At 39.7% G+C, this 288,358-nt stretch overlaps 1 protein-coding gene across 1 annotated transcript; it reads left to right on the top strand.

Annotated features, from left to right (window-relative positions):
• Window positions 1–182,960: 182,960 nt before the first annotated feature.
• Window positions 182,961–187,020, top strand: LOC309802637 (M-phase phosphoprotein 9-like). Its single transcript, XM_082618349.1, has one exon. It carries the CDS (start codon window positions 183,058–183,060, stop codon window positions 186,616–186,618), a length of 3,561 nt encoding a protein of 1,186 aa, XP_082474475.1. The 5' UTR covers window positions 182,961–183,057; the 3' UTR covers window positions 186,619–187,020.
• The last annotated feature ends 101,338 nt before the right edge of the window (window positions 187,021–288,358 follow it).

Raw genomic sequence — 288,358 nt, forward strand, 5'->3', positions numbered from 1 at the left:
ACTTAAGATTCTACAGATGGTTTCCTATCACACTTTGAGTGAAACCCAGAGTCTATCATAGCTTACATGGCTCTAACAACATGGCCCTTTTCTACTTCTTTAAATTCTCTTACTCCTCATGCTTGGAGCCATGCTCCAAGGACACCAGTCTTCTCTTAGTCCCCTAAGCACACTAAGTTCATTCTTGCCTCAGGACCTTTGTACTGGTTGCTTCCTTTCCCTGACATATTATCTAAAGTAACATGCCAACCCCACCACCTTTTTACTCCTTTTTTTCTTCATCACACTCACCTCTTCTTGAAATTTTAGCGTATATTGATATGCTTAATTGTTTATTGTCTTCCTCTCCCATTACAGTGTAAACTTTATAAGGGTTGGGAGTTTTGTCAATTTCCCCAGGGCCTAGAATAGTGTGGCATGCCATATATGTTCAATAAATATTTATCAAATAAATAAGTGGATGGATGTTCAATCCACAGATAATTTTCTCTCTCTGCATGGTAATTTGCTTATTTGGACAATGAGAGGTTGAATTAGATGACTTCTAAGGACCTGTTTGGTTCTAAAAACACGAGGAGCATATGAGAAATGGCAATTTGATAGTAAGTAAAAGAAGACTAACTTCATTATGAGAATATTTTAATAATAATCCCCCATTTCCCCATTTGTAGTTGCTTTTTCTCTATTATTTTGATCAAAATGTCTTTAAGATCCAATTGTGTACCTAGCATGCAGGGGCGAAAAACTCTGACATCTAAAACAGATTTTAAGTACTGTGCTGAAGTCATTCAGAGTTGAGGAAAGACAGCTGTGAATTTTATAAAGGAAAGAGGTCATGCTTTGGGCTAGAAGGTGGGTAGATTTTTCTGTTTGAAATCTGAGAATAGGTAGGCAGCCTTTAATGATTCTTAAGAAGGGAGTGGCATGCTAAAAGTGTGCTATCTGGGAAACTATCTGTAGACTCTCTAATAGAATTGAACTTCATGACCAGATTTGGAACTAATTAGGGGTAGAGATGTGCATTTTTGAATTTGTGTTGAAGCATAGTTTCAAGCATATGCTAGATGCTAGAAGATTATTCATTGGATGAAACTGGGGAGGAAGTTAAACCTTAAGGGTTAAGAGGTGGAAACCCAGCAAGGATTGCCTGTTGCATTGGCTTCTACACATTGTCTCGCTTTGAGGTGAGCAGCTCCAGTGTCTTCATTGGCTGGGGAGGAAACTGAAGGTGAGGTGAGTTCACATTTCAAATCTTGTAATCAAAACTTGGACTTGAATCCAGAGCATCCTGCATTCGATGAGAGCTTGATGCAATAGTACTGGTCTTGTAGCCAACACACACGCTCAACACATAGACACGCTTATATGCCAGCCCCTTTCCTGAGTTCATAATTACAACGTAATTCAGTCTGAAGTTTTCTCCCATAAGGAATTAGTATTCAATTCGGTAACCACCAGATTCCAAACAGTGAAAGCACACCATCAAGAACTTGATTGAATGACCCACCTGGAATTGTTTATACTTCATTAACACTTTTCATAAATCATGAGTTTGACAGGATACTGGCATGGACTTTCCAAATCTTATAATTATGTTTTGTTTTTCCCTTGCTTTGTCAGTTTCCTTTCACAGGGTGACAGCTTAGCAAATGTTACTAGAACTACCAGCTACTGCAGTGACCACTCCTGGTGTGAACACCAACTGTATGCCTATCATTGCTATAGGGGTCTGGAGATTTGGGCTGTATGCAGTCCTGGCTCTGCCATGTATTAGCTGAATGACCTTGGCAGGTCTCTTTAGTCATTTACGTTAAAAAAAAAGATAGTATACGTGATGGTAACTATTTCATAAGGCTGCTTTGAGGATGACATGAGATAATGTGAGTAAAGAATTTGGTGCAGCGTCTGACATGCAATAGGTGCTGAATAAATGCTAGTGATTATAGTTCTACTATTAGTAAGCCCCAAGAAGCCTTGAGTATCCAGAGGCTAGAGGGATCTCAAGTGACCAACCCCTGAGTTGTAGAGTGACAGCTATCATCCTTATGTCTATAGGTGAGTTAGGGAAGGACAAAGAGCTTGAATTGATCAAGGTCATTATTTGAATTCTTTGTCTTGCTTGATTGGGAAGCCAACCCAAGATTCTGGGCTCTAATGGAGGTGTACAGAGGAGTGACGTTTCCCCTCTATCTCTTTAACATCTATGAAAGCCTGCCACAGTGGTACTCAACAGGTCAACAGGCTTTTAATAACTGCTGAATGGATAGAGAAATGAGGGAAAATAGAAGATAGATTCCATTTTTTACATTATGCTTTACTACATATATATTTGTATTTATATAAGTATATATTTTCTGATTAGAAAAGTAATATATGCTTCTTGTACAAAATTAAACAATATCAAAATAAAGGAAAAATTCCCTTGAAATTCCACCCCCAGGGATAGCAGTTATCATGGATTTTGCATCTATTGTCCCTGATTTAAAAAATGCATATACTAACATATGTGCATTTTACAAAAATGGGTTCATACTATTCTATCTGTTCTACAAGTCATTTTTAAGTTTAGCTGTATCTTAAGATAGTTTTTCTGAATCAGTTCATATAGAAGTACATTTCTTTTTAAGGGTTGCACAGTATCTATCACAAGATTGCATTTATTGCCCACTTGGAGGAAATTTAAGTTGGTTATAATTTTTTTTTTTGCTGTACTATACAGCATTTCAAGCAATGTTCACATACCTGTCTTTGCCCTTTTGAGAAAAGAGTCCTATTGGAAAAAACCTGATAGTAAAACTGCTAGATGGAAAGATGTACACATTTAAAATTTTGATGCCATGCAACGTGCCTTTATAACTTCCTTGGAATTTGGAAATGTGGTCTGTACCAGCCCTGCAGTGAGTGTCCCTACCCAGAACAACAGGAAGAGCTGCTTATCCTAGCCCTCTTCCATTTATAAAACAATAGAAGATGTGGAAGGTGAGTTCCTAGAATACTTGTAGGTTGTAGCTAAAGAAGATTCTTTTATGGGGTAGTTCATCCTCTTTGACCAAGTAGTTTTATGGGGCAGATGCATATAGTGGGGTGTGGAAGAAAGAAGCTACTCAGTCAGGAGTCAAAATAAATAAACAAGAAGATGACCCAAAGAGCAAATATTTCTGATAAGTTAAGTCAGCCTGGTGTGGTGACACATTTTCTTAATGTGTCAATATCAGAGTTGGGAAACAGAAAAAGTATTCCCCATTTGTGGGGCAAAACAATTATGAACTGAACTACACCCCTCTCAGCATCTTTTTCCTCTCTGCTCTTGACCCCAGCCCAAGACTGTGAAGTTTTATGTCTGGAAGGATGAGTGCTTCTGCAAAATCATTACTAAACTGAACAATGGAGACTTCCTTATCGTGGTGAAGATGGAGGGGGAGAGGAGGAAGGGCTGGAATGGGGATAGCTTTGCAGCACTGGCAGGGATTTTCAGGGTGATTTAGTGTGGATTGATTTACAGTTTATTCTGCCACCATTGTTTGTAATGTGCTTTGCCAGCTCATGTACCCTGAACCTTAACTGTTCTAAATTAAACTATAGGGACCAGACAGCACACATTTCAATCAGAACGACACAATATTGCCCTAAATCCCATAGGGATACATCAACCCCTGCTAGGATGAGCTTGTACACAAGCAAAGAGGGAGAGGGAGCTCTCAGGAGGACATTTGATTAGAGTCAAATAGGCTGTGTTCTATTTGTACACAAGGTGAAACCCAAGTCTGCCACCCCAACTTGAATGGATGTGAATTCGAATAGTCAAAGACAACAACTGTTATTTGTACTAGGCTGGTTACCTAAATATTAAAGAAATGTAGTCCTGAACTTAATTGCCTTGTATTTTGTCCATTAGTGTTGATTTTAAAAAATGAGTTGAAGTGATACCTGAGTTGAGGAGAGTTCTGATTAGCCTGGAAAAGCTGGAAAGATTTCTCAGGGCTCATTCACATGCAAAGAAGCTCAGTGTCTTCTAGCAAGGGACTATTCGCTTTGTTCTTATTATTCCTTTTTAGGATGTGCTGTATTAAGTCAATGTGGAGCCTAGGAAATGAGCCAGATTCCGGACAAGCAGTTTAGGCTGCAGCATTCCTTGTGGACTACAAGAGGGTATATGATTTTTCACCTCATTCTCTTCTTGGAATGTAAAAGCAATCATAACTGTTAAGATAGATAAACATTATAACCTACCTCAAGCAATTCATTTTTGACATTTACAAATAGAAAAAATAAAGGTAATGCAGCATACACATAAATTCAAATAACACCAAAGGCATAAATAAATAGTAAAATCTAATTCTACTCCCCCTACACTTTTCAAAACCCAAAGGTAGCCACCATTGATGTTCTAGTGTCTTTTTCTCATGTAAATACATTTTATAAAAATGGAATTATTGCCTTGTTCTATGTTTTTATAATTTAACAGCACATTCCCCCAACTTAACACATTGTGTAACTCCTTTCCAGGAGTAACCCTAACTTATTCTTTTTAATGGCCATATAATATTCCATATATATTATATGGCCATTAATATATAATATTAATATATTATATATTAATATATATTAATTGTTGAGCATTTAGGCTGTTTACAGCTTTACCACTGTAATTGTTTAATGATTTTATAAATATATTTATTCACAGGACAAATTCTAGCAGTGGTATTAATGGGTCAAAAGATGCTCACAATTATCATTGTGCTAGGTGTTGTCAAATAAGGATACACTAATCCACATGCCTGCTAAGAGCTCTGAGAGTGTGTGTTTACCCACAAAGCCACACAACTGAAAAATATATGCATTTAGGGCAAAATTGAGACTTAAAGGCCTGTAATTACTGCAATAGTTTTATTAGCCTTAACTATTGGTCCTTCCTCTATCATCTATGACCTCTTACCTTGGTTTTTTACTTCAGACTAATATCTTTATTACTTTTAGTACTGTTTTCTTATTTTACCTAAAATGAGGTCCTCTAAGGTGTTGGGTTTGCAATGTGACCTAGAGGTGGCCTGGATTCATTTCCATATTCTCCCCAGATTTTGTACAATCTCTTTTCTCATAAATTCTTGATTTGGGCCCCTTCCTGGGCTTATGTATAGCTCCCTAGGTGGAATCTGTGCCATCTCCCAGAGTTTACACTGCCATTCCTATAACTTCTGACACAGCCAAGGGACTTCTTTTTTTAAAAAAATTTTTATTGGAGTATAGTTGATTTACAGTGTTGTGTTAGTTCCTGCTGTACAGCAAAGTGAATCAGTTATACATATACATATATCCACTCTTTTTTAGATTCTTTTCCCATATAGGTCATTACAGAGTATTGAGTAGAGCTATACAGTAGGTCCTTATTAGTTATCTATTTTTTTACTCTGCCTTTTGTTTTATTTATTTTATTATTATTATTATTATTATTTTGGCTGCATTGGGTCTTTGTTGCGTGCAGGCTTTCACTAGTTGTGGCGAGCGGGGGCTACTCTTTGTTGCAGTGCGTGGGCTTCTCCACGCGGTGGCTTCTCTTGTCATGGAGCATGGGCTCTAGGTGCGTGGGCTTAAGTAGCTGAAGCCCATGGGCTTCAGTAGTTGCGGCATGTGAGCTCAGTAGTTGTGGCACACAGGCTCTAGGGCACGCGGGCTTTAGTAGTTGTGGTGCGTGGGCTCAGTAGTTGTGGCACCTGGGCTCTAGGACACAGGCTCAGTAGTTGTTGCGCACAGGCTTAGTTGCTCCGTGGCATGTGGGATCTTCCTGGACCAGGGCTCAAACCCATGTCCCCTGCATTGGCAGGCAGATTCTTAACAACTATACCATCAGGGAAGTCCCTTAGTTATCTGTCTTATATATAGTAGTGTGTATATGTCAATCCCAATCTCCCAATTTATCTCTCCCTGTTCCCCTGTCCCTGCTGGTAACCATAATTTTGTTTTCTACATCTGTGACTCTATTTCTGTTTTGTAAATAAGTTCCTTGTACCATTTTTTAAAGAAGTGATATCATATGATATTTGTCTTTCTCTGTCTGACTGACTTCATCGGTATGGCAATCTCTAGGTCCACCCATGTTGCTGCAAATGGCATTTTTGGTCCTTTTTTATGGCTGAGTAATACTCTATTGTATATATTTACCACATCTTCTTTTGTCAGTTACCTTCAATTGTTATTCAGCAAGCACTGACTAAGAACCTACTGTGTGCTAGGCACAGGATTCCTGCCCTCGGGGGGATCATGGCTCACTTGGGGAGACAGTCACACAAACAGATACTTACACCTCTGTGGTGAGTGCAGGACAAGATAGAGGTATTTGCAACATCTTTTGGGACCAGAGAAGGGAAAGCTCTTCACTCTGCTCAACCAGGCCAGGAGAGGCCTCTTGAATCAGGTGACAACTGAGCTGAGGCTTAAAAGATCAAGATCATTTGTTTATGTTCAGTAATTCCACTTCAGTTATATCCTAAAAAAATATCTTGAACATGTACGCAATACGACAAGTACAGGCTGGTCATTATAGCATTGTTTGTAATAGTGAAAAATTGGTAGCAAACTAAATGTCCACAATAGGGAAATGAATAAATGTGGGATAGTTAATAAAATAATATTTAGCCCTTAAAATAAGCAAACCATATATATATATATATATATATATATATATATATATATATATATATACACACACACACATGTGTAAGTCCCCTACATACGAACAAGTTCCATTCCGAGAGCGTGTTTGTAAGTCCAACAAAGTTAGCCTAGGCGCACAACTAACACAATCAGCTATATAGTACTGTATTGTGATAGGTTTATAATACTTTTCACACAAACAATACATAAAAAACAAACACACACAAAAAGAAAACATTTAAAATCCTGCAGTACAGTACCTTGAAAAGTGCAGTAGTACAGTATAACAGCTGGCATACGGGGGCTGGCATCAAGTGAACAGGCAAGAAGAGTTACTGACTGGAGGAGAGAGAGGAGGTGGGAGATGGTAGAGCTGAAGGATCGTCAGCAATAGGAGATGGAGGGCAAGCTGCAATTTCACTCATGCCTGACATTGATGGAATGCACGTTCAAGTCTTTGAAAGTTCTCAACTTGAAGGTTTGTATGTAGGGACTTACTGTATATATGTATGTGTGTGTGTGTGTGTGTGTGTGTGTGTGTAATCACTAGGAATAAATCTTGAAAACATTATCTTGAGTGAAAAAAGCAGGGCTGCAGAAGGTTGAATATAGTATAATACATGTCATTATAAAAATATAGAAAATAACACCATGGGTTTAGGGATGTATGCATGTAGATTAAAGGAAGGAAGTTGCTGATAGCAAGAGTAAACACCAGCCTCAGAACAGTGGTTATCTGGGATAGGAGAGGCAGAAGAAGAAAAGGATTGGAAAGGAGGGGAAAGGGGTTTTCAACTGTTTCTGTAATATTTTATTTCTTTAAAATGATGTAATCAAATATGGTTAAATGTTCACATCCATTAGATATGGTGGTGGTACATTGATGTTCACTTTATTACTGCACATTTTAAGAATTTAAGTAAAGAAGAATGAATAGGATTCCTGTTGATAGATAAGCCCAGACCCTGTGTGTTTGAGGAGGCAGTGTTTTAAGGATATTTACTGTGTGGGTTAATTTGAGCAGCGCTCTCAGAAAATTTTCACAAAAGCATGAAAGGAAACATCTCTTTGGGGTGACTTCTAGTGGTTTTAAACTTTGCTTTAGGGACCTCTTGAGATCCTACAGACTCCCTCCAGGAGCTACTGCTAGGATGGGAAGAGGGCATTCACCAGGTGGGGCTCTACACTCCTTCCTTAGCCAGAGCAGACTCACATTCACAGTATTTCTTTGCATATTCATGTAGGATATCCTTTGAACAAAGGTTCTGAGCCTAAAAAAAGAGTTTGGAAACACCTGGCTTAGTCAATGCCTTGCCTGGGGAGATTGTTTTCATCTTTTTATTTTGCAAAAATATACTCCACCAAGTTTGCCATGGGTATGTTTGCATTAAAAGGAACGCTTGTCATCTCTCTAACCTCCCTTCTGATCTTTTTCAAGTTTTGGCAATCTCTGCTCTTTCTGCATGTTCTTTGGTCTCTGAAGTCTCATCTCACAGGCATCTTCAGTGTCACTGATTTTTACGATCATGAGGTTCCTTTAGTTTGTGCCCTGGATTCATCTTGTTTTCCTTTTTAGCAAAGCATGCAGATTTCCTGGAATGACACACTACTTTTTTAAGAGTAGTATTTTATTGTATATAAGTAGTCCTTTTTTTAGCTTTATTGATACATAATTGGTAGACAAAAATTGCACACATTTAATATATACATCTTGATGAGTTTGGACATATACATATATCTGTGATACCACTGCCACAACCAAGGTTCTGAACATATCCATCACCTCCAAAAATTTCCTTATGTTTTGTGTTCTTGTGTGTGTGTTTTCTTGTGTGTTTTGCTAAGAACACTTAACATGAAATATGCCCTCTTAACATATTTTAAAGTGCACATACCCTATTGTTAACTACACGTACTCTGTTGTACAGCAGATCACAACACCTTTCACTTCTTGCCATCTTCTGCTCCATCTGCTCTTTCTCTAGAGCTCAGAATAGCCTCCATCTATTCTGTCTGATTTGCTGACTAATGTCCTTGCCTCTGGCCCTTGCCCTTTATTATCTGTCAAACACACTCATGCAAAGTAGTTTTCCTCTGGCACCATTTTAATCACATAGTGGTGATCAGGACTATTAACTTGATCCAAAAACTATTAACAATTTCCCATCTTCAAAATAAAATTTCTTAAAAATAATTACCTCGACTAGACAGCCTTGTCTTTATAATTTCTTCTTCTTCCCTTGACCCCTCATTTCATTGTCTCTCAGCTACCTTGCTGCCTCCTTTATCTAATACCCAATAATCTGGTCCACTCAAAAGGCAGGTTCTTTCAGTGTTGACAAAGCCTTCTGAATCTGTCGAGGTTCCTAAACTGTACTCCAATATTTGTCACATAATACCCCTACATACAGAAGATATTGAATTAGTAATTTAATTAAATTATTATTTGCAGTTTTCCATTTTTCTATTGTGTGCTGTTTGTCCATATAAATGCAGGCTATTGAGATTGTAATCTCTAGTGCAGTAATCTCTAGTAGCTGACAAGTTTCACAGTGCCATTTGCTTGTAGGGCCTTAATTAATAGTTTCAAGTCATAAGAATAAGTGTTGTATGTGAAATTTGTAAACTAGCAAAGTTTTATTGTTCTCAGTGAATCCTGGGAAACATCAAACTCTTGGGCAAATTTCTAAAGTGGAAATGATGAATATAACCTCTCCTTAGCATAAAAACTCTTTGTCCTCATTTCTCCAACTGATGAAGCAAGTAAATGTGACTTGTGATACTTTTGAAATTTGCTAAGTTTTCAAGATTCCCCATTTAGACTCAGGTTACAAAGAATGCATTATGTATGTTTTCATGTTTATTGACTCTAATGCATGGTGCCTCGGCTGCCTAGAATAAATCCCTCATTGACATGACTGTTTGTTTGGATTAGTAAATTAGGGATTACCAAAACTAACATGGATTTTACCAGGTGCCACGTTGAACAAACTTTAAGGTTAGCATGAATTCTTAGATGCCTTAATGGCGGAAAACTTTTGTCTACAGGCATGCTGTGTCAGTAATGCACATATAAATCCCTGCTTTTCACCCTCCCTCCCTTCCTCCCTCTGTTCCTCCCTCTATTCCTACTAGGCAAAGAGGCAGAGTTAGATACCTCTACTCCTTTTTCATACTAGTTGTAAGGGGCTTCCCCCTTACAACTAGTATGCGGCTGCTTCCCACTAGCTATCTATTTTACAGTTGGTAGTATATATAAGTCCATGCCACTATTTCACTTTGTCCCAGCTTACCCTTCCCCCTCCGCGGTGTCCTCAAGTCCATTCTCTACGACCGCGTCTTTATTCCTGCCCTGCCCCTAAGTTCTTCATAACCAAATTTTTTTTTTTAGATTCCATATATATGTGTTAGCATACGGTATTTGTTTTTCTCTTTCTGACTTACTTCACTCTGTATGACGGACTCTAGGTCCATCCATCTCACTACAAATAACTCAATTTCATTTTTTATGGCTGAGTAATATTCCATTGTATATATGTGCCACATCTTCTTTATCCATTCATCTGTCAGTGGACACTTAGGTTGCTTCCATGTCCTGGCTATTGTAAATAGTGCTGCAATGAACATTTTGGTACATGACTCTTTTTGAATTATGATTACAATTAATTTTTTTGTACATTGATCGTGCTTAACTCACTTACTGGTTATAGATGCTTTTTAAAAAATAGACTTTATTTTTTAGAGCAGTTTTAATTCACAGCAAAATTGAGAGGAAAGTATAGAGGTTTCTCATTATACTCCCTGCCTCCACACTTGCATAGCCTCCCCCACTATCAACATCCCCCACCAGAGTGGTACGTTTGTTACAACAGATGAACCTACACTGACACATCATCACCCAAAGTCTATTGTTCACATTAGGGATCATTCTTGGTGTTGTACATTCTATGGGTTTGGACAAATGTACAATAACATGTATCCACCATTATAATATCATGCAGAGTAGCTTCACTGTCCTAAAAATCCTCTGTTCTCCACCTATTTATCCTTCCCTCTCCCCAGCCCCTGGCAACCACTGATCTTTTTACTGTCTTCATAGCTTTGCCTTTTCCAGAATGTCGTATAGTGGGACTCATATAGTATGCAGCATTTTCAGACTGGCTTCTTTCATTTGGTTACACACAGTTAAGTTTCCTTCATGTCATTTCTTGGTTTGATAGTTTCTCATTTCCTTTTAGTGCTGAATAACATCCCATTGTTTGGCTCTACCACATTTTATTTATCTGTTTTCCTGTGAAAAGACATTTGGTTGCTTCCAAGTTTTGGCTGTTGTGAATAAAGCTGCTATAAACATTTGTGTGCAGGTTTTTGTGGAGACATAAGTTTGCAACTCCTTTGGGTAAATACCAAGGAGCACATTTGCTGGACTGTATGATAAGAGTATGTTTAATATTGTAAGAAACAGCCAAACTGTCTTTCAAAGTGGCTGTACCATTCTGCATTCCCATTAGCAATGAATGAGAGTTCCTCTTGCTCCACATGATCATTGGATGACAACATTTGGTGTTGTCAGTGTTCCAGATTTTGGTCATTCTACTGGTTGCAGAGTGGAGTTATGGTAGGCTTTTGTCAGATTCTTTGGGATTTTTCTACATAGACAATCACATAGACAGGAGAGAGTTTTATTTCTTTTGATAATATATACGGTTTTTGTTTTATTGCAGTGGCTAGAACTTCCAGGATAATGTTGAATATCAGTGGAGGGAGTTGACAACCTTGTGTTGTTCTCAATCTTTTTTTTTTTTTTTTTTTTTTTTTTTGCTGTACGCGGGCCTCTCACTGTTGTGGCCTCTCCCGTTGCGGAGCACAGGCTCCAGATGCACAGGCTCAGCGGCCATGGCTCACGGGCCCAGCCGCTCCGCGGCATATGGGATCCTCCCAGACCAGGGCACGAACCCGTATCCCCTGCATCGGCAGGCGGACTCTCAACCACTGCACCACCAGGGAGGCCCTGTTCTCAATCTTAAGGGAAAAGCATTTAGTCATTCGCCATTAATTATGGTGTTAGCTGTAGATTTTTTTGTAGATGCTCTTTGTCAGATTGTAGATATTCTCTTCTATTCCTGATTTTCTGAGTGTTTTTTTTTTAAATCAAGAATGGATGTTGAATTTTGTTAAAGGGTTTTTCTGCAACTATTTAGATGATCATATGGTTTTTCTTCTTTAATCTGTTGGTATGGTAAACTACATCAACTAATTTTCAAATATTGAATTAACCTTGCATTCTGTAAAATAAATCCCACTTGGTCATGATATATTCCTTTTTTAAAAAATATATTGCTGATTTCAACTTTATAGAATGTTGTTGAGGGTTTTATATCTATATGCAATTAGGAATATTGGTTAGTAGTTCTCTCTCTGTTGAATTTTCCATCTGTTTATGCATGCTTTCCACCTTTTACACTTGAGTCTTTGACATATTAATCATAATTATTTTAAATTCCATGTTTGAAAGTTCCAACATCCAGGTCATGTCTGACTATGGTTCTGTTGATTGCTTTTTCTCTGGGCAGTGTATTTTTTTTCTTTTTTATGTGTGTCATAATTCTTGGTTGAAAGCTGGATATCTTGTGTAGGACATTAGCAGTTGAAGTAAATATATGTATGGCCAAAATGGGCATACCTCTTTTATTTTCTAGGCCCTTAGCGTGTGTTTGTGTGTGTGTACATTTTTGTGTGGTGTGTGTATGTGTGAATCTAGTCAGGAATTGATTAGGATTTTGTCGTTGCTATGGTTACCCTTAGACCACAACAGGCTTCAAATTCTTCTAATGAATTTAAACTTAGATTGGGGTTAGGCTTATGGAATTTTTTCCCAAATGCTTTTGTTCCATTTTCAGTTTTAGGCTGTCCATTTAGTCTGCACTTCAGAGACTTTCTGTCTCTCATGCTCTTGTTTCCCTGCTGTTGCTTGCTACTTGATTCTTGCCAGCCTGGTGTTGTAAAGGTGGGATGAGGAATGTTCTGTTTTCAGGATTTGGCTTCAGTCTTTGGCAGGCTGTGTGCTCCTGGCTCTTGAAGGTAGGGCCTTCTCAGCAGTCTATACCTTCCCAAGTTTAAGGATCTTTAATGGTTTGGGTCCGTCATGTTTCCTGTCTCTCCTCTAGAGACAGAGGTTTTTTCCTCTTTATACCAGCTGCAATGGGTCTTCACCTATGCTCTGAGGGTGAATGGGTTTGTTGCCCTTTCCACAAAAATGTAAAGTTTTTGTTCCTTTTGGGGAGACTTTGTGCAGGACTTTGTGCCTTTCCTGCAGTGGCAACTGCTCTCCTTTACCAAGCCTGTGCCACTCAGGGTGGTTTTCTCCAGTCTCTCACTCTATTTTCAGTCTTTTCTATGAGTGCCCAGTGAGGTTTGTAAAGAACCTGTGAATGGTTGAGTTTTCCCTGTGTCTGTGGCTTCCAGAGATTCTATAATCTCATGCTGGCCCACTCTCAGCCTTTAGCAATTGGTTAAAAATTTTAGCTGAATTTTCCATACCAGTTTGTATGGTGGCCTTTGTCCCAGATGAATCAGGGATTGTGTCCTGTTCTTCTTGGAGGCAATTGTTTTTCCTTAGATTTCAGGCTACTTATTTGCCCTGCAACCTCAGATCTCATGTAGGTTCAAGAAAAATTATGACTTTCAATATTATCTCGCTTTCCCCTCATTGTAAGGATGGAGAAAATGTTCTTTCCAGCTTTCTACATCTTAAGTGGAAGCAGGAACTCAGCACATATTATCAATGAAACGTCACACCCTCTCTTATAAACCCCACACCTAGTGCTGGTTACCTACATTTACTATTAAATTGTTTTTAAGAATTTTGTGGCCACCTTGTTAAGAAGGCCAAAATTCAACCGATCAACAAATATGGATTAAAGAGCAAGTCTGTGTCTATTAAGGTATTATGTAGTAGATTTTAACCTGAGAGACATTTCCATTGGCTTGGGAATGGTTGCCTGAAATGTCATGTTGAAAAGAATTGTGAGACAAATTTTAATTTTGTGTCTAATTGGTGATGTCTGCCATGAGCACGGGGTGCCAAGGGGGAGCTCTGAAGGCATGTGTCTGCTTTCTCTGATTAGGCCCTAAGGAAATGGGGTGATTATGTGTGAGAGGAGTGAGAAGTTTCTTTAGAGAAGCAATAGATATAGTTCTTAACCAAAGGAACCTGCAGTTTAGTTGGAGAGGAATGATGTGAGCTGGTGAAACAGTTGCAGATAGTATGCAGTAAAAGTTTAAACGGTGCAGGTATAGGAAAATGATAGATTTTGGGAAAGGGAGAGGTCCTTGTGGGCTTCAGTGATCTTGGAAGGCATTTTCATCCAGGAAGAGTGCCCAGGAGACCTGCCACAGCCAAGAGAGTGAGGTCAGTTCTGAGACTATTGAGTTCTGAGTGATGGAGCATCTTACAGGTAGAAATGTCCTGTGCAGAGGGAAAGACCATGGGAAAGAGTTTGGGATGGCATCATCAGCATCGTCATCAGAATATTGATAATTAAAAGCAAAGAGAGGAGATGAGCTGACAGAGGGAGCAAGTCTATTTGGAGAAGAATGAAGAACTGAGGACATACTTGGGGTTGGTACAGAGTGGGGAGACCTGACCTTAGAAGGGGGGAAGAGGATTTGGTGAAGAAGACAGTGCTGTGAGGGCTGCACAAAAGCTGATATCTCAGACTCCTATTCATACTTCAAGGTCTAGGAGAATCCCTCCTGTGTGGCTTTCCGGATCTTCTTTGGGCAGACTTAGTTGTTCTCCTCTTGGTTCTCCAAGCCCCTTGTTCATATTCTTTGTGTAGCACTTATTACATTATATTATAGTTAGTGGTGTGTGTGTGTGTGTGTGTGTATGTGTGTGTGTGTGTGTGTGTGTGTTGGCCTTTTAGTTTGTAAATGACTTGAAGGCTTGGGCTATGTCTTATTCACTGCCTCTCACCATGGCCTCACATAGATTTTTGCACACCAATTTATGCTTGAGTAATGCTTGTGGAGTTGAATTTAAAAGTGACATGTCTGGCAAGGGATCAAGAGAAAAGACTTGGGTTTCACAAGAAATAACTGAATAGTGACTTTCAAGGGAACAGTTTCAGGGCAGTGATAGAGAATGTTCTGAAATTCTAGTTTTGTTCTGGTTCAAGGGTTTTAAAAACCACATATATGTCATTACTGCTTTGAATCATCTCCCTGCAATCTTTCTACTTAAAAAAATTCACATCTGTTTGGAAAGAGCAGCAATTAAAAGTACTAATGGATTTCAAATTTCTTTTAAGAAATCTTAGAAACAGAGGACATAAAATTTTTTTGGCATGCTATGAGCAGTTAAGTAAAAGTAATGCACATGAACACTAATGCATAGTTGTGGAGGAAGGGAACATACTCTGCTGGTTAAAGTAAGGTACAGTACAAAGATCAAGATGTGGTATCCAGAGTTAAGTTAAATCCAAGAATTTTCTCCACTTTATGGTGGTTTGATCTGAGATAATACTGTGGTCAGAGTAAAGGGAGATGAACTTCTTCTCCCCTTCAACAAAATAAACTGTAGCCAGAGAAAGCATTTCTCCTTCTGTGAAAGACTAATCCCTCCACTGTGCAGGGTTCTATCCCCCGAAACCTCCTCAGGGATGCACCCTGGTGATTATCTTTCCTCTGTTGTGCTTACAATGTCTCCGTCTCTGTGGGCTCTTATCTCTCAAAATCAGAATGATTAAATTTCTCCCACCTTTAAAACAAGAGTCCAGTCATCTTGTATTCTGTTTGCCCTCCATGTCCTATCTCTCTTTGGCCCCCTTTCTAGTCAGACTCCTGGAAGCAGCTCCCTACACTCAGTGTCATTACTTCTAGAGTAATCACTCCTCACCAAGAAGCAGGAGATCTCATCTACTCAGGATAATTACTTGAGCGAAGACAAGTCACTGAACTAAATAATCTCTCAGGGGTGTTTAAATCTCATGGTTAAGTGATGCTAATATACTTATAAAGTTCAGTGACACATCTGGATGTAAAATGACTTTTAAGAACCCTAACTTAGGTAGCAACAAATGGTCATCATATATATTAAAATATGAGATTTCTAAAAATCAAAAACTTCTTGTTGGTTTAATTTTATAGTTAGAACATTGTGTCTAAATTAGATATTCCGAAGAGATTGACACCTACTTCAACTGGAAATCGTTATGCTCTAGACATAATGTGCTTTAACAAAAGTGTTGCTAGTTTAAGACATTTGCAATTGCAGAATTAAATTAAAGGACTTGAAAAACTGAAACTCTTATAAGTTAATTAGTGTTGATGGTCTAAGAATATATGAGGAAGTAAATAAAATTTGCGTTTGGCTAAATGATAGAGTGAAGCTGAAGGGAAGAGGGAAGGCTGTTTGCTTGGAGTGCTCTCCAACAAAAAGATACATACTTTGGGCTTCGAAGAAGCATCATTTTGTGTTTTTCAGGATCAGAAGTGCTGCTGCCTGGACCAAGGTCTCAGGACAGGGCTTTCCAGCCAGATTATTAGAACCATGAGTAGATCTTGAAGCTTAAACACTAGGGTTCCAAGGTCATGGTTTCTACTATATCACCTCTTTGAGATTTGCTGAAATTCTCTGCAGGGAGCAAGACTTAGCTATCACTTTTTCATATCTATCAGGAATTTTGCCAAAAACTGCTTCTCTCCTTCCTGCCCAAGTAAGTAGTTCAGGGAAATGCAACCAGGCCCTTCTCACAAAAGGGTTGACTCCTTTTGCTAAAATGTTTCTTGAATTGTAAGAAGCTACTGTGTACAGCTGTACAGGCTGTACATTGAATATCACCAAGAGGGCTGAATAACTCCATGGTCTAACTACATATATCATGATGTTTATGGTGCCCCTGGAGTTGTATAACATGGTAGCCTTGCAAAAGGTATGGAATGAATCTCTGGCATTCCTATACACTAATGATGAAAAATCTGAAAGTGAAATCAAGAAAACACTCCCATTTACCATTGCAACAAAAAGAATAAAATATCTAGGAATAAACCTACCTAAGGAGACAAAAGACCTGTATGCAGAAAATTATAAGACACTGCTGAAAGAAATTAAAGATGATACAAAGAGATGGAGAGATATACCATGTTCTTGGATTGGAAGAATCAACATTGTGAAAATGACTATACTACCCAAAGAAATCTACAGATTCAATGCAATCCCCATCAAACTACCCCTGGCATTTTCCACAGAACTAGAACAAAAAATTTCACAATTTGTATGTAAACACAAAAGACCCAGCATAGCCAAAGCAATCTTGAGAACGAAACACAGAGCTGGAGGAATCAGGCTCCCTGACTTCAGACTGTGCTACAAAGCTACAGTAATCAAGACAGTATGGTACTGGCACAAAAACAGAAAGATAGATCAATGGAACAGGATAGAAAGCCCAGAGATAAACCCACGCACATATGGTCACCTTATCTTTGATAAAGGAGGCAGGAATGTACAGTGGAGAAAGGACAGCCTCTTCAATAAGTGGTGCTGGGAAAACTGGACAGGTACATGTAGAAGTATGAGATTAGATCACTCCCTAACACCATACACAAAAATAAGCTCAAAATGGATTAAAGACCTAAATGTAAGGCCAGACACTATCAAACTCTTAGAGGAAAACATAGGCAGAACACTCTATGACATAAATCACAGCAAGATCCTTTTTGACCCACCTCCTAGAGAAATGGAAATAAAAACAAAAATAAACAAATGGGACCTCATGAAACTTAAAAGCTTTTGCACAGCAAAGGAAACCATAAACAAGACGAAAAGACAACCCTCAGAATGGGAGAAAATTTTTGCAAATGAAGCAACTGACAAAGGATTAATCTCCAAAACATACAAGCAACTCATGCAGCTCAATATCAAAAACACAAACAATCCAATCCAAAAATGGGCAGAAGACCTAAATAGACATTTCTCCAAAGAAGATATACAGATTGCCAACAAACACATGAAAGAATGCTCAACATTATTAATCATTAGAGAAACACACTGGTCAGAATGGCCGTCATCAAAAAATCTAGAAACAATAAATGCTGGAGAGGGTGTGGAGAAAAGGGAACACTCTTGCACTGCTGGTGGGAATGTGAATTGGTACAGCCACTATGGAGAACAGTATGGAGGTTCCTTTAAAAACTACAAATAGAACTACCATATGACCCAGCAATCCCACTTCTGGGCATATACCCTGAGAAAACCATAATTCAAAAAGAGTCATGTACCAAAATGTTCATTGCAGCTCTACTTACAATAGCCAGGAGATGGAAACATCCTAAGTGTCCATCAACAGATGAATGGATAAAGAAGATGTGGCACATATATACAATGGAATATTACTCAGCCATAAAAAAAACGAAATTGAGCTATTTGTAATGAGGTGGATAGACCGAGAGTCTGTAATACAGAGTGAAGTAAGTCAGAAAGAGAAAGACAAATACCGTATGCTAACAGATATATATGGAATTTAAGAAAAAAAAATGTCATGAAGAACCTAGGGGTAATACGGGAATAAAGACACAGACCTACTAGAGAATGGACTTGAGGATATGGGGAGGGGGAAGGGTAAGCTGGGACAAAGCGAGAGAGTGGCATGGACATATATACACTACCAAAGGTAAAATAGATAGCTAGTGGGAAGCAGCCGCATAGCACAGGGAGATCAGCTCCGTGCTTTGTGACCACCTAGAGGGGTGGGATAGGGAGGGTGGGAGGGAGGGAGACGCGAGAGGGAAGAGATATGGGAACATATGTATATGTATAACTGATTCACTTTGTTATAAAGCAGAAACTAACACACCATTGTAAAGCAATTATACTCCAATGAAGATGTAAAAAAAAAGTATGGAATGGAGATTCAAATGGAAGATAAACTTCTTAGGAATGGGAGGCCAAATGTAACTGTAAAACAAAGTTCAGATCATGGTAACTGCTTATAAATATTTAATTGCCATGTAGAAGGGTTTCAATGACCCATAATCAGCTTGATGTGGATGTTCCTTATGAACTCAAATGAGAAGAAGAGGAAATTACCCTCAAAGGTGGACCTTGAATGGGCTGCTAGGTGTCATGGCCTTTATCAGCTACTGAGTGATCATGTGCTATGTGCCAAATACTGTGTCAAGCACTCTTAGATTTCTCACTGAGGTGATAGTAGTGATAGTATACTAAGCCTATAACAAGTTTGATTGCTTCATGGATTTGGAAAATCATAATAGAAGAATGACTAGAAAAATATAAGAACTGTATTGAAATGTAAGGAATGAATTTGAAAAAGCTTAATTTATATATGATAGTTTTTTAAGAAGCACAGTTTCTATTTATCTTTTCAACATGTGCTGAAGAAGATACTAAGCTGCAGTGTAATGATTTCTTTTTTCAGAAAATGCCAAGTTGCTAAGTGAAGTAAAGTGGGCTTCTGTCCCTCTGGATATAGAGGGATGGCTGTGTGACCTCTTGAAATCCCTTTGGTTAAGCTCCATGGTTTAATGATTCTTTGGCTCAGGACCAAACTCATGTAATGTTCAGACCATAAGCCTCCAACATTAGTTTTAAATTTAGCCCAGACTTATGGAATCATTATCATCCCGTCTTCAGATTCTCAAAGTACGGATGATCTTTCTGCCTGAGCCACAAGCTGTAAGCCCATGAAGTCAAAAAGAACAGTTTAGGATAAAAAAAATAAGACCACCAAATTACTGTGATGTATTAAATAATTTGTACATTGGGCAGTTATCTTTAATTGGGAAGGAGCTCATTTATAAATAGTTAAACTAATTTTTGAAGTATTTCTTTTTTTCCTTTTATAGTTCTCTAGTCTAGACTTTGAAGCTGAAGAAAGCTGAGATTGCTTCCTGACTCTATCACTCACTAAGCTAGCTAGCTTTGTGATAATAATAATAATAATAATAATAATAATAATAATAATAATAATAGCTAATTATGTGCCATTTTTAGAGAGCCTACTATGTGTCAGGCACTGGGATAAGTATTTCACATATTACTTAATTTATTCCTCACAGTGACTTTATGAGTTGGGCACTTTTTATTATCGCCACTTGATAGATGAGGAGAAGAAGGCTTTGAGCTTACACATACCTTCTACACTCCCCTGATCCCTGGATAGAGTTCCCTTGCCTTAGTTCTCCTGGGTAAGGAGCAGTTTAAAGCCAAATTTTATCTCTTAAGGTAATAGAGAGATTTGACTGAGAGAAGAGTTGTGAAGTGCCAAGAACCTGGTATATGGAACATGTCTGATAAATGTTAGCTACCATTAAAGTATCATACCACAGGCTGAAGAAGACAGAATCTGGGGTTGGCCACCAACAGTTCCAGGACCTGGAAATTTATCTATACTAAACTGTAGATGATTAATATTGGATCAGTCCTTGATTGATGGGGACTGAGAGTGCACTGTACACCTGGAATGGGCGTGAAAGAAGGGCACATATCTTGCCTGTTTTTTTTGTGTTGCTGTCCCTCTTATCCAGGGCACCAGTTGCCTATTGATTTATCTTCTCCCTAGACTGGTTCCATAGACCCTTTGCTCCTAGGGAGTGGGGCTCATGGAGGGGGGGTCAGTGGGGCTCATGTGGGGGCACAGGCACATCCATGCCTGAATGACTGCTTTCCAGAACGGAGTGCTAGGGTCATGAGGGAAGAGGGATGAAGTGAAAGTCACTCTCTGTGTCTTCACTAATGGATCCATGTTTCTGCATGGATAAATGTGTGCCTAGATGACAGCGTCTCTTACTCTTTATGACTTGATTTTGTCCTGCAGAAGTTTAAAAAGGAGCCAGAATGCATCATCTCCAGGGCCAGAGAAGGTGTGTGAGTATGACAGAGCACTTTTCCCTCTGTAGAGAGACTCGGGGCTGCCACTCTTCATTCTCAGTGTCCTTTTCTGAGACTCTTCCTTTCTCTTTTCCCCACTGGGCATTGAAGACTCTCTGATTAGTTCTCTGGCTTCTTTTTTGGAAATTAAAGGGACATATGTGTGCCACCTTTCATGTCTCTGGAGATAGGAGAGAGGATAGGAGAGCATAAACTGAAGGTAAGAAAGACTCTTCAAAAATGTCAGGATATTTCCTATGGATGGCCTGGAGCCTTCTTTTGTGCATTGGTGGGAAATCTTAAAGTCCATCCGAGTTGGCTGTTCAAATGTAGGGTATAGAACTGGACTTCTTAACCTCTGCACTATTGCCATTTTGGGCAGGATGATTCTTTGTCATGGGAGCTGTCCTGTGCATTGTAGGATACTTAGCAGCATCTCTGGCCTCTACGTACTAGATGCAAGTAGCACCTCCCATGGTGTAACAACCAAAAATGTCCCCAGATATTGCCAAATGGTGTAGAGGGAACAGCCATCCTTGATTATTTTTCCTGAGGTTACAGTTGTTTAGCATGAAGTGGGCTGGATGCTTCAGTCTGAATCTGAGAACTCACTCAACAGAATTCATTCAACAGTATTCATCCAGATATTCTGCTTTCTGCACAAAGAAGTTGGTTTCAGTCTAAGCATATGTGTATGCAAGCATTTGTGTGTGTGTGTTCAAATGTGTGTGTGTGTGTGTGTGTGTGTGTGTGTATAATGCATAGTACTTTCTGGGAAGTACCTTACATTCTAAGGCGTAACATGGGACCACAACTAGAGCTGTCCTACCTACCCCACAGGGCTTTGGATCAAATGGGGAAATATTTATGATGTGATTTTGTAAACAAAGGAACAACCCATGCATAGGTTTTATGCATTGAAATCAGGGATTGCACCATGAATGTATTCCCTTCAGTACTGGGTGCCACGTGGTCAGGGCTGGTGCCAAGTATGACCACTTCCAGCGAATGCTGATTATGGTGTCTTTGTAAAAGGAAAACAGGACCATGGTCTTTCTGTAAGTTACAAGGCTCCCCACCTTTGCTCCCAAAGCACCCAGGGGCAGCTCCTCTCCCTTGAACAGCCAGAGAACCTGCCTTTCCACCCTTGGAGTGAGAAGTGGTGTATAGCAGTTTTCTCTGACTGGTTGTGACACTTATAGTGGTCCAGGGTGGGTGGTGTGGCCAGGGAGGGGGGGTGCCAACTACAATTGAGCCTGTGGGTATGAGCTGGAGGTCTGGTTGTAGCAGGCACTCCCCACTGTGGAGAACTAGGCCTGACCTGGGAATCATCAGTCAAGAAGGCTGCTGCCTGAATTGGATCTAGGGGGAATGTAATTCTGGGGAGAGGGATAGCACCTATATGTGGAGGGAGTTGGAAGGTAGGTGTAAAACCATGCTCAGGGTAGGCCTGGAGCTAAAAATCAGGCATTCTATTTTGTCCTGGGGCACAGGGATGGAAGAGCCCTGGTAATATTATTCCAAAATCAGAGCCAGGAAAACAGGGCTTGAAGAGGAACCAGGAAAGGGGGAAGATAAAGAAGCTCCTGGATGGTTTTAGTGAATAGGGACAAGAGCCCAAAGCATCTTCTTGCTGGGTGCTAGGTGTCTGAGTATAGGTTTGATGGTTGGTCTAGAGGCTCAGAGATGGAACGGGCAGAGTGGAATAGGGACAGGAGCTGGAGGAGATTTTGTGCTGTGATTTTTTTTTCCACATCTTTATTGGAGTATAATTGTTTTACAATATTGTGTTAGTTTCTGCTGTACAACAAAGTGAATCAGCTATATGTATACATATATCCCCATATCCCCTCCCTCTTAAGCCTCCCTCCTACCCTCCCTATCCCACCTGTCTAGGTGGACACAAAGCACTGAGCTAATCTCCCTGTGCTATGCAGCAGCTTCCCACTAGCTATCTATTTTACATTTGGTAGTGTATATATGTCAATGCTACTCTCTCACTTCATCCCAGCTGCCCCTTCCCACCCCAGGTGTCCTTAAGTCTGTTCTCTATGTCTGTGTCTTTATTCCTGTCCTGCCCCTAGGTTCATCAGTACTGTTTTTTTTAATTTTTTTAATTTTAATTTTTTTTAATTTTATTTTTTTTCCTCTGCGGTATGTGGGCCTCTCACTGTTGTGGCCTCTCCCGTTGCGGAGCACAGGCTCAGGACGCGCAGGCTCAGCGGCCATGGCTCACGGGCCTAGCCGCTCCGCGGCATGTGGGATCTTCCCGGACCGGGGCACGAACCCGTGTCCTCTTCATTGGCAGGCGGACTCTCAACCACTGTGCCACCAGGGAAACCCAGTACTGCTTTTTTTTAGATTCCATATATATTGAGTTAGCATACAGTATTTGTTTTTCTCTTTCTGACTTGCTTCACTCTGTATGCCAGACTCTAGGTCCATCCACCCCACTACAAATAACTCAATTTCGTTCCTTTTTATGGCTAATATTCCATTGTATATATGTGCCATATCTTCTCTATCCATTCATCTTTGATGGACATTTAGGTTGCTTCCCCATCCTGGCTACTGTAAATAGTGCTGCAATGAACATTGCAGTACATGACTCTTTGAATTATGGTTTTCTCAGGGTATATGCCCAGTAGTGGGATTGCTGGGTCATATGGTAGTTCTATTTTTAGTCTTTTAAGGAACCTCCATACTGTTCTCCATAGTGGCTGTATCAATTTACATTCCCACCAACAGTGCAGGAGGGTTCCCTTTTCTCTGCACCCTCTCCAGCATTTATTGTTTGTAGAATTTTTGATGATGAGTCAGCCATTCTGACTGGTGTGAGGTGATACCTCACTGCGGTTTTGATTTGCGTTTCTCTAATGATTGTGCTGTGATTTTTTGACAGTAATACTTAGGGATGAGGTCCTCATATATTCATTCAGTCAATCAGTCATTCAACAAATATGTGAGTGTCCATTATTTGTGAAGCACAGAGATAGAACCACAGAGGGTACCGGAAGGAAAGACCTGGATTGAGCAGCTTGAAGTCTAGAGTAGATGGTGTGGCATGCACACAAATTATGACCCTAGGAAATAGAAAGTGTTAGGAGTATCTGGAGGAAGAAGAGATTAAAAGTAACATGTAATTGAGTCACCATAGGATTGGTAATTATTTAAAATACTTACTGCCTAGGAAGAGCCCGGGAAGACAGACAATGAGCGAAGGTAGTAGGTTAAACTTACTAAAGCTCAGATCTGGTTCTTGTTTCATTTCTTAAACTACATGGAGGTTCATGGCTTGTCCCAATTTCTCATGGTTTTTGTTTATTGGTTGGGACCCTCCAGGAGGCATTGGCTTCCAACAGCTACTGATGGCTTGCTGTACTTCTTTCTCAAAGTTTATTTTCTTCCCAGGATGCTTATACCACAGGTCTCCCATTCAGGGAAGTCCCTAAAGTGTAGAACCTGTGAATGTGTTTGAAGATTCAGTCCTGCCTACTCCAGTGACACATGCTTTCTACATGAACTGCCGAAGAATTGGATTAAACCCTTTCTCTTGGCCCTCATTCTTAATGGCATTTGTCTAGATTTCTCCTGCAATCTTGCCACAAAATAACAAAAATATTGACAGAAATAATGGAAAAGATGGCAATTACCCTGCCTCTCACCCCTCCCTGCCTTAGGTTGTCACCACAGCAGATAAAACCTATTTTATGGGAGACCAACACACTGCCACAATTCCTAAAGTAAAGTTTATTTGCCCAGAAAAATAAAGGCAACTTTTTATTTGTCACCCCACTAAGAAGAAATATGATTCCTGTCCTCTTGCTTCATATTAGCCTTCCCTTTTCCTGTGCGTTTTCATCCCATGGTGTCCGATCATTTTCCAGAAAGGAGGATTTCTGCTTTTGACCTTACCTCTTGCTGTTGTAACATTCCAATTTTCAAATGGTCAGTCACCATTTGCTGTTTTTCTTTGGGGTGGGGGGCGTGTTCTGAAGCTTAAGTGTACAAGACCCTGGCCCATTTTTAAAAAAGCTTGCTAAGTTTCCCACGTGATAGTGGCTCCTTGGGAAAGCTATTCTTTCATGCAGCAGCAGTACCAGCATTGATCAGTGGGAAAGTTCAAGGCGGCGACTCATCAAGCACAGCTTCAATACCAGATTCCACACAAGGTCTGCAATAAATAAGAGCAGTAACAAAGAATCATATTTCCTTCTTGCACAGAAAATCAGCAATGACATAATTCTAAATTTCAATGTTTGGGCATAGTGTCTTCTCCCGGAACTTCAAGTTGAAAGCAGGATGGCTTTCTTAAGTTACATCAACATGCATTTTAAGCATCCTTTTCTTAGAAACAGAGTCAAAATGTAATTTTGAATTTTGCAGGTTGATTGGGGATTTTTCAGCTTGTGCACTGATTATTGTTTACAGAGTTCAAATAGGACCTGTGTTGTTAGAAACATGTATTTAGATTTTCTCTTTTATTTGTTTTAATTGACTCATCTCCCTTTCCCTTTTTCAAGCCCTAATAATAATGTTATTTCCATGTGAACATAGAAAAAGAAAAATCTTTTGCTCTAAGTAGATAGGGAAAATTTTTTTCTTCAAATGGCAGTGTGATAAAAAAATATACACCTTATGAGTCCCTCACGGATTATTGCTATTGATTTCTTCCTTGAAACGTGGAAATGTTACCCAATGTGGTGTTAGGAATAGGTGTGTGGGTGCAAATGCAGTTTATTGCTTGTTGACTAAAAATCAGTGAAAACCTTCACCACTTTTGTGCTTGTGTTGCATGTAAAGGTGAGTTTTAATCCCAAACCAGTCCTTAGATAAAGCTTTGTGTGGTGCAATAAGCAATATTCTTAGTATATATATATATTTGAAGGAAATAAGCTCTATGGTAGACTCAAAACACATAAAGATTTCAAGCATTTGTTTTCTCTGGCTTATTGAAACACTGTCATTTTAAGCTAATGCAATCAGTGCAATTTACTTATCACAATCAGATTTCTGTTGCGACTGTTTTCATCTCCGCACCCTCTGCAGTCAGCTCCTTTGGGCTTCCTCTGGGTTCCCTGTGCGGGGAAGTGTGAATTGAATTGCTGCAGGTTTCCGGAAGCTAGGTGCCTGGGTGCAGCAGACAGCCACTGAGCCCGCCCCTCAGGGACGCACCCATTAGGAAAAAAAAGGCTGACCTTCTGTCACTTACCCTCTCCTCCTTTTTAATGATTCCTTCTCTATCCTTTTGAGAAGCTCTTTCCAGCCCTTTGACCCCTGTTAGAAGAGGAAGGGTTAAACAGCTAAAAGTACCCTCAGTCTTGAGGCTTGCCAAGGAAAGCTCAAGAGGCCTTTTAGGAAATGCCAAAAGACAGGAGCCTCAGTTTTCAGTGCTTTTGGAAGGCAGATCCCACCCCAACACCATTTCCCTGCTCATTTATTTTATAGAACCGGCCAGTTTGTGCAGGGGGAGGCCCTCTGCCTCTCACCTTACTTGTCAGTGCCACCAGAATCGACACATTCGGAGAGCAGCGGACTTTTAATGAGAGCCCTTGGATGGTGTGAGCACTGTTGTGCCGTTTGAAAAAGGGCAAGGAAAATGTGTGTCTGAGTTGGGTCACTAGGTTGCTGCTTTGTGGGATCCAGGTCTGGCTTTAGTTTTCATCGAAAAACAACCACTGCTGGATAGGATGCAGCCCCACCCTAAAATGGTGAGGTACGGAGTGCAGGATTTCTAAAAGGGGGGAAGTTGTGGATTTCCAGTTCCTGCGTGTGCCTTCTGATGCGATTTTGATTCATACAATTGAAATGGCAGCTAATGTAGGGTAATAGGGCATTCTCAAGTGGTAGGCATCGTTCCATGTAATAGTATAGGATGTGTACATTCAAAAATGTAATTCGCACTACAACTCTGAAAGTGGGAACTAGGAAACTGAGGCAAAGGGAAGGTGAGTGCTGTCTTGCCATGATAAGAAGCTTTTATTAAAAGTCAGCTCTGCCACTTATTAGCTCTTGACTTGGGTATATCACTTAATCTTTCTGATACTAAATGTCTCATCTGTAAAACAGGGATTGTTAATTCCACCCCCAGGGGTATCATTAGAATTAAGTGGAATGTGATAGAGTCCTGAGACCAAGGATCTCCACCTCCTTTTTCCACTCTCTGATTTTGCCCCTGACTCTTCTGCAGGTGCTCATCTTTCGGATGTACTGTTGGAGAACAGCAAAACTGGGTGGATTTTAGGCACTATGCCCAGGGGAAGAGTTGATTTTCAAAGGGATGGCTTACTTTTCTTCTTCCAGGAGAAGCTGTAGATAATCTTTTATCTGTGTCACAGAAAAGAATCCAAACCCAGTTGCATCAGTCAACTACAGTTGAGTTGGGAGTGGCTAAAAGGATTAGGTATTTGACTCCATATTATAAGGTACTTGCTGCCATCTCTACTGTAGGAAAGGGAGGAATAAAAGTAGGATTTAAAGGTTCATGTTCTCACTCAGATTAACTGAGTGACCCCTTCCCCTGTTCTCTTTATTTTATCTTCAGTATGCACATACATGCCTGTGTGCATGTGCTCCCACACAGGATATACTCATGTGTTTTTTGCAATCACGGTATATTTAGAAGTAATGGTGTCTAAAGAGCTTAAAAATGTTTTTCCTCGATTACAAAAGTAATGTGTGTTTATTATATAGACTTTGGAAATATAGAAAAATATAAAGAATTTCCTCACCTAGCACACAGCAATAACCATTATATGCAGCATATTTTGGTGACTCCAAATTTTTTCTGTGTTCCCTCTCTCTCTCTCTCTCTTTCTCTCTCTCTCTCTCTCTCTCACACACACACACACACGTAAGCTATAGAGTATTTTTTCACTTAACATTATATTCTGAGCACTTCCCTTTATCATTACTGTATTAGTTACTTATTGATGCATAATAAATCACATAAAACCTAATGGCATAAAACAATAGAGGGATTTTATTCCTTTCCTCATGGTTCTGGAAGTTGACTAGGCTTGGCGAAGCAGTTCTTGCTCAGAATCTTTTATGCAGTTGTAGTCAGGTGATGGCTTGGGCTCATTGTGTGAGCTTTGCTTACTCACGTCTAAGTGCCTGGATTGGAAAGGCTCAAATGGCTGGATGCTGGAACAGCTGGGTTTCCTGGACATTTCTCCCAGTCTCTAATGTATCTCTCTTGCATAATGGCTTCAGGGTAGCCATGCTCCTTACATGGTGACTCAGGGCCCCATGAGTGCGTGTCCATAGTGAGAGACCAGGCTGAGGCCAACTTACCTTTTATGACTTCTGCCACATGCTATTCACCAAGGCAGTCACAGAAGCCAACCCCAAAGCCCACAAAAGCTCTCCCCTAGACACATAGACCTTTTGAATAATTTGTTAGTTTCCTATCACTGCTGTCACAAGCTCAAAACAATATAGATTTATTATCTTACAGTTTTGGAAGTCAGAAGGTTGAAATGGGTTTCACTGGGACAAAATCAAGGTGTTGGCAGGGCCACACTCCTAGGAGGCTCTAGGGGAGAATCCATTTTCTTGCCTTTTCTAGCTTCAAGAGGCTGCCTGCATTCTTTGGCTCTCATGGCTCCTTTAAGGCCAGGAATCTAGCATCTTCAAATCTCTCTCTGACTCTGACCCTCTGCTCTTGTCATTACATTTTTTTCTTCAGACTCCGATACTTCTGCCTCCCTCTTATAAGGACCCTTGTGATTACACTGGGCTCACCTGTATAATCTAGGATTATCTCCCTATCTCAAGATCCTTAGCTTAATCGCATCCTCAAAGTTACTTTTACCATTTAAGGTAACATGTTCACAATTATCAGGGATTATACATGGACATCTTTGGGGGACCGTTATTCAGCCTACCACAGTGGGAAATGGCAAGGCTCTGGAAGAGCTCATGTGACCAGAAATACTGTTGCAGTCATTTTGGGGAAGTACAGTCTGCCACTAAATAATTTCAGTGGTTGCACAGTATTTTACTGTATGACTATAATCATTTACTTAGCCTTTCTTTGTTATTAAGCATTTAGAGTGTTTCGAAAAAACTGTTTAGAGAACAAACATCACTATAAGTAAATATTTGTGTAAATCTCTGATTATTTCCTTAGGATAAATTACTAAGGATGAAATTATTATATAAAAAAAGAATATGTATAAATTACCAGTTACCCTCCCAAAAGATGACACCTGTCTTCCAGCAGCATTATATAAACATGTTTACTTTTCTGCATCCTTCAGCATTGAGTATAAGGATAAAAATACCTTGCAAATTTAATAGGCAGAAAATGTTGTCTTGCTCTTATATACATATATATATCGGTGAGCTTAAACATTTTTCATATGCTTATTCATGATTTTGTATTTTCTTTTTTTGTTCATTAGCTGTTATGATTTTACTTTTTTTACAGGGTGCTCATATTTTTCTTATTGATTTGTGGGAACTCTTTATATGTAAGAAATATTAGACTTTTTTCCTCATTGATATAGTAATAGTTATAGTTTTATATATATTTTTAATTTTTAAATTTTTATTTTATATTAGAGTATAGTTGATTAACAATGTTGTGTTAGTTTCAGGTGTACAGCAAAGTGATTCAGTTATACATATTCATGTCTTTCAAATTCTTTTCCCATTAGGTTATTACAGAGTATTGAGCAGAGTTCCCTGTTCTATACAGTAGGTCCTTGTTGATTATCAATTTTAAATATAGCAGTGTGTACATGTCAATCCCAAACTTCCAATCTATCCCTCCCACCTACCCTTCCCCCTTGGTAACCATAAATTTGTTCTCTAAGTCTGTGAGCCTGTTCTGTTTTGTAATAACTAAGTTCATTTTTTTTTAGATTCTGCATATAAACGACATCATATGATATTTGTCTTTCTCTTTCTGACTTACTTCACTTAGTATGATAATCTCCAGGTCCATCCATGTTCCTGAAAATGGCATTATTTCATTCTTTTTTAATGGCTGAGTAATGTTCCATTGTTTTTATGTGCCACATCTTCTTTATCCATTCATCTGTCAATGAACATTTAGATTGCTTCCATGTCTTGGCTATTGTACACAGCGCTACAATGAACACTGGGGTGCATGTATCCTTTTGAACCATGTTTTTCTGTGGATATATGCCCAGGAGTGGAATTGCTGGATCATATGGTAGTTCTAGTTTTAGTTTCTTAAGGAACCTCCATACTGTCTTCCATAGTGTCTGTACCAATTTACATTCCCACGAGCAGTACAGGAAGATTCCCTTTTCTCCACACCATCTCCAGCATTTATTGTTTGTAGACTTTTACAGATGGCCATTCTGACTGGTGTGAGATGATAATCTCACTGTAGTTTTGATTTGTATTCCTCTAATAGTCAGCTATGTTGTGCATCTTTTCATGGGCCTCTTGCCCATCTGTATGTCTTCTTTGAAGAAATGCCAATGTAGATCTTCTGCCCACTTTTTGATTGGGTTGTTTGTTTTTTTGTTATTGAGTCACAGGAGCTGTTTGTAAATTTTGGAGATTAATCCCTTGTCGGTTACATCTTTTGCAAATACTTTCTCCCATTCTGTGGGTTGTCTTTTCCTTTTGTTCATGGTTTTGCTTTGCTGTGCAGAAGCTTTTGAGCTTAATTGGGTCCCATGTGTTTATTTTTGTTTTTATTTCTATTACTCTAGGAGACAGATAGGAAAAGATGTTGCTGCGATTTATGTCAAAGAGTGTTCTACCGATGTTTTCCTCTAAGAGTTTTATAGTATCTGGTCTTACATTTAAGTCTTTAGTTCATTTTGAGCTTATTTTTGTGTATGGTGTTAAAGAATGTTCTAATTTTATTTTTTTACATGTAGCTGTCCAGTTTTCCCAGCACCGTTTATTGACAAGACTGTCTTTTCTTCATTGTATATTCGTGCCTCCTTAGTCATATATTAACTGACCATAGGTGCATGGGTTTATCTCTGGGCCTTCTAGCCTCTTCCATTGATCTATGTGTCTGTTCTTGTACCAGTATCATATTGTTTTGATTACTGTAGCTTTGTAGTATAGTGTGAAGTCAGGGAGCCTGATTCCTCCAGCTCTGTTTTTCTTTCTTGGGATTGCTTTTGCTATTCAGGGTTTTTTGTGTTTCCATAAAAAATTAAAAATTTTTTTGTTCTAGTTCTGTGAAAAATGCCACTGGTAATTTGATAGGGATTGCACTGAATCTGTAGATTGCCTTGGGTGGTATAGTCATTTTGACAATATTGATTCTTCCAATTCAAGAATATGGTATATCTTTACATCTGTTTGTGTCATCTTCGATTTCTTTCATCAGCATCTTATAGTTTTCAGAGTACAGGTCTTTTGCCTCCTTAGGTAGGTAGGTTTATTCCTAGGTATTTTATTCTTTTTGATATGATGGTAAATGGGATTGTTTCCTTAATTTTGCTTTCTGATCTTTCATTGTTAGTCTATAGAAATTCAAGAGATTTCTGTGTATTAATTGTGTATCCTGTAACCTTACTGAATTCATTGATGAGTTTTAGTAGTTTTCTGGCAGCATCTTTAGGATTTTCTATGTATAGTATCATGTCATCTGCAAATAGTGACAGTTTTACTTCTTCTTTTCCAGTTTGGATTCCTTTTATTTCCTTTTCTTCTCTGATTGCCATTGCTAGGACTTCCAAAACTATGTTGAATAAAAGTGGCATGAGTAGACATCCTTGTCTTGTTCCTGGTCTTAGAGGAAATGCTTTCAGCTTTTCACCATTGAGTATGATGTTTGCTGTGGGTTTGTCATATATGGCCTTTATTATGTTCAGGTAGGTTTCTCTGTGTCCACTTTCTGAAGAGTTTTTTTTTATCATAAATGGGTGTTGAATTTTGTCAAAAACTTTTCCTGCATCTATTGAGATGATCATATGGTTTTTATTCTTCAGTTTGTTAATGTGGTGTACCACACTGATTGATTTGCAGATATTGAAAAATCCTTGCATCCCTGGGATAAATCCCACTTGATCATGGTGTATGTGTTTTAATGTATAGTTGGATTTGGTTGGTAGTATTTTGTTGAGGATTTTTGCATCTATGTCCATCAGAGATATTGCCCTGTAACTTTCATTTTTCTTGGTATCTTTGTCTGGTTTTGGTGTCAGGGTGACGGTGGCCTCATATAATGAGTTTGGGCGTATTCCTTCCTCTGAAATTTTTTGGAATAGTTTCAGAAGTATAGATGTTAACTCTTCTCTAAATGTTTGATAGAACTTGCCTGTGAAGCCATCTGGTCCTGGCTTTTGTTTGTTGGAAGTTTTTAAATCACAGTTTCAATTTCATTACTTGTGATTTGTCTGTTGATATTTTCTATTTCTTCCTGGTTCAGTCTTGGAAGATTGTACCTTTCTAAGAATATGTCCATTTCTTCGAGGTTGTCCATTTTATTGGCATATAGTTGCTTGTAGTAGTCTCTTATGATCCTTTGTATTTCTGTAGTGTCTGTTGTAACTTCTCCTTTTTCCTTTCTCTCCCTTTCTTTCTTTCTTTATTTCTCTCCCTTTCTTTCTTTCTCTCTCTCTTTCTTTCTCTCCATTTCTTTCTCTCTTTCTTTCTTTCTCTCCCTTTCTTTCTCTCTCTCTTTCTTTCTCTCCATTTCTTTCTTTCTTTCTTTCTTTCTTTCTCTCTCTCTCTCTTTCTGTCTCTCTCTGTCTCTCTCTCTTTCTTTCTTCCTCCTTCCTTCCTTCCTTCCTTCCTTCCTTCTTCCTTCCTTCCTTCTTGGCTGCACTGGGCCTTCCTTGCTGCATGAGAGCTTTCTCTAGTTGTGGCCAGCAGGGGCTACTCTTCATTGTGGTGTGTGGGCTTCTCATCACGGTGGCTTTTCTTGTTGTGGAGCACGGGCTCTAGGTGCGCGGGCTTCAGTAGTTGCGGTATGTGGGGTCAGTAGTTTGGCTCACGGGCTCTAGAGAGCAGGCTCAGTAGTTGTGGCACATGGGCTTAGTTCTGCAGCATGTGGGACCTTCCTGGACCAGGACTCGAACCTGTGTCCTGTGCATTGGCAGGTGGATTCTTAACCACTGCACCACAGGGAAGTCCTCCTTTTTCATTTCTAATTTTATTGATTTGAGCTATTTTCCTTTTTTTCTTGATGAGTCTGGCTATAGGTTTATCATATCTTTTCAAAGAATCAGCTTTTAGTTTCATTGATATTTTCTATTGTTTTCTTCATCTGTATTTCATTTATTTTTGTTCTGATCTTTAAGATTTCCTTCTGCTAACTTTGGGTTTTGTTTGTTCTTCCTTCTCTAGTTGCTTTAGGTGTAAGATTAGGTTGTTTATTTGAAATTTTTCTTGTTTCCTGAGGTAAGATTTTATTCCTATAAACTTCCCTCTTAGCACTGCTTTTTCTGTGTCCCAAAGCTTTTGGATTGTCATGTTTTCATTGTCATTTATCTCTAGCTATTTTCTGATTTCCTCTTTGATTTCTTCAGTGATCCACTGGTTGTTTAATAGCATATTGTTTAGCCTCCATGTATTTGTGATTTTTATAGGTTTTTTTTTCTTGTAGTTTTCTAGCCTCAGAACATTCCAGCTGGAAAAGATGCTTGACATGATTTCATTTTTCTTAAATTTACCGAAGTTTGCTTTGTGGCCCAGCATGTGATCTCTCCTGGAGAATGTTCCATGTGCACTTGAGAAGAATGTGTATTCTGCTGCTTGTAGATGGAATGTTCTATAAAAATCAATTAAGTACATCTGGTCTAATGTGTCATTTAAGACCTGTGTTTCCTTATTGATTTTCTGTCTGAGTGATCTGTGCATTGATGTAAGTGGGGTGTTAAAGTCCCCCACTATTATTGTGTTACTGTCAATTTCTCCTTTTATGACTCTTAGCATTTGCTTTATATATTGAGGTGCTCCTGTGTTGGGTGCATATATATTTATGATTGTTATATCTTCTTCTTGGATTGATCCTTTGATCATTATGTAGTGTCCTTCTTTGTCTCTTGTAACAGTCTTTATTTTAAAGTCTATTTTGTCTGAGTATTGCTACTCCAGCTTTCTTTTGATTTCCATTTGCATGGAATACTTTCTTTCATTCCCTCACTTTCAGTCTGTATGTGTCCCTACATCTGAAGTGGGTCTCTTGTATATATATGGGTCTCATGTTTGTATCCATTCAGCCAGTCTATGTGTTTTTGTTGGAGCATTTAATCCATTTGCATTTAAGGTAATTATCAATATGTATGTTCTTATTGCCATTTTGTTAATTTTTTAAGATTAGTTTTTATAGGTCTTTTTTTCCCCTTCCTCTTTTGTTCTCTTGTGATTTGATGACTATCTTTAGAGTTGTGCTTGTATTGCTTTTTTTCTTTTTTGTGTGTGTATCTCTTGTAGATTTTTGGTTTGCACTTCCCATGAGAGTTTGATGTAGCAGTCTATATATATAAAAGATTGTTTTAAGTTGCTGTGTCTCTTAATTTCAAATGCATTTCCAATACCTGCATTTGTGCTTTCCTCTTCTCACAATTGCTGTTTTTGATATCATATTTGTGTGTGGATGATTTCCTACCTTTACTGTATGTTTGCCTTTACTGGTGAGCTTTCCCATTTGTAATTTTCTTGTTTCCAGTTTTGGCCTTTTCTTTTCCACCTAGTGAATTTCCTTTAGCATTTGTTATAAAGCTGGTTTGGTGGCGCTGAATTCTCTTAGCTTTTGCTTGTCTCTTAGCTTTTGCTTAAATCTTTTCAATTTCTCCATCGAATCTCTATGAGAGCCTTGCTTGATAGAGTATCCTTGGTTATAGGTTTTTCCCTATCATTGCTTTAAATATACTGTGTCACTCTCTTCTGGCCTGCAGAGTTTCTGCTGAAAAATCAGCTGATAACTGTATGGGTATTCCCTTATATATTATTTGTTGCTTTTCCCTCATTGCTTTTATTTTTTTCTCTTTGTATTTAATTTTTGTCAATTTGATTAAATTTCTCTTTGTCTTGGCGTGTTCCTCTTTGGGTTTATCCTGTATGGGACTCTCTGTACTTCCTGGACTTGAGTGAGTGTATCCTTTCCCATGTTAGGGAAGTTTTTGACATCTCTACAAATATTTTCTCAGGCCTTTCCTCTCTCTCTTCTCCTTCTGGGACCTCTATAATGTGAATGTTCGTGTGTTTAATGTTGTCCCAGAGGTCTCTTAGACTGTCCCCATTTCTTTTCATTCTTTTTTCGTTATTCGGTTCTGCAGCAGTGATTTCCAGCAGTCTTTCTCCCAGCTCACTTACTTGTTCTTCTGCCTCATTTATTCTGCTATTAATTTCTTCCAGTGTATTTTTCATTTCAATTATTGTATTGTTTATCTCTGTTTGTTTGTTCTTTAAATCTTCTAGCTCTTTGTTAAACATTTCTTGTATCTTCTCAATCTGTGCCTCCATTCTTTTTTGAGATCTTGGACCATCTTTACTGTCATTACTCCCAATTCTTTTTCAGGCAGATTGCCTATCTCCACTTCACTTAGTTGTTCTTCTGAAGTTTTATCTTGTTCCTTCATCTGGGACATATTTCTCTGCCATCTCATTTTGTCTTACTTTCTGTGTCTGTGGTCTCTGTTTCTCAGGCTGCAAGTTTGTAGCTCCTCTTGCTTCTGGTGTCTGCCCCCATGGTGGGTGAGGTTGGTCCAGGGGCTTGTGTGGGCTTCCTGGTGGGAGGGACTGGTGCTTGCCCACTGGTAGGTGGAGCTGGGTCTTGTCCCTCTGGTGGGCAGGGCCATGTCAAGGGGTGTGTTTAAAGGTGCTGTGTGCTCAGGACGACTTTAGGCAGCCTGTCTGTGGATGGGAAAGGCTGTGTTCCCACCCTGTTGGTTGTTTGACCTAAGGTGTTCCAGCACTGGAGCCTGCAGGCTGGTGGGTGGGGCCAGGTCTTGGTGCCAAAATGGCGACCTCTGGGAGAGCTCATGTCAATGAATATTCCCTAGGGCCATCAGTGTCCTTGCCTTCTCCCAGTGAGCCACATCTGACACTCACCTCCCCAGGAGAGCCTCCAAGGCCCAGAGGTAGGTCTGGCCCAGGCTCCTATGGAGTCACTGCTTTCCTCTGGGTCCAAGTGCATGCGAAATCTTGTTTGCACCCACCAAGAATGGAGTCTCTATTTCCCCCAGTCCTGTGCAGCTCCTGTACTCAAGCCCACTGGCCTTCAAAGCCAAATGCTCTGGGGGCTCCTACTCCCAGTGCCAGACCCCCAGGCTGGGGAGACTGATGTGGGGCTCAGAACTCTCACTCCTATGGGAGAACCTCTGCAATATAATTATTTTCCAGTTTGTAGGTTGTCTACCCAGCGGATATGGGATTTGATTATATTGCAGAAGCGCCTCTCCTACTGTCTCGTTGTGGCTTCTTCTTTGTCTTTGGATGTAGAATATCTTTTTTGGTAGGTTCTAGTCTTTTATGTTGACAGTTGTTCAACAATTAGTTGTGATTTTGGTGTTTTCATGAGAGGATGTGAGCTCAAGTCCTTCTACTTTGCCGTCTTGTCTCCTGTGGTAAGTTGCATTTCTAACATACAAAGGTGATGCTGTGCTGCTGGTGCATTTTGAGAACCGTGTAGCCATGGGGACTGAGCTCTCTGAGAAAAGGGTGCTGCCCCTCTAGTGCTGGCACATCTGAGAGGGTGCAGTGAGGCTGGTTCTTGAAGCGCCAAAGGATAGAGGCTTTTCTTGTTGATTTGTAATTTAACTTTATATTTCTGGCTGTTTAAGTGTTATATTTACATATATACATATATATGTATATATGTAAGTCATATTTTAGCTAACAGTGTAGGGAAGGATGGGGAAAGAGAGGAGTATAAGGGCTTGATTTAATTTTTTTAGAAAGAAATTGCCAGCCTATTTATTGTCCATCTGATTTTGTCAGTTCCCAATTGTCTATGGTAAATGGGAGTTAGAAAAAACAAGGATGGGATATACATCCACTGATAATCCCCCAACCACATTTCAGGACATGTCTATGCTCAGAAACATTCTAATAGCTTTACATTTTGCCTTTGCAAGCTCACAGCCTTCCTACCTGGACAATCCCCACAATGATTTTTTTCCCCCAAGTCACTGTCATTTCCTCTTTCTAGGTGCCAGAGCTAGGAGCATAAGTTGTGCAGTTATTACCTTTTCAATACTCATATACAGCCCCATTAACACTACTTATCCATGTGTTACACCCTGCAGATTTCTGTTTTCACATCTGTATTAGTCAGCTTTAGCTGCCTTCACACAATACTGAAGACTGGGTGACTTAAACAACAGAAATTAATTTTATCACAATTCTGGAGACTTGAAGTCCAAGATTAAGATGCTGGCAGGGTTGGTTTCTGGTGAGGCCTCTCTTTCTGGCTTGCAGATGGTTGATGGTTACCATCTTGGTGTGTCCTCCTATGGTCTTTCCTTTGTGGGTTCACGGAGGGAGAAAGAGAGAGCTTTCTAGAATCTCTTCTTCTTTTAAGGACGCCAATAATGTTGGATTAAGGTCTTACTCTTATGACCTCATTTAACCTTAATTACCTCCCCAAAGGCCTAATCTCCAAATCGAACCACATTGGGGGTTAAGCTTTCATCATATGAATGTTGGGGGAATACAAATCAGTCCATAGCAATATCCAAGTACATAAAAATGGTAAAAGGAAAGAGAGGGCCCAGAAATAAGGGAATGTGGAGTTTTGAGTGGTTTAGTGTGCAGAGGGGTGTGTCTGGCTCAGTGTGAGGAGCTGTACAGAGAGAAGAAGGGAGAAGAGGGATGGTCAGTGTAGCATCTGCCAGGCTAGCTATGATTTAAAATCAGACTTGGCAGAAAATCATCAGGCATATCAGTCAGACTGCCTCTGACCTGTCAAAATTATACATATACAGATCTCCAAATTCTCAATGAGTTAAACCAGGTAAGTCATTATGGTAGTCATGGAATGTGGTTAAGAAAGCAAGGGAAACCAAGCAGGAAGGAACCTAAAGGAGGGAGGCAAGAATGGAAAATTCCCTTGGTTCCCTAGTGTTTTGTCTTGTGATTCCTACTCAGTCACACTTCAAATCTCAATTTAAACATCTCATCCTTAGAGAGGTCTTCTTTACCTCCATAGGATTGGTCAAATCCTCCAAACACTCCATCCTCACAACTGGTCTTCACCTGTATCAGTGGTAGTGAGATGGGTTGTCATGACATCAGCTGTTTAATGACCATCTCATCTGCACAAATGTGAGCTCCACAGATCCACAGGTGAGGACAGGTCCATGTGTATTTCGTTCACTGTTGTAGCTTCAGTTCTTGGCATAATGTTGGCCTAGAAGAGGTGATCAGTAATGCATGTTGAATGAATGAACAAATGAATGAATAAAGAGGAAACCCCCAGGATCTGTTGAATGAATAAAGAGGAGTGAAAGGAAGACTTTCCCCTTCTCCAATATGTGCTTATAATTTATTGGACATAATAGCTTGTTAAACTCACTCTCTGGAAGTCCTTTCTCTACATTCCACCATAGCAGCGTTTCATTTCCAGAAGCATTCAATTTCTATGTGTTCCTGACACTTGCCTGGCCTTCTCCTTAGAGGGAGGGCTAATCTTTCCCTGAATACTGGTGCATTGCTTTTAGAAGTCACTTTCCCTAAATGCACTAAAGTCCTTGGTAGAGTGAAAAGCATGGACAGTTGATCCAGAAGACCTTTGTTTGGATCTTATTTTTGCCATTTGGTGTCTCTATGAACTTAGACAAATCAAGTAATCTGTTTCCTCACTGTTTCCTTGCTGAGAAAATAATTATGATAGTGTAATGGATAGTGTTTTTTGAGTGGTGAAGTCTTCTGAAATGTTTGTTATTTTAAGTGGAAGTGGTAATGAGTGCCTCCTCTGATCAACTAGAGCAGGCTTGGGAAGTTCTCATACCAACATCATTATATACTCTTTACATGGTTTTATTGTGTCAGCTAAAGGGCTGCTGATCTACAAATCTGATGAAACTACCTAATTTGGCCCCATTTCCAATGACAATAATGAAATCTACTGAATAATGTGGAAAGAACATCATTGAAGAATCACACAGATGCATTGAAACCATTAACTCAATTATATGTGCCTGCTCTGAGAATGTGGTACCAATAACAGTATAAATGGATGTAATAATGCCAAGATAAAGAGTTTCTGCATCTGAAATCTACTCATAATTCTTGGTTCTCTGAATATATGATGATTTTATTTGGGCTGGCTTGACAATTCGAGTCTTCCTTCTATAGTGGAATACCTGCTTTGGGAGTTTTGGGCAATGGAACATACATAGGTTTTGGCATCAGAACTGCTAAGTCTGAGTGACTCCTTAGCTGTTTAAACTCCCTGAACCTCAGTTTCCTCTTCTGTTAGAAGCAGAGAATGAATCTTATCTTTTGGGGGTGGTTGTGAAGATTAGATGAGATGATACATGTAGGCATATCCTAGCATAGAGCTCAGTGGATGACAATTCTCCTTCACCCCTCCTTTCCTTCCCTCTTCATGAAGTGTTAAATAAGTTGTAAAATATTTCTGGAGATCTACCAAGTGTATTTTAGACTTAATGATTTTAGGACTGAAGTGTGAATCTGTTCTAGCTCTACTCTTTTTATTTTTTTTTTACTCTCTGTTGTCAATGAATTAAAAAAAGGCTTTCTAAAGAATGCTGGGTTTAGAGAAATGCAAATCAAAACTACAATGAGGTGTCACTTCACATCAGTCAGAATGGCCATCATCAAAAAGTCTACAAGTAATAAATGCTGGAGAGGGCGTGGAGAAAAAGGAGCCCTCCTACACTGTTGGTGGGAATGTAAATTGGTACAGCCACTATGGAAAATAGTATGGAGGTTCCTTAAAAAAATACAAACAGAGCTACAGTATGATCCTGCAACCCCACTCCTGGGCATATATCTGGAGAAAACAATAATTCAAAAAGGTACATGCACCCCAGTATTCATAGAAGCACTATTTACAATAGCCAATAGCACTATTTACAATAGCCTAAATGTGCATCAACAGAGGAGTGCATAAAGATGTGGTACATATGTACAATGGAATATTACTCAGCCATAAAAAGAATGAAATAATGCCATTTACAGGATGGACCTACAGATTATCATACTAAGTGAAGTAAGTCAGACAAAGACAAATATCATATGATATCGCTTGTATGTGGTATCTAAAAAAATGATGCAAATGAACTTATTTACAAAACAGAAACAGACTCACAGACATAGAAAACAAACTTCTGGTTACCAAAGGGGAAAGGAGGTTGGGGGAGGGATAAATTAGGAGGTTGGTATTAAAATATACATATTATATATAAAATAAATAACCAACAAGGACCTACTGTATAGCACAGGGCACTATACTCAATATTTTGTAATAAACTGCAAGGGAAAAGAATCTGAAAAGGAATATTTATAAATATATATAACTGAATCACTGTGCTGTACACATGAAACTAACATGATATTGTAAATCCACTGTACTTCAATAAAAAAAGAATGCTGTGTTTAGTTCTGGGCTTAGACAATGAAACATTTCCACTTTCTCAGGGAAGAGAGGAGTCAGAAGGCTAATATATGGAAATAAGTGCCCCATGAATGATTCTTATCATTTAGACCAATTAGTGTTCTATGATTACTGTGAAACAGGCAGGACACAGCACTCAAAAATCACTAGATAGATTAGAGAAATACAGGCATGAACAGGACAGAAAGGGGTTAGTGAGAGTTCATGAATGAATAGCAAGTAGATGTATTTAATGCATTTACATGCCCAAATTCAACAGTGCAAATACATTCTGTGAAAATTCTTCTTTCTAAAAGTAAAACATTTAGTCAAGGAGTGGGGGGTGGGGAATGGCCCCTGTATCTTTAATGAGCTTTGATTCATGCAGACTTTGCTATTAGCCTTGAGCAGATCTAAGGAAGTAGACATCTGAAGTTACTATTGAGTTCTATCTGTTGATGGGGTCGAATTAGAATTCTGAAGGAGCCAATGAAAATTACATGCAAACATTATGGCCATTTGTTATCATTATAAAACGTGATAATGTCATTGCTGACTTACCAAGATGATGACCTGAAAGGCCATGACATTATGACATTACATTTTATCAATAATGAAAAATTGCTGCCTTTGCATAGTGGTTGGTGAGTCAGGCGACCACGAAAGGGGGCTGCAGGCCTTTTTGTTTATGCCAGACTGGAAATGGAAACAAATCAGCAGTTAGAGATTCATTAGGTAGCCAAGGAAAAAAATGGCATCTTTTCTAACTCTGTCTGCGAAGGGGCAGGAGGACCTCATTGACCCAAGAGATTTAATATTCATTAGTGAGAGGCTTGCTTCCAAGCCACTTAATGGTGCTGTAGGTGCCTTAATAACAAGTTTTAAAGCTTGAGGGAGAATGCATTACTCAAAGAAGCTGTGATATGTGGGCATCAGCAGAGAATGTGCCGTTTTGGGAGGGGATGCTGGGGCTTAGCCGATGAGTTTTCATGCCAGGAATCGGGAACAGCTGATGTGAGCTTGTTGGCTTGTTGTTCTTAGATGGGAACTAAGAAATAGGTTTCATGGCTGCTGAAACAGTTTGTGCAGTTTAATTCAAACTTTAGAGGACATAACTGGGGCAAAAGAGTGATCCCAGGTCATTCAAAACTTCACATAGCATAGCTGTGTTTTTCTGACTGTGAGAGGTGATAAATCTGGTACCTGATGATGAGTTAAGAAAAACTGGAGCCTATATGCCATGGCTGAACGGTCTACAAAAGCTTTGGCTTCTAAAACCTTCCTAGTAAATCATGCAGAGTTTGAGGCTTTTTTGAGTCTTAGAAAAGATAATTTTCACAAAATATGAGGAAGGGGCAATGTGGTAACTTGTCTAGCCTGTTTTTTTTCTCACATTTATTCTATCAGAGCTATAAAGAGTGGGATTCATGTATAAAATGCCAAGTCCAGGCCCTAATATAAAAACTGGAAGGGAATGTAAAATCTTCAGATTTAAGGTGTAAAATAGATTTTTCTCCCTTTTCTCTTTTACGCAGGTGTTTCATGACAGACATAAAATACCTATTTGTTTGTAGTGTTTTTTTCCCCTTTAACTCTATGCTTCTGCTTAGGTTTAGGGGAGTTCATATCAATAGCAATTTCTTTGGACAGAAGTAAACTGACCACCCTTGGTCTGGGCTTACCCAAAGTGATCGTTTTCATCTACCTCCTCTGCTTTGTGTAGTTTTGAGGGGTGTGTGTACGTGTGTGTGGGGGGGTGGGTGCACTCGTGTGCCTGTGTGCACTGCTCCCTCGACTCAGCCTTGAGTACCCTGATGGAGGTCATGTTTCTGAGCAGCAGATTTCTCTCCCTGTCATGATGCTGATCTGATTGTCCACATCCTTGGGGGCCTCCAGCTCAGCCTCCCTGGTGAGGCTCGCCCAGTCTGACTCTGCAGCGTCAGTCTGTCTGACACTTTGCTGGTGGAAAGCTCTTCCCAAGACCACTTGGTTGCACTGACTCCCATCTATCCTGCAGATCTCAGCTCCAGCCTCACTTGCTTACCTCCCTGAGCACAATGCACTGATGTCTGGCTCCCTCACTATGTCTCCCTCAATGCCTAATACAGTGTTTGGTACATTACAAGAGCTCAGTGCCTATTTGATGCCGAGAGCTACCTTGAGAATCACTGCTGGAAATACACCTATATTAGCTCCCTCATCCATCCCAAAACACCTAGGGAAACTCAGAACATTCTTTTCCTGCCCTGGCAAGGAGCATTGAATCTCAAAGTGTGGTCCCTGTATCAGCAGCATCAGCATTACTTGGGAACTTGTTAATCAGAAACTCTGATTTGGGGCCCAGAAATGAACAATCCCTCCAGATCATTCTGATGCAAGCTCAAGTTTAAAGGGAATGTTTCAGGTGTTTTCTTGTCAGCACAGCATTAATGGGGCAATTCACAAGTATTATCAATGCATGAAAAATAAATAATTATATTTCACTTCTTAACTGTTCAATTATAGTTTTTATGTCCTTTCCCTCTGAAAAACCTGGAAGCAGGGATACAGCAGTGTTGAGTGTGGCCTGCGTGTTTTATTTTACTTCAGCCAAGTAAGGCCTTGTATATAGATGGAGAAGTGGTTATTTGGTTTAGCATAATTTGAAAGGGTACAAAAATCTCTCTCTTTTTTTTTGCAGGAAGGTCATGTCTAATGTTCAGACTTTGACTATTAATCCCTGTGGTTTAAGATATTACTAGATGACAGATATCCCTGGGAGGGATAACACTTTAACCACTTACTGAAATATATTTTATTAAGAATTGGTTTGTGGCAGAATCTTGGTATTCCAGGGTTTACCATTCTAAGCTCCAACGATACACTAGTGATCCTGAGGATTCATAATATAGTAACTGATGTGTAACCCTGGAAGACTACCCAGAATCTTTATCTTAAGGTGGCTTTTGAAAAAGAATCTCTGCCATTTTGTTGTTTACTGTAAAAGGGGGGGGGAGGGGCAATAAAATGGCATAAGACTAATGGGATTGTTATGAAGATTAAATGAAGTAATACATGGGTTTAGAATAAGGCCAGATAAATACTTAAAACGTGTGAGATATTGTGACAATCGTCTCCTTGTTCCTTTAGAATGAACTCTTGTTATGGTTTATTACCGTTCTAATTGGAGAAATTACTGCTGTAGATTTTGCAACTTGGTTACTGGATTTACACATTTGAAGGACCTAGATTCTGAGGTGGATCCAAATCTTGATACTAACAGCGTTCTGATTAACTGCTTAGTTTGGGCAGCGGGGAGGACAGGGCAGTCGGGGTACCTGGGGAGTGGGCGTGGAGGGTAGGATGTTACCTAAAAGGGGAGGTAGGCACTGAAATAGGAAGTGAAATGAAAGGAAATGTTTGTGCTGAAGGTAATTTTTGCCTGAGTGAGGTGATATTCCTGCCTTTTCAGGAAGAATTCAAGCAGTCATTTTTCTATGTTATCAGCAAATACAATTTTGGCAGAAGGAGGTGTCAGATGAGAGGTATGTAGAAAACTAAGCACAAAGCCCAGAATTTTAGGCTAACATATTTAGAGTGGGGACCCAAACAATAGGAGTTTTTTCCACCCAATATAGTTAAATATCAAGGTTGCACAGATATCCTTTAATATTCCTAGAATTCTTTCAGTGAGCTTAGGATGGCTTGCTTCCTGATAGAAGTAGAATCCCAGGACGTCTGCCAAGATGTATTACTTAATGTTCTCTGTTTCTCAAAGGTTCAGTAAGCAAAAGGGGTTATTCTGAGCAAGCTTCTGGGACAATGACAGGAACAAACACCTCAATGTATAAATTTGAGACCTTTAACCTCTCAGCTGTCAAATTTCAATATTTCTGGTCACAATGTTAAATGTACTCTAGTATCCATTTCAGAGAGCTCTGATGGAAAAATCAAAGTTTGCTTTTATATTTACACCCTGTTAGTAAGTTGTTAAAAGAAGAATAAAGCAAGGTGACAGCTAGTCATATTTTGTATTCGTGGCTTTACAGCTTCAGCATAATAAACCAGAGCCTCTATTTTCTCTGTAACTTATAATGCATGCTTCAAATGACTTAGTGTTATTGCCAGTTCTATATCCCCTACCTTTTAAGAATGATAAACACAGCATGTTGAACGTAAAGTTCAAAACGACTGTGAAGGGTGCAGGGAAATATGGGCTAAAACATGACTTTAAGACCTTTTTGTTTAAAATCAAATGTGTGCATGTACGTGAAGGACACAGCGTGTGTCTGTACAGTTTATCTCTCATTCCATCTTACAAACGTGTGTATTATAACCTAAGGCATATTACTGGGATGGCAAACAGGGACTTCATATTCTGTTATGTGGATGCACGATTGCCTTTGGTAGTAGTGCTGTGTTTTGTTTGGTCCTGTGCAATTCTGTAGACAAGTCTTCCATCATAATGATCTTTCTGACAGCAGATGGGTGGGGTAAAATGGTTTGAGAAAAGCATTTTACTTTCCTGCAGTAATAATTACTTGAAGTGTGTGACAACGATGGAGTGGGTACACTTACCCAAGGACCTGTACTAGAAACTTCCTTTGACTCTCACTTCATTCTTTGTCAACACACTTGTGCAGAATACAAAGTCTAAATTTTATCTTTTTAGAAATCTGTGAAGCTTGAGAACTATTCAGTTCCACAGATGTTTTCAGGTATATTTCTGGGCCACGTCAGGCAGGCTCCATGTATATCAATTTTACATGTATCTCTGCCCTACTGGGCACTGAAGCCATAGCACCATGGAAGGGGCCACCACGGGCCACTGCAGAGATTGTGGACAGTGACAAAGGAAGCTGTGCTTCCTGTCAGGACATGCATCATAGAATCCAAGGAATATGAGTAATGACCATGTGCCTCTTGAGCCCCTGGAATTGCACCTTCTCTATTCATACATATTGGAACATTTACCTGTTCTTTATTTATATACCTTTCAAATATTGGTAAACTAAACTTTCAGCAAAAATCAATGTGGAAAATGTGTCCAAATTTGTGACGGTAGTAATTATCCATGCACATCATGCCTCTCATAGAGAGAGAACAATGGTGGGGACAGTGTCTGAGGAAGTATACTGCTTTTTTAGTGCTGTTGTTCACTTTAGTTGTAAGCAATAGTTTCTGATAAGGATATCATGAAACTGAAGCATATCCCCTCTTTTCTAACCTACTAAATACTTTTCAGTCAGTACTGCCAACCTGCTTATTGTACAACTTCCACTACACCAGCAACTTGCCATTTACATTAGTACCTGATATCCTCTTTTCTTATGTTACTATAATATTTCACATGGATGCATTACAGTTTCCTTGATAGGACAGTAAGCTTCTTGATGACACAGTCTACCTTTGCTGTCTCAAACAGCGCCTCATATTCCTAGGGCTATCCTAAGGGATTTCTGTCACTTCTTGCTTCGAATTCCTGCCTCTACTTGACTCTCCGTCCCCATCCAGTGTTTTGCATCCTGAAGCTTCTGTTTTTTGTCAAGCCCACATTACTCTAAGCAGGGAACAGAAGTGTTGCACCAAAGCACCATCAAGAAAAGGTATTACAAGTCATAGTCTTTAATGGGAGGTTTTGGGGAATCTGAGGAGTGGTTCATCACTGCACAGACAAGTAAATATGCTAAATAAACATGGCCAGCATAATTGACCTGAAATTTCCCAGTCTTCTCTATAGCTGGGAACATTTCCTTGGCCATCTTTCCTTTCATTCTCTGACTGCTGCTAGATAGCTTATAATTCTGGACCACATATTTCCTCTCTCCTATTTTCCCAGGTCCAGGGCTCTCAGCCTTCTGACTCGGATGCGCCAGGAAATCAGAAAAGAGAAAGTTGGTTATTTTATTATGTAGAGCAAATTAATGCTCTCTTTTTCTTACAGTAAGCCTCAGTCAATAAACATGGATATAAATGATTTCAGTACTTGTAGATGTGATACATGAGGCAAGAGGGCGTTGTGGGATATCCCATTGCACTGTGCTGAAAGCTGGCCCTGTCACTGCTCCTTCAATATCTAAGCTATTCTCATTGCATTTCTTACCTCATTATTTCACTTACCCAATTATTTTGGCGTTACAGCAAGGGGACACTAAAATATCCTATGACCTTTTCTTTTGTATTCATGAAGTTCAGTCAAGAAGGGAATGAGAAGGCATTTTTTCTGAGTTGAAGGGAGAAGAGGTGGAACACTCAAACAGAAGGGGTTATTTTGACTTTGAATATGTGTGTATATGCACAAGGTTGTACCATAGATTCTCTCTTATCCACCCTTCACTTAACCGGCTTCCCAAGCCCTCTGGGGAGCCTACTGACTGAGCCCAAGGCACATTGAACTGCTGCAGCCAGTAGGCTGGCACTCAGGACACTCACGCCAGGTTAGTTAATGGTTATCAAGAGACAATTTTGTTTGTTCCCAAACCTGTTTATGCCACTTGTACGTATATTGTAATTACATAGTTTAGCTAAATATTACATAAACTTTACATAATCTGTGAAGTGAATGTAAAAATGAAGGAGAATTGTTTCTCCTAAAACTAATCTGAGTACTTTGGAAAGGCTTGATAACGTCAAGTCTCTAAAATTTTTGCTGTTGTATAAGGTATGGATGAGATGACTGTATGTGATTGAAATAAATTAGAAAAACCTACAAATCAGATACTTTTTAAGTACCTTTAGGTTATCCTTCTATTTTAAAGAAATGGAAACTGGAAGTTGTAGTGAAGGTATTATGAGTGTAGTGCATATAAGCAAGACTTTACAGAACCCCAATCAGAGAACCCACACTCTGGTCTCTGCCCTACTTCGGGATGATTAACAAATGAATATATACATATGTTTTAAGATTAACTAACAAAGTTTAAGGTATGAATCCATCACTATTTTTATTTGTTTCCTAACCAATTCTTTCAAGTAACTGATCAACCATGGGATTATTGTAATGTCGAGAAGGCTTCTATTCCATGTGCACATACATGGAACACTAAATACCAAATACAGATGGAATTTCAGTGTGTTTTGGTGTTAATTCTCACACCATCTCACCAGGGTATTGGTGAGGTTTTTAGACAGGAGTATCCAGGGAACTTCTGTTTAGTCTAGCTTTTGTTCTTCTGTTTTTATATCTTAATGTCTCAGCCTCACCCTGGCATCTCCCTGATCCAGATGACTTTAGCCACACCACATCCTTGTTAGACTAGTCACTTCTTGTGTCAGAACTAGCACACCAATGATGGAGAACACTCAGTATCTACATTGGTAATTACTCCAAGTTCATTCTCTAAGGGACAGACTTTTGGCTTATGCTACACAGGCTTGTGAACTGCATTCTTAGACTCCAAGCTATTTATGTGCTTAATTGCTAACTGTAAAATCCATGTGATTGTGAGAGGTGTGGCTTTCCTTCAGTGTTAATGAACAGTTGTTGGTGACTCTCTTCAAGGACTAGGGATGAGGGGTTTTATAGATTTTCTTAACTTTAAGATGGAAAAGAAGTGTTACATGGCATAGTTTCTCACAGTTGCTTAGGAATTTCTTGCTGGTGGATTCCTGTTTAACTTTTGCTTGCCTACATTCGGGTGGGTTACACAAGCTCCTTAGCAAAGTTTCATTAAGATTTATTTTTTTAAACATACTACTTATCGGGGCTTCCCTGGTGGCGCAGTGGTTGAGAGTCCGCCTGCTGATGCAGGGGACACGGGTTCGTGCCCCGGTCCGGGAAGATCCCACATGCCGTGGAACAGCTAGGCCCGTGAGCCATGGCCGCTGAGCCTGCGCGTCCGGAGCCTGTGCTCCGCAATGGGAGAGGCTGCAACAGTGAGAGGCCCGCGTACCGCAAAAAACCCCCCAAAAACAAACATACTACTTATCACTCTCAGACATTATATTATTCTCCATCTATCAATCTTGTTTTGGTAAATATGGAGTTCAGTGAAGCAGGGACTGGTAGTTAAGCATTCTTTTTAAAAGTATCATAACTTTTAAATATAATGCCTGGTACATAGTTGACATTCAATACACATTTGTTAAAGGAATAAGGTTATGTTAAATGATGTCAAATACTTGAGAGTAGGTTGTATCTAGTTATTAGTTAACCTTTAGAATTTCCATATATTCCCTTCTGTTGTAGTTTTCCAATAACACTGGTCTGGGTGACAGCTGTCTGGTTTTCTGAAATTTCTCTATTTGCATAATTCTTTATGCAGCAAAAGAATATTTTATTAACCAGAATTCTTCTTAGGAAATGTGCCTTATTTGTTTGAAGAAAATGCTTTGATGAAAGCTTGGGGTAATAAAGAGACCCCCTAGAGGGGCACTGAAGGTGAGCATGTCTGTTCTGCATGAGAAGAGAGGAATATCCTGTCTATTGCTCTGGGGAGATAATGGAGATAGAGAAGGAAAGGAAAACAAGGTGGAGGCTATGAAAGAATGGCTGGAAGGTTGCAAATTATCTGATGTCAACTCTTCCTCTGACTCTAACTCCAAAATCTTTAGTAAAATTAATTTACCAAATGCTTGGGTTCAAGTGAATATTTTGTGTGTGTGTGTGTGTGTGTGTGTGTGTGAAGGTATATAAATTAGCTTTGTGAAAACTTGCCTGTGTGCTGCGAATTACATCAAAATCAACACAAAAGTGAGAACTGAGGCAGCATGTGCTGCTGCTGGTCCACAGGGACAGAGTGATGCTTGGGCAGAAAGTCCTGGTTGCTCCCTGAATCCACAAGGAGGGCTTAGGACATCAGGAGGTCAGGGACTAAGGTTGGATCAAGATTAGCTATCTGAGGGACAGAGGGATTTCTTATATACATACCTGGTGTGGAGATAAGCATATACTGACTACTGCAGCCATTCTTGGAGAATGAATATTTGGGTAAATGAAGACAGCTGTCTGGGTCAGAGTCCCTCTAGGTTTCACGTTGGGCCTATCATCAGTCAGGGGGCTAGTGAAGGAAGTTGTCAAGGTGTGGTTTCAGAGATTGGTGCCAGTCAGGTGGAGGAACCACTGGTGTCAGCCACCCCTTCCCCCCACTCCCAAGGGAGTGCCGTCTCTTCCAGCTGCTAAGCCAAGGTCCACATGCTCCTAGGAAAGCCACTTTGAGACACATTACCAAGCTTCAGGAGATAAGTTTTTAGGGATGTGTATTTTTTAAGATTGGGATGAGTGCCAATTTTTCTAAATTTAGCAGAAAGGCCTGATTTTCTTGATGACTGTTTCCTATTAGCTGCTAAGAGTGAAGTGAGCATTGTACTGAAGAACTGACTTCATGAGCCAAAGTTGGGATATTACTGTCTATGGGCAGGCTTTCCTAAGGCCGTTGAGTGGCAGACTCCCTGGAGTAGATTCAGAGGTCATAGAGTACTAGAGCTGCAAAGATACTTAGGCATGGCTTCCTTTTTTACATGCTCCAGAACTTTTGTTCTCATCTTTATTATTGTAATTATCATATCATATTATATGTAATTGTCAGAGCCATCTCTCCCAATTTATTGAAAGCTTCTTGAGAACAAGGACCAAATCTTATCTTTTTATCTTTAGCACTTTGGACAGGGGTCTGGACCATGAAATGTGTTCATTAAATGTGGGTGGAATGAAGATAGATGGGCCTGATCTTCTTACTTTCATGTGCAGACACTAAGACTTTCCCAAAGACACAGAATGAGTTGGTGGTAGAGTTGGGACCAGGAATAACTTTTCTGATTTAAGGGTCCTTCCTTTTGTTTTCCTTTCAAGAAATTTACTTGGAATGGGGTCCACATGCACAGAGTAGCACCTAGTATAATTTAGGCTGTATCCAAAGGGGTTGGATCACTTATTGCCTGGGTACCTGGAGAATGATAAGTGGGTGATGAGAATTGTCTGTTGGCAGCATTTGCCTTGCCTAAGGATATGGATTGTAGCTTTTCTTGCTCATCTCTGAACAGTAACGTTGAGGGAGAAGTGCATTAAGAGATCAAATGCTTCTCTAAAGCTGCATAGTGACTATGTTAAAACTGTTTTATGGAATGAAGAGAGCAATGCCACTGGGGTGAGAGCCGAGGGAGGCAAGAGGCCCCCTGGCTCAGGTCTGCTCCACTGGGAGACTTGGAAGTTGCTGCTGAGGCAGTAATCCCCCTTACACATTGCTTTCTATCCAGCGGCCAGAGTTATCCTTCCAAAACACAAGTTCAATGATGCTATATTTCTGTGCAAAACCCTGCAATGGCTTTATCAGAATAAAAGCTGGGATTTAACAGTGGTCCACAAGGCCCTACATGACTTAGGGGCAACCCTCCATCACATCTTACTACTCCAACTTCATCTGTTACCTCTTCCCTCTTGCATGCTGTGTTTCAGCACAATAGTCCCTGCTGTTTATTGTATACCCCAAGTACATTCCTTACTGACATTGCAATGATAGTCTCTTCTTTCTGTTGTGCTGTTTCCCCAGGTATCTGCATGGCTTGCTCCCTCACTTCATTTAGGGCTTGGCTCAAATACTTCCTTTTTAGAGTCTTCCTTGATCACCTTTTTAAAAATAGCAGTTTCTCATTTCCATTGCCCTGTTACTCTCTGTCTTATTTATTTTATTTTTCTTCATTTAATTTATCACTATCTTTCCTCCTCCCCTCCCTAGCCTCCCTTCCCCATCCCTCCCCCCACCCTCCCTTCCTTCCTTCCTCCCTCCCTCCCTTCCTTCCTTCCTTCCTCCCTCCCTCCCTTCCTTCTTCCCTCCCTCCCTTCCTCCCTCCCTCCCTCCCTCCCTCCTCCCTCCCTCCCTTCCTTCCTTCCTTCCTTCCTTCCTTCCTTCCTTCCTTCCTTCCTTCCTTCATTGTATAGCCTCTCCAACTAGGGTAAAGCTTTATAAGAACATGGTTTTGTGTCTCTTGTGAACTGCCATATCCCTAGCATCTAGAACTGTGCCTCACACACAGCAGTACTTAATAGGTATTTGTTGAATTAATTGAATAGCTTTGATTATATAGGTTCAGGGAAAGCAAAATAATTCAATAGAGCCCAAGTTTAACATCAATAGAAGGGTACATCTGTTGCATAGAATTTGGCATAAGAAAGCTTGAATTCCTTGATGCTGGCATGCATGCTGCCTGGCTTTTGGCCTGGGTTCCCTCTGAATATGGATACGTGGGCACTGAGCAGACTGTTGCCAGATTATTGTTGGGTTTAACCCCTCCATACAGTTAATTTTAGGGGTGGAGGTCACTGAAAGCAAAGTGGAATGTCAGATTAGCCTTAGTCTTCATATACCAGCAGCATCTGCAGAAGATGAATGATTTACCTTCTTTTTTATTGTAAAAAATTTTAATACTTTTAAAAATCATTCTGGTAGAAAATGTCAAGTAACGTTGCCACTTCTGACAACTTTCCTTATGCACTGCACACCAAGTTGGGTGGTTGATGGAGAAGAATTGAAGCCCCAGGGATAGCGTGGAGGGAGTTGAAAGAAATAAAAACAGGATGGAAAACAGGTTTGTAAAGAGAAATTTACTTCATCTCTCTGCCATTCATACCTGACAGAGCTACAGATGAAAAGGAATCACCCAAATTCTGTCCTCCTTTCTCATTCTCTGCTTGGTTCCAGTAGATAACCATTCAGTTCTTAGCTGGTGGCTTCCATAGCTGCCAGGTCACATGACTGACTAAGTGGCTTTGTAGCTATTGAGGAAGCCTTAGAGGTGTGGGCAGGAAGTACCTGACAGCTGCAGTGTACCCAACCTCATTATCCCACCCAGACAGATTGAGTTGGGATTTAAGGTCTCAGTCATGATGAGCCTTCCTCAGCATCATTACACAAGAGTTGGTGGAAAGTAAATGCTGGCATTCTTATTCTCCCTTTTGCCTCCATCCCTCCCTAAAACCTGACAAGAGTCTGTTCTTGAGATTTACACAACTCTCATTTCTAGTGCTTTGCTGGGCTCATTCTACTGTCACTCATCAGTTAAATTTGGTCTTCACATATGATAACAAGAGGATATTATTCAAGGATAATTTAACCAATATCTTTTCACTGTATGTATAAGTAGTCAAAGGTTCTATCATCCAAATTTATTTTAACAGATTATGAGTCTCTGGTACTTTAAGACCATAGCATTTGGATGATACATCCCAATGGCTGGGGTAATCAAATTAATCCATGAGTTTTTGTTTTCCTTACCCATTATATGTGTCTGACACTGTGGTAGGAACATTAGTATCCATGAATACACTCATTCAGTAAAGGAGCCCCAAAGCCTACTGAAACTTGATGTATCCACCTCTGTATTCCCCACTGGCATAAGGTTAACCTATGTCCCTTTTGAGAATACATGTACCCATCCTTGTGCCTTTGTTATTATCATCTCTCTCTTTTTTTTTTTTAAATCATGCCCTTTTTCTCTCCTTTCCTCTGAGCTCCAGCAGAGATATACAAACAGTCACTGAAATTGTATTTATTTTTTCAAGAGCAAGCTTGAAATCCACTTCCTTTGGGAAGTTTGTCCTGGTATTCCAACTTGGTAATCTGGCTGGAAATGCTAGGACCACCCCATTTGCTCACCTGTAGGCAATTTGACAATGTGACAAGGTTGCCCAGTTGGTCAAAATACCCAACACTCTCTTGGGCAGTGAACAAGGCATGTTTTGCTTGCTAGATCTAAGGATTATCTAAGGTCAGCCAAAAGCTTAGTCCCACAGATCAGGTTAATAGGGCTCAAGGTAGGCTAGGGGGAGGGGAACATCAAGAACCTCAGTTAGACTAGTGAGAATGCAGTTCCTCTTAAGGAACCTCCCCATCCTTCTACATGGGACCACAGTCTTTGTGGTATCATAGAATTTTGTGCCTCAGTCATAAGATATTTCAGCTTCAACTCAGTCTCTTCCCCAGTGGGTCATAAACTCCTTGAGAAAAGGAACAAGATTCTTAATGTTTTTCTTCTTCATAGTGTTTTATACATCATGGGCACTTAATGTTTGTCAGAATGAATGTAAATAAAGGTAGTCAGGATCCAAGGGTCTGCTGAGATCCTTTGGTGCCTCTGTTGGATGGTTGAGCACATCTTCTGTTTTTGACTGGGTGTTTATAAGACCTAGAAGCCCTAGAATTGTTGTGGAGTTGATCCTGGGGATAGTGGTAAGGCTAGTTTGTAAAGAGTGGTATTATCTTCATTTTTAGAAGCTCAGCTTCTGAGGTTATATCTTTGAGTTTGTGCCTGGGTTCTGAACAGGAAAGGGGGCCCTGTCAAGAGGGAAAAATCATTGATCTAATCATGCCTTAGAATAAACTCAGGACCATGCAATGAAGAGTAGTTCCAAAAATAAGTTCCAAGCACTTTTAATAAAGTAGTCATAATCTCTTGGACATATTTAAAGAGATCTTCCATAATTGATAGAAAATAATGCCCCATTTCTCTGATGACCCTGCATACAAAGTTACTGAAGCGCAGATCTTCTGAGGCCCTTGCTCTTCTTCAGTCAGAATTAGTCCCTACCTCTTCTGTTCTTCCTTACCACTTTGTACCTCTGTTTTGGGCCTGCTATTGACTCTATATGCCCTTTCCCCCACCTCAACAGTGGTTTTAGCTCCTATAATTGTCCTACTTTATAAAGTCCGGGAAGAGACCTCAGTCCAACTTATTGATTTTATGGGAAAAGATGATTTGACCAAGGTCAGGAAGCACCTGGGCCCAGAACTCAGACATCCTTAATCCTGATTCTAGTTTTCTTTTTATTTTATTCTGCTATAGACTGAATTTTTGTGTCTCCCAAATTCACATGTTCAAACCTAATTGCCAATGTGATGGTGTTTGGAGGTGGAACCTTTGGGAGGTCATTAGGTCATGAGGGTAGAATAAGATTAGTGCTCTTATAAAAGAGACTCCAGAGAGCTCCTTCTCCTCTTCCATCATGTAAGGGCACAGCAGAAAGACAGCTGTCTATAAACCAGGAAGCAGGCTCTCATGAGATACTAAATCCTCCAGCATCTTGTTCTTGGACTTCCCAGCCTGCAGAACTGTGAGAAATAAATTCCTTTTGTTAAAAGCTACCCAGCCTATGATATTTTGTTATATTTTGTTTCATCTGTTAGCCTAAATGGACTAAGACATCTTCTGTTATGGACTTCTTTGATGCTCTCATTGACTGTTCTCAAGGATCTTAGAACTTTAAGCCACCCCATGAATAATTCTTTGACTTGTGGCTTTGGATAAACTTCTGGAGTCCTATGTTGTAAGAGAAACAGCAGAGAAGGAACAATGCCTCTTCCTTGACAAATGCCTGAAAAACAGAGGAAAATGACTGAGAAGTCGAAAACCAACTTTTTGGATAAAAATATTGTTTATCTAATTAAAAGCCAGTTATTGAATACATTACAAATGAGAATTCACTTCATTAAAATAACTTGTTGACTTTTCAGTACAGTGAAAATGCTATACTATTACCTTGTTTTTATTTGCATCCTGAATAAAAATATTTCTCCATACATGGATAGGTTCTACCTACAGATTTTCAGAAAGGCCACACTCTTTGAAAAAGGGCTGTGTTTTGCATGTGGGCTTTGACATATAGATGAGCATCTTGTGCCATGTATTTAGCTTAAGAGCAGAATGTGTATATTTGTTTTCTGAAGATAACCCTTGAATAGAATTGCTTTCTGAATATATGCATTTAGCTGAAAAGATAAATGTGTGGTCATAAGCCCTTGCCCACCTCTGGTTCAGAGTTTTTGTTAATAGTATTCCAGGTAAGGGTCCTATCTGCTTCAATAGCTCTTATCATTACTTAAAAATGAACAGTGGTTGGGTATTGTCCATATGGAAAAAGTGGGCTTTTTGTGATGAGTACATTTGGGACTAAGATGCATCTTTATCACCCTCTTTCTTTCCCCTTCCTCCTTTAATGGCTCATTGAGGTATATTAGCCCAACTCTTCAAGACCACCAATAAAGTCATCCTGGAATCTTCTCCCACTGTGGGCTCCTTTGAACCTTTCTGTGCTTTTCTGTGGGCTCGTGTAATTGGATCAGACACACTGCTAAGACCTCTTGTCTTTTTTTCCCCTAAAATGCAAAGTATCCTAACACACAGACACATATCTACATGCATGTATTGATTAAACAGCAAACTGGGAGCACAGCTGACAGACCACAGAGAATGAAGCTTGTCCAACAGCCAATTTAGAACCACCAGGTCAGAGAATCCCAGGTAGAATATGTGGGCTCTTGAATGTTCTAAATATTCAGATCATCTTTTTACCCTTCCCCACTTTCTTTTCAGACTTGAAATTATACTCAGAGGTGAGATTATAATAAGAAAGCCTTTGGAGAAAGGGCTTCAAAAATAATTTAGAAGGTTAAACTATAAGTAAGTAGTTCTGGATTTTAATTACCATGATAATAAAACATTTATGAAGTGCCTACTTGTCCATGTCAATGTGCTAAATGTTGTGTGTCTTCTATATATACTGCCCCAATCCCTGGAATTTCAAACAACGCATTACCTTCCTTTCCCCTTCCAGAGAATATGTTTACCCCTGATTATTACATAGTTATAATATCAACTTTATTTATTTTCATAAGTATTGAACCTCTTTACTGAGCCTTGTTTGGTGGTCTTTGTATCTTAGACAGCTATCTGATCTGGATTATAAATTCCTCCAAAGTAAACTTGCTCCAAGACCTCAGCTCTCTGCTTCAGCAAGAGAATTGAATTAGTTCCCTTGGCTTGAGCTTTCTGATGTTGCAGGGTATGTACAAATTTGATGGCAGATCACTGAGCCATCAGAAAAGAGGGTTCTGCCCCTTGGTACTTGTTCTAATTCTCTATATACATATTGAATCGGAGGCCTGTATTTAGTAGCAAGTTTTAGATACATTTTGAAGCCCAGTGGGTCGTTAAGTATCACAAACAAAAGTGAAACTAAGCACATACTCATCTGTGCAAACAAGGTCTAAGGACTCATCTGTCTTCCTGAATGTTGCATAGTAATAATAATTATTATGATGATAAAAAATAAATTTAATATGCTGTTTATTAAATACTGTGAGTCAAGCACTGTGCTGTGTGCTCTCAATCTGCTAATGTCATTTACTCATCACTAGAGCTCTATGGTCTAGTACTATTATTAGCCCTCCTCTGGAGAAAGTAAATTGAGAACGATGAAGGTCAAGTGCCTTGCCCAAAGTCACCCAGGTCGTTAGTGAGGGGATGGGACTGGAACCCTGACTGCCTGGATCTAGAGCCCTTGCTCTTAACCACTAGTCAACATAATTCTATTTTTGCTAACAGTATTGAAATTGTATTATCTGTTTTGTAGAAATAAAACTATGTGTGGGCTGCTGGCAAGTTATAGGTTGGACAGTGTGGCATGATTAAGAGCTCAGGCTTTGGGATCAGGCCATGATGGAATCCAGTTCTGCCTTTTCGGAGCTGGATAAATTTGGCTAAGTTATGTAAACTTTCTGAGCCTTCAACCGGGAAATGAGGAAGAAAATAATGGTGCCTGTATCACAGGTGCTGCTGAGGTTTAAATGAGATAATGTACACAAAGCATTTAGTACAGTGTCTGGTACAAAGTCAGTGCTCTCTAAGAGTAATTATTATTATTACTAATAGATTCTTTGGATTTGGCAAGTGAAGTGTTAGCATCCAGGAACAGGATTCAGATCCAAGTTTCCTGTGTGGCCCAGGTGGTAGGAAAGGGACATTTGCTCTCTCTGCCCCAGCAAAGCCAGGGTTTTTCTCAGTAAAAGGCTCAGGTTCAGCCTCAGGGGGAGTTTGCAGCTGTGGTGCTCAACAGGCTGGCTCCACATTAGAATTACCTGGGAGTTTTGAAAACTCCTGATGCCTGGCTGATTAAATCAGAATCTCTAGCGGGAGGGACCATGACATCAGTGAATGTTAAATCTCCCCAGGGGAATCCAATGTGCAAAGTTAAGAACCATTTTTGATGACTGAAATATGATTTCCAGATGCTGTTCTTCAGAAGCAAAAAGCACTACACACCTGGGAGGTTCAGGAGTCAGAGGCTGATAAAATTATACCTGTTTCTCAGCTGTCCACATACTACCTCCTGACACGTGTAGTGAGATAGTCCAAATCTCCTGGACAGATCTCACAGAAGTGGCACCACTTAGTAATGTGCTCTGGATGGAGGATTTGAATAAAAACACCTAGATTGTAGCCCAATTCTATATTTCTAAGCTTGAACATACCACATGACATCTATTTTTTTGCTGATTTGAATTTTACTTTATTTTATATATATTATATTTTTGGCTTCATTGAGTCTTTGTTGCTGTGCGCAGGCTCTCTCTAGTTGTGGCGAGCAGGGGCTACTCTTCATTGCGCTGCATGGGCTTCTCATTGCAGTGGCTTCTCCTGCTGTGGAGCACAGGCTCTAGGCGCGCAGGCCTCAGCAGTTGTGGCTTTTGGGCTCTAGAGGGCAGGCTCAATAGTTGTGGCATATGGGCTTAGTTGCCCCACGGCATGTGGGATCTTCCCGGACCAGGGATTGAACCTGTGTCCCCTGCATTGGCAGGCGGACTCCCAACCACTGCGCCACCAGGGAAGCCCTATTTTATATTTTTTATATAGCAGGTTCTTATTAGTTATCTATTTTATACAAATTAGTGTCTATATGTCAATCCCAATCTCCCAATTCATCCCACCACCACCCCCTCCCCGCTTTTCCCCCTTGGTGTCCATACGTTTGTTCTCTACATCTGTGTCTCTATTTCTGCCTTGCAAACTGGTTCATCTGTACCATTTTTCTAGATTCCACATATATGCGTTAATATACAATATTTGTTTTTCTCTTTCTGACTTACTTCACTCTGTATGACAGTCTCTAGGTCCATCCACATCTCTACAAATGACCCAATTCATTCCTTTATATGGCTGAGTAATATTACATTGTATATATGTACCACATCTTCTTTATCCATTCATCTGTCAATGGACACTTAGGTAGCTTCCATGACCTGGCTATTGTAAATAGTGCTGCAATGAACATTGTGGTACATATGCCTTTTTGAATTACAGTTTTCTCTGGGTATATGCCCAGTAGTGGGATTGCTGGGTCATATGGTAATTCTATTTTTAGTTTTTTAAGGAACCTCCATACTGTTCTCCATAGCGGTTGTAACAATTTACATTCCCACCAACAAGTGCAAGAGGTTTCCCTTTTCTTCACACCCTCTCCAGCATTTGTTGTTTGTAGATTTTCTGATGATGCCCATTCTAACTGGGGTAAGGTGATACCTCATTGTAGTTTTTTTTTTTTTTGCGGTACGCGGGCCTCTCACTGCTGTGGCCTCTCCTGTTGTGGAGCACAGGCTCCGGATGCGCAGGCTCCGCGGCATGTGGGATCTTCCCGGACCGGGGCACGAACCCGTGTCCCCTGCATTGGCAGGCGGACTCTCAACCACTGCGCCACCAGGGAAGCCCTGTTGGAAGATTTTTAATCACATTCTCAACTTCAGTGCTTGTGATTGGTCTGTTTATATTTTCTATTTCTTTCTAGTTCAGTCTTGGAAGGTTGTGCTTTTCTAAGAATTTGTTCATTTCTTCCAGGTTGTCCATTTTATTGGCATAGAGTTGCTTGTAGTAGTCTCTTATGATGATTCGTATTTCTGCAGTGTCCGCTGTAACTTCTCCTTTTTCATTTCTAATTTTATTGATTTGAGTCCTCTCCCTCTTTTTCCTGATGAGTCTTGCTAAAGGTTTATCAATATTGAGCTAAAGCTCAAAGAACCAGCTTTTAGTTTTATTGAACTTTGCTATTGTTTTCTTTGTTTTTATTTCACTTATTTCTGCTCTGATCTTTATGATTTCTTTCATTTTACTAACTTTAGGTTTTCTTTGTTCTTCTTTCTCTAGTTCCTTTAGGTGTAAGGTTACATTGTTTACTTGAGATTTTTCTTGTTTCTTGAGGTAGGATTGTATTGCTATATACTTTCCTCTTAGAACTGCTTTTGCTGCATCCCATAGGTTTTGGATCATCGTGTTTTCATTGTCATTTGTCTCTAGGTATTTTTTGATTTCCTCTTTGATTTCTTCAGTGATCTCTTGGTTATTTAGTAACATATTGTTTAGGCTCTATGTGTTTGTGTTTTTAAATTTTTTTCCCCTGTACTTTATTTCTAATCTCATAACGTGTGGTCTGAAAAGATGCTTGATGTGATTTCAATTTTGTTAAATTTTCCAAGGCTTGATTTGTGACACAACATATGATCTATCCTGGAGAATGTTCTGTGTACACTTGAGAAGAAAGTGTAATCTGCTGTTTTCGGAAGGAATGTCCTATAAATATCAATTAAATCTATCTGGTCTGTTGTGTCATTTAAAACTTTTGTTCCCTTATTAATTTTCTGTCTGGATGATCTGTCCATTGGTGTACGTGAGATGTTAAAGTCCCCCACTATTATTGTGTTACTGCCGATTTCCTCTTTTAGAGCTCTTAACATTTGCCTTCTGTATTGAGGTGCTCCTATGTTGTTGCATATATATTTATAATTATTATATCTTCTTCTTGGATTGATCCCTTGATCATTATATGGTGTCGCTCCTTGTCTCTTGTAACATTCTTTATTTTGAAGTCTATTTTATCTGATATGAGTATTGCTACTCCAGCTTTCTTTTGATTTCCATTTGCATGGAATATCTTTTTCCATCCCCTCACTTTCAGTCTGTATGTGTCTGTAGGTCTGAAGTGGGTCTCTTGTAGACAGCATATTTATGGGTCTTGTTTTTGTATCCATTCAGCGAGCCTGTGTCTTTCGGTTGGAGCATTGAATCCATTCACGTTTAACGTAATTATTGATATGTATGTTCCTATGACCATTTTCTTAATTGTTTTGGGCTTGTTTTTGTAGGTCCTTTTCTTCTCTTGTGTTTCCCACTTAGAGAAGTTCCTTTAGCATTTGTTGTAGAGCTGCTTTGGTGGTGCTGAATTCTCTTAGCTTTTGCTTGTCTGTAAAGCTTTAGATTTCTCCATCAAATCTGAATGAGATCCTTGCTGGGTAGAGTAATCTTGGTTGTAGGTTCTTCCCTTTCATCACTTTAAATATATCATGCCACTCCCTTCTGGATTTTAGAGTTTCTGCTGAGAAATCAGCTGTTAACCTTATGGGAGTACCCTTGTATGTTATTTGTCATTTTTCCCTTGTTGCTTTTAATAATTTTTCTTTGTCTTTAATTTTTGTTAATTTGATTATTATGTGTCTCGGCATGTTTCTCCTTGGGTTTATCCTGCCTGGGACTCTCTGTGCTCCCTGGACTTGGGCAGCTATTTCTTTCCCATGTTAGGGAAGTTTTCGACTATAATCTCTTTAAATATTTTCTTGGGTCGTTTCTCTCTCTCTTCTCCTTCTGGGACCCCTATAATGCGAGTGTTAGTCTATTTAACGTTGTCCCAGAGGTCTCTTAGGCTGGCTTCATTTCTTTTTTTTTTTTTGTCTTCATTTCTTTTCATTCTTTTTTCTTTATTCTGTTCTGTGGCAGTGATTTCCACCATTCTTTTTTCCAGGTCACTTATCTGTTCTTCTGCCTGAGTTATTCTGCTATTGATTCCTTCTAGTGTATTTTTCATTTCAGTTACTGTATTGTTCATGTCTGTTTGTTTGTTCTTTAATTCTTCTACGTCTTTGTTAAGCATTTCTTACATCTTCTTGATCTTTGCCTCCATTCTTTTTCTGAGGTCCTGGATCATCTTTACTATCATTATTCTAAATTGTTTTTTCTGGAAGGTTGCCTATCTCCACTTCATGTAGTTCCTTTTCTGGGGTTTCATCTTGTTCCTTCATCTGGTACATAGTCCTCTGTGTTTTCATTTTGTCTGTGTTTCTGTTAATGTGGTTTTTGTTCCACAGGGTGCAGGATTTTAGTTGTTCTTGCTTCTGCTGTCTGCCCTCTGATGGATGAGGCTATCTAAGAGGCTTGTGCAAGCTTCCTGATGGGAGTGACTGGTGGCAGGTAGAGCTGGGTGTTGCTCTGGTGGGCAGAGCTCAGTAAAACTTTAATCTGCTTGTCTGCTGATGGGTGGGGCTGAGTTCCCTCCCTGTTGGTTGGTTGGTCTGTGGAGACCCAGCACTGGAGCCTACAGTCTCTTAGGTAGGGCTAATGGTGGACTCCAGGAAGGCTCAAGCCAAGGAAGTACTTCCCAGAACTTCTGCTGCCAGTGTCCTTGTTTCTGCGGTGAGCCACAGGCACCCCCTGCCTCTGCTGGAGACCCTCCAACACTAGCAGGTAGGTCTGGTTCAGTCTCCTGTGGGGTCATTCCTTCTTCCCCCCTGGGTCCTGATGTGCACACTACTTTGTGTGTGCCCTCTAAGCATGGAATCTCTGTTTCCCCCAGTCCTGTCAAAGTCCTGCAATCAAATCCCAGTAGCCTTCAAAGTCTGATTCTCTGGGCATTCCTCCTCCCATTGCCAGACCCCCAGGGTGGGAAACCTGACGTGGGGCTCAGAACATTTGGTCCAATGGGTGGACTTCTGTGGTATAATTGTTCTCCAGTTTGTGAGTCACCCACCCAGCGGTTATGGGATTTGATTTTATTGCGATTGCGTCCCTCCTACCATCTCATTGCGGCTTCTCTTTTGTCTTTGGATGTGGGTGTCTTTTTTGGTGAGTTCCAGTGTCTTCCTATCGATGATTGTTCAGCAGTTAGTTGTGGTTCCAGTGCTCTTGCAAGAGGGAGTGAGTGCACATCCTTCTACTCTGTCATCTTGAACCAATTTTGATCCCACATGGCATCTTGGAGACTCAGTTTCTCCAATATGATGGGAATGATGATGCCTGGGCTTCTTAAACAAATATTAGTTATGCTTCTTGAGTACCTATCATTGGGGAGGGGATACTTCCACCCTTCTGTTATCCAGTATCTAGATTCTGTCCCAGGGAGAAAGATAAGACAATTGATCAGTCTAAGGTTTTTATTGGGTCATGTTTTACCTGGGAGAGGCAAGAGCTATAGAGGCAGGAACCTAAACTTCCCCTTTTCTTTAGCACTTCCTTCTCCTAGATGGGTAGAGCTTATGTGCCAGCAGAGAGGGTGTATCTCTCTCCAGTCCTGACATTCCTAATTGAGGAGTTCTCACACAACTTTGGAATACTGTACTTTGTTTTCCATTTAGCTACTGTTCCTGTGTTATAAATTCTGGAAGCAACACCAAGGGAATAGGGGCTAATGATAGAATTACCCTAATTCTACCTTGAACCTATAGCACTGTACTAGAGTATTTCTGTGTGTGTGTGAGAGAGAGCAAGAGAGAGAGAGAGAGAGAGAGAGAGAAAGAGGGAGAGAGAGAGAGAGAGGAGAGAGAGAAAGAGGGAGAGAGAAAGAGGGAGAGAGAGAGAGAGAGAGAGAAAGGGGGGGAGAGAGAGAGAGAGAGAGAAGAAACCAAGAGTTTAATAGGGGAGAAAAGGCATGCATAAGAATATCTATAGTACAATGTATGGAGTGATGAGAGAAGCAGGGGGCATTCAGAGCATTCAGATTCCAAATCTTCTATGTTCACCTGGTCCAGGCAGTAACCTGTTATCACAGCTGCCCCTGAGCTGCCCAGTTTTCTCTCACTTAGGCATGGTGCCCTGCAAGGAATCTATTCTGGAGGAACTCAGTTACTGGAGCCCAAGTCTCCTCATGGAAAGCAGTTTACATGGGAAGGTAGCCTGCACATGTAGGAGTGTTGCAGTAAATGACCAAATGAAATAGGGTCTCCAGACTGAAGTTTTCTACAGGGCCCAGGCAAGGAAGGAATATAAATGAATGAAGTGGGCCAGGTGTTCTGTGTTGTACGGGACTGTGTGGCCCTCTGAATGGCCACTACTCCAGCTTATTGTTGCTGTGCAAGAATGTTGAGACCAGGGTGTTCAGATAGTCCACATTCTCAAGGGAAGCCAGAATTTTGTATTTCTATGTGATATTCTTTATTTTTAAATGTTTCCAACTAATTCTAATTTTAAAATACAGACATAAAACAATTGCTTGGTTAAAGGCTTTTGAAAAATTATACCACTTTTGGGCCTCCTTTCTTTGGTGTGTGTATCATGAGTTTTCCTCCTATATACACACTATACAAATGCATTATACGAAGTGATATTTTTCCATTATTGTTTTAGGCAAAAATTCTTACCAATGTATTTGACACAGTTATTTCTAGTCAGAGATTATTATATGGAGTGAGTTTGAATTGCTCACCATATTTGAATGAACCCCAAATGTTTTGTTTTGTGTACAAATGCCAAGTGCCAGGGAATGAAGAGGTAGCACCTTCTTATAACTCTCCAGCGATAGCATGTGTGTGCTATTTCCACATTTTGAAGTGCTCTCTTATTTAGCTTTATTTTGGCCGGAGGGTGTTCTTCTGTGTTATAACTTTATTTTCAAGTGCAGTTTGAGTGCAAGATAACCATGCGCCCCCAAAAGGTTGAAAAATTGATGAAGAAAATGATGCAGAAAGAAGGGAAAAAATGAGCACAATAAACCTTCATCACATTCACATTATATTTTATGTGCAAACTGTATTTATTCACTTTTAAATTGTTTATTTCCTATATAGTTGTTTTCATTGTTCAATTGCTATACCTTTTTTTTTTAACCTGAGAAAATAGTTTGGGTATATTGATTTGGGATGGAATACATTACAATTTTTCCATTCAAATGAGTGGAAAAAAGTTTTAAATTTAATGGCTTTTCAGTTTGCAGCCTGTTTTTTGGGAATGAACAGAAGTCCCTAATAGGGATTGGTGTATCAATTTTGGACCAACATAAAGCATGTCTGTGGAGTAGATTTGGCCAGCAGGATGCTAGTTAGTGGCATTCAATGAAGAATGGGTGCAAAAGTACTGTAAAAATGTTAGCGTGCTGAACAAGCTATGGGGTTATTATTCTAGGCCTTTCAGGGTGCAGGGTGGGGTGTGTTTATACAGTCATTTCTTGATATCCATGAGGGATTGGTTCCAGGACCGTCCCCCCTCCCCCGCCCTCCTGCCCCTGCAGGTATCAAAATCTGAGGATGCTCAAGTTCCTTTTATAAAATGTTGAAGTATTTGCATATAACTATGCACATCCTCCTGTATACTTTAAATCGTCTCTAGATTTGGTGTAATACCTAATACAATGAAGTGTGTTGTAAATACAATGTAAATGCTATGTAAATAGTTGCCAGTGCATGGCAAATTCAAGTTTTGCTTTTTGGAACTTTCTGGAATTTTTTTTCCTGAATATTTTCCAGTGGAAAATGAGTTGGTTGAATCCCCGGTTGCAGAAGCCATGCATATGGATGGCCGACTCTATGTCTCAGGGACAACTTTTTTCATCCTCATGCCTTTTCCCATGGATTTTTCTAGCCCTCCTCTCTATGACGTACAGGGTCCAGAATCAAAATTGGACTTCCTGCCCATTTCCTTCTGAGACCACTCAGCTTTGTGAGCATGTTGGTCAAGTTAGGGACCCGGACGTGGACGTGTTAATTGTCTGGGGACTGTGGGGGAAGTGGAGAAGACATGATTTGGGAATCAGGAGGCCGGGGTAGGGCTTTGTCTTTGTTCAGATTCACTGTGTGACTACCAGAAAGTCACTTAACTTGGCTGTGCTCACCAAGTATTTACTACTACTACTACTGTCACTACTGCTACTATTACTACTGTCATCATAGTTAGTATTTCCTAAATCTCAGGCTAGATTAGAAGACCTCTAAATTCTTTCCCAGCTCTAACATTCCGTGGTTCTAGAAACACTCCTATAAACATGCATGTGTGTTTTCATAGAAGCCGCACCCTCCAAAGTCAGGCATTGTGTTCTCATTGCCAGCATTTGTTCATTCATTCAACATGTATTTATTGAAGGCCTGTGGAGTACCAGACATTGTTCTAGGCACTGAGCAGTTAGCAAAACAGACAAAAGCTTTGCCCTCAACAAGCTCACATTCCTGTGGTTCCATCAGAGATAATCTTTCCTCCTTGTTTAATATCTATTATTACCTGGATAAATGAACTCTGATACTCATTAGGGAGCCATATAAGTATTAGGGAAAGAAGGCATTCTCAGTGGCATACAGGAATTAAAAAAAAGTTTTCACATTAACTTATTTGGGTTTGTGAGTGAGGTTGATTGGGAGATCTGAGACACCAGTTTTATGAATTGATTTGTTATTTGATGGTGTTTATAAGATGCCACCATTCACAGATGGACCACTAGCATCAGGCCCAGGCAGTATTTCACATTGAGCGTGGTAGACAGATGAGTCAGGATGAGGGATAAAATGGTCATGTGGGTAACCACATCTGTAAGCTGAAACTGTTCAAATCACAGAAATCAGTAGTATTACATTTCTGGCTGATTTCCTTTAAAGATGTTCATTCTCTCCTTTTCAGGGAAGCTTGGCAAAGCAACTCTCCTTGCTGAAAATAGCCTGTCCATACTCTTGCTTTGAAGGTGTCCTTATTTTCCTTGGTTTTTTGCCTTTGAAATACTTTGGAAACATTTATCTCATTCTAGTCTTTCTCCTCTTTCCTTCTCGTCTTCCTTATTTCTTGCCTCTTTTTCCTTTTCTTTTCTTTCACCTCTTTCTCCTCCTCCTCTTTCTTCAATTATGTAGAGAATGATTAAAAGTATCAGTGATAAATTAATATTCCTATCAGGAATTTAAAAGATAACTTTTCTGAAGACCCCCAAGAAAACAAAGCCAAGGCAGTCTTGACATAAAAGGGACCTGGGCATCACATCTGCTTTTCTAGAAACAAAAAATACATCTGCTTTTCTAAATTCAGATGCTTCGAAAAAGAGCTGATATACATTCTTGTGTTGCTTTAAACAAGGCCAATCCCTATTTAAAACTAAGATAAGTAACCACCCTCTGGAAATGGACCAATCATGAGAGCCACTGGGTCTGTCTTAATGGCCCATTGTCAAGTGATTAGAGAACAACCACAACAAAAATAAGAAAAAATTAATCAGATTAATTGTCAGGAATTTGGTTAAGATCTCTGAGGTGAGTCAATCAGATTCTCTTTTCCATCTTAATTGTTGGCGTGCAGTTGCCTTGACAAAGTCTCTATGCTTATATGTATTTATTTCACTGAGGCCTGCTACCTAAAATGTCCTGCTTAAAGTCACTCCTATACTCACACTAAAGATGCTGCTGAGAATGTTGTGACTACATTCTGCAGTGCCTTCTGTATGAAATCTCATGTGAAAAGAATTTCTCTTCTTACGGAGTGTGTTGTTTGAGAAATACTTTTTTTTTTTATTACCACAAGAAGTTTAGTGAACATCCATCAGCTCACATAGATACAAAAATAAAGAAATAGAGAAAAATGTTTTCTTATGATGAGAACTCTTAGGATATACTCTCTGAACAACTTTCCTATGTAATGTACAGCAGCACTAATTATATTTATCATGTTGTACATTACAACCCTAGTACTCATTTACCTTATAACTGGAAGTTTGTACCTTTTGACTGTCTTCATCCAGTTCCCCCTTCCCCCAACCCCTGCATCTGGTAACCACAAACCGGAATTCTTTTTCTATGAGTTTTTTGTTTTTGAAGTATAATTGACCTGCAACACTATGTTAGTTCCTGTTACACAGCATAGTGAGTTGATATTTCTATACATTTCAAAATGATCATCACTATGTCTAATTACCATCAGTCATCATACAAAGATATTACACTACAAAATTATTAACTGTATTCCTCACACTGTACATTTTATACCTGTGTCTCATTTATTTTGCAATTGGAAGTTTGTATCTCTTATTCTCCCTCACCTATTTCTCTCCTCTATCCCACCCCCTCCCTTCTGGCAACCACCTGTTGTTCTCTGTATATCTATGACTCTGTTTCTGTTTGGTTATGTTTGTTCATTTGTTTCATTTTTTAGATTCCACATGTAAGTGAAATCATACAGTATTTGTCTCTCTGTCTTACTTATTTCACTTAGCATAATACCCTCTAGTTTCATCCATGTTGTCACAAATGACAAGATTTCATTCTTTTTTTGTCTGAGTAATATTCCATTGTGTGTCTATAACATATACTGTATCTTTATCCATCCATCTGTTGATGGATACTTAGGTTGCTTGCATATCTTGGTTATTGTAAATAATGCTGCAGTGAACATAGGGGTGCATATATTTTTCTGAATTAGTGTTTTTGTTTTCTTCAGATAAATACCCAGCAGTGAGACTGCTGGATCATACAGTAGTTCTATTTTTAATTTTTTGAAGAATTTTCTTGCTGTTTTCCATAGTGGCTGCATTGATTTACATTCCCACCAGCAGTGCACATGGGTTCCCTTTTGTCCACATCCTTACCAACACTTTTTATTTGTTGTGTTTTTGATAATAGCCATTCTGACAGGTGTGAGGTGATATCTCATTGTGGTTTTGATTTGAATTTCCCTGATGATTAGTGATGCTGAGTATCTTTTCATTTGCCTGTTGGCCATCTGTATGTCTTCTTTGGAGAAATGTTTATTCAGATCCTCTGCCCATTTTTAAAATCAGGTTGTTTGTTTTTTGATGTTGAGTTTTGTATGGGTTCTTTGTATATTTTTGATATTAATTCCTTATTGGGTATATCATTTGTAAATATCTTCTCCCTTTCAGTAGGTGGCCTTTTCATTTTGTTGATAGTTTCCTTTGCTGTGCAAAGATTTTTAGCTTGATGTAGTCCCGCTTGTTTATTTTTGCTTTTGTTTCCCTTGTCTGAAGAGACATATCCAAAAAAATATTTCTAAGACTGATGTCAAAGAGCATACTGCCTATGTTTTTTCTAGAAATATTATGGTTCAGGTCTTATATTTAAGTCTTTAATCCATTTTAAATTTGTTTTGTGCATGGTGAGAGAAAGTAGTCCTGTTAGATTCTTTTGCATGTAGCTATCCAGTTATCCCAGTGCCATAAACTGAAGAGGCTGTCTTTTCCCCATTGTATATTTCTGCCTCCTTTGTTATAGATTAATTGTCCATATAAGTGTGGGTTCATTTCTGGGCTCTCTATTCTGTTCCATTGATCTATGTGTCTGTTTCTGTACCAATACCATACTGTTTTGATAAGTATAACTTTTTAGTATAGTTTAAAACCAGGGCGCATGATATCCCCAGCTTTGTTCTTCTTTCTCAAGATTGTTTTGACTATTTGGTGTCTTTTGTGTTTTCATACAAATTTTAGAATAATTAGTTATAGTTCTGTGAAAAATGCCATTGGTATTGTGATAGGGATTGCCTTGAATCTGTAGATTGCCTTGGGTAGTATGGTCATTGTAACAATATTAGTTTTTTAAATCCATGAGCATGGAATATCTTTCCATCTGTTTGTATCATCTTCACTTTTTTTCATCAGTGTCTTATAGTTTTCTGAGTGCAAGTCTTTTAACCTCCTTAGTTAGATTTATTCCCAGGTATTTTATTCTTTTTGGTGGGATTGTAAATGGGATTTTTTCATAATTTCTTGTCCTGATACTTTGTTGTTAGTGTATAGAAATGTATCAGATTTCTGTATATTAATTTTGTATCCTGCAACTTTACTAAATACACTGATGAGATCTAGTAGTTTTTTGGTGGTGTCTTTAGGATTTTCTTTGTGTAGTATCTTGTTATCTGCAAACAGTGACAGTTTTATTTCTTCCTTTCCAGTTTGGATTCCTTCTCTTTCTTTTTTTGCCCAACTGTAGCTAGGAATTCCAATATTATGTTGAATAAAAGTGGCAACAGTGCACATCCCTGTCTTGTTCCTGATCTTAGAGGAAATGCTTTCAGTTTTTACCATTGAGTATGATGTTAGCTGTGGGCTTATCATATACGACCTTTATTATGTTGAGGTATGTTCCCTCTATACTCATTTTGTTGAGTTTTTATCATAAATGGATGTTAAATTTTGTCAAAATACTTTTCTGCAACTACTGAGATAATTGTAGGATTTTTATTCTTTAATTTGTTAATATGTTGTATCACATTGATTGATTTACAGATATTGAACCAGCTGGCCTGCTGCTTGGCTTGAGGTGTCCCAGTACTGGTGCTGACAGGCTGGTGGATGGGCTAGATCCTGGTGCTAATAAGCTAGAGGGAGGATTCCAAAAATGATGCTTGCCAGCACCAGTGTCCTATGGTAGACTATTCCCCAAATGGCTGCAGCCAGTGTCTTGTCCCCAGGGTGAGCTCCAGTTGCTTCCTGCCTCTCTGGGAGGCTCTGCAAAATCAGCAGGCTGGTCTGATCCAGGCTCCTATCAAATTACTGCTTCTACCCTGGGTCTCAGAGTGGGTGAGATTTTGTGTGTGCCCTTTAAGGGTAAAATCTCTATTTCATACAGTACTCTGGTTCTCCCCAAAGTAAGCCCTGCTGGTTTCCAAAATCAAATGTTCTGGAGGCTCATCTTCCTGGTGTAGGACTCCCATGCTGGGGAGCCTGATGTGGGGCTCAGACCCCTTACTCCTTGGAGAGAGCCTCTGCAATTGTAATTGTCTTCCCATTTGTGGGTTGCCCCCCTGGGGTATGGTTCTTGATGTACCACATCTTCGCCCCTCCTACCTGTCTTGTTGTGGTTCCTTCTTTATATCTTTAGTTTAGAAGACACTTTCTACCAGTACTCAGGTCTTTGTCATTCAATAGTTGCTCTGTAAATAGCTGTAATTTTGCTGTGTCTGTTGGAGGAAGTAAGCTCAGGGTCTTCCTGCTCTGCCAACTTGGCCACTCCTGGCTGAGTCCCCAAGGCTTTGTTTCTTTTAAAGAGCCGTTTTCAGATGATTTACATTTTTGGTCTATTTGGACAATAAGAATTACCTATGCTGGACTTCCTTGCTGACACAGTGGTTAAGAATCCGCCTGCCAATTCAGGGGACACGGGTTCAAGCTCTGGTCCATGAAGATCCCACATGCCATGGAGCAACTAAGCCCATGTGCCACAATTACTGAGCCCGTGCTCTAGAGCCCGTGAGCCACAACGACTGATCCCGTGTGCCACGACTACTGAAACCCACGTGCCTAGAGCCTGTGCTCCACAAGAGAAGCCACCACAATGAGAAGCCCATGCACCACGAGGAGTAGCCCCCACTCGCCGCAAGTAGAGAAAGCCCGCACGCAGTAACAAAGACCCAATGCAGCCATAAATAAATAAGTAAATAAACAAACAAATAAATAAATAACCTATGCCTCTATTTCCCTTTAGTTTCTTGGATGCACAGGGAAAAACTTGAGGTTCAACCTCTAACATCTATATATATCCTTATGGATTGCATGTTGGTATCCACCCGCCATCCTTGGTCTTGCTTCCTACTCTTATTTATATTTTATTTCTGGTCTGGATTTTTTTTTACCCTTCCCACACATATACTGTATCAAGTTGCTATAATTTCATAGGGCGTAGCCTCAAATCCTTTGCGAAATTTCTGTTTTTCTATCCAAATTAGCATTAGCTGAACTCAGGTTCTCATATCTCTCAGCAGAGTTTCTGCAGCAGACTCCCATTTCAGCTCACATCCTCTTGCCTTGTTTCTCCTCTATCCGCTCTGCTAGATTTCTCTCCTGAGAGCTCAGAGCTAAGCATGATGCTCCAATTCTTAAAACACTGCCAGGACTCCCCTCTCTCTGTGGGCAGACCAAGCTATCTATGATCTGCCCTTACTTATGGCTCTTCTTAATATAAGCTCCCTTTCATATACTCCATACTTCTATAAATTTTGCTAAATGAGTAATAACATAATTATTATCATTTTCACTGTAGCTGTAATTTTTGCACAGGGTAGCATGGTAATTTAGAAAATCCTTTATCAAATAGTAGATGAGTACCACATCCATCAACCTGAGGTGAAAGGGATAAACAAAGGATTGAAGGATGGGAAGATTGTTGGTCTGCTGAGGTTACATGGTAACAGTCTGGCAGTTTAGTGATCTCCAGAAACTAATTTACTATTCTGCAAATTTGCCTCTAAATATTTTCTAGGCTCTTCCCTCAAGCTCTCTCTTTTTCTTTTTTTTACATATTTTTTGGAGTATAATTGCTTTACAATGGTGTGTCAGTTTCTGCTTTATAACAAAGTGAATCAGCTAGACACATACATATATTGCCATATCTCCTCCCTCTTGCATCTCCCTGCCACCATCCCTATCCCACCCCTCTAGGTGGTCACAAAGCACTGAAGCTCTATGAGACTAGATATCAATTACAGGAAAAAAATCTGTAAAAAAAAAACACATGGAGGCTAAACAATACACTACTGAATAACCAAGAGATCACTGAAGAAATCAAAGAGGAAATCAAAAAATACCTAGAAACAATTGACAATGAAAACACGACGACCCAAAACCTATGGGATGCAGCAAAAGCAGTTCTAAGAGGGAAGTTTATAGCAATACAATCCTACCTCAAGAAACAAGAAACATCTCAAGTAAAAAATGTAACCTTACACCTAAAGCAATTAGAGAAAGAAGAACAGAAAACCCCCAAAGTTAGCAGAAGGAAAGAAATCATCAACATCAGATCACAAATAAATGAAACAGAAATGAAGGAAGCAATAGCAAAGATCAATAAAAAACTAAAAGCTGTTTCTTTGAGAAGATATAAACAAAATTGATAAACCACTAGCCAGACTTATCAAGAAAAAAGGGGAGAAGACTCAAATCAATAGAATTAGAAATGAAAAAGGAGAAGTAACAACTGACACTGCAGAAAAACAAAGGATCATGAGAGATTACTACAAGCAACTGTATGGCAATAAGATGGACAACCTGGAAGAAATGAACAAATTCTTAGAAAAGCACAATCTTCTGAGACTGAACCAGGAAGAAATAGAAAATATAAACAGACCAATCACAAGCACTGAAATTGAGACTGTGATTAAAAATCTTCCAACAAACAAAAGCCCAGGACCAGATGGCTTCACAGACGAATTCTATCAAACATTTAGAGAAGAGCTAACACCTATCCTTCTCAAACTCTTCCAAAATATAGCAGAGGGAGGAACACTCCCAAACTCATTCTACGAGGCCACCATCAATCACCCTGACACCAAAACCAGACAAAGATGTCACAAAGAAAGAAAACTACGGGCCAATATCACTGATGAACATAGATGCAAAAATCCTCAACAAAATACTAGCAAACAGAATCCAACAGCACATTAAAGGATCATACACCATGATCAAGTGGGGTTTATTCCAGGAATGCAAGGATTTTTCAATATACAGAAATCAATCAATGTGATACACCACACTAACAAATTGCAGGAGAAAAACCATATGATCATCTCAATAGATGCAGAAAAAGCTTTCAACAAAATTCAACACCATTTATGATAAAAACCCTCCAGAAAGTAGGCATAGAGGGAAGTTACCTCAATATAATAAAGGCCATATATTGACAAACCTACAGCCAACATTGTTCTCAATGGTGAAAAACTGAAACCATTTCTACTAAGACCAGGAACAAGACAAGGTTGCCCACTTTTAACCACAGTTATTCAACATAATTTTGGAAGTTTTAGCCACAGCAATCAGAGAAGAATAAGAAATAAAAGGAATCCAAATCGGAAAAGAAGTAAAGCTGTCACTGTTTGCAGATAACATGATACTATACATAGAGAATCCTAAAGACAGTACCAGAAAACTACTACAGCTAATCAATGAATTTGGTAAAGTAGCAGGATACAGAATTAATGCACAGAAATCTCTTGCATTCCTATACACTAGTGATGAAAAATCTGAAAGAGAAATGAAGGAAACACTCCCATTTACCGTAGCAACAGAAAGAATAAAATACCTAGGAATAAACCTACTAAGGAGACAAAAGACCTGTATGCAGAAAACTGTCAGACACTGATGAAAGAAATTAAAGATGATACAAACAGATAGAGAGATATACCATGTTCTTGAATTGGGAGAATCAATGTTGTGAAAATGACTATAGTACCCAAAGCAATCTACAGGTTCAGTGCAATCCCTATCAAACTACTAATGACATTTTTCAAAGAACTAGAACAAAAAATTTCACAATTTGTATGGAAACACAAAAAACCCCACATAGCCAAAGCAATCTTGAGAACGAAAAACAGAGCTGGAGGAATCAGGCTCCTTGACTTCAGACTATACTACAAAGCTACAGTAATCAAGACAGTATGGTACTGGCACAAAAACCGAAATATAGATCAATGGAACAGGATAGAAAGCCCAGAGGTAAAACCACACACCTATAGTCACCTTATTTTTGCAAAAGGAGGCAAGAATATACAATGAAGAAAAGACAGCCTCTTCAATGAGTGGTGCTGGGAAAACTGGACAGCTACATGTAAAAGAATGAAATTAGAACACTCCCGAACACCATCCACAAAAATAAACTCAAAATGGATTGAAGAACTAAATGTAATGACAGACACTATAAAACTCTTAGAGGAAAACATAGGGAGAACACTCTATGACATAAATCACAGTAAGATCCTTTTTGACCCACCTCCTAGAGAAATGAAAATAAAAACAAAAATAAACACATGGGACCTAATGAAACTTAAAAGCTTTTGCACAGCAAAGGAAACCATAAACAAGACCAAAAAACAACCCTCAGAATGGGAGAAAATTTTTGCAAATGAAGCAACTGACAAAGGATTAATCTCCAAAATTTACAAGCAGCTTATGCAGCTCAATATCAAAAAACAAACAACCCAATCCAAAAACGGGCAGAAGACCTAAATTGACATTTCTCCAAAGAAGATATACAGATTTCCAACAAGCACATGAAAGAATGCTCAACATCACTGATCATTAGAGAAATGCAAATCAAAACTACAATGAGGTATCACCTCACACCAATCAGAATGACCATCATCAAAAATCTACAAACAACAAATGCTGGAGAGGGTGTGGAGAAGAGGGAACCCTCTTGCACTGTTGGAGGGAGTGTAAATTGATACAGCCACTATGGAGAACAGTATGGAGTTTCCTTAAAAAACTAAAAATAGAACTACTGTACGACCCAGCGATCCCACTACTGGGCATATACCCTGAGAAAACCATAATTCAAAAAGAGTCATGTACCACAATGTTCACTGCAGCTCTATTTACAATAGCCAGGACATGGAAGCAACCTCAGTGTCCATTGACAGATGAATGGATAAAGAAAATGTGGCACATATATACAATGGAATATTACTCAGCCATAAAAAGAAACGAAATTGAGTTATTTGTCGTGAGGTGGATGGACCTAGAGTCTGTCATGCAGAGTGAAGTAAGTCAGAAAGAGAAAAACAAATACCGTATGTTAACACATTTATATGGAATCTAAAAAAAAAGGTTATGAAGTACCTAGGGACAGTATAGAAATAAATACGAAGACATAGATAATGAACATGATGACACGGCGAGGGGTAAGGGTAAGCTGGGACGAAGTGAGAGAGTAGCATGGACTTATATATACTACCAAATGTAAAATAGATAGCTAGTGGGAAGTAGGTGCATAGCACAGGGAGATCAGCTCTGTGCTTTGTGACCACCTAGAGGGGTGGGATAGGGGGAGGGTGGGAGGGAGATGCAAGAGGGAGGAGATATGGGGATATATGTATGTGTATAGCTGATTCACTTTGTTATAAAGCAGAAACTAACACACCATTGTAAAGCAATTATACTCCAATAAAGATCTTAAAAAAAAAAAAACCCAGGAGGGAACTGAGAGCATAAATGGCTCTCTACCAACTTCATTTCCTCTGTAAAATATTCTGTCACCTTCTTCTGGGTAGAAGCAAGATAGGTTTACATATTATAGTTCAACTGGAATTTTTTTTCATATTCTGTGGAATAACTAGCCACATAATCCTGAGTAATTTGGGTCTTAGACTTCTGGATAAAATGTGTTAGACTGGTTTATCTCAAACCATCCTTCCAGCTCTCTGAATCTAAATGAAATGTTCTTAGAATAAGCGAAGATACCAGTTCTCCTTTTTCATTCATTCATTAGCAAATATTTACTGAGCACTTATTGTATGCCAAACACTGTGCAGCCTATGGGATGCAGAAAAGACGCAGAGTTCAAGAAACAATTATTCTGCCATCACAGAGCCTGAAGTTTAGGGATTTACATAAACAAGGTAGAGATGTCTTGATGCTACCAGAAACCCACAGATCATAGAGCCATGGTGTTAGAATAAGGTAACCTCAGGTATCATTTGGTCTCTGCTTCTCAAAGTATGTCCATGAGCCATCAGCTTCAGCTTTACCTGTGTACCATTTTGAGCCTTTAGACCCACTGAATCAGAATCTGCATTTTAACCAGATCCCCAGGTGAAACGTAAGTACTCCAAATCCATCATTTTACAGATGAAGGATGAAATAACTTGACTGGTTTAGTGGGAGAGTCAGGACTTGAACCTATAGCCCCTGATATTTGGTGTGATATGTCTACAGTGTGTTTTCCCTTGTCATGAGGTGATGCAGGACTCCAAAGAAAAGCAATGATTGGAAACTATGCTCAGCTCATTTACAGCATATACCAGTGAACCTAAACTTTGCAGCCCAAGTCAGGTCAGGGGTTCCAGCCTGATTTAGCCTGTCGTACATTCCATGGATCACATTAACTGCTGTTTGTCACTAATAAAATCAATGCTGTGTCTCATCTCTATACTCTCTTTGAAGTACAGAAATGTTGGCAATCACCAGGAGGAGAAGAAACTTCCTGCCCCTGCAGAAGAAATTCCCAGGCAAGGCTTAATGCTTTGTCATCAAATCCATCACTACCAATGGGGAAAAAAACCCAAATATCTTTGAACACAACCCTTCTGAGAGACAGTCATGAAAGTAATCTTCCCACATGTGCAGCCTGTGGAATGGACTCCCTTAAACTGACCCTGTAGGCTAAGTGGAAGACCTGAAAGTGAAATGAGATTCCAGTTTCTCAATGAGTCTTTCTATGTTCTAAGGGGTAGAAATAGTCCTACCTGGCTTTGGTAGAGAATTCACAGGGTTAATGACTAAAGAATGGAGTTCTTGTAATCAATATAGTCCTCTGGCTTTATTGATTAGAATCACCTGCTTATTTTGCAGCTAAGATTTTTTTTTTATCCCATTCAAAACAAAGACACCCTAGGGGACCATTAAGTAAATAGGCATTTAAGACTTTTTTCATTGCTAAGAAAGTAGTTAATTATTATTAGTGCCTAAAAGTCTCAATTTAGACAGGACACCTGAATGAACACACAGTTGAAATGGTAGCAATGTGTCAGCTATGATGGATGCCAATTTGCAGTTTATTAAAAAAAATGCTGCTTCCTCCTTAGAGTTATTGGGGAGGGGTGTGATTCCACCTTTAACTCCTGAAAAAAAAAATGAGACTTGGCAGAGTCTCTTCAAAAGAGCTGAGGTGGAGCAGGTTTCCCAAATACTACACATTCTTGGTGGACACCACTGTTGTAAGCACAAGCAGTTCATTCCAGAGCCTGTCTGGAGAAATAGATTGCCAGAATAGATGGAAACCCTTTAAAGACATCAGGGAAATTTTATTTTATTTCAAGAACACATTTACTCCTTCTGCTTTAGGAAAACAAATCAAATGAAGATTTATGGTATTCACTGAGTAACTTTCTTCTGCTTGATTGGGACAATACCCAGGATTAATGATTATTTTTTTCCTCGTTTGTTAATTACACAAATCAATCAGCACACACATCTTTATAAAGCATCTACTATGTATAAGGTGTTGTGCATAGTGCTTTTGAAATATGATAATACCTAGAGCTTTTTAGTATTTTAGTGTTTATAAAATACTTTTATGTTTGATCCTCATAACTTCCTGGAATTCACAGGTCACGGGACTATTCACCACATTTTACAGATAAATAAACTTAACAAAATTCTGTGAAACAGAGTTGCCATATGACTCAGCAATTCCACTTCTAAGCATATACCCAAAATAATTGAATATGTAACTACAAAAAATTGGTAAATGCATGTTCATAGCAGCATTATACATAATAGCCTAAAAGTGGAAACAACCCAAATGACCATCAGTGGGTGAATGGGTAAACAAAATATGGTATACCTATACAATGGAACAATATTGAGCAATAAAAAGGAAAGAATTACTGATACATGCTTTAACATGGATGAACTTTGACAACATTATTCTATGTGAATGAATATAGACATAAAAGGCCAGTCATTGTATGATTCCATTTATATGAAATATCCAGAATAGGCAAATCCATAGAGATAGAAAGTAGATAGATTGGTGATTGCCAGGGGCTGGGGTAGAGGTGGGGACTTGGGAATGACTACTAATAGGTATGGAGTTTCATTTTGGGGTGGTGAGAATGTTCTGGAATTAAATAGCGGTGTTGGTTGTAGTACTAAATATGTACAAATACAAATGCGAATATGTTAAAAAACATGAAAGTGTACACTTTAAAAATGAATCGTATGGTGAATTATACCTTAATTAAAAATAGAAGAGTTTTTACCAGTGTCTTACCCAGTGGCAGAAATGTGGCAAGTACCCATGTTTTTTGAATGCCAGACAAATACTCAGATTCTGTCACCGTAACAAATAAACATTTCCTGAATTAAATGAAAAGTCTTCAAGGACCTTGCTTATATAAGCATGAAAAGATAAAATACTGGGAAATAAATGGTAGGTCAGAATGGGTGGTATGAGTAAAAGATTCTTCAAATGGGGTCTAAAAGTGAGATTTTTGGGACCCACTCCCAGAGGTTTGGATTGGATAAATCTGTGATGTCTTCCTGGGACTCTATATTTTTAAAAAGGACTTTAGGTGTGAAAGAGACTCATCTGTATCCTATTTTCTTCTTCTTGCCACTTGAGAAGATTACACTTCCCCAGCTCCTTCCATTTGGTTGTACCATATGACTAATTCTGGCCAGGGAGTTGACAGTAGAAGTTGCAAATATCCCTTCTGGGTTAAAACATTTAATTGCCAGTATTAGAACCTCTAGCATTCTCTTCCACTGCTATGCCAGTCGAGGAGGCCATATGTTCCAGACAGTTCAGACACAGGATGATAAAGTCCTCATTAGCTTGGATCTTCGAGTTACTGCGTGGAACAAAACGACACTAGAAATTTACCCACACCTGCAGTGAGCTTTGCATCAGCAATAAATAAACATTTGTTGTGTTAAACCATTGAGATGTTGGAGCGTTTTTTACTGTAGCATAATTTAGCCTATCCTTAACCAGGGGATTGTGATGATCAACCTGGTTTTGAAATCAGTAGTAGAGATTATCAATGCTAAAGAATTGGGGAATGAAGAGATCATCTAGGGCTGGGGTGATCAGGAAAATCTTATTAGAAGATTTTGAGCTGGGCCTTGAAAGATGGATAAGATTGGGGTAGGGCATTGTAAATAGGACATTCTGCATGGGAGAGATGTCACAAATGATAGGGAAGGAATCACACCAAAACAATAGTTCATTGAATTTTCTTTTATCTTAAAAATGAATTAATGTTTCTCTTTATAATGTGCTTAAAGGACAGATGCTTCAGCTCTCTATTGCCAAATATTAATTTTCTTGTTGGACAGACTGGAATAATCATGTGCAGTGTCATGCAATGAATCTTTCAACAAACGTTGAATCATTTCAGTGCTTCATTTATTCTGATGGACAATTGTCCTGAATTCTCTTTGCAGAGAGAATTCTGTAAGTGCATGAGTTTCAATGGAATTAGGGAAGATTAGTTGATGGAAGACGTGAATGTCAGGCTAAAGTTATCCTCTTCTGCTACATTGAGAAAAAACCCCAATGTTTTCCTGGGATATTTATATCCAGTTTTTTTTCCATCTAAAACAGCAACCTCTTCTTTTTTTAAGTTTATTTATTTATTTTTGGCTGTGTTGGGTCTTCATTGCTGCATGTGGTGAGTGGGGGCTACTCTTCGTTGTGTTGCATGGGTCTCTCATTGCGGTGGCTTCTCTTGTTGCGGAGCACAGGCTCTAGGCATGTGGGCTTCAGTAGTTCTGACTCATGGGCTTGGGCTCTAGAGCGCAGGCTCAGTAGTTGTGATGCATGGGCTCAGCTGCTCCACGGCATGTGAGATCTTCCCGGACTAGGGCTCGAACCCGTGTCCCCTGGATTGGCAGGAGGGTTCTTAAACACTGCGCCACCAGGGAAGTCCTAAAACAGCAACCTCTTCTGCCAGCAGTCTCTCATTCCTCAGTTTTGCCCAGTTGTCGTTATTCCCCTTTCTGCTTGTTCTCAGCTTCCTTTCTCTCATCCTCTGAACTTTTAGTATGTGAGAGCATTGAGGAGTGTAAAGGAACTGATAATTACCCAGTGCCCTATGTGTGCCACACATGTGTTTGACATCTATCTTCTCATCTAGTCCCTGATGACTGCACTTTGAGAGGTACTGTTCCCCTGTTTTTGTGGGTGAGAATGCTGAGGTTCGTAATTAAAGAGATGGCCCAGATGTATACAATTAGAAGGTGGTGGAGCCAGGACTCAAACCAAGGTCTTTTTGACTCTTGTATCCTTTATATGATACTATGCTGCCATCAGTGAGTTGGAAGCTCTGCAGTTTGTTAACCCTTCTCTCTTTGGACCAAACTGCATAAAGTCCTTAATTGGAAATACAGATGTAAATCTTTCCATCTCTCACAATGTACATGCAATTTTGCTTAAGCCAGTTTCATTCCATGTAGCAAGAAATTGCTAAAGGAAGGGGTATACTAATAAAGCTTGATTCCAGTAAATTCTACAATTGCTTTTTCACTGAGGGTGAATGAATAGTGGATGTGAGATATTCAAACATTAACGAAAACACTCATGTCCTATTTTAGCTGTTGGAGAATTCTGAGTAATTACAGCATTACAAGTGTATAAAGGATGACTTAGGTGGATCATAAATGCTTTACAGCGGGATGAAAACTGTGGGGCAACAGAAGATCAGAACAAACAACTTATTCCATACACAGGGGAACATGCATTTATTCATTCATTTGATAAATATATACTAAGTACCCAACATGTATGGGGCAGTGTTCTAGGTGCTGCAGATACAGTAGCAAATGATACAAAGTCCGGGCAGCCATGATGCTTACAGCCTCTAGGAATCAGATAACAAACAAGAAAAAAATAAATGAATGTCACACGTGGTAGGCAGAATAATGGCCCTCTGAAGATGTCTGTATCCTAATTCCAGGAACCTGAGAATATGTTGCCTTATGTAGCAGAGACGTTACAAATGTGATTAAATTAAGGACCTTGAGAGATGGGGAGATTATCCTCTATTATTCGGGTGAGCCCAGTTTCATCACAGAAGTTCTTAAAAGTGGAAAATGTTTCCCGGTTGAGGTCAGGAGATGTGACTTTGGAAGAATGGTCAGAGACTTGCAATGTTGCTGGCTTTTAAGTTGGGGGGAAGGGGCTATGCTCCAAGGAACTGTGGCTGGGCTCTAGAAGCTGTAAAATGTGAGGAAACAGATTCTCCCTTAGAGTCCCCAGAAAGGAACACAGCTCTGACGACATCTTGATTTTAGCCAGTGAGACCTGTGTCAGACTTCTGAACTACAGAATTATATGATAATAAATTTGTGTTGTTTTAAGTCACTTAAGACTGTGGTTACAGCAGCCATAGAAAACTAATACCTTATGCTAATGTATTTTATGAGAGTAATAATTACTCCAGAGAAAATAATACAGGAGAATGAGATAGCTGGTGACAGCTAGTGGGATGGTATTTTATTTCCCCCTAATACCATGGTCAGGAAGGGCCACTCTGAGGAGGTGACAATTGGCAGAAACCTAAATGATGAGGAGCCAGCCAAGTGGAAATCTGGGAAAAGAGTGTTCTAGGCAGAGGAAACATCACATGGTTTGCAGGGCTCTGTCCAGTGTGCTACGTTGGCGATGTATGAGTTTACCAGAAACAAGGCTTTTGTTCTTTCATTCATTCACTCACTCATTCATTCATTCAACAGACATTTGTTGAGTAGCTGTGATGTGCCAGGCACTGTTCTAGGTGTTGGGAACACATCATTTCCACACTGGTCTGTCTCTCAAAGCTTGTTTTCACCTGTATGTGGAATTCTCCATTCCAGAGGAAGGCATCAGAGGCTCTTTTCTTAAAAGAGCCCCTTAGAGCTTAAGGAGATAATCGAGGATTGGAATTCATATAAAATCCACCCAAACCTGGGTATGTTTACCCTTCCAGATGCTGGGTAGCATCTGGGCAATTCTTACCTCTGATGTTCTCTAGAAGTAACCTGTACAAGAGTAATGCTGTACAATTAAAAAATTTAGATCTATCTTGCTCCAAAATATTTATGTTGTAGTAATATTAATACTATTCTTTTATTCACATTTAATGTATCACATTTTGGCACCTAATATGCCTGGCACAGTTCGTTCATTAAATGACATGAAGTTTCCTGTGAAGTCAGAAAATGCTGTATGTGTGTGGCCTTACACACACGAGGAATATTTCAATCAACCCAAATGATTCCACCCAAACATTTTTCCTCACCAAATCCCTGAAGTTTTTTTTTTTTGTTTGTTTGTTTGTTAAATTTACTAATTTAGTCAGTGAGAAAGATAAGCAAGAATGTATTGGCAAAGTCACCTATCTCTTCAAACAGCTGATGTTCCTGCAAATCAGAATTGATTTGAATTAAAGTGAATGATAAACGTGCACTGTCAGACCGCCTCCTGGGAGAGGGCTGGGTGAGTTCTCAGGGTGATTTTCTTTGTCCTCTTGGCTTCAGGCTGTCTCTGGGGCTGCCTTTCTCTCCTCACCAGAGCTGACTTGCTCTCCCTCTGCCTCATTTCCCACCCCATTCCCACCTCTAGTCAGTGAGGCAGAGGCTGAGCTTTGCCATGCCAACCTGAGTCCAGGTCAGCATGAGCAGTCACTGGTGGGCCTTGTCTTTCCAGATACCCCATTAGGCCATGGTCAAAATCCCAAGAGCCTGCTGAGCAAGGCTAAGTCTATGTGAAAAATTTATAGGGATTTAAAATCCTGAGATTCTGACCCATGGGTGTGTGACACCCCACGTGCAAGCTGTGTTGAGCTGGGGAGAAAGCACAAGGTGTGTGGCCTTTTTCCTCCCTCCCCTCCACTCTCTGCCCCTTTTGCCTGGGCCTGCAAGAGTCCCCCTCCCAGCACTGTAACATTTTTGGATGTTCCTCTGAATAGCTCAAGGATAACCTAGGGAGTGAATCCAAGAGAATGCCCCTCTGGAAGTTCAGGAACAAATTTCCTTGATTCCCGGAGTCTTTGCATATGCTGCTTTCTTGGCTTCAACTTCCTTTGCCCTTAGTCTTCTGCGTCTTTCAAAACTAAGCCCAGAAATGTCTGCGAAGCATTTTCTGGCCTGTGCCTCATACCCGAAATGCAAACCATCCTCTAGCCCCATTCTCTAGCATCAGGTACATCCTCTATCATGGCCCCTGTCTGCTGGATCTTGACTATTTGCTTGCATTTGTTTTCACAAGGGGCTCCAGGAAGGTAGAGACCCTAAACCTGGTATGTTGTGGATGCTTAGAAAATGCTTGTTGAATGCAATTCCTCAGGGCAAACGTAGAACTGAGCAATATATTTCATGCCAAGTAGTTATAATACCCATTTTACGTAAATCTAAGATTAGTAGACTCTGGAATTAAGAATAATCTAAACTGGCATATGTTCCTTATGTGAGTAATGGCTTTTACAAATTGACTAGACCCTTTTCTAAAAAACAGCAGGAGTGCATTTTATACATATTAGCATTTTATAAGTATTGCCATTTAAGCTTATACTTCTGGCTCAGCCATTGGAATTATGTCATATGCTGAAAGTCAAACAGAAGTTCAAAAAGGTGACTTGTTGCTGCTGCCCAAATGCAGAAGAATGGAAAGGGCCATTCAAAACCAACTTAAGTGTCAATAAACATTGAAAGAAGTATTCTCCTGAGATTTAAAAAAAGTCAAGCAAACAAGATGAAGAGGCCATCCTTCCTGGAGGACGATTTGGGACAGAGGATCAGTGAGAAGCAAGAAAAGTCTCCCTTCCTTCTCCACTCCCAGTTGGTACAGGGAGAATATACCACGCATTTCTGACTTATGGAGTTACTCCTCTCCCATAGGTTTCTGCAATCATGTCTTTCAAAGTTCCTTTGACTTTCAAATTATAGATACACTTGGGCACTGTAAACCAAAATGTGTCATGACTACCTGGCTTTTAGCTATGGTCATTCACAGAGGAAAACAGATGCCTTTGAAGATTGCTTATGGAAGGACCTGGAGCAGAGCTGGCTGTCTGACTGATTGGGGTGCTAATTGGTTAACTGACATTCGTTAAGCACCTATTATGTGTCAAGCTCTTGGGATGAATAAAAAATAAGAGAAGGTTTCTCTTTTCCAGAAACTTAAATATCATAGAGCTAGAGAGGTGTCTAGTCTTTAAGATCATCAGAAATCCAAGAGATGCCCTTGTACTACTTGGTATCTTCGTATACCTATAAAAAGTCACACTTATTGGATGTACTTGTAATATTTTCAGGTTTTGGGGACCTGAAATTGATGTTTCAGCCGAAGAACAATGTGAGTTATTTTTTGTGCATTCGATGGGGCTTAAATATACATTTAAAATGATACACTATTTCAAATTATTTTTTTGGAATTATACTAAATTGAAAACAAATAAACATACATATGAGTTTTGAATGGTCCCCAACTTTGATACAGATGAACTGTTTGGCAGACGGATCTGCTTAAGTGCAAACCTCTACTGCATACTAATTACACATTTAATCAGATACACATAAAACATACACACACAGATAGTTATTATTGATCATGGATTAAAGAGTCTGAGAGCTGGAAAGGACCTAAATTCATGCTGCCCAACCCTTCCATTGCTAAAGCCCAACCCTTCCATACTACTACAACTAATAATAATTATCATAATATATCAGTCATCTTGAGCATTTGGTACTTGTGCGACGTGCACCAGGCTGTATTCTCCACAAAGGCAGGGACCAGATATTTGATTCCTGCTGTGTCCTTAGTGCCTAACTGGGTGCCTCCACATAGTAGGTTAGTGCTCACCCATTTGTTATGCACAAAGAAATGACATGTGCTGGGCTCTGTGTCAGACACTTCACATACATTATCCCACTGAACAATCAAAGCCAGAGCGGTATGGTAACGTGTTTGGGGCTTATGGCTTATTGTTAATGGAAGAGTGAGGATGAAAATCCTGACTTCCCACTCCAAGAGTTTTTCCATCGAATATCCCACTGTATCTGTGAACATGTACTCTTGTGTGTGCCAAAGATCAAACTTGGATTAATGTCTATAAACAAGGTATGAATATCACCAAATTAATTAGTGAAGGTCATATTTACATTTCACTAGGTGTCAACTTGAGTTATTTGTTTGAGTGAAGATTTCCTCAATTTATTGCAGTCAGTCACTGCTGCCCCTTGGTAATAGGCAGTGTGCTTGAATTTCACTAGTCTGTGTGAGTTGCTATCTTGCATTTCTTAGCAAAGGCTGAGATTCAGTCAATATTTTTACGGTAGAACAGTTCTTTGGAAGACTCTGGGTGTTGCTTAAGCTAATAAATGACTATCCTTTAAGCAGAATTACAAGCAATGCCCCAATTAATAAACATGGTAACAGCTGCTCTTGGGTTACAATGGCCCCGTTGCCCAAGTTGGTTACTGGCTGGCTTGTCCAAGTCCCCCGTGATTTACAAATCCCAAGGAAAGTGGAGAAAACATAAAATTTATTTTTCCACAATTTGAGGTATGAGCCTCCCTAGCATTTCGGAGCCCTACATTTCTGTGATGGGCTTTGATTCAATCCAGCCTGAATGAAAGACATTTCATCACCCCAGAATGCATTTCTTTATTTGCCTTGGATCTATGATTCTGTCAGTATTGAGAGAAAAGAAAAATCAATGCTGCACTATAAACCTTGGGCCGCCTCTGGCCAACGTGGTCAGCATGGTGTGAGCAAAGGAAATGGCAGGGGAAAAAATTGACCGCTCAGCAAGAGTGTGGCCAGTAACGGACACAGCTCAGGGCTAATAACAGCTTGCAATTACACATGGAAAGCCAAAGTGTGTAGGGCATTCAGTGCAAAGGGGATGTAATACAATTTATTGAACCACCGGTTAGAGTTCTGCAGCTTCTCAATAAAAAAAGAGTGTTGGGCCGATAGTCCTTAAAACACAGATTCATATGGTGCCGGCAGGTGAAAGAGAGCTGGAGAACTGGAAAGCCTTGTCTTAGCTGGAGAGCAATCAGGAGAATCTGGCCTATTACATTTAAAATTAGGCAACTATCTGTCTATCTATCTATGATTTGACACACACAGAATTTTAGCACCTACCTATCTATATCTATATCTAATCTATATCTATATATCTATCCATAAAATTCTAGTTTAGGGTTCTGTCTCTAACCATATCTAAAACCAGTTTAATGATAATGAGCTGAGCAAACACATGGATGCTGAATGTATTTTGCAATAAAAATGCACAGGGTTCTTTCTCTGTACTAAGTACCTAACTAGCAGCATTAAAAATGCATTCTATCCTTATCCATTTTCTTGACTCTCCAGTGAAGGGTCCCTTTCTAGCTGGCCTGTAACAAACAGTGATTCAGAGCAACAGAATTAGGAGTGATCAGCATGTTTTGATTAGCCATTAGGGTCCTCAGAGGAAGTAAGAGGGAAGTGAGTTTGAACATTGAGGCTGACATTTCCTTTCTTTTTGAGCTTAGGTGGGGTTCATCTTTGTTGGGTGCTGAATTCTCCTGCTGAAACAGAAGTTCTTTTCTGAGTGTGAAAAGATTTCCAGGCCTGGCTGCTTCTTGCTAGCTTTTCTATCTTTGTGCTTCTGCAGACCATGCTGCCAATATCCCCAGGAACCTCTGAGTTCTTTCTGGGGCAGAAGTGGTGGACTCGCTCTTTCTCAGCATACCTCTGCAGCCACTAGATGCTTGCATGCATGGGGTTCTCCTGGTTCCCAGATTTCTCGCCACTTCCTTTTCTGTAAGTAGAAATTATTGTGAACGAGGTGGACCAAATATAATACTAGCTAATTGGAATTTTTATGTGAATGATTTTTGTCTGTGCTACAAGGAAAGACTTCAGGTGAAACCCAAGCAGATCCCAGGCCTTCTGTTACAGGGCTATGTAGATAGCATTTTCTAAAGGACGACCTTGTAGCAATAAGAGAGCTGTTTCCTTGGCAGTGAAGGGAACATCCTTTAAACATTCTTGTTCTTGAGATGGAGAATTTAAGTTGATGCCAGGTCCAAGAGGGAGAGAATAGTTCCACAGTAATTACATGAGCTGGGGCACATCCTTTAAGTTTGGCAAGTGTTTCACTTAGTTTGGCACATTGACCCCAAGGCACAGTACTAGCGTGGGCAAGTCAATGTCAGCTTTGGGTGGGAGTGGGGGAGGATGGGCACCAGTGAGGAGTCAGAGAGCCATCTGTGCACTCCACATTTGCTCTAGGCGGCTAAAGGCTGTATGAAATTAATTGAACCAAACTAGGTGACCTGTGAGGTCTCTGTCCCCCTCACAGCAAAGTCAAATGTGGGTGGAGAGAGGGGAAAGGAAAGGGAAGTGGAGCGCTCAGTCCTGGCCCCTGCAAGTGGTTGAGCAGTATCCCTATTGTCCACTACTCTACACAGCCAGTCCTCAATTGCTAAAGGAGCCAGACTCTTCCTTTCCTTGATTCTGTCCAGCATAATCAGTCACACCCCGACACACACACACACACGAGTCCTCTCTTCTGATTTCTCTCTTCTCCGCACACAAGGTGGTGTTCATACACGCACGCACACCCCACCCCTCCACACAGCTGCTGACCTAGAGGTGTTAGCCACTCTGCAGCTGCTGTTCTTCTCACATTAATCTATAGGAATCAATGGACATTTCATTAGAGTAATCAAGTGCGGATGCATCCTGCATTTATATTCTGCCCCCCCTCCCTGCTGCTTTCACAGACTAATTGGTCCTACAGCCAAGAGTACATGGGTATTTTTCCCTATAGATGAATGTCAAGAACGGTTTTTTACTGCTGGTTGAAATACCTATCAACACAGCGTCTGTATAAAAGCCTTCGCCCATCAAAGCCACAGAGCTGTTGATAATACATTATGCACTCTTGGTTCTAATGCATCTTACTTCCTCTTTTACACCTTATTGCACATCCATGCACCATTTATGTTTGTCTCATTCGAAGAATTAACTAGCTCTGGGCTGCTTTTGTTTTAATGTTTAGCCCCAGAAATAATTTTTCCCCTTTGTACATGTTGTCAATTGTTACAGGGAGGCTGTGGGAAGGAGCTGGAAGGGGAAGTGGCAAGGTGTTCATGTGGGGGCTACACTTTTCAGTTCTGTTTCTTCCTATCTCACCATTAAATACACTTTTTCTTGCCAGGGCCATGTGCTAGGCGAAGGATACAGAGAACATCTTTGTTCTGAGTGGACTTTTTGTGACTGCAGTTTGATAAAGCAAATAGACGAAAGAGGTTCCTGCTTTCCTCTTCCGTAAATGTGTGGCTAGGCGTGGTAATGGTCAGAGGCTGATGGGAAAGGAAAGGTCAACAGATAAAAACGAGCCTTGGCTTTAAGATGTGTGCATGACTAGAGGAAGTGACCATGCTGTGTAGTGTGGACTGGAATAATGACTGCAGACCCTGCTTATCCCTGACACCTGCCATAACCACGTCTGTCCTGTGGCATGACCAGGAAAGCACCGGTAAAAGTAAAAATGGGAGTCTGCTCTTGAAGAAATTTGGCAGACTTGGCTGACTCAGAAAGCCGGGAGGGGTTGGACTCACAAATGGCCCCTTTTCTGAAGATTTAGCTTGCTGGAAAATGGAAGGAAGGGGTGTAGGTGCTCAGATAGTGAGTGGATGGTCCCTGGAACAAACAGGAGGCCAGTGAGCGGAGTGTCTGAGCCAGTTGTTTTACCCCTATGTAGGGAACTGGGTTAGATGCAAAATAGAAGTCAGAGGGCCAGGTTCTAGCAGATGTCTTTCTTCCACTTTATCATTGTTCTTACTTAATCTGCTTTTTTCCAGAAGACAAATTGTGGAACTCGGGAGGATGGTGATTGCCCACCCTATCCTCACTTTGATGCTGAGATGTCACATGTCACTGTTCCTAGTCCCTAAGAGTAGTGAGCCAAGAAGTCTAGGACCCACTCCCCTCAGAGTAGAGTCAGAAGAACTTGGGCCCAAGGCTACATTCTACCACTTTCTCTGTGTGTGACTGTGGGCAAGTCCTTGAATCGTCTTGAGCCTCTGTTTCCTCATTTGCAAACTGAGAACCATATTAATGCTCACCCTAAGACTGTTGCAAGGTTTGGAGTTCAGATATTCTAAACTGCTTTATGAAATGAGAAATACTGTGCAAATCTAAAGTACTGTGATTATGATTATAACATAACATTTTCTTTTTATAATGCAAAAATGCTCTTAACAAACATGTTTGCCATCTACCAAGTGCCACATGCTATGCCACTTTGAGCTCCATTTTCACATTGAATCCTCACAGCAGCCTGTGTGTAAGGTATTAGTCGTTGCCTACAATTTGTGGATGAGAGCTGACGTCACCCAGCTCCCATCATTCATTTCCCAGTTCAGAACTCTTTCTATGGCTCCTCAAGGTGTCTCCTCACCACATGCCAAGGACAGTTCCTCCGCATGCACTGCTTCGCTTCCAGCATCTGCTCTTGCAGGAGGTGCTGCTGACAGACCCAACTGTGAACCCTCAGTCCAGGGCTGGTCTCCTCAGAGTGGTATCCCACACAGCTCCTAACCACAGTACCCAAGTCCCATGCCAGTCCTCTTCCTCTGCATCTGTTCAGTGCATCTCTGCTCTAAGGGAGAGATCAGCAGAAGGCATGTTCTCAACATCCCAGTGGAAGCACAATACATGATGGGTTAAGATGGCTTTCATGGACTGCCTTGGAAACTCTTACTCTTAGAAATTTTGTGTTCCAGGCAAATGTAAGTTCTGAACCACTTCTTAAGCTCCTTGAGGATTCAGCCAGATTATAACTTGGGGTCTGCATTAAATTACGAACCAGAGAATGGTTCAAATGGCTAGGGTTGTGTGCTGGTAATGACCACTCTGGTTGAGTCTAGTAAGGAACCAGAAAGCTTTGTGTTTGAATTTTTGACCCCCAAATGCCCTTTTGGATCATTCTTTCTTAAGTTGTTTGCTTACCTTTTTACCTTCTGTCATTTGTGGGTTCTAGAGATTATAGTCAGGACTTTCTTAGGGGTCAACACGAAACAGTCTTAGCCATCTGTCCCTCAGATGAGCATGTCTCTCCTGAGATGGATGTGCATTTGGACCTTCTTGTGTTGCTCTTATTTCCCAGACCCTGCTGACTTGGGCCCAGTGTTGGGAACTAGGCATAAAGTCACTTCTGATTCTGCAGAACTCAGCTTGGTTTGAGGAAGTGGAGGACATTATTTCTTCTCAATGATTCTTGGCCCTAGTGGGATTGCAAGAGTGACAGTGAAGACCAGAAGTGACCTTCCTGTGTGTACAGTCTCGAAGCCTGGGGTATTCATGGTTGCCAGATCCATGGATTAATATAGGAGCAAGTTCTTTGGGATATGTGTCCCAAACTTTTTGAAGTTGACATCCCTTAAGGTAATCATATGTCGCCTTAACTCATGACCGTGGAGCCACCATATGAGGAAGATTCCTGCACCATGAAAATATGGTGCAGTAGAAAGAGAATGCCTTATAGAGTCAGATAGCTGGTGTGTAGATCCAAGATCTAGTGGTTCCAGGTGAGCTTTGTGATTTGGGGCAGATTATAGAACATTTCAAAGCCTCAGTCTATGCATAAGTAAAATGAGGATAGTAATCGTACCTATCTCATAGGGTATTGTGAGGATTGAGCAAGATAATATATTAAAGTTGTTAGCATAGTGCTCAGAATACTGCCTTAATAAATACTGCCACTTATTATTATTATTCATAAAGTTTTATTAGAATTAAATGAGATACTGTCTAGAGCACCTGGTATAGCTTCTCACACACAATAGGCACGTCTTAACTAGTATGCAGACTCCACATCCCCACGAAGAAAAGATAATTAAAAAAAATTTGTAACCATTTCTGTATGACCTTTCCTTTCCAAAATCCTTATGGTTTGCCCAAGAGGGAAACAGAAGATGATTCCTCATTTCCCCTGACATCTTCTGAGACAGATTTCCCTCCCTCCACCTTATTTCACTGGCTACGCAGCTGTGCACTTGAGCAATCTTGCTATACTGTGTACATTACTGAGCTAGTTTCTTGGAGGGAAATTGCAGCTGGAGGAACGTTCTGGGAATTGCACAGTGCTTGGACACAAGAATTCCAAGGGGCTTTTTTTTTTTTCTGGTTTTAACAGCAAACATCATTGGAACTTTGCTGATTCCTGAGGGCTGTGGGGATCTGTGTAATTTTCTTCAGGAATTGGACTGAAAGTTGCTGTGAACTACTCAGTTCAGTGTCTGGTTTTCTGTCCTATGAGTGCTTCTGGCAGCTTGACTTAGTAATGTGGTGATTCATTTATTTATTGCATTTCTTGAGCAACTATGGTTTATTATTCAGAAACAAATTATAACTTATTTCCATGAATGTTGAGGAGGAAATGGAACTATAGAAAGATATCTGAAGGATGAGATGTGAGGGAGAAACTCCTCTTGCTAGGAGCCTCTGAGACTGAGACAGTAAGATGGAGGGAGCTGCTTTGGTGGGCGCTGGAAGGTGGGTGTTAAGGACCAGGCAGGGGCTTTAGAAGGGAGAAATTCTGTAGAGGAGACATTATGGCAGAGCAGAGAGGTGAAGAGGCGGGCGGGTGGAGCATGTTGAATTGCTGGTTGTGAATGAGAAGTGGAGGTAGAGACAGGCCTTGCACCACAGGGAGCAGCACCTTCTTCTGTACCTGCCTCTGTACTGAGCACACAGAGCAGCCACTTCCCATGTTGTATTTCTTCTCTGAACTCGCCATCTTTGTTCTGTAGCACTGACTCCCTTCTAAATGTTAGATATTGTCTTAACAATCATAAATCATAAATCCTTATAGCAGAAGCTGTCAATGCCTCACTCACACACCCTTCACACTTACAGTTTCTGGAAAGGCTGATGGCTTCCTGCTGTCAGGACCTGCGACCCTCTACATCTGCGAGCTATCTGTGGCTGCAGGAGTGTGCTTGGTTGCCATACAGGCAGGCCAGAGGTGCGAAGGAGTGAACACTCTGCATGTATGGTCCTCAACTAATGACAGAAGGGAGTTAGTGGATGGATAGCCCAACTTCCTCACCTCTTAGTGGGTCCACGCTGAGGTGTGTTCTCGTTACTTCTCATGAGTCCCTGGGGGGGTAAAGCCCCAGCTGCCCCCAGTAGCAACCTGCTCACTAACACACTCTGTATGCCATTCTTTCCCTGCCCTCTCTCACTTCCCCTCTCCTCTACCACTGCTTCCTGGCATTAACTCCAAAATAAACTACGTGCACTCAAATCTTTGTCTCAGGAAGTTTCTAGCAAAACCTAACCGAAAATGGCCCTTTAGTGTAAACTTCTGTTTGTACATACATTTTTGTTAATGACATCTCACTATGCCAGACTCTGTTCTAGATGCTGAGCTGAGAGAGTTTCTTTCTTCTTGTCCCTACCCCAGACTTCCGTCACCACTGCTACTACTGCCACCACCACAGGACCAGGCAGAGTGCCTGGCTCACAGGAAGTGCTCAATAAGCACCTGTTAAATGAAACAAAATGAAATGCCTCTGTAAAATAGCACTGGAGTACAAGTTCGGGGACTTCCTCATCGGTTTTAGTCATGTTAATTTTTACAGTGTGTGACCTTAAACAAGACACTTTGCCTATGTGGGCATCAGTTTTTCTCATTGAAAAAAAGGGGTTGGATGACATGACCTCTAAAGTTTTATCCAGGTAGGAATATATACAGAGCAGAGTATGGAGTATATTTAAATGGCCATTCTTTCTCAAGCATGGGTGTCTTGTCTTCGTAAATAGAAATCCTAGTATTGTGCCTGTGGCTCTGGTTAAATTCAGATCATTTATTCTGCAGCAAAATCTATTACATCAAAGGAAGTAGAAAACACAATCCAATAATATTTGATTTGAAAACTGAATATTCATAGGGTTTTGCTTTGGTGTTACAAATTCCTGTTCTTCTAATTAGGATGGTGAACTGAAAGTTGATATAAGCAACATTCATTGCTAGGAACCTTTTATGCCAGGAAAATGGAAACAAATCCTGGCTAAAACCCCAGCCATGTTTTTTATTCTTTGCCCCCCAGCAAAGGTGGTTGTAGAACAACTAGAAGGATTGATGTCCTGGAAAGTGTTGAGGGAGATCGGGGCCCAGCTTCACACATTGCTGTCAGCACCCTCCACTCCGACCTGGAGGGCACCACCTTGCAGAGCGAGGGGGGCTCAGGCTCCACATCCATTAACTCCTTGGCTTCTCGTTTGAAACTGACAACAAGGTGACATGGGCAACTGTCCACATGGAACAGGACAGAGACCATCAACTCATTCCACATGGGCCACCAGACAGCACCTAGAGGTAATAACATTCTGTCAACAGTGACCTGGGTTGGATTCAAATCAGTGATTTAGGGGTGAAAGGCGCTGGATTCTATTATGAAGTGCCCTTAGCTGTCTAGGGGCTGAAAAACCATCCCTGCATCATAGTTAATGACAGAATCAAAGAAGTCAGTCTTGTTCTCTTCTTCCTTTTTAAAAATTTAATATAGTTTTGGATAGAGTTGGGAATGGATCCACCAATAGAACTTAGCAGAGAAGATTGGTTAATATGCTTCAACTAAATATATTAAGCGTTGATGAGCATAACATGTCTTCATGTTGTTTATCATTTTTACCTCTCTTTTATCATGGAGTTTTCTGCACTGAATGTAACTGTGTTTTGTTATTTGAACAAAATTTTGTTTTTTCTTAATGCCAAATTCATGCATTACCAAAACAAACCTCATTTTCAGGGTTTACTATGGACTCACCAAGAATAGTGCATTCCACATAGTCAGTCTAACAGAGACAGTTCTTCCAAAAAAGGGGCCTTAAAGATGTTCAGCCCAACCCAGGATGGGAGAATTGGACAGAGCCTAAATCTTGGAGTGCTGCAGAGCTGAAAGTGAAGAGACCATTCCCCACATCTGTTTGTTTTCACCATTAGCTGGAATGAAATGTGTGCTCTGCAAACAAAGTACTTACTAAAGATCAAGCAGTCCGTATTTCTTACCACCAGTTTGCTTCTTTTTATTCTCCCCTGCCCATTTGAATCTTAACCTTGTAACTAACGGTATGATCTTGGAAATAACTGAACAATTCATCTAGGACTGCTTGCAAATTAAGATAAAATAACTAGAAAAGCTGTGGCTTTCTCTTAAAGACCAGAAACCAGGACAGTAATAATATTTTAAACTGTACATTAGGGCTTTGTATCCCTTTGTTCTTAAACTGTACAATCCCTTTAATCTGAGCGTTTCAAAGCCTTTATGAGACAGGCTTCCACTGCCTTCTACAGGGTACGGTGTGGTAAAGAGATGGTAATGAAGATCCTCATTTCTCAGATGCATTTGGTTGAGTTGGGGTTGAAAGTTGTCTCTCACTCCCAGCTGTTTTATCTGCCTTATTTCACCAAAGCCATATTTTCACAGCGCTCCTAGACCAAATATTATGCTCAGGATAATTTCCAAGTCAGCCGTCTTGCATGGCTGTGCATGCAGGCAGTCATGAGGGGGTGATTCTGGGGGCACAGCACAGAGCAGAGAAAGTGGTGATTTCCAACAAGGTGAGATGTTTAGGAATGTTAGAAAGACTCATATGACCCTAAATCCTTCCCTGATCAAGGCCTGAAATTCCATCCATTTCATCTCTTTGGTGTTGACCCCAATTAAAATGTAACCAAACCCAGGAGAACTGTTGTATATTTCAGTGTGAATGAATGGTCTAAGAGGACAAAATTGAGGGAGTAAGGACAGTGAGGAACGTGGTGGGGAAGGAATAGACAAAGAATGAGGGAACTCTTTCTGGACACTAGCTGAAAGAAAAGTTAGTGGAAAGGCTTTGGAAACCTCTTTGGTGAAAGAGAATGTTACCTACTTTGGAATTTTGCCCAAACAGACCTGAGGTCAATTGGCCCTGCGTTCATTGGCTGGCATAGCACTGTTGTGTGTTTCTCAAGCTGCTGCATGGGTCCTTTCAGAACATTCCTTTGGGCTGCTTTGTCCACTGATTTAACCCTTAGTTGGCAAAGTGATTTAGATGTGAAATGCCTGGCTTAAACTCAGTTTTCTCTGCAAATGATTAAAGACATTGTAAAGAGCCGAGAAAGATTGGATAGCAGCACTCAAAAGGCCCTTGAATGATAGAGAAGCACTGTTATTTTGGCAGAGACTAGAGAAAGGCATTTGTGGTTGCGAGCTATTTGTAAATGGGGATTCACTGTGGCCATTTCTATAAGGCAGTCCTACAGCAGGGTGCATACTCTCTAGGCACCTCTCCCTTCCCCATCCTTCTCTCACTCTCCCTTTCCTTTGTTTATGTAGTGTGTACAATTCACAAAGCATAAACATTCATTATTTAATTTTAGCTACACAGCTTCCTTACAAAAATTTTGGAGAGATTTAGCAAACAAATAAACATAAACATCCCTTTTCTTTTTGCTTTGTTCCCCCCACAAAGAGACCTGATCTATCTGTTCAGAGCCAAATGGATGTAATTAGGTGAAGAATTGCTTTCCCTCTGTATCTGAGCAAATATGTTTTGCAGTGCACCAATTTCTCAAGGGCAGTGGGCTGGGACAATGAGTGACTACTGGGGGATGGCTGCTGACCTTCAGGCCAGGCCGACTTTAATTTGCAGAACACTGCTGGTCCCAGGAGGCTCTTCAGGCTGGGCCACACAATCAAACTGAACCAGCAGCCTGCTGCTGTCCAGCTGCACCCACGACCCTGCAGGACATGAAGATGCAGCTAACTAGACATTGCTGCTGCACAGACTTTGGAATCATGAATTGGGAAATTAAACACCGTAAGAATTCAGCCCTTTATGCAGGAGCCAAAAAGCCTTGTCTCAGTGGCGCCTCTTTCCAAATGCATTATTTAACAGGAGAGCCTCTGCAGATGTAGCACGCACATTCCAAGTTTTGATTGCACATCCTGTATGCTCAATTCAAAAAGTGATGCTTTAAGTGAACTTGATAATTAGATCCCAATTATGTGAATGGCCTGAAAAATGAATACTGGTTTAAAAGAGTAAAGTCTATCTGGGGGATGCAAAGTTTTTGACATTGGAGATTCCTGTCATCTCTAAATGAGCAAAATAACTAAATGTCTTCCAGTTGATCTGATTATCACATCTGTCTTAATGACCAGGTTGGGCTGCCACATGAGCAGTCCAGTTGATTGCTGCACAGTTGATTGAAATGATGAAAAATAATAATAGCAGATTTACTGGGCAGGGGTGGATTCAGTTATGGCACTCAGATACCCGCTTTGTGTGTACACATGTCCTTGTGCATGTGGGTTTGTCTGCATGTGAAAGAATGTGGACCCTGGTGCTGAAATTTTGTTCTCAACTCAGGAAAATTGAAGATAGACAGCAATTGAAGACAGTTATAGCTTGTGGGCCAATTTAAGCTATGTAACATTCAGGTAACATAACTGTCAGGGGCAAAATACTATAATTGTTGCTATTACATATGGGCAATTAGATTAAATGTCAATGAAATGTTAACTACCACATGTTGTTAGATTGGAATTTGAGGGAGAGAATTCTCTTGGATGTACATTGCATATAGAAAATGACAAGAATGTAAATAAAAGGGATGTGCACAGTTTTTGAATGAGCTGGTTGTCAGACACAGTAACAATGGCACTGTCTTTTGCACCTTGACACTTTGTCCTTGTCTTTGTGAAGCAGTTACTGCTCTTTAAAAAACAAAAACCTGTTTATGTGTCTGTTTTTGTACTAGACACTGAGATTCTTGGGGCCAAGCTGTGTCTTATTTTCTTTGTTCTTGATAATAATAGGAGCTAACAGAGTACCTGCTACTGCTAGGCATTGTTCTGTAGCATCAACTCTCTTGACTCTCCCCACAACCCGATTAGATGAGTACTGTTTTTAAGCCTATCACACAGATGAAGAAAATGAAGCACAGAGAGATTGAATAACTTGCTCACACTCTCAGAGCTTGTTAGTGGTGGATACAGGATTTGTATCCAGGCAGACCAGCTCCAGAGTTTGTGTTCTGAAATATGCTACTGACTTCTTATTCTTTGCAGTACTTGCACCTGCTAATAGTATTTGCTCAGTAAATGTTGCTGAATGAAGGTGTCTGCCAGAAAACCTTGGCCTATGCCTTTACAACTATAAAGATTAAGGAATAGGAAGAGTTGAGTAGTCTGATGTTCAGAATCAGGGTGTCTCACTCTTAGGGTTATGTGAACAGGTTGTGGAGAACAAGAATGACAAGTCTTCTGTTGGTATAAGCTCATAACACTTGCCTTTACACTAAATGTGTTTGATAAAGCTTGGTTAATTTTCCATTTTTTCCTGACTTTCTTACCTTTTACTTTTCAGAGATTTTATTGGCTTATAAACTATATATACAACAAAATTTAATTAAAATTAGAATTAACCCATATATAAATATAATAAAAATAAAGAGTGAATAAAAGTTAGGGCACAAACATGCAGATCTTAGAGTTCTATGTAAATATTATACTTGTTCACCGAAGTTGGTGCTAAGCTTCCTGGCAGCCAAAGTAAAATGATTCCTCATCAGTTACATGCTCTCATTGCACATGGAGAGAAAGTATTGAGAGTGGGGAGGATGGAGCATACTTGTTCCTTAGGGGAGGCAAAACTTTTTCTTACTTTATGTCTCAAAGATAGTTCTCATCCTTGTCTACATATAGGAGTCACAGAGTGATTAAATAGATAATGTCCTTAATGACTTTCTGGAAAAAAAGTAATAGATTTCATAAACTTGCTTTTGATACTGTGTCTTTTTAAATTGAAGTATAATTGGCACATAACATTATATTAGTTTCAGGTGTACAACATAATGATTTGATATTTGTATATATTACAAAATGATCACCACAATGAGTCTAGTTAACAACCATTATGACACAGTTACAAAAATTGATGAGAACCTTTAAGATCTATTAGCAACTTTCAGATATACAATGTAGTATTATTAACCATAGTCACCATGCTACCCACAACTTATTTATTTTATAACTGGAAGTTTCTACCTTTTGACCTCCTTCACCCATTTCACCTCCCTACCCCCACCCTCTCACCTCTAGCAATCTCCAATCTGCTCTCTCTCTCTCTCTTGCTCTCTCTCTTAAGATTCCATATATAAGTGAGATCGTACAGTATGTCTTTCTCTGTCTGACTTATTTCACTATGCATAATGCCCTCAAGGTCCATCCATATTGTCACAGATGGCAAGATTTCAATCTTTTTTTAATGGCTGAATAATATTCCATTTTATATATACACAGCACATTTTCTTTATCCATCCATCCATTGATGGATTCTTAGGTTGTTTGCATATCTTGGCTATTGTAAATGATGCTGCAGTGAACATGGGGTGCATATGTCTTTTCACATTAGCATTTTCATTTTCTCTGGATAAACACACAGAAGTAGAATTGCTGGATCATATGGTAGTTGTATTTTTAATTTTTTGAGGAACTTTCATACTGCTTTCCATAGCACTGCACCAATTTATATTCCCACCAGCAGTGCACAAGTACTCCCTTTTCTCCACATCCTCACCTACAGAGTGTCTTTATTTAAGCAAAAGGCAAAGGCATAATTCAGTGAAAACTATTCTGTGAGAGGTTAAGAAGATAAGAAAGGTAACTTTTAAATTGTGTGATTTACCCAAGGATGCAATACTGAACAGCTAGATGGTGAGATGGATTATAATTCAGTGGAAGTGACACAATGCTTAAAGAGAAGTAAGTGTAATGTCTCATAATTGGGCTTGTTGTAAAAGTCTAGTGGTTAGAAGTTCACAGTTAGTTGCTTTGGCAGGAGCCAGGTGTGCATGTATTGTGAGTTGCTGATTAAGAACAATTCATATGCTTAAAGATCATCTGAGCAGATGGTAGATCTTTTTTCCATGAACAAAATGCTCACATGACTGGTAAGTCCTCTAATTCTACATAGTAGTGGTGTGATGATGATTTAGCCATGATTCTGATTGAAAGAAAAAATTAAATTATATATAGCCTCCCATGTTGAGCCTACATTGACACATACACTCTCTCCTTTTAAACAAAGGCTTTCTTTGGGCCTCATCTTACGGGGCTGCCTTTTCAGGGACAAATACAGTTTTTTAAATTGGGGAAGATACCTGCAAATATTTAACTTAGGTCTCATACTTTCCAAGGCCCTGAATTAAGCAATGATATCCCAAGAAGCTATCTGGGGTGGGGTGGGAGTGGGATGGAGAAAAAGAGTTCTGAGCTTGGAGCTAGATACAAATAAAATTTGAACTACTTTTGAGCAGTCATTGCTTCTCTCTACCAGGGGCTGCTGGGGCATGATTGGTCCTGTCTGTCAATCATATTACACATATCCAGTGGGTTAGGTCTAAATTAAAGCCATTTAAAACTTAGTTCCAAGGAAAAAATAAAAGGTCACATCAGTTTGGCTCTCTCAATAGGAAAAATACCTGTGTTCTCTTAGAAACCTTTTTGCTTATGTGTAGTGATCTCAATCCTCTTCAGAGCAGGCCTGAGTGTTCCTTGGGGGATTCATATACAAAGGTTTTATTCTATTTTCCTTTTTTTTTTTTGCATTTTGTCCTAAATCTTTCACTGCATTTAATTCTGGATCACCATATATGTTCCCCAGGTCTAGTAGCATATGTGCATTGTTTTTCTAAGTACTTTCTAAACTTTCATATGAAATGGGGTAAAGCTTTGGGCTACTGACTCAGAATTTCTAGGGAGACATGAATGTTCTCTACAAACTTCTTAGGGAGGCAGAAAGTAGAAAGATCTCTGCAGAAAGTTGCTTAAACTCTTACCAGATGAGATCATTTCTCCTGCATTGATGCATTTGTATGTGCTCATGTGTCTAATTAATGTAAGGAATAGGAAGGTAGGTTGACTAAAGAAATAATTAACTTTCAGTGTCTCTGTACCTTGTTTCAAGCACTAAATTGGAGGTCATCTTCACAAATGTGGAGGCAAGGTAACTGTGCCCTATTACATCTGCCTTATAGATGCTTGCAAAATTGGTTTGGATTCTGAAAAAGCGGCTTACTTGCAAATGATGTTCTCATGGGAAAGTGGACAACCAGAGAGGATCCTAAAATTTTGTGCTGAATATTTCTATTTGCCCTTCCAGATCAACTCTTGACCTTTCTTAACCCCGGATTTTGCTCCGAAATGTTGACCTCCATGGGCTGCATGCATCTGATTCTCTTGCACTGTGGCTTCTGGCTGGATTTGGCTAATAAAGACACTGGCTGGAGAGGAGAGAGTGGGAAGAGAAAGGGAAAGGTCGGGGTATTACTCTGCTACCTCTGTCGAGACCATGGGTTGACAGTCCTTGTTTTTATTGAAATCCATATCTTCTATCAGGGAGGCATTCCAAAGCTACAGATACAACTTCTATTCTGGAAATGGCCCCCTCTCCTTGTTCCATCAGGCCTCGGTCTATTAATGGTCAATCCCTTGGGTGCTTTACCAATCCCTGATGGTTTCCCTTAAGCTGTACACACCCATGTAAATAGTCTCTTTATTGAATTCTTCCAGTTATCCCGTTTTGACTGATAAAGAAGTGGAGAGTCTCTCAACAAGGTCAGAGTAACCAAGTGCTCCAGACACAGGGCAGAAGGGACTTCAGGATATTCCAGGACAACCAGAAGACAGAGTTGAGGTACAGCTTGCATGATGTCTATCAGATGAAACTTGGCAGGCATTAAAAGGCAGCTTTGGTGCTCAAAGCAAATCAACTGAAGCCCAGATAATTCTAAACAAACAAACACAAACAATTGGTTTGGTGGCGGGTACTGCATTAAACAAGGGTTGAGATCTAGTGATAAATCTGCCCAGTTGTTCAGTCTTAACTCTAGCCAGAGAGAGTAGGCCATAGTTAATTCTGTTAATATTTTTGAATTGAATTTTAAAAAGTATTTCATTCACTTACTAACAGGGTATCCTGAAAAACTAGATCCTTTAAAACTGGATTATGGGTATAATAATTAAAACTTTTAGCATTTCATCATACTAGTCTAAAAGAACATGAAGATTCTTCCTTGCACTGAACTGAAGCATAATAAGTAAGATAATAGTTAATATGAATATGAATAATACATCTGTCAGGCACAATGCTAAGCTCTTTATGCACACTAGCTTAAGCCCAGCAATCCTATGAAGCAGTTGTTATTCCCAGTTTACAGAAGAGAAATTGGAACTTAATTGTTAAGTAACTTGCAAAGACCTCACAGTCATAAATGACAGAGCTGGATGGAGCCCAGCTCTTCTGCCCTACACAAGAGTGTCTACGCTTCACCACTGTGTAGCTCTTTCTGTATGACCAGGACAAAAATCAACAGTCAAATTCCTGGGAGAGAATACTTTTCCCAGAATCTATTTTATGTTTCTCATAAAGCTGTTTTTCATGAGGAATTCTCTAATTCAGAGAGTATTTCCATTAGAATGACTGGAAGAATAGCTCAGAATTAGGACTCTCATCCTCATGTTTCATGTATTTTTCATTATTGCTTCATTCTAAAAATGAAAAAGTCCTTTGAGAAAAAGAAGGAAAAAAATCAAGGGAAATTAAACACTCATGTATTTTGCATTCAGGCGCTGGGGCTCACTAAAAAATGCATTTTGATGTGAGAAACAGATCAAGTCACATAAGGCTCACAGTCAAGCTTATAGTAGATCTGTATTTTTACATGCCTTCCTGCTTTGTCCATAGCATCATGTCAACTACATAACATCTTAAACTCTCAAGATATGGGGTAAATTGTGGTCTTTCTTGAATAACCATAATTGTAACTGATGCATAACTCAGTCCATCACATGTGGCCTTCCTCTGTCCTGTGTCACCAATGTGCAGGGGGAGAGCTAGATGCCATAGATGTGGTTGTCATGGAAACCAGCAGTTGTCCCTGAAAAGGCTTTGAAGTCAATACAAAGTTTCTGAGAAAGTATATGCAATTCTGCTGGTAGAGATGTGATCATAAAGCCCTTGTTTTTCTCTCTGTCCCTCAAAACAAGAGTATCAAGTTCTTTCCCTGTTCACACCTTTTAGTAGGTTGATTGCCACAGAAACCCATATTCCCCAGGGAAACAGGTATGTGTTTAAAATACATCAGGGAACAAATGTATACATTCTCATGGCTGGCAGATAAAAACATTTTGAAGAAAGGATTCTAGAAGGGGCAGTGGGAAAAACAGACTTTATTCTTGTCTCATTTTATAGACCCATCTCTGCCTTCAAAAAGGTATTCGTGAATGAAAAAGATGAACATTTTTGTAACCTGGGATCCTCTAAGAGGCTCTTAAGGGGCCTGGTTAGGAGCAAATGGATCTGGTCCCTTTCATCTACTTTGACTTCTCTTGTTCTGTTGTGAGTGTGAGGAGTTGTAAATGTACTAATAGCAAGAGGGCAAGGTTCTGGGGGACTCAAGAAATAAGCTGCATCTTAATACAAATACACTTAGGGCTGGAGTGATATCTAAAAAGCTACCTTGGATAATAAAAACCTTTCATAGAGGGTTTTTAGGGAAAATACACAATATAGGAGGGAGCATCTTACTTGTTTTCTTTTAAAAGTCCTCTTAAGAATCCATGATCAATGTCTGTTTTAGTCCTGAAGTGGTCCGAGCCTTATAGAAGCAGAGGGGAAGGGCAGTTAGCCTCCCACCTCCTCAGGGCAGCCTGACGCTGGCAAGCATGTTCCCTTTGGACGGTCAAGCAGACATCACCCTGGGCTTGGAGGAATGAGGACTCAATTTTCAGGCTCACTTCTGGTACCTTGTAGCTGTTCTGGTACTGACTTATTTCCTTTTAAAAGACTGAGGGTCTCCATTGGTTAATTTGATATGGAAGTGGGGATATGCATGTTTCATGTCAGAGGGCTTCTTTCCAATTGATATTGGAAATGTGATAGATAAGTTCTCAAAAATTCTTCATGGCTGAAGGGAAGGGCACCTTTTCTCCCCACTTTCATATTCTCAGGGTATTAGTGAATAGTGGGATTTAGGAGGCTGGGGGTGGGGACGAGTTGGGAGGTTAACTCAGTAAAAGGAGGGAGCAATGTGATTCTGAGGATTGACTCTGTTTTAGAACTCTTCCTCAAATCTGTCCATTCTCCATGTCTGCTCTCACTATACCACCCAGGCCACCATTATCTCTTGCTTGGGCTACAGCAACAGTCTCTTAAGTCATCTCCCTAACCATACCTTTCCCTTTCTAAACAGTTCTCTTTATTGCAGCCAAAGCAACCAAACATAAAACTCATAAATGCCTTCTCCTTGCATTTTGGAAAAAGTTTAGACTCTTCTCTAGTCTCTAAATAACTTACCTTTCTAGTTTTGACTCTCATGGCTCACTTCCCTCTCTTTCCCCAGGTTTAATGAAAAATAATTCTCCCTTGTTTTTGTATCATTTGACCCCTGAGGACACCTCTCAGTTTCTTAAACAGGCCGTGCTTTCTTTTATCCCAGGACCCTGGTATATGCTGCTCCTTGTTTAGGAATGATCTTTCTCCCTTTGAACACCCACCCACATTCTGGTCCCAGTTAACCTAGCTGACGTATAGTCATCTTTCAGGGTTATGTTTAAATGGTAAGTCCTTAAAGTCTACTCTCCAGGCTAGGCTAGGTCTGGCTGAATATCTACAGTTTTTTTAAATTTCACCTAGGCTCTCCAAATCATAGTGACTAAGTTGTAAGGTTCAGCTTTCCCACTAGATTGAAAGCTTCTGAGGATAGGTACTATGTCTGTCTTGTTCCCTGCCTCTGGCAAATCCTGAGGTGTGCAAAAAATATTTGTAGATACTGTGACTTGCTTATCATGGTGGCAACATCTGTGATGTTTGTTCCTGATCTGTGTACCAGCCACTGGATTGGCCTTCTTTCTCTTTATCTCTTCTCTTTATATATATACTCCCAATTATAGGGCTTCCTTGGGGCACAATTACACCTATGGCAAAGTTGGCAAAATTACACCTATGGCTCATTTTTTGATGAGCCATGAAAAAATGGCTTCCCTACAACCATTGTGCATTGTTGATTTTTGCGTCACCAGAAAAACTAGATACAAAGCAAAAGACACAGTCAAATTTGCTATTTGGTATAGAATAGGGGGAAAAACAACCTACTCTATTTAATTTACTGAATTTGTTCCTTAAGAGACAATCCCTGGATTCAGGCTATCCAGTTTGTGTAGACCCAGTGAGACAGGGATCAATATCTGGTTTCTGAGAGAGGAGACTTGTATGTACTGCAGATTCACAACTAAAAATCCATATAGTCGGCTATGATTCAAGGCAGCTACTGCAGGGCTGTAGGTCACAAAAAAGAAGGAACGTTTTACCTGCACCAGTGTCCTGATTCTTTGTTGGAATGAAAAATGGAGGAGAAGGTGGTTTACTTCTGTATTCTCTTGTAAGTGGGAAATTGAAGAAAAGGGAAGTTACCCACAGAACATGTTTTATTAATCTCAGCCTGAACAGGAACCTAGTTTATTCATTCAAAGTCTTCCTGAACACCTGTTTTGTGTGTTCCACTGTTGCAATAAGACAGTGAAGATCACTTCTTGTGATCCAGCAGGGAAATGACACAGGCCATAAGGACCAGCTCATTAACAGGCAAGAACAGAGAGCCAGTCAGGACCTGAGGAGCCATAGTCCCCACAGGGGGAGGCAGAGGTGAAGGAAGTTGGAGTCTGGTGAGCAGGGTGACTGGGAAGGATTGCTGGGCAAAGATGGTTTGGAGCTGGTCCTTAAAGGATGATGGTATCAGGTAGAGAGTAAAGGGAGGTTCCTCCGGGCAGGAGGAAGTCTGTGAATAAACACTCAGAGGGTGGAAGGGCTAAGGTAGGTCATATGAACAGGAACCACTATTCCCTTTGGAAAGTGAGAGTGTAGGTCCACGGCTGTTTCAGTAACCATCAATCTGGATTCCCGTCCAGGCTGACTATAGATTCTGTCTCTATGCTCTCCCTTGAAGGGTCAGGCCCATGCAGCCATGTGAAATGATAGTGAATTTTACAGTTCAGTCCTCTTTGCTTGCCTTCTCAGTCCTTTGATACCCACCACTCAAACCCCAGAAGCCTACCTCCTGTCAGTATGGGAAGTGCATCTGTCTTTTTCCTTCTGTAAAGATAATCTGCTCTCCTGCCCTTTATGAGAGTTTTTTTTTTTTTTTTCCAGAAAGGGAATGGTGGGGGTTTGGCAGTGGGGGAAGGGGATGGATCCTTGCAGGGAAGAGACTGTTCCACCAGCAGCGGAATTAGGGAATTAACAGTTATAACAGCCTAATTTGAGGACTTACTATACACAGCCAGGGTATGAATGATGTAATTTAATCATAACCTTTGGGTTAGTACTGTTATCCTCCCTTTTCCAAGGAGGAAACTGAGATCCAGAGGGTGACGTATCTTACCCAAAGTCACAAAACTGAAAAGGGTAGAACTAGGACTTTACACCAGGTTTACTTGATGCCAAAACCATGTACCTAACACAAAGCTCTACTATTTTGGGAGCTCCTTACCCTCTCCTTTTTATTTTTCTTCCAATTTCTTAACTTTATATTTTAAAAATAAGATATGCTCATTTTAGACAAGTTGGGAAGTCTGGAAAAGTATAAAGAAACAGAAAAGTTTGTTATCATAAATCCTTTCCTCAGAGGCCATTTCTATTAAGATGTTGGCCTATATTTATCTAATACTTTGTACAGTGTTTCATGTAGTTGAATTTATTCTAGTTCATATCAGTGTTTCCCTCTATACTTAGTCAACTTGAGTTTTAATAGTGGCAAATATTTTATTGCTTAGATGTGCCGTAAAATTTCTTAATCATTCATCTTTTGTTGGAATTTTAGGATGTGTCCAGTTTTTTTTTACTGTCATAAATAAGACTGAAATAAACATACACATGAACATACAAAATGCGCATACATTTTGATCTGTAATTCTGTCAGATAGATTCCAAGAAATGGTATTACTGAGTCAAAAAGAGATGGTTAACTTTTTAAGGTTCTTGATGGGCATAAGCAAAATGTACTCCAGTACAACTTCTCCAATTTAAATTCCATCAATTTGGGGGACATTTTTTGATAATCATTTTTCCCATGCAGAATACATGTCCATTTATTAAAAAAATGTCTGTCGGTAAGTGATATTCTTCTTTTAGGCACATTTTCTTATTAATTTTTCTTTATATTCAATGCTTTTCTTGATTTTATGAATGGGATTTTTTCTTTTTATTTTCTAACTGTTAATGCTGATATTTATCTTACTTTCTATTGTAAATTACTTATTAGAAAATGTTGACAGAGAAGAAAAGGAGGTCTATGGAAATATTTGGAAATATACGTAAGTAAATGAGGCCTCCCGGCAAATTAAGGAGGGTCTTTCCTTCCCCAAAACCAAAATGGGAGAAGCCAGTGGATGTTTGCAGTAGAGGGTAAGGAGCCAGTGAAGATGCTTGAAAAAGATTGATGACTCTATGATGATCATCCCTTAGGAATGGATAAAGGAAAAACTAGAACCTGAGTGGTGGGAGGATTTGCGGTAGGGGAAAGGGAGGCTCATTTTATCATGAGACTGGAAGAAAGGATTGGTGCAAAGACGTATGGAGGTCAAGGGTTGGTGAGGAAGTGAGTGCTGGGTAGTTCCCATCTCAGCAATGTATATCAGTGGCTGAAAGGGTAGAGGAGATCTTGGGACTGGGAGTTGAAAAGTGTACGATAACCCCTATGGGCGCTGTGATTAGAGACATCACAAGATTCCCTCATTTCAGTTTCCAGAAACCTGTATCAGATCATAGCTTTCCCAGTGCCATTTACTGCTGAGGGTCTAATCCCATAGCCAGCTACAACACAATTGATTTTAATGAAAACAGAACGTGGAGACCGAACACAAGCCTGCATCCAAATGCTGCCAGATATCTGGAGGAAAATTGAAAAATTCATGCAACTATAAGAATGCTTTGAGTGACCAGATGTTAGGCAAGTTGAGCATAACCTAAATTTGTCATTTTCTGTTTCTTTCAGAGCTAATGGTAGGGAAAAGAGGCTTCTTCAATTTCTCTGGTCATTGTTCTTTCTGAGTTTTGTAAATCTTTTAATAAGGAAATAACAGATCAGTGTAAAAGCTTTCATTATTTGTACTGAGTGTCAGCATCCAGCACCTCAATATTTAATCTGTATAATTTCTATGAATGTTTTATTCATGCTGACCAGAAAGGTTATGAGGGCATTGTTAATTGCATAATTTTTCCTTTGTCTAAACATGTATACTTCTATTTGTTTCTGACCTAGAGAGGGACTTAATTCTTTCTTTCCTCTTTTCCCCCCATTTTCCCTTTTTCTTTTAGCTTTTCAGTTTGGGCTTTTGTCTCAGAATTAAAATCTAGGGTCCAATAGGCGTCATTCATCTGTGAGATGAATTCTATATTCCATCTATTGATTCCATCGCGGGTGAACATTTGCAGGGTTTAGGCAAGCACTAGCTAGTGTCCTAAATAGGACTTACATTATTCCTTCAATATAGGATGAAAATGGGGGGAAATATCTTCATCTGAACAGCTTGGGGGAAAATGTTTCATATATTAAGAGCTGCTATATGTAATACGTAAAGTTTTCTGATAAGTGAAATGAAAATACGTTTTCTCCATGTTATTGATCCAATGGAATACATTTAATAATTCTAAGCCCATTTGCCTTTGAATGATGCCTTGTGGAATGCAGATATTTTTCAAAACAGGGACATTTTATGATTATAAATAGCAAGTAGACATATTTTTTGTAGTGAGTTTGCCAGAAATAATGAAAAAATTGTTAAAGGAAGATTGTGGCTCCATTATATCTCGGAAAAGAATCTTGACAGCCTCTGTCCCTGGAAATATCTGTACCTCAGGTTCTCTTATTTTTTTTTAACATCTTTATTGGAGCATAATTGCTTTACAATGGTGTGTTAGTTTCTGCTGTATAACAAAGTGAATCAGCTATACATATGCTGATATATCCCCATATCTCTTCCCTCTTGCATCTCCCTCCCACCCTCCCGATCCCACCCCTCTAGGTGGTCACAAAGCGCCAGAGCTGATCTCCCTGTACTATGCGGCTGCTTCCCATTAGCTATTGGTTTTACATTTGGTAGTGTATATATGTCCATGACCCTCTCTCATTTTGTCCCAGCTTACCTTTCCCCACTTCCCGTGTCCTCAAGTCCATTCTCTAGTAGGTCTGCGTCTTTATTCTCATCCTGCATGACCTTTTTTTTTTTTTTTTTAGATTCCATATATATGTGTTAGCATACAGCATTTGTTTTTCTCTTTCTGACTTACTTCACTCTGCATGACAGACTCTAGGTCCATCCACCTCACTGCAAATAACTCAATTTCATTTCTTTTTATGGCTGAGTAATATTCCATTGTATATGTGCCACATCTTCTTTATCCATTCATCTGTCGATGGACATTTAGGTTGCTTCTATGTCCTGGATATTGTAAATAGAGCTGCAATGAATATTGTGGTACATGACTCTTTTTGAATTATGGTTTTCTCAGGGTATATGCCCAGTAGTGGGATTGGTGGGTCATATGGTAGTTCTATTTTTAGTTTTTTAAGGAACCTCCATACTGTTCTCCATAGTGTCTGTATGAATTTACATTCCCACCAACAGTGCAAGAGGGTTCCCTTTTCTCCACACCCTCTCCAGCATTTATTGTTTTTTTTGATGAGGGCCATTGTACTGGTGTGAGATGATATCTCATTGTAGTTTTGATTTGCATTTTCTAATGATTAATGTTGTTGAGCATTCTTTCATGTGTTTGTTGGCAATCTGTATATCTTCTTTAGAGAAATGTCTATTTAGGTCTTCTGCCCATTTTTGGATTGGGTTGTTTGTTGTTTTGGTATTGAGCTGCATGAGCTGCTTGTAAATTTTGGAGATTAATCCTTTGTCAGTTGTTGCTTCATTTACAAATATTTTCTCCCATTCTGAGGGTTGTCTTTTGGTCTTGTTTATGGTTTCCTTTTCTGTGCAAAAGCTTTTAAGTTTCACTAGCTCCCATTTGTTTTTATTTCCATTTCTTTAAGAGGTGGATCAAAAAGGATCTTGCTGTGATTTATGTCATAGAGTGTTCTGCCTATGTTTTCCTCTAAGAGTTGGGTGTCTTATTTATATGGATACCTATTATTAGTAAGCTATCTACTAACCAACCATCTTTTCATTGCAAAATCCGCTGGCCTTTGCTCAGTTCTTTTCTTAGTTTCTCTATGCATTTTGCTTGAAGTCCATGCTATCTGTGACATTGCACTATTCTAACTTTATTCCTCCTTTTCTAATCGTTTCTTTTCTGTCTCTTTGAATAGTTTCTTCTGTTCACTAAATGTGAGTGTTGCTCAAGGATCAGAGGTGGCCTTCTCCTTTTCCCCTTCTTAATTATCTGCCTCAGAGAGCTCCTTCATTCTCTTGGCCTCTTTCGCCATCTCTAGATACTGATCTCAGGGCTCTTATTCCATATCTCTTGGGAATTTTCACTTGGATTTTCAAGCTCAACTTATCTAAAAGCTGTTGTCTTTTTCAGACTGGTCTTCCTTCTTCCTATGTTTCTCTTTCACTTATCCTTCTTTGCTCACCTAAACTTCAGTCTCTGCAGCCAATGCTGGTTTCTCTTTTTCCATGATCCATCCATATCTAACCAGTCACCTCCATAAATTCTCTCCAGTCTCTACCCTCCTTTCACTTTCCACTCTCATCACTTCTCAGAATCAGTTTTTAAGACTTTGCATTTGGATTGTTGCAGTAGCTATCATGTAACATATCGAGATAATAACCTTTTCCTCACTCCTATAGGAGTTTTTCTTTCCCCATGACAAGATGGCAACCTAGCTTTTATGTTCTCTCCCTCTGGAAATTTTGTGAAGGGGGATGGATACAGCAAAAAGAGAAGTTTCCAGGTAGTACCCAACCAGGATTTTTTTTGCAAAAGCCTAAGCTCATTGAGGAGAATTGTTTTGTATTATTGCAGAAGGGTAGGGGAGATAGAGGTAAATGATTAAATTTGGGAGGTAGAAGTGGGCCAAGCTAAAGAGGAGGGAGGGTTTTTAGAGAATTCCTTTTGAGACAAAGAAGAATGTGGAGTTTGGTGAGTTCCTTGAAGTCAAGAACACTACTGTGTTCCCTTTCAGTGGAGTTGCTGGGGCCTCTGATGAGTAAGACTGGGGTGATGGATGGGCCACATCTTAAAAGCTATTGCTCTAGGACCAGCAGGCATTAAAATGTCCCAGTGTCCATTATTGCTGTCTTCTAGGAACTATACAGACTTAGACAGTGAGCTTATCAGTTATAACACGACATTCTGAAGACTAGAAAAACCTTCTCTAAGTGCTTTGTATAGCATAGGGCACTCCAGGACTCTGTCTTGACTTTAGGAGGGAGATGTTAACTAAGGTATAAGCTCAGCTGCTATAATGCAGAGACCTCAAAATACAGAGGCTCAAACAAATTAGAAAAATTTTTTTCTCTGTTATAATAAATAGTCTGGAAGTAAGTGAGTTGTTCAAGTCTGATAAGGAGATCTGTACTACAAGGACATTTAGAAGTCCATATTCCTTCCATTTTATTACCTCACTGTCTCTTAGAACAAGATATTAAAATCTTATGCCATGGCCCTTTTGGGAAATCTGGTGAAGTGTGTGGGCTCTGTCTCAAAAAAAATGGTTTTAGATGTATAAAAAATATGTAGAAAGATTATAAAGGAAGTAAATTGTCATAAAATGCAATTATAAAGATATTAGAAAAGACAAGTTTGAAAAGACTAATGCATATGCTTATTCATTATTAACAAGAACCAGTGGGGTGTCCGGTAAGTACTTTAGTTTCAAAATATTGATGAGCATAAATTGATGCTCAGTAATATGATGAGCATATTATTTCATGATATCTGAATAAATGTAGTGTGATATGGAAATATCTATGGTTTCTGATGGTGACAAGGTCACAGATTCTGTGAATACTACTGTAGTTTGTTACCTACATTCATAATTAAAGAAAATACTGAATTTCACTTAGAGGTTATTGAACATAAAGATGTAACTTCCCATCCAAATTCTTGGACCTTCTGAATTCCTTCCATGGGCCCTTTGAAGATCTGTCAACCCCAGGTTAAGGACCTTGTCCTGGAGTGTTGAAGCTGGCTCACCTCCATGTCTATGATCCAGCCCTAACAAAAAGGAAAAAGAGAAGTCCAGGGCAAGGGACCTTGTCTTTATGGAGATGAAGTTGTGCTCATCACTCTCACATTGCACTGGCTTGAGCCTAGTTTATAGCCACACCTAGCTTCAAGAAAAACTGTTAGGGGGTCTGTAATCAGGTGACCATGTACCCAGCTAAAACTGAGGAGTTTTTTTAGTAAACAGAAGAAGGAGGGAAAAGATAAATACTTAGTACCCACTACAGGAATATAGGAATCCCAAAAGTATGCCTAAAATTCAATTTCCCACCAGCCAGGCTCAGAAGAGATTGTGTGATTTAGAGAGGATTATTGTGAGGATTAACTATAGCATGTTCAAGTGGCTGGTAAAGAGTAAGTGCTCAATAAGTATTCACTAAAACTGACTTGCTTCTGACCAGTGTCTGTTAGAGGAATAATGAACTATTGGAGATAGTTATACCTGACTATTGGGGATGAGAAGGGGTCAAAGAGATTTATGTTTAAATTAATTCATTCATGTTTTCATTCAACAAATATTCACTGAGCTCAGGTTATATGCCAGATATTGTTCTAGTTGCCAGAGAAATGACAGTGAGCAGTATAAAGTTCTTGCTCACAGGAGTCTTTCATTTATTCAGGGGAAATAGAATAATAGCTAAACAAGCAAATCACATACTGAGGGCAAAGGATACAAAAAGAGATGGGGTAAAGGTTATGGTGAAATGCTGCGATAGGCAGAATTATAAGATGGTCCCCAAGATTCCTGCCTCTGGTTACACTGTATAATAACTCCTCACCCACACCCCCAACTTAGGTCTGATAGAACCTATGAATATGATGGAGTACCACTTGGATAATTAGATTATGTTCTATGGCAAAGGAGGACACATTTTAAAGGTGTAATTAAGGTCCCAAATCAGTTGATTTTGAGTTATCAGAAGGGAGATTATCCTGTATGGGACTGACTTAATCAGGTAAAAACCCTTAAAAGAGGAGCTTGGCCCTACCAGAGGTTAGGAAGAAATTCTCAGACTGGCCTTGAAGAAGAACTGCCTATGGAAAGACCACATGCCAAGGAACTGAGGGTAGTCTCTTAGAGCTGAGAGCAGCCTCCAGCTTTCAGCTAGTAAGAAAATAGGAATCTCAGCCATAGAGCCACAAGGAAATTAATTTAAAGTGATTTCTTTCCCAGTTAAACCTTCTGATGAGGATGTAGCCCAGCCAAACTTGATTGCAGCCTTGAGAGAGTAAGCTGTACCCACACTCCTGACCCACAGAAACTGTGAGGAAATTAATGCATGTTGTTTTAAGCCACTAGTTTGTGGTAATTGTTACACAGCATAAAAAATTAATACAAATACTATTTTTAATGGGTTGGTTAGGAAAGGCCTCTCTGATAAGGTGAGTTTGCTTGCTTGATTGATTGAAGACTTGAAGGAAGTGAGGAGCAAACTGTAAGGATATTTGAAGGAAGAACAGAGGAGTGACCATTCTTGCTGGTGTGTGGAGAACAGTCCAGGAAGGGACACGAGTGGAGGAGCAGACACCAGTCAGGTTGAGAGAAGATGGGCACTTAGACTAGGATATTGTGGTGGAGGGCATCAGCTTATGGACATATTTCAAAGGTAGAACCAACAAAATTTGCTAAAGGATTAGATATGGAGTGTGAGAGGAAGGGGATTCAAATGAAAGCTCCTGAATGCACTTGCCATTTACTGTGATGAGAAAGACTGGGGTAAAATTGGGATGAGGTGGGGGAGAAGCAGGCTTTAGGGAGAAGGCAAGAGTTTGGTTTTGCATATGTGAAGTTTGAGATATCATCCAAATGAATTTGTCAAGGGGGCAGTTGTACATATAAGTTTGGAGTTCAGGAGAGAGGTTGGGGATGAAGATAAAATAGGAAGTTCTAGCATATAGATACTATTTAAACTGAGACTGGAAGAGATGCACCAAGAGAGAAAATTCGTAGAATATTGTGCCTGAAACTCACCATAAGAGATTATCAATTTATAGATGTAAAAATCCTAGCCCAAAGAGGTAAAGTGACATTAGGCCTGTACCTAAGGAACAGCGCTAGTTACTAGCAGAGCTTAACTAAAACCTAGGCTTCTTGATTCCCAGCTCAGAGATTCTTTTTACCAAAGATCACAGATTTCTTTTTTTTTTTTTTTTTTGCTTTTCTAGAATATTTCCCTCGCTTGGAAAAGAGCTATGCAAAGTAAACAAGGCTTGGCTCTTTTCCATTCATGGGGTTACAAGTCCCAGACCCAGACCTCTGAGGGATCCTCCCCAACCTTGGTTGTCACCCCACAAGATGCTGATTAGATCTGATGGCTGTGAGAGGCTGGGTCTCGTGTAACAAATGAAAATGTATGTGGTGATGTCTATAAACCTCACCCCATCAAATTAATAATGAAAAGCCTCCCATCAAAGCCCTCCTTGTGCTCAGTAGCCTGTGGCACATTTGGACTCATCAATAGATGTTCAACAATATTGCAACTTGTTTAGATCTTGGTAAAGTAGTGTTATGTACTATTGTTATTGACTTCCCCTTTCTAATTACCACCCAAAGGTGACAGATGTTACAGCTCTAATGACCGCATTCTTGGAGAGGGAGTGACTCTGGTTCTCAACTCATTGTGTCTGAGCTGTACTGAAGGAGGAGAACCCCCTGGTTGAAAGCAGGTCAGCTTTAGTAAGGCCATAATATTGAGGCCCAGGTGATGTCTGAGACTATTCACAGAGGGATCTTTGGGACTGGTTTGAAACCAGAACTTTTGGAGTCTTTGTGTGAATGTGAGGCATGGTCACTGCAGGAATAGCTAGCTATAGCCAGATTCTATGACAGCCCACATCCCAGGTGGACACATAACTTTGTTCATTTTTTTCCCTGTAACTCAGCTTAATATCTTTTTAGAGCCTCCATTTTGCTGTTTGGCAGAAATATAATCCCCCTCCCTTGTTTTGTGATGGGGTCTAAGATTTTTGTGAGCATAGTTATGTGGTACCTGGGCATGGCAGGATTGCCTGTGGACTTCGATACTGTTCAACACATTTATCTGCTGAGATATCCATTTTTTCATCTGGTTCACTGACACTGAACCACATGATGCCCATGAGATTTTCTTTTTTTCTTTCATGTCTCCTTCAAGCCTAGAGGCTCTCTGCTACTCCTATGTGTTGTTACTATTCTACTCAGTTTTGCTGTCCTGGACCACAGAGATCTCTTTGAGGCTCCCTAAAGTGTTGGCTGCTTGGACTCATTATGATTCCTCCCCTCTCTGCTCCCTGAGCTCTGTTAGGGCTCTGGCTCTAGCAGGGACCAACATTAAATTTCATTACCTTCTCTTCCTCTGGGGAAACCTTTTATGGTCTCTCTCAGAAGCCCCCACACTCCTCAGATCCCATTTCTCTCCAACATTCTTTTTCATGCCCAGAGTCCTCTCCACCTCCCTACAAGTTTAGGTTTTTAGAGTTTAGAGTTAGGAAATCCCCTTTTTATAAAATTTACTCTGAGACAATAAACATAGAACAGTTCAGTTGCTTGTTTTTGTGGAGGGGTTGATGGGATAAGGGAGAAAAAAACATAAAAGTAGTCACACCAAAAAAGAATACTACTGGAAGCTAGACTTCCGTTTCCACTACTAGATCCCTGGACAGCATTCTGATAACTGGACACTACTTCTTGTGCAGGATGGTAGGGGCTATAGTTAGTCACTTAGAAGTAGATAAAAGTATTTCAAGAAGATAGTGCTTCTTTAGAAACTTCCCTAATTCTTTCATTGTATATTTGTATTTTAGAAATTTGGTAATGATTGAAAAGATCAGGTAATGGCTTCTTTTCTCAGATTCTCATCGTGCTTTCTTTTTTTTAAAAAAAAAATTTTGTTGGAGGAACTTCCCTGGTGGCACAGTGGTTAAGAATCCGCCTGCCAATGCAGGGGACCTGGTTTGATCCCTAGTCTGGGAAGGTCCCACATGCCGCAGAGCAACTAAGCCCATGTGCCACAACTACTGAGCCTGTGCTCTGGAGCCTGCGAGCCACAGCTACTGAGCCCACGTGCTGCAACTACTGAAGCCCTCTAGCTCTAGGTCCTGTGCTCTGCAATAAGAGAAGCCGCCACAATGAGAAGCCTGTGCACCGCAACGAAGAGTAGCCCCTGCTCTCTTCAACTAGAGAAAGCCCGCGGGCAGCAGCGAAGACCCAATGCAGCCAAAAATAAATAAAATAAAAAAATTTTTTTTGTTGGATTACAGTTGATTTACAATGTTGTGTTAGTTTCTGGTGTACAGCTAAGTGAATCAGTTTATACATATCCATATAACCACTCTTCTTTTTTTAAGATTCTTTTCCTTTCTAGGCCATTACAGAGTACTGAGTAGAGTTCCCTGTGCTATATACAGCAGGTTCTTATTAGTTATCTATTTTATATATAGCAGTGTGTATATGTTAATCCCAATCTCCCAATTTATCCCTCCCTGCCTTATACCCTGGTAATCATAAGTTAGTTTTCTACATCCATGACTCTAATTCTGTTTTGTAAATAAGTTCATTTGTACCCCCTTTTTCTTTTAGATTGCACATATAAGCAGTATCATACGATATTTGTCTTTCTGTGTCTTACTACACTCAGTATGACAATCTCTAGGTCCATCTATGTTGCTGAAAATGGTATTATTTTGTTCTTTTTTTATGGCTGAGTAATATTCCATTGTATATATGTACCACATCTTCTTTATCCATTCCTCTGTTGATGGACATTTAGGTTGCTTCCATGTCTCGGCTATTGTAAACAGTGCTGCGATGAACATTGGGGCGCATGTATCTTTTTGAATTATGTTTTTCTCCAGTCACTGTGCTTTATTTTCTATTATCTTTTATTATTTCTATTAACTTCTTTTACAAGAGAGTTGGGTTCTTGAAGGGCAGGATCTGTTTATCCGATTTATCTCTGTATATCCAGTGTAATGTATACTACATAAGGGGTACTCAATAAATTTTTTTTTTTTTTTGGTGGTACGTGGGCCTCTCACTGTTGTGACCTTTCCTATTGTGGAGCACAGGCTCCGGATGCGCAGGCTCAGCAGCCATGGCTCACAGGCCCAGCTGCTCCGTGGCATGTGGGATCTTTGCAGACCGGGGCACGAACCCATATCCCCTGCATCGGCAGGCGTACTCTCAACCACTGCGCCACCTGGGAAGCCCCCTCAATAAATTTTTTGAATGATCAATTGTTTGGGTCCCAAGAAAAGAAAATTTGGAAAGTAAGTTCATTGGTATGGAGGGCTATAATTTTAGAAGTGTCATCTATTCAGTCATTTTATTTACTTTTTAATTCATCAAATATTTATGAAACACCTATAATATTTCAGGACCTGTGTTAGATCCTTGAGTTAAAAAAATTAGCAAGACATGTCCAGTCTTTGAGGATTTCACATTAACCTATATCTTTTTTTTTTAACATCTTTATTGGAGTATAATTGCTTTACAGTGGTGTGTTAGTTTCTGCTTTATAATGAAGTGAATCAGCTATACATATACATATATCCCAATATCTCTTCCCTCTTGTATCTCCCTCCCTTCCACCCTCCCTATCCCACCCCTCTAGGTGGTCACAAAGCACCGAGCTGCTCTCCCAGTGCTATGCGGCTACTTCCCACTAGCTTATTAACCTATATCTTAACTGACATTTTCAGCTGCATAGAATTCATTCTAAGTATGTACCACAGTTTAACAACTATCATGTATACACATGGGTACTTTCTCATCTCTAGCTATTTCAAACAATGCTGAAATTAATAACCATGTGTAAACATCACTTAATAATTAAGTACATGTATATGTGTAGAATAACTTGCCAAATTGCCCTTCATAGAATACCCCTATCAGTAATATATGACAATTTACATCTGCTTTTAAATGTTCCAACCTTGGTTTCTGCTAACCATTATTCTAGGATCTTTAGTTTGTTTACCCTCAGATTCAGAAATACTTTCCTCTTCCATTCTCAGGCCTTACACTTAACAGAAACCCTAAATTCTATGGAGTGTACTGGTATTTCCCAAAGTGTGTTCTGTGGAACACAAGTTCTACAAGATATTATAGAGTCTAATGGTCACATAAGTACCACATAGCATGTTTGCCTCTTGTAGAGTTACAATGCACTTTAGAATGATAAAGAAATTCTTTAACTGTGTTTGATCCCAGTGTTTCCCAGACTTATTTGGGAATCACTTTTTAAACCTATTAACATCTCTTATAACACATACACATATGTGTGTGCATATGCACATGCATGTATGCATGTATACACACACACACTTTGAGGAACCTTGGAAGGAATACTAACATTTATGCCCTACTCAAAAAGTCCTCAGATGTCCTCAGAAAGGACCCTCATTCTTTCCTGGAGATGATTTTTGAGGTTCTGATAGGCTAAGAATTCTCCTTATTTCCTTGCTTTGAGCGGTTCTAATTCACTTGTAGACATATTCATGATTTCCTTGTTTGTTGACAAGTGTGGCCACCCATTTGGTAGAGCTGAGAATACTTAAAAGAAGTTTCTAGTGTAGATAAACTAGAAACTACCTGACTACCTGTTTCATTTCCCAGCTTCAGAGTTGGTAGTTGCTGTTGCATTTCCTTCTCATGAGACTCTACTTAGACTCATGTAATCTTAGTACTGGAATAAAATGAAAGTAAAGTAAACCTAGTTTCATGGTACAGAAATCTTACAGGATGCTTTAGCACTAAAAGGGTTCTGTGGTCTAATAAGTTCAAAGAGCACTGTATAAGAGTGAAGTAAGTCAGAAAGAGAAAAGCAGATACCGTATGCTAACACATATATATGGAATCTAAAAAAAAAAGTTCTGATGAACCTAGGGGCAGGACAGGAATAAAGATGTAGACGTAGAGAATGGACTTGAGGACATGGGGGGGGATGGGTAAGCTGGGATGAAGTGAGAGAGTAGCATGGACATATATACACTACCAAATGTAAAATAGATAGCTAGTGGGAAGCAGCTGCATAGCACAGGGAGATCAGCTCGGTGCTTTGTGACCACCTAGAGGGGTGGGATAGGGAGGGTGGGAGGGAGATGCAAGAGAGAGGGGATATGGGGATATATGTATACATATAGCTGATTCACTTTGTTATACAGCAGAAACTAATGCAACGTTGTAAAGCAATTATACTCCAATAAAGACATTAAAATAAATAAATAAATAAAATGGTGATCTAGCAAAAAAAAATAAAATGAGTTACACAGCTGAAATAATATAAAATTTAGTAGGCATTATAGTGTATAGCAAAAATCCTATGTGATGATGTATTATCCAACTGTTGGCCTTGACCTCTCTCTACCTTGGTTTCCTCATCTGTAAATTTATTATTATATCAATAAAAGTCATACCATAGAAAAAAACAAAAAAAACCAAAGAGCACTGTATAGCATATCCCAGTTTTGGAGATTCACAGTGTATTAATAACTGAGAAATGTTGCAGCAAATTAACTTTATTTAAGCTAGCATTTTCTAAACTTATTGGACCATCAAACCTATTTTGTCATGTTAACATTTTATTGGCCTGAGGTTCTATAGAATATTCTAGAGGAAATATTGACTAAACAACCTCATATTTCCAGGATAAGATAAAAATTCAGAGAAGTGAGGCTACTTACCCAAATTTACCGAACTCAATCTTCTTGAGTTTAAATTCAGTATGTCTAACTTTTTTTCTTTTTTCAAAACTTCCTAGTATGAAGAAACATGTCAACGTGGTTAAGAACAGTCTATTTAAACATGCAGGCTGATATTTATACAACTGAGTTGCCCGAACGATTGTTTGTGTAATCAGGAATGCAGTCCCAAATGTCATCATTTTAACTTCATTTGAATCCAACTGCCTTTTCAACCAAAGCTTAGTTTTGCTTACATGTTTGCTTTTATAGGTTTAAGCCCTATTATTTCAGACAATGACTATACTGTTACTGTCCTTTTCATAGATGCTGGCTTTCTATGATACTTGAAACTTGGTTTTAAATTTGTATTTATTCCACCTCTATTTAAAAATTATCTTGGTCCTTAAGTTCCACTGAATTTCTGCCCCAATCTTTGTAGGAGAAAATAAAATTGCCCAGTTTTTTTCTATCATTAATCTCTCTGTCCAGATATTCATCCTTTACTTCATCCATCAACAGACTTTATGAACACAGGTGCTAGGCACTGAGCTAAATATCACAGCTGACACAAGGGCTAATATATCAGCTGTCCCTCGGTACCCACTGAGAATTGATTGGTTCCAGGACCCCCGAGGATACCAAAATCCAAAGACCTCAAGTCCCATATATAAAATAGTGAAGTACAGTCAGCCCTCCATATCCATGTATGCTGAACCTGTAGATCTGGAACCCTGACTACACATAGTTTCTGACCTAGAACAGCTGACATTCTGACTAAGAAATATGAATACCTCTGGCTGAGGCTCAGCATGGTAAAAGAGTAGGCTCCTGTGGATGGCTGCATAGAGAGTGCCTGCACAACTTTAGGGGGCACCATCTATACAGATGATGCCTGTGGTGGTTGCCTGTGGAGTTGTGCCACACAGAGGCCCTGTACTAGGGGCCTGGTATTAGGCCACTATTCTAGCCACCTACATGTTGGGGGTTTTGGCCCAGGAAATCATTTGTGGGTGGAGTTAGAGTGGGAAAATAGTTTCTGTTCTGAGCACCATTTATTAAGGAGTCACCATTTATTAAGGCAACTTCAAGCTAGGGAGATATACTGGCTCCAGGGTCAGCTTTGAAATGTGTCTCTGAACTTGAATTTCACCTGTGACCTGGATCCACTCATGAATTATTTGGACAATAAGCTTGGAAGTACAAAAACTTGTTCTGGACTGGAATCAACTCACTGAGTGAAACAAGAAAAAAAATCAGAGCTAGAAATCAATAAGAAAAATGAAACTAGAAAATTCCCTAATATTTAGAAAGTTAAGGCCTATGCTTCTAAGTAATAACCCACAGGTTTAAGAAGAAATCATGATGGAAGTTTGAAAATATTTTGAACTGAATGACTTTGAAAATTTTACACACCCAAACTTGTGGGATATTAGCCTATGCTTTGCTTATTGGGAAATTTATAGCTTTAAGTGCATATGTTAGAAAAGGTGGGAGGCTGAAATCAGCGAGTTAAGCATCCATCTTAAGAACTTGGGAAATAACAGCAAATTAAACCAAAGAAAGTGGTAGGAATGACATAATAAGAATAGAAAGTAATGAAGAGGAAGACAACAAAAAAAAAAACATACAATAGAGAGGATCAACATGGGCAAAAGTTGGTTTTAGAAGAGGTTAATAAAACTGAGAAGTCCCTGGTGAGGCAGAGAGGAAGGGAGGGAGGGGGGAGGGAGGGGGGATATCAAGGTCAAGTATAAAAAAGTGATTATCTCAGATCCTACAGATAATAAAATGATAACAAGAAGCTATTATGAATAACTTTATAGCAATATTTTTGAAACTTTGGGCATAGTAGACATATTGTTAAAAAATATAATTTATTTAAAAAGATAGCAGAAGACAGAAAAAAATCCGGATGGTCTTTTAACTATTAAGAAATAAAATTCATAATTAAAACTTTTCCCACAAAGAAAACTACAAACCAGATGGCTAGTTAGTAAATTATATCAAATATTTAGGCACAAAATAACTCCAGTCTTACACAAAAGAGAGAACATTCCTGACATATTTTTAAAGTTGATCATAAGACCTATCTCACTGATTCATAGAAATTAAAAAAAGACCCAATCAAAATATTAGCAAACCAAACCCAGAAATATATAAAAAGGAAGGAAAGATTGGTTTAGTGTTTGAAATCAAAATCATTCACTTAGAATAAGTGATAAAAAAGTGACCATTTCAATAGACTCAGAAATTACATCTGATAAAATTTAATATTGGTTCATAACAAAAAATTTTAGCAAATAGGAAATAGAGGAGGAATTCCCTAATGTTATCAAAGGCAACTATAAAAACAATCTATTCTTTATGGTTAGAAGTCTTCCCTTTGAAATCAGGAATAATATAAAGATCCCTCATATCACTATTTCTCTTCAGTATTGTACTGGAAATGCTATCCAGTGCAAAAAGTCAGGAAAAACAAGGGAAAAAAGAGTATACAGTTTGGAAAGGGAGAAACAAAGGTGTTGTTCAAAGATGATATGATTGTACGTAAAAAAATCCAGAAAAATCTACATAAATTATTATAATTAATAAATGACCTTAGCAGGGCTACTGGATGTAAGGTCAAAATTGAAAAATCAATTTTATACCTGTATATACCTGCAATAAACAGCTAGAAAATGAATAAAAATATATTATTTACAATAGCATTAAAATGTTAATTATCTAAGAAAAAATCTGAGAAATTATGTGTAATACATCTATGCAGAAAACTTCAAAACATAAGTGACAAAAATTAAAAAGAAGATACAAATAAATGAAAGGAAAAACCATGTACTATATAGAGTTGAAGACTCAATATAAAGATGTTAATGATCCCCAAATTGATTTTATCAATTCAATCCTAAATTAAAATCCCAATCTCAATAAAAAGCCCTTTTTGTTGAAATAAGCAAGCTGATTTAAAAATTTATATGAAAACTCAAAGAGTCAAGAATAGTCTAGAACACTCTTGATGAAGAACAAGTTAGAAGCCAATGTGCTAAAAGCACATAAAATAGTGGAATATAACAGTAAGTTCAAGAATAGACTACACATTTATGATCATTAAATTTATTACAAAGGTGATGCTCCAAAATAGTTGGGAAGCTCAGTCTTATCAATAAATTAGGCTGGGATATATAGATAAAAAAGTCATGGAAAATAAGGAAATGACCCCTGTATCATACCATAGAAAAAATCATTCCTGATATATTGTAGATGTAAATGTAAGAGGTAAAACAGTAACAGTCTAAAAGATAATGTAGGAGAATATGGTCTAGGTAGGAAAAGTGTTAATTATAAAAGAAAAAAGACAAATATGGCTGTTTTAAAATTTAAAACATTTTTTCATCATAAGAGATTTAAAAGATAAGAATGTATTTGCAACAAATATTATGGATGAAGGACTTATATTTAAAATGTAAAAAAAAAAAAAAAGAAAAGGAAAAAGAAAAAGAAACTGGAAAACAACCCAATAAACATATAAGTAGGAGACTTGAACAGGCATTCCATAAAATATAAAATTTAAATGGCCAAAACATATGTGAAGTTTTCTCAATTTCCTTAAAAGTCAGGGAAATGCAAATTAAGACCATAAGATGCTAATAGCCTTCTTCCTGAATGGCTAAAGTTAATAGGACTGGCACATGCCTAGCGTTATGTGAGATATGGAGCAATGGAACTCACATACACTAAAGTGTATATTGGTATGATCACTTTGGAAAGCAATTTGGGATTATCTGTCATTCAGTTAACATGGAGCAGAGCTGGAGTATAATCCCAAGCCTGTGAGAAAAGAGATTCAGCCTATAAATAAATAAATAAACAAGTAAATAAATAAATAGGAGCTCGCTGTCTTGCTCAGTTCAGTGTGGAGCCATTTTGGAAACCTGTAGTGAACCAACAATGCCAGATGCTTCATGCTAAAATTTCAACAAAAGTTATTATGTATTTTTATAGTGCTTTTGATTCCATTAAAGTTGCCTGGTGATAGCTGCCAAGTGAAACAAAATGAGAACAGAGGTGGAAATTTAGAAATTCATGTTTCCTGTAGAAAATTCTAATATATAGTATTATTTACTTCACTTAGTTGTCTGACTACCTGATAAGTGGGACCCATTTGTTGGATAGTGCTTTGACTATATTTTACTTTATGGACATATAGTTTTCTTAATGTTATAACAGTTCCATCCCTTTGATGAAATTTAACCATGATCCCCTCTACAACCTTACACCTTATTTCATTTATAGCATTTATCAGAGTCTGTCTCCTACATCTTCCACCATTTGGTACCAAATTTTTGCCATTTTGTTTTTAAAATGTTATTTGGATATTCCTCACTCTCTGCCTCCCCATTGCCACTCTTGTAATCCAAATCTTCTGGATCTTTAACCTAGACTATTACATTAATGTCATCACTGGGTTACATTCATTCATTTATTCACTCCATGTTTATTGAACATTTGCTATGAACCAGATCTTGGGTATACAATGACTAATAAAACATGGTCCCTCTTCTCAAGGACCTCATGTTTAACTGAAGAAAAAGAAACATGAAAACAGAAACTTATAGCATAATTTGAAAAGTGCTTCAATAGAAGTATATACAAGATGTTATGGGAAACCAGAGGGGGAAATAAAGAATTCTGAGTGGGAAGTCAGAGAAGGCTTCACAGAAGTGGTGATGTTTGAGAGAAATCTGTGAGGAGGAAGAGTTTTCCACTGGATGGGCAAGAAGAACTGCAATTCAGGGAGAGGAGATAACTTGAGCAAACTCAGAGAGATGTGAAAGAACCTGCTCTCAAAGAAAGGTGGCAGGCAGTAAGTTGCTTCATTGTTGCTTTTAATAGATTGCTTTTTTGGGAAGAAAAAGAAAGAACCCGCTCTCTATTCCCCATTTGTGATATATGGCATATAGCCACTCAAGTTATAGTTTATAAAGAGAAATTGGATGTGCAATCTACTGTTAAAACTTTTAAGGACTGCCCAGTTTCTTCAAATCGGAGGACAAGTTATTTGGTCTCAAAGCACTCTTTCCAGTTTTTCTTCTTACAACTACTTTGGGATTAGGCTATACCAACTTGGTTAATCTAAGAACTGTATTTCCTAGAACTCCCTCTCTGTATGGTTCCTGGTTACAGTTGTTCAAAAGAAGAACTTGAATGAACTTTGGGAGGTAGGAGAGAAGTAGCAGATCATGGTCAGTTGCAAAACCTGGTGGGTTCTGCTGGTCCTCCACTCTGTCTAGCTCATTTTCCCAGTTGCTGCCCTGCTGACACATAATGGCCTCAAGCCCACTATCATACTCCTGACTGTGGATGCACAGAGATGTTGGCTTTTTAGAAGGCAGTAGCTTTCCCTGGTACTGCCCACAAGCTCCTCCTTTGTCATTTCACTTTGGTGGCTGGCTGGATTGGTTTCTTGCACTTCCCTGCAAGCTCTGGCTGTCTTCCCTTGCCAGTGCTTCAGGTGGACTGTTTAATGACTTTTTCTCTGATCCTCTGGCTGCCCCTACCAGACTTCACGTTCCCAGCTCCTCCCACATTTGTGTAAGGTCTGATTCTCAAAGCAAATCCCTTATGCCCATAATACTCATGGTGGCTCTGAACCCTGATTGATACAGCGGGGTTTCTTGAATAGGTCACAAACTTTGACTAGAATATTCCCTTCTCTTACTCCTATTTCTAGCATGGGGAAGTCTTGTTTGTTTTTCAAGGTTCAGTTTAAGTGTGTCTTCCATTGTGAAAACTTCTGGAACCTTCCTCCTTGCCAATCTCACACAAAAAGTGGTCCTAAAATACTTTGGACACTTTTTATTTACTTCTCACTGGAATTATAGTTTGGTGTTTGTTAATCTGTCTTCACCACTAGATTGTGAGCTCTTTAAGGTCCAGGAACATGTCTTACTGTCTTTTCTGTCCTTCCCTGTTCCTCCACCTCCTGCCTCATACAGTACTGTGCAAAGCTCCAGTAATCGAGCTTATTGACTTGCGTATACAACATAGGAGTTGCTTCCAAATTCGTAAGGATTAGGTTATTGAAAGCCCCCAGATAGGAGGATTCATGGTTTAGAATCAGATGATCTTATAGGCAAAAGAGCTGCATTTTATATGGAGTATAATCTATAAAAATATCGAATGACTAAAAAAATGATAAAGCAAAAAATAAGGGAGTTTGGTCAATATTCATTAGAATGGACCAAAATGTACATCTACTAACATTTTGAAATATGCCAGCTTCTTTATCTTAGATTAGATATTTGTCCTTCTAGAAATGCTGAATATTTTATACATGTCTAAAACATTATCTTAATTTAGTTTTAAGCAATTTAGGCATCAACTTTTAAACATCTTACTAATTATTTAATCACATGAAATTTCTCACTAATGTGAGAAATATGCCTGTGTTAATCAAGGAATAAAAAATATAAATAAATGAGGAGTATCACTCTTAGATGTATTTAATAAAACTGGAAAAGAAAAAAAAAGAGTCGGGGAACTGAGAAAGTGGGTGGACACACACAAAATCATTTTAACTATTTTGAGATGAAGATAAAATAGTAAGATTAATCCATTAAGTAAAGAGAACACCAATGACATACTACTCATCATTAATTAGTTATAAAAGTTACATCATAGTTAATTTTTTGGCCACTCTTTGGTTACTGCAAAATATTTTAGGATTTCCTCTACCATTGTTTTAACACTTTAAAAAAATTGAAATCACCTCCTTCCTCTTGGGCTTTTCTTTGTGTCTTCCCCACTATCCAGATATTTAGTTTCTTTTCCTATATAGTGGCTTAGAGTTCTTGCCTGTCTCATCTCAGGTCCTACTTATATTTAGGAATGTATAGTGACTTGGTTGTTAAAAATGGAGGAGAGAGAGAAACTAACAAATAAACAAACTCTGAGCCTTAGAGAAAATTTTATTTAACTCATTCTCATTAACCAATTATTTCTCACCTCCTCTCCCTAATACATAGAGACACAGAGACTTAGAACGTCTCTCTGCTCAGCTAGCTTTATGCTCAGCCCCCATACTCATATCTTTGCTTCCTTCCTTTGAATGGGCACAGGAGAGCAGTTCTGAGATGGGTTTTACCTTCTCTCAATATCCTCAGAGAGAGAGAAAAACATTGCAAAAAATTCTGCCCGTGTTCTACTGTCTTTTGTGCTCCTTTTCCTATTCCCTACAACACTTTCTCTTCTTCTAATTATCCCCAGTTGGAGGGAATCATAAATCTCATACATTGTAACTGAATTCTCCTAGTTGCTGCAGAGCTGCTCAGAAGCAAATCCACAGATATTGGAATTCTTTATAAAGGGACGCTCATGACTAGAGAGGGTTACTCTATATTCAGTTTTAATATTTGTGTGCTCATAGATTTGATTTCCTAAGAAAAGAAAATAGTGATTCCTTATAAAATATTTTTGAATTCCTGTTAGAAAGGTGGGGATTATTTATCTTAATTGTTTTATTTTAGGAACTTTTTGGTAGTTCTTGATAATTAACCTGATTGGTTGAGGGAGAAAATGGCTGAGAGACCAATCAAATTGCTTCGTATTTGAGAACTTGGCCATTTAAAGAAAGCTCACTCAGATTTCATGATAACCAGATCCTGAAATGACCAGCCATTAGATTTTGTGTTTCAACAACTGAACAGGATGGCCCATTGATTGCCCATTCATTGTGACAGCCCAAAGCCCTGTGATTGACTAGCGTCTGGTTAACTCAGTTGACCTGGATACCAAAGGTCCAAGTGATTGTTCCCTGAACCTTAAGGGGAACTTGAACTGCCAAGGACTAGTCACATGCCTGTTTTGTTTGCAGAATTGTCATGGTCAGAGAAGAAAATTCACAGTCCATATTTGTTCTTTCATAGTGCCGAGTAGAAAAGACAAAACAAGAAACAAAAATAAAAACCAACCAACCAAATACTCCCAGAACGTTTTGAGAAATTAGTTCCATTAAAGAGATGCTTTATCATATGTACCCTGATAAACACAATAAAATTAAAAAAATGCAAGTGCTCTTTACACAGCTGGGTTTATTTGGTTTGTAGGTAATTTAAAGGTACTCTAAACCAGTAGTCCTCAAACTGTGGTCCTCGGAGCAACAGCAGCAGCATCACATGGAAGGCTGTTAAAAATGCGAAGTTGGAGGCCCCACCGCAGACCTACTAAATCTAGACCTCTGGGGATGGGGCCCAGCAACCTGTGTTTGAACAAGCCCTCCAGGTCAGCTTGGAGCATGCTCAAGTTGAGGATAACTGCTATTAACTCTTATTATCTGGAGTTTTATTGAAATGGTGGCAGCTGGAATCCTATTTCTGTCCTCTTCTCTCACCCTTTCCTCCCGAGTCCTCCAGAGTCAGAAGAGTCACTTCTCTAATTCTTCAGTCCCTCAAGGCCCTTTGAAACCTCTCCTCTTGAGGGCCTTGAATGGGCTGCTTGATGTTAGGATGTGTTGGGAACATGATCTGTCAGCTCACTAGAACTTAGCAGTTAAACCAGAGCTTCCCATCTGGTATGGTTAGGCAGCACTGCTAACTTTCTAGGCTGGCCTAGCTAGCTGCACACCTACTGCAAAGAAAGCAAACTATTGCCTTTGTGCTCCCCACCCCCCCTGGCCCCCCACCCCTGGCATCGTAGGGGAGAGGTAAGGGTCAACTCCCTCAAAGTAGTACATAGAACAGCAGCCTGGCAATTTAGGCTTTCATTCTGGAAGAAATTTCCATGTTTTCTTTATGAGCCTGGTGTGCTGGAAGTCCACAACAAACCTAGAATTTTAAAGACCTATTGCACTGAAAAAAGTGTGGCCATCTTCTATGCTATATGTGAGATTTAGCAGCCTAGAAAAGTCAGCTTGCAATGCTGCCTAACATTTTATCTCCTCCTGGTTCAAAGGCTCTGGCATAGGAGCAGGGAGGTTGAAGATACACTTATTGGTCCTAACAAACAAAGTTTACTGGAACCAAATATATCTAAGAAAAACACATTGATATGGTGTTTTTTCCCCACTAGAGCTTCCCTGGATAAAATGTGGGTGTCATTTGAAAAGGGCATCATTTCCAATGAATTCTGAAAGTGTCACACAGGGTATTGATTGATCAGTCTTGCTGTCAGCATGACTGTGGCCAGTGTGGAGCTGTCCCTGTGATCCAATTTTCAGAGCTCACTGACACCTTTACTCCCTGGCAAATAGCATCAGCAAGTGGCAGGAGAGAGGGGACCAGAAGTGTGTTTGTGTGTGTGTGTGTGTGTGTGTATGCAGGAAGAGTCTGGCAGAAAGGTGGCAAGATTGAATGATTGTATCATGGCCAGCTTGTCTAACTAGTACAATGTTGAAAGCTGCAAGTATTGCACCTCAGGTATGTTGGATGGTTAGGAGTCTGCTTTATTTTCTTTAAAAAGCAACATTAATCCATGAATAAGTCAAAAGCAAGTTCTAATCAATGAGGAATACCAATACCAACACTGGTGAAATCATTTTAAGATAACGTTAGTGTTTGCTTTTTGTCTTCACGATCTTATTCGCAATACATATGAGGAAGAGAAGTACATGCCCAACTGCATTTCCTTTGCAGCACAAACCATACTTATATTTAGTACAGGAGGTCCTTAAAATGACAAACATACAGTCTAGACAAGTGACTTAGTGTGTCACTCACTTGCTCTGAGATAGCATGTACAAATGGATGCATGGATGTGTATGAGTAGATAGGTCTACCTTGGCCCATGTCACAAAAAGTGTGGCCTTTTAGGCAAGGTGTGATCTCTTTGTGGACCTCCATTTTCTACTTATAAAATGAGAGACTGAACAAAATGATTTCTAAAGTCCATTCCAGTTTTGACATTTTAAGATTTTTTTTTTCCATAGGTTTTACTCAAGGGCAACAAGATTGAGGCTGCAGGATAGGGAGTTGGTTTGAGCAGAATGGAGGTGGGAAAGGGCTCTCTGCCTCCTGGGAAAAGTTTCCTGGTTTGTGATTGCTGGACTACTTGATAAAAAAAAAGTGCTAAATTTGCAGCTGAGTGGGTCAACTTCAGGACTCTTCCCTGGAGCTTCCTCTTATTAACTCTAGGTTCTGTGTCCCTCAAGGCTGGGACTGATGGTGCTGGAACCCTGCAGCCAGAGGAATTGAACACGAAGTACTCATAGGAATTGCAAACACCCTCCCTTCTGAACTGAGAATCTCAAGGGACTTTGCTTCTCCTTAGTACTCTTACTTGGGACCCTCAGGACACACTGTGGTGGGGAACATGCAAATGCATTTCTTTCCTCCTTTGCACAAGAGAAAAGTATGCTGGGATTTATTCACTCTAATTCTTATACTCTTTCAATTTTGTGGACTTGCCACATTCTGTGCCCATTTTCTTCTTGCTCTTTGAATATTTGCCTATCCCAAATATGAACAGAGGAGGCTCTTTTAGTCTTAATTGTGTCCTTTTCTCAGTCTGGCAGCCTATGCCAATCAAAACCTCATAGGGCTGCTGGAGGTTTAAATGCAGTGCTGCATTGAAAGCACTAGATCTTGTATAGGATGCTAAGTGTGTAACATTTGGATATTTCCATGGACCACAAACCTTTAGAGACCAGGATTGTGCCTATTCTTCTTTGCATCCTCTTTGTTTAGCACTTTGTGGAGTTTGATCAATGCTAGTTGAATAAAGAAATCAGTTTAAGACTTGCCTCTGTAGCTCTTACAACTACTTTACCATCTGGACTCTTAGTGGGGCTCAGGGAAAAGCATTTGTATTTGTTCTTGGCAAGGAGGATGTTCACTTAGACTTCTGGTCATTTTTGTGGACAGTGTATTCATGTGATACTTGGATCTGATGACTGTGACTCTCCCTCATAAGAGAATCCCAGGTAGAAAATTCTGTCCAACTGTTGACCTCATCTTGTTAAAGATATGCCTAGCTTTAACCTTTGTTTTCTTGCTGGGACATCTCGGCTTACAGTTCACTTTTGTTTGTTCTTGCAGCCCAGTTTCCAGATATATGCAGGTCAGTGGACTGACTCAGCCTGTCCTCCTGTCACACCCCCCTCAGGGCCTGTGCCATTGGTCAGCACTTCGCTCTGAAGGAGGTGGGCTTGCCATCAGTCTGGGTATGTGTAGTGGAAATCTGGACAACCATCCTGCCACAAGGGTGAATGACATCTACACTGGCACCATTCTAGATGATGAAACTGAGGGGCTACTTAAAGTGGCCAGTCCAACAAGAATAAGAGTGGAAAAAATCAAATAATTATTATTCTAGAGGGGAGAAGTGAGAGCTGGAACTGAGTGATGTCAGTTATTTTACCCAATGTCAGGTATTTTATCCAATGATCAATCATAACCTTTTAGGTTTATCTACTAAAAGTGATTTTATCTGTTTGAATGGAAAAAAAAATACTGAAGTGTGAAGCTGAGTGATATTTTCCTCAATTAGTTGATAGCAGTATTGGGTCTAGAATCCAGAATATTTGACCACAAGCCTTTTTCTACTGCACCACACAATCTCAAGATACCTAGTCAGCCATGTGTTATTGTTGGTTTGCTGGCTGCCCACTGGTGAAAAGTTTTCTACTGCTTATGGGAAAAAAGTCCAGTAACTTTCAAAACCATTTTACCAAAGCAAATAGCCCAGTTCCCTACCTCTGTTCCATACATTAGGCAAATCAAAATGTGAAACTTTCATTACATGTTTGAAAACCATCCCAAATGATTTCAAAGGCAAGTGGTCATTCTACTTTTTACAAGTTTTTATGCTTATATATATATATTTTTTAAAATTTTTATTTATTTATTAATTTTTGGCTGCATTGGGTCTTCATTGCTGCACGGGCTTTCTCTAGTTGCGGCGAGCAGGGGCTACTCTTCATTGTGGTGCACGGGCTTCTCATTGTGGTGGCTTGTCTTCATTGCAGAGTATGGGCTCTAGGCGCGTGGGCTTCAGTAGTTTTGGCATGCGGGCTCAGTAGTTGTGGCTCACGGGCTTAGTTGCTCCACGGCATGTGGGATCTTCCTGGACCAGGGCTCGAACACGTGTCCCCTGCATTGGCAGGTGGATTCTTAACCACTGAGCCACCAGGGAAGTCCCTTTATGCTTATTTTTATTAGAAATATTATATGTGTAAGTTGAAAGAACATTTGGGTGAGAAAATAATTATTTATAATCTTATAGTTCCACCTTAACATTATTTCTGGCATTTAAGGAATTACTTTCCAACGTGTTTTTTTCTGTACCCACTTCCATTCATCTAGTTATAATTATGTTGTTGATAATATTTGGTAGTCCTCTACACTTATTATTAAAGTAGAAGAATTTTTCTTTATTACATTCTTCACAGCCATTCATGCTTTGTAATGGTTCATTACATTGACCATACCACAACTTAATCATTCCATACTTTTGAAATTTTTTCCTCTTTTTTATGCTATTTTCATGTACTACTGCTTAAACCTCTTCTAGCATAAATATTTTTCATTGTTTAAAGTTGTCTCTTAGATTAGATCAAAAGGATGTATTCATTCCAAAGACTATTGATATATGCTGTTGAATTATTTTTTAAAATGGTTTTACCAACTTATACTACCTACATGATTTTTATTTACCATATTTTACCAGTCTTATGAATTATTATTAAATTTTTTGCTAATTGATAGGTAAAAAATGGTAACCTGTTTTAATTTGCATTTTTGATTTGTTTTTAATTGTCTTTGCTTACTTTGATTGTCACTGGAATCTTGAGTTCAATTAAATTTTAAAAAGATTAAACACAAGTAATTAAAAAAGACAAAAATTTGTAACACACCTATATGATTAAATAAGCAGACGGAAACAGGAAACTAGCTTATATTGGTCACATTAGGTCTCTTGGACAATTGATAGCTGTAAGTGAAATGAGGAGGTTTTTTGGGGGGAGGAGAATTAAAATGGGGCTACTGGGTCTGAAATCAGTCAACACATGTTCAGAAATTTCTAGAACTCTGAAGCTGGATAGCAGGCATTTAAAGGAGCCTTACCGTCCAGTGTGTCTATTTGGGAAATTTTGCTTTGGTGAGTAACAATTTGTTTATTTCAAGCAAAACAAATTATTATTTTTTGAGAAAATATATTTGTGAGTAAACGTGACCTGTATATCCAGTGTCCCGATCAATGCAATATTTTACTTATAAAATACCATAGTCATCTTCCCATCTAATTACTATCAGGAGATAAATGATTCCTTTCATGGAAAACTCCAAAGACAGTAAGAACTGTGGGATCTGGAGGTGTGATTTGTAGATCCCATCTGAGATGGCTTGGAAGTAATTACTGCTAAGCATAGCCATGTGCTCTGCTTAAGACACACTAGCTGTTGTTCCAATGATTTCTATTGTTGCACCTTATACCTTGTAGATGTGTGGTGTTTATAAGGATTTTGCACTTTCTGTCTCTCCTTTGAATAAAGAGATTTGCTTCATAGGCAATTTCTTAACCTTGCTGTGCTGATTAAAAAGCTTAAGGACCACACAGATTTTATGACTTCACAATGCTCATTCATGAAATTCCAGTAAGGAAGAGTGTGCTGGAAAAATTTAATTTTTCTAGAAGAGAAACTGGTACAATCAGAATGACTCAGAATTGAATTATAAATGATCCAAAGCAATTGAATATTGCTTATTCAAAAGCCAAGGGTGAGGAGGAACTCTTTCGTTTTTGGAAATAAGGTACTCGCCTGTAATGGGATGTGACAGCAAACAGACAATAGGGAAAAAGAATTTGTTGGTTCTCCTGACCCCCTTCTCACTGCTTGTTCTGTGTTGGATTTAAGAACTATTTCAAATAAAGGTAAGGGAAAGGAGGGACTCATAGGACAAAATAAGAATGAGTGAAGGATGGATATTTCAGAGTTTGAGACAAAATTTAAAAAATGGGAAAAGGAAAGAAAAGACAAGCAGACTTGACCAACCTACTGGAGCTGGGCACATTCACATCCGGTAAATTGTGCTCCTGCATGCTCTAATTCCTGCTGTACCCTGGACTGCTAACACGCCTTGATAAAAAGGAGAAAAGAAAGGAGGGGAAAAAATCCATGCGGGAGGCTATGAGTGCACACAGGGTCTGTTCCGAGTTCCCTCCACAGGCAGACACAGATCAATAAATCAATAGGGAATGTTCACTGGCTGTAAAATGGGTAGAGAATCCAGTGTCAAGCTGCTCCAAGATGGATGGACAGCGGGCTTGCTGTCTGCCGAAAGGCCAGAGGTGGCTATCACCTTGAGATGAGATCAGTGACCAACAGCCTAACAGCCCTTTGAACTCTGAGTCTATGATTGAGGACCCGGGCATGGCTTAAAAGAGTCCCAGGGTGGCCCAAAGACATCCCCCCTGCTTTGGCAGGGCTGAGGGTTTGCCCCTCGGAGCCTGGCTGCTGTCTGCCCCTGGCCTGCTGTGCCCTGTCATTGAAGTAAAGGCTACAGGAGACTGAATCAGAAATTACTAGATGCCCTAGTGGTAGGAAGCATCGATCGGAAAGGGTAGGGATTTTCTGCACAACAGTTGGATTTTCCTTTTATAAAGGGGGTTTAACATAATACAGGCAGTGCTTTCACGGCACAGCACTTTATGTTAACCCTTGCTTTCGTGGACTTAACCTAAAGCTACCACAGGGGTGGTTGCAGTCGTTCTCTCTCAAATTCAGAAAAGTGCTTTCTGTTTGGAGGACATTGAGGTCAGGCCTGCCGGGCTGGGCGGGGGCCGCACTGCTGCCCTATTGGCTGTGCAGCGCCTCTGTTGGAGTGGTGGGTGGCTTCTTTTCAGCCGCTGCTTGGCCAGCGGGCTGCAGCGTTGGCTGGGTTTCGACGAGAGGGGAGCAGCCTGGCTTCAGAGTCCCGCTACTGCGGCAGGCAGGGGATGGTGTACTCCTTGTCCTTTCTGTGACCCCCAACTTATTCTCATTTTTGAGGACACAGGGCCCCTAACCTCTTGTAACAGAGACCAAGTACTCACTTTCGGTTCAAACTCTGTGCCATCAACCTCCTGCCTAGTTCTCAGAATGTGGCTCCATCCGGAAGGCACGGATGGCTCATCCTAGAGAATATGTAAAATAAAAAAATTCTGGGTGCCTTTTGATTTACTTGCCATTCCAATGTGCTAGGTAGTGTGCCAAAAGATCAAGAAAGTATGGTCTGAGTTCTTGAGAAATGAGGGGGTTCATGAAAATGATTTATAAAACTTCTGTTTCAAGTATGCCTAGAAGCTCTCAATTATTTTGTTTTAATCTTTGAGGTTTTCTTATCAATGTTTCTGGATAGACAGAAAGGCAATTTTGGGGGATAGGCAGAAAAAGTAAAAGAGATATATCAGATACATAAATAAATGAAGGCTGTATGGTATAATGGGAAAAGCATTGGAGAGGATTTATTTACTCATTCATTCATTCATCTATTCTACAGATGTTTATTGACTATTCTGTGCCTGGCAGGCTACTGATAGTAGATAGTCGTGGTAGAGAGCAGGCATTCAACACAGAATCTTAAAAACAAATGTACAAACATATAGAACACTATGAGGGGAGTGGGAGGAGGATCTAATTTAGATAGAGGTGGAGGTCAGTGAAGGCTTTAAGTTGAGACCTGAAGAAGGAAAAAGAGTTAGAGTGGAGAATATGGGGATCTGGGCAGGGCCTTTCATCCTGGTCCTGTCTCCAGCCAGATGTGTGACCACAGGCAAGACCCCTGTCTTCCTGGCCTGTGCTTCTCCATCTGCTGAATAAGGGGGTTGGACTAGATAATTCATATGAAGCTTTTGGCTCTGAAGTATTATGACTCTTTAAAAGGGTCCATTTACATGAAGGCTATGCCCGTTAGAAATAGCTTTCTCAGGTGTGATTCAGATGATTTCCAAAAGAATTCAGAGTTTTTAATGTATACAATCTCAGTGGAGCCAGTCATGTTAAAACAGGTAGTGTTATTTACCATGGCTTCTTACTATGGTCCTAAAAATGATGGCCTGGGTCCTGGTCCAAACAACTCATGGCACCATGGAGAAAGACTGAGGTAGATTAGATTGTGTATGACTCAGATGTGAGGTTTGATTGCCACACTTCAATTTCTGGTTAAAAAAAAAAAGAAAAAATTAGGCAATAGGCTGCATTTAGAAACACTAACATTTATCAATACTTGTGTGCCAGGTATTGAGCTCAGTAGGTGAGGGAGGGAATGATGAATCAGACTAGAATTCTGTCTTCACAGATCTATTTAGCTGAATTTAGGGGAAAAAATGTTGTATATGAAAATGGAAATTATTGGACATATTTGATTAATGTACACTAAATGCAGAACTGATCCATAAAAAATTTACATAAAGATGTCAGAGCCTTGTTGCCTTGTTTCATCCCATTATGGTTGCACATCTCTACTTACCTCCTTACTTACATAAATGGAGACACACTGTCTCAAGCTCAGACCTTGGCACATAATATTCTTAGTCTGTTGATTGTTATGAAACGTTGGCTTGCATCCATTCCTAAAAACCTGGCCTCTTGATCCTAAAAAGAGGTCTGTGGATTGGGCCAGTTCCTCTACATTGGTTGGGGGAGCAGGAAGATTCTCCACACAGGTGGAGAATACACATATGTAAGAAGCTGCTGGAAAAATGCTGTTCGAACCCATATCTGTCTCTCCTGGTTTCCTCCAGTCCCAGCTGATACAAGGTGTCATACACTCCAAATAACTCGCAGTCACGACCAATATTAAAGGTGGTGACCTGGGAACCTATAGTCCTGAGGATATGATGATATTAGGAGGTCTACCCTGGGATCTCTTGAGAAGGGTGATAAATGGAATCACCTTGAAGTGTGTCCTGACTGGCTTTTTGAGGGTTGCTAGTGTGTGTCTGGGAAGCTCTTTAAACATTGTCTCCTTTTAATCTGGGCTGTCTTTGATGCTGGGTATGTTGCTAGAGTTATTCTACCAAATAGGCTTTTCGATCAATTTTTCTTTTTAGTTGTAGCTGATTTAGAAACTGCTTTTAGGTCCGTATCTGGGTAACCTGAGTATTGCAGATGCCCCTGGCAAGGAGGCTCCTGAATTATCACATAATTATCTGGAAAGCCCTCACCTCTTGGCCTCGCCAGTGTTTCCTTCTTGCAATCACCCCAGAAAAGCCTTCTGTTTCAGAGTTTGGGCTCTGGCTCTACAAAGACATGGGCTCAAATCCTGACTTCCTCCTTATTCGTTCTGTGATCTTGTGAAAGTTAATTTTAATTTTTCTAAGTCTCAATTTCCTTACCCAGAAAATGGGTTGTTGTGAGAATTTAATGTGATAACGCCTTTAAAGATCCTGGCAAATAGAAAGCACTCAAGAGATGTTAACACATGTTGTTATTATTATTAAAAATATCAACTTGAGTTTAATGTATCTAGTTAGTCTTAGCTATCATGAGATTTGAGATCGAATAAATCTGAGAATTGCACATGCCTCACATGTCCCTCCTAAGACCACTCGTGGACTGTGGGTGAAACATAGGGATTCCTTCTTGTGCTGAGCCTCTGTCAGTCTATGTGCTCAGATCTCTGGCTTGACGCTCAGCTCTTTGCTAGTAAAACATCCAGTGCCTTCTTTTATTTCATCAGTTTGTATAGGCTTTGCCTAAACATATTCCTGATTACCACATTTTTTACCCCTCTGGGGCCCCACTGTCATATATGTTTACTGGTTCTTCTTCAGGCTCCTTGAAGGCAGAGGAGAATAAGCTCTAATAAGCAATGCAATGCTATTTCCTGTTTCTGATGAGACCATTGCTCTCCTCAGTATGCCCAGCCAAAGGGGCCTCTTTACCATTTTTGCAGAGACCTGTCTCCCCCCATGATCCTGTTCAAGGACTTGTGCAAGAAGCATTGTCATCCTAAATCAGTAAAGGTTATGATGGGGGTTTGAAAGCAGATTAACTTCCTATCGGTCAGCCTCTCTCTTCACCTGAGCCTTGGGTCCCCTTCTATCTGTCCATCTCAGCCTAAACAGCCCTCTGTGTGTCCTGAACCTTCCATGACTTTCTCCTGGATTGTCAAGCATTTCCCAGCCCTGGCCCATCCTTGCTAAGGGACCTGGGCTCCATGGCACCCACTCAAGTTGGTGAGCCCTGTGAGCCTGACTCTACAGCCAAATCTAGCTGTCTTGACTCTTTATTCATCTGTGCTTCTCCGAGGCCCTTTCCACGTTGGTGTTTTATTTATTTATTTTTTCTTTTTGCGGTGTGCGGGCCTCTCACTGCTGTGGCCTCTCCCGTTGCGGAGCACAGGCTCCGGATGCGCAGGCCCAGCGGCCGTGGCTCACGGGCCCAGCCGCTCTGCGGCATATGGGATCCTCCCAGACCGGGGCACGAACCCGTATCCCCTGCATCGGCAGGCGGACTCTCAACCACTGCGCCACCAGGGAGGCCCCACGTTGGTGTTTTAGATGCATTCTTTTCTGCTCAGTTTTTACCCCCTCCATGCAAGGTGGGCAACCTCTGTAACTCCTTTACAGCAAAACTGGAGATGATCTGATGGCATGTGAGCTCACAGTCCCCACTTTTTTCTGTCTCAGAAAATTGTAACCTCTCATCTTTCTTTCAGACTCAAGAGATGGGGTGTCTCCCCTTTTCTCTGCCTTACTCTGGATCCCCTCCTCTGCTCCTGCCTGGGAGATCCATCTCAGGTATCCCGCCCCTTCTTAGTCTTCAGTCTTTCTCTCCCCATTGTCTGATTCTTTTCTACCTTCAGATCCCCACAGCACTCCCTCCAAAAAGTAACTTCCCTACCCACGCCCCTCTCCAAAAAAACCCCCCCACCAAACCCAAAGTCCTGGACTGGCCTTTCTGCTTACACAGACCTCCTTTTGAAATTGTTTTCCACCTTAAAAGATGCTCCAGATGTTTGTTTTAACATAATTTTACCTCAGGAGGGGGTGGGGGGTGGGGGAGGGGAAGTGAGGGTACATAGTGCTTTCTTTGGGCCTGTAACCTCCTGGGCTGCCACAGCTGATCTCTAAGTCTGACTGATTCTTTCTTCACAGTCTTTTACATCTGTCTTTGCTGTCTATTTCTGCTCCTCTCCTCTTCCCCTGGTCCAGGTCACTATCACCTGAAACCTGGGATATTGCCTGAGCTTTCTAACCAATCTCTCCAATTTTAGGCCACCTGTAAATAGCTGGCAGGTAAATCTTTGTAAAACAGCCCTCTGACCAAGCCACACCTCTGTTAACAAATTATGGATAGCTGTCTACCACCCACAGAACAAAGTCCAAAAATCTAACCTTCCAAAGGCAGAACCATCTACCATCAGACAATACCCTTCTTCTAATCTCATTTCTTTTAAAGACCCAAGTCTACCCCAACTATCTGTCACTGAAAGCCCACCTCATACATCCCAGTGTTCATGCCATTATTGGTCTTTTCTCCCTTTTGAAATGAATTTCCTTACTGTTTACTCATTGAAAGTCCACATGTCCTTCTAGACTTGTCTCTGGCAACAACTCTTCTTCAAGCTCTCTCCTGACCTTACCATGTAGACATAACCTCCCTCTCTTATCATCATACATTATGTCTCTAGGGCTCTCCTTCTCCCTCTGAGTAAAAAAAGGAAATTTAAGCACTTTATCAGGGAATTTTAAGTAAAATGTATTTGGACTAAAAATTCACCATTTCACTATGTACATATCTAGACTCAGACCATTTCCTCTCCATCCATTACCTTACTTTTTTTTTTTTGAGTTCAAACAACACTGTTCATTAGAAAAGATTCTAGAAATACAGATTGGTAAATACAAAATATCTTGCAACACAGAGATGACCATTGTTAATATTTTGATGTATAACTTTCCAGTCTTTTTTTTTATAGCACATATTCTTATTCATTTATCAAATATTTCTAGCCATCTAAGTGCTGAGCACTAGGGATAAAATGACAGATCAGATACACATGAAATCTGTCAGATTGTGCTGATATTCTACTGTATATAACATATAAAGATATATATATATATATATAAATATATAAATATAAAATACACATATTACATATATGTATAAAATACATAAGCATACATACAATATATGTATTATAAATACATATGCATGAAATATAAGTATACGTATATCATATATACATATATTTACAAAAGTGGGATTGTATTACATATCCTATTTTGTAACTTTCTTTTTGTAATAATGTGTCATCAATATCTCAATTTCAATAAATATACATATACATCACTATTTTTTCTTACCATCGTAACGATTTTTAAATGTACAGTAAAGTAGTGGTAACTATATACACCTTGTTTTGCAACAGATCTTTAGAACTTTTTCATCTTGAAGACTTACCCATTGAATAACACATTCCCTTTTCTCCCTCCTCTAAGCCCCTAATAACCACCATTCTACTTTCTATTTCTAAGAGTTGGACTATTTTAGACACCACACCTAAGAGGAATCATGCAGTTTTGGACTTTTTGCAACTAGTTTATTTCACTTAGAATAATGTCCTCAAGACTCACCCATGTTGTAGCCTGTGGCAGGATTTCCTTCTTTTTTAAGGCTGAATAATATTCCACTGTAGGTGTACACCACATTTTCTTTATCCATTCAACTGTCAATGGACATTTAGATTACTTTCACCTCTTGGGTATTGTGAATAGTGTTACAATGAATATAGGTGTGCAAATATCTCTTCAAGATCTTGTCTTCAATTCTTTTGGGTATATAAAAGAAGTGGGATTCCTAGATCATATGGTAACTCTATTTTTAATTTTTTGAGAAACCTCTATACTGTTTTCCATAGCAGCCACACCATTTTCATTCCCATCAAGTATGCAAGTTTTCCAATTTCTCTGCATTCTTGGCAACAATTGTTATTTTCTGGATTTTTTGTTTGTTTTTTGTTTTTTTGATAGCAGCCATTCTAATGGGTGTGAGGGTGTTGTTGAATTCAGCTTGCTAGTATTGAGGATTTTTTCATCTATGTTCATCAGGGATACTGGCTTGTAATTTTTTTTCTTGTGGTGTCTTTTTCTGGCTTTGGTATCAGGGTAATGCTGGTCTTATAAAATTAGTTTGGGAGTGTTGCCTTCTATTCAGTTTTTTGGAAGAGCTTGAGAAGAATGGTATTAATTCTTCTTTAGATGTTTGGTAGAATTCACCAGTGAAGCTGTCTGGTCTTGGACTTTTATTTTTATTTACTTTTATTTTTTGGGGGGTGGGGTTTAATTACTGATTCAATCTTTTTACTCATTTTTGGTCTGCTCAGATTTTCTATTTCTTTATGATTCTTGTTAGGTTGTATATTTCTAGGAATTTATCCATTTCTTTTAGGTTGTCCAATTTGTTGGTGTATAAATGTTTATAGAAGTCTATTATAATTCTTCTTATTTCTGTAGCATCAGTTAAAATGTCTCTTTTTCATTTCTGATTTTTATTATATGAGTTTCTTCTCTTTTTTCTTAGGTAGTCTAGCTAAGGATTTGTCAATTTTACTGATCTTTTCAAAAAAACCATCTCTTAAGTTTGTTGATTTTTTTTCTGTTGTTTTTCTATTTTCTATTTTTCTATCTAATTTTTTTCTGTTCTAATCTTTATTATTTCCTTCCATCTGCCAACTTTGGGTTTAGTTTGTTCTTCTTATTTTAGTTCCTTGAGGTGTAAATACATCATCTGTTAAAATAAAAACAGAAAATTCTATCATGGGGTTATACCACAATTATTTATTTACCAAATTCTCTCTTGATTTAGAGCATTTATTTAAATGCTAAAAGTATGACTAATCAGGGCTTCCCAAATGACTTTTCTGAACAAATAAAACAAATCTTATTTTCCTGGCCAAACATGTGGGGAGCTGTGCTCTGGAGAATGGCTCATTCATTCTTCCTGCACAGGCTGCTGACCCTGGTTCTGATTGTTTGGTTGTCTTGAGGTTGTCTTTTAGCTACCTGGGTATCTGTGATGGAGTAAAATAGAAGCCTAATCACTCAAAATGGTCTAATTATACTGCATAAAAGGCAGCATTGAATTGCATGGCAGGAAGTACCTGCTGTCTTGAGTGGACAAAGTAGAAATAGCTGAGATGGAATTTACAGGTTTTTTTTTTTTTTCTTCCCCTTTGAATGGTGAAGGGATAGCCATAGCCATTCTTGCCCTCACTTTTTCACAGGCAGGGATCTTCCCTCAAGCAAGTGAAGTATAAGAGTGGCCTCATGCCCATGAAGGATCACTTTAGCCATCATATATGGAGCACCCACTACATGCATGATACTGAATTCTGCAAAGGACAGACAGATGAAGGAGACAGACCTCATTCTCTAAGAGCTTGTGATCCAGTAAAGGGGTTGATTTGGATAAATAGATACAAAATGTGAAGTAGACCACCAGTACCATAATGGAAGGTATAGAAAGATATGAATGTCAGAGATGGGAGAAATTACTTCCTACAGAATGGATCGGGCGGACTTCATGGAGAAGGTCAGAACTGAGCTGGGTGTGAAGGATTTATATTGATAGGTACAGGGAGGAAAAGGCACTCCACATAGATGAAGTAGTAAAATCAAAGGTACAAGAATGGGAAAATGGGAGGGAGAATATTGTATCTTTGGAGAATGTCAAGGAGAATCTAAAGTGTCAAGTCAGTAGATCAGATTTTTGAGTATGTGGCAGAGACGGTTAGCTACCCACTGAAACTCTTTGCTCCTTAATCTCCTTTCATAATATAAAATTGCTCCTGGGAAGTGGTTGGGAAATCAAGGACTACATATCTTGGTCCCTGCACCCTCCTGGCCATGTATGTGGGACCATGTGATTAGCTCTCACCTACAGAATGTTAGTAGAAATAATGTATATATCACTTCCAAGTTGAGATGTTTAAGAATTGAGTATGTATCTTATCCACTCACTGTCTCTTCCTGTCTACTGACTGGATGTCAGTGTCATGTAGCTTGGAAGCTACATGTTGAAGATGGTAGAGTCTCATTGGCAGCCTGAGTTCGTGAATGACTGCATAGAGCACAGCACCCATCCCTCCATCCTCATCCCACCTGGACCTATGTTAAATGACTACATGATCAAGAAATAAGCTTCTGCAGTGTTAATCCACTGAAACTTTGGGATTTGTATGTCCCGGATGTTGGCCTACCTTAAACAATATAGTCCATATAAAGAAGTAATGGGAGTGGGAGCATGGGGATGTAGTTTGGAGCTGGTTTGCCCCAGGTGCTTTGCATCAAGTTGCCTTCATTACTGCAAGAACTACAGGGATGAACAGAGAGACCTTCCATCCTCTGCATGATATTGAGCATATACATTGATAAACAGATATCTTTATGGCTCACTCTAAACTGGTTTTATAGGCAGATCTAGAAAGTAAAATTGAAATTAATTTTGACTCTTTTCTCCATTTCATGGGAAAAAAGTGTTAATGTTACGACTTTTCATTTCACATAGCATTTTCTTACACATGACGTTATTTCATTTTCTGCACAGCCCTGTGAGGTGATGGCATTTTAGTGACTTGGGGCACAGAGAGATATAGTGAGTTGCCCAAGGCCACATAACTTCAGGATTCAAACCCTGAATCCTAGACTTGTGGCACCCTGTGTGTATCTGTAAACTCTCCTTTTACATAAGGAAAAAGCAAGCTGAAGAACCCTATTTCAGCCAGTTTCTCCCTTGCAAAGATAAAAGGAAGGCTGTATATTCCTGGCTCAGGCCACACTGATCAGTGGAGGCCTTTGCAGCAGGTCAGAGCCTCAGTCCATACTTCTGGCATGAAAGAAAATGACCACTTCTTAATTTTCTTGAAATGAGCCTCAGAACCTCCATCTGGATAGGCTGCTGGAAAATTCATCCTTAATCATTACCTGGAACTCTCCCCTCTCTAAGTAAAGCAGAAGGCTATGTGTTACCTGGGAAACATTGCCAAGGTCTTTTTATGTCCAGCCCATCCTCATTGTCACTGAGCCCCTCCGTGGATAAACCTTGAAGCTAGGAGGGTCTACTTCACTGTACTTTTTTTTTTTTTTAACATCTTTATTGGAGTATAATTGCTTTACAATGGTGTGTTAGTTCCTGCTTTATAACAAAGTGAATCAGTTATACACATACATATATCCCCATATCTCCTCCCTCTTGCACCTCCATCCTACCCTCCCTATCCCACCCCTCTAGGTGGTCACAAAGCAACTAGCTGATCTCCCTGTGCTATGCGGCTGCTTTCCACTAACTATCGGTTTTACATTTGGTAGTATATAAAGGCCTTGCCACTCTCACTTCGTCCCAGCTTACCCTTCCCCTCGGCGTGTCCTCAAGTCCATTCTCTACATCTGCATCTTTATTCCTGTCCTGCCCCTAGGTTCTTCATAACCAATATTTTTTAAAATTCCATATATATGTGTTAGTATACGGTATTTGTTTTTCTCTTTCTGACTTACTTCACTCTGTATGACATATTCTACGTCCATCTACCTCACTGCAAATAACTCAGTTTCATTTCTTTTTATGGCTGAGTAATATTCCATTGTATATATATAGTGCCACATCTTTTTATCCATTCATCTGTCGATGGACACTTAGGTTGCTTCCATGTCCTGGTTATTGTAAATAGAGCTGCAATGAACATTGTGGTACATGACTCTTTTTGAATTATGGTTTTCTCAAGGTATATGCCCAGTAGTGGGATTGCTGGGTCATATGGTAGTTCTATTTTTAGTTTTTTAAGGAACCTCCATACTGTTCTCCATAGTGGCTGTATGAATTTACATTCCCACCAACAGTGCAAGAGGGTTCCCTTTTCTCCACACCCGCTCCAGCATTTATTGTTTGTAGATATTTTGATGATGGCCATTCTGACTGGTGTGAGGTGATACCTCATTGTAGTTTTGATTAGCATTTCGCTAATGATTAGTGATGTGGAGCATTCTTTCATGTATTTGTTGGCAATCTGTATATCTTCTTTGGAGAAATGTCTATTTAGGTTTTCTGCCCATTTTTGGATTGTGTTGTTTGTTTTTTTGACATTGAGCTGCATTAGCTGCTTGTATATTTTGGAGATTAATCCTTTGTCAGTTGCTTCATTTGCAAATATTTTCACCCATTCTGAGGGTTGTCTTTTCATCTCGTTTATGGTTTCTTTTGCTGTGCAAAAGCTTTTAAGTTTCATTAGGTCCCATTTGTTTATTTTTGTTTTTATTTCCATTTCTTTAGAAGGTGGGTCAAAAAGGATCTTGCTGTGATTTATGTCAAAGAGTGTTCTGCCTATGTTTTCCTCTAAGAGTTTTATAGGGTCTGGCCTTACATTTAGGTCTTTAATCCATTTTGTGTCTATTTTTGCGGATGGTGTTAGGGAGTGTTCTCATTTCATTCTTTTACATGTAACTGTCCAGCTTACCCAGCACCACTTATTGAACAGGCTGTCTTCTCTTCATTGTATCTTCTTGCCTCCTTTTGCAAAAATAAGGTGACCATAGGTGCGTGGGTTTATCTCTGGGCTTTCTATCCTGTTCCATTTAACTATATTTCTGTTTTTGTGCCAGTACCATAATCTGGATGTCTGTGGCTTTGTAGTGTAGTCTGAAGTCAGGGAGCCTGATTCCTCCAGCTCCATTTTTCTTTTTCAAGATTGCTTTGGCTATGCGGGGTCTTTTGTGTTTCCATACAAACTGTGAAATTTTTTGTTCTAGTTCTGTGAAAAATGCCATTGGTAGTTTGTTAGGGATTGCATTGAATCTATAGATTGCTTTGGGTAGTATAGTCATTTTCACAATGTTGATTCTTCCGATCCAAGAATATGGTATATCTCTCCATCTCTTTCTATCATCTTTAATTTCTTTCATCAGTTTCTTATAGTTTTCTGCATACAGGTCTTTTGTCTCCTACAGTAGGTTTATTCCTACATATTTTTTTTTTTTTGCGGTATGCGGGCCTCTCACTGTTGTGGCCTCTCCCGTTGCGGAGCACAGGCTCCGGATGCGCAGGCCCAGCGGCCATGGCTCATGGGCCCAGCCGCTCCGCGGCATATGGGATCCTCCCAGACCGGGGCACGAACCCGTATCCCCTGCATCGGCAGGCGGACTCAACCACTGCGCCACCAGGGAGGCCCTCCTACATATTTTATTCTTTCTGTTGCAATGGTAAATGGGAGTGTTTCCTTAATTTCTCTTTCAGATTTTTCATCACCAGTGTATAGGAATGCAAGAGATTTCTGTGCATTAATTTTGTATCCTGCTACTTTACCAAATTCATTGATTAGCTCTAGTAGTTTTCTGATAGCATCTTTAGGATTCTCTATGTATAGTATCATGTCATCTGCAAAGAGTGACAGCTTTACTTCTTTTCAATTTGGATTCCTTTTATTTCTTTTTCTTCTCTGATTACTGTGGCTAAAACTTCCAAAACTATGTTGGATAATAGTGGTGAGAGTGGGCAACCTTGTATTGTTCCTGATCTCAGGGGAAATGGTTTCAGTTTTTCACCATTGAGGACGATGTTGGCTGTGGGTTTGTCATATATGTCCTTTATTATGTTGAGGTAGGTTCCCTCTATGCCTACTTTCTGGAGGGTTTTTATCATAAATTGGTGTAGAATTTTGTCAAAAGCTTTTTCTGCATCTATTGAGATGATCCTGTGGTATTTCTCCTTCAATTTGTTAATATGGTTTATCACATTGATTGATTTGCATATATTAAAGAATCCTTGCATTCCTGGGATAAACCCTACTTGATCATGGGTGTATGATCCTTTTAATGTGCTGTTGGATTCTGTTTGTTATTTGTTGAGGATTTTTGCATCTATGTTTATCAGTGATATTGGCCTGTAGTTTTCTTTCTTTGTGACATCTTTGTCTGGCTCAGTATCAGGGTTTCGGTGACCTTGTAGAATGAGTTCGGGAGTGTTCCTTCCTCTGCTATATTTTTGAAGAATTTGAGGAGGATAGGTGTTAGGTCTTCTCTAAATGTTTGATAGAATTCGGCTGTGAAACCATCTGTTTCTGGCCTTTTGTTTGTTGGATGATTTTTAATCACAGTCTCGATTTCAGTGCTTGTGATTGGTCTGTTCATATTTTCTATTTCTTCCTGATTCAGTCTTGGCAGGTTGTGCATTTCTAAGAATTTGTCCATTTCTTCCAGGTTGTCCATTTTATTGGCATATAGTTGCTTGTAGTAATCTCTCATGATCCTTTGTATTTCTGCAGTGTCAGTTGTTACTTCTCCTTTTTCATTTCTAATTGTATTGATTTGAGTCTTCCTTTTTTTCTTGGTGAGTCTGGCTAATGGTTTATCAATTTTGTTTACCTTCTCAAAGAACCAGCTTTTAGTTTTATTGCTCTTTGCTATCATTTCCTTCATTTCTTTTTCATTTATTTCTGATCTGATCTTTATTATTTCTTTCCTTCTGCTAACTTTGAGGTTTTTTTGTTCTTCTTTCTCTAATTACTTTAGGTGAAAGGTTAGGTGTTCCTTGTTTCTTGAGGTAGGATTGTATTGCTATGAACTTCCCTCTTAGAACTGCTTTTGCTGCATTCCATAGGTTTTGGGTCATCGTGTTTTCATTGTCATTTGTTTCTGGGTATTTTTTTGATTTCCTCTTTGATTTCTTCAGTGATCTCTTCGTTATTAAGTAGTGTATTGTTTAGCCTCCATGTGTTTGTATTTTTTACAGATTTTTTTTCCTGTAATTGATATCTAGTCTCATAGCATTGTGGTCAGAAAAGATACTTGATAGTATTTCAAATTTCTTAAACTTACCAAGGCTTGATTTGTGACCCAAGATATGATCTATTCTGGAGAATGTTCCATGAGCACTTGAGAAGAAAGTGTATTCTGTTGTTTTTGGGTGGAATGTCCTATAAATATCAATTAAGTCCATCTTGTTTAATGTATCATTTAAAGCTTTTGTTTCCTTATTTATTTTCATTTTAGATGATCTGTCCATTGGTGAAAGTGGGGTGTTAAAGTCCCCTACTATGATTGTGTTACTGTCGATTTCCCCTTTTGTGGCTGTTAGCATTTGCCTTATGTTTTTTTTTTTTTTTTTTTTTTTTTGTGGTACGTGGGCCTCTCACTGCTGTGGCCTCTCCCATTGTGGAGCACAGGCTCCGGATGTGCAGGCTCAACGGCCATGGCTCACGTGCCCTGCCGCTCTGCGGCATGTGGGATCCTCCCAGACCGGGGCACGAACCCGTGTCCCCTGCATCGGCAGGCGGACTCTCAACCTCTGCCCCACCAGGGAAGCCCTGCCTTATGTTTTGAGGTGCTTCTATGTTGGATGCATAAATATTTACAATTGTTATATCTTCTTCTTGTATCGATCCCTTGATCATTATATAGTGTCCTTCTTTGTCTCTTGTAATAGGCCTTATTTTAAAGTCTATTTTGTCTGATATGAGAATTGCTATTGCTGCTTTCTTTTGATTTCCATTTGCATGAAATATCTTTCCATCCCCTCACTTTCAGTCTGTATATGTCCCCAGGTTTGAAGTGGGTCTCTTGTAGAGAGCATATATACTGTTCTTGTTTTTGTATCCATTCAGCCAGTCTATGTCTTTTGGTTGGAGCACTTAATCCATTTACATTAAAGGTAATTATCACTACATATATTCCTATTACCATTTTCTTAATTGTTTTGGGTTTGTTATTGTAAGTCTTTTCCTTCTCTTGTGTTTCCTGCCTAGAGAAGTTCCTTTAGCATTTTTGTAAAGCTGATTTGGTGGTGCTGAGTTCTCTTAGCTTTTGCTTGTCTGTAAAGGTTTTAATTTCTCCATCCAATCTCAATGAGATCCTTGCTCACAGATCCTTGTAGAGTAATCTTGGTTGTAGGTTTTTCCCTTTCATCACTTTAAATATGTCTTGCCACTCCCTTCGGGCTTGCAGAGTTTCTGCTGAAAGATCAGCTTTTAACCTTATGGGGATTCCCTTGTATGTTATTTGTTGTTTTTCCCTTGCTGTTTTAAATATTTTTTGTTTGTATTTAATTTTTGATAGTTTGATTAATATGTGTCTTGGCCTATTTCTCCTTGGATTTATCCTGTATAGGACTCTCTTGCTTTCTGCATTTGATTGACTTTTTCCTTTCCCATATTAGGGAAGTTTTCTACAATAATCTCTTCAAATATTTTCTCAGACCTCTTCTTTCCTCTTCTTCTTCTGGGACCCCTATAATTTGAATGTTGGTGTGCTTAATGTTGTCCCAGAGGTCTCTAAGACTGTCCTCAATTCTTTTCATTCTTTTTTCTTTATTCTTCTCTGCAGTAGTTATTTCCACTATTTTATCTTCCAGGTCACTTATCCGTTCTTCTGCCTCTGTTATTCTGATATCGATTCCTTCTAGAGAATTTTAAATTTTATTAATGGTGTTGTTCATCATTGTTTGCTTGCTCTTTGGTTCTTCTAGGTCCTTGTTAAACATTTTTTGTGTTTTCTCCATTCTATTTCCAAGATTTTGGATCATCTTTACTATCATTACTCTGAATTCTTTTTCAGGTAGACTGCCTATTTCCTCTTCATTTGTTTGGTCTGGTGGGTTTTTAACCTTGCTTCTTCATCTGCTGTGTGTTTCTCTGTCTTCTCATTTTGCTTAACTTACTGTGTTTGGGATCTCCTTTTCACAGGCTGAGGCGGCAGTTTTGTAGTTCCGTTTTGTTTTTCATGTCTGACCCCTGTAGCTAAGGTTTGTTCAGTGGGTTGTGTAGGCTTCCTGGTGGAGGGGACTGGTGCCTGTGTTCTGGTGGATGAGCCTGGATCTTGTCTTTTTGGTGGGCAGGTCTGCATCTAGTTGTGTCTTTTGGGGTGTTTGTGACATTATTATGATTTTAGGCAGCCTCTCTGCTAATGGGTGGGGTTGTATTCCTGTCTTGCTAGTTGTTTGGCATAGGGTGCCTAGCACTGTAGCTTGCTGGTCGTTGAGTGGAGCTGGGTCTTAGTGTTGAGTTAGAGATCTCTGGGAGTACTTTCGCCATTTGATATTACGTGGAGCCAGGAGGTCTCTGGTGGACCAGTGGCCTGAACGCAGCTCTCCCACCTCAGAGGAACAGGGCTGACACCTGTCTGGAGCACCAAGACCCTGTCAGCCACATGGCTCAGAGGAAAAAGGAGAAAGAAAAAAAAATAGAAAGAAAAAAGTTATTAAAATAAAGTTATTAAATAAAATAAAAAGACAAAAGAAAGAAAGAAAAAATAGGAAATAAAATCATTAAAATAAAAAAATTATTAAAAATTAAAAAGTAATAAAAAAAAGAAAAAAGGAAGAAAGACGATAGCAACCAGACCGAAAAACAAATCCCCCAATGATAACAAGTGCTAAAAATTATACTAACAAACAAACAAAAAAGGACAGACAGAACCCTAGGACAAATGGTAAAAGCACAGCTATACAGACAAAATCACACAAAGGAGCATACACATACAGCACTCACAAAAAGAAAAAAAGGAAAAAGAATCTATATATAAAAGAAAAGAAAAAAAGGAAGAGAGCAACCAAGTCAGTAAAGAAATCTACCAATGATAATGAACTCTAAATACTAAACTAAGATAAACATAAAACCAGAAACCAGTCGGTCACATACAGCCAACCCCAAGTCTATAGTTGCTCCCAAAGTCCAGTGCTTCAATTTTGGGATGATTCATTGTCTATTCAGGTATTCCACAGATGCAGGGTACATCAAGTTGATTGTGGAGGTTTAATCCGCTGCTCCTGAGGCTGCTGGGAGAAATTTCTCTTTCTCTTCTTTGTTCACACAGCTCCTGGGGTTCAGCTTTAATTGGCCCCGCCTCTGCATGTAGGTCACCTGAGGGCATCTTTTGGGAAGTCTGAGGTCTTCTGCCAGCATTCAGTAGGTGTTTTGTAGGAGTTGTTTCACACGTCGATGTATTTCTCATGTATTTGTGGGAAGGAAGGTGATTTCCACATGTTACTCCTCCGCCATCTTGAAGGTCTCTTCCTGCTGCCACTTTTAAGGTATCCATCTTTGTGGTTTCACTTCCTTAAATGTACCTTCAAGACCCCTGGGATCTTGCTGCCTTCCTTGGATGCTCCCCTACAGGGTGTGGACCTCTATTCTCCCCTCCCAGAATTGTTTCTGGAGGGAAATATTTCTCTCTACCTTTGGTTGCCCTCAAAGGCTCAGTGCATTATCACTTTGATGAGTTGAGGATTTTGTCATAGAAGGGAAGAGCCATTGTCTTCCCACATTTTGGGATTTTGCAAAAGTCCTTAAAGCAAGAATTTCTAAGGAGGAGACATTGTTCCTGGAATAAAGGGATCTGAGTATATAGGTTAAACACAGACATACTGGCTTAATACAAAATTTGATTCAATCCAAGTTGTCCATCATTGCACTGGAGACATTCATTCCACAAATACTAAATACTTTCCCTTTGTTAAGCTATGATCCAAACAGTGGAGAGCTAATGGTGGACATGAAACTTGTAGTCTAGTAGGATAACTTCTGATAATGACAAATACTGTGAAGGATAGAAAGCAAAATAATAAAGAGGGAGTGAGGGATGGTGAAACAGAAGTGTGTCTCTGAGGGGTTGACTTTCTGCTGAGACCTGAAACATGAAACTTTCATGATGACCATAAGAACAGGCCATGTAAATGTGAGTACCCCAGGCAGTAGCCACACAGGTGCCAGGACCCTCAGGCCATGGAAAGAAATCTGGATTTTATTCCAGTCCCATTAGAAGTATTGGAAGGTTTAAGGAAAATAGACTCAAAGCTAGACTCGGAGCATCAACTTCCTGTATCAGTCTCTACCTCTCAAGAATTTAGGATTTAACCGGAGAGGTCAAACCTGTGCACAATAATAATACAGTTAGGTTTGCCTTAGAGTTTTTGATGAACTCTGTTTTCTAACATATTTGAATCTCAAAACATCCTCTGAAGTGAGCAGGACAGATAAGGAAACTATACATTATTTATACAAATCAGTCCTTGATTCTCATCTTATTCTTCTTCCTACATGATTGCCTTGGATACTTCTACTGATTCCTCAGGAAGCTATTCCTGTCTGGCCCCTACCCCTATTCACTAGCTCCACTCCAAGATATCACTCTACCTTGCATACACTTTTTTACTGCATGAATTCTTCACATATTTGATGGTGTGAGCTTTTTAATTAATGAACTCCCGTGTCAGAGACTATCCTTTTGTCTCCCCCGTGCCCTAGATGAACAAAATGGGTATTCAAACCTGTGTGTGTTGAATGAGTGAATGCTAGCTGTGTGGCACTGACTTGTGAAAGGGAGGCAACATGGACATGGACTGGTGAGTGGAGGAGAGCCTCATGGACAAAGGTACTTGGGTTTGCCCCTGGAGATGAGAGGGGAACACTCCAGGTAGGAACTCCAGGTGAGCAGAGGCTCCTGTCCCTACTGAGCATGTTGTGTGTGAGTGGGGAAGGTGAAGGGCAGTGGGGTAAGAGTGTGCCCGAGGGGGCAGTTCATGCCCAGGAGCAGAAGTTATATGGCTGGAGAGGGAGCTGGGCCCATATGGCAGAGGGCTGTGAATGCCGGGATATGGAGTGGGAATTTAGTGGGTAGGCAGCGAGGAGAGCCAACGGGGATTTCTGAGTGATGATGAAGCACCTAGGAAGCTTGAGCTGATCCTTGAGGACCTCAAGAACGAAAGAGAGAAGCCAGTATGTGTGAAAGAAGCCAGGAGGGATTTTTCACAATTTGGGCTTTAGGTAATAAGTTCTCAGGGGAAGGTGGTGGGAATGGGAGGGGAAGGCACAGAGAGGGGACAGAGCATTGGATGGCCTCCCACACCAAAGGGAGCCTTCACTGCCCCTGAGGAAGTTGGTGTGATTTACCTGTGGATGCAGATCCTAGTTCTGCCACTCACTGGGCTGTTTTGAGGATTGAGAGAAAGAACATATTTAATGTGTCTGAACGAAGTGTGTTGAGCAGGTGGCATCTATTACTTATCACCAGGAGAAATCTGAGCACTTCTGCTCCCTGCATCTTGGTATTAGAGTCGCCAAGGAAAACACAACACAGTTAAGCACTGGATGGAACAATGCTTTACTCACATAGAAAAAAGACAGAACAAGATCGACTTCAGTAGTGGGTGTCAGTCCCCTGTAGTCAGCAAGTTCATCCTGGCACCTGATGCAGGACCATTGGCATGTATGCACCCCTCCTGTTCTGCAGTAAAAGAACCCTATCCCAGGGACTTCCCTGGTGGCGCAGTGGTTAAGAATCCGCCTGCCAGTGCAGGGGACAGTGGTTTGATCCCTGGTCTGGGAAGATCCCACATGCCGTGGAGCAACTAAGCCTGTGCGCCACAACTACTGAGCCTGTGCTTTAAAGCCTGAGAGCCACAACTGTGACAGCCTGCACACCTAGAGCCCATGCTCCACAACAAGAGAAGCCACCGCAATGAGAAGCCTGCGCACTGCAACGAAGAGTAGCTCCCACTCACCGCAACTAGAGAAAGCCTGCGGGCAGCAACAAAGACCCAACACAGCCAACATTAAATAAATAAATAAATATATATATATGTATATAAAAAGAACCCTATCCCTCTCCTGCAGGAGTGGGCTGGTCAGGTGCCATATGAGACACACCTTTTTTGAAATTAAATTTTATTAAAAAAAATTTTTTTTGCGCTACGCGGGCCTCTCACTGTTGTGGCCTCTCCCGTTGCAGAGCACAGGCTCCAGACGCGCAGGCTCAGCAGCCATAGCTCATGGGCCCAGCCACTCCGTGGCATGTGGGATCTTCCTGGACCGGGGCACGAACCCGTGTCCCCTGCATCGGCAGGTGGACTCTCAACCACTGCGCCACCAGGGAAGCCCGAGACACATCATTTTTTTTTTTTTTTTTTGCGGTACGCGGGCCTCTCACCGTTGTGGCCTCTCCCGTTGCGGAGCACAGGCTCTGGACGCGCAGGCTCAGCGGCCATGGCTCACAGGCCCAGCCGCTCCGCGGCATGTGGGATCTTCCCGGACCGGGGCACGAACCCGTGTCCCCTGCATCGGCAGGCTCTCAACCACTGCGCCACCAGGGAAGCCCCCTGAGACACATCTTTAAGCAGAACAAAGGAACACACATGGAGGCTGAACAGGGAATACTGTTCCCACACAACGTGATAAGCCCAGCATAGGCTCTTGCTAAGGAAGTATTCCAGGCCCAAGAAACACTGCATGCATTAGACTGCCTTCCCAACAGAGAGCCATCAATATACACCTGCTGATGGGTTGATATGGTGATTAACAACTTGGACTTTGAAGTCCAACCTGGGGTTGGGTTTAATTTGTAAGCTTCACAAGAATAGAGCTGTGTCTTCCTTGTTCATTTTGGCTCTTCTGGAGGGCGTGCCCCAGTGCCTGGTATGTGGCTGGTGATGCATAAGTAAATGAACCCTGGCTACATTGCTTACTAGCTTTATGCCTTTGGGCAAATTACTTAATCTCAGTCCTCATCTTTAAAATGGGGAGAATAATAGTAGCTAATTGATAAAATTTTGGTGAGAATTAAATGAAATAATATAATAAATACAAAGCATTTAGCAAAGTGCCTTGCACAGTCAATGTTAGCATCTTGATTATTATTAATGTTATTTATTAATCTGAAACAAGCATTGGGGTTTAGGGGAAAGAGAAAAGGAGCTAATAAATTAATTGCACTAAGGAAATGTCAGCCCCATTGGAAATGAATGTTTTGAACATTGTAATGTTTTGAATCACTGAGTCCTGCTTGTCTCCCCATTCTGAAAATTTTGGGATTCACATGTACACTCAACTTTATTTGCAAATGATGGAGTCACAGATTATCTAGTCAAAGTTATAAAGGGTCATTCTGATTTTTCACAGTGTTGGTAACTTCCCAACTGCAAAGAATGAATTTTTGTGACAGATCTTTTGGCAGTGACTTGGCATGTTTTTGTCAGCTAATTCAAGTAGTCATCACACTTCCTTGGGCATTTTGAACGCTTTCAACATCATAATTACTCACTCATTTTAATCTCTAGTGCTTCAGCAACCACCATGGTAACTACTTAAAGGGAATTTTTAAAAGAGGGAGCACATTGTCCTAAGCCCTCTGGGCATTGTGTGAAAAATGAAGTGGACAAATGGGCAACCCAAAGCATGGCATTTTATTGACACCCACTTGGGGGAAATCTGTGAAACATGGGAATTCGACATTGCAAAATTATCTTTGAAGAGTCTAAGGAAATGGGTCTTCATGGGTAATATACATTACACTCTTTGTAAAACCACCTGTCTCTGAAGTACACACAGAATGCACTTATAATGTATTATAATGTGCTTATGATTTATTGATCTTTCACTGTGCAGTATTCCTTAACAAGGTGACCTACTGGAAATTTATTAATGAACTGTATCTACATAAATAGGCCAGAATTAAAGATGCTTAATAAATGTATTATAACTAAGTACTTAATAAATAAAAGGGATTTTCATGCCCATGTGAATATGACAGAATGGTTTGTGAACTAAAGCCTTGATCAAGTGTAGTTTTCTGATCATTCCAACTACTATTGTTAACGAATCTTATCAGCTCCATTCCATCTAGGTGGTGGTACCAACAGCTGAATGAGCTACTGGTATAGATATCAGAATCAGACATAAATGGGGTTATTCCCTGGCTCTACTTCTTAGCTGTTGTAGCCTTGTGCAATTATCTCATTTCCCTAAGACTTTTTTCTCTTCTGTAATGTAGGGATAATATTACCTAAGTTGTAGGTTTATTCTGAAGATAAATGAGGTCAGGTTTGTAAAAAATGCTAAGCACAGAGAGCATGGCATGTAGTAAATGCTCAGGGAAGAGAAGCAAGTGTTATATGATCTTTATTACTAGAGACAGAGAAGTACATTGTTCGTATTACAAAAGTATGAGTAGATCAAAGTATGCTGGGGCGTCTGTGAAGTGAGGGTAGCAACAGTCTGTGAATGTTTCTATCACTTGCATAAATAGAACATAAGTGTTCAAGACTGGTCACCTGATCTTATGGAAGAGTCCCAGGGAGCTGGATGGTCCAAAGCTTTTCATCCTGCCAGAATGATTGCCGTTATAGAGTCTATGTAAATCTCAACAGAAAACAACTTACTAACAGTGTAAAAAGCTGGCTAATCAAATAGCTATTAAATAGATGCTTTGACTGCCAAAATATATGATACCAAGCCATTGGTTTGGCAACCATTTTTTAACTTAATTGACTGATTTTTGTGGGTTGAATTGGCTGCTATTACATAGATGTAGCCATCAGCCTGGTATATATTTATGTAAGAAGTGTGTATATTTAACTTATGGTAGAGGGACAAATAAGAAATTATAGCAAAACAATAGTTATTAAATTCATGCCAAATGCTTGTCAAATAAAAGACAAGGGATTGATATTGGTGGGGGGGGAAGAGAAGGAAATACATTAATAAGTAAAAAAGGTTGCTGCTATTCCAACTGTCAGTCTTGGATTTATACAGATTTTTGAATCCCATAAATCTATCTATTCACCAATTGTTATTGCTATAAACAGTTGAAAATGTTAATTGATTGGTAAGATGATTCTCTATGTTCAGAATTTCCTTGGACAAAAAAAACCAAACAAATGCTGGATAATTTCTGTTTATTTTATTCAGAGTCTCATGTTTCTTCATCATCTTTATTCAATATAGAAAAAAAATAAATTTTGGAACTATACTAGGCTTGGCTCTATGTACAAAAATAAGTGACTGCTTAAAGGGCCAGAAGACAAGGTGATATTATGTGGTTAATTTGCTCAGTTATGAAAGGACCTCCAGGGTATTAGGTTATGAAAAACAGTGGTTATTTTGAGAGAAAGTGGAGCCAGATTGGGTGGATTTTAAACACTTTCTGACATGTTTAGTATTGGATGTGATCTCCAGGTCGTGTGGGGGCAGAGGCTGTGTCCCATTGGCTGCTCTATCCACTTTGGGGAAATGCTCCTTCCTCTGACTCTATTCTGAACACGGGCATTTCTCTAGATTGCTTTCTTGGAAATGGCAACGGAAAATGGCAGCAATAATAGGTTTTAAGTTGCTTGGCAGTGAATCATGCCATTTTATAAATTCATCTCCTTACACTTTATTTCCTTGCTGCAAGATAATTTAGATGAATGTCAGCAAGGGAAAAAGAAAGTGATTGGTGATTCCACCTCCCCCAGTAAAACAAATTCCTAATTTTCTGTCTTTTATCTTTTGCCATTCTTTTGTGCTCCTCTTTGGCCTTGTCAAAACATATCGTTCAGTTAGAGACTAAAAATATTTTCCCATCGATTGGGGTTATTGATTTTTTTTAATCTGTACTTTGGCTTGAAGAGCACGGGTGAAGGGTGAAAGTTCACCAGCTTAGTCTGCCGTTTTATCTGAACAGCAGAAGAATGTATTGGCAGCAGATTTGATTTACCTTGTTGGGCAGTTGTAGACACTTCAGCCACTGAAGACAACACTCTAGCATGTCCTGCTGCAGCTGTCTTTTTTTTTTTTTTTTTGGTTCCCAGGAATTCCTGAATGATCCACCTTCCTACTGATTTTATCTCTCTGTTTCCAAGGCAGAGTATTTTTTTTTTTCTTTTTAGGGTTCCAAATTAGGCCTCTTGGTGATGTCATCATGCTTTCTGAACTCATGGTAAACAAAACAGGATTCATGTGTCTGCTGGGTTTGGCCACTCTGCCCAGTTGGCTTACAGTCTTGGATCATGTCCATTCACAATGTCACGGCAGAATCCGATGTGACTGGATCAGATGTTCTGAAGTCTCCCATCTCCCCATCACAGCTGCTCAGACACACGTGCTCAGGGTAGTGTTTGACTCCTAATCTGAGTCCTAAAATGGCACATAAAACTTCCTAATGAACACCAGTTGCATGGAAGGTGACGCCATAGACATTGTTGGAGAGGAAGAACAGTGTTGTGACTGGGATTATGGCTTCTTTCTATTAGAATCACAGCCTTAGTGCTTGCCAGCTGGGTGGCCCTGAGAAAGTTACCTAATCTCTTAGTGCCTGAGTTTTTTTCATTTGTAAAATGGGATAGAAATTCTATCTATTTCATCAAGTGGTTGTAGCTTCACATGAATAAACATATATAAAAGTCCTAGAACAGGGCCTAGTACACTGGAAGTTTTCAGTAAATGTCAGCTATTGCTATGATTATTGACAAGGAAGCTGAGACTGGTGTGTGTGGGGGCCGGGGGGGTGGGTGGTTAAGAAACACAGAGAAGTTCACACAGAGGAAGAAAGAAAAAACCGACTCTCAGAATCAGGGATTTGGGGCCCAGTGCCACAGCTGACTTCCTGATTGCTGCCACAATTCTGACCATGTGGCCTCAACCACTTGGTCGGTTCCTTCTTGTATTGGGTGTGGAGGCTCTTGGATGAAACTTGAGGTGGGGCTGCTGGACTCACCCTCCTCTGTGCAAAATCAGTTTGTATTTTTGGTCTTGCCTTTATGTGGTGGTGGCACTTTACCCTCACTTAGGGCTCAGTCCCACTCAGAACCTAGGACCATCATTCAACCTGAGGCCCAGAATACTTAACACCCAGAGGACAGGCCTCCCTCAGAGAGGAAACACTGTGGTGAGTACGGTGGTTCTAGAACTTCAATGTGTATAGAATCACCTATAGAGAACCTGATTCAGTACTGCTGGGCCTGTGTGTTTAACAAGTGTCTCAGGTGACTTGGATGCAGGTAGTCTCCGTCTACACTTTGAGAAATGTTGATACAGTAGAAAGAGCTTGGGCTCTGGACACGGACAGACTTGGGTTTGAATTTGCTCATCAGTTATGCTATGTGGGCAAGTCATTTAATCTCTCTGAGCCTCAACTGTGAAATACATGGTGAACTAATAATATATTGAAAGTATTTAGCACAGTGCCTGATATGTAGGATGTGCTCCATAAATGATAAAATTCCCATCCCCTTCCCTGGTTCTATTTGCTGTCTTGGACTCCAGAGAATTTTACACTCTTGGAATTAATGTGTCTTAACTTCTTCCTCAGTCATGCCTGTTTTTGATATCCTGTTTGAACAGCACCTGCTCTTACTATCCCCTTGTAAAAACGTTCCTGTCTAGATAAGGTTGACCTTATTCCTACAACCCTTGGCTCTTTCTTTTAGTTATCTGTCCTCAACGACATCTTAGTGGCATTCCCACATCTGGGTTGGGTCTTTGGGCAGCTTCGCAGACTAGAGTTCCCTTTGCCTTTCCTTGGCCAGCAGGACTTTGGATCTAGTAATGCTGGAGCCATATCTCTCCTCTGTCTGCAGCTAAAGCATCTCTTTCCTCAACCGTGATTTGGTTCCTAATGTTGGCATTTCTTGCCTGTTCCATCCACCCCTCAGTAACTAAGAGCCAGGTACTCCCATGATCTGACCCACAGAGGACAAATCAGCTAACCAGCTCAAGTTAGCAGATATATCAGCTTGTAATTGGCCAACAACATTTTTTTATTCTTAATATCTACACCTGGCTAGATGCTCAAGGCTGTGATTTATGTGAAACTGAAGGCATTGAATTAAACTAATGTCAAAATAGTTGTTCACCTTGATCTCTTCACTCAGACACACAATCAATTGTGAGTATAGGGAAATGTCGTATCATCTATTTGGTCAGTTCCGTCCAAATGGTAGTTTTCTATAAACATGGTCTTTAGCTTTAATAGACCTAAAGACCTATTGGCCAAAGGAAAGTATAAGAATGCTGGTCTTATAAGCAGGTACCATGTGGGACTGCCACTAACACAAGACACAAAGCAAAGGCTTGTAGGAATAAGGTCAACACCATTAAACCAGGAATGAACTGTCAACTTTCAAAGAACCCAATGGAGAACTAGAAAAATATCCCGGAAATATGTTTACTATAAGGCATAAATAAAGCGATATGCTCTTACATTATATTAGAAAGGGAGATAATACTCTCAGTAGGTCATTGGATTTAGGGACTAACCTAAATCTAGAATGATTTCATGTGAAGATCCTTAACTAATTATATCTTCCAAGACCCTTTTTCCCAATGAGGTCACATTCTGATGTTCTGAGTGGACATGAATTTTGTGGGGACACTGTTCAACCAACCCATTATAGCACACAGGGCTAGCAGGCTTAATACAGCTCTAACATATGCTGAAAATCCAGAATCAGGGCAGTGTGAGGCTCTCTTCCTGCCTCTGTTCCATTCTGCTGTGAGAGCCTTCAGAGCAGGGACTTGTGTAGAGAGGCTTGCATGGCAGTTTAGTAAATATTTTCTGAAAGAGTAAACCAGGGATGGCAGGTCAGGACTAAGAGAAGGACCTTGAGTTTGAAGCTGTTCTCAGAAATATCCATTTCCACTTCTTTCATGGCCATTTTACTGTGCTATCAATAGTCAAAACTGTGAGTCGACTTTTGTGGCTATGTGGACCATTTGGATCACAAATATTTAATCCACTACAAAAACAATTTCCCTGTTGGAGGCAAATAAAAACAGAATTGCATGCAGTGTGGTAGTGTTCTGAGAAGAGGGAACATCCAGATGTACCTTGGTGAAGACATGCACTGAAACAGTGTTAATGCATTAAAAAGGATGAGCTGTGTCATTGAGCAGGGGGAGAACTGGTACGATTAGTTAAACTCATAACAAATTTAGTTGACTGGCAGTAGTTGGGAAGGAAACTCAAAATGAATAAATTCATTGACTGTTTTTAACCCTTTAAAAACAAGATAGATTCACACATCTTGAGCGGTTTAAAGCTATAGTTACAAAATGACAAACAGGCACATAAAGACAGAAGCACTCAGTCCATTTGGGTATGGACCTTCTTACTAGTTCCAGAAAATTGACCTATTTTATTGCATCCTTTTTACAACCAATTCCAGATGGCTGAATTGAGTATATTTTTCATTCTGACTTGTTGACTTCTGGCCCATTAAGGCAGCCAATCCAATTAGGCAGGTTTTCTGTTGCTTCGCCTCCTGACAGAGCATCTGATTGGCTCGCAGCTCTCACTAAGTGACAGACCTTCCACAACTGTAGATTATCTTTCTTAAAGGGATCTTATCTCCTGTTCTCCCTTTAAAATGCCTGTACTTTTTTCTGCTTATGCTTAGGCTTGGGTTTTAGAGAGCTTCTCTTTTAAGTACTTGAGTTTGGATGTTTGGGGTTAGGACCTAGGCTGAATGAAATAAGCTGAGTTGCCAGGGTGCACATCTGGACGCAGTGTTGGGATTATCAACTGTGGCAGGTTGAATCATGGTGCCCCCCAAAGATATTCACGTTTTAATCTCTTGAAACTTATATGGCAAAAAAAAACTTTGAGGATGTGATTAACCTAAGGATCTTGAAACGTGGAGATTATCCTGGATTGTCCAGGTGGGCCCTAAATGAAATTACATGTATCCTTATAAGAGAGAGATTTGATACTGACACACACAGAAAGAAAGCCAGGTAAAGGAAGCAGAGGGAAGAGCCTGAGAAAGCAGATGTTAGGCCACTGGCTTTGAAGATGGAGGAAGGGGTCATGAACCAAGGAACACAGTTTAAGAAGCTAGAAAAGGCAAGGGAACAGGTTCTTCCCAAGAACCTCTGAAGGGACTGTGGCTCTGGCAGCACCAGTAAAAGTGATTTTGGACTTCTGGCCTCCAGAACAGTGAAAGAATAAATTCTTTTGTATCAAATTTGAGGTAATTTATTACAGCAGCCATAGGAAACTTACATATCAAACAAGACCATCCCTGCCAGGACTAAATCCCTGGTTCTGAGTAATGTACCTTGCAGGCAGATGGACTGCAGCTATACTATCCTTCATGTATGTGTCTACTTTTATATTTTCAAGTTTAATTTTGAATGTGATTTTTGACCTTCAACCTTAATCTGAGATATTGTTTGAAAATACTTGATGAGGTTTGTTGGGTTAAAAATGAAAGACTTTATAAACCTGCTACATAGCAATCCAGCTTCCTTGGACTGTTAAAACTTTTAATATCAAGGTCATCCAACCGTGAGGTTACTTATTAACCCTCATTATCATTTAACTACATGGACACTTAGTACATCACGTACCTGCTCCTTCTCGAAATTATCTCCTTCCTTGGAACTGCATTCTTTGTCAGGGTTCTCTAGAGAAACAGAACTAAAGGATTATCTGTCTGTCTGTCTATCTATCTATCTATCTATCTATGTATCTCTATCTATCTATCTATCTTTGTAATTTAGTTATGTATATATGATTTAAATATATATGTTTATTATAAGAAATTGGCTTACATGATTGTAGAGGTTGATAATTTCCAAGACCTAGAGTTGGCCAGCTGGGGACCCAGGTGAGCTGATGGTATAAATCCATTCTGAATGCTGGCAGACCCAGAAAGAGCTGATGTTTCAGTTTGCATTTGAGGGTGGCAAAGAACCCATCCCAGCTAAGGCATTCAGGCAAGAGGAGTTCCCTCTTACTTGTGGGAGGGTCAGTCTTTTTTTTTTTTTTTTTTTCTATTCAAGCCTTTAATAACTTGGGCCACCACCATTAGGATGGGCAATCTGCTTTATTCAGTGTACCAATTCAAATGTTAATCTCATCCAGAAATACCCTCACAGACCCACCTAGAATAGTGTTTGACCAAATATCTGTGTACCTTAGGACCTACTCCAGTTGACACATAAAATTAACCATAACATTTGTCTTATCTGCTTCTCTGCTTATTTTCCCTACAACTGTAGTTTTATTCTTATCCCTAAATGTGGAAATCCTTCAGAGCTGAAGTCACCCGCCTCTATTCTTCCTCTCTAAATAGTTCCTTGACACGCTCTTTCCCTCACACATCTTCAGCTCCATCCCCATCCATAATCTGATACTGAGCAAGTAAAACTTAGCCCTATTAAAATAAAAAATCTCAAAATTGTACCAAATTTCCCACCCTTTAGATGTCCATGATTCTTGCAGTGGTGTCACCATTGGTCCAGGAACCCAGGCTCAAAACCATGAAAGGCATCATTGAATCCACCCTTTTTTTTCCTTTTCATAGAAAAAACCAACTCTCCTTGATTCTTCTTCAGAAGTTTTTCTTACAGTGCTCCCTTCCTTCTGCCTACATGATAATTCCATTCCATAGCATGGTGCTATTGCTGCTGCACCCCATCAGATTTTATGTAATAAGCACTTCCTTCTGTGCTAGAGCTGTACTAAGCAGTTTGCATATATCATCTCATTTATTTGTCCACCCAAGCCTTTAAAGCAGGTATTATTATCCTATATTTTACAGTTGAGAAGCTGAGGTTTAGGGAGTTTAAGTGGTCTGTGTGAGGTTTCCTAGCTTAAGTAGCAGAATGAGAATTGAAACCCTAGCCTACCCGAGTCCACAGCATGCATTTTAAAAAAAAATTGAAGTACAGTTGATTTACAATGTTGTGCCAATCTCTGCTGCACAGCAAAGCGACTTAGTTATACTCATATAGACATTCTTTTTTTTTAAAATATTCTTTTCCGCTATGGTTTATCCCAGGAGATTGGATATTGTTCCCTGTGCTATACAGTAGGACCTTGTTGTTTATCCATTCTAAATGTAATAGTTTCATCTACCAACTCCAAACTCCTAGTCCATCTCTCTCCCTCCCCCACTCCCCCTTGACAACCCCAAGTCTGATCTCTGTGTCTGTAAATCTGTTTCTGTTTTGTAGGTAGGTTCATTTGTGCCATAATTTAGATTCCACATATAAGTGATCATATGGTATTTGTCTTTCTCTATCTGACCACAGCATGCATTCTTAAAAACTCTTTTATAGTGCCTCTCTGCACTTTCTAATATTTCTTTCAACTCATGTTTCTGCCTGGAATCATTCCCAGGTCCAATATTTTCTATAATCACTGACAGTAAAATCTAGAAACATGACATTTGTCAGTTTCTTTCCCTGCTCAAAAACCTTCAGTGGCTCCACATTGCACAGAGAAATTAATTTCAGTCAAGGCTCCCTAACAGACATATCTCACCCCTTTCTGCTTCACTACTTACCCCCATTGCACTTAGTTTTTTGTACATATTTCCATTCCTTGATTCAGGGCCTTCCTTACATCTGGTGCATTTGTAACTACCTGACTACCCCACTGATTCATTTCAATTCATCCTTCCACATCCAGTTCATATATTTTTTAACCTGGAAAAACAGCCCAGAATCTCCACACTTTTATTTTCCCCTCGTAGAACTAAACGTTTGTCCCATAACTTTAGTGAGCATTTGACTCATTGTATTAATATTTAGTTACCAGCTTGTCTTCCTGATGGTGTAAAATTTTAATTCTGAATTGCTGGCAAATGTGAATTTGATTAGGACAGGGATGGCATCCTACTCATCCATGAATTGCACCTCCAGATCTCTTCCTTTCCCCCTGAGGACTAAATCAATCATTCCTCCCTTTGCTAGGGGTGTTTGTGATTGACAGTTCTCAGCTGGGTCTCTTTTCTTGAATTGCCTCTAGCTGAAGAGAGCAGCCTGCATCCAGTGACTGGCCAATATAGGCGTTACGAAGGTCTGGCTCCTTGCTTCAATATGAGGTAGCTCTGAAGGGCCATCCCAACTCCAGAGCTCCTCGTGCGATTGATGGAGTCGTTTGTTGTCGCTGCATTGCTCTTACACTTTCTCCTCTGTCTAGTCATGCTTCCTGCCCTCCTCCACAGGTGCTGATCTTCAGAGCATTTCCAATACACTTTCTACACACAAATCTTCCTTTCAGCATTTATTTCCCAGGGACCCTGACCTATGACAAGGAGGTCTACACCTGGCTGACAGCAGTATCTCAGCTGAGTGGCAGCAGGAGGTTGGGAGGTTACTGTTTAGGATGTGGGCTTTTTCTTATTCTTCTGTTTTCACTACAGTGCTCTTGCCCTGCCTCTGTGTCACAAGATTGGACTTTCTTTGGTTCAGTTTCTCCATAGAATAAACTTCTCTGTGGGGTAAGAGAAGGTTGGTTACTTGGTGGTTTGGGAGGGAACCTGGGAATCTGAATGCCTCTTATACTAACATTCATCTACTCATCCTGTTTTCAGTCCCCCTTATTCCATGGCACCTGGGGTCTCTAATTCCTGAAACTTCCCAGGTTCTGTTGGGAGAACTAGCTTACTTCTTATTCTCTGTAGGTATTTAGTTGTCAAAATGTTCACCTCTGTTAATTCCTCCAATTACTTTCCAACTTCCCCCAGTTTTTTCCTATCCCTCACTTGTGTTGTCTCCTTCTCATTTTCTTTATACTTGAAGGTTTTTAAATTTTTACATTCTTTCACTCTCATTTTAGTGGAGCTTCTGGAGGAACCAGGGTTGAGCACAGGTGTAAAACATGCCCTGTTTAACCAGGAGTATGGGAGGTTCATGTTTTTTTGCCAGTTTTGGAACATCTTGATTTTATTTTAAAAGTAAGGCAGTGGTTTCTTAAGACATTTGTGACATTTTTATTTGAAAAAATATTTTTATTTATTAAGGGAAAAATTTGATTTGGATGCTATGTGGAGTAGTGGGTTAAAGTCACCATATTTTCATTCGCCAGAATAGTGGGAAGGGCTTCATCATCCCTAGTCTCACCCAGACATACACAGGATGAGGGCCGCTGGCCAAGACTGAGACTTCCCTTCAATATGCCTAAGTATCCAGGTAAAAATGGAACCTTTGTTCAGTCACCCAGATGTTTTGTTTGCATGTCAAGAACCATCCGGAGATGCCTAAGTATCTAAATATTTGGTGTGCTGTTGACAATGTATCTGTATGACTGCCTGAATTTCTCTCACCTAATTTTGGTATTTGGCCTCATGGAAATGCAGCCAAAGACTGACTAACTGCATCACTGGATGTGTCAATTACAGTGGGATCTGAGGGTTGTAAATTAATGAGAATTTTTTTTCCATGTGTTTGACGCCCTCAGTCACATTTTGGTTCACGTTTAGTCCATGTTTTGGGAACACAAGAGCGTTTTTGAAAAGATAAGGACTAATTTCTGGAGAGTGGGCATGTGTACTGGAGGTGCTCTGCTGTGCTGCAGCCTGCCAGTCAAAATCTGCCAGCAATGTCATTCAAGGTCAGAGACCCAGTGACCCGCCAATCAAAGTCAGCAGGGCTGTTCATGTTCACTTGTCAGTGTTGGAAAGAGGTCACTCTCTCTGGTGTGGCTAGTGTGTGAACAATGAGAGTGTTTCAGTGGTTGGAAGCACATTCTGCTGCCTACCCCCTGGCGATTTGAGGATGCTTGCCAAGGTTTTTCCTATCCTACAGGGATACAAGGCAGGACAGTGGAAAAAGCCAACAGTACTTAAAAAAAAAAAACGGAGTTATGGATTCTGAATTCCGCAAGCAAGACTGATAGCTAATTTAGTACATAGCTTTGCTTTCTTTTATTTGCTTAAAATCTGTCTATAAGAAAGGATAACATAAAGAAAAATTAGAAATATAACTTTAGAGGAACAACTATATCCCAGTTAAAAAATGAATTAACTTAAAAAAAAGAAATATAACTTTAGATATCTAAAAAGAGATATCTCCTTTAAACATTTTGTACTTGGTATTCAGTTTGCTTTCTTGACTTAACTCAGCTAATCATTATCTTGTCTAATTTTTACGATACAAAGATAAGCTTTGCATTTTATGAAAAAAAAGGCAAATTTTTGGATGTGCTAAGATCACCGAATAAAGCTTGGAAAATTTCAGTTTCAGGATCTGGAAGACAAAGATGATAGGAACATAGTTTACTATTTCAGTAGGGCCTTGATGGTTTTCCAAAATTGAGCCCTCTCTGAGGGCAAAGGGACAATTCATCATAATCCAGAATATTTGCCATTCAAATTTTTTTCAGCAGCAGCAAATACTGTGGTGGGCAGATGTTCAAAGTTTATTCAGGGGACCTCCTCAATGGCAAAACCTCCAAATGAGTCATGCTCTGAATGTTTTGCTTCCATGTGGTAAAATAACCAGATATTTAGGTATATCCACATGCTCAGCCTTAGAGACGCTCTTTGGCTAAAATGTCCAGAAGTCATCAGGACGTCATATAGATGCCAGTGAAAGCAGCTGCTCTAGTCATATTTTTATTTGATTAAAAATATATTAACAATAGAGTTTTAAAAGGCCACAGAGATAAAACCCTGAAATGAGGCAAAGTGTATGTAAACTAGGTGTGAGCACCAGATAGATAATTTTTCAAAATTTGTATAACAGTCAATGGGAAATACATATTTAGAGTGGTGCCATAGAGCATAAGGCTTTAGGGCTGGAAAGGTCTTTGGCGTTCAAGCCTCTCATTTTATGGGTGGTGGCATTAGAGAGACTTGTGGAAGAGGCACAAATAGTTAAATGCGGAGACAACTCCTGGACCTACATTTGAGTCTGGGCCTCCTTGTCCTCTACCAGGCTCTCTTCTAATCCACCTGGGAAGGCTTATGGTGGAGGTGAGTGTTCTGAAGCTGCTCTAGAGTCTTTATGAACTGGAAGGGAAGTGGATGTAGTGTGAAGATGCTCAACAGAGGCTCGAGCCGTTTAGGTGAAGGGAGCACTTGGTAAGTTACATGGGAGAACAAGGGCCCTGGGGTTGCAGAAAGAGTTGGTCAGAAAAGAGAGGATGCTCAGAATTATCCAGTGAAGCAAAGCATTCTCTTTAAAATGGCTGTACCACCTCTCAATTTTGGATTAGAAATATTCTTGGCTATCAGTAGCAAACCTTTTTACTGGTAAGTAAGTCAGTGTTTTGAGGGTGACACAGACTCTAGACATAGAAAATACTTGATTTCAGCTTTCCACTTTGGCTGCCTTATTTGATAGAATATAGGAGTGAGATATGTGGGCAAGGAGGTACAGATCATATTTTCCTTTCCTTTCTCTGATACCCTGATAAACACCCCTAGGCTTGGAGGAAAGATTCAAATCCATGAAGACAAAAGAGGAGTGATTCAAGCGTGACTAGTTTCTTTCACAGATGTGAAGGGGGCTGGCCAAGAGGCACAAGGCAGCCAATTTTCACCTCTGACAGCTGCCGAGGTCATCAGCTTCCTAATGGCACCCCTTAATTCCTCTGAGGCCAGGATGTCCTTTGAACTCAGTGGTTGTTACACTTCCAAAGCTAAGCTGAGAAGGGTAGCAACCTGCAAATTTTGCTGGCGCCTGAGTAGACAATTATCAGGCCATTAAGGCCTTAGGCTAAGGACTTAGGGTTCTCTTATCTTCTCTGACCTACAAACCAGTAGTTACTCCCAGATGACTTATACACACACGCTCACGCTTGTGTGTGTGTGTATTCATGAGACAGAAAAAGAGAAGGGCATTTACATGCCAAGAGCTTCTAGAGTGGCAGCAGGACATTTCTGGGAAAGCCTAATGCCTTAGTTCAAAGGATGCTTACAGTGGGAGTAAGGACTATTGAGCTGGGGAGGATTTTCTGTGAGGGACTTTTGTTATGGCTGGATCTAAGGGCTGGGTGAATGCAAGAAGGCTGTAAAATGCAGGGAGCTTGAAATCGGACTTTGAAGGGGGTTTCAGTTCCTGGGGATTCACTGGCCAAGCATTTGTGGAGCTTCAGCTCCAGTGGATGAGGTAGCAGGGGTGTTGTCCTCACTACTCCATACCCAAGCCACTTGGCATGAGGTAATGATGGGTGGGGGGGGCAGGTGAAGATTCAAGCCTGGGAAGTCTGTGTCAGTGGGAACCTTCCACATGGTGGTTAAGGAAGGCACTTGGAAAACTTCAGTATCATAGGGAACTGGCTCTTAGATCAGGAAGTAGCCAGGGATATAGCAGGTGTTAGTGGTCTGGTTAGGCAAAACCTAAAGTAGGGAGCCTGTGAGTTCAAGACGGTTAAATCAGGGCAGTGACTGCAGAATGGCCAATGCCAGGAAGGCCAAGTGAGCAGCGGCAGCTGGTGCAAGGGTGGGGATTACTATCAGAGGCCAAAATTCGAGTAGAGCTGAGGCGACAGAGCAGAGAGCCCAACTGGGTTAGGCTAGCCCTACAGCCTGTCAGGTACCCTGGACAGCTCCCAGATGTATGTCTCCTGACAATTTCCTCTGCAGCTTCATCCTTTAAAGAGGCTTTATGCTAGACTTATCGTCAGTACAGGACAAGGACTTGTCTTCAGAGAATTACTCTCATTACTTTGAAGTTCAACCCTAGAAGAAAGAGGCCACATCTTCTGGCCTGACAGACAGATCTCCAGTTTGTTTGCTCATTCATTCATTCATTCATATTCAGCAAAAATATTAAATACCACTATGTATCAGGCCCTCTCCTGGCAGCAAAAGATATAACAATGAATGAGACGTAGGTTTGCACAGGAGCTGGCAGTTATTGGGGGAAGTAGACTAAGGAAATAAATAAAAATCAATGATAGATAGATAGGGCAGTGATAGAGATGTACATAATAAATTATGGAAACACATGGAAGTCACACATAATCCTGAAAGATAGTAATGAATGGTTTCCTGGAGGGAGTGATGTTTGAGTGGTGTGTCTTAATGGGAGCAGTTATCCAGATGAAGGAAGGGAAAGGAGCAGGGAGAGAAAGCAAGGGCATTGCAGACAGGGGAGCCAGCATAAGCAGTGGCCAAAAGGCAAAACCAGAACAGAACAAATGTAAGGTGTTTTTGGAGCAAGGCTTATAAGATGTATAGAGTTAAGTGAGCTCATCTTGGTGGCAGGCAAGATTTATTTTTATCAATAATGATGTGTTTGTCCTCTCTCTTGGATTATGCTTAGCCTGAGACCAGGACACCAACATCTCACTAGGGACAGGCAAAAGCTTTTTTAAATCCAGATGAGTTGGTGAGGACATACTGAGCCTGCATGGGTGGTCCTCATTTGCCCCAGCATCAACCATTAACAGAAACCACTCATGTACATCTGGGAACAATTCCTGCCAAATGTCTCTATTGACTGCTGTAACCACTGGCAGGCTCTTAGAAGCTCTACTGCCCCGTTCTTGGTGTGGCAGGGAAAGAATAGAATTTCAGCCAGATTCTGAAGGGTAGGTAGGGTTTTTGACTAGGGGTGAAGTGAGGAAAGAAAAGCTCTTTAGGGGAAATGTGTGAACTCAGCAGATATGCAGAGAAAATACAGTATAAGGATAGTGAGGAGTTTATTTGGCTGGAGTTGAAGAAAAGCTTATCTACAGCCTCAGGGGTAGAGAAAACCAGAAAGTTGGGTTGGGACCAGGTTACTGTGAGCACAAATACTAGACAGTGTTGAGAACATTAATAATAAAAACTAGCTGCTTCTACTATCTAATGCAGCCATCTAATTGGTGGTAATATTATTGCTACTTGTGACATTTCTTTCCTTCTACCCTATCACACCCAGGCTCCCCCACCCCCAGGTTCATTGGTTCATTTATTAATTCACTCACCCATTCATTTACTTAGGCTTCTGTGAAGCACTACTTGATGTACATCAGAGAAGACTCTTGAAAAGGAGACAACTCGAATTGCTGTACCATCTACCCACTGTCTTTCTTTTCTAAAATTAGCATTTATCTTATTTTTATAATGTATTCTTTTATTATTCTTTTCCATTATGGTTTATAACAGGATATTGAATACATTTCCCTGTGCTATACAATAGGACTTTGATGTTTATGTATTCTATATATCATAGTTTGCATCTGCTAGTCCCAGACTCCCAAGTTATCATACTAAGAGAAGTAAGTCAGAAAGAGAAAGACAAATACCATATGATATCACTTATTTGTGGAATCTAAAATATGACACAAATGAACTTATCTGTGAAACAGAAACAGACTTACAGACATAGAGAACAGACTTGTGGTAACCAAGATGGGGAGTAGGGGAGGGTTGGATTGGGAGTTTGGGACTATGACTTATTGTTATACAAAAGGCTGTAGGAGAGGGCCTTCAAGATGGCAGAGGAGAAAAATGTGATCACCTTCCTCCCCACAAATACATCAAAAATACATCTACGTGTGTAACAACTCATACAGAGCACCTACTGAACGCTGGCAGAAGACCTCAGACTTCCCAAAAGGCAAGAAATGCCCCACGTACCTGGTTAGGGCAAAAGAAAAAAGAAAAAACAGAGACAAAAGAATAGGATGGGGGGCTTCCCTGGTGGCGCAGTGGTTAAGTGTCCGCCTGCTGATGCAGGAGAGACGGGTTCATGCCCCGGTCTGGGAAGATCCCACATGCTGCGGAGTGACTGGGCCTGTGAGCCATGGCCACTGAGCCTGTGCGTCCGGAGCCTGTGCTCCGCAATGGGAGAGGCCACAACAGTGAGAGGCCCGCATATTGGAAAAAAAAAAAAAAAAAAGAATAGGATGGGGCTTCCCTGGTGGCACAGTGGTTGACAGTCCGCCTGCTGATGCAGGGGACAGGGTTCATGCCCCGGTCCGGGAAGATCCCACTTGCCGCGGAGCGGCTGGGCCCGTGAGCCATGGCCGCTGAGCCTGCGCGTCCAGAGCCTGTGCTCCACAACGGGAGAGGCCACAACAGGGAGAGGCCTGCGTACCGCAAAAACAAAAAAAAAAAAAAAAAAAAAAAAAAGAATAGGATGGGACCTGTACCTCTGGGAAAGAGCTGTGAAGGAGGAAAAGTTTCCACACACTAGAAGCCCCTTCAGTGGGGGAGACAGGAGGGTGGGTGGGGGGAAAGCTTCGGAGCCATGGAGGAGAGTGCAACAACAGGGGTGCAGAGGGCAAAGCGGAGAGATTCCTGCACAGAGGATCGGTGCTGACCAGCACTCACCCGCCTAAGAGTCTTGTCTGCTCACCCGCTGGGGTGGGTGGGGGCTGGGAGTTGAGGCTTGGGCTTCGAAGGTCAGATGCCAGGGAGAGGACTGGGGTTGGCTGCATGAACACAGCCTGAAGGGGGCTAGTGCACCACAGCTAGCTGGGAGGGAGTCCGGGAAAAAGTCTGGACCTACCTAAGAGGCAAGAGACCATTGTTTCGGGGTGTGTGAGGAGAGGAGATTCAGAACACTGCCTAAATGAGCTTCAGAGATGGGCGTGAGCTGCTGCTATCAGCATGGACACCAGAGACAGGCATGAGACGCTAAGGCTACTGCTGCAGCCATCAAGAAGCCTGTGTGCAAGCACAGGTCACTATCCATACCTCCCCTCCCTAGAGCCTGTGCAGCCCGCCACTGCCAGGGTCCCGTGATCCAGGGACAACTTCTCCGGGGGAACACACGGCGCGCCTCAGGCTGTTGCAATGTCACCCCAGCCTCTGCCACCGCAGGCTCGCCCCGCATTCCATACCCCTCCCTCCCCCATGGCCTGAGTGAGCCAGAGCCCCCTAATCAGCCACTCCTTTAACCCCCTCCTGTCTGGGCAAAGAACAGACGCCAGAGTGTGACCTACATGCAGAGGCAGGGCTAAATACAAAGCTGAACCCCAGGAGCTGTGCGAACAAAGAAGAGAAAGGGAAATTTATCTGTGCAGCCTCAGGAGCAGTGGATTAAATCTCCACAATCAACTTGATGTACCCTGCATCTGTGGAATACCTGAATAGACAACGAATCATCCCAAATTGAGGCAGTGGACTTTGGGAGCAACAGTAGACTTGGGGTTTGCTGTATGCAACTGACTAGTTTCTGATTTTTATGTTTATCTTTAAAGTTTTTAGCACTTGTTATCATTGGTGGATTTGTTTATTGGTTTGGTTGCTTTCTTCTTTTTTTTAAAATTCTTTTAAAATATTTTTATTTTAATAATATTTAAAAATTTTTTATTTTATTAACTTTATTTTATTTTATTTTGTTTTTCTTTTCTTTCTTTTTTTTCACCCTTTTCTTCTGAGCCATGTGGCTGGCAGGGTCTTGGTGCTCCGGCCAGGTGTCAAGCCTGAGCCTCTGAGGAGGGAGAGCTGAGTTCAGGACATTGTACCACCAGAGACCTCCCGGTGCCACATAATATCAATCAGCAAGACCTCTCCCAGAGATCTCCGTCTCAACACTAAGACCCAGCTTCACTTAACAACCAGCAAGCTCCAGTGCTGGACACCTTATGCCAAACAACTAGCAAGACAGGAACACAACACCACCCATTAGTAGAGAGGCTGCCTAAAATCATAATAAGGTCACAGACACCCCCAAAACACACCACCAGACACGGTGTTGCCCACCAGAAACAAAGATCCAGGCTTATCTACCAGAACACAGGCACCAGTCCCATCCACCAGGAAGCCTACACAATCCACTGAACCAACCTTAGCAACTGGGATCAGACACCAAAAACAACAGGAACCTCAAATCTGTAACCTGCAAAAAGGAGACCCCAACACAGTAAGTTAAGCAAAGTGAGAAGACAGAGAAACACACAGCAGATGAAGGAGCAAGGTAAAAACCCACCAGACCAAACAAATGAAGAGGAAATAGGCAGTCTACCTGGAAAAGAATTCAGAGTAATGATAATAAAGATGATCCAAAATCTTGGAAATAGAATGGAGAAAATACAAGACACATTTAACAAGGACCTAGAAGAACTAGAGAGCAAACAAACAATGATGAACAACACAATAAAGGAAATTAAAAATTCTCTAGAAGCAATCAATATCAGAATAACTGAGGCAGAAGAACGGATAAGCGACCTGGAAGATAAAACAGTGGAAATAACTACCACAGAGCAGAATAAAGAAAAAAGAATGAAGAGAATTGAGGACAGTCTCAGAGATCTCTGGAACAACATTAAACCATCAACATTTGAATTATAGGGGTCCCAGAAGAAGAAGAGAAAAAGAAAGGTGCTGAAAGAATATTTGAAGAGACTATAGTGAAAAACTTCCCTAATATGGGAAAGGAAATAGTCAATCAAGTCCAGGAAGTGCAGAGTCCCATACAGGATAAATCTAAGGAGAAACACTCCAAGACACATATTAATCAAACTGTCAAAAATTAAATACAAAGAAAAATTATTAAAAGCTGCAACGGAAAGGCAACAATTAACATACAAGGGAATCCCCATAAGGTTAGCAGCTGATCTTTCAGCAGAAACTCTGCAAGCCAGAAGGGAGAGGCAGGACATATCTTAAGTAATGAAAGGGAAAAACCTACAACCAAGAGTACTCTACACAACAAGGATCTCATTCAGATTCGACAGAGAAATTAAAACCTTTACAGACAAGCAAAGGTAAGAAAATTCAGCACCACCAAGCCAGCTTTACAACAAATGCTAAAGGAACTTCTCTAGGCAGGAAACACAAAAGGAGGAAAAACCTACAAAAACAAACCCAAAACGATTAAGAAAATGGTAATAGGAACATACATATTGATAATTACCTTAAATGTAAATGGATTAAGTGCTCCAATCAAAAGACATACCCTGGCTGAATGGATTCAAAAACAAGACCCATATATATGTTGTCTACAAGAGACCCACTTCAGACCTAGGGACACATACAGATTGAAAGTGATGGGATGGAAAAAGATATTCCATGCAAATGGAAATCAAAAGAAAACTGGAGTAGCAATTCTCATACCAGACAAAATAGACTTTAAAATAAAGACTATTACAAGAGACAAAGAAGGACACTACATAATGACCAAGGGATCAATCCAAGAGGAAGATATAACAACGATAAATATACCTGAACCCAACATAGGAGCACCTCAATACATAAGGCAAATGCTAACAGCCATAAAAGGGGAAATTGACAGTAACGCAATAATAGTAGAGGACTTTAACACCCCACTTTCACCAATGGACAGATCATCCAAAAATGAAAATAAATAAGGAAGCACAAGCTTTAAACGACACATTAAACAAGATGGACTTAATTGATATTTATAGGAAATTCCATCCAAAAACTACAGAATGCACTTCTCAAGTGCTCATGGAACATTCACCAGGATAGATAATATCCTGGGTCACAAATCAAGCCTTGGTAAATTAAAGAAAATTGAAATGATATCAAGTATCTTTTCTGACCACAATGCTATGAGACTAGATATCAATTACAGGAAAAAAAACTGTAAAAAATACAAACCCATGGAGGCTAGACAATACACTACTAAATAACCAAGAGATCAATGAAGAAATCAAAGAGGAAATTAAAGAATACCTGGAAACAAATTACAATGAAAACACGATGACCCAAAACTTATGGGATTCAGCAAAAGCAGTTCTAAGAGGGAAGTTTATAACACTACAGTCCTACCTGAAGAAACAAGAAACATCTCAAATAAAACAACCTAACCTTTCACCTAAAGTAACTAGAGAAAGAAGAACAAAATCACCTCAAAGTTAGCAGAAGGAAAGAAATCATAAAAATCAGATAAGAAATAAATGAAAAAGAAATGAAGGAAACAACAGCAAAGATCAATAAATCTAAAAGCTGGTTCTTTGAGAAGATAAGCAAAATTGATAAACCATTAGCCAGACTCATCAAGAAAAAAGGGGAGAAGACTCAAATCAACAGAATTAGAAATGAAAAAGGAGAAGTAACAACTGACAGTGCAGAAATACCAAGGATCATGAGGGATTACTACAAGCAACTATATGCCAATAATATGGACAGCCTGGAAGAAATGGACAAATTCTTAGAAAAGCACAAGCTTCCAAGACTGAACCAGGAAGAAATAGAAACTATAAACAGACCAGTCACAAGCAGTGAAATTGAGACTGTGATGAAAAATCTTCCAACAAACAAAAGCCCAGGACCAGATGGCTCACAGGTGAATTCTATCAAACATTTAGAGAAGAGCTAACATCTCTCCTTCTCAAACTCTTCCAAAATATAGCAGAGGGAGGAACACTCCCAAACTTATTCTACAAGGCCACCATCACCCTGATACCAAAACCAGACAAAGATGTCACAAAGAAAGAAAACTACAGGCCAATATCACTGATGAACATAGCTGCAAAAAACCTCCACAAAATACTAGCAAACAGAATCCAACAGCACATTAAAAGGATCATACACCATGACCAAATGGGGTTTATCCCAGGAATGGAAGGATTCTTCAATATTTGCAAATCCCTCAATGTGATACACCATATTCACAAATTGAAAAATAAAAACCATATGATCATCTCAATAGATGCAGAAAAAGTTTTTGCCAATATTCAGCACCCATTTATGATAAAAACCCTCCAGAAAGTAGGCATAGAGGGAGCCTACCTCAACATAATAAAGGCCACACATGACAAATACACAGCGACATCGTTCTCAGTGGTGAAAAACTGAAACCATTTCCTCTAAGATCAGGAACAATACAAGGTTGTCCACTCTCACCACTATTATTCAACATAGTTTTTGAAGTTTTAGCCACAGCAATCAGAGAAGAAAAAGAAATAAAAGGAATCCAAATCGAAAAGAAGTAAAGCTGTCACTGTTTGCAGATGACATTATACTATACATAGAGGATCCTAAAGACGCTACCAGAACACTACTAGAGCTAATCAATGAATTTGGTAAAGTAGCAGGATACAAAATTAATGCACAGAAATCTCTTGCTTTCCTATACACTAGTGAGGGAAAATCTGAAAGGGAAATTAAGGAAACACTCCCATTTACCATTGCAACAGAAAGAATAAAATACCTAGGAATAAACCTACTGTAGGAGACAAAAGACCTGTATGCAGAAGACTGTAAGACACTGATGAAAGATATTAAAGATGATACAAACAGATGGAGAGATATACGATGTTCTTGGATTGGAAGAATCAACATTGTGAAAATGACTATACTACCCAAAGCAATCTACAGATTCAGTGCAATCCCTATCAATGGCATTTTTCACAGAACTAGAACAAAAACTTTCACAGTTTGTATGGAAACACAAAAGACCCCGCATAGCCAAAGCAGTCTTTTTTTTTTTTTTTTTGTGCAGTATGCGAGCCTCTCACTGTTGTGGCCTCTCCCGTTGCGGAGCACAGGCTCCAGACACGCAGGCTCAGTGGCCATGGTTCACAGGCCTAGCTGTTCCGTGGCATGTGGGATCTTCCCGGATTGGGGCACGAACCCATGTCCCCTGCATCGGCAGGCGGACTCTCAACCACTGCGCCGCCAGGGAAGCCCGCCAAAGCAATCTTGAAAAAGAAAAATGGAGCTGGAGGAATCAGGCTCCCTGACTTCAGACTATACTACAAAGCTACAGTCATTAAGACTATGGTACTGGCACTAAAGCAGAAATATAAATCAATGGAACAGGATAGAAGGCCCAGAGATAAACCCACGCACCTATTGTCACCTTATGTTTGCAAAAGGAGGCAAGAATATACAATGGAGAAAAGACAGCCTCTTCAATAATGGTGCTGGGAAAACTGGACAGCTACATGTAAAAGAATGAAATGAGAACACTCCCTAACACCATCCACAAAAATAGACTCATAATGGATTAAAGACCTAAATGTAAGGCCAGACCCTATAAAACTCTTAGAGGAAAACATAGGCAGAACACTCTATGACATAAATCACAGCAAGATCCTTTTTGACCCACCTCCTAGAGAAATGGAAATAAAACCAAAAATAAACAAATGGGACCTAGTGAAACTTAAAAGCTTTTGCACAGCAAAGGAAACTATAAACAAGATGAAAAGACAACCCTCAGAATGGGAGAAAATATTTGCAAATGAAGCAACTGACAAAGGATTAATCTCCAAAATATATAAGCAGCTAATGCTGCTCAATGTCAAACAAACAACCCAGCCCAAAAATTGGTAGAAGACCTAAATAGGCATTTCTCCAAAGAAGATATACAGATTGCCAACAAACATATGAAAGAATGCTCAACAGCATTAATCATTAGAAATGCAAATCAAAAGTACAATGAGGTATCACCTCACACCAGTCAGAATGGCCATCAGCAAAAAATCTACAGACAATAAATGCTGGAGAAGGTGTTGAGAAAAAGGAACCCTCTTGCACTGTTGGTGGGAATGTAAATTCATACAGACACTATGGAGAACAGTATGGAGGTTCCTTAAAAAACTAAAAATAGAACTACCACACGACCCAGCTATCCCACTACTGGGCATACACCCTGAGAAAACCATAATTCAAAAAGAGTCATGTACCACAATATTCATTGCAGCTCTATGTACAATAGCCAGGGCATGGAAGCAACCTAAGTGTCCATCGACAGATGTATGGATAAAGAAGATGTGGCACATATATACAATGGAATATTTCTCAGCCATAAAGAGGAAACGAAATTGAGTTATTTGTAGTGAGGTGGATGGAGCTAGAGACTGTCATACAGAGTGAAGTAAGTCAGAAAGAGAAAAACAAATACCGTATGCTAACACATATATATGGAATCTAAAAAAAAAAAATGGTTTGAAGAACCTAGGGGCAGGACAGGAATAAAGAAGTAGATGTAGAGAATGGACTTGAGGCCACGGGGAGGGGGAAGGGTAAGCTGGGACGAAGTGAGAGAGTGGCATGGACATATATACACTACTGAATGTAAAATAGTGTGAAGCAGCCACATAGCACAGGGAGATCAGCTCCGTTCTCTGTGACCACCTAGAGGGGTGGGATAGGGAAGGTGGGAGGGAGACGCAAGAGGGAGGGGATATGGGGATATATGTGTACGTATAGCTGATCCACCTTGTTATACAGCAGAAGCTAACACAACTTTGTAAAGGAATTATACCCCAATAAAGATGTGAAAAAAAAAAAGGCTGTAGGAGGCTTTAGTTTACCTATATTCCTTAACAGTACGTCAGGTCAAATTTGGGACCATAGGCTAGGCAGAGCTGCAGGTCTTTTTTCTGCCTGTAGTCTCTCACTTTATCTTACCCCAACCCCTGGTAGTTGGTCAGTTGTCCAGGCAGGCAGTATCATGTGGTGGTTAAGTATAAGGACTCTTATAGCAGACAATTCTGGGTCAGTTTCTGTCTTTGCCCCTTCATGGCTCTGTGGTCTGGGACATCACTACATGAGTATTAGGTATGTAATCTGACCATATGTGGTCATTATGAAACTTAAATGAGATAATGTGTGTTAGTGCTTAACTCATTTACTCAGCCTATGGCGAGTGCTCAGTAAACAGTGGCTATCTAGGTTACTATCAGAAACAGGTCATTGAATACATACTATAAAACCTAGAGAAACCATTGAGATCATTGAGGTAGAGACAGAATAACAATTAGCAACCATAAACAAGGTCTGCTGGCTCCTAGTCTAATGCTTTCTCTAATCTTCACCATCCCACAGCCTCATCTGTGGCAAGACTTCAACACTACTGTTTGGGATGTGGGAAACCTCCTGTGTCCTATGTAAGCCTCTCTTCTGGAGCAAATGAGTATCTACAGTACCAAAAGACAGATAATTAGCCCAGTCCTCCAAATGAGAGAGCAAGTAACAATAAAAGGGAACCATTATAAAGATCCAAAAATGATATATACCTCTACAGGAGGCTTTCATTGAAAAACTTCCAAGTTACAGTAGTGATTCCACAATTGTCACAATAGGGGATGAAAGGACACTTGAAAATCATTGCTTCTAAGTCAGAGAATGTAAGGAATTTTTGCCAGTGTTTCCTTCTGTGGCTTTCTTCCCCCTTCCCTCCCTCCTTCCTTCCTTCTTTTCCTCCCTCTCTCCATCCTTCCCTCCTCCCTCTCTCCCCCTCCCCTCCTCCTCCTTCTTCTTCTTTTTTTTTCTTCTTCTCCTTCTTCTTCTCTCTTTATCTCTCTATCTCATTCTCTGTCTCATCTGTCAATCACATACTTTCAAATTTTAATTAATTAATTAATTAACTTAATTTTAAGGTTTACTGACTGGGCAACAGCCATTTCAGTTCTCAACTACATTTCCAGTTATTCTCTAGGTCAATGCAGCCCCTGGTCTTGAACCAGGACCACAAGTCCTATAGCAGAGGCTGGCCTAGTTTTGAGAAGTAGAGCACTACCCCTGATGGAAATGCCTGCTCCCTCCCCTGATCCTGGAACTCAAGTCTCATCCCTCACTTAACATTGACAGCCTGGCCTGGTGGATTTCCCTCAAGACATTCATATCTTCACAACTAAATTCCAAGCCCTTGAAGGGCACAGATCCTGTCTTTCTAACCTCACCAGCATTGCCTGGCCCAATATCTTGCATATACTAGGGCTCACTACCCAGAGGTTTGGCTTAGATCAGGACTCATGGTCATCCTTGCCACAGAGACAGGACCAAAGACACCTCGAGGCAGAACCATGACAGTGTTGCACTTTGATAACCAGCTACCCCTGGAAAAACTCTTCCTCAGTAGAACAGAAGTCTTTATCCCACCTTTGCAGGGGCAACCATTCTGTCTGGTGAGGAAACGTACAACCTCCTTCCTATCCACTTCTGCTGATCCTGAAAAACAATACAATATTTCCAATAATGTACATTAATAGACAAAATTCTTTTGTGTCCCTCCATCCTTCGGGATGATCACATTAAAAACACTTTTTTTCTAGTTTTATTGTGAAATAGTTGACATACATTACTGTATGAGCTTAAGGTGTACAGCATGATGATTTGACTTACATATGTTGTGAAATGATTTCACAATAGGTTTAGTTAACATCCATCATCTCATATAGATAAAATAAAAAGAAAAAAAATTCTCCTTGTGGTGAGAATTTGTAGGACCTACTCTCTTAACCGTTTCCCCATATATCATACAGCATGTTAACTATCGTCATCATATTGTGTATTACATATCTAGTACTTACTTGTCTTGTAACTGGACATTTGTACATTTTGACCACCTTCCTCCAATTCCCCCACCCACAGGATGTTCACAGTTTAACTGTGAAAAAGCCCCTGTTAAATTCAGACAAAAGAATGGAGTGATAATTATGGGAATTTCAGGTATCAGCAATGTTTTTCTTTTGGGGATGGTGGTGTGTGGGTGTAATGTGGGAGAGACAGCTACGGAAGGTGGCTAGGGAAGGGGATCTTTCTGCAATTTCTGAATTTATACCTGTAGGTGACCACTTTCTTGCACAAGATACCTAGAGGAGTTTCCCTTTTGGATCATGTTTTGGCTTTCCTATGGCACTCTTATCCCTTGCAATTAAAATTCTTGACCTTTTCCTGGCTAAGTAAGGAACTGAATGGAAAATATGGGGTGGAGGGTTTTTTTTTTTTGTTGTTGTTGTTTGTTTGTTTTTGCTTTTGGTATCTGTGATTATTTTTTCTTTCCTGGGATACTAAAGAAAGGCTTCACCCTTTGTTTCCCATTCAATCCCCTTCCTTAGCCAGCCATCTTCAGCTTTTGGCTGCCTTGTCCTTTATGGGATCATGATGTTTCCTGGGGCAGGTCGAAGAGCATTTGATTAGGTCTAAGATAGCACCCTAAGCATAGTAAGTTTATTTTAGAGTTTGAGTTATTTTGTTACCTACTCTGAGCTCTGTCTTCTGGAGGGAGTTCACGATCTCTATTCGCTGACTTGACATTTCCCTACCCTTTCCTCATTCCCAGCTCTTCTTTCTGTCACTCATTACTCTGATTCCAGAGTGACCTACTTGTGTTTGGGCTTTTATTCTTGCACGCTTTACAGTGACATCTTTTATTTTGCTATATAGAATCATCTGTCTTTAAAGAATTTCTCTAGTGTTCCTGTCTCTTCTGTGGAATGTAATTGTCCAGGCCACTTCTTTCCCTCTCTCCACTCAGTCTTCTCATAGAGCCTCTCTCACGATGCTTTCAGGAACCCTTTGCATTTCCCTGACTGTTCATCACCTTTCCACCTTATTACCTGATCCATCTCATCTTTCCCCTTTTAATGGGAACCATGCTTACTGCCATTCTGAATTACTGGAGATTCCCTGGAAACACAACACCCTTACATAACTCTGAACAGGTAATCTATATGCCTGGAATAACTTCTAGGTCCCCTTCTTCCTTTCTTCTGCAGACACAACTTCCCTCCTCACCTGATCCCACTAGGGTATTGCCCGATTCTGTGAATTCCTCTGCAACCTTCAAGTCTTAGATAGCTGTCTCCTCTAATCTTTCTTTTTGACCATCTTCTTATGTCCTACTGTTTCCTTCACACTTAGTCCCTGGTAGACTATATATACTATCACTTATCCCAGGATATCTTAATGACTTATGTGCCTGTCTGCTTATTGAGCAAAGACCTTGTCTTTTTCAACTTTGTACCTGGTCCGTTTAAATCCCTGAATAAATAAATGAATGAACTAAGGTGATACACCAGCTATATCTGACTATGTTGATGACTTCTTAGTGATGGAGTGAGAATTGTTAAGGGAGAAGGAAGCCTTGAGTCCTGGACAAACTCCCATTAATTCCATGTTAGTTTTTCTCTAGGGCCAGAAGCAAAAGACTGTGGCTATCCCTAAGCAGACAATTTGGTAAAAAATGGACTAGTTGAAAACATATTGGACAAAGTAACAAATTGGTTAAGACTGACCATGTGGACAACAAAATGAAAATTTCATTTCATTGGAATTTTTGTATTTTGACAAATTTTTGTGCTCCAAGTAGATGATATTATAATATCATATATACTTTTAAGCATTATTATCCATATTCAGGAATTTTAAGGGGTTGTGGTTCAGTTTTGTGAACTTTGAAGAATCGTTACAACTTTGTGTTATGGCCTTACAGTCCTTTTTGGGTGCATTAAAACTACCAATATACCATCTAGTAGTTGGTAACATTGGGACCATTCATTTGCCCTGTTTCTGTCAAGAAATTAAATTTGAGCCATAGACGATAGTTATATAATCAAAACATTTCCAAACCAGTAGAGATATATTTGACTGAAAATTAGTTAGAAATTTTCAAATGTCCAATATTTCAATGAACAAAATGCTAAAAAAAGGATGGGAAAAACTTGGGCCCTAATTGGGCCTCCTTCCTCTCACTCCTGAGGTGGACCCTGGGGCATTCCTTTGGAACTCAAGGGCTCTGAGCAACCTAGTTTGAAAACTGGTGACCAAGCCCAACTGTCTCATTTTACAGATGCAGAAACTAGAATCCAAAGGCAAGTGAGCCACAATGCAAACCTAGGATTTCATATTTCCAGGCCAGTGATAGAAGGAAGAAACCTGCCTTGAATCCACACTCACTTTTTCTGAGAGGAAATATGTGGTATCTTTACTAGATGTGTGTAGAGTTGTCTACCCAGAGACTGTTCTTTAGGCCCATTTAAAACATGTTGAGTAAGTGGTCACTATGTACAGGATGCATGACCTCACTCTGTACAGGGAAATGTCCCAGTCATTGGTAGAACACATCTGTGGGAGTCCACACACATGACTTTGGTTTTTACCCATGTTCTTAGCACAACCTATAAAGTCATGTGTGTCATGTCCCCTGTCTGAGCCTCAGGCTTTTATTTTTAAGATAAAGGGTTGGGAGATATCATTTCTGGGGTCCCTTTGGTTTTGGGATTCTGTGATGTTAGGAGACATGAGACAGTTTTGTAGCTGAGTACTCTCTTTATGAAGGGTCCCATTCCATTTTCCTAGCACAGAGGGATGCATAACCAATCTTCTCAGTTTAGACTGTCTTACACAAGGGTGAAAATTCATTTTGTTATAAAGAAAATTAAGAAAATTTGATTTGTAAAGGAAACATGGGTTTAATCTTTTCATCTTAGGCTTGCTATGGGATTCTCTGGGACTTGAATGATGCTTTCATTTATTTAATGTATCTTGAGTGGATGATCATGCTAGGCTCTGGGCCAGGGACTAGGGGCTAAAGAGGTGAAGAAGACTTGATCCTGACCTTGATCCCCACATTCTTGTGGGAGAAAGATTCTTATAAACAAATATAATTCTTAGAACCAAGGTAGGATATTCATAGGATAGTGATAAAAATGACCAAGTACTTTATATGCATTCTTCTACAAGTCCTCTCAACTATTAAACCCATTTAATAGATGAGATAGATAAGGAAACTAAGGCTCAGAGAGGTTAGAGAGTTTCCCAAGGCCACCACTATTAAGAATGGGTTAAATGGGATAGACTTTAGGCATTGATTTCCTAGTAAGAAAATTACTGCAAAGGTGTAGGTAGGTAATGGTGTGGTTTTGAATTCAACAGAGGCCATGAGCATGATGGTAGGACAAGCCTCAATATACTACCTTGCTTATATTTTCCTTTTATAGGATTCCGGCTATAACCCTCTTTCACATAAAGCATCACGTCAATACAGATAGTTATCTGTTAGATCAAGAATAGATGCTTAACATTTGTGACAACATGGATGAACCTAGAGGACATGCAGAGTGAAATAGGCTAGACATAGAAGGACAAATACTATATGATACTGCTTATAAGAGGAATCTAAAATAGTCAAACTGAGAGAAGCAGAGTAGAATGGTGGTTATTAGGTGTTGGGGGAAGTGGGAAATGGGGAGTTATTAGTCGAAGGGTATAAAGTTTCAGTCATGCAAGATGAAAAGGTCCTAGAGATCTACTGTACAGCATACTGCCTATAGTTAATAATATTGTATTGTATACTTAAACATTTGCTAAGAGAGTAGATCTTATGTTAAATGTTCTTATCACATACACAAATAGTAATAATAAATAAAGAAGGTGAGAGGACAGTTTTGGTGGTGCTGGGTATGTTTATGGCATAGATTGTGGTGATGGTTTCATGGATGTATATATATTTCTGATCTCATCAAGTGGTGTTAATTAAATAAGTACTTTTTTGTATGTTAATCATACCTCAATCAAGTGATTTAAAAAAAGAATGGGATCCAATCGCAACCAAGACGCCGGGCGCGCGCACGCTCCCTCGAGTTTAACGGTCGCGAGAGGCGCTCGCCCGACAGTGACATCGGCAGTGGGAACGGCGGCCAGACTCTCCTGGGACCTTCAGACATTTCACAGTCTGAATGTCAGCAGCTGAAAATGCCTTTAGACGATGAAGCATCTGAAGATGACTCAGATTCAGTTTCTTCAAACAGTGCAAGAACCTACATTTTCCAGTGAGAGAGAGTAACAACTTCTGTACGCTATGGAAGATTTTGACTTGGGGAAACCCTTACAAAAAGCTTCATCTTCTGTAGAATCTGATATAAGAAATTCTCCCCATTCTCTTGGACTGAACTTAAGTACTAATAGAAGTAGTCCCCACCTTAGTACAAATGGGGTATCCTCTTTCTCAGGGAAGACCAGACCGTCTGTAATTCAAGGTACAGTTGAAGTCCTAACCTCTTTAATGCAAGAGCTACAAAACAGTGGAAAGACTGATTCGGAACTTTGGAAAAACTGTGAGACCAGGTGGTTACAACTATTCAATTTGGTGGAAAAACAATGCCAAGAGCAGATAGTTGCCCAGCAGGAACAGTTCCACAACCAAATTCAACGTATACAGAAGGAGATAAAAAATTTAGTCAAGTTACAGACCAATAATGCTTCCTGGGCTTCCTGTGATAGAAGTTCTTTAAGCAGACAGATATCTTCAGAAAGTCAAATGGGTTTTTTTTCTGAAAACAGTGAGAGAAATGAATCTGTTTTCAGTTATCCCAAGTCTAAAGAACCTGAAATGCAGCAAGAAACATCCATGTCACAACCAGACTGCAATGTGGATAGTAGCTCAGTGAGCAGTGGGTATGGTACCTTTTGTGCCTCAGAACTAAATACCTACAAATCTAAGGACGCTCAAGAATTCATGGAGCACGCAGAGGTTTCTAAAGGACAGGCTGGAGCACCGGTGGTGCAAACGGAGTCACTTGTAGATGGTGTGAAAAACCAGAGTTTTTGTATACATACAAATGAAGAGTTTTGTGCATCTTTAAAGGAAGATACTCCCATTTTTCCTGGTGAATTTGAACACAGTTTTCTTGGTGAAAATAAGATTTCGGAAGTATACAGTGGAAAAACAGATAATAAATCTATAACATCATGGGCTCAAATGCTGAGGCAGAACCAACCAAAGAGAGCACATAAAGAAGAGGGGTGTTCAAAATCTATGCAAGGAAATGAGCAAACCAAAAAATCACCAATTGAGAAATCTGATTTCACTGCTGCTACACATTCTCGAGCTTTTTACCTCAACAAACCAGATGAGAGTCCAAATTGTTGGATGTCTGATTCAGGAACAGGACTGACTTACTGGAAACTGGAGGAGGAGGACATGTACCACTCTTTGCCTGAGACTTTAGAGAAGACGTTTGCTCCAGCCTCCTCCATGGATATATCACCAAGCCAGTCTAATACTAGTAATGAGATGAAGCTACCATCACTGAAGGATATTTATTATAAAAAACAGAGGGAAAACAAGCAGTTACCTGAGAGGAATCTCCCTTCTGCTTCCAACCCAAATCATCCACCGGAGGTACTGACTCTAGACCCAACATTACACCTGAAGCCAAGTCAGCAGATTTCAGGGATTCAGCCACATGGCTTTTTGAATGCCCTTGATGACAGAATATCCTTCTCACCGGACTCTGTTCTAGAACCTAGTATGGCTAGTCACTCTGACATAGACTCGTTTTCACAAGCAAGTCATGTTACTTCTCAGTTACCTGGATTCCCAAAATATCCTTCAAATACAAAAGTTTCTCCAGTGGACTCTTGGAAAAATCATGCATTCCAAAATGAAAGTAGGACCAGTTCCACGTTTCCTGCAGTATATACTATTGGTAGTAACGACATCTCAGTCAACAGTGTAGATGAAGAAAACACTGGCCTGGTACCTTTTGCCTCAGTCAGTCAGTCCCAGCTTCCAGGTACAGCCAGTGTTGTCCCAGAATGCATTTCACTGACGTCCCTGGAAGATCCTGTGATATTGTCTAAGGTTAGGCAGAACCTGAAGGAAAAGCATGCTCGACACATTGCAGATCTTCGAGCTTATTATGAGTCAGAAATAAATAGTTTGAAACAGAAACTGGAGGCAAGAGAAATTCCTGCAGTTGAAGATTGGAAGAAAACCAATCAAATTCTTGTAGACAGATGTGGCCAGTTAGATAGTGCTCTGAATGAAGCTACTAGTCATGTGAGAACACTTGAAAATAAGAATAACTTGCTGCAAATAGAAGTGAGTGATCTTAGAGAACGCTTCAGTGCAGCCAGCAGTGCCTCCACAATTTTGCAGGAACGAATTGAGGAAATGAGAACGAGTAATAAAGAAAAAGACAATACCATCATTCGACTGAAATCTAGACTTCAGGATTTAGAAGAGGCATTTGAGAATGCTTACAAACTCTCAGATGATAAAGAAGCAAGACTAAAACAAGAAAATAAAATGTTTCAAGATCTTTTAGGAGAGTATGAGTCCCTTGGAAAAGAACACGAAAGAGTAAAGGATACATTAAATAAAACTGAGAACAAATTGCTTGATGCACATACTCAGATTTCTGATTTGAAAAGAACAATTTCAAAACTTGAAGCTCAGGTCAAGCAAGTAGAGCATGAAAATATGTTAAGTCTTCGTCATAATTCTAAAACTCCTATGAGACCCTCACGTGCCAACACGCTGGCAAGCTCCGACGTCAGCCGACGGAAGTGGCTGATCCCAGGAGCAGAACATTCCATCTTCACCGGGCAGCCTCTGGACATGCGGGCCAGCGAGGCAGCCAGCCCGCCGGAGGCCACCTGCCCTCCTGGGTACCATTCTCCTCTGGAAAAGGATCCTTCACCTGGAAGTTCACCAACAAGTTTATTGATAAAAAAACAAAGAGACACTTCAGACCCACCAATCATGAAAGCTTTGAAAGAACTTGATGAAGAAAAAGTATTTAAAAATTGGGGCACACAGACAGAGAAAGAGGATACCTCAAATAAATTGGTGACTCCTCGGCTAACCGACACTTCAGTCAATGCAAGTCGGTCCCCAGAGAAAGGTGCCCAGCAAAGACAAAAGAGATTTAATTCTGCTTCACAGAGATCGTCATCTTTACCACCTTCAAATCGTAAATCAAGTACTCCAACAAAAAGAGAGATTATGTTAACACCAGTGACTGTGGCTTATAGTCCAAAGCGATCCCCTAAAGAAAATTTGTCCCCAGGATTTAGTCATCTACTTAGCAAAAATGAAAGCAGCCCGATTCGATTTGATATACTTTTGGATGATTTAGATATTGTTCCTGTGTCTACAGTACAACGTCCCAATCCAAGGAAACAACTCCAGTTTCTTCCTCTAGATGACACAGAAGAAAAAAAATACTCAGAAAAAACCACTGACATCCATGTTAATCATAGCTCTTTCCCCGAACCGTTGCCAAGTGGAGTGAAGAAAGTCTCTGTGAGATCAGCCTGGGAGAAGAATAAATCAGTTAGCTATGAGCAGTGTAAGCCTGCCTACGTACCACCACAGGGCAATGATTTTGAGTATACAGCAAAAATTAGGACCCTAGCTGAAACGGAACGGTTTTTTGATGAACTTACAAAAGAAAAAGACCAGATTGAGGCAGCACTGAGCCGAATGCCTTCCACTGGAGGACGAAGCACGCTGCAGACGAGACTGAATCAGGAAGCTTTGGAAGATCGTTTGGAGAAGATTAATCGAGAGCTGGGTTCAGTTCGTATGACATTAAAGAAATTTCATGTTTTGCGCACCTCTGCAAATCTTTGAGATTTGTAGCCATTAAATTTTGAGACAGTTTTGTTTGCACTAATGTGTAATTATGCACTCAGAAAAGGCAAACTATTTTATACTGTTTATAAGCTTTCACACAGTAGTTTTACAATCATGCTATTCTTTACACTTGCTATTTTATACTTCAAATGGCCACATATTTTCAAGATATTTTTGTTATGCTCAGGAATCTCTTGTATATTTTACTATTTAAAAAGTATTATTTTTAAATAGTATATGTATCCAATTTATATCAAGAATAAGGAAATGTAAATAGGGGAGACAGCTTTGTTTCTAAACAAATAGTGTTATCCTTTTACCATTAACTTTGCACACCAATTTTATAAACTTGTTCTACGTTGTGAATATGATTCTTTTATTTTTAAATAAATGCTTAAGAACAGCAAAAAAAAAAAAAAAAAAAGAATGGGTGCTTAATCTAAGAATAGCCTGTCTATAGACTTGGTTAGTAGTCAGTGGGATAGTCTGGCATAAAAGCCATGACCAATGGTGGCGGTAGAATTAGACCTTGTGACTTGAGGAACTTGAGAAATAGAGAAAGAGTTAGATAGAAGTCACAGTGAAAGTTGAGAGGACATAGAGGCAGAATCACTGTGTGGTGGAACAGTAGGGCTGTGATCAATAAATTCTTGGTGGCTAGGTACCTTGGTTTCTAGAAGCATATTGGATCCTGAATGAACTTCACATTCCCCAAGCAAGTTCTGACCACTTTGAACCTTGCTTTGAGCCAAATCTCCATGGTCAAGATTCTCATCATCTTCATTTCTACGTGCTATCCCCCAAATCCTCTTTGCCTGAAGTAAACCAAATTATATTCTGGTCCTTGCAACTGAGAAAGCTCATTTAAAATTGGGGTTGAGAGTAGGAACAAAATTTAGGAAATTTTCTTAAGGAAAAAAGCTGATGGGATTTGATAACCAATTTTTGTCATTATTGATTATTCTCGAAAGCTAGAGGTATTAGAAGAGAGGAGGCCACTGCATTTTTACAACAAACCACACAGAAACAAATCTGATGCGTGTGGTTTCAAACCATTCAGAGTCTGAATTTCCAGCCAAATTCAGGAGGCAATAGACTAAAGAAATATCAGAGAATAGAACAACCAGCAGCAACATAAAATGGAAAATGCATCACAAGAAATTAAAAGAACTGGTATGGTTTGGAGCGACCACAATTGAACTCTGCAGGAGCTGTCTTTGTTTCTCTGCCTTAAAGTGTATTTGTTATTGCAGATTAATAGCCTCTGTTTGGGGAACAAATGACCCCGGATCACTCTTCCATTTTAGGAACCACAGGTGTTGTTGTACACATTCTGTTTATAATCTTAGGGGTGAGTGTAAAACGAAACCTAACCAAGAAAACAGTGACCATGGACCAGAATAAGCTTTGCAACATTTCCTTCCTAATCATTCCTACACAATCAGATGCATGATAATGAACACAAAGTTCCACTGTCTACATGGAATGCCAATTTTAAATAAAAGTGAGGGCATGAGTGTGTGTGTGTGCATGTGTATGTGAAAAAGAATTTAAAATAATTTAATGTGACTAATCTACTCATGTCTTGCATATTAAGTAACATTCAGACTTCACCTCATTGAAGGGGCCACTAATTTTGAAGAATGTAGATTAATAAGACTCCTTGCTTAAAAAATGAGCTTCAATATTTGTGTGAATCATAGAGTCAAAAGAAAAAATCGATGGGCTATCGACTGCTGGGGATGATCACATTCATTTTGCCCTTTGTGGTTGGTGAAATCCATGCTGCAATTACAGAGACAGGCTGGCAGCAAAGAGCCTCAGTCGGGCTTTCAGCTCCACATTAATCCAAAACTCCCTATTTTAATGCAGATATAGATTGCCACCAGTCAATAGCTGACTACTTGAATTGTGGAGTAGCACTCCATGCAGCTCAGGCAGGCCTGAGCTTACAATATTTGGGAATTTCAAAGCTTTGCTGTGTGAACCAGCATAGCTAAGGTTTGAGGGGAGGTGTGGTTGTGCTGATGCTGTTGAAAAGATCTGTCTTTGGGATCTAAAACACAGATTATAGCAAATTCAAGGTGGGCGGGTCATAGAATCATAGGATTGTAGAGCTGGAAGGGATCTCAGAGGTCGCCTGGTCCAGCTCCTTACTTAAAGATGAGGAAATTGAGGTCCTCAGAGGTTAACTAACTTGCATGTGGTTACACAGCTAGTCAGCAGAGAACCCCGTACTAGAAAAAAAGAGGTGTCCTCCTGGGCTTTTTGCTACTCTACATGGGTTATGAAAAATCAAAATTTGCTTTATTTGCTGGGTCATACACGTGTGTGCATGCAATAGGTGCATAACTGAATAGCTTTTATTTAATCTATTTTTAGTATTCAACGATCCATGAAATGGGGTAGTGAGGAAATCCTTCTCACCACTGGGAGTATGTATGCAGCAATGCCAATATAAAAAACTGTTACAACTGAGGGAAGGGCGGGATCCTGTGTTTGAGGCATTAAGTGGGACATGATTTAAAAAAATGCTTTGTAAGTGGTGAGGCACTATACCCATGTTAGAGTTAAGGGTTATTTTAAGGCATACATTTTTAGGGGCAGATTTCTATTTCATGCAGTATTTCGATTGTTACTTATATCAAACTACACTGCTAATGCATTGAGAATGAGGAACAGTGTTTTGCCTCTATCATCAGCAAATAGCATAATGCTTCGCACGTAGTAGGTGCTCAGTAAATATTTGCTGAATGTTGAATGTTGTCTATCTAAATCCTTGTAGTAAGCATTTTGTACTTAAAGTGTGGTTTTGTGGTCCAGGAGCATCCACATTGCCTGGGAGTTTGTTAGAAATGCAGAATCCTGGGTCCCATGCCAGACCTACTAAAGCAGAACCTGTACTTTAACAAGATCCCTAGGTGCTTAGCTGACTCATGAAAGTTTGAGACCCCTTGCAATAAGCTGTTCTGAGCCAGGTTTCTAATCACTCAAACCCTATTACAATGAGTTTAGGTATAGAGTCTCCACAGGAGGTGACAATGATGGGTGGTCAAAATTTTCCCAAATGAATGGCCCTAACATCGTCCACACACCACTATAGGATGGTTTTGTGTGTGTGTGTGTGTGTGTGTGTGTGTGTGTGTGTGTGTGTGTGTGTGGTCCCTTAGTCAACGGAGGGAACAGTGAGTTTACATCTCCCATCTCATTCCTAATAGGAGTGTGTTTTCAAGCAGAATACACCACTAAATGATGGTTTCTCTTTCCCTAACTCATATAATGTAATTTGAGTTAAATGCACTTATGATGAGCCTTTACTGTCCACGGAAAATATTTCTTTTAAGAATAATGATGTGCTTCTTAGTGTTATGACTTGAATACATTTGCCCAGTTGAACATGTTCAGTCACATTGAAATCCATGGTTTTCACCCAGCTATGTTGCACATAACTGGAAAATTATAGCTATCTTCTTTCAATTGGAATTTTGAAACAAGGTGATGGGGCATGAATCATCAGTCTCTCTCTCACAATACCCTTCATACCAGTGGGCTTTGTAGGTTATTTATTGCCTGAGTAGCTCCCTGGGTGCCACACATATCTTGAAAGAGTCAGAGAGTGGCCTTGCCTGAAGAGCTCTGAATATGAATCCCATGCTCCTTTTGTACGTATCTGTGGGACTCGAGCTGATGCTTGAATGACCAGACCTGGGCTCCAGCAAAGAGCTTTATCATCAAGTTTTTCTGTCTTCTTACATGATCCAACAACAGAAAATCTGCTTTGAGCCGAGGCTGAGCCAAGACTGACATAGGGTGAGAGTGTCCCCCTGCCCTGATCTTGCCCTGGGTCCTCTTTGTCTTCCACTCTGTTGGTGTTAGCTTTGCGACCTGTACTGAAATACTTTGAGAAGGCAGGTACATGGTTGACGAAGTGAGGGTCATCTGTCTCAGTGATAGGATGATCAGAATTTAGCCACTTAAATGGGACGTCCTAGCAACAACCATGAACTTACTTTCACTAGCTTTATAAATAACTCCAGGACTCTCTGGGCGTCCATGGAGAGGAGTGGGCTTGCCCTGCAGAGAAAGCACAGGGAGAATTGATCAGGAATAAAAGAGTTTGTCTAAGGGCACGTCTGATCTCTGCAACTGCTGCCCCCACGTTTCATCCCCTCCCTAATCTTCCATCTCTGCCCTGCGCTCTGCTGTGCCTTTTTCTTTTTCAGGCTCAATCACTTTGTAAAGTCTCCCTCTTGTCTTCCCTCTCATGCCTGCCTCTTTAATTCTCTAATAAAAAATTGATGCAGTCTGGGCTGAGCATGCTCACTAGTTGTAGACAGGTTGTGTTTGTAAGTGGGTAGCTACAGCAGTATCTCTCTATGGTGTTTCTATTGTTTACTTGAGAGTAATTCACCAGATCAGCAAACAGATCAGCTGGAAACCTCTTGCCTTATGACAGAACAGATCAGTTCAAACCTCACAGTTTACTGGAACATATTGCCAGGCAGCCTAGCTTGGCTGTGAAGAAAGCCTCTTCTGTTTCCACTGGTGCTGACCAGTTCATCTCAACAGCTTGCTTTTAGATACCAGCGTATATCCTGAAAAAAGAATAAAAATTGGAGTTGGCCTACACTGTGCTGACTTTTAACCAACCATGACTATGAGTGAACAGCTTGCTTTAGGGAAATAATTTGCCCCAAGCAGAATTTAGACATTGTTTTGATTGAAGCAAAGGCAATGCTGCATAATGACATAGCCACAGTCAACTTTTTTGGCTGTAGTTCCTATAAATAAGATCAATACCAATGTCATTATTTGTCTCTTTTTCCACTTACACGCTTGTAAAATTATGGTTAAAAACCAAGATGTTTAAGATGAATCTGTTATTTAATTCCTCCAGTCCCAAATTTCCATGGAAATGGATGAACGAATCTGGAAATGGCGGTGTGTGTGAAGTAAGGGAAAGGCTGGAAACTTTAAGGAGTTTCTTCAAGCCAGGCTGGGATTACTGAATTGAGGGGAAAGAGAATTAATCTGCGATTGGCCTGGGAAACAACTGGAAGGAGCCCTTCAGTAGATGCCACTGGAACATGTATCTCAGAGTGGTAGGGACTGCGGGCCTTGAAGCAGTTGTTAAGGGTCTTGATCATAAGAGCACCTTGGGGAAAGGCATGATGTGCTAGGGTCCAAACAGAGTGAAGTACTGTGGACTGGACTATGTACATTCAGTTCTAATTGGCCCTGCTGGACTGGGAAGGAATGCCAGTGGAGAGTGGGGACTCTGTATTAACAACCTTCGAACTATCTTAACAAACAGAGAAGACTCTTTTACCTAGTGCTGGAGTATAGCTGTCTCCTTTCTCCTGGCAACTGGACTGGTGATCTAGCGAAGTAAAAATGATAGGATTTCTAAAGTTTTCCCTCATTCCTTCATCTCGCGTGAAACATGCAAATAGAAGCCAGCAGCATGTCTGCCAGACTCCATCTCAACTCCCAAGACAAGCATATGTTCTTATGTCTAAAGAATGAACAAATTGAGGAAATAATTGTGTACATCAAAGGATCCAGTAATAAATACCTAACACTTATTGAGCACTAGCTGTGTGCCAAGCCCTTGACATAAGTTGACTCTTCTAATCCTTAAAACAATCCTAAAATCTGGGAATTTTACATAGATCACACTAAAGTGAACAGAGTTCCCTCTGAGGTTAAAGAACTTATTCAAGTAAGTAGCAGAACAGAGATCTGAGCCTAGTTTTAACTCCAAAGCCAATAAATGATTGGGAACAGAGCAATTACCCCTCAGTAAACAAAGCTATAGAAAGAAAAAAAAAATAAGAGAAAACTTTAGAAAATCTCTATTTTTTATTATCAGTGAAATTTAACAATGATATTTTCAAAAGGTGATAATAGTCAATCAGAGAAGATTGCTTTAAGACAATTAAAAAACCTGTAAGTGACAAAATGAAAATACAAAGGAAGATGTGAACTGAAGATTTGTTATAATTAACAATAAATACATAATCAGTGAAGATGAAAGATAAGTCCAAAAATTTTTCCAAGAATTTGGTGAAAGGATACAATTAAATAGGGACATAGAATAGATAACCACGTGAAGAATGAATCCCAGCGTTTCTATATACATGTAATAGGGATTCTAGATAAATGGAACAGAACAGATGGAGGAAATGCAATGAAAATTAGTAGAAGAAAATTATGTGTTGAAAAAAGACATGAATATTTGGATTAAGTATGCTTCCCAAGTACTAGGCAAAATTTATGAAGAGAACCCCTGTGAGATATATCCTGGTGAAGTTTTTTAATTTAAAGGAAGTAAAATGTTTCTATAAGAACACAGGAATTAAAAACAGGCTGTCTAATAAGGAAAGTCTGGCATCAGGTTTTCCCAAAGAAATGGAGCAATGTCTACTAAGTTTTGGGTGAAAAAGACATTGATCCCAGAATTCTGTATCCAGCCATGCTCACATTCTCATGCAAAGGCAATGGAAAGACATTTCAGACACCCAAGTTCTCAGAAGTATGGGGACCTTGCAGCCTTTTAGATATAATCCCTTGAAGAAATACTTGAGTTGAATGAGAAAGAGAAAAAAAAAAAAAAAAAAACAACCAAGATCTGAGGAATGTGACATACAAAAATGTATCTTAATCTGTGAAACCTCTAAAGTTTGGCACTGTTCATGTAACATTCATTTATGTCAATAAAATTTTGTGAAAACATCAGAAATATTTTTCCAAAACTGTGCTTTCCAATAGAACTTTTCTACGATAAATATCCTCTGTGCTATTAGGGCAGCTACTATCCATATGTGACTGTTGAGCGCTTTCACAACAAAAAGTCAATAATTACTGTGTAAAGTTGAAATGCAATAAAAAAAAACAAACTACGATGGCTCCAAACCCTTAAAACTGTAGACGGTTCTTTAGAAGGTGATGAAGAAATGTTTAACTGAGTCTAGCAATTTCCTTGATTTCCTTTCAGGTTCTTTTTCTTTGATGAAAGTCAGGTACAATTTATCTATCTATCTCTCATCTATTTCTGTTTGTCTATATATTAATGGCTATAATAATTTCACTCAAGTTTAATGGAAAATAGATATATCTTGGTGGTAAGATGTTAGGTAAATTTTAAAATTTTAAATGTTTTCCAATATAGCTTGATTTTAAAAAAATAATGAGTCAACATCATTTTTTATAAGGTCATTATATTAAAAAACACAAAATGAAACAAAATGAAAATAACTTCTAAGGAGTAGGAGATGTTCTTAGGATTGTGATCCTTTCTTATTTAATCCTCATAGGGTTTAGTTGTATGTCTTATGAGATTCTCTCTATGTTGCTTTGTATGGCACTTGGTCTTTATAAAATTATCTAATTTTCTACTGCTAGATCTTGAGCTCTTTGAGAAGGAGCTACATCTTATTCATGGGACATAGGAGGCCCTAATTCATACATATGGTAGGTGTACTTCTTGTGTTAGTTAGTCCTGTGCTTTGAGTATTACAGACAACACATTAGATATCAAGTTTAAGTGACAGACTCTTTTGGAAATTAAGCTGATTTTTCAATAACCCCCAAGGTCAGAAGTCTTCTCAATGTTGACCAGCTGTAAATAACTCAAAATTTAGGGATCCTGACTTATTTTTAGAGTATATAAACAATATTTATTTTAGCTACATATCTTTGGGTAAATTACATAATCAAAGCCTTAGTTTCTTCATTTGTAAATTGGGGACAGTAACAGACCCTAACTCTTATTGTAGAGGATTAAAAGAGCAGCTGTGTAGTTATTGGTGTATAGTATGTCCTCAATAATTGTTAGTTGTTGTTTTTCTTTGCAGAAGAGGACCGGGAGTGTAGCATAAAGAGCATTAGTCTAGAGGTCTGGGTTCTAAACCCAGCTCTGCCTATCAGTAGCTGGGTAACTATTGGGGAACCACTTTTCTTTTCTGGGTTTAATTTCATCTTGTAAAATGAAAAGAAGGGAGTAAATGATCCCAGATGGCTTTTCTGAATCAGTCACTCTGTGAATTTGAGATCAGGATAGTTAGTCCAGTTAGCCGAATAAAAGAAATTCAGGTTGAAAAATGATTGATTTAAATTATCTTGATTGTGTCTATTACCCACAATAATGGATGTCCCAGAATAATTGTTCTCCCTTATTTATTATGACAGCATAAACTTGGCCTAAAAATATGTATTTTTTTTCTCTGTTCCTTTTATCCTTCCTTAACCCCCATCAGATTTCCTGACTGGTTCATTTCATGTTCTGATCTTCTGAATTAGGATGAAATTTTGTCACTTTAAACCTGTCTCATTCCAATATTATTTACAACAGAATCCAGCACTTTGAACAATCTCCAATTGGAATAGGAAGATCCTCATAAACCCTGCCTTCTTACAGTGTGTACATGGGACCTCATTCTGTAGCTTTTCATTACTCCTTGTGATATTTTTTTATTATTAGTTTTTAACAAAACAGAAGGAGAAAGAGAAAATTGTTATAATCCCCTGGGGTTTCTTAGTTACAGGAATGGAAGTTTAACTATTGGTGGAGACTCCATGGGAATTTGAAATAGTTTTAGTATTTATCCAAAGTACCTCTTATCGAAAAAGGTAACCTTTGCCACCGATTTAATAACAGTTGTTCAACTCAATTATGTAAACACTTGGCACTTTTGATTTTTCTGGAGTGTTATGGAATTTTAAAAAATGCCCTTTAGCATACTAAGGATAAAATTTATCCTGTCTGTGTATCTGGAAGCATAATATAATATGAAAGTAAGAAATGTTTGAAAAGACCTTTCTTTTAGATATGTAAGCAATCTAACTTAAAAAAAAATTTATTTTATTTTATTTTTTAATTAATTAATTAATTTTTTGGCTGCATTGGGTCTTTGTTGCTGTGCACAGGCTTTCTCTAGTTGCAGTGAGCAGGGGCTACTCTTTGTTGCGGTGCATGGGCTTCTCATTGTGGTGGCTTCCCTTGTTGTGGAGCACGGTCTCTAGGTGCATGGGCTTCAGTAGTTGGGGTTCCCGGGCTCTAGAGCGCAGGCTCAGTAGTTGTGGCGCACGGGCTTAGTTGCCCTGTGGCATGTGGGATCTTCCTGGACCAGGGCTCGAACCCGTGTCCCCTGCATTGGCAGGTGTATTCTTAACAACTGCGCCACCAGGGAAGTCCTAAACAATCTAATTTTCACCTTCAATTATCAATTGCATGTAATTGTGTAAAAAATGAAGTTAGGGGGCTTCCCTGGTGGCGCAGTGGTTGAGAGTCTGCCCGCTGATGCAGGGGACACGGGTTCGTGGGGACATGGGTTCGTGCCCCGGTCCGGGAAGATCCCACATGCCACGGAGTGGCTGGGCCCGTGAGCCATGGCCGCTGTGCCTGCGCGTCCAGAGCCTGTGCTCCACAACGGGAAAGGCCACAACAGTGAGAGGCCTGCGTACCGCAAAAAAAAAAATGAAGTTAGCTGAAGTCTGCTAAGCTATTGTATACTTTGGCTATAATAGCTGGTATTTGTAAAATTTGCTATGTGTTGTTTTAGTGGATGGGGGTCTTACTGCACAGGAGTGAATTAAATACCCACTGTGGTTATCTGGCACCAGGTGAACTGTGTGTGGTATCTGTTCTTGAGCTAAAAGATATTGATGTCCTTTAGTCCAGATAAGGAGAAGGAGGGCCAAATCACATGGTCTATTCATCTTCATTATACAAAAATATTAATTTCTTATATACTTAGAAACCATGCAAAACAAGAGTCCCAAAAGTGCATACTCCTTTGTAAATTTATCTTTGATCATTTTTTCACTCTAAAGAATGAATATCATCTTAGGTTTTCCTCCATTTCTGAAGGAAGGTTATCCAGTTTGTTTCCAGTGGTCAGGAATGTCCTACATTCCTCTTCCTTGTTCTTTTCTTTTTTTTTAATATTTATTTTTGGCTGCGTTGGGTCTTTGTTGCTGCTCACAGGCTTTCTCTAGTTGCAGCAAGCAGGGGCTACTCTTCGTTGTGGTGCATGGGCTTCTCACTGTGGAGGCTTCTCTTGTTGCGGAGCATGGGCTCTAAGCGTGCGGGCTTCAGTAGTTGTGGCACGTGGGCTCAGTAGTTGTGGCTCATGAGCTCTAGAGTGCAGGCTCAGTAGTTGTGGTGCACGGGCTTAGTTGCTCTGCGGCATGTGGGATCTTCCTGGACCAGGGCTTAAACCCGTGTCCCCTTCATTGGCAGGCAGATTCTTAACCACTGCGCCACCAGGGAGGCCCCCTCTTCCTTGTTCTTGAGGACTCAAACTGTCTTAATTCTTCTTCCATGAGCCTTGACATTAGTGCAGACTTGAAGAAGAGAAATTAAGAGCATCTTGGTTTGTCTCTCCTTTTCAGTGACTTTAAATTGCCCTTCTCAAAACATACATGGCTTACCCTGGATTGGCTTTCTCCTTTGCTGCCTGGGTCTGAATTTACCCACTCTTGTTTCTTGATGCCTGATTTCTCTGTTTTACAATCTGTATCCTTAAAAGGGCTTGGACATTATTATTATTATTATTAGTTGGAGTTTATAAAGTTGCGGTGTAGGTTTACTACCTGGCTATGCAGGTTTTCTTTCTTTCTTTCTTTCTTTTTTTTTCTTAACTTTGAAGACATTATCAGCCATGAGGACATATGTTAAATTGTAAAATCCTCTTGGATTTTACTTTTAATTTTCTTTCTTGTGACTTTTAAATTTGTGGTTCCCAGTAGAGTTGCATAACAGAATCACATACACAGATTTTCAAAAATACAAATAGTAAGAACTTCCCATAGAAGTACTGAATCTGAAACTCTAGTCTTGAGGATATAGCCCCAGCATAACAAGTGAGTTGGAATAGTAAAATTCTTGTTCTTGGGAATGTGATCCAGAAAACATGGACACTGCGGCAGAGCTATGACAAATATTATTGAAATAAGGGATTTATCATAGGAACTGGATCTCACACAAGTGTGGGAGGAACTGAGAAAGTGAAGTCTGGAAGGGGAAAACAGTCACTAAACAGTCCCCTGAAACACTGATAAGGGCAGACAAGTCAGGACTTTCAGGGAAATCAGAGAGAATAAGCACATCTGGCTGTAGAGTGGGCTATACAGGGCAGTTTGTGGAGAGGTCTATGGAAAGGCCACTCTGGGGAAGCTTGTGGGCCCTCAGCCAAGTTCCTGGTAGGAGGACTCTCTGGGCTGCTGTTGGTCAGCAGGATCAGCAGTTGGAAAGATGAGTTAGATGTGTTGCAGAGGAGAGCAAGAGCATGCTGGATCCCACCGGCACCCCTGCACGATGTCTGGCTGTGATGGGCCCCCAAGAGCAATGGATTCTATTTCACTTCTTCCTTCTGACTCTTATACAGGTTCCTATTTTGATCAGTTCTAAATCAGACCCACACATGAAAGGAGGTTCTGAGAAATGCAGCTCCTAGTCTTAGCAAAGTTGCTGTCTTGCAGTGTAGCATGGTGGTCACACAGAAAAGTTGTGAGGGAGCAAGAACAATGAGTGGGGTGGGGAACTGGCTCAACAGAGAGAGGGGGAATGCATCACATTTATGAAGAAGCAGAGGCTCATGTTTCCAGAAAGAGATGGTAAGAATGGCTGGTCCTCAAAGCCACCTTGGTTTTCAAAAACTTGTCAGTTTCAGATTCTGTATATCCTTAGAGTTAATCTCTGTTTTTCTGAAGTATTTGAGTGCGTTATCCTGGAAACAAAAGAACCTATTTATCTAAAACCTGTCTCTAAAATAAAACTGGATAAGCAGTAAAGGGCTTTTAGTTGGTTGCTCAAAGTTTTGTCCTAACTGACTAAAAAAATGTATAGTCAGTGTCTAGTATAGCATATATTGGCATATATTTAGTACTCAAAAAGTATTTGTAGAATGAATGAATAAATGAACTGATGAATGAATATAGGCCATTGGATGTTCTGTCAGTTTTTGTACACAAATCAATAAAACTGTATCAGAACACTGTGTTAGACCCTCCATCAAGCTAAGCAGGCGCTGTGAGTCAATTTGTCAGGAACAGTAATTAACTTTGTTGAGTCTTCTTTGATATTCCTTGGTGTCCAGTGTCATGCTTTAGATAAGAAGGCTCCTCAGAGTTAGGTGAGCTGTGTGGAGCCCAGAACATTCTGAAGACTGTAGGCAGATACGGCAGCTAGATCAAAGGCGTTAGTTTCATTACCTTACTATTTGGAATAGTTGAGCTAACCAGTTCTAGAGGCTTTGTCTAGAATATTATTAACTTTGAAATGCCTTACTCAAACATTTTGTTGAAATGGCCTTTTAACTCTAGGGTGATCAGTTTTTCTTTTATGTGAAATTTTATTGCATACTTGGGCATATAGAATGTGAAACCATGTGAGGACCACACCTTCTTCTTTATGCATTTCCCATATTATAATTACCTGAAAGGAACAGACTTTGAGCCTTTATAATTCACATCTTCCCCTTTGTTACTCTGGTATATGGGAAGGTGAGAGGAATGAGAAACATACATGGGATGGTGCAGAGAAAGAGCTGCTAGCTTCCCTTTTTTCATTAAAAACTTGGCGAAAGCTGTCTGGACTTGTAGAGAAATATGATCCCAAATATAAGTCTGAAATACAAATAGATTCAATTCTTCAATATTAGACCAAAACCAAGTTTGGAGCCATGAGGGTTCAGAACAAAACCAACTTTTCTCACTCAGCTCTTGGCTTGAGAGTACAATAGTGCATGTTTGTAAAAAGTCACATTGAACTATACACATCAGAGCTGGTGAAGGGAATTTACCAAATAGACCTCAGATACTACTCTGCATTGTATATATTCCTTCCAGAGAAAGTTCTTAAAATGTTTTCTCTGAATTTTTGCTTGTATTTTGGTGCCTCTTCATACAATTAAAAGTGTTTTGAACTTGCTTTCATAAATATTAACTCATTTGGATTTTACAGAATTAAAACATAAAGGACATTTAATTACAATTATTTTCCCCAAAACCAAATAAACAAAAGTTTACAAAATCACAAAATTTCCTTGTGAGTACAATAAATTCATGCAATCATTTAATGTCCTATTCATTTCTCCCCCATCCTATTAAGGGTTTGTATCTTGTGTCATAGTTGTGTATTCCAAAGAATAATGGAGGAAGGCTGGAGGGAGTTCCAGAAATAATGTGTCTATGAAGATTTTTCTCAGGTGGAACAAGATTGGGGCTCCATGAGGTAGGGCTGGACTTGTAGGGATGGATATCCTGCATCTCTTAATTTCTTCTTATTTTAGTTCTCCAGTTTCCTTTTATTCTGGAAGTCCTTTCTCCTCCAGATTTACCATGGCTTGCTACTGTTTGTCCTAGGGTGAGGTGTCCACATGGGACACAATATTCTAGATGTGTCTTGGTGTAGAAACCAGAGGAACTTGTAGCAACTTTGATGTATCTCCTTCAATTCTAAATATGCATTAGGCATTTAAAATTCTTTTCCATGCCAGAGTTATGGCCTACATTGCACTTACAGTTTACCTCAGCTCTCAGAAAGAATATTTTTCAAGCAGAGGGAACACTGTAAAATTTTGTAGGTGAGAGTTCACGGTATGCTCAAGGAACACTATGGTTACTGCACTAACTGAATTGACAATTCCTTTCAGTATGTTACAGATTTGTTGAGTAAATCTAACATGAATATTTGTTGAATATGTCTAAAATGTCTTCATCAATTTTGCTGACAAAAACATGGATTACAATAGGTCTAGGCCCTACGGCATATCACTATAGATGCCTTTTGTTGTTGTTTTGATTCTGATCAATACTTTAAAAGAAAAGATATTTGTTCAGATATAAGTTTTCCTAACTGTATTGTCATGATCCCTAACTTCTCTGTCTTTATCACAGGATGTATGAAAATCCATCATATATTATGCTAAAATCAGGATAGTAATACCCTATAACTACCCTGGGGCTCAGCAATTCCACTCCTAGGTATTTCTCCAATAGAAATGAAAAAACATGTCTATTAAAAGATGTATAAGAATGTTCATAGAAGGTTTATTCATAGTATTCCCAGACTGGAAATGACCCTCATGTCCATTAAGTAGAGAATGGATAAATAAAATGTGGTATATACATACAATGGAATACTACTCAGCAATAAAAAGGAATGGACTAATAATATATGCAACATGATAAATCTCAAAAACGCTAAATGAAAGAAGCCTTATACAAAAGAGTACCTACTATATGAGTCCATTCATTGGAGTTCTAGAACAGCTGAAACTAATCTATGGTGCAAAAAAATCAGAGCAGTGATTGCCTCTGGTGTGGGTAGGATCAGGTATTGACTGGGAAGGGCACAAGGAATTTTCTGGGGTGATGGTCATGTTCTCTATCTTCACAGTGGTTTGGGTTAGACAGGTATATGTGTAAACACATCAAGGTAACCACCCTGATGGTAGTTTCACCCTGATCAGGAAATGAAATATCACAGTGTGACTGAAGGATCTCCTTGTGCTTGCTTCCAGTTACTACCTCCCAAGATAAACACTGTCCTGATTTTTAACACCATCAGTAATAAGACTTGCCGGTTTTTGAACTTCATAGTGCCTGGCAAGTATGGCTGTTTAAATATTAGATCTATTCTCTTAGCTTTTTCTTCTTCCTAGTCACAACACCTGAAGAAGGTACTGCAATACTTAATGTATCAAGTGGTTTAATGAAGCAAATTCTGTCTACCTGACCTCCATGAAAAGTCAACAGTCCAGCTCACTGGCCAACTGACCTTCCACACATCTGGGTCTTTGAGCTGAAAGCTAAAATAGCTGTTTGCCTGATTGAAATGTCCACATTCCATTCAGATATTTAGACTTTGATTAGACACTCACTAAATGAGGCATGTGTGTGCAAAAGCATTCCAAACTGAGCAGATACAAAGAAATATTATCCTTTAGAACATATTTGATCCTTTTTTATAACCCAAGAAAACATAAATTTGACTGTAAATATTATCTAAGTATGTCCTTTAAAAGCCAAAAGAATGTCAGATACAATTTATTTTCCATCAGAGCAAGCTGAGACATTAAGTGGCAATTCTACTTCCATTAGCTAAATCTGGCAAATATGCAACTGTTTAAAGGAATTGTCGATAGCCATTGCACAATTAAGTATTTGTATGGATGCCTTATTAAATTACACTTTTCAAGTAGGCATAATAAACTAGGAGTTCACTGTACAGATTTTCATGGGGAAAGTCAGAGCAGTATGGGATTTATTTAGAGTGAGTTTAGTGCACTGACTAATGAAGTAAATGTCATATGTTTTGACCAAATAAATCTTAATTTCCTTAAAACTTTTTTTTTTACGGTCACGAAACAGCAAAACAAAATCCCTGCAAATACAATTGCCATGATTTATAACATTACTGAAACAATTTTATAATTGTGATTGTCTTTGTAATAACAAAACCTATTTTGGGGGCTTCCTTGGTGGCGCAGTGGTTGAGAGTCCACCTGCCGATGCAGGGGACACAGGTTCGTGTCCTGGTCCAGGAAGATCCCACATGCCTTGGAGCGGCTGGGCCCCTGAGCCATGGCCGCTGAGCCTGCGCGTCCGGAGCCTGTGCACCGCAATGGGAGAGGCCACACCAGTGAGAGGCCCGCGTACCGCAAAAACAAACAAACAAAAAAACCTATTTTGTTTTAAACAGAGAGCGTTGCCCTACACAGAGGTTTCTAATCTTCCTGTAACAAGCTGATACTTCTTCCAAACTCTAAGATCCCTACAGGGGCTGAATGATAGATGGGTGAATGGAGAGGGGGATGATGGAGGAAGGTGATGGAGGAAGAATTAGGAAAGGAAGCTGTGGAGGAAATTGTTAAGCACTAGCTAAAGAACGCTTTGAGATCTACTGGGGGACCCTAATCTTCTGGATGGACCCTTCTGCATCTTGTCTGCAAAGCAATGTTAACTAGAAAGTTTTTTATTTAGTGATGCATTGGTCTCTCTTTTCCTTTAGTCATTGGATATAGTTCTCATCACATAATTCTTAAGCAATGGTTATGTCTTTCTGGGTCTGGTATCACATTAGTTTCTATATAAAAATAATTCATGCTTGTCCTCTTTCCCCATCTACTCAACAAACTTAAAAATATTTGGTTCCTGATTAGCCTTTAATTGCCGAGTCTTCCAAGTAACAAAGTTTCTAGCTCTATGGTTTGTTCATAGAACACTTAGTGATTATTTCTAATTCAATCTGAATGAAATAAGTGAATTTTTGAATTCTCTTAAAATATTAGATGATGGTATATTGTATAGTAACTGGATACATAGCGAATTTCTATAATTTTCATCTGGCTGTTTGATGTTATATAAGGACAGTTTCTATGCCTTTCTTGTTGCTAAAATTTCCAGGAAGAATAGTTTTGCTTTCCAGTTTGCCATAATGTAAAACATAATCTTGGGAATAGTTGCTCTAAAGGAACATTTCTATAAGATAGATTGTATTTGGGATCTTTTAGGGGAGGTTCTTCAGGGAATTATAGTAAATCTTTTTGTAATGGGAAGAATCACTTCAGTTTTCCTCTCCTGAATACCTTTCATTTTCATTTGTTGAAGGTGAGAGTATGTTTGTACTTTGAAGTTTTTGAATGCTGATTATAATATTTAATTGTTTTTACCATGTTTGTCTGGGGTGATGACAGATAAGGGAACCTCGGCACAGATGGATTTTTTTTAAGTGACCTCCTACACAGGTAGAACTAGGATTAGATATCAAGACTACTAGTTTTAGATGCCAAATAGACACCTGTATTACTTCTGTGTTATAGTTCTAAAAAAGTTGTGATTCTTTGAATCATGTAAAAATCTGCCCAGGCTTTTTCAGAATTTTCTAATTTTTTAAATAAATGGTGTCTTTTTATATACAAAGATACAGGTTTTATTATTCTTACCACCTATTGTCGTATTCAAAATACCTGAGGAAAGGAAGGTGGTAAGTGGCAGAGGAAAGAACTAGATGGGAGGTATGTGTTGTAGTCGAAGACCCACCACTAACTGAAAACCTGAGCAAATCATTTGCTTTCTCTGATCTCAGCTTCCTCAGGGTGGTTGAAGTAGGTAATGTGTTAAGAACAAGTAGAGTTAAAATTTTGTTGTTTTATCTTTTCAGTCTGTTCTGGGCCCAGGGACACAGACTAATTAGTCAGGGGCCAATGTTGAAGTAGAAACCAGGAAAAACCACATAGAAGTCTTTCTGGAAGTATAATCAGTGACCACCTTTTAAACAATACAAATCCCTGCATTCTATCATTTGGAGACAGAATTTTCTAGAAGGGGATGAAAGTGAGGTTGGTCTATAATTCTAAAAAGCACGTCAGGTGATGCCAATGCTCATTGAAATTTAAGAACCACTTTTATGAGATAAACGTTCTGTTTTCCTGAAGACACTCTTAAAAACCACATACAAAAAATAGTGTTTCTTACAGAAAACATGGGCTATAACCCTTAGCTCCTTATACAGTGATAATGGTTAGGGGGTGCCCAGTAGGTATCATGAGGCCATGCTGGCCAGTGTGAACAGGGACACCATGGACCTCTGAGTCTTTTGAGGAGGGTTCCTGGAGGATTCTGATCAAATAACAAGAGAGAGGAGCTTGCTTAGAAGGTGATGGGCCTGAGACTTGGCTCTAGGAGATGATCTTTGAAGTGAGTGCAGTATCTTACTACAGAATTAACATGGAGAGTTAAGATGAGGACCAGCATCAAGTGGTAGGCTGGGGAAGACAGACCCTAGGCCAGGGTCATGGAAAAGAGAGGGCAGAGCAATACCAGTGACAGCTCAGTTCCTCCCTGCAGTTAGAGCTGGCAATGTGTCCTATAAGTAAGTCCTGGGGATCTTTGGGGACCCTGAAACCAGCCAGCTGAGGTGAGATTCTGCCTGTAGCTTCCATGGCTGGAGCACTACAGAGCCCAGCAAGGACACACTGTCACAAGACTTCCTGGGTCTACATCATGTGCAGTTTGGTTTCTCCTCTTCTCACCTTTATATGTACAGAACTGACCCTAAGTATTGTTTTACACCTTCTCAACTAAGTCTTTTCATGGCTTTTACAACATTCAGAGTGAGAGATATCCTTCAGGTACTACAAGTCAATAATCTCTGCACTAGGCGGTCCTCAAAAAAAAAAAAAAAAAAGTCACTACAGGAGCATCCAAATTGGGGCAGCTTCACAGTTGGCTTCCAGATAGAAACTTCCTGCCCAAAACTGCACATATCAACCCAGAGCTTCTTATACTGTGACACTGTAAGAGGTGGCTGCGGGGTTGAGAGTCTAGGCTTTGGAGCCAGACTTCTTGGGGTTCACAATTCTGCCCAAAACTTCCAAGCTGTGGAACCCTGAGCAGTTTCTCCATCTGTAAAGTGGAAATAAAGGTAGGACCTAACCTGTAGAGTTGTTATGAAGACTTAGAAGAGTAATATGTATCAAGTGTTTAGAACACTGTTAGCAAATATTGCTATGGTTAGCCCTCCTTTGTCCAGAGTAAAACAGGGAAATGTCTGTGTTACGGAACTTGAAGGCTTCCCAAGCCTCATTCCTATTAAACAACAATGGGGTCCGAATGACTACTCTTGATGCTCTGGGTTAAGATAGCAACGATTCTAAAATTGTTGAATATGATTCAGGAGGAGTACATGTAAAGCCATCACGCTGTGATGCACTTTGACTTTGTCAGATGAGATAGCCAGGCTCAGAGAGAATTGCCCATCGATTAGCACAAGTGTGAGCAAGTCAAGAAAGTTTCAGCAGGACATACTGAGGTGAGGACCTCTGTGAACAGCACACGGATGCATAAGGCAAGAGGTAAGGCAGGGAGCATGCTCTCTATTTTACCTCCTCCAGCCAGCCTTGCCTAGGAAAGAAATCAAAGAACAGTGACAGAGGTATTCTGCCCCTTAACCAGAATCTAGGTGAGTTTGTGTCTCAGGTGAATACTCATAGTTTTTCTCCCTTAGTTATGGAAGACTGCATCCCTCTGTCTTTATTAGCAGCTCCGTACAGCACTAGGCTGAAGTCCTCTGTTGATCTCCAGATAGCACAGCCAGGCTCCCAGCTGCCCTGACAGTCAGACCCTAAGAGCTGGTGAACATTGTTGCCTTGGTATTCACTGGGAAGACCTCTTGCTCCCACGGACACTGTCCAATCCTGTGCAACGTGAAGTGAAAAAAAGGAAAAGGCTCCTGAACAAGAGCTTACAATTGTAGGAGGAGTGATGGAGGGAGGAACGGCAGCCGTCTTATCCAAGTAAATGAATTTAGGGTTTCTTTGAACCACTTAGTCCACCTCTTGTCTACATGATATTCTGTCACATTGAAATAAACCAGTGCTTATTAATTCCAGTAATGATCAGGATCTTGACTTTAAATCAGAGAATCCACAGGGCCTCTTTTCATCTATTTAGTGTCTTTATTGTTTCAGATAACATAGTCTTGGCTGTTGTAAGATTCATATCCATAACTTGTATATTTATCTATTTAAAATTATAATTTGGTATATTTAGCTGGTTTATTTTACGTGCAGCATTTAAGTGGAATTCATTTCATTGACATGCTATAATGCCCCCCTAATATTCTTGTTATTGATTTTAGTATTTCAGAAGTATTATTCATAGTGACACCTTACTGGGAAGCAAATTTCAGTTCTATCAATAGATATTATTATAATATAGAAAACATTAATATTTGATGGTGACATACATATGACACAAAGGCAGTAAACTCATTAATAAACACACACGTGTCATTAATAAAACATCCCAAGATGGCAACGAAGAATTTTCATCTCTTGTTCTTAAAGTTCCCCATTCATTTACCAAGTGTATATTCCACGTTGCCCATTGTTCACAAAAGTTATTCTCAATTAATGACACTGGCCCTCTTTTAAAGAAATACAGAGATTGAAAATAATTATAATGATAATATCAGTATGAAATTCACAAATTTTCTTTAAAAAAAGAGATTTATCAAAACATAACAATGCTTCCCTCACTTTTTCTTTTCTTTTGTGTGTGTGCGTGTGCATGTGTGTGTGTGCGTGTGCGTGTGTGTTGCTTGGCAACCAACATTGATCTGTCCAAAAAAAAAAAAATCACATGACTTAAGATTGCTAGTGGCAATATTACTCTGTCATTTTTCTTTCTCATACCAAGCTGATGAACGTACTACTAACTGGAACACCTATTAATTGTTTCTTCTTTCTCTGAAGTTTAATTTCCATGTATTTATCATGCACTGGGAATGGTTCTGCTAAAGACAATGACCTAGAAGGGATGGCCTGAGAGAGAAATGAGTGGGAAAGACTTCTTTGAGATAAAAGAGCATTATCACATTCAGTTTTTTATTCATGATTCATCAGGACAATCTTGCCTTCCCAAAATAACAATCATGGCAGAATCTCAAGTCAGGCAGCCTCTATTTCCCCTCACTTGTATTTGGAAACTGTACCCAGGAAACCTGCTAATTGCCTCCATGAGGCTAATGGGTGTTTGTGTTCAATGCATTTATTAGAACTGTCTTCCTGATCTGCTCCAGCAAAAATGCACACTGCTTTGGATCTTCCCATCAGTCTGGTGTGTCCCACTCCTACCTATTCAGTTCAGTTCCCTGCTTAATACTGTCTTCCCTTGGATGGGGTACTCTGCTCTCACATAAAATGTTTGGTGTGCGGCCCTTTTTTGTTTTTTTTTCTAAAAGATGCTGACAAAGCATCCAATATTTTTAGGCCACCCTTCCATTGTTGTCAGAGTCTCCTGTCAGAATTAAATAAGACTCAAGGACATGGTCAATGGAAATCTTGCTGAACCCCATAAATTACTTTTATAAAGCATTTTTCCCTAAAAAACTCAGCTTGGAAGAAATTGTGCCTTGCCTGCAGGTAGAAGGCAAGTGACAGCACCGGCATGCCAATCAAATGGTCAAAACTATGTCACAAGTAAATAGGAGATATTTTCCTTTCCATATCCTCTTTTATTTACAGTTACTTGTTTATTTTGAAAGGCTTTGAAACATATTCCCCATTTGGAGTATATCCAGTTTCACATTCTCTCTGTATTACATTCTCATGTTTATGAGAATTGATGCTGTTTGCTCATACTGCTTTTGTGACTTCCTCCACCCCACACTGTGTAAGAGTCTAACAACGCAGAAGCTTCAGAGGCTCTTTACTGGCTAATACCTGACCCCTTTCTCTCGCATTACAGCTCCGAGTGACCATTTTCAAGGCAAAAGGTCATCCCTATCCCCATCCCTTTGGAACCAATGTGCATCAACCTTCTAACCTCTGCCTCAGAGAGATGATGGCTGTTTGGGCTGCAATCCCTTCATTACAGATGGTCCATATTTTATATTTAGTGTGGAAGGTCAAATTTAGGAAAGCAATTTCTCTTAAAACTAAGAGTTGCAATAATCCAACGTCTTCTATTGGCTTCTGGGTGAGTGGGCAGTAATGGGTTTATGGGAAGCGCCCGCTAGTCTGTCTTTTCCAGGAGGGGATTATTCCTGTCAATCTAAATTTTTAGAATTGGTGGGCTCCCATTGTTTATTATTCAGCAAGCTTTTATTAGATTGTCTCTAAGCACAATGCAGCGAGTGGGGCATCCTTCTGAGCAGCCTAGCAGGCTGGATCAATATCTCTAGGCATTTAAAATCTTGGATAAAATAATGCTACATTTTCATCTCAGCTTCAGGAAAGAGTCCTGCATGTAGTTCTGTTACAGAGAGAACATACAGAAAGATGCATGATGACATTAGCATGAACAATAATTGTCTAACAATGATAGAATCTATGGGTAAGATGGTGAATTTTTCAGGTGAATGTACATTTAAAATATTTCACTCTTTTGTGACAGTTTAGCCTAAATCTACAAAGAAACAGTGTGACTGCACTACACAAATGCATTTATTGTGCTAACTTGAAATAAAATGCCAGAGAGAAATGGCATTCATTTAAAAATTAACAGTGTAAATGAATTTGTATCTATTATGACATATATGTATGGAGTGAGACAGAGACTAGATTAACTCACTCCTGTGTAGCAGATGAATCAAATCAAGCACAGTGACTTGGGACCTAAGAGAAGCCATGTGATCCCAAGGCCTTTGGTTGTGCAAGCCCCAGAAGGCCAAACTATCCTAAGGAAATGTAGGCGGGGGAAGATGGGTCAAAACCTCCCTGTCTACATTGAGCATTCTCATTCTTAATGAACTCTAGAAGCAAAGCAAAGAAAAACTCTAGGCTTTTGTGTTCAGACATCAGGCTTAAAAATTCCTTGTCCTGATTTTCCAATTTACCTGATGAGAAGCTAGGCTGGGAGTTGAACTGACACTAGGAAGGAAAATCTCTGAGACTTAAGTGGTGTTGAGATAAACGTGACCCCATCATCTGCCTGCCCATTCCCTGCACTCCGGCATAAAGACATGTGGAGACACACACCTGTCACAGACAAAACTGAATCAGGTCATCAGGTTTTTGTGCCTTGCAGGAATTTTAATAAAAAACTAATAATAGTTTATAATAGTGATGGTAGTTGCTAGCATTATCATTTTTATCATTGTTGAATATTTACTATGTTTCAGATATTTCAACGATGTTTTCTCAAAAGTTCCTTTTAGACAAAACATTTTTATTACCTAGTTACTTTACAATTAAGAAACTGAGGGGAAGGAAGGAAATGAATGTTTATTGAACAGCTCTTATGTGTCAGGCAATATGATTGTAACATTCATATATATTCTTTAATTTTATTCTTAAAACTCTTTTAGGTGCATATTAACTATAATTACATAGGTAAGAAATCTGAGACTCAGAAAGGTTAAATAATTTGCTCAAAGTCACAGAGCTAGTGTGTAGTGGAGTTGGGTTAAAAGTGAGCAGATTTGCTTTGTTCCTAAGGGCATGCTGTTTTAACTTGACTATGTTGCCTGTGAGAAAGAGCAAAGACCAAATATATTTAGGTCCTTTGTCTTACCCTTCAGAGGTGTTTGTCTCACCACTGCCTTATGTGCAGTCAGCACTCAAGGTATTTGACCCTGAAAGTATTGGGCAGACAGAGATGTGAGGACCCATGAGTTGAAGCCCCATGTTATCACCCTCTGGCTCATAGAGGGCCATGATGTTTGGGAGTCTCCAAAAATGATTTAGTGGAACCAAGATGATGGAATCAGGAGAGAGGAATGAGCAAAACATGTAAACTAACTCATTCCTTAAAGTCTGTGCTATTAATTCATGTTTCTAAAGCTCGTATTCAACACTAAGTTAAATTCACTTTTTTTTTTTTTTTTTTTTTTTTTTTTTTGCGGTACGTGGGCCTCTCCCGCCGCGGAGCACAGGCTCCAGACACGCAGGCCCAGTGGCCATGGCTCACGGGCCCAGCCACTCTGCGGCATGTGGGATCCTCCCGGACCAGGGCACGAACCCGTGTCCCCTGCATCGGCAGGCGGACTCTCAACCACTGCGCCACCAGGGAAGCCCCACTTTGTTTTTGTAGAACATTTCAAAGAGTTTGTTTTGAAGTCCTGACTGCAATCTTTTAATGGGGCTTAGGCAGTTGCAAAAACCCACCTAGGGGTTGAAAATGAAACTCTACCTTGAGGACACAGAAGAGGCAGATCTAACATCAGTGTGGATCTTGGATTCACCACTTCCCCTGCTTGAACAGCCTGAGAAATCATCACTACCATGACCCCTGTGGGTCCCTCTGTGCCTCAGTTCTTCACATGCAAAATAAGATGACAGGGCTGTCCCATGACCTTGTTGATTAAAGAATAACATGCAAACAAAGCAGTCAGGAAATGACCAGGTGTGTACAGAGAAATACTGTCCTCTTTGTTCAAATGCTCTTTAAAATGTTCAGGAAAAAAGACAAACAGGATGCTAGCGAAATAAGGTGGTGAAATGCTGAAGCTGCAGCATTTGGGCCACAACTGGGCAGGAACCTGTACTAGGTACTAAGCTTACCTGTCAGGATGCATAGGCAGAGAAGCCCAAACTGGGAGAGTGCAGTGGAGAATCTGGCCTCAGGAACACAGTCCTTTGTCTCTGCAGTTTTTCTCTGCGTCTATGCTGTCCACAAGAGAGAATGCAGGAGACACTCAGGTAAAACTGGTGACTAAATCCCAGAATGTCTTTCTTTGAAAGAGCATGAAAGAAGCGTCTCTCTGATTCTGATGTGTGTGAAGGAGACCATGAGAATAACAAAAGACAGCAGTTCAGCGGGGGAAGTGGACATTTAATTAGCTGAAGTACCTTACTCTCTCATTAGCTCTAAGTAGGTAGTCAAAGAAGGAATTAGAATCTAGCCTCTTGGAGGGCTTTGTTGGGTAAACAGTTTACATGAACACAGAGGCAGCCAAGGTGTGGGAGACTCTTGGCTTCATTGCTATGACTCTCTAGATGTATGTGCTGTATGAGAGCAGCACATACATCTAGAGAGTCATAGTAATGAAGATGTGCCTCCCAGTGGCTATGGCGTAAATCCTGGGGCCGGATGACCTGGTCTGGAATCTTGGCTCCGCCACTTACCTGAGTGAGTTATGTAACTTCTCTAAGTTTCAGGTTCCTCAGTAATCATTCCCACCTTATAAGGTTTGAGGATTAAATGAAGAACTGCACTTAGCACAGTCCCTGAAACATATTAAAAACTCCCTACAAGATAGCTATAATAATTATTATTATTCACTCTAAGAAAAGATTTGGGGAGCAGTTAGGTTAAACTTAATGAACAAAAGTTGATGGCGGTTAGAGAATTTTTATAGTGCCTAAGAGTTTGTTTCTTTTTAAGGTATTGAAGAGTTTGTTCTGTAAGTGTTCTGTAAATGAGAGATTCATTACATTTTATGATATTATTTATAGAAAAAAAACCCATTAAAATGACTTTGGCATCACTTACTCTTGCTTTTTCCATTACTGATGTTTGGTAGTTTAGTAGGAAAGACCGGGCAGTCAGATTATAAGACAGCATTTCCCAAAATGTATTTTTGGAATGTAAGTCCCAAAAAGAAATCCTTGTGAGATTCACAGTGCATGCTATCATGTTAAAGGCTCTGAGAAGTCCACGATTAAATTAATTTGTTTTACTTTGTTAAACTTTGTATTTTCCAAACTTATTTGACCACAGGATCTGAATTTCACACATTACCTGTTAACATTCTCAAAACACTTTGGGAAAAGATCTAAGATAACATTTTCCTCCTGGGGGGGCTCTTACTAGCATTGTAGACATAGAACCCAGGAGGAAATGCTGAGTTTTTATAAATCTAAAAACCTCAACCTTAAATTGCTATGAAAAATCTTTGCTAATAACCCTGAAAGAATGCTATGCCAGTTTTTTTTTCTTTTGTATTGAGCAGAAATGAGCACATCACAGCATCATTTAGTGAGTACCTACATACCTACTAAATGTTCATACTTGATGAATATTTCTGGGTACACACAGTCAAAATTTGACAGAGCCATAGAATTACTTGCTAAATATTGGTGATTCATTTTGCTAAGAGTTAATTAGGATTCTGCAAAGAAGAAGTTAAAGGGCAATGAAGAGTGGGCTAGTGTGAGAGGAAAAGGGAAACAGCTCCACCCAGCAGCCTGCTATATTTTCCCTCTGCTTGGACGTAAGATGTGCTTATGAGGAACAAGGAATGTGATTATTTTGTCATTGAAAAAAGCAGCAAAGGCCTTACCTTTCCTTTAGGGGTCCAGAATCTGAAGCTACAGCAAGCTAATTCTAACTCAGTGTGCTTTTATCAATCCTAATTCATACACAAATTGTCTCACAAATCAGAATTTTTTCCTCCACAGATCAATGTTTTAAAAAGTGATTTGTTCCTAAGCTAGAGTGCAGAAACCTGTTTCAACTATATTTTTTTCTCAACTGTCAGAACCTCTCCGGCCTAATCCTGGTAGTAGAAGTGGCAAATTTTACTATTTAGCCAGTTGACAAAGTCATATTTCAGGACGTGCAATGTACTGGGATGCAAAGATAACACTATCGTGCCCTTGCCCTCAAGCTGCTTATTTCATTGGAGATATAAGGCATAAACAAATAATTAGTAGGCAAAGGAGTTTTAGATAAGTGAAGTGGAAATAAAGTACACTGGAAGCATTTCTGGTTGGGACGATCAAGGCTCTGTGGAGGTGATTAGCCTCCACATTTCAGCTTAGCCTCACAGAATGGGTAGGAATTTAGCAGGCAGAGGAAAAAAAGGTGGGCGCTTAAAGCAGAATGCTTTGAAATCACTTAGAAAAATCCAGCAGTAGACTGGCAAATGAACTACTTCTCATGCTCCATGGATTCCTTATGCCAAGATCTACAAAGATGAGACACTTTCTGAGAGTCTGACACAGCCAACTCTCTCCCTCACTAGGGCATGAGTAGCAGAATTGCAGTTAACAAGTCTTTGTGGTCCCAGAGAGAAATTGATATTTGCTGATTGCGTGATGCTGAAGTAAAATTACAAGAGTGCATTAAAATCCTTTGTAAAGAAGGCTGAAGACATTACAAAAATGCATGGGCATCTTGGGCATTAATATTTGATTCAATATCTTTTAGTTGCATATGGCATATTTTGATGGAAGAGACATGTGTAGATATAAATACAAATTGGAGAACCACCAGGGCCAGTGCCAGTCAGTAAGACTCCTGGCTGGTGGGATACACTCAGCCTCACCCCATATATGGATTTTTGAGGCCATATCCTCAAGTAAAAAGGATCAAGGGAAGTTTTTTGTGTCTACTCTGTTGTCTGCTAAAAGAGGAACAGGGAACTTCTTATAACCAACAAACATAAACACCCAATTAGGATTGCTAACGAACCTACTATGTCCAAAACACTGTCCTCAGACACTGACACGGGTGGAAAAAGAGAAACACCATTTCTTTTCTTAAGGAACTCAGAGTCTTGTGGAGGGACAGACACATACATAGCCAGTGAATGTGAAAACAGCAAAAATAAGTGCTTGGGGAGGATAAGAGGGAAGGATGAGATTCTGCAAGTGCCCATCAGATGGCAAACTCGACTGCATTTCATTGAAAATGCTCTTTCTTTATTTCCACTCATAAACCCCCCCCACTTGGGGCTTTGTGGGTCATCACAGGCACATTTTCTTTTTCTCTGTATCTCTTGTCCAGCTCAATCCTGCTAGGACAACTTACTTTGCTGGTGTCGAAGAGGTTTTCCTCACTGCTTTTCTATCAGCCAGAGTTCAATAGCAGTCCACAAAGCCCACTCAAGTTAGATTAAGCAGAAAAGGATTTATCACAGGGATATTATTAGGTAGCTTATAGATCTTTGGGGACAGTTTGAGAACCAAGCTTGCATGCCACATAGCAGAAGTGAGCAGCCAAGAAGAACGCTCAGTCACTGCATGAGACTGTTTCCGCAGGAAGTCCACTGCTGTTGCCACCTGTGACTCAACACTCATGAAACCACAGCCTGAAGAGCAGAAGCTCTGATATGGCTGCTGCACATGAACTCAACACCTTCATTACCATGCTTGCTGGAAGGGGCTTGTGGACTCATAGAGTTTGCCTTGCTCCTCCAAGTCTCACACAGTGAGGCTGCTCGGTTGAAGCTGGTCACAGGCAAGAGATGATTGAAGTGGAAGTTTGGGGAAATGCATAATCCACATAGCAGAAAATTACCAAAAGCGGGAGATGGGTTAACAAAATCATTGCCAGCTGCAAATGACAGAGGTCTATTGCATCATCCCTCAGACTTTTGCCCTTAGAAAATTTGATCACAGGTTTTAAAATTTAATGATATTCTCAGATTGGCCTGATACAGAATAACGTTTCAACATCTTACCAGGGATAGCAGTGCAGCCTGGACTTTCTTGGAATGTGTTGAAGAGAAGCAAAGATGGTCAGTACCTGAGCTCCCCATTTGCTTTACTTCTGATTGTCCCCTGTGCCCCTGTATTCAGAGGCCCTGTGCCACACATTATATTCCTGAGTGACTTATAATTGTGTGCACATTATTCTCTGCATATATGTGATGGGGTAGTCTCCATCATGTTCAGAGAGTACATTACCCTTCTCTGAATGAACCAGGTAGGACTGAGACCAAAATTAAACATTTTAGGGATTATATCTCCATATAATTGTTTTAATTAGAAATTTTCTGGTGTGAAGGAGCACATATAGTCTCTAACAGGCCCAAGCTTACAGGAATTTTGATTGTAATGATACCAAGATGCTTCATTGAATGCCCAGCCCTCCAAGAAGGTAAGATTAGGGTAGCAAAAATCTGTGGACTTGCCAACAATGATATAAGTCCACTGCATGTTTATTTGTTTCAGTTCTGCTACCACTTATTTCCAGGACAGGAATCTAATTGGCCCAGCTGGCCTTTTTGTTCCAAGCTCCAGGTTGCTAACCAGCCTTGGGAAGCCCCTTTTTCAGCTCAGGTGTTCACCCTTGTGCCGATCAACTGTGTCATCACTTGGAAAGTGAGCAGTTGGCATGATCTACTGCCCACTTATCAAAGACGATGGGTGGCATCAGTTACCCTGAGAAGGGGACACAGTCAGGGCAGTCTGTCAAAGCCTGTCTGATGTAGAGTAAAACTCCTCAAGGCTCTTGAGTTGGGCCTTGCACGTCTGGCAGGCTGACAGGGAAGGGCAGCTGGAGGTCTGTTTGCATGAGGACCTGAAGGGCCATCAGAGAGGGAACTTATCTTAAAGTAAGAGAGAACCAAGCATGTGGCACCTGACCAATTGTGATTGTTGGAGGGACAAATCATGTGGTTAGGAGGTTAGGAGAGGGGGCTTTGTAGGGTTCTGCTCCTTTCTTTTTATTCACAGTTGCTGGCTGCCCCTTTAACTTAACTCTTCATCTACCACAGCACGTATAAAGTTTATGTACATACACCCACCTCTGCTGGCAGCATTGATTATAGCTTCAACCAAACAAACAGAAAAAACCATTAAAGCTGTGTATCTGGGAAATGTGAAAGACAAACTTTTCTCTTGATTTATTTTTTCAAAATCTGTATGTGGCACAGGATATGCTAGGAAAAATAGATGTGTTTAAATATAATTATAGTGGAAATTTTCATTTAGGCATTTTGCAGGGTGGGGGAGAATACATATTCTCTGGGTTACTGTGACAATTGTGACAGATAGGTTTAAAGGATTAAATATCAAATTAATAAAGAGGACAAGGAAGTCTATAAAGATCTGGTCTTATTGTAATTGAGATGGTTAACCATAAAGCAATAAAAGAAAACCCATGGAAAACATTTGGTTCACAAGTGGCAAAAATAGTTAAAACTTATATCAGTATAGTTAGGGAAATTTAGATGATGAATATCAATACTTACAACAATTTCAATAACTCTATTTAATTGTGGACCAAATACCTAAATGCCATTGCATATATGATGTGAATATTAGTGGCCCAATTGGTTACTTGTCCATATGCAGGCAGTAGATGAAAGGAAATTGGCATCTAAAATTTATTTCCTTCCCAGATTACAAAACAGAACTACTAGCCAGGTTGTAACCTAACTAAATTGGTCAGTAAAACCAATCACAGCTTTAGAAAGTCTACACTAAAGGCTGGAAAGATAAACTACAACTCAGCAGAAAATTTACCAACATGCCAGAGTTAACTAAGAAAAAAAAATTGCGTGATACTTACTGGTAACAGCTAACCTTAATAAAATTGGACACAGCTGTTGAGGTGCCCAGGCTACTGGGCCAGATATTACCAGGGGCTCTTGGGCAGTTTCTGCATGGGACTTAGAGCAGGGAGCAGCTGCAGGACTGGGCCCAACCCTCTGGCCTTTGGCCTTTTCTGGACCCTAACAGCATTACCCAGAAACTGGAATACTTGAGTCTAGTAGATTCAATCCAAGTCCAAGATCTTGGACATCATAGATATGCTGACTCTCTATTAATAATCTTCTCTTTGTATTTTGCCTCCATGTTTCTCTCGGGCTTCCTCTCCCTTAATTCCTATCTGCACCCCAGATCTTCCTTTCTATCATTTCCACTGTGCCTCTGGTACTTCAGCCTCTTCTCATAACACTCCTATCTCTGACCCTAACCATGACCTACTTCTCATCTGGAGACACCACTTGTCTTGTGTCCCTCTAGATGAGTCTGCACTTCTCCCCCTGCATGGTATTTCTTACTCCCAACAGCTTCTTTGATGCCATTTCTGAAATATTCTCCCTGTTTTGAAACTCACACTGAGCTTGCATATACTTCTATGCCCTGTTGTTGTAAACTTCTCCCCCTCGGGTCCTCCCCTTGTGAGTGACATGTAGACTTTTCTCCTCTCCAACTTCTGTCATCACCTGAGTGAATTCTTATGTCATGTAGGCAATGCATTTAGCACCCTTTTTCCAGTTCCTCGATCTCTTCAATGCCAATGGTCTTCATCTCTACTTCACGTCAACAGTTCTCATCTACAGCTACACATTGCCATCAAGCAGACTGTTCCACACCTGAAATCTCAAGCTCAATGAATTTTCTCTGTGATAGCAATTTCCCATATTTCCTGCTCTGTCATTCCAACAGTATCTACTTCCTCAAGCATCCTGGTTTGTCAGTCTTCTGAGTTCTCTTCATTCTGCACCAGCCTTAAATTGATGCTGTTCGTTGTAACTATTCTCGTACCGATACCTTTATATCCCTCTTCTGCTTATGTTTTTGACACATATAACACTTCTAGCTGCACAGCAAGTCTGTTGAATACTGTTGGAAAAAGTCACAAATTGTGCATATTTGTATCAATACAAATTCATGCCTTCTAAAATCCTTTTGGCCTCAAGATCCTATACCAGTTACCTTTCTTTTTTTTTCTGGTCAGCACTTACATTTCTTTCAACAGCTCTGTCCCCTCTCCTATGCCTGTCCTAAACCCTCTCAGTGGATGGACAACCCTTCTTGCAACCTTAAATCATATATGCAACATAATGGTGTTTAAATAAATAGCCTTGGTTTCTACTTATAAGAAGTTTGAGATTATTAATCAGGAAACCTTTAAATTATTGTCCCCTCTTTGTCTGAAGTATTATTTACTTCTCTATCCATTCTCTAGACCCAAAGAAGGAATTATCCTCCCTGTTCTGTTCTTCTTGTCTCATCTGGAATCTTGCTCTATCAATGATCTCCCATTTCTACTATGTCTTCAGCTTCTTTCTTTTTCTGCTCCTTCCCTTAGCTTAACCTGTGATCAAGTTCTCCCATTCTAGCAAAACCAGAACAAAACCTTCCTTTTATTCTATGATGCTTTTGAGTTTTTAGACAATCTTGATTTTTCCCATCATGGTTCATTCTTTTTATACCTCAATGTCTTATTCACTAAACCCACCCTAACCTGACGCTGTTCAGACCAAGGTCACTGGTAACTTCCACATCACCAGATACTCTGGGGAATATTCTGTCCTTGTCTTATGTCAGCTTTTCTGCAGTACTTAATATTTGGGGCCCACTACTATTTGTAAGGCTCCCACATCCCCTTCTTCATATCAGTGGCATGAAGTAGTATGAGGACTTGAATACGCCAAATGATAACACACATCTCTGCCTTGCACATACCATTCCCTCTTCTTGGGATGTCTTTCTCTCCATTCCCCTCTGCCTTCTCTGCCTGGAAAAATCTCATTCATCCCTCAAATTCCAGCTTAGCCATCACCTCTTCTGAGCTGCTTTGGCAGATTTAGTTTCTTAGCATGAATCTCTAAGTTTGTCTGAGTTGAACACCTCTTTCTACAAGTTAGGCTTCCAAAAAAAATCTTTCAGTCATAAAATCTCCTATTTTAAATCAGAAATAGAAAATTAAGAGGAAAACTTAAGTCTTTATTGTTAATAAAACCTTGTTATGCATATCTTTTTATTTGCATATGGTGGCAGTGTTGACTTAGTATAACTAGTAATTCCTGTCTCTACCTTTTCTATCTTCTTTATCTTTTCCCTTCATTTTAATGCATTTTTAATTAGCATTGACTCTGGCTTATTAGCATTGACTTCTAGCACTGAAGCTGGCCTAGTAGCAGTATTTATTGTTTGTTTCAAAACTTAAACTCTTAATTTTTTTTCAACCTGAGTTCTAAGTCTTTGGTTCTTTCCTTAACAAATAGAATGATTTTAAAAAGACATGGTTTTCCTTATAGCAAGGTACATATCTGTGTTTTGTAGAAGCATAGGTTGTGGGTTTAGGTTCAAATATAAACATGTAGTTATATTAGGCAAAAAAAGAACAATATTGTTATCATGAAGGCCAACAATTAACTCTCAAATATAAATTACTATTCAACACAAGTGAATGACATTTCATCAAGCACCTTATGTTAGGTTTTAGTTGATTGTTTTTCAGGAAAAAGTGTTAAGTATCAACATAGATTATGATGACCCTGAGGTCCTGTCTATAATTGGGCTGAAAAGATCTCTCCAGCTGTGCTCTGGGTTGGCTCTTGTCTCTTCTGTTGCTTATGTGTTAATGGCATGGGTGTCACTGATACTTCTGGGCCCCATCACCATGCAGATTGATGGCAAAAACCATTCTGGCCAATATGGCTTTTAGATGTCACCTGTCTAGACACAGTCAGGATTACTGGAAACCTGTCTCGTTACTTTATTTCATGGATACTTTACCCTTTTGCACTTAAACCTCAGTCTCTAAGGGGACAGCCATATCTTTTCAGCTTGGATATTTCACAGGGATGATGGGTCTTGTTTTATGATTTTATTTGGCCCTACTCTCCTCCCCATATCCTTCTGAGTTAGTGGAATAGGTTTACCCAGGTGGCTCTGAAGGATACCCTGAGTTTTTTGCATATTTTCATGTGTAATAGGTATAATACTTTTGAAATGACCCTCTTTTATGCTTTTTAAATCAGATTTCTTTCTCCCTACACCCCACCACCACTACGATTGGGGCAGCAGTGTGTAATTTAAATGCTATAGGCGAAGGAGGAGAGCGGGACATGGAGGAGTTCTATGCCAACAGGAAGAGTGAGGAGAAAGCCCACTGCTCCTGGCTTCAGGGGGTTTGTGGGGCAAATGAGTAGGTCAGAGGTAGAGTGGAAGAGTCAGCATGTTCTTGAGGGGCTCTCGCAGTGAAGGACACCCAGGGTGAGTGATTAAAGGACGCTGTGTGGAAAGCTGCCATCTCCTCTCTGTAGTTAGGTCTTCCTATATACCCAAATGCCATTTTGAAGAAGAATAGGAGGAAATCTGAAATACTGAGTCTTTGAATCAAATGAGATGACTGGGTTACCTAAAGTAACTGTTTAAACTATAATGGTTCTTCTGAGCTCACTAGATTGAACCAAATTTAACTACTCTCAACTCTGCTGCCCTGGATGTTGTGGTCTTGAGAGAAAGATTAGTTCAAATATGAAAACAAAGAAATTGCATTTTTCTTTGCATATATGAGTATATAAGTACATCTGAGACCCTGTTGTATATAGATAAGGAAGCATGCCTTTCTCTCCCTAAATCATTGAGTCAATGGTTATAATGTAGGTTGGGGGTATGGGACAGGAAGACCTTTCCCAAGATAAAATTGGTTAACACACGCTGAAAATGGAAAATAACTCTATACACAGTACGGGTGGGGAAAGTATTTTCTGTTTGGGGACTGACCTTTGCTAGGGAAAGGTATGAGAGCTTCCTTAGCTATTTTCCCTTTCAGGTTGAATGGACATTGTGGTTGAGTCCTCCACTTCCATTAATTATTAGAGACATTTACAGTATTTTTAGACTCATTGCTAGTAATTTGTTGAGGAACGGATAAGCTTACACTTATTGGAGCCAATGAAAGTCAAGGAAAATATTTCTGGGGCCTTCTTGGAAAGAAGTTCTGCCCTAAACAGAATTGACACATTAGCCTAATGATCTGGATGGCAAAGTGGAGAAATGATGAAACAGGGTCTCAAATGGCAGGGTTGAACTGTTGGATCAATTGCCCTGAAGCCTGCCTCACTTTTGGATGCCTCAAAAATGAGCTAATATAATTCTTTAGAGTTTAAGTCACTTGGAGATGAGATTCAGTTATTTGTGGTGCCAACCAACTTGACTGAGCCATAGGCGATTACTATTTTTCTCCATGGCAGAGAATGGAATTATTCAGAGACAAGCCAGTTTGCTCACTGCTTTGATGCCAAGTGTATATTCCACGGGGCACTTTCTAACTCTATTTGTAATGCTTCCAAATAGATGAGAAATTTATTAGCTTGGGAGTCTGAACATCTGATTCCATTCCTGATTCTTCTAGTAACTAGGTGGACAAATATCAGTTTCTCTAAGTTTCTGTTTCTCAGTTGTGGCATGAAGGTGTTAGACATGAATCTCATTGGTTCTTACAACTTAGAGTACATTTTAAATTTATTTTTTATTTTTAAAATTTATTTATTTATATCTTTATTGGAGTATAATTGCTTTACAATGGTGTGTTAGTTTCTGCACATTTTTAAAGAAGTGTGGGAAGAGTGCTTAAAATGCAGATCCTTGGGGCCCTCTTTAAAGATGCTGATTAATTTTTAGCACATACAGTACCAGAGATAATTCTAACGCAAGGTGGTGCAAGGACCACTTTGAGGAAATCTGAATTAGAGACACAGTAAGCTCCTTCAAAGATACCTTGTAGTCTAGTTGGTCTTACCCGTCAGCAATTCTTACCTGTGCCATTCCTATATTTTATTATTTTTGGTTGTGAAGAAACCATGGATTCTAACAATGAAGCTTTATTGGGATGGATGACCAAATGTAGGGGGTTATAGAATCATGACGCAGGAAGGAACCACAAGAGGTCAATGCAATTTACCTCCTTACTTCTGGGCTGAACTCCATCAAAAGTGCCCAGACAAATGGGTGTCTGCTTCTGTTCACAGGGATCTCAAGAAAGTGATGCCACATCCACCCTGGGTTGTCACTTCATGTGAATTCTTTCTGAATAGACAGGTCAGGAAATCATACAGTCTGACTAATCATATATTCTCTTTTGAGGATTTTCATGTTAGCTCAAGATGGATGTTCGTCAAAGAATTGGGAAAAAAAAACCCCAAACACTTGAAAGTAAAATTATCTTGAGTATCACTTGATCATTGGAGATTTGAAAGAGGATTCTTGACCTCATTATGAATAATGCTTGAACTGGCAATATAAGGAAGGCTGGTTAAATTGAAGTTCACAACTGAGAGTGTGTGAACTAATGCAAGTTCTTCCTTATAGTTGGCTTAATTTCCTCCTACTGTGATTTCAAGCTGGTTTTCTCTAACATTCTTCTCTGTGAGTGGGAATAAACTCCGATTATCATTCTCTCCATAATTCTTCATTTTTTTGAAGAGTTATTAACTTCCCTTCAGAATTCTTTTTATAAAGCTAAAAAAGTTTCACTTCTCTTAACCTTTCCTCATGTGTTCCATTTTTCAAACATTAGTAATTTTCATTATATATCTCTGGACTCGCTCCAAATTTTCCACATCTTTAAGTGGTGGTGTTGTAAATAGTACTAAAATAACAGCTGTGACCATTGTAGGGTGCAGTTTCCATGCACTTTTTTTGTGTAGAGAGTACAATGTAGTAGGATGGAACATGGACTCATCAGGCTGCCTGGTTTTGAATCCTGAGCCTGACGGTTTGACAGGTTATTTAACCCCTGACCTTGGTTTCCTTGTCTGTGAAATGGATATAATAGTGCCTGTCTCACCCTCAGAATGGGAGAAAATATTTGCAAAAGAAGAAACTGACAAAGGATTAATCTCCAAAATTTACAAGCAGCTTGTGCAGCTCAATAACAAAAAAGCAAACAACCCAATCCAAAAATGGGCAGAAGACCTAAACAGAAATTTCTCCAAAGAAGATATACAGATTGCCAACAAACACATGAAAGAATGCTCAACATCATTAATCATTAGAGAAGTGCAAATCAAAACTACAATGAGATATCACCTCACACCAGTCAGAATGGCCATCATCAAAAAATCTAGAAACAATAAATGCTGGAGAGGCTGTGGAGAAAAGGGAACACTCTTGCACTGTTGGGGGGAATGTAAATTGATACAGCCACTATGGAGAACAGTATGGAGGTTCCTTAAAAAACTACAAATAGAACTACCATATGACCCAGCAATCCCACTACTAGGCATATACCCTGAAAAAACCAGAATTCAAAAAGAGTCATGTACCAGAATGTTCATTGCAGCTCTATTTACAATAGCCAGGACATGGAAGCAACCTAAGTGTCCATCGACAGATGAATGGATAAAGAAGATGTGGCACATATATACAATGGAATATTACTCAACCATAAAAAGAAACGAAATTGAGTTATTTGTAGTGAGGTGGATGGACCTAGAGTCTGTCATACAGAGTGAAGTAAGTCAGAAAGAGGAAAAGAAATACCATATGCTAACACATATATATGGAATCTAAGAAAAAAAAAAGGTTATGAAGAACCTAGGGGCAAGACGAGAATAAAGACACAGACCTACTAGAGAATGGACTTGAGGATATGGGGAGGGGGAAGGGTAAGCTGGGACAAAGTGAGAGAGTGGCATGGACATACATACACTACCAAACATAAAATAGATAGCTAGTGGGAAGCAGCTGCATAGCACAGGGAGATCAGCTAGGTGTTTTGTGACCACCTAGAGGGGTGAGATAGGGAGGGTGGAAAGGAGGGAGACGCAAGAGGGAAGAGATATGGGGACATATGTATATGTATAACTGATTCACTTGTTATAAAGCAGAAACTAACACATCATTGTAAAGCAATTATACTCCAGTAAAGATATTAAAAAAAAATCCTGCCTGTCTCATAGGTTATTCAGAGTATTCAATGAGTCTGTGTACATAAAGAACTCACATCTATGCCTGGCATGTAGCTATTATCATAGAGAGGTAAGACAAGGAAAAAGCAAGAAGAAAGAAAGAATATTAGCCTTCTAAAGTAAAGCTAGTTGTATTCCTACAGAGGCTACATTATATGTAAATGGTATAAGGATCACCAGCTATGGAACAAGAACTTTCACTGTTTGGAGTGAAAACCTTTAATGTTGCATATGCTGCTGGCTCTCAGGAACAGTTTGTTAGATAACTGGGTTCAGGCTCTTCTCTGTTACTTATTAGCTATGTGATTTAAGGAGGTTCCCTTAAATGTCTTGGGACTCAGTGGATGCATCCATAAAATAGGAATAACAACTCATCCTCCTGAAATACATAAAGCTTTCAGTTTCTTTTGGGAGTCTAGTATGTGGGTTTCTAATACTAAGATTTGGTTAACAGGTGGTGGGAGGTTGGGAGAAGAAAGCCACAAATCAAGACATGTAACAATCTACTGAAAAATAGAGGGAGAAAAGATGAAAATAAACGTGTATTATTTAAATACTAATAAACGAGTATTATTTAAATACTAAAATGCAATAGCAAGGCCTGAATCTAGGTTGGTTTTAAAAGCATAATTTTCTGTGTTATTTGGAGATAGATACTGGGGTGCGGTGGCTTAGTGTGTAGGTACTGGCATTGACTTGAATTTAGATTCTAACTCTGGGATACTAGTTAGGTTAATTATCCTCCTTGGGCCTCAAATGACTTATTTGTAAAATGGGGATCTTCATGCCTACCTTACAGGGTTGTTTTTAACAACAAAAATGAGATAATATGTGTAAAGCTCTTAGCAGAGTGATGGCACATTGTAAGTGCTCAACATATGGTACCTGGTATGATAGTTCTCTATTATGGGGGGGTACCAGAATTCAAAATAATGAACTTTTCTTAGTCTTTCTGTACACGTTTCTGTCTGAATGCCATGCCTGGAGTTCACCTGTGAGAGCCTGAGTTTTTGAAGAATGGGAGTTCAAGCGGTGAAGTAGGAGCAGGGAATGGGATAGCAATGTTTCCTCTCCAAATCGGCACACATTTACTCCAGTGCAGTGTTGTTGGGGATGAAGGGCAGCCCAGAGGAGAGCTGAGGTGGGGGAGTCAGGATGGGAAGCCACATAGGATAATGCAAACCACATTTCCTGGCTCAACCACTTAGTTCTTTCCCCTGGGAAATTTTTACTGGTATTTTGCCTTACTGTGAGTCTTTGCACTTCCTGTTATGAACTGGTTAAGAAGATAATTATAACATGGTTATGGGAAATGGTAATGAAATATACCTCAGTATACAGCAAGAGAACAAGACCTCTGCCATTTGGAAGAGACAGGAAAAGCCAGCTCTGTTTTTAAAAGTGGGATTTACTACTTTTAAAATTATAAAGTAATATTGTCTTATTTTAGAAATTTTTGAAAAACAGAAATATAAGGATTGTTAAAATGGCAAATGTGCCCACCATTCAGTAATAATTACTGTTCACATTTTGTCAATTTTTTCTTTTCCTTTTTCTTAATCTCTCTGTGACTGTATATATATTTATACATATATTATAACATATGATATTTAAACATTTTTTACAATATTTATACAAAATTGGAATCAAAATATACATATATAAAATATACATACCTACATATATATCCATATATAATTTTTCATCCTGCTTTTAGTGGTATTGTATAGTAAACCTTTCTTCATATTATTACATGTTTTTCAAAAGTGCATAATATTTTGTTTTGTGTTTATAACATAATTTACGTAGCCAGATTGACATTTAGGTTATTTCCATTTTTTTAGTGTTATATAAATGAAGCTGCAATAAACATCCTTCCACAAAAATTCTTATGCATATCTGTGGTTATTTCTTTGGGATAAATGTCTCCCCAAATATATTAAAATTCCCTACATATTTCCAAGTTAACTTCTAGTAAGATGGTGACATGTTACAGTTTGCTAGCAAAATTTTAAAGTTCTTATTTTACTTCACCATCACCAAATTAACATAATTAAAAAAATCTTTGTTAGTTTGCTATGTAATAAGTAGTTTCTCATTGTTTTTGTAATGTGTATATGTGTGTGTATGTGTTGGGTTTTGAAAAACAGGTGAATTTGGAAGGATTTTTGCCTATTTGTATTTCTTTAATTTGTTAATTACTATTAATGTACTTTGACCATAAATGGGATATTTTAATTTTCTTATGAGTATACACTTGTATGTGTGTTTGTGTTTATATGTCAAAGTTATATTGCCTATCATGAATCTTATATTTTCTCCTAGTTTTTCCATTTGTTTTTGCATTTTGTTTATACTATTTGATATGACTTTTTCAAATTTAGTATATTGTACTCTATCTATACTTGGTGTTTTTATTGCTTATAAATTCTCAAGATCAATGTATTGCTTTTTAAAAAAATCAATTTTTATGGCTTATTTTTATTTGTAAAATAAAGCCATTTAATCCACCTAGAATTTATTCTTGTGTAGTGTATCAGGTATTGTGCAAATTAACAATCTCCTCCTTTTGCATAAACCTGAAGGTTTTTTTTTTTCTCTTTTCTTTTGGTAAGAAACAAAGATTTCCCTAAACCAAGCAATGACTGCAGAAGCAATGCAGTCTGTCTCCAAGCTGCTGCAGGCCATGTGAGGCTGGACAGAAAGGGTCAGTCACTGGCCTCCGCCTCTGGGGGAGTCTTAAAACATGGGCCAATGTTGCTATAGCTGAGCTTGCCTGTTTCTGTATTAAGAGAGAGGCATTTAGGCACTTATGCTCTCAAGGTTCCTAGTAAAGTCATAGAGGCAACAATCTTCTGCTGATTGAATTTTAACTTAATTTAATTTAATTTCCTTGGGAATCACAGATGGTGTCATCCAGCAGCTAGAGGCTAAAAAGGGGCATTCTACAAAGCGAATGAACATATATTGAGTTATAATCAGAAGCACAAGCAAATAGAAGCAAAAGTGTGACTATCAACAGTGATTTGCAACTTGGATTCTAACTTCAGCAAAGGGCCAGACTGGTCTCCACCAAGGGCTTTGTGCAAGTTTCAACAGCAACAGTCATGCCACCTAAGAAGACTCTTCTCGGGGTTACAGTCTACAAGGGCAAGTTCAAAAGCGTTAAACAAAAAATGATGAAGGAAAAGTTTTCATAAATGAGTAAAATCAATACAGTTAAAATGACATTTGATTGGAAACAAAAATTTTTAGCTAAGAGTAGAATTTTATCTCAGTCGAAAGCAGGGAGTGACAAACATTTTGGCTTCATCGATTGTGCTTTGGTTTTGTCACATTAAAATATTTATTGCAAAAAAGTGACCATTTTTTTTGATGTTTGGTATGTCATGTTGCCCCAGATTACAAGGCTCTTTGTTTCTGATGAAAAGATAAGGGTGGGCAGTAAGTGTCTCATGTGGGGAGAAGGCCCTCACCCCACCGAGTTATGCAGGAGAGCCAACGAAGAGGGGGCTCTGAATCATCTTAAGGACTCTGCCTCTAGATGTGTTCTTCATTCCCCCAGTTAACAGCCATTTCCTACAATCAGTAAAAGCTGATCAGTCGTCGCAGATGAAGATGGAGCCAAGAGGTTTCTGGCCAGAGAAAGGTCCGTGTCGCTTCTAATCTACCCACACAACAGATCGGAAGGGAAGCAGCTACAATCCCCTGTGCCGGAAAACAACACTGAACCTCACCCTAACTGTTGTGATCCTCTTTATTGCAGGTGTTGAAGCTCAAGCCTGGACCATTTTCTGATGCCACACAGATATGATGATACTCTCTGTCAGTCTTTGCTGTAGATTTGTGTGTTTCAAGCCATATTCACTGGGATATGAACTCACCATTGTTCATTTTTTTCCAATTTTGGCAAATAAATGGTATGCTTTCACAAAAATTTGTTAAAACGCAACCCAGCTAAGCAAGTGGATCTAAAGGTGGCTGTCAAATATCCCCCCTTTTAAATAGAAAACCGGCACTTTGAAATGCTCAAATTGTACCATTTTCTATACCCTTGTAACAGGTCAGGTGCCAAAGCTTGATGAACGAGATAGAATCGCACAATGGGATCAAAGGGACAGCCAGCCCAGTTTATTTCCAGAGGAAAAGCTTACCAATACACAAAGGAGAAAAAAAGGGCTCGGCTTGAAACCAATTCTTTCCTGAAGTACAAATGTAAGAGAAAGGACATCACGAGTAGCAGTTGTCACTATGGTATGGTTATAGTAGTTTTGTAAGCCAGCCCTGCTCAGTAGAAGTAAATTATTTGATGAATCAGGAAAATATAAGCAGTCCATTTGGATGAAAAAGAAACCTTCATCCAAACTATGTCTTTAAAATTTATCTGGATAACTCAGGTGAAAGCGGTCTTTTTTTTTCTCTTCTGAATTATTTAGGTAATTGATTATGTCCATCTGCTCTTCTTCAGAGAAATCCAGGACCAAATGCTTCTTTTGGCATCTCCATTTCTATTCTTCCCTTTTATGTGACTAACCCCTGTCTGAATCAGGAGTTTCTATGGATAATCGCCCACCAGCTGTCACCTGTTCCATTTGCAAATCTGAGCAATCTGAACCTGCTCAGTTAACATTCCCCAACTGGCTGAGAGTACCTAAGTAATTCTTCAGCTGGGAGATTATCCTGTCATTGGCCACTTTAAAAGTTGTGATTAGTCTGCCTTTTGATAGGTGCAATCTAATTGGTGGTGCAGATAGAAGTTTATTTTCTGGAGAGAGCTTATTATAGGACTGCTTGTCTTGACACATGGAAATTCAGGTGCTTTTTGTGTAAATCTTTATGTATGGTGATTCTGGTGAGAACAGTCATCTGTTTTCAAGCAGTTGTTTTCCCCACAGTTGTTTTTTGCCTGGTGGCTTTGGTCCTATCCTGTGTGACGATGGAGTACCTCAAACTCACTCAAGAGAGCAAAAAGAAAAGGGACAAGATCTGGTTCCTGGAAAGGGCCTGCTCCCTGACAGGGTGCCCCCATCAGCTGAGTGCTCAGAACCCAGTGCGAGTATGCAAGCCCACTCGTATTCTGTATAGCCTTTGTGGAATGAATAATCCCCAGCTGGAATACATACATGGATGTAGGGTTAAAATGAAATTTATCCCAATTATAATTAAGCTATGTGATATATAAATGGAGGGTCTCTAAACTTGAAACCTAAACCCTGAGTTCAGGTTCCCCCTCTGATAATTATTAGGTTCATGGCCTTGGATAAACCACATGAGTTCTCTGAGCTATGGTTCTCCATCTGTAAAATGAGGATAATGGTACCTGCTGGACCTCCCTGGGTTGTCATGAGATTTGAATGAGTACCTGAAAACACTTAATGAGCTGTAAGTAAGCTGTGTAACTATATGACAATGGGTGGCTGGTTTAGAATAATAACAACATGCATTGAGCACCTATGTGTCAGGTATTGTTCTTACTATTTTGTATCTAGGCACTCATTTAGTTGTCAACACAACTCCTGTGGGGCATGTACTATTATTTGTTTCACTTTTCAGATGGAGACCCTAAGGCACAGAGAGAGGTTAAGTTACTTGTCTCTGGTAACTCAGCAGAGAATCAGCCTAGTTCTGGAATCTGAGCTTTTAACTTCTCTATCTATACTGCCTCTCTAGGAGCAGTGTGCTTTGGTAAGTGGGTGTGGGTCTCTGAGAAGTGCCAGTCTGGCCCTTGTTTTGGCTAAATTGGCTGACTGGCTGGTCTAAGCAATAGAGGTGTTCTCCGTCAGGGGATGCCTGAGGTCTTAATCATGTGGGACCACTGTGCATGGTAGCTGCTTCTGTGATCAGTGTAGCCATCTGAGTTCCCTCTCGGCCTCCCTCCCAGCTTCTCACCCACTCTTCTGGCAATGCCAGGAAGCTACTATGCAACAAAGGTAGGCTGTGTGGGAGACAGAAAGAATAGTCATGGACCCTGGGGCCACTTTACAGTTCCTCCTTGAATTAATTCTTCTTCCTGATTTTCAGGAGTCAGCCATGAATACTGCCCCCTGAGGAAGCCAAATCAGCACACTGTCCTGTACCACTTCCCTTTTGTCTTTAGGAGCTCTGTAGTGATTTTTCCTGATCAAATCATGCCTGCCTATTATAAGCTTATTACAAGTCCAGGAGGCCCAATGATTGACTCTCCCTGGTCCATCTTTCTCAGAGGGAATAAACAAATCATCAGGAATTTTGAACACACGTCTCTTAAACCCACGTTACCTTGCTACTTGCTATGCATGATGAAATTTCACATGATAAATCATGAGATCCTGGCAGGATTTTGCTTGTTTGCCAATGAATTTTGATTTGGCTTTAGAGCAGTAGGAAGTGCAAATACAATTAGGTTTGAAAATTATTCAAGAGTCATTTTAATGCTCCCAGGAGATTGTTCTGCTAACCCACATGGATTTCTTCTCCCTGTCAGAATTTAACCACTTCAGGGTAGTTTTTGATTAGAAAGAAGATGTAAAATCTTTTAGATTGAGACCATTTGTGAACTGATATAAATTATTGAACAGTTGCTTACATTTGCTTAATGCTTTGGAAAGATATAAAAGGGTATTTGAGATTTTAAATTTCAAATAATGTGACATCTGAAAACTTATTTTGGTTTTCTTTATGAAAGACTTTTACCTCATTATAAAAATAATAATAATAACTACCTTCTCTATATTTGAGCCACCTCCTCTGTATTAGACAGTTTATACAATCCCTGCTATTCCTCCCAGCTGTCTTTGCAAAGTATAGATTATAATTTTTTTTTCGCATATGGTAGAAGTTTATGTGTACTCTCAGAGAGGTTAAGTAACTTTCCCAGAGACACAGCGTGGGTTATCAGTAGAGCTGGAATTCGAATCCTAGACATTGTATCTCCAAACCCACAGCATCTCAGACCTGCTGGTCCTCAGAAGGAAGGGGAAGGCAAGGAACTGGAGTCCCACCCCTTCTCTGACATCACTAATTGTTAACTCTAAAATCATAGCCTCAGCCTGTGATTGGCCAAGTGCAGCTAGGATCAGCCAATAATCTTAGAAGAGCCTCAAGCAAGAATTCCATAATAGGCTCCTTTCACTCTGGATTAGTAAATTAGCAGGTCTTTGGTACATTTGAAAGGTGGGATAGAAGAGCATAACAGTTACAAGCTCAGATTCTAAGAGCTCAAGTTTGGAGTTACCCAGACTTGGTTCCAATCCCAACCATACCAATCTGGTCAGGTTTCTTACCTACTTTGAATTTCAGTTCTTTAGTTGTAAATGGAGCATAATAATTGTATATAGTTTATGTAGATTAAACAAGAGATTGTAGGTAAAGTATTCAACATAATGTCTGATATGGTAGGCATCACACATGCAATACAATGTGTATTGTCATTTATTATTATTGTTCTATATAGCTCTGGGAGAAAAAGCTCACAGTTGTCAGAGATCATCTCCATTGCTCACATTATAGCTTTATTCACATTTTTTCCTTGTTTCTCCTATGCACCAAAGCCTCTTAAATAGTTAACACCAGAGAGCTGTGTACGTTTGAAGAAGAGAAAGGTGGGTTTTAGCTCATATTTGGTATTTTTACCAAATATTCTCAAATACATCATGCATATACCATTTCATGTAATTTTCACAATGATATTGGATGATCTATGAGCAGGTATCATGTTCCCATTTTCATAGATGTGGAAGCCTGGGATCGGTCCAAATCAGTCATTTAAGGCTACATCATTAACTAATGAATCAAGACTTGATTCCAGGTCTTCAGACTCTTATTTCCAGGATTCTCTTTAGCAACAAAGTCAGGATTTGTGGAGACTTCTAGGTGTCTGTTGATACCACCAGTGTAATGATAACAAACATTCATGTTTACTTACTGTGCTAAGCACTTTACTCACATCCTCTGATTTAGTTCTCAGCACAACCTAAGCAGTAGATAACTGCTCTACAGGTGAGGAAACAGGCTTGGAGAGGTTAGGTAGGCTCTGGTTGTACATTACAAGACTGTGGAGCTGTCTATCTGTCTTCAATACTGAGGTCTTACTGTGCTATACCTTCTCTGTTATAATTCCTTCTGCAATCAATAAGCCTGTAGATCTGGGTAAGGAATGACCACTGAAGTGGCCATGAGACCTCTGAGCCTGTATCATGCAGGCTGCTGGGGGCGTGTGGCTCCTTCCTTGGAGTAGGGACTAGCTCCCTCTCTCAGACAGGAGGACATGAAGCCCTGGGGGCATGGTCTGTGGTCTGGGGGCTCAGAGAATTACATTGAGATGTGGGGGAGCCTGTTCTTTTTATATTAAAACTTGTGTGGGAATAGTATTAAGATGCCAATTTACATGAATATTGAAGAATAAACAGGAGACTTCGACTAAATTTTGGGTTTTCTGGTTCAGTTTCTGAACCCTGTAGGGACACGAGCTTACTGGCTACTGCTATCAGGGGAGCTTTGGTAGAAAAGTTTTGGAAATCCCGACTTAGCCAGTGCATAAAGTCCACTCCCTGCTCTGGCAAATGATGGACACACAGATCACTGAGCTATGACTGCTTCTGCAACTCATTGCAGCAGCAAGCTGTTGGCCATTGATTAGCAATGGGCACATTTTTCACCAAAGGCTTTGCCCTCCCCTTGCTCTGTTAATCCTGTTTGCAAGCATTTCCCTACAGAGATCGCTACTTCCTAATAATGAATAAGCTCACACTTGTGAGTTCAAACTGGCAAATTGCCACCAGCCATTTATTAGCTCTGGATTAATGGATCAAGACTCAAACTTTCTAGTTAAAAGAACAAGACAAGCCCTCAGGATTCAAGACTCTTTAAAAAAAATCCCCATTCACTTGTCATTACCATTTCTTGCAGTCTGGGGAGTTAGTTTTTTATTTTTTCTTCTTTTCCTCCCTTGTAGAGTTTGATTTATAAGCAAAGCCATGAGGAAGACTTATTTTTCAACCATTTTGGAGCAGGACAGACTGTCAGCCCTGGAAAATGTTCACGTTGTAGTCCCGGGAATTTTGAATGGGACCAGTGTTCTGGCAGAAGTTTCTGCTTATTGTGTAGGATACTGGAAGGTGTTAGGAGTCTAAGATGGCCATTATGTGGTGGTGGGTTTAAAGGCAAGAGGAGTCAAGGTGGTCAGCCTGGAGAAGAAAAGACTCTAGTGGCTGTGTGAGTTGTCTGAGGATTGCTGGCAGGCTGACCTGGGGGGAGAAGGTCATTCTTAGTGCTCCAGACAGCTGAGCAGTGTGCACCGGATGGGAAGCTCTGGGAGACAGATTTTGATTGAGAAAGAGGGTGGAGTTTCTAGACTAGTCAAAGAGGCTGAAAGTTAGAATGATGTCTTCAGGAAGCATGAGCTCCTTATTCCTAGAGGGAAAGGGGGAGGGAAGAAGAGCTTACTTTAGCAACTCATACTATGGGCTGGGACATCCCTAAATTATCTCTTTTCATCTTCTCGACACCACTGCAAGCTTTATCACTCTCATTGTATAAAGAATGGAAAGACTCTCTAAGAGCTGTGGTGGCAATGACCAATGAGAGGGACAAGCAGGTTCACTGAGAGAGAGGGGGATGACTACATGGTGGGGTGAGGGGGAGACCATGTGACATTTCGGGCTTTTGAAAAGTACAGGTTAGTTAGTAGGGTTAAGTTATGATGTTTAGATTTGCCTATTGGCAGCTTCAATGACACAGAATTGACGTTGGTTCAAATGGGAGTAATCAAATTGCTGTGAGCCAGGGTCACCTATGTGGATGCTGAAGCCATCAAGAAAGATGCAGAGAATTATGAGAGCAGAGCTAGAATCATAAGGAAGAAGATACAGTCACCATCCTGAAGCTTCCAGGATGGAGAGAGAGAAGTGGATAGTGCTGGCTTTAGCAGAAGAGAAGTTACTGATATTTGGCAGAGAAACAATAATCTGGAAGCTGCCTCAGGAGTTCGATAATAAGCTGTCTCCCTTCCACCAATATCCTAAACATTAATTGTCTGAATGTACAGAACTATTACATCTAGAGATAGTGGGGACAAAGAAGGAGCAAAGAGTATAGCTTCCATTTTCAAGGGTTCTGCATTCTGATTGATTAGACAAGACGTGTACTCACTCAGCAAAGGATTTAGAAGAGCCTTCTGTGCTTTTTTTTTTTTTTTTTTTTTTTTTGGTGTGCGGGCCTCTCACTGTTGTGGCCTCTCCCGTTGTGGAGCACAGGCTCCGGACGCGCAGGCTCAGCAGCCATGGCTCATGGGCCCAGCCGCTCCGCGCCATGTGGAATCTTCCCGGACCGGGCCACGAACCCATGTCCCCTGCATCGGCAGGTGGACTCTCAACCACTGCGCTACCAGGGAAGCCCGAGCCTTCTGTGCTTTTGAGTTTGGGCCTTGAGGGAGTTAGCCGAGGATGAGGCAGATGGGCACTGAAGTTAAGGCTCCTCAAAGATTCCATCAGAGAGATGTTGCTTCAGTAATACCATCGAGGGGGTGATTGGCCAGATATGCTCAGAGGGTCAGCGAGTTTCCTGGAGCAGAGGGGACTGAGTTGGTGATTAACACGCTCTGGAGGAGGCCCTTGAATCCTACTCAAATGAAGCTGAGAAGTTGAATTTAACCCTGATTCTATGGTAATTGTTCCCAAATGAGGGAGAAAAAGATGGAAAGATCTTAGTCAAAGGATAATTGCTCATTTGGGTGCAATTGAAAAGAAAATTCATCTTCTCTCAGTGTTTCAGCTACTACTTTCTGGCAGATGATGTTCAATCTGCGTTGTTAATGCCCACATTTCTCTCTCAACCTTCACTAGCTATTCCAGTGATGCACACTTACCAAGTCAAATGCCGACATTGTTGTTATTCTTCCCCATAAACACCCTTCTACTCTGTATTACCCTCATTGGCCCTATGGGAATCATCTGAGGTAATTCCCAAACTCCCTTCCTTCCTACTGTTGACATATAATGGTTGATTATTCTGTGTCAAGCACTGTGCTGGGGAAACAGAGTTGACTAAGTCTTGGTACCTTCCCTAGAGGAGCTCACGAGAAAGACAGAAATAACGAGGAATGTACACGTGGTTATGGTGACAGGAGGCCTCTGGGGAGTAGCACCTGGCAGCCTAGGATGAGGGAGGAAGGAAAGGCCACCTGAAGGTGATACCCAGAGCTGAGGGTGAAGAGTTGAGTAGGGGCTAAAGGGGGAAGGGAGGGGAAACGTGCATACAAAACACATAGATGAGAATGGTGACTGTATTTTTGGAGCATCAGAGGAGGCAGGGAGTGTTCACAAATGAGGCTGGCCAGGTATTTCTCATCCAGTGATTCTAGCCTGATAATATCTATCCATTCTCCCAGATATTATCTTGACAGAGCTGGATTATTTTATTACTGAGGCCTCCCAGAAACACATGTTTGACCAATTTATATGTCTATAGCTCATTCTAATCTTTAGTTCTTGCAACACCAAATAATGTCACTGAAAAGAGTCCCTTAAATTATGTCCCTCAGTATCCATGGGGGACTGGTTCCAGGACTCCACGCAGATACCAAAATCTGCAGATGCTCAAGTTCCTTGTGGCTTAGTACAGTCAACCCTCTATATCCAAGGGTTCATCTGACTGTACCTGTAACTTCTCATTATTGTTTTAAGACCCTTTGCTGAAAATGCCTCCTTTCCCCACTCTGTGTGTTATCTAGCTGTTAGCATGATCCAGCTTGGGGGGACCTCGATGAGGCCACCTTCTTGTGCCTGATACTACACCAGCAGCATTCAGCACCCAGCTCTCACCCAGGGCATTGACTGTCTCTCCCTGAGGCAAACCTTGTCCATCGCTTCCTTCCAATCCCACAGAGGCTCCTGTCTTTCACCAACTGCTTCTGCCTAGAATTTAATTGGTACTGCTCTTGGATTTTATTTTATTGAGGATTGATTAAAAATCCAAAGGAAAGACTATTTCTTTTTTTTTTTTTTTTTTTTTTTGCTGTACGCGGGCCTCTCACTGCTGTGGCCTCTCCCGTTGCGGAGCACAGGCTCCGGACACACAGGCTCCGCGGCCATGGCTCGCGGGCCCAGCCGCTCCGCGGCATGTGGGATCTTCCGGGATCGGGGCACGAACCCGTGTCCCCTGCATCGGCAGGCGGACTCTCAACCACTGCGCCACCAGGGAAGCCCATGAAAGACTATTTCTGTGTTTTTTAAATGACAGAAGAAAATACCATATTATTCAGTGTTATGCAATATGCACATAGAAGACTCCTCCAGGAAAATGTTTGTATTTATCGATCAAGTGGTATACTTTCTTTCGTCAGATGATGAGAACTGTTTGTCCTTTTCCTTTTAGTTTCCTTCTGGAAGCTCAGAGCTAACTTTCATGTCTAACTATAGTAACTATATTAGCCAAAGATTTTGGTATAAATATTTACTCCCTTCCTCTATGCAACATATTAAAAAAGGTAATCTCCCTATTTTATACTTTTTATAGTGAGATGTCTCAGCTTGCTTCATTCATTCATTCTTTCAAAAAATGTTTGTTCTTTCATATCTATGTCCATTTCCTGCAGAACCACACTTGGTTTCTATACAACAGGAATAATTAATAATAATAATTGCTACCTTTTATGTTGCATTTATTTTGTAACAAACCTAATACTAGGTAATTTGCTTATGATATTTCATTAATTAAGTAAATAAGTGAGACTAAAGTATAGTTAGAAGACAGGGAAAAGTGCTACTAGCCACTGGAAAAGCCTTCATTGCAAAGAAGTCATTTGGACTGAGGCTTACAGGATGAGTAGGTGTTTGTCATGGATGGAAACAGGGATGACATGTGCAATGGTGTGGATTCACTCAAGGGTCTGGTATGGCACAAGGAAAAGTTCAGTGTTGTTGTGTAGAGGTTGTGTTGAGGTGACTGGCAAGAGATGGCACTGGAGAAGAAAGTTGGAGTCAGGTAGTCAAATAATTTGTAAGCCAAGCTAAAGAATTTACCTGTAAGTAGTCACTGGAAGTCTTTTATTTTTATTTTTAAATTTTTAAATTGAAGTATAGTTGATATACAATATTATATTAATGTCAGGTGTACAACATAGTGATTCAATATTTTTATAGATTTTACTCCATTTAAAGTTATTACAAAATAATGACTATATTTCTCTGTGCTGTACATTATATCTGTGTTGCTTATTTATTTTATACATAGTAGTTTTTAGTCTCTTAACCCCCTACCCCTATCTTGCTCCTCCCCTCTTTCCTCTCCCCACTGGTAACCACTAGTTTGTTCTTTGTATCCATAAGTCTATTTCTGCTTTGTTTTATATGTTCATTTATTTCATTGTTTAGATTCCACAAATAAGTGATAACACAGAGAGTCTCTGTCTGACTTATTTCACTAAGATTAATACTCTATAGGTCCATCGATGTTGTTGCAAATGGCAGAATTTCATTCTTTTTTATTAGAAGTTTCTTAAAAGGAGATGATTATTATGTTATTTTAGGATTACACTTCAGACAGCAATGAGGAGCAGAGGTTGGAGCAGGAGAGGATAGTGTCAGGGACTGGATGATATAGACCTGCAGAGAAATGATACTGTGGCATTGGGCATGGCAAGAAGGGGACGAATTTAAATCAGTGATTGGGATAAGGAGGGCAAAATTTGGTGTCTGATTAGATATAGAAGCTAAGGGAGAGGGAAAGGTTAAGGAGAACTTCAAGTTTCCCATATGCCTTGAAGGTGTTTGACTCATAATAGTGACTCAATAGGTGCTTGTTGAATAAGCACATGAGATTGACTTCATTCACTGGGAAGAGATGTTTTGGACCAGCTAAGTTCAAGATGTCATATAGATATCTAGTGGGGAGGTCTAGATGGTAGACATTTATGACAGTGATTCCAAAAGTGGTTTGTTCTTATTAACATGTCCTTTAAATATTATCTGTATTTTCTCATTTTTTTTCTCTTTCCTTCAAAAGCAGTCACATTTCATGTGGATGGAGATCATGCTTAAATTTCTCTTCTCTCTCCCAGTGACAGCCAGGACAGTGGCTTCTGTGTATGGTAGCAAACATTTACTGAGGCTTTGATATGTTCCCAGCATTGTTCTAAGGGCTTTATATGTAGTAACTCATTTAATCTTCCCAACAGATCTTTGTAGTAGGTGCTGTTATTATCTCCATTTTAACTGAAGAAATGGGGCCAGAGAAGTTAAATAGTTTGCCTGAATTTTCCCATTTCTTCCAAGCTGGAGCTGGATTTGAAGCCAGGCAGTCTGGCTCCTGGAGTCCTTGTGCTTTTTCCACCAAGCCAAACTGCCTCTGCTACCCAGAACATGTGGACAAGCTGGTTGAGAAGTCTGCTGGGGCCCATACTGAAATTCTCTTAACTGAGCCTCACTGACAAATTTCTGTGAATGCTGCCAAAAGATATTTTTGCAGTGAGTCAGATGTGAAAAATAAAAGAGAGTGCCAAAACTTCAGGAGTGGGACAATATATAACTTCTTTTTGAAATTACATATAGAGAGATTAAAAATAATTGCTGATTGAACTATTAAGCTGGCTGAGGATAAAGTTTATTTGCATATTATTTAGAATGATAAGGTTCTAGAGTTAGAAGACCCCTAATTGTTATAGACATCATTACCAAGTGGTTAAGAAAGAGAAGATATGGAAAGAGGGTGTGTGAAGGAAAATATCTCTGTGAGGAAAGGAGCCCCAAATGAACTGCCTGTCTAAACAGTTTACTTGTGAGCAGAGAGAGAAGGTGTTACCTCATTAAGTACAAGCATTGAGTTGGTTCCTGCTCCAGTGCAGACAGTGAGGGGCGCAGGTAATATTAACCTGGTGTAACATGGGTACAAAGCCTGGAACATACTAATATACAATAAACAGCTTCTGGATCCCAAAGCATTTGTGAACAAGGAGGACATAAAAATTATTTTATTTTATTTTAATTAATTTATTTAGTTAGTTATTTTTGGCTGCATTGGGTCTTTGTTGCTGCACGCAGGCTTTTTTCTGGTTGCAGCAAGCGGAGGCTACTCTTCCTTGTGGTGCGCAGGCCTCTCGTTGCAGTGGCTTCTCTTGTTGCGGGGCGCAAGCTTCATTAGTTGTGGCACGTGGGCTCAGTAGTTGTGGCTCACGGGCTCTAGAGCGCAGGCTTAGTAGTTGCGGCTCACGGGCTTAGTTGCTCTGCTGCATGTGGGATCTTCCCGGACCAGGGCTCAAACCCGTGTCCCCTGCATTGGCAGGCAGATTCTTAACCACTGCACCACCAGGGAAGCCCTAGGACAGAACAATTATTTTGCTCAAAACCGGCAGGCAGATAACAGAGGTTTTTTTTTTTTTTTTTTTCTTTTTGCGGTACGCGGGCCTCTCACTGTTGTGGCCTCTCCCGTTGCGGAGCACAGGCTCCGGATGCGCAGGCCCAGCGGCCATGGCTCACGGGCCCAGCCGCTCCGCGGCATATGGGATCCTCCCAGACCGGGGCACGAACCCGTATCCCCTGCATCGGTAGGCGGACTCTCAACCACTGCGCCACCAGGGAGGCCCAGAGGTTTTAAAAAAAGTTATTTGGAAGCTTATGTGGAAGAGGACATTTGTATTTCCCAGTGCTGAAAGAGCCAACTTTAGGATGAATGCTTGGACATAATGGGAAACTGGCTTTTTAGTCCAATATTGTATATAGAACTTAGTAACACATGATGCAGCTCAGCAAAGAAGCAGACTACCTCAAGTAATGAACTTCCTGTCTCTAGAACTGTGCAAACTGGCTTGGAGAACCACATGTCAGAAATTTTTAATATCAACCTTTAAACTCGAATGCCTCCAATGGAAGGTCCAGAGAGGTTAAGTGACAGCCATAGTGGTAAGCAGTGGAGTGGAGATTTAAGCCCACGCAATATGGGTACACAGGCCTTTCTTTTAACTTCTGTGTCATGCTGCTTTTCCAGGTGATTAAAGAAAAGAATCCAAAGTATTAATGAGATGAAATAAAACTACAGAAAGTAATTGTGTACCTGGGTGTATATTTGAGTAAAAATTTAAAAATGTACTATAATTTTCACCTTCTGTTCTGTGTAATTCATGCTGTTGATCAAGTACCAATCTTGTAAAATGCTTCCTAGGACCGTATTTAGAGTATCTATATCATAAGTGGAATGTTCTGCTTTTGAAGAAAAACGAGCAAGTCGGCTGGCTACTGTCTACAATAGTTATGAGTCAGATTCTAAAATTGGTTCATAAGTCAAGGCATGAGACTGCACTTTCCAAATTAATCACCCAATTAGCTCAGCAAATACTTATGGAGAACTTTCTATGTGCCAGATAGTGTTTCAGGCATCAGGAATAGAACAGTGAACAAAACCAACAAGTACCTTTGCCTGAACAGAGCTTAGACCTCAGGGAGACAGGCAATAAATACTTGAGGGGGTGTGGGAGTTAGGTGGCCATGTGGATATCTGGGTAAGGAGCATGCCAGGCGGAAGGAACAGCCAGCGCAAAGGCCCTGGGTGGGGAGGCATGCCTCCTATGTTTAGGAAATAGCAAGGAGACCCCTGTGGCTATAGTGGAGTGAATGGATGGGGCTGTAGTAGGAGATGAGGTCAGAGGAATAACTCGGCCCAAATCATTCAGGGTCTTGTAAACCATTTTAAAGACAGTTTTTACTCTGAGTGAAATAAGGATTCATTAGAGGGTTTTGAGCAGACTAGTGACATGATCTCTTTCTGGTTGCTGTGTTGAGAATAGACTGCTGGGGACAAGAATAGAAGCAGTTAGAGGGTTATTACAGTAATTCAGGAAAGATGATAGTGTCCCCTAAGGTGAGGTGTTAGGAGTAGCCATATTCTGGATGTACTGTGAAGCCAACAGAATTTTCTGACAAACTGGATGTGGGGTGTGAGAGAAGGAGAGGGGTCCAGCATGATGCCAAGGAGTGAATGCAGTAGACACTGATTAAGGTAGAAGAGGACTTATCAATAATTGTTTTTAGACGTTTTGATTTTGAAATATCTGTTAGCTCCAATAGGCGGTTGATCACTGAGTGTGGAATTCAGAGGAGGTCTGGCAGTTGTTGGCAAATAGTGTGTAAAGACGTGGGAGCTGATGATACAAAAAGGAAGTGAGGGCGGATAAAGAGTAGAAAAGAACAGGGTCACTTTAGCATTAAAAATTTGGGGAGAACTGAAAAGGAGCCACCAGTGGGTAGGAGGAAAACCAAGAATGTAGTATTCTGGAAACCAACGGTATCGAGGGTCAAGCAAGGCTATTTTATTTAACCCTTAATGAATTTGCACCATAGCAATGTTATGCTACTTACAGCCATATTTCTTGTGGAGCATATGCTTAGCAATACAACGAACAGTATTTATTAACCATCCACTCTGTGTTCACTGTTCTGTGGAGCACTGCTGAGGGGGTTCAGGAGTTGTGTCTTATACCGCACTGTGCAATGGAGACCAAAGAGGAGGCATGACTTAGTTGTTGAAAATGGAAAGCTACACTTCCATGTATCATGGAATGTGATCAGTTATCAGCATGGAGAAGAAAAGAACTCAGCCTCAGCAGCCCCAGATGTGAAGAGCAGTATGCCCAGGAAGCTGTGGAAGCCTAAAGATGTGTTTCTCGTGTTCTTGTTGTGTGCTTGTCCTTCCAGGTAAATGTGTTTGATCAGTGAGGGGACAAGCTTAATAAGTATGTGGCCTCATGGAGGTCTCCTTGGTTGTGTAAGTAAGTCACAACCGGTCTGATTCTTTTTTCTTGATGTGACTAAGTTCATGGCTAAGGGTAGAGCAGTGGTGGAGAGGCCATAAGAAACCAGACTAGGACAGGGAAGCAGGGCAGGATTACAATGGATGCAGAGGCCCATGTAGTTTCTCAGTAGGAGAGATTCTAGGAGAAAGTCCAGGCAGGCATTTTAGGCCATGTCAGGGAACTCTGTTATCAGGCAAAAGCAAGTATTTCTGAAAAACTGAAGGGATAATAGTAGCACATTGAGCACTTATTATGTACCTGGCACTATACTAAGTATTTCAATCTTTTAATGTATTTATACTCACATCATTAATCCTGAGAAGTAGCTTTATTAATATCCCCCATTTTTAGATGAGAAAACTAAAGTTTCAAATGACTTGTCCAGGTTCACAGGAGTATTAGGGTAGAGTCAATATTCAAACCTAGGTGATTTGATTTCAGGTGATTGGCAGTCTTACCACCATACCATCTGCCTCCCAAGAGGCTGCCTGTGCTTTGGCCAAAATACCAACAAAATATTCTAACATTATTTAAATATTCTAACATATCTCTTTTTTGCAAAAGAGGAAACAAAGGTCAAATGGTCTCAGGTCACACACCAGCTAAGGAGTCAGAGTAGACATTTGAGCCAATATCTGTCTAGTTCCAAAGCCTGTGAAGGACTTTGTATGACAGTGGGCTGCTGCAAGGAGGGAAAGAACTGATATTAGAATTTCAGGCAGGGACAGGCCTACAGATGGTCCCGTCTATAGAGACTGGGGGGCCAAGTGTGACTGACAGACCCTTTAGAATCAGACTGACCCATGCATGAGTCCCTGAGCTGCTGCTCAACCGCCTTGGGCACTTTAACCTCACTGAGTTTCCAAGAACTCCTCTGGAAAATGAGAATAAAATATCCACATCATAAAGTTTTTGTACAGAGTAAATGAGTATAGTGAAAATGTGCAGAGTAAAAGTTTCCTGAATGATGGTGCACGTTCTTATTTTATAGACAAACTGTCATGGTATTACTGTAGAGGTTACTACATCATCCAAGTTCCAGACAATACCAGAGTTTCAGAATAAAATGCACATAATTCTCTGGAACATACTTCTTTATAACTGAACTTGAGGTAGCAATCACTGCACTTTCTTCTGTTCAATAATTTCAAATTTTAAATGCTAAGAATGGAAATAAACACCACATTCTCTGAAATAGAGGGAAAAAAGCCTATTAGTTGTTTTGCTTTTTTAAAGGCCTGTTGTACATTTCAAAATACTATAGCAAATCATTTGCTGTGGGAGACTCCAAAGTGAAATTGAAATGATTACTGACTCAGTGAGTTAAATATCAATTGATTGTTTTTATAACCAGCCTCTAATTGATCAGAAATTATGGGTTTCAATATCAGAAGGGAATGCGATCTCCCTAGCACTAAGCAGTGTTAATTTGGTCCATGTGGGAGACTAGGGAATTGATAATTCCATGGAGAAAGTCTGCTTCAGGAAGCCAAAATGTAGTTGCCCTGGAGTTAGTATGGACAAACAAGGGATTTAGGGAAGGAGATAATATTACAGTCTTTTAAAGAGCAAATGGGAAGACTGTGTTCTCCTATTGTCACAATATTTACTAGAAGATTCTGTTGTGTTGCTCTCAATACAAAATTTTGGATCAAAGCCATAGGATAAAGATTAGTAGTGGGAAAGTTTGCATGCTATGATAGCTTTATGAGCTTGGGAAAGTCACTTTACTTCTGAGAACTTCAGTTTTCTCATATGTAAAAGTGATTTCATAACACACTAATAGCCAATATCTAACAGTTGCTTATGCTGTGCCGGGAACTGTGCTAAACACTTTATATGTATTATTTGTTTAAGCCTTATAATAACCCAATGAGATAGATGCATTTTTCATCCTTATTTTAGTCATTTCAATCCCAAATTTAATATCCTTCCATTTAGCATTTTTAACTTCAAGGAGATCTATGGGAAACAGAATTGCTTAATGCAGAAAGGATTCTAAGGACTACAAGAAATAATGTTCTCCCACTAAGGAGTGCTATACCTACTATACCTAAGTACAGAAGTTGCTTTTCCATGTTTCTTGTCCCTTCTCCTGATCTTCCTCTTTGGACTTTCACAGAGACAAAGCCATGGGTTCATATAGGAAGGCTACGTGTTCTCTTGCTTTGAGTGAGGTTGTGTGACTGTATTCTGCCTGATGGAATATGGGTGTGTATGATGTGCACCATTTCCAGGCCTGGCCTCTAAAACTCCACCAGATCTCTCCCATTCTCCTTCTTTTTTTTTTTTTTTTTTTTTTTGTGGTATGCGGGCCTCTCACTGTTGTGGCCTCCCCCGTTGCGGAGCACAGGCTCCGGACGCGCAGGCTCCGCGGCCATGGCTCACGGGCCCAGCCGCCCCGCGGCATATGGGATCCTCCCAGACCGGGGCACGAACCCGTATCCCCTGCATCGGCAGGCGGACTCTCAACCACTGCGCCACCAGGGAGGCCTCCATTCTCCTTCTTTTGAATGTAGAGCATCCATCACGGAATCCTGAGGTCTAGACTGAAGGAGCCTGGATCTCTGACTAACTACATGAAGCACCCTTCCCTTACCCATCCAACTGAACTGCAATGGACTAGGCATGAAAGAGGCATCATCTATTATTATGTTAAACAGTTGAAGTTTGGGGATTATTACAGCAGCTACTATTACTTACTCTGATTAATACCCTTACTGTGGAATCTAGGAGTGTAGGAAGGCAAGTCTGTCCTGTGATTTTGAATGAAGCTGCCTAGACCCCAACTGTGGCCAGGGTGGCTGGATATCAGCATTGCATTCTTAAGGTAGCAGTCAGCTTAACATGGCCTAGCAAAGAGCACCTCTTATTACCTCAGATTCCTAACTTAGGGAATGCCTGCGACTGAGGATTTTCCAAATGCCCTACCTATTGGTATAAAAATTTTCAGATAAAATAACAACAGCAGCAACAACAATAGCAACAAAACAACAACAAAAAATCTTACCAAAAGCTTCTCCCTTTTTCACCATTCTGTCCTGTCTTCCCAAATTAGATCTTTTTCTTTCCAAACTGTTTATGATGCTGGAAAATTCTCTGTGGCTTTCCCGGATGGCTCCAATATCTAAAGATGTCCCTCACCACTGGATTTATTACTGGGCCTCTCTTGAGTGGGGTCAGAGGGCATCCCAAGCTCTATATTCTGAACCTCCTCCTTCTCTTATGTGCTCCATAACTCTCCTTTGCCATTTATTGACATTTGAGACACTTGATCTATGACTGCCTTTCTTTCCCTCCCCCCTGTATCCATGCCTTGGTTTTCAGGGACAGCCAGAATATATTATTTCAAGAGTGAAGACAGGGCCAACTTATCTAGGCTCTGTGAGCATATTATGGGTAGAATTTTGCATAAGTTGACGTTGCATTTAAGACTTAAGATTCAGTATAGCCTTAAACACATTATTCAGATTCTAGATCCAGCAACCTAAGACTGGAATCAGAAATGAGTTGAAGATCCCCATGGTGCTGTCCTCTACCTCTCAGCTTGCCTGGTCATTGTCTCAGTGGCCCTGTGAGGTAGGTCTCATCTCCATGTTAGGAGGGACCAAGACTCAGAGACTGATTGAATACAATGGTGGTAGAATTGGAAATAAAGCCAGGGGTTCTGGCTTTTTCCCATGCACCATGACAAGCTTCTTCTTTAATTTTATTTCTAAAAAATTCGCATTTACGAAGAGCATAAATTAGGAAATGCTTTGAAAAGCAGATTATATCTGAAATTTCTCAGTTTCTTAGAAAACAGTTGGCCTTACTGTCAGGAGACTCTGTAGGCAGTACTGCTCAGGGTAGGGGTTAGGGGAACCTCTTTTGGATGCTGGCCCTGCTCCTCAGACATCACAACCCTGGTCAGCCACGTGCTGGACCAGAAGGGGCTGCTGTGGGCTCGTGCACATGGAAAGCTTTGGTTTCTTTATTCTTATTTCAAATGAACCTTTAATTTTACAAAATGCTTTAGAATATTGACTTTAAAAATCCTCAGCTCCTAGGTTCTAGGGAGCTGTGTTGATACCTGGAACAGAATAGCTTAGCTCTGTGGTTGCTAAAGTCTGAACTTTGGAGGGGTGTCAGTCTAAGATGGATCTTCCATTGATGCAGATAAAATGAGAAAAATAAGGACAAATAGAAAAATAAAATTTTAAAAATGAGAAAAATAAAAATGAGAATAAATAAGGAATTTTCTTAATAAAGCTTCTTTCATTCCATTTAAAGCCTTGCCCTTTATTCCAAGACTACAGTTTTTTTTCTATTTTTTGACAATAAAATGATGGTGAGGACAGATTTTTCTTTTAAATTCTTAATCAGTAAAATAAAAAGTTAGAAACCCTATATCCTTTCCTAAATATATATATTTTTACGAAACTACTCGTTTAGCAGGTATTTTTCCAGGCGTAGTAATCTCTGTCATTGGGGGAGGGGATGTCTGTTTGATATGTTATCAGTCTTGGGCAATCAGTCTTTATTTTATCTGAGCAAAGTAAAAATTTTATCTTCACCTTCATATCAATCAATTCATGTGTGAAAGAGCTTTGGTCTCCTTTGGCTATAGGGACTAAGATTCTCTCTCTCTCTCTCTCTCTCTCTCTCTCTTTCTCTTTCTGTGTGTTTTGGGGGACCAGAGTTGACTTTTTAAGGCTAGGCCAGAAGAAGTGACTTAGGGCAGTTTAGGCTTTGACACACAGGAATAAATTAATTTGCTTACTGTCAGCTACATTGATATTGGATCAGTTTTATTTTTATACCTAATGCAATATTTTTAGTAAAATAATTGAATAGATTATTATGAGATAAGAAAGCAGGGTTTAGTGTCTTTATTACATTTTGTAAAACATTGATAGTTAATACTCCATTAATAAATACCCTTCATTAATAAATTATATGGAGTTAAATTATATTTACTTTTACATTATTTAAAAAATTATTATCTATTTAAAAAATTAGGACTACTTGTAAAGAATTGGTAATGTCCCAGCAAGGAAGTCACCGATACGTTCTGTATTGATTGTTGCAAATCTGAATATATAATAGAGTTGGGGAGCTGGATTCCACAATCACTCACTGTTGTTCAAATAAAACATCACTAACATGTATTTCTTTAAGGCTCACCATGGTCCTTCTTTGTGACATACAGGGACAATCAGGAGCATTTTGGTCTTTATTTATTGCGGCTGCATAATCTAATTATCTCTCATTAGTCCAGAGCTGATTATTTCATTTATCTTTGTAAATGTGACAACAAAAGGCTCACTTTAATTAAGCAGATCAGCAATTAGCTCTTGTTTTATAGGAGTTTTAAACATCCCTGTACTAATAGCAGGCAGCATGATTATAATCAGAAGCACAGGGAAGAATAGTGGCAGAGGACAGTTTGATTTAGAGCCCCATTTAAGTGAAAGCTATGTAGGCAAAATAGCTCTCCAACAACAAAGGTCCAGAAAAGGCTGGCCAAACCAGAGGACAGACTTGAGGGTCCCAGGCCAAGACCTTCTCACCTCCATTTATGATACAGGCAGTGACTTAATTCCATTTTACAAAAAATTTTATTCACTTGCAATAGTAATTGTTATTATTTATCAGTCACTTACTATGCCTCAGTCTTTGCATCTGTTACTTTCGTTATATTTATCCTTTTAAAACCTCACAGTAGCCCTTAAGGTGCGTATTATTAACCTACCACCATTTTACAGATGAGGCAACTGAGGCTTAGATTAAGTCACTTGTCCATGTTTACTCAGATAAGGATTAGAACACTTATCTGATTTTGCTACTCTACAAGTTGGTTTCTTCTCCTCTCTCTCCTTGCTCCTTCTTTCCTTTTTCTCTCCCCCATTCTTTCCTTTTCCCTCTCTTCTCTCACTCATTTCCTTGTGATATGCCAGGCACTGTACACTGGGCTGGAGATAGTAGGTTGAGCAAGACTTGGCAGGACCTTTGAGAAGCTGTAATGGAGACAGAGACATAAACTAACTATTGCAATGCCTGAGACAATGCTAGGACAAAGCTAGACAGAAAGGGCTCAAACTATCATGACTGGAACTTCTGGGTGCTAAATCAATATTTATTAGATTGAATTAGCATGGCCCCTTTCATTATTAAGGTTAAGATTTCTCTTCTTTCCTAAGGAGGAGCTGCTTCTAGCTGCTCAGAACTCTTCTGATTAACCATATTGATTACATGTTTAATGTAAATAGAACTTACTTTAGGGCAGAAGTCTGGCATGGTCTATCGTATGCTACCTTGCAGTCTCATTTAGCTTTTCTGGAATAGTTGGAGGAGGAATAAGGTAAATATGGATTTTTCAGAAGATGAGGGAAGAAAATGGGAAATGAAAGGATGCATGGAAGAAAAACGGGGAGCTCTGTCTGCTTGGTAAGGACAAGGGAAAGAGTGAAATGGGGTGACTGGAAGGTGGGTTCCTTCCTTCCTTGGGGATGGGCTGGTGACTAGCAGTACAGAGGAACAAACCAGTTAGGGCCAGGGCTGGGCCAGCTGGGTGGTCAGGCTGATGGGCTCTGGTCCCTTGCAAGATCCTTGCAAGGTCTGACCACATCTCTTTGGAGACCTGGACAATGCTGCCACCTGTACCCCATACCTGTCACTGATAACCATGCTAAGATTATCAGAACTTCCACAAATATTTTTAATTTGTAAGTTTTTGAGTATCATTTTTGTACTAGGTGCTATGCAGAGCACTTTATATGAGTGATCTAATTTTATCTTTTAATTATATTGTGAACTAGGTATTGTTCTCTTCATTCTTCAGATGAGGAAACTGAGGTACATATAGGCAAATTAACTTAACTGGATTCCTATAGCTGTGGAGCCTAGACTTGAATCTATGATCTAACCACTATGTAATAACTGCCACCCTTCTTTAGACTTTATGACCCACAAGGCATTGGGCCTTATAAAACTACCACCCTTCTTTAGACTTTATGACCCACAAGGCATTGGGCCTTATAAATTATGAAAAAATTTTAATTTAGTTATTGTTTCTGAAAACCCTTCTTTATGTTCTTCATGAGCCACAGGTTGGGGACTCTTGCTGTTGGCAATGGGGAGCCATTGAAGGATCTAAACTGAGGTACGACATCATGAAAGCAGTGTTTTAAGATGTGTGGAGGGTGATTTGAAAAGAAACAACACAGAAGTTAGGAATATTGGCTAGGAGGATATGTTGGTTAGGAGAGTATCTCTAGCACAAGGTAATGCAAGCCTGATGGCAATTGGAATGGGGAAAAAAGGTCCAGGTATGAGAAAAATTATAAAGAATGATTGATAGGTCCATAATCATAGGAGGAAAAGACGGAGGACAACTAAAAGCTTACTGTGTTTTTGAGTCTTCATTACTAACAGAAATACAGAAGTCATGTGCAGTTGAGTACATGAACTACAGAAAAAAATGTTGAACATAGTCATAGGTCTTTAGTGACCTAAGAATTATGGTTTCCATAAGGATAGAGCCGATTTGGAGGAGATTAAGGGGAGACTGGATGGTGAGGAAGCTGATAGAGAGCATGCAGGATGGTTTTCTGGCCAGGGAGACACGTCTCTTTCAAGGTAGAGAGTGCTTGGGTCCCCCCTCAGCCCATTCCTGCCCCAGGAAGGACTTCTGAGACAGCAACCATCACCTCTCCCATCCTGCTCAAGGGGCTCAGATGCAACGTAAAAGTAGGAACCTGATTTGTTTTTATAATCTCTGCATTCCCAGCACCTAAAACTGTGCCTTGTATAGAGTAGGTGCTCAGTAAATAATTACGGACTGACTGAATAATGACTGAGTGAAAAACTAAGGCCAGAACTGCTGGCTCTATAATGAAGTTCAGTGGCAGGAGCCAGAAGCAAGGGAGTCAAGATGATCACTTAGGGCAGCTGGGGGTGGGAAAAACCAGGAGACTGAGGTTAAGGGTCACAATGAGAGGGGTTGAATTTTATCATTAAATCTTAAGGGTAAGAATTGCAAAGAGGAACCAGTAGGGATTAAAATTCTGTGCCATCACAACCTGGAAGAAATGGACAAATTCTTAGAAAAGCACAACATTGTGAGACAGAACTAGGAAGAAATAGAAAGCATGAACAGACCAATCACAAGCACTGAAATTGAGACTGTGATGAAAAATCTTCCAACAAACAAAAGCCCAGGACCAGATGGCTTCACAGGCAAATTCTATCAAACATTTAGATAAGAGCTAACACCTGTCCTTCTCAAACTCTTCAAAAATATAGCAGAGGGAGGAACACTCCCAAACACATTCTACAAGGCCACCATCACCCTGATACCAAAATCAGACAAAGATGTCACAGAAAAAGAAAACTACAGGCCAGGGCTTCCTGGTGGCACAGTGGTTGAGAGTCTGCCTGCCAATGCAGGGGACACAGGTTCGTGCCCCGGTCCGAGAGGATCCCGCATGCCACGGAGCGGCTGGGCCCGTGAGCCATGGCCGCTGGGCCTGCGCATCCGGAGCCTGTGCTCTGCAACGGGAGAGGCCGCAGCGGTGAGAGGCCTGCGTGCCACAAAAAAAAAAAAAAAAAAAAAAAAGAAAACTACAGGCCAATATCACTGATGAACATAGATGCCAAAATCCTCAACAAAATACTAGCAATCAGAATCCAACAGCACATTAAAAGGATCATACACCATGATCAAGTGGGGTTTATCCCAGAAATGCAAGGACTCTTCAATATATGCAAATCAATCAGTGTGATAAACCATATTAACAAATTGAAGGAGAAAAACCATATGATCATCTCAGTAGATGCAGAAAAAGTTTTTGACAAAATTCAGCACCCATTTATGATAAAAATCCTCCAGAATGTAGGCATAGAGGGAACTTACCTCAACATAATAAAGGCCATATATGATAAACCCACAGCCAACATCATTCTCAGTGTTGAAAAACTGAAACCATTTCCTCTAAGATCAGGAACATGACAAGGTTGTCCACTCTCACCAATATTATTCATCACAGTTTTTGAAGTTTTAGCCACAGCAATCAGAGAAGAAAAAGAAAAGGAATCCAGATAGGAAAAGAAGAACTAAAGCTGTCAGTGTTTGCAGATGACATGCTACTATACATAGAGAATCCTAAAGATGCTACCAGAAAACTACTAGAACTAATCAGTGAATCTGGTAAAGTAGCAGGATACAAAATTAATGCACAGAAATCTCTTGCATTCCTATACACTAATGATGAAAAATCTGTAAAAAAATTAAGGAAACAGTCCTATTTACCACTGCAACAAAAAGAATAAAATACCTAGGAATAAACTTACCTAAGTAGACAAAAGACCTGTATGCAGAAAACTATAAGACACTGATGAAAGAAATTAAAGATGATACAAACAGATGGAGAGATATACCATGTTCTTGGATTGGAAGAATCAACATTGTGAAAATGACTCTACTACCCAAAGCAATCTACAGATTCAACGCAATCCCTATCAAACTACCAATGGCATTTTTCACAGAACTAGAACAAAAAATCGCACAATTTGTATGGAAACACAAAAGACCCCGAATAACCAAAGCAATCTTGCAAAAGAAAAACAGAGCTAGAGGAATCAGGCTCCCTGACTTCAGACTATACTACAAAGCTACAGTAATCAAGACAGTATGGTACTGGCACACAAACAGAAATATAGATCAGTGGAACAGGATAGAAAGCCCAGAGATAAACCCATGCACGTATGGTCACCTTACCTTTGATAAAGGAGGCAAGAATATACAATGGAGAAAAGACAGCCTCTTCAATAAGTGGTGCTGGGAAAACTGGACAGCTACATGTAAAAGAATGAAATTAGAATACTTCCTAACACCATACACAAAAATAAACTCAAAATGGATTAAAGACCTAAATGTAAGACCAGAAACTATCAAACTCTTAGAGGAAAACATAGGCAGAACACTCTATGACATAAATCACAGCAAGATCCTTTTTGACCCACCTCCTAGAGAAATGGAAATAAAAACAAAACTAAACAAATGAGACCTAATGAAACTTAAAAGTTTTGAAACTTAAAAACTTTCCTTTTGCACAGCAAAGGAAACCATAAACAAGACGAAAAGACAACCCTCAGAATGGGAGAAAATATTTGCAAATGAAGCAACTGACAAAGGATTAATCTCCAAAATTTATAAGCAGCTCATGCAGCTCAATATCACTAAAACAAACAACCCAATCCAAAAATGGGGAGAAGTCCTAAACAGACATTTCTCCAAAGAAGATATACAGATTGCCAACAAACACATGAAAGGATGCTCAACATCACTAATCATTAGAGAAATGCACATCAAAACTACAATGTGGTATCACCTCACACCAGTCAGAATGGCCATCATCAAAAAATCTACAAACAATAAATTCTGGAGAGAAAAGGAGTGTGGAGAAAAGGGAACCCTCTTGTACTATTGGTGGGAATGTAAATTGATACAGCCACTATGGCGAACAGTATGGAGGTTCCTTAAAAGACTAAAAATAGAACTACCATATGACCCAGAAAGCCCACTACTGGGCATATATCCTTTGAAAACCATAATTCAAAAAGAGTCATGTACCACAATGTTCATTGCAGCTCTATTTACAATAGCCAGGACATGGAAACAACCTAAGTGTCCATTGACAGATGAATGGATAAAGAAGATGTGGCACATATATACAATGGAATATTACTCAGTCATAAAAAGAAACGAAATTGAGTTATTTGTAGTGAGGTGGATGGACCTAGAGTCTGTCATACAGAGTGAAGTAAGTCAGAAAGAGAAAAACAAATACCATGTTCTAAAACATATATATGGAATTTAAAAAAATGGTTCTGAAGAACCTAGGGGCAGGACAGGAATAAAGTCGCAGATGTAGAGAATGGACTTGAGGACACGGGGAGGAGGAAGGGTAAGCTTGGATGAGGAGAGCGGCATGGACTTGTATACACTACCAAATGTAAGATAGATAGCTAGTGGGAAGCAGCCACATAGCACAGGGAGATCACCTCGGTGCTTTGTGACCGTCTAGAGGGGTGGGATAGGGAGGGTGGGAGGGAGACACAAGAGGGAGGAGATATGGGGATATATGTATATGTATAGCTGATTCACTCTGTTACACAGCAGAAACTACCACACAATTGTAAAGCAGTTATACTCCAATAAAGATGTTAAAAAAAAATTCGGTGCCATTAGTGGTATAGGAGTATTGTTAAGAAAAATGCTCCTATTATACCTGAGGCCGTTTTTAATCATACCAGGGATTTGGCATGTGGATGGGGTAAACCAGAAGCAAATCTTTCTGTCTGTAACTGAGAGGCCTTTACAGAGACAGACTTGAAAGTTACAGTAAAAAATAAGCAAATGTAATTGCTACCCATTGCTCCCTAAGAACCATGGGGAACAGGTGGTGATGGAGGTGAGGATGGTGGTGCTGGGGTGGTGGATCTTGGCCAGACTTAAGGAGTAATAGATTTAGTATTTCTCACCACTCTGTGTAGGATTTAGAATAGGCCCTGGTGGAACAAATCTGACATTCTTTGAGTGCCCAAGGCACCTGGACTATTCTTTGTCTACCTAAGGAAGTCAGATGACCAAAGCAAGAAAGTTTCATTCAAGGTGAATTTTGCTGTGGAGCCTTAAGCCTTGAGTGCCTCTTAACAACACAGTGGGTTTTGTTAATTTAAAGGCACCAGTTTGGAGACATCAGAGAGAAAGGAGTTAGTGAAGTGGAAGAGAATTAAGATACTGGCTGGAGGGGCCATAATTGATGTCACAAGTCCATGGAGTCATAGAAAGTCATATTTGGAAGGGATCTCCTATCTTCTACTCAAACATTTGTAAAAAATTCAAGAAAAATAGTCCTGTGAGGGCTAGGAGTGAATGGATTCTCGGAACAGGCAGCAGCATTCATTCTGATCTAGAGAAGGAGTAGCTGTTTCTCTGAGAAAAAGTGGTGAGTGAGAAGATAGGGCTCTAGACAGAAGCTATTTTGAAGTTTAAAGGCAGATATTAGGGCTTTTATATGGAGAATTAGACATTTTACCTCTTCCTCCTCAAATACTGTTTCTTTCTCCCCTCTTCTGCACAAGGACTTTGAATGGCATGAGGGATACACAGACTTTCACTTGCTCCAATTCACCTGTAACACTATGCAACACATAAGAGGAGGCTTGCTGGCAACAGCTAAACCAAAGGTGCTTACCTTCTGAAACTGAAACTCTAAAGGAACGAAAATCCTAATTGTCAACACTTCAATTTCTTTGTTTTTTAATTTTTTTTATTGAAGTAGAGTTGATTTACAACGTTGTGCCCATCTCCGCTGCACAGCAGAGTGACTCAGTTCTACACAGAAGCATTCTTTTTTTTAATATTCTTTTCCATTATGGTTTATCACAGGAGATTGAATACAGTTCTCTGTGCTATACAGTAGGACCTTGTTGTTTATCCATCCTACGTATAATAGTTTACCTATGCTAATCCCACACTCCCAGTCCTTCCCTCCCTCAAACACTTCTCAATTTCTTGAACAACAATTCTCTTAACCTGTTTTTCAAAAAAGGGAAAAGTATTAGCTTCCCACATAACAGTGTTTCTTCCTAAGCGCAACAATAAACAAAGCTTAAATATATATATTTATGATACACACACAACACATAAACACTATATATAGTCAAGGTGATTTTGCCACAACACAAAAAAGTAAATGGTAAAAAGTTAAACAAATATGTATAGTAATCCTGAGGTAGATTCAAAGTCTTTGCTTTATACCAAAGTGTAAAGACATAGATGGTATAAAGCAGAGATCCCCAACCTTTTTGGCACCAGGGACTGGTTTCGTGGAAGACAATTTTTCCACGGACTGGCGGCGGGGGCGGGGGCGTTGGTTCAGGTGGTAATGAGAGCAATGGGGAGCGGCAGATAAAGCTTCACTTGCTAGACAGCTGCTCACCTCCTGCTCTGTGGCCCGGTTCCTAACACGCCACGGACCGGTACCAGTCTGCAGCCCTGGGGTTGGGGAACTCTGGTACAAAGGACTGGTTGTTTGTCCCCACGAAAACTCAGGAAACTAGACTTTAAAGGCTATATAAAATGGATGGAAGTAGACGTGCACACAGGGACAAAGGTCTCCCAGACCAGAAGACCAAGCTGGCAGGGTTTGCCTGGAGCTTAACTGAGGAGATTAATGTGTATAAAGGCTCCATGTGTCCATAGGGTGGGTGTGGGGTGCATCTTCAAGCTGGCAGTGTAAATGCCTACTCTGTGCCAGGAGGTAGATGTTTTAATTTAATTCTCCCAACCCTGGGAAGCCATTCAGAAATTTTAGATAAGGTTCAAAATGGTTAAGTAATTTGCCTGAGGTCCTATGGCTTCAAAACGGAGGAACAGCATTTAGCACCTTGGGCTCCTGCTCCCAGAGTTCATGCTCTTTCCTCCCCACTGTGCTGGTGGATGCCTCTGACCAAGCGTGGGGTCTGATCTGCAGGCACCTGGGAACCGACACTTTAAAAATGCACACTAGGGGCTTCCCTGGTGGCGCAGTGGTTGAGAGTCCGCCTGCCGATGCAGGGGACACGGGTTCGTGCCCCAGTCCGGGAAGATCCCACGTGCCGTGGAGTGGCTGGGCCCGTGAGCCGGGCCTGTGAGTCATGGCCGCTGAGCCTGCGCGTCCGGAGCTTGTGCTCCGCAACGGGAGAGGCCACAACGGTAAGAGGCCCGCATACCGCAAAAAAAAAAAAAAAAAAATGCACACTAGTGTTTCCCACTTTGTTCATTTGGTTACTTCTCCTCTTCAGATTAGTTCTCTGGCTTAATTTATTTTGGCATTGGGGCTTTTTATACAACTACTTATTCTCCCTACCTGGCTTAAGAAATTGTATTCCATTTGGTATTTTCTGACCTTACACTTGGGTGGTATATTAATAGAGTCTTTTACACAGGAATGAATTGTGGTGTCATAGGTGAATGTGTGGGAGCTCATAAATCAACAGTGATCCCTGGGACCATGGAGGGCCTCTTGGCCCTGGCCAGTGCTCTTTAGACTTCTTTATGCTAATAAAACAGAGATTTCTCTCTGAAGGGCCCCACCTTTGCAAATGACACTCATAATAAGCTTGGAACAGTGTTGCTGTGATAGGCTGTTTACCTGCTGGTAATTGCTAATTTAGCCAGTGTAAAAGGGCTAATGCTCCATTTTCTCCATTTAGAGAATTAAGAGGTAGAATTTTGTCCAAGTAAACTGCATTTGCCTGTGGAAGGCCCTGAAGAGAACCATGGACAAGGAATGTTTTCCAGGAGTATCCTTGCTGAAAATACAGATGTGTGAAGACATGTAGGATTATTCATTTCCTGATCTCTATGAGTTACTGAGCTTCCGTGAAGGAACTTTGTTGTCTATTTATTTGGGCATCTTGGTAAGGGGGAAATGGGGCAGTTTATCAAAATGGCAAAGAATAGATTATCATGATTCCTTGTTCTACTAATTATGACTTGGAACAGTGAATGCTACTGGAAGACTAGCATGATCATTTAAAACTTGCTTATTTTAGTCTGTATAGAGTTAATAAGAGTATATTGTTACAGGGCTTCAGGGGGAAGGAAGGAAAAGAATGCTATTTGTCTAAACTAAATGATCACAAACAGGGGTTTTTAAAAAGTGATGACAGCACATCAACACAGTGAAGAATTGTGGAGATATTAAAATAACTAAGAAAATATTTAGAAATAAGGAAAATTTATGGTATGTACATACTGAAAAAAAGCAGGACACCAAATTGTATGTGCTTTCTGATGAGATATATGTAAAGTAAACGTGTATAGGACAAATTCTGGGGAGCAATATGGAAATATGAAAATACTTGGGAGAATATGCATTAGTAAATCTAAGACAAGGTACAAATGGCACAAGATAAATTTTGGTCAGTGGGACTCAGTGTATGGGCTATTTTGATTTACTACTAGTAAGAACAATCATATTTTTCCAATCAGATAATCTTGGTCTTAATTCATTCTAACAGTAGGATTCCTACAGGCCAGTATAATCACAGAATAGAATGCTCAGTGAGGGTTTTCCTTCTGCCTGGATGTTCTATAATGTTTTTATGGAAATAAAAGAATTCACACATGGTCCTGATATACACTGAGTTTTGTCAAGTGAAGATGGAGCAGAAGATATTTCAGATGCAGGAAGAGTACAGCTGAGGGCCTGGGGTAGGAAAGTGCCGAATATGAAAGTGCATGGAGATGATAAAGTGCTTGGATTGGCAGAAGTATGGGCATGAAAGGGATTGGGGAGAGGTTCATAAAGAGTTAACTGGGGGCAGATTATGGATGGCCTTAAATGTCTCACTAAGTACTATACAATCCCCCTGCTTTGCAGGTTCCCTCTTTCGTAAAGATCTATACCATATTTCAAAATGCAAATTACTGAATATCCTTATCACTTAGCAAGCCAGACTCTTCCAGTGCATAAACTCTGCCCTGGCATTAAGCAAAGTACTCTGGAAAACTGCATTATCTCATTCTATTCACTTTTTCAGAACATTTGTTAACTGGAGCAGTGCATGCTATAGGGATGGTGCATAATCTAGTGGCTAGAATAGGTATTAGAACATTCATATTTTTAGCTTGAATAACTAATATTTTGGTTGTCACTTACTCTGATGTTGATCTTGCTTTCACAAGTTGAGGACAGTACTCTTTTATTCCACTGAGGTGACCTTCCCTCAACTTTGCAGGTTAACTGTGTCCTGGGAATGCCTCTTTCTCTCCGTCAGTCCAAACACCTCTTATCCTTTGAAGTCAAGTTCAAATTCCACCACATTCTCAAATCTTCTTGCTCTAGCCCATCTGTCTATTGTCTTCTTTGCATATTTGCACATTACTTTTTCTTTTCTTGCATGTACCACATAGTTCATAACTAAATTCTGTCTCACTTCGCCCTCCACCATTCCATGAGGATAGGGGTTTTTTTTGACTCAGGCAGACTGGAAGCATCTCGAGTGAAGGAATCATCTCATAGATGTCTTATGTATTTTGGGTACATGGCAGGGTATATAACTTGTACATATTAAATGTTGGTGAATTCAATGATTTCAAATAGTACATCGGTCTACAGACATTTTACTGGCCTTTGTAATTTTTAATTTTCTTGTTACGACTAGAGGGCATGGAATGGAGTTGATTATATTACATAGAATTCATGGCATTTGACCCATGCAAGGCTCTCTTGTTTTTTATTTTATTTTGTAATTTATTTCTCCTATTAATTATCCCCAATATTAAATCCCATACCATTCCACAACCACATAAACTGTATGTTTATTTACATACAGTGGTATATATAGTACTGTTTTGTGTATAAATTTTAAGAAGTACGTAAGATCCTCTGTGTTCTGCCTATTCATTTCTCTCCCTCCCACTCCCTGCTAATCCCAGCAATCACTGATCTTTTTATTGTCTCTGTACTTTGCCTTTTCTAGAATGTCATATAGTTGAAATCATATAGTATGTAGCCTTTTTGGACTGGCTTCTTTCACTTAGAAATATGCATTTAAGTTTCTTCCATGTGTTTTCATGGCTTGATAGCCCGTTTCTTCTTAGCACTGAGTAATATTCCATTGTCTGGATGTACCACAGTTTATTTATCCATTCACCTACTGAAGGACATCTTGGTTGCTTCCAAGTTTTGGCAGTTATGAATAGTGCTGCTATAAACATCTGTGTGAGGCTGTTTGTGTGAACATAAGCCTTCAGCTTCTTAGGGTAAATACCAAGAGGCATGATTGCTGGATCATATGGTAAGAGAATATTTAGTTTTGTGAAAAGCTACCAAAATGTCTTCTAAAGTGGCTGTGCCACTTTTGCATTGCCACCAGCAGTGAACGAGAGTTCTGTTGCTCTACATCCTTGTCAGCATTAGGTGTTGTCAGTGTTCTGGATTTTGGCCACTCTAATAGGTCTGTAGTGTATCTAGTTATTTTAATTTGCATTTCCCTCATAACTTGTGATGTCAAGCATCTTTTCATATGCTTAGTTGCCATTTGTATATATTCTTTGGCAAAGTGTCTTTTAAGGTCTTTTGCTCATTTTTAAATTGGGCTGTTTTCTTATTGTTGGGTTTTAAGTGTTCTTTGGATATTTTGGATAACAGTCTTTTATCAGATGCGTTCTTTTTTTTTTACAACTTTATTGGAGTATAATTGCTTCACAATGGTTAGTTTCTGCTTTATAACAAAGTGAATCAGTTATACATATACATCTGTTCCCATATCCTTTCCCTCTTGCGTCTCCCTCTCTCCTACCCTCCCTATCCCACCCCTCCAGGCGGTCACATAGCACCGATCTGATCTCCATGTGCTATGCGGCTGCTTCCCACTAGCTATCTACCTTACGTTTGGTAGTGTATATATGTCCATGCCTCTCTCTCGCTTTGTCACAGCTTACCCTTCCCCCCTCCCCATATCCTCAAATCCATTCTCAAGTAGGTCTGTGTCTTTATTCCTGTTTTACCCCTAGGTTTTTCATGACATTTTTTTTTCTTAAATTCCATATATATGTGTTAGCATACAGTATGTGTCTTTCTCTTTCTGACTTACTTCACTCTGTATGACAGACTCTGGGTCTATCCACCTCATTACAAATAGCTCAATTTCGTTTCTTTTTATGGCTGAGTAATATTCCATTGTATATATGTGCCACATCTTCTTTATCCATTCATCCGATGATGGACACTTAGGTTGTTTCCATCTCTGGGCTATTGTAAATAGAGCTGCAATGAACATTTTGGTACATGACTCTTTTTGAATTATGGTTTTCTCAGGGTATATGCCCAGTAGTGGTATTGCTGGGTCATATGATAGTTCTATTTGTAGTTTTTTAAGGAACCTCCATACTGTTCTCCATAGTGGCTGTATCAATTTACATTCCCACCAACAGTGCAAGAGTGTTCCCTTTTCTCCACAGCCTCTCCAGCATTTATTGTTTCTAGATTTTTTCATGATGACCATTCTGACTCGTGTGGGATGATATCTCATTGTAGTTTTGATTTGCATTTCTCTAATGAATAATGCTGTTGAGCATTCTTTCATGTGTTTGTTGGCAATCTGTATATCTTCTTTGGAGAAATGCCTATTTAGGTCTTCTGCCCATTTTTGGATTGGGTTGTTTGTTTTTTTGTTAATGAGCTGCATGAGCTGCTTATACATTTTGGAGATTAATCCTTTGTCAGTTTCTTCTTTTGCAAATATTTTCTCCCATTCTGAGGGTTGTCTTTTCGTCTTGTTTATGGTTTCCTTTGCTGTGCAAAAGCTTTTAAGTTTCATTAGATCCCATGTGTTTATTTTTGTCTTTATTTCCATTTCTCTAGGAGGTGGGTCAAAAAGGATCTTGCTGTGATTTATGTCATAGAGTGTTCTGCCTATGTTTTCCTCTAAGAGTTTGATAGTTTCTGGCCTTACATTTAGGTCTTTAATCCATTTTGAGCTTATTTTTGTGTATGGTGTTAGGGAGTGATCTAATCTCATACTTCTACATGTACCTGTCCAGTTTTCCCAGCACCACTTATTGAAGAGGCTGTCCTTTCTCCACTGTACATTCCTGCCTCCTTTATCAAAGATAAGGTGACCATATGTGCGTGGGTTTATCTCTGGGCTTTCTATCCTGTTCCATTGATCTCTCTTTCTGTTTTTGTGCCAGTACCATACTGTCTTGATTACTGTAGCTTTGTAGTATAGTCTGAAGTCAAGGAGCCTGATTCCTCCAGCTCTGTTTTTCTTTTTCAAGATTGCTTTGGTTATTCGGGGTCTTTTGTTTTTCCAAACAAATTGTGAAATTTTTTGTTCTAGTTCTGTGAAAAATGCCAGTGGTAGTTTGATAGGGATTGCATTGAATCTGTAGATTGCTTTTGGTAGTAGAGTCATTTTCACAATGTTGATTCTTCCAATCCAAGAACATGGTATATCTCTCCATCTATTTGTATCATCTTTAATTTCTTTCATCAGTGTCTTATAATTTTCTGCATACAGGTCTTTTGTCTCCTTAGGTAAGTCTATTCCTAGATATTTTATCCTTATTGTTGCAATGGTAAATGGGAGTGTTTTCTTGATTTCACTTTCAGATTTTTCATCATTAGTATATAGGAATGCCAGAGATTTCTGTGCATTAATTTTGTATCCTGCTACTTTACCAAATTCATTGACTAGCTCTAGTAGTTTTCTGGTAGCATCTTTAGGATCCTCTATGTATAGTATCATGTCATCTGCAAACAGTGACAGCTTTACTTCTTCTTTTCCGATTTGGATTCCTTTTATTTCCTTTTCTTCTCTGATTGCTGTGGCTAAAACTTCCAAAACTATGTTGAATAAGAGTGGTGAGAGTGGGCAGCCTTGTCTTGTTCCTGATCTTAGTGGAAATGGTTTCAGTTTTTCACCATTGAGGACGATGTTGGCTGTGGGTTTGTCATATATGGCCTTTATTATGTTGAGGAAAGTTCCCTCTATGCCTACTTTCTGCAGGGTTTTTATCATAAATAGGTGTTGAATTTTGTTGAAAGCTTTCTCTGCATCTATTGAGATGATCATATGGTTTTTCTCCTTCAATTTGTTAATATGGTGCATCACGTTGATTGATTTGCGTATATTGAAGAATCCTTGCATTCCTGGAATAAACCCCACTTGATCATGGTGTATGATCCTTTTAATGTGCTGCTGGATTCTGTTTGCTAGTATTTTGTTGAGGATTTTTGCATTTATGTTCATCAGTGATATTGGCCTGTAGTTTTCTTTCTTTGTGACATCCTTGTCTGGTTTTGGTATCAAGGTGATGGTGGCCTCGTAGAATGAGTTTGGGAGTGTTCCTCCCTCTGCTATATTTTGGAAGAGTTTGAGAAGGATAGGTGTTAGCTCTTCTCTAAATGCTTGATAGAATTCGTCTGTGAAGCCATCTGGTCCTGGGCTTTTGTTTGTTGGAAGATTTTTAATCACAGTCTCAATTTCAGTGCTTGTGATTGGTCTGTTTATATTTTCTATTTCTTCCTGAGTCAGTCTTGGCAGGTTGTGCATTTCTAAGAATTTGTCCATTTCTTCCAGGTTGTCCATTTTATTGGCATAGAGTTCCTTGTAGTAATGTCTCATGATCTTTTGTATTTCTGCAGTGTCAGTTGTTACTTCTCCTTTTTCATTTCTAATTCTATTGATTTGAGTCTTCTCTCTTTTTTTCTTGATGAGTCTGGCTAATGGTTTATCAATTTTGTTTATCTTCTCAAAGAACCAGCTTTTAGTTTTATTGATCTTTGCTATCGTTTCCTTCATTTCTTTTTCATTTATTTCTGATCTGATTTTTATGATTTCTTTCCTTCTGCTAACTTTGGGATTTTTTTTTGTTCTTCTTTCTTTAATTGCTTTAGGTGCAAGGTTAGGTTGTTTATTCAAGATATTTCCTGTTTCTTAAGGAGGGATTGTATTGCTATAAACTTCCCTCTTAGAACTGCTTTTGCTGCATCCCATAGGTTTTGGGTCGTCGTGTCTCCATTGTCATTTGTTTCTAGGTATTTTGTAATTTCCTCTTTGATTTCTTCAGTGATCACTTCGTTATTAAGTAATGTATTGTTTAGCCTCCCTGTGTTTGTATTTTTTACAGATCTTTTCCTGTAATTGATATCTAGTCTCATAGCGTTGTGGTCGGAAAAGATACTTGATACGATTTCAATTTTCTTAAATTTACCAAGGCTTGATTTGTGACCCAAGATATGATCTATCCTGAAGAATGTTCCATGAGCACTTGAGAAAAATGTGTATTCTGTTGTTTTTGGATGGAATGTCCTATAAATATCAATTAAGTCCATCTTGTTTAATGTATCATTTAAAGCTTGTGTTTCCTTATTTATTTACATTTTGGATGATCTGTCCATTGGTGAAAGTGGGGTGTTAAAGTCCCCTACTATGAATGTGTTACTGTTGATTTCCCCTTTTATGGCTGTTAGTATTTGCCTTATGTATTGATTGAGGTGCTCCTACGTTGGGTGCCTAAATATTTACAATTGTTATATCTTCTTCTTGGATTGATCCCTTGATCATTATGTAGTGTCCTTCTTTGTCTCTTGTAATAGTTCTTTATTTTAAAGTCAATTTTGTCTGATATGAGAATTACTACTCCAGCTTTCTTTTGATTTCCATTTGCATGGAATATCTTTTTCCATCCCCTTACTTTCAGTCTGTATGTGTCTCTAGGTCTGAAGTGGGTCTCTTGTAGACAGCATATATATGCGTCTTGTTTTTGTATCCATTCAGCCAATCTGTGTCTTTTGGTTGGAGCATTTAGTTCATTTACATTTAAGGTAATTATCGATATGTATGTTACTATTCCCATTTTCTTAATTGTTTTGGGTTCGTTATTGTAGGTATTTTCCTTCTGTTGTGTTTCTTGCCTAGAGAAGTTCCTTTAGCATTTGTTGTAAAGGTGGTTTGGTGGTGCTGAACTCTCTCAGCTTTTCCTTGTCTGTAAAAGTTTTAATTTCTCCATCAAATCTGAATGAGATCCTTGCTGGGTAGAGTAATCTTGGTTGCAGGTTTTTCTCCTTCATCACTTTAAATATGTCCTGCCACTCCCTTCTGGCTTGTAAAGTTTCTGCTGAAAGATCAGGTGTTAACCTGATGGGGATTCCCTTGTGTGTTATTTGTTGTTTTTCCCTTGCTGCTTTTAATATGTTTTCTTTGTGTTTAATTTTTGACAGTTTGATTAATATGTGTCTTGGCGTATTTCTCCTTGGATTTATCCTGTATGGGACTCTCTATGCCTCCTGGACTTGATTAACTATTTCCTTTCCCATATTAGGGAAGTTTTCAACTATAATCTCTTCAAATATTTTCTCAGTCCCTCTCTTTTTCTCTTCTTCTTCTGGAGCCCCTATAATTCGAATGTTGGTGTGTTTAATGTTGTCCCAGAGGTCTCTGAGACTGTCCTCAGTTCTTTTCATTCTTTTTTCTTTATTCTGCTCTGCAGCAGTTATTTCCACTATTTTATCTTCCACGTCACTTATCTGTTCTTCTGCCTCAGTTATTCTGCTATTGATCCCATCTAGGGTACTTTTAATTTCATTTATTGTGTTGTTCATTGTTGCTTGTTTCATCTGTAGTTCTTCTAGGTCCTTGTTAAATGTTTCTTGCATTTTGTCTATTCTATTTCCAAGATTTTGGATCATCTTTACTATCATTATTCTGAATTCTTTTTCAGGTAGACTGCCTATTTCCTCTTCATTTGTTAGGTCTGGTGGGTTTTTATCATGTTCCTTCACCTGCTGTGTGTTTTTCTGTCTTCTCATTTTGCTTATCTTACTGTGTTTGGGGTCTCCTTTTTGCAGGCTGCAGGTTCGTAGTTCCTGTTGTTTTTGGTGTCTGTCCCCAGTGGCTAAGGTTGGTTCAGTGGGTTGTGTAGGCTTCCTGGTGGAGGGGACTAGTGCCTGTGTTCTGGTGGATGAGGCTGTGTCTTGTCTTTCTGGTGGGCAGGTCTACATCTGGTGGTGTGTTTTGGGGTGTCTGTGGACTTATTTTGATTTTAGGCAGCCTCCCTGCTAATGGGTGGCGTTGTGTTCCTGTCTTGCTAGTTGTTTGGCATAGGGTGTCCAGCACTGTAGCTTGCTGGTCATTGAGTGAAGCTGGTTGCTGGTGTTCAGATGGAAATCTCTGGAAGATTTTCGCCGTTTGATATTATGTGGAGCTGGGAAGTCTCTTGTGGACCAGTGTCTTGAAGTTGGCTCTCCCACCTCGGAGGCACAGCACTGACTCCTGGCTGTAGCACCAAGGGCCTTTCATCCACACGGCTCCTCAATTTGGGATGATTTGTTGTGTATTCATGTATTCCACAGATTCAGGGTACATCAAGTTGATTGCGGAGCTTTAATCCGCGGCTTCTGAGGCCGCTGGGAGAGATTTCTCTTTCTCTTCTTTGTTCTCACAGCTCCCGGGTCTCAGCTTTGGATTTGGCCCCGCCTCTGCGTGTAGGTCGCCGGAGGGCGACTGCTCAGACAGGACAGGGTTAAAGGAGCAGCTGCTTCGGGGACTCTGGCTCACTCAGGCTGAGGGGTAGGGAGGGGCACGGAGTGCGGGGCGAGCCTGCAGCGGCAGAGGCCGGCGTGACGTTGCACTAGCCCGAGGTGCGCCGTGCGCTCTCCCGGGGAAGCTGTCCCTGGATCCCGGGACCCCGGCAGTGGCGGGCTGCACAGGCTCCCCGGAAAGGGGGCGTGGACAGTGACCTGCGTTCGCACACAGGCTTCTTGGTGGCGGCGGCAGCAGCCTTAGCATCCCACACCCGTCTCTGGGCTCTGCGCTGTTAGCCACGGCTCGCGCCCGTCTCTGGAGCTCCTTTAAGCAGCGCTCTCAATCCCCTCTCCTCGCGCACCAGGAAACAAAAAGGCAAGAAAAAGTCTCTTGTCTCTTCGGCAGGTCCAGACTTTTTCCCGGACTCCCTCCCAGCTAGCCGTGGCGCACTAACCCCCTGCAGGCTGTGTTCATGCCGCCAACCCCAGTCCTCTCCCTGCGCTCCGACTGAAGCCTGAGCCTCAGCTCCCAGCCCCGCCCGCCCCTGCGGGTGAGCAGACAAGCCTCTCGGGCTGGCGAGTGCCGGTCGGCACCGATCCTCTGTGCGGGAATCTCTCCGCTTTGCCCTCCGCACCCCTGTTGCTCTGCTCTCCTCTGCGACTCGGAAGCTTTCCCCCTCCGCCACCTGCAGTCTCTGCCCGTGAAGGGGCTTCTGGTGTGTGGAAACCTTTCCTCCTTCACGGCTCCCTCCCACTGGTGCAGGTCCCGTCCCTATCCTTTTGTCTCTGTCTTTTTCTTTTTTCTTTTGCCCTACCCAGGTATGTGGGGAGTTTCTTGCCTTTTGGGGGTCTGAGGTCTTCTGTCAGCGTTCAGTAGGTGCTCTCTAGGAGTTGTTCCACGTGTGGATGTATTTCTGGTGTATCTGTGGGGAGGAAGGTGATCTCCGCGTCTTACTGTTCCGCCATCTTCCCCGGAAGTCTCTCACATGAGTCTTGTATCAGATGCATTCTTTTGCAAATATTTTCCCCCAGTCTGTGGCTTGTCTTCTCATTCTCTTGATCCTGCCCTTCAAAGAGTGGATAATTTTAATTTTAATGAAGTTCACCTTATCAAATTTTTTGGTAATTTATTATTTATTTATTCTCTTTTTTAAACATCTTTATTTATTTATTTTTTAACATCTTTATTGGAGTCTAATTGCTTTACAATGGTGTGTTAGTTTATGCTTTATAACAAAGTGAATCAGTTATACATATACATATGTCCCCATATCTCTTCCCTCTTGCATCTCCCTCCTTCTCACCCTCCTTATCCCACCCCTCTAGGTGGTCACAAAGCACCGAGCTAATCTCCCTGTGCTATGCGGCTGCTTCCCATTAGCTATCTATTTTACTTTTGGTAGTATATATATGTCCATGCCACTCTCTCACTTTGTCCCAGATTACTCTTCCCCCTCCCCGTGTCCTCAAGTCCATTCTCTAGTAGGTCTGCATCTTTATTCCCATCTTGCCCCTAGGTTCTTCTGACCATTTTCTTTTCTTTTTTTTTTTTTTTTAGATTCCATATATATCTGTTAGCATACGATATTTGTTTTTCTCTTTCTGACTTACTTCACTCTGTATGACAGACTATAGGTCCATCCACCTCATTACAAATAACTCAGTTTCGTTCCTTTTTATGGCTGAATAATATTCCATTGTATATATGTGCCACATCTTTTTATCCATTCATCTGTCGATGGACACTTAGGTTGCTTCTATGTCCTGGCTATTGAAATAGAGCTGCAGTGAACATTTTGGTACATGACTCTTTTTGAATTCTGGTTTTCTCAGGGTATATGCCCAGGAGTGGGATCCCTGGGTCATATGGTAGTTCTATTTTTAGTTTTTTAAGGAACCTCCATACTGTTCTCCGTAGTGGCTGTATCAATTTACATTCCCCCCAACAGTGCAAGAGTGTTCCCTTTTCTCCACACCCTCTCCAGCATTTATTGTTTCTAGATTTTTTGATGATGGCCATTCTCACTGGTGTGAGATGATATCTCATTGTAGTTTTGATTTGCATTTCTCTAATGATTAATGCTGTTGAGCATTCTTTCATGTGTTTGTTGGCAATCTGTATATCTTCTTTGGAGAAATGTCTACTTAGGTCTTCTGCCCATTTTTGTTTTATATTGAGCTGCATGAGTTGCTTGTATGTTTTGGAGATTAATGCTTTGTCTGTTGATTTGTTTGCAAATATTTTCTCCCATTCTGAGGGTTGTCTTTTCGTCTTGTTTATGGTTTCCTTTGCTGTGCAAAAGCTTTTAAGTTTCATTAGGTCCCATTTGTTTATTTTTGTTTTTATTTCCATTTCTGTAGGAGGTGGGTCAAAAAGGATCTTGCTGTGATTTATGTCATAGAGTGTTCTGCCTATGTTTTCCTCTAAGAGTTTGATGGTGCCTGGCCTTACCTTTAGGTCTTTAATCCATTTTGAGTTTATTTTTGTATACACCTTATCAATTAGTTATTTCATAGGTTGTGCCTATGAAACAGGTATTATTATGACCTAAACAGGTATTATTATACCCTAGTACATCTGGGTTTTCTCCTATGTTATCCTATAGGAATTTTATAGTTTTGTATTTTCCATTTAAATCTATGATCCATTTTGAGTTAATTTTGGTGAACAGTATAACATCTGTCTAGATTTTTTTTTTTTGCTTGTGGACATCCAGTTGTTTCAGCACTATTTGAAGAGACTATCTTTGCTGCATTATTGTTTTTGTGCCTTTGTCAAAGGTCATTTGACTGTATTATTGGGGTCCATTTCTGTGTTCTCTATTCTGTTTCATTGATCTATTTGTCTGTTCTTTTGCCAGTACCACATAGTCAGTGATTACTATACTTTTATAGTAGATCTTGAAGTTGAATAATGTCAGTACTCCAACTTTGTTCTTCTTCTTCAATATTGTGTTGTCTAACCTTGGTCTTTTGCCTTTTCATATAAACTTTAGAACCAGTTTGTAGCTATCCATAAAATAACTTGTGGGATTTTAATTAGGATTACATTGAATCTATAGATTAGGTTTGGAAGAACTAATATCTTGACAATATTGAGCCTTCCTATTTATGAATTTGGAGTATACTATCTCTCCATTTATTTAGTTATTCTTTGGTTTTGCCCATCAGAGTTTTGTAGTTTTTCTCATATAGATCTTATACCTGTTTTGTTAGATTTATACTATTTCAATTTTTGGATGCTAATGTAAATGATATTGTGTTTCTAATATCAAATTCCACTTGTTCATTGTCATTATATAGGAAAGTAAACAGTTTTTGTATATTAACCTTGTATCCTACAACCTTGCTGTTAACTGCTTATTAGTTTCAGGATATTTTTGTTGATTCTTTTGAACTTTCTACATAGTTTATGTCATCTATGAGTAAAGACAGTTTTATGTTTTTTTCCCAGTCTGTATATATATATATATATATATATATATATATATATTTTTTTTTTTTCGATATGTGGGCCTCTCACTGTTGTGGCCTCTCCCGTTGTGGGGCACGGGCTCTGGACGCGCAGGCTCAGTGGCCATGGCTCACGGGCCTAGCCACTCCGCGGCATATGGGATCTTCCCAGACTGGGGCACAAACCCATGTCCCCTGCATTGGCAGGCGGACTCTTCAACCACTGCGCCACCAGGGAAGCCCTGTATATTTTTAATTCATTTTCTAGCCTTACTGTGTTAGCAAGGACTTCCAGTATGATGTTGTAAAGGAGTTGTGAGAGGAGACATATCCTTTCTTTGGACCTGATCTTAGTGTGAAAGCTTCAAGTTTCTTGCCATTAAATATGTTAGCTGTAGGTTTTTGTAGATAGTTTTCATCAAATTGAGGAAGTTCCTTTCTGTTCCTAGTTTACTGAGAGTTTTTATCATGAATGGGTACTAGAGTTTTCAATTGACTTTTCTGCCACATTAATTTTTGTACTAGGTCTTTCATGTGTATTTTATACTTAGAGAATGTCTCAATTCAGACCAGTCACATTTCAACTGCTCCACAGTCACCTGTATCTAGTGGCTACTTTATTGGACAGTGAAGATATAGAACGTAGGCTTCTTGTCTGTCCAGTTTAGTGCTACCTTCCTAAAGACAAGAGGAAGGCTCTTCTCCTAATAGGCACTCAACCAAAACTTTTACTGATTAAATGGATGTCTCTCTCCCAGTTGTGTCTGCACCAGTTTTATATTCCCAGCAGAGTGTATGAGGCTTTCCATTTCCTATTTAAAATGACATTTTTGTTTTAATTTGCATTTCTCTGATTATTGGTGATGTAGAGCATCCTTCCATATAACAAACATTTACTGTACCCATTTTTCTATACAGTTTCCTATTTTCTTTCAGGGGAGAGTGTCTTATTTGTTCTTGTTTGTTGTCTATTCCAAATTTTAGACACTGTAAGATTTTTCTGTCAGTCATCTGTTAAATATATCAAAGTATGAACAAAAATCTTCAGTTTCCATGTAGTCAGTCCAGCAATTTCTCCCTTCATGGCTCTGTTCTTGTTTTGTTGGGTATTCTCCTATATTTTCTCCTGCTTTACTATTTTGTCTTTATCATTTAGGGTTTCACTCCATATGGAGTTTATTTTTGTCCGTCCTCTAAAGCAGTGAACTAACTTTATTTTTTTTTAATAAAGTACGCCAGTTATTCCAGTTGTTTTTATTAAATAGTCCGTCTGTTCCCCATTGTTTTTTGGTGCCCTTTCTAACAATTGCAAGTTTCCATATAGATATGGCTCTATTTCTGAGCTCTTCATTCTTTTAAGACAATTTTCTTTGTATTCTTGCAACAACACTATTCTGATGTAATGCTAAAATTGTGCATTTGCTCTAATATCTGATTAGATCTGTTTCAACCCCTTGCTCTCATTTTTCAAAAATTTCTTGGTTATTTGTAGATATTTATTTTTCTATACAAAGTTCAGATACAGCTTTTCATTTCTATACCTTCTCTTTTTATTCTTTTGGAATATTGATTGCAATTACATTAAATTTTTAAATAAATCTAAATATTATAATGTGAAATTATCTTATTCATTACTATGGTATATCTCTTTTTGTATTCAGATTTTCTTTTGTGCATTCTTAGGTTAATTCCTGATTCATCACTGTAATGGTTACTTAGGTAGCTTGTTTTCTTTTGCATTTTCTAATTAGTTATTGCTGATGTAGAGGGAAGTTTTTGATGTTTATATATTCATCTTGTATCCAGCGATCTGGATGGACATTCTATTTTGGTAGTTTATTCTGTTGAGTTTTGGTAGTTTATTCTGTTGGGTTTCTATACAGATAATTATATCACCTTCAGATGAAAATTTTGTCTATTTCCTCCCAAGTCTTGCATCATTTCTTTCTTTCTCTTGCTATTGAATTGGCCAGGAACCAGCAGTACTTGGTTGAGCCGTAACTAATGGCGGGCATTGCTGTAAATTTTTTTTTGGGGGGGTTCATTAATGTAGTAAATTGATAGATTTTTGATGTTGAACCTAGAAGGAATAAATTATATTTAATTATGATATGTTACAAATAATACACTGATGATTTAATCCACTAATTTTTCTTTAGGTTTTGGTGTCTATTTGTACAAGTGAAATTGGTATATACTTTTTCCTTTTTTTTACAGCTCTTTCTTGGTTATAGCATAAAGGCATTATTCATAAAATGAGTTATATAACTTCCTTTTCCTATTTTCTATTAAAAAAACTTGTGTAAGGTAAAGATTATTTGCTTTGTTATAACACACTTATAAAATCACCTGTCAGATCCTTTTTATAGGGGAGGGGTGGTGGTAGAGGGAAGATTCTGATGGCTAATTTCAAGTTCTTTATTGGCAATTCTATGTGTTTTATGTCCTCCTCTCCTAATGTTGATATTTTATAATTTTATAGAAATTTATCCATCTCCTCCAGGTTGTCAAATTTTCTAGAGTGCATTTGCTAATAACATTCTTTGGTTCTGTTTAAAATATCTGTTCTTTTCTACTTCTTTCTATCTTTTTCTTTTCTAGATCGACTTTGCCAGCATCTTGTCCCTCTTATTAGTCTTTTCATTGAACCATTTTTGGGGATTTGCTAATGACCTTTACAGTTTTATTGACATTGTTGTTCTTTATTTCACTGATTTTTAACCTTTTCTTTACTATTTCTATTTTTCTTGTTTTTCTGAGTTTATTCTGTTGCTTTTTTCTAGATTTTTATGTTAAATGATTCTCATTTATTTTAATTCCTTCTAGCTTTTATGTAAATCTAATTAAGACTCTAAATCTCCCTTACAGTATTACTCTAACTGCAAGCCATACAGTTTTGCATTTAATGTTTTTATGTACCTCATAGTTTCCCTGGTAATTTCCTCTTAATTCTAGGGATCATTTGACAATACATATTTAGATTTCTAGACATAAAAAATTAATGTATGATTTTGTTATAAATGTTTTATTGCATTGTAGACAAAACCACATTGTATATGATGCCCATCTTCAGAATTTATTGAAGTTTTCTTTGTGACTTAATGCAGTAAGTCCCCAACATATGAAAGAGTTCTGTTCCAAGAGCGTGTTCATAAGTCCAATTTGTTCATAAGTCCAACAAAGGTAACCTACATACCCAACTAACACAATCAGCTGTATAGTACTGTACTGTAATAGGTTTATAATACTTTACACACAAATAACACATAAAGAAACAAGCACAAAAAATAAAGAACACATTTTTAATCTTACAGTACAATACCTTGAAAAGTACAGTAGTACAGTACAACACCTGCATACAGGGGCTGGCATTGAGTGAACAGGAAAAAAGAGTTACTGACTGGAGGAGGGAGAGGAGGTGGGAGATGGTGGAGCTGAAGGATCGTCAGCAATAGGAGACGGAAGGCAAGCTGCAATTTCACTCATGCCTGACATTGATGGCACAGGTTCGGGTTCCTTGCTAGATTCAATTCTATCTATCGTCTTGAAAAAACAATCTGCTGGTGTCTGGGTAGTAGCTCTTTTTTTCTTGTTGTAGATGACATGGTAGCACTGGATTGCATTCTGAACGGCTGCTGCAACCTTCATGTGCCATTCTACGTTGGGGTCCTGTGCCTCAAAAACTAACAGTGCCTCCTCATATAAAGGAAATCCCCCTGCCATTTCCTGGGTTGTGAATCTCTTCAGTTCTTCAGTTACTTCTTCTTCCTCTTATCTCTCTTAGTCCTTTCTCTGGACCTCCAATTCTATCATTATAGCTTGGCGCTTCTTAGCAGTTCCAGCTACAACACTGCTGCTTTTACACTTGCTTCTGGACATCCTGGGCTTGAAACAAAGATACTGTACTACTGTACTTTATACAGTACTGTACAGTAAAGTACACAAAAGCACAACTACTTGTAGAGGATGCACGCACGTGACAATGTATGCCAGACATGTGAACTAACTTACATGATTGGACGTACAAGAGCATGTTAGCATCTTTGAAAGTTCGAAACTTGAAAGTTCGTATGTAGGGGACTTACTGTACATGATCAATTTTTGTGAATTTTTATATATGCTCTTAGTGAAAGTTTATTCTATGCCCGTTGGCTATAAAGTCTATATATTTAGAACAAAATTATTTATCATTTTATTTAATCTTTGATCCATCAGTTCCTGAGAGGAGCAAGTTATCTTTTTCTCCCTGCAGTTCCATCAATTGTTTTATCTATATTTTAAGCTATACTGGACTTGCCTGGTGGCACAGTGATTAAGAATCCGCCTGCTAATGCAGGGAACACAGGTTTGAGCCCTGGTCTGGGAAGATTCCACGTGCCGCAGAGCAACGAAGTCCGTGAGCCACAACTACTGAGCCCACATGCCACAACCTGAAGCCCACACGCCTAGAGCCCATGCTCCATAACAAGAGAAACCACCTCAGTGAGAAGCCCATGCACTGCAATGAAGAGTACCCCCACTCTCCGCAACCAGAGAAAGCCTGTGCACAGCAATGAAGACCCAACTCAGTCAAAATTAAATAAATAAATAAATTCATGTTTTTAAAAAAGCTATATTATTGAGTATATATTTTACTCATGATTGTTATACATTCTTGTTATATTATTCCTTTACCACTGTATAATGATCATCTTTGTTCCTGATGATATTTGTTCATACTAACTCTATTTGTCTGAAATGAAAAGTAGCTATTTTGGGGGCTTCCCTGGTGGCACAGTGGTTGGGAGTCCGCCTGCTGATGCAGGGGATGCGGGTTCGTGCCCCCGTCCGGGAGAATCCCACATGCCGCGGAGCGACTGGGCCCGTGAGCCATGGCCACTGAGCCTGCGCGTCTGGAGCCTGTGCTCCACAATGGGAGAGGCCACAACAGTGAGAGGCCCACGTACCGCAAAAAAACCCCAAAAAACAAAGTAGCTATTTTGGTCTTCTTTTGGTTTATATTTGTTTACTATATATATTTTTCTTTATTTCAACTTTCTTTGTCATATATGTTCTAAATTCCTCTTAAAGATAATATATATTCTTTAAATTTTGACTTTTGATTGGTGAGTCTAAATTATTTACATTTATAATAACTATTGTTTTTTTATTTTGGCAATGTGGTTTCATGTTTTCTATTTGCTATGCTTTCTTTTGTTTTATTTTGCTTTTATTTTTCAACTTCCCCTCACATACCTATTTTCTATCAACTAGTGTATTGGTTAAATTTTATTTTGCTGGTTTAAGTTTCACTGCCAACTCACATGTTGCATGCTCTCTCCTAGAAAGTATATATTTATATCAAAAGTTAAATTGGTTCTTTATCTTTTCTTGCTTCGTGTTTCTTATAGTCTTCTTAATCTCTCTGAGATTATTAATAATGTATATTTTAACTTCATATTCTGTTCCATGAATTTTCCTTCTTCTGATACAAGTTAATCCATCCATTTGCTGCCTTTCTTTCATAGTTCTCATGCTTCTCAGATTCTTGTAATGATTCCATTTTTATCTCGTTTTTATCATTTTGGGATGTCTGCTAATTTGATTGATAATGCCCTCCTGGAAGAAGCACAAAATCCTAGGCCTTAGCCTGGGCTCCTTTGGGAGAGCTGAGGGGGTCCTAGGTGTGCTTTAAGGAAGAGAATCTCAAGTATTCCAATTTGGGTTAAGCCACTTCTTGTTTTTTTCCCCAGGTATTGCTCTTCTCTACCAGTAGACCACTGTGAAGGGATGAGATAGAAAAATGGAGGAAGGAGGCCACCCTGATGTTCTGGCTGATTCATCTATTTCATCATCAAAGTCCTTGAGAGAGTGAGCAGTGAACAACTACAGTCCAGTGAGTACATTCATGCTCATGCAGGTGTGACTTTTGTTGTTTTGTTTTGAACAGAGTATTTTTTGCCAGTCTCTGAGCATTTCTTTTTTTTAAAAAGTAAATTTATTTATTTATTTATTTATTTATGGCTGCGTTGGGTCTTTGTTGTTGCGCATGGGCTTTCTCTAGTTGCGGTGAGTGGTAGCTACTCTTCGTTGCGGTGCGCGGGCTTCTCATTGCGGTGGCTTCTCTTGTTGCAGAGCATGGGCTCTAGGTGCACAGGCTTCAGTAGTTGTGGCATGTGGGCTCAGTAGTTGTGGCTCGTGGGCTCTAGAGTGCAGGCTCAGTAGTTGTGGCACATGAGCTTAGTTGCTCCGCGGCATGTGGGGTCTTGCAGGACCAGGCATCGAACTTGTGTCCCCTGCATTGTCAGGCAGATTCTTAACTGCTGTGCCACCAGGGAAGTCCCTCTGAGCATTTCTTTTTATGCTCTGGACTTACCCAAAGCACAATAATGGAATCAGAACACAGTACAGTAGAAAAATAATTGAACTAGGAGAGAAAATCTGGCTTCTAGGTTTTTTTTGTTTTTTTGTTTTCTTTTTTCTGCGGTACGCGGGCCTCCCACTGTTGTGGCCTTTCCCGTTGTGGAGCACAGGCTCTGGACGCGCAGGCTCAATGGCCATGGCTCATGGGCCCAGCTGCTCCGCGGCATGTGGGATCCTCCCGGACCAGGGCACGAACCCGTGTCCCCTGCATCGGCAGGCAGACTCCCAACCACTGCGCCACCAGGGAAGCCCTGGCTTCTAGTTTTACATCTGCCATGGGCAAGCCATTTCATCTTTCTAGAGAAGCATTTCTATAGCAATTAGTCTTGGAAGGTGCTAAGCAATTTTGTAGGAATATGTGATCCTATATTTTCTTTCCTGCTCTTTACCCCAAGATTTACAATGTACATCAGCACTAATGAGTCCTGCAGGGTAGAAACTTGTTTGTTCTAAGATTTCCCAAATTTATCTGGCCTCGAAATCCTGAGGACAGCACATTAGATCCTGGGCAACTACTGTCTGAGAAAAACTTTAGAAAATGTTATTCTACAAACTCAATTTTCTCATCTATGAAAATTGGACTATATGAGCTATATATCGCGCCTGTTGGTTATTCTGTGTCACTTGCCCTATGTCCATTCAATGTTTTTCTTGCCACGTCCTTGCTCCTTCTGGTGTCCCAGTTCTTTAGGTTGTAACTGCAGATGGCTTAAGATTTTAGTCCCTCCCCCTGCCACACACCCCACTGCATTAATGGTACATTAATTGGGTGGAATTCTGAGTATCAGAAAAATTTCAAGACCTGACTCAAAGGAGTGATTTACTAATGGTGGAATTTCAGGCACCGTTACAAGTGCTTTGACAAAAGTTTTCTGGGTCCATGGAGCTTTCTCATTGTCCTTCTAATAGTGTCATCTATTTAGTAATCTCTTTATAAGACTAACACTATTTTCCTCTAAGTGAAGGGGCAGGGAGTGAGCAGCCTCCAGTTACTGATCCTTTCTTTGAACCACTTAATGGATATGAAAGCTCAACTTTACAAGAGGAAGAGTTGTTATTCCCTCACCTAGATAATGATTTCTTTATCCAAAATGTCCCCTTTGTATCTTCATGACAATAAAGTGGGGAAAATGGGGTTTTTTAAAAAGTAATTACACAATTGAACATGTGATAAATCCACTTAATAGGCAAGAATAATCTGCTTTGGCTGCCTTCACAGCCCAAATTCACAGGGTAATTCACAACTCATTCACTGGAATTCAGCTTTATCTCCTAACATGGGGCTTGAAATTGAGACAAACTTATAACAAGCTGCATGCCTTTTCTCTTAATGATGGTCACGAGGGCTTATTAAGTCCTGTGATTACCTAGTGTCATATACAACCTGGTGCCACAACACAAAAGTGAGATCCAGCCTCCCTGGGTATGACATCTCCAGTCCTTGGCAAGTATGTTAGGACCTGGAATTCGTTGCTCTTGAGCCCTGTCATGCCAGGTAGATGGAGAGGGGATTGGTAGAAGGACCCCTTGGATCTAATTCCTGAGTGAATTACTTAGCTCTTCCTCATCAGGCAATCAAGCTTCCATCTAAAACCAATGTCTCTTAAATATTGATTGTGTCCACCTGTTTTCCTTGGCAAAGGTAAGTTATCATTATTGTGATGAAGAAAAATTTTGTTCCTTTTGGTGAATTATCAGGAAGCAGGTGACATAGGGAAAGTAGATAGATGTTGGAGTCAGAAGGGAAACCACCTCTGAGACAGGAATATAATTTCCTGACCAAACTTATATTGTAGCTGTTAGGAACACTAACTCATTGTTCTGTTAATATAACTTCATCTTCATACATTATACATGTTTACAATGACATAGTCATACTGTGACATATTCTGTGAGGAATGCTGGGTCAAGATGGCCAGACCTTTATCCTCTGTGATCAGTCAGAGGAAGCACGGTCCTAGGAAGGGGTATGACCTTGAAGCAGGCAGTTCTCTGCAGCTGAGGCTGACTGCCATCAGCAGAAGGGGGATCTGGGTCATATATCACAGTGTCAACCACACCATTGTGTTTTTGTTGGGAGAATCTTCAAGCTACTAAACTCCTGGGAAACTCAGTGTGCTTGTAGTAAAATGGGGATAAAAATATCTACTAGGCTAGAATGGTTATAAAAATATAATTAATTCTTGTTTATTAATGAATTTAAAGTACAAATACTTAGCACAGAGTCTTTCACTTAGTAGGTACTCAAGAAATGATGATGGTGATGATGATGATGTTAAAATGTTATGCTTCTGAGTATTGGATAATAGAACTTTGCCCTTGGTTTCTCTTTTTGTCTCAGATTAATTGCTCTCTTGTCAATGTATCTATGTTTTTATATAAAGTTATCTCAAATCCTTGCTTTGGAAATGACGGGTATAAATCAGACAATGTAAAATATTTTTAATCATAGAGGTACAGCAGAATAATACTTGATATACTGTATTAAACTTATGTTTTCTATTCTCAACAATTCCTGTTATTCTGTAACTCTCCTTCCACCCAAGCAGCAGCCAGAGTATTCCTGAGCTTACTGCTTCAGGGAAGGGATGATGCCGTTGAATAAAAGCCAAATTCTTGTTTTTGAGTTTCAAAAGCTGAGGTCCTGGCATAAATAATAGATTTAGGAGACTAAGTGATCAGTCAGTGTGCTTTTGTCCAAACCTAGAGGAAATGAAGGGAGAAAGAGGAGAGTGGACTTCAGATCCTGGTGGGTCCTTGGGCAGGGCTTGTATCCTGCCATTCCCCCCATGACTTGGCTGGGGGAGGGGCAGCTAGGTAAGAGAATCCAAGAGTGGGTTTGTACAGTACCTTCCTTCTTGGGCATATCTCAGGAGGCAATGGGATTTGCATACTTCCCTGTGTGGCCAGCATGGTATGGTAATGGCAAAATAGAAATGGCTTTGTGCAATGTCCAGGCAGATAGTCCCAGGACAACCTCAAGGGATTCTGTACTCTCCAGTGTGTCTGGGGAGAGCAGCAGAATGTTTTCCCACGTGGCCCAGTTGTGACTTACAAAACTAGTGGTCCTGAATTGGCCTTGTAGTCAGGATTGAGATGAACACAGCAGCATCTGGATGGCCTATGTATGGACACTGGACAGAACCAGTAGTATACCAGTGGAAGCCACTATGGGGAGATGATACCCGAGGGTCAGGCAGGTGACTGTTCACTCTCACCCAATCAATGATCAAATGTATCCATGGGGAAAAAGAAACTGGATATCCTGATTTGACCAGCTTACCCCAAGTGGACTGTAATGAACTCCACCACTAGCAGAATGGGGCTCCCATTAGAAGTTAAATTTAATTACAGAAAAATATCGAAAGTCATATTTCCTGCACACCAAAATTTATGGCTTTATATTTGTACACATGAATCATGTTAATCTGTGGAGCAATGGCCTGTTTTCATTTCTTTTGTCTATATTATTTGAGCATCATAACAACTGTCTAGAGGGCATGTACTATTATCTGTATTTTAGAAATTAAGGATCTTAGTGATTTTCTCAAAGTCACAGAAGATAGAAAAGATATAAACCTTATTAAATGTAAGATCTGGGATTAAAATTGTTTTTCTGCTTACAAGTGCAGATATCTGTAAAATAGTATTTACTAATATTTAATAAATATCTATTATACATTAGATACTGCTTTTTGTGCTCTCAACAGGATTAATTTACTTAATCCTCATAACAATGTTATGATACAAGGATTATATTGTCCCCATTATACAGGTGAGAAAATTGAGGCATAAAGAAGTCAAGTAACTTATTCAACATTACACAGACCATGAGAGTAGAATCAGTCTTTGAAACTCAAACAGTCTGACTCCAGTGCCTATGCTCCTAACAACTCTTCTACAGTAGCAGACATTTCGGTTCCCCATTTCTACCTTTCCAACAGAACTTTGACTGTGTTCAGGTGTCCACCCTACTGAAGCTCCATGAGTGTGGAACCTGATTATTCTAAGTCATACACAGCACTCCCATTCTCCTTCCTAGAGTGACTGGCTTTAGAACCCCATTCATGCATGGTATTCCCCTGGTAACTCTTATTGGCCTGAAAGTTGGCACCTGATCTAAGATAGCCCAAGGAAAATAATGAAAAACACTTACATTCCAGGGGTGGGGGAGAGGTTGTTTCCTCTCCTTTGGATGTACACAATGAAGCAAGCTGCTGCTGGCAGCCATCTTGGAGCCATCGGTGGACAAGTCTCCATAGGCAAAAAGCCAGAGGCTATAGAATTGCAGGGAAGCAGAATTGGAACCCACCTCTCACATGGCCTTCTGGCTATAAGGGATAATAGTTTCTCATTATAATACATTTTCTTATTATTTACACCAGTTGGAGCAAGACTTTCTGCTACTTGTAGTTATAATGACTCTATTACAGCTCTACTACTTTATCGCATGGCTTAAGGAGGTACCTATTGTAGCAACAAGATTCACTATTTTATCCTGAAGATGGGGTAATTTAATTGCTGTTATTGGCTTTGGAAGATACCAGTATTCTGTTATTAACAATCTATGAAAGGGAGAATTCTTGTGGCAAAAATTATTCTACCACCAAGAAGTAATAAAACAAATAGACTCTTATGTTTCTAAGTCCGTGTCTCTATACTCAGAGTTGCTCTTGTCCCTATGACTCATCATTGTAACAGCCCTAAATTTTCTGCTATGTTGGTTACGTAGGCTTTTCCAGAGCGTGACCCCTGGCATGTATTAGAGGAACGTGAGGAAATGCTCCTTTTGTCTGTGTCTCAGTTTGTGTAGTGGGCACCTGATGAATTGCCCACTGCCCAATACCCCTTTCTCTAGGAACTGTTCTTCTCACCTCATTGACATATTTGCAGCAGGTGGTATCCTGTCCTCACAGTTTGACTCCTCTACCAGTCCTCAGTTGGTCTGCTCAGTTAGTCTCTTCTTTAGGAATTTTGGGACTCATATTGAGGAAGAGGGAGAGGGAGACAAAGAGGGATGGAGGGATGGAGGAGAGACAAGGGGGGAGAGAGAGAGACAGAATGAGAGAGAGGAGAAAAGAAACCAGACTTTCAGGGAGGAACACAAACAAGAAATGTAATATACTGATGCTTCCTTTAATTTTTTTCATTTTAAAGTATTTTTAGATTTATAAAAGAGTTTCAAAGATGGTATATAGTGTTCACATATACCCTTCACCCAGCTTCCTCTAATATTAACATCTTATATAACTATGGTACTTTTGTCTAAAACTAAGAAATTACAGTATTAACTAAACTGCAGACTTTATCCAGATTTTGCTTATTCCATAATGTTCTTTGCTGTTCCAGGATCCAATGTAGGATACTACATTGCATTTTGTCATTTCTCCTCAGTCACCTCTAATCTGTGACAGTTTTTTGGTTTTCTCTTTTCTTTTGAGATTTTGATACCTTTAAGAGTATTGGCCAGATATTTTGTAGACTGCCTTATGATTTGGGTTTGTCTGAGTTTTTTTCTCCTGATTTGACTGGGGTATGGTTTTAAGGAGGAATTCCACAGAGGTGAAGTGCCCATCTCATTACATCATGTCAGAGGTATTAATGTGACTGTTAATACCTCTGCTATTAATGTGACTTTTCAGTGGTAAGGATGGGCTTTTTACATGCATGCACCCATCTGAAACTTGCACTAATCTGTGAAATATCAATCAGGGATATTTGTGCCTACTTTGCAAATGAGGAAACTGAGGCACAAAGAAGCCAAACGACCCATCTAAGTTCTCAGAATTAGTATCTGGTAGAGCAGAGAATGGAATCTAGGTCATCTGGTGACAATCCTGTGTTTTTCTCAAAGCATCATCCTGCCTCCTGATCTTATGTACATTATTCCGTATAGCTGTATCTGAGCCAGTTACTGTCTACAAGACATAAACTTTCAGACCACATGGCCATCACTCTCAAAACTGATGGAATCAAAGCCCAAGGTCTAAGGTGGTACAGAGAAAAGGAACTTTAGATTTTATCTTTATAAAATAATACCAGACATTTGCCCTAATATGTACATATTATTTCCTAAAATGCATCATGAGTGTAGCCCTAGCATGAAAGGATTCCTTGAGGATCACAAGGCACATTGACATATTAAAGTCTCTGAGAAAATCTGCAGCTACTCAGATTATTTCATTATGTGTAACCGAGTTCTTCCCAAACTTCTTTTGAATAAAACCCTGTGACTATGTCCATACCGTAGGAAGTGCTGGTCTAGAATAGAAATAGAAATTGTATATAAAACATCACCCAAGTTGAATTTCCCTTCCAAGCAATGTGAATTTATAACATCCTAAAAATTGTTTAGCCTAGATCATTGAAACCACCCCCTGCCACTTTGGCAAGAGACAGGGAGTGGTGAAGGATCTATTTGGCTAAAGCTACTGCCCAAGTTCACTGGATAGGAGCCAGCTCTAGACTTGACTTTGGTCTAGGTAGACCTGTCTCTAACATAATAACTCCTAAATTGTAGAGTGATTTAGAGGTAGATTAGGTTTCTTTTATCCCATGACTTGTTGTTCACCCTTGACCCAGTAAAATTGCCCTTTTTCAGGAGGAATTGGTAATGAAATCAGTGGCATCACTCAATTGCATATCCTTCAAAAGGCCAAGGAAAAAAATAAATAGGAGAGCTTTTATGAGAGAAATTCCAGTGTAATATTTTTTAGCTGTAGCAAGCCAAGGAATTGGACCATTTTGTAAAAATCACCATAAAAAACAGGGACTCAAAAGAGCCTGTGAAACTTTTCTTACTCCAAATTTCAACAACAATACTACAAATAGCTTAGAGAATTCCATTTTGAGATGTAATGGGTCTTTTATAAGATTATGTCAAAGAACTAGAGAATGACTCCTGGAAAAATGCCTACCAGTTCCTAGACCTTCTCTCAGCCATCACAGTTGCTCTGCATGGTTGTTCAGGGGCCAGTGCAAATGAATGTGGGGTTCTTGTGCGTGTGTAACATTCCTTTGAAAAGCATTCAAAAATTTTTTCTCAGAAACTTTAAAAAAAGATTCTTAATCAATGGCTTTCAACCAGAAAGGATTTTTCTCACTAGGGGACATTTGGTAATATCTGGAAACATTTTTGATTTTCACTACTTGGTGGGGAGGGAGTGTTCCTGATCTAATGGGCAGAAACCAGAGATTCTGTTAAACATCCTTCAGCACACAGGACAGCCCACAACAAAGAATTATCCAGCCCCAAATGCCAATAGTTGAGAAACCCTGCTCTAAATCATATCTTGCTTAAATTGGTATCTCTTAAAACATGTACTAGGTCTGAGAACTTATTTGCTAATTAAAACAACTGTCTTTTGATTTAAAATGTATGAGAATAAGGGACTTGGAATTTTGTATCAAGCAGTTCTGGAAATGTAACCATGTGAAAATAAGCATAAATATCACACAACTGCACCCTATTAGTTCTTCAGACAGGAAATTATACTCTCAGAAGCATATAAATTAAAAGTCTAGTGTTATCTGATGTAGTTTGTGATGTGCTCATTATGCTCATCACTACTACTGACTAAATAAAACTAAGTGATGTTCTCAATACATGGATATGAATAATTTTAGTCTTTGTTTCCCCCATAAAATTAATGTCTAGTAGCAGTTCCAAGGAAACCACATACAAGCAGGTGAACATGTGCTTGCACACGTGCACATATACAATCACCCATAGTGACAGTGCAGTTCATGCTGTGCCTAAATTGTTTGCAAAGTATGGAAGCAAGTACAGAACAAATTCCGGTTCTCAATCTGCTTCTGTAAAAGAGGTCTGGCTCAGAGGCGCTCTGGAGTTATTTATGGCAGGAGCAAACAGAATGGCTTAACTATGCAGATAAACTTCTCATTCTTTTATGTGAGGCAGCAAAATAAACACCTTAACAATTCATGGTTCCCAGAGTGCATTAGTTAATTGGTCCAATATCATTCTAATTCTCCTCGTAGCTCATTGAATTGGAGCCTGTGAGCAGACAAAATGTGTCTTTAGCTACTATGTACTTATTCCAGTGGCCCTATGGTTGATGCATGACTTTCTGATTTTTTGAAACAATGCCAGCCCAGGGCCTCATGGTGGCTGCACAGTGCCTGAGATCTCTTGTTGTGCTTTGGGGTGCAGGGAGAGAGGGAGGGGGCTCTGCAGTACGAGGTCTGGCTCAGTCATTTTCAAAATCAATACTTGCTCTCCAAGCCTTGGATAATTTAGAGAACATAATTCAGAATTCTCCCTTTCAGCATGTATCCTCCATCAAAGGGGTGTTTTCATCCAGAGTCAGCACAATGCTTCTGTGACCCAGGAATGCACAGATAAGGTTAAAAAGGAAGAAAGAAGAAGTGCATTTATTCTCTCCTTCTCTCTCTTTCCAAGCATGTTTTGGACCCAGCATACGTGTGTTTGTATGCCTCATTGTGAATATTTCTATTTAGAACAGAGAACCTAAATTATGGTGTCTCATGGTATTACTTCATATTTAAGGCTTTTGGGGGGTGTTTTCCATTATAAACCCTTAGCCTAAGGGATGTCAGCCTCAGATAATTTATTCCCAGCAGGTCAGATATAGGATACAAAAATTTCAGCCCAAAGGCTGTTAAACTCTGCTTTTCACCTCATTTTAGAAAGTGCCATCAAAGTAGTGTTTTGTTGCAGTGATAAAATTTTGTGTTCCTGTGCACAGAAACAAGAGATTTCATTTGCTTAAAAACCAGCATGACACCAATTATTTAATCCTTCAGACTCTATTTACTAGGTTGCTCTAAAAAAGGAGCCTCAGTGAAAAAACATCTTGGTCATTTAAGTACAAAGAGCTTGAGATTTTATAGCAATTTTCCAATACTAATTACATTTCACACTATCTATCATATGCATGGCTTGCAAAACCCTATTGATTTTAATGGATACTAGTGCATTGGGAACAGGTTATTTTATGACGTTATGTTATAGAACCTTTGTGAAATACCTGGATCTTAAAATGTGGGCACAGATATACTGTCAATTATCCACAAGTGGATTATCCACTTGGTCTATTACCCACAACATATTTAAAATTAAAGCTGCTCTCATTAGATGACTCAGTAGCCCAAGGCCAATTTCTATCATCAATTTTCTGTGCTTCTGGAATGCAAACTCATTTCAAAAGCCTTTGCTAACATGATTAGTAGGGATGTACTTTTGGAATTGTTGCCAAAAATGTAAAAATAAAAGACTCGTGGATTATGTCTTATTTTGGATTATCTTTGTCACAAATGCCTTCCTTTAGCAGGAAAAATCAAGAGACCAATTACAAGCATAGGCTCATAGACATGTTGTAAATGTAAAGTATCCTGAGAAATAAGCATAGTCTTGTACTGTCTGTAAATGATTGTTTAAAATAGTTCAGGCTGAAATACCACCTGCTTTGTGGAGCCTTCCTGCATTTTGCCCTTCAGAATTGTTCACCTCTCCCTCTGGGGCAGCCTTGAGTAGACAAACGAGAGCATAGGCTTTGGAATTAGAAAGAGCCTGAATTCTGATTCTATAACTTATTAGCTGAGTGATCTGGAAAGAGTACTTAACCTTACTGAACCTCTCTTTCCTTATATTTAAAAATGGACTTAATGATATCTACACAAATAATACAATATATGTTAATTCCATAGCATGCTGTTTGGCAAATAGCATGAACTCAATACGTGCTTGTTTCTTTCCTGTTCCATATCTATTTTTCATTAGATTCTGAGTTCCTTGGAAGCAGTGGTCATATTTAATTCATGTTTGAACCCCACAGTGTTTAGTAAATTATCTTATATGTAGGATTTAATAATATTTGCTCAATTAAAGTGTGAATTAAAATTGTCTTTTGGTTTTATATCTGAAATAAATTACATTTTCAGATTTCCACAAATCTGTTAAAATTATTTTGCTATTAATTTCATAGAAAGAATGAATGCTAGATCAATGTTTTCATATATAAATATCAGCAATCAGGCATAAGGTTTATCTTAAGTAATAAATTTATCCTAAGAATATCATTAACATATGTACATGACTATATTATATATGCATATATAATACACACATATATGCATAATGTGTGTATTATATATGCATGAAGACCAAATACCAGCTAACATTAACAACAGGAAAGACTCCTTAGCAAATTCACAAATTGTTTTATTGCTTTTAGAGCTATTCTCAAGGCTACATGTTGAAATAAGAGTTCTTCCATAATTAAAATAGCATATATTTTAAATTTATTATGTTTTTCATTTTTCAGTTGGGAGCACAATACAACAAAGCTTCCATAGACTTATAATCTTAGTGAAAACAAATGTCCTTAGTGTAATAAACAATTAATTAATCCTGAAAAATCAGAGATTTTTTTCATTGTGTTACTTAGCCATGAACTTCAGCTTTCTCTTTTCATATGTGTCCAACTGAAGTAAGCACTGCAGTCATTCCTTAGATGTTTATTTTGCACCTTCTCTGTCCTTGGTACTGAGTGGTTCCTGTGCCATGGATCAAATATTACATTGAAGTCAAGCTGGGATAATTATGCTTACATCACTGAGTGCTGGGCTTGGGTGACTGGAAATGTAACAGCAACATCTTTCTTTTCAATGTATTTATTTGTTTACTTTTGAACTACATGCTCATTTTATTTAAAAACTATAATTATAGAACTAATATAAACTTATAAATATTGTAGAAATATATAATCTAGAAAGTTTGTCATTTATTTCAGCAACCATACTTTTATTTAGGGTTCATTGATGCTAAAAGCAAAATGGACTGAGAGAACTCTTGGATATAGGTTATGCTTCAAATTTGTAACTATATTGTGCAAATATTTGTATGTGAATCTTTGTAAAGAAACATTCATGTTTGCATCTCTTTCCAATATCTATGCATTTACATCAGCAATAAAACACCAGAGGCATTTGGGCTTTCGCTACTAAAATGTTTCTTAGTTACCTTGACATTTTTGGTAATTAGATTGAAGAAGATGTTCCACTTTATTTCAGTAATGAGAGATATTACCTGAAAATTGTTACATTCGTTATCACCAACACAGTTCTAATGAAAAGGACAAATAACTGGGACTCTCTTCATTGCCTGCCTGCAACAGCTTAAATATATAAGTGCATAGCAACAATATGTGAATAACATATCAAAATAAATATATTCAAGTGCAGTTGATTGAGTGGGTCGTGTGGGGTCAGTGTCATGAATGGGGGTTAATTTCTGTTCCGTCAGGTGAGGTACAAATGGATCAACTTTGCTGGAAAATGGTTCTAATTGTGGCTGAATGGTCTAGTTTCCTGTGGAATACAAGCAGCCTATTATTTCATGTTTTAAAAGGCTTGTTCAGGTTGGACCATTTGGATGGGAATCAATACAACAGAGGATGGGGGAAAACATCAAAGATCACACCAAGTGTACCACTGAGGCCAGGTCCATGTGCCCATAATTTCTCCAGTAATCCAGGAGACACAATCCGTTTTTGTCTGGCAGCACCAGGAGCTAGATGGTCCAGTTCAATACTGTAGGCTTCACTTCATTACTGATAAGATGATTCAAGGTGGGAACAAGAGCTAGCAGCCCTTTGGCTATCTGACTCTTCATAAGCCATGATTGAAGTGAATCAGTCAGGAGGAAACCAAGTCATTCCTCAGTGAATTTGGGCCAACCAGAATAGCTGTTTGGAAAAGGCAAGCTGCTACATGTGTCTTTGTAAGTGATCTAGATTCCCCTGCTTAAATTAGTCAGAAATGTGCAGGGTCCTCTGGCTGTGTGGTAGGAGTTATAAAGGAATGAGGCAGATTTCCCACCGTAGGTTGTGAAAATAACTTCTTGCCCACCTATTTGCAAATTTGCTTATAATGAGTTATTTTAGTTTTAGGGCATTTGTATAAAATTATGATACATACAAAATAGGACTCTTTTTTTTCAGATACCTAAGAAAGAGCCCCAAATCACAGGTATTGAATTACTGGGATTTCACTAGGCTTATGTCTGAATCATTTGAGTCCAAAGATAGGTTTACAGTGGTCAAGTTTTCTATGAACGAAATATATAAGCCATGATATTTTTTCAAATGTAGTTAAGTTTTGCAAAAGCCAAATAAAATTTAGTAACACCCTAACTGGTACAGTTTTTTCATACCCTGATTTCGCTAGGTAATGGCCTCTTTCTCCACTGTATGTGGCTTGGGATCTCACTTACATTTTCAGTACAGTAAAATCTACCAAACCTATCGGACTTCAATAAGAGTTGATTCTAAGTTCTAGGTCCCCTGGCTGGAATGGTCTTTTTTGTTCTATGAAGTAGTATGGAGCTGCACAGCAAAGTAACCTCTCACAAATCAATCCTCCAGTTTTTCTCCAGATGTGTGTACTGGAATGAGTTTTGATGCAGTTGGACTTTCTGTCCAAACAGTGAGTATCACCTTTGAGCTGCAGACCTATAGAAAGATGACCTAGGGAAAATGAGTTTATGTTCCTGATCCAGTCTTCAGTATCCATCACACACATACCTTATGGCTATTAGTAACTGCAAAAGAGAAATCCTAGCCATTTGGCCCCAAACTTATCTGAACATGAATCCAGTGTAGGGACTACATCTGAGGGCAGTGACAGGAAGGAAGGCCACAGACCATTCATTCCTAACAATTCTGCTCTGCAGATTCTTAGAGGCACCTTTTTGGTGAAGTCGCTTACTCCTGAAGATTTATTATCAAAAATTTTTAAAAAGAAAGAATAAAAAAGCAGCCTGTTAAATGTTTGCTTGTGTTCTGAGATTATTTATTAGGTAGAAAGGCAAGACATGAGAAACCTGATCTGTGTCTATGGAAGAAGTAATCAGTTTTGTGAGAAACTCTATGAAAAGTTAGGAAGTAAATAAGTGCTAAGTTAAAAAGAGATAACTTATTAAATTTTGTTGAATTGTCTAAAACATCGCTTAGATAGGACTGTATAGGACAAATTGAGTTAAGCTGGCTTTTTAAAAAATCTAGAGGTATTAATTTTTTATGTCTATTGTAATTTGATAGCATTTAAATTTCTACCTTTATCAAAATTCATCTACAATGATCGTATAAGTGTATAACAAAATTATTTTAAGGAACTGGACACATTCATTTTTTTCTCTGGGAGATTACTTTGTATTTTATACGTCTCCATTATTTTTCCTTAAATGAATCTGCAATTCTTATATTCAAGTAGGAAACGGCTTCTAAGCCTCTCCATTTTGTGCTATAGGAAAAACTGAAATACATTCTGGTGTCCACCCCACCTGCCCCACAGCCCAAGTCACTTCGTGGGCCTCATATCTCTTAAACCACCTGCTAATCATAACAATTGCTAATTTGAGCCCTTTTTAGTCACTTCTGGTGACTGACAATGCCATCGAGTTTGCAATGGCCATGTGGTCAGTCCCTCAACCATCCTAGCAGGCTGCTGCTGCTGTGCCTTTAGCTGGGGTCTCCATTGTTCTCCCAGCCTCTGCTGACCATAAGCAATTCCTTCTTCCCTAATCTCGGGGGATCTGCTTCTTTCACAATGGGGGTAGGGCTGTTTGCTTTGTGTGCAAGATAATCTTCCTTAGAATTGTTCACATATGCAAACATACACATAACAAAACCTGACTCTGGATGTAGAAGGATATATGTATTTGTATATGGGTACACACATATACACACATACATTTTAATATTAGCTACAATAATCACTTATCAATCCTGCCAAATTATTTTTAAGTCACTCAGTAATATCTATTAATTTCAATTATTTGGGTTTCTCCTTGCCTTGTTTTTAAATTGATTATTTTTTCTTCTTACACATGGCAATGGAGATTTTAAGCATTACTAAGTTCTCCTTCACTTTAAGTTTCTTGAAGCCCCTGTATACCCTGCCTATGCCTCAGGAACGTATTTTGGGAATGAATTGAAGATGGAGGTAGATGCATGTCCCTGGCTGGGATGAATGATTAGGAATTGAGGAATTGATCATTTAAACTCAGCAGGCCTGAGCATCCCTTGGCTGAATAGCAGATAAAATTTACTGGATTTCCATGTCTGAACCCTTGCAATAGCACTGTGTACTCCACTTTGATGGATCTAAAGCTGGTCATTATGTTACAGGGCAAGTTGTGGCAGGAATAAAAGCAGGTCATTTCAACTAGCCATT

The sequence above is a fragment of the Mesoplodon mirus genome, assembly GCF_964341445.2.
Source record: "Mesoplodon mirus genome assembly, chromosome: 4".
In the NCBI taxonomy this organism is placed as follows: Eukaryota; Metazoa; Chordata; class Mammalia; order Artiodactyla; family Ziphiidae; genus Mesoplodon; species Mesoplodon mirus.

Bases quoted from the DNA above. Each gene is read 5' to 3' on its own strand.
- LOC309802637 (XM_082618349.1), top strand. From the start codon at position 183,058: ATGGAAGATTTTGACTTGGGGAAACCCTTACAAAAAGCTTCATCTTCT.